This window comes from Hylobates moloch, unplaced genomic scaffold (assembly GCF_009828535.3).
Source record: "Hylobates moloch isolate HMO894 unplaced genomic scaffold, HMol_V3 SCAFFOLD_23, whole genome shotgun sequence".
Lineage (NCBI taxonomy): Eukaryota > Metazoa > Chordata > Mammalia > Primates > Hylobatidae > Hylobates > Hylobates moloch.
Window position 1 is genome coordinate 21679843 of NW_026652298.1, and position 288358 is coordinate 21968200.

Genomic DNA, 288358 nt, shown 5'->3' on the forward strand with positions numbered 1-288358 from the left:
AAATCGACAAATGGGATCTCATTAAACTAAAGAGCTTCTGCACAGCAAAAGAAACTATCATCAGAGTGAACAGGCAACCTACAGAATGGGAGAAAATTTTTGCAACCTACTCATCTGACAAAGGGCTAATATCCAGAATCTACAATGAACTCAAACAAATTTACAAGAAAAAGACAAACAACCCCATCAAAAAGTGGGCAGAGGACATGAACAGACACTTCTCAAAAGAAGACATTTATGCAGCCAAAAAACACATGAAGAAATGCTCATCATCACTGGCCATCAGAGAAATGCAAATCAAAACCACAGTGAGATACCATCTCACACCAGTTAGAATGGCCATCATTAAAAAATCAGGAAACAATAGGTGCTGGAGAGGATGTGGAGAAATAGGAACACTTTTACACTGTTGGTGGGACTGTAAACTAGTTCAACCATTGTGGAAGTCAGTGTGGCGATTCCTCAGGGATCTCGAACTAGAAATACCATTTGACCCAGCCATCCCATTACTGGGTATATACCCAAAGGACTATAAATCATGCTGCTATAAAGACGCATGCACACGTATGTTTATTGCAGCACTATTCACAATAGCAAAGAGTTGGAACCAACCCAAATGTCCAACAACGATAGACTGGATTAAGAAAATGTGGCACATATACACCATGGAATACTATGCAGCCATAAAAAATGATGAGTTCGTGTCCTTTGTAGGGACATGGATGAAACTGGAAAACATCATTCTCAGTAAACTATCGCAAGGACAAAAAACCAAACACCGCATGTTCTCACTCATAGGTGGGAATTGAACAATGAGAACTCATGGACACAGGAAGGGGAACATCACACTCCGGGGACTGTTGTGGGGTGGGGGGAGGGGGGAGGGACAGCATTAGGAGATACACCTAATGCTAAATGACGAGTTAATGGGTGCAGGAAATCAACATGGCACATGGATACATATGTAACAAACCTGCACATTGTGCACATGTACCCTAAAACCCTAAAGTATAAAAAAAAAAAAAAAAAAAGAAATAGGATCTGGCCAGGCGTGGTGGCTCATGCCTGGAATCCCAGCACTTTGGGAGGCCAAGGTGGGTGGATCACTTGAGGTCAGGAGTTTGAGACCAGGCTGGCCAACATGGGGTGAAACACTGTTTCTACTAAAAATACCAAAATTAGCCAGGCGTGGTGGCGCATGCCTGCAGTCCTGTTATTTGGGAGGCTGAGGCAGGAGAATGGCTTGAACCCGGGAGGCAGAGGTTGCAGTGAGCCGAGATGGTACCATTCATTGCACTCCAGCCTGAGCAACAGAGCGAGACTCCATCTCAAAAAGAAATAGGAACTGCTTAAAGTTTTGATCCTATTTCTTAATCACATTTAATGCCATTTACTTGAGCCAAATGGACCCTTTGGGCAGCAGCAAATGTTGTGCCAAGGAGAAAGGGAATGAACATCTTGCAGGAACAAGTGGACAGCCTGTGGGAAATGGAGTAGATGGGGAGTCTCAGCTGTAAAACTGGAATCCCAATTGCAAACAAAGATGCATTAACCATCACTGAATCAGCAAAGCTGCATATGGCTTGATTAGACACTATCTTGCAAACTCTACTTTTAAGAGGTTGAATCTGAAAAAATAAAGCTATATGGCTTTGGTTAGAAATTAAGATACCCAGTTAAAAGTTATTCCTCCTTGAGGACTGTGAAACCATAATGCCAGTGTCTCAGGGGGAATTACAGAAGCTCCTGGAACATGATGCTCCTGTTCTTTCATTAAATAATATGTCAAAGTGTGAGTGAGGTTGTGGGTGACAGACCAGATGTGGTGACACTCATACTGAAGCTGATTTTCCTGCAATAATTTATCACTCATGGTCTGCATTAGATTAAAGAGGACATGAAATTTATTTGGCCAAAGCTGAATATCTTATGACTATTTGGATGGAAAAAATGAAGGGTTGGTGAAACTGACATGTCAAAACAAGAACTATGTGAGCATGTTTTGACTTTCCCTGAGGGAAGGTGATAGGGAGATAGAGACACTCCCTATAGGTGATAGGGGACATGAGGATAGCACTGGCTGGCATCCTCCTTTCTGCTTGGAGAGTCTCAGTATTTTGAAGCTCTAGGCATGAAGCTCTGCCTCATCTACTCTTCCAGGTCTGGCTGGTAGAGAGTGGGCTTGGTGCAAGTGCCAGAGAAGATATTAAGCATAGTATCTTGCAAAGTAAGCCTCTTGGAAAAAAATTATGTTAGTCTTCTATAATTATAGAAATAATAAATGTTCACAATGGAAAAATTGGGAATTTTAGAAAGAGTAGAAAAAGAAATCCCTATAATTTCCCCACCCAAAGGCAGTTACTATTAAATTTGGGTATATTTCCTACCAGCATTTTTTCTCATGCATGCATTTCTTTTTTTACGTAGCTGTGATCATGAAAACAAGATAATTCGTGTCCTGTGTTATTCATTTGACATATTCCTTAAGCTCCATTATAGATAGTAACTTAAAATGATGTTATATGTTTGTTTTTGTTTATGTTTTAATAAAGCATGTGGATCACTTCTATAAGACGAAAGGGAAAATGTAGATCCTCTGCACAAGTATTTATTTCCCTCCAAACCCCCTTTTTATAATACATAGTGTTGATTTTATAGAGTGACTTGATCAGTACATGTAGGGGCTCAAATCACAGCTATTCTTTAATACTTTGCGTTACTTCATTGTTATTATTGCTTGTTACTAATGTGTAAGATGAGGAAAAGACAACCTTTTGGTGGGTGTTGGGACTGGGAGGGTGGGCATTGAGGACAGATGAACCAAAGCTGGATATGGAAGGAAACCCGGCTTCATGCCAAAAAAACAAAACAAAACAGAAAAAAGAAAGAAAAAAACCATTTAGAGGCCAGTTGGGAAGAGAAGGAAGCAGAAACAGACAGAAACAAACAATAGAATATGAGGTTCAGGTTTCTTTACCAAGAAGACACAGACCTTTCATGACTATAGACAAGACTGAGAGAGAAACAAAGCCTCTCCACCCCCGAAAGTCCCCCGAAAGGAAAAACATCGGGAAAAGGAAACTGGTAGGAAATGATTGGAAGAACCAAAGAAACAGTCCTTCTAAACAGAATGTTAGGTGTTATGTAATACAGGTTTTCAGGATCTCCATTTGTGGGCATATCTGGGAGAGTCCAGGCCTACATGTGCTAGGGGTGAGCTGGGGGGAGATGGTGCAGTCAATAGTGCTAGTTTGGCAAACAACCAGATAACAGAACTAACTAGGTTAGTTTCTCTTCTTATATTAACCAAAAGTTCTTATCTTAACTAAAAGTGCTGTTTATAAAATATCACTTGTAAGTCGCCTGTGGAAAATAACGTTTTGAGATGTTTTTAAAGAGGATCTTGGCTGGGTGCGGTGGCTCACACCTGTAATCCCAGCACTTTGGGAGGCCGAGGCAGGTGGATCATGAGGTTGGGAGATCGAGACCATCCTGGCTAACATGGTGAAACCCGGTCTCTACTAAAAATACAAAAAAATTAGCCGGGCATGGTGGCGGGCGCCTGTAGTCCCAGCTACTCGGGAGGCTGAGGCAAGAGAATGGCGTGAACCCGGGAGGTGGAGCTTGCAGTGAGCTGAGATCGCACCACTGCACTGCAGCCTGGGCGACAGAGCGAGACTCCATCTCAAAAAATAAAAAAAATAAAAAAATAAAAATAAATAAAGAGGATCTTAAGCATGGCATCTTAGAAGCTGTGACCCCTGTGAGTGGAAGCTGACCCTCTTGGCTGTTATTTAATAGCACATGTGTATCTAGACTGAAACCGCCAGAATGTTTCATGAAACATGGGAGGGGGGGATCTTAGCAGAACTCTTCTGAAAAATACGTTTTCAATCCTAATTTTTGGCAGATCTCTCTCTACGTCCCAGGCTGCAGAGCTTCTGTGTAGTTTTCTTTTCTCTTTTTTTGGGGGATTTGGGGGGTTATCTCTTTACCACAAACTAAAGCTTCCCAGTGAATTGTTTTGAAGTAAAGGGGCTGGAGACAGTGAAATATCCCAAGAAGACCATTGGGAAGGCAAAGTTATTTTTAAAAATTCCAACTCAAATTTTATTCTTTTTGTTCACTTCAAGGAAATTTTCTTACTGTGGTTGTTGAGGTTTCAAAACCAAGGTTGAGAATCACGGTCAGAAATCCCTGAGGGAGCTCAGCAGTGCTGAAATCACCCCTAACGTACCGGGTTTTCAGTAGTTTTGGGAATTAGAGAAATGGGGTTCTACTTTTATCTCAACTGATTACAAAAGGTATTAACGAAAGTCCATTTGTATTAGATTAGGTTCACAGATTTTCAATGATTATCACCAGTGAGATGACAGATCTGTGGGAAATGGGCAAACTTTGAGGGAAAAAAGTGTTGAAAAAATTTCCTAACCACTTCAACTTATGAGATGATTAAACCTTTAAAAGTTAATTATTTTTGAACATTAAGAAGAATCAAGTGACTGTAATTTGCTGTCACAGGGTCATTTGTTGAACTTTGAAGTATACAGAATGGGATGAATGGAGTGGGTTGATATTTACACTGATGTCTTAAGGGCATCATGAGGATGCCTGATGCTTGGCATTAGTACTAACCTACCTTTAATACATTCTAAATTACCTTTTTCTTTCATTTTACAACTTTCTGAAGTGTAATAAGGGAGGGAAAAATGGCAGTACTTTCTCTGAACTCTAAATTTTCCTTCTCCAAAATAAGATCCTTGACCCCAAATAAACCAGCGTAGTGACTAAGCAAATTTCATGTATTCCATTCCTAAAGACTCCTTTAGTTTGATATTTCAATAAAATGATTAGATTATAAACTTCAAACAAATAGAAACTCTGAAGAAAATGACAACAAATCTACAAAACATGAAACAAGTGAAAAATATGAAATATATTCTGGAAATGGTATCTATAAAGTTTGTTTTATAAAAAGTTAAAATAATACCACTAAGGGATTTCTTCCCCTTTTCTTGTGTTGAAACACTTCAGAATACCCATGTATACAGGCATTTGGAAAAAAAATTACATTTACAAAGGGATAATTGGCCAGCAAACTCGATTGCAGTGTGTGTGTGTGTGTGTGTGTGTGTGTGTGTGTGTGTGTGTGTGTGTGTGTGTGTGTGTGTGTGTGTGTGTGTGTGTGTGTGTGTGTGTGTGTTTGTAGGCTTGTTTTATACTGAGTATCCAGTGGCTAATTCCTTGGGAGGGACGTTAGGGCAATTAAGATTCTGGTTAGCTTTCATGCCAGGCAGCACAAGTTCTAACAATTTATTGGTACAATCTTTTCAGGTTATGCTCAGAAACTTCAGCATTTAAAACAAAAAGAGCTTCACCAAAGTTTCCTGTTGTTTGTTTGTTATTTTTCTTAAGATAATCATCTAGGTAGGACTTATATCTGTAGCAATATTAACCAAATGGTGGAAGCTTTGACAATATAATTCTTTTTTTTTTTTGAGACGGAGTTTCACTCTTCTTGCCCAGGCTGGAGTGCAATGGTGTGATCTCAGATCACTGCAACCTCCACCTCCCAGGTTCAAGTGATTCTCCTGCCTCAGCCTCCCTAGTAGTTGGTATTACAGGCACCTGTCACCAAGCCCAGCTAATTTTTTGTATTTTTAGTAGAGATGGGGTTTCACTGTGTTGGCTAGGCTGGTCTCAAACTCCTGACCTCAGGCAATCCACCCTCCTCAGCCTTCCAAAGTTCTGGGATTACAGGCATGAGCCACCATGCCTGGCTCAACAATATAATTCTTTAACATGTGTTGCTTCAGTCAGGAAATCTATCATTATTAATCTTTTATTAATATTTATATTTATTAATAATAGATTATAATTATTACTATTTTCCTGCCCTGAGGTGTTTTGAGTATTTTCTTGTTTTCTTATTATATGTAGACACATATCATAATATCAGTAACTTCTTCTAGCTGGGCTTCTAGGTGATATTCATTTTTTTCCTCTTAGAGAATAGGGGATGTAAAGACCATATCAGAACCTCTGCAGGTGCACATAAATTTTTTTGTTCAAATAAATAAAGATAATAATGGTAGGTAAGAAATTAAAACATTTTATTTTAAGCAAGATGGTATTATGGACAGTGGCATCATGTGATTCCAATTTTTGACAACAGTGGTTGTACCATGCTCCCGATTCATGTCTATTTTATGTGAATTCAATTTTATGGGCTCTGTAAAAAATAAAAAGTGCTGGGGGTTGGGGGAGGTAGGGAAGAAAATCATAATTCACACCTCAGGGTGGCTGTACCCATCATTTCATTTTGAGAGAATAAAGTCTGTGAGTGAGTGGGACACTGCAGATGTGAATGTGCTGTTTCTACCATGCTTCTCAGAGTGACAGCGTCTTGGCACAAGGGTAAGAGCCATGCTTGTAAAGCTCTTCATTTTCTGTACAACATAGCCTCCCTGTGAAAGCCACCCATTTCACCGGGTGCCTGGCCATAGTTAGAGCCACAGAAGGACTGTTTGTGTTGAGCTTGCTGAGAAATGACATGGTGGCTTCTAAGGGATTTTGAGGAAGGCTTTATCCATCCCTGATTTTCACCTTATGCTAGAAGTTAAGGCTGCATATGATGAAGCATATATTTAAGTTGTCACTGCACTGGCTCAACTTATCCAGGAAAGGCTTATCCTAGCCTCAGAGGCCTTGCCTCCTTTCATCTGGATATTTTATGACTTTCCAGGAACAATGTCTAGTAGTATTAAAAACTGTGGTGTCTTGGTGGCTTAACAATGGAGTAGAGAAGCAAAGCAAATCTTCCTCTTCGAGCTCCTTCCCTTCTTCTTCTTCCTTCTTCTCCTCCTCCTGCTGTTTCTGTCTTGGTATGATTTTCTTGGAACTTCCTTGCACATTGCCATGTCTCAGTTTTAAAAATCAAATGATTACTCCTCAGGGTCAAATTGAGACTATTTCAGTGGCTGGGAACCATGGCTCATGCCTGTAATCCCAGCACTTTGGCGGGCCGTGGCAGGCAGATCACTTGAGGTCATGAATTCAAGACCAGCCTGGCCATGGCGCATGTTTTGTAATCCCAGCTACTTGGGAAACTGAGGAGACAGGAGAATCACTTGAGTCTGGATGGCGGAAGTGGCAGTGAGCCAAGATCACATGACTGTACTCCAGTCTGGGTGATAGAGCAAGATTCTGTCTCAAAAAAAAAAAACCAAAACTATTTCAGTGTCTATAACATAGAAGAGTAATATACGAAAGGGAAATTTTATTTACATTCAACATTTAAAGCTTGTTGAAAATTTACTTATGTTAAGTTCTTCACTGTTACAATCTCATTGGATCCTCACAATAACCCTTTAAAGTATAGATATGATTCCATTCGCTATGAGACAACTAAGGCTCAGAAAATGTGAATGACTTGGTTAGGGCCACTAACTGACGGAGTCATTATTTGAGCCCGGATATCTGTGTCTCCCAAACCCATGATTTTTCTTTTTAGCTTGTGGTGCATTAAAAATGTAAGACACAGTTCTTGCCCACAAAGAATTTTGGGTCCCCCTGGAAGATGAGAAAACTGTACAAATACTGTAATTCAGATCAAAATGTAAATACTTCTTTGAGATTTACAAGGTTGAAAGGCAGGTTAATGTCTAAATGAAGATCAAGGAAAGTTTCCTTTCTGTGTGGGTCTTTTAGAAAGCTGAAACTTCAAGGCAGCTGCATCTTCTCTGAATAATTATAACCTCATGGAAGTTCTTTTCTAGGTGAAGAATTTTCTAATTAAAGGAGGCACATTCAGGTGAATGTATCTTCCATGAAAGTATTCATACTCTTACATGGTAATGGTTGTATGATATATGGTGAAAGGGTGGCCTGGGGGATATGTCATTGAATTCTGCTGTCTGCAATTACAATCAGCCAGTAACAGTCACCTGTTGAATATGAATGAGATGTAAATAGCATCTTGAATTAATTGAAATGCAATTATATTGATAAACTGGGGGAAAAAAACCCACCTCAATTACTATAGAAAACAAGGAGGATAAATGATCCACATTCAGAAGAAACGTGTTGGTGAGCAAGGAGGTAAGCTGGCCTAAAAATAAAAAGGGCTGTGCAAACACTATTTTTGACTTCACTTTCTAGTTGTATGTTAACTGTTCATGGCTGGTCAGTAGAAATCATTTTATTCTACTGATAAATGGTAGAGCAAATGAGGACATTGGAAAGTCTCTTCTTTTGATATCTGAGGCATTTTCACATATATCAGTTGGGTGTCTCACATATATTGGTTAGGTTGTTCAATACTATTTCAGAATAATTTTGACATCAAGAATCACTTGATATGTAACTGGTCAAAAAGGACTGCATTTGGAAGAATTAGATTAGGATGAATCTCTCTGGAATCTCAACTAATGGAAATACTTTTTATGCAGTTTTTTCATCTCTCTCTTTGTCTATATTGCCTTGAAGTTCTTCTGAGCTGTCACTGGTAGTCACAGGAGGAATAGCCTATTCCAGTAACTTGCTGATGTGGGGTTTATCTACCTCCTAGTTGAGTGACTCTAAAACTTCCATAGGCATGAGAATTGCTTGGGATAGGGGTGGTGCTTGTTGTAAATTATTGCAGATTCCTGGGCCACCCTCGGAGAGATTGATTCAACACATCTGGGATGGGAATCTCATAATCTGCATTTAAAATGAACAGTTTTCCCTCAGGCCCCTACCTCCATTCTGATGCCTCTGAGAAATTCTGCCCCTGATTCTTCTTTCTCTACATTTGTAGTCTTCTGAACACTTTGTCACATTTCTGACCAACTTAATAAAACAAGTTAGGGAGCCCCTGTAGATTGTATTACTTTTGTTCTGTTTGTAATTTAATAAGAAACATGTCTTCCTCTTTCCCGTAGCATCAGTCAACTGTAAGAAGCATAGTACTCCTATACCTTAGTTAAGGGGATAGTATAGTAGAGGTTTAGCGTGTGTAGCGAGGAGCTACAAAACCCACTCCCACCAATTCAGGATGAGGACTTTAGTATTTCTAACCGCCTTGGAAATTTTGCATTTCAAAGGATTCTTTAATGGTAGCAAGTAGAGCTGAAGAAAAATAACAATATCTCCTGATCCAACACTATTTTGGTTTGGTGATTGTCCACACTAGCGAAGGTCCCCTTTCCTTGGTCTACAGACAACTTAGAAGCAGCCAAAAGGCCATAGACCTAGGCACACTCCCATCATTGTCTGCAGCCTCAGAACGATGGATTTTCTTGACCCAGAAGTACTGTCCTTTTTACAACTGTTGTGCTAAATAAAATACAAATATATATTTTAAACACTTTATAATAGTTCTTGTAGATGTTTTTGTCAAAATATGGTTTTTAATCAGTTGTCATGTAAAGCTTCTTCATCCACAGGGTAAAGGTCATTTACATGGAAGACTGACTATTGTAAATCATTCATTCTTTCAGCAATTGCCTACAGCGTCCTAGGCACCATTCTGTGCTCTAAAATTGAGAGTGAATGTAAATGCTCTTCCACAAGTTTTGGTATATTTTCTAATTAAAGATCCATGTGGACTAAAACTCTTTTACTGGATATAAGGGCTGAAAGTTACATATCCTTATAATTATACCCAGCTAGTTGAGAATAATATGTACTTATTCATCAAATTAAAAGCCACAGGCTTGGCATGGTGGCTCACGCCTGTAATCTCAGCACTTTGGGAGGCCAAGGTGGGTGGATCACGTGAGGTCAGGAGTTCGAGACCAGCCTGGCTTACATAGCAATAACACATCTCTACTAAAAATACAAACATTAGCCAGGTGTGGTGGTGCATGCCTGTAGACGCAACTACTCAGGAGGCTGAGGCAGGAGAATTACTTGAACCCAGGAGGCAGAGGTTGCAATGAGCCGAGATCCTGCCACTGTACTCCAGTCTGGGTGACAGAGTGAGCCTGTCTCAAAAAAATAAAAAATAAAAAAAGCCACAAAATAGAAAATGTATCAATATTTCTTTCCACTTAGTTGCAATGTTTGTAACTATACTCTAGTTGTATTTTGTTTTAGTTGTATGTTTATGTGACAAACTATATAAAAACACAGCAGTAATTTAGGTAATTCTGATTTTGATTTAAATTTGAAATTAAGTGGTCTCTCCCCTTTCTCCTCTTCTCCCTGTACCCCTCACTCAACCCCTACCCAATCAGGCAGGATTAGCTTCCATGGAGCAGGCTATGCAGCTGTTTTCTTACACAGCGTGGCACAGTAGTACCGACAATTTAGGAAATAACTGAAGCAAAGAAATGAATGTTAATTAAGACATATACTGTCACCTTCTAAATCTGCAGACTTAGTGGATCCTCATATTGTTTCCAATATCCTTTAGTTTATTTGGACATCAGGTGACCTCACAAAACAAAACAAACATTTCTTGCTATTGTTTCTGCTAAAAGAAATGCTTAAAAGAGACTGTCTGATAACATTTGGGATATCCTTTTTTTCCACTGCAGATCTCGGCTGTTGTGCTTGAGCTTATTTGGGGCATGCATATCTATGTGCCTATAGGAAGCGGAGAAGTGAGCCTGAGCAGTGCCACGATTTATGGGGAGGCAGTAATGAGCTTCTCCTGAATGCTAATTACTGGAGAATTGTTCAGGGAGACTGCAAGAACTGTTGGTTTGTGGTAAATTAGTCACCAGATCTATTGAGATGGACTGAAAGTTTAGGTCAGAGCTATAAAGGTGCCAAAATCCTGATGATTGATGGTCAGACTTGGTGACAGTACCAATATGGAAATACTCCAATTGTGCTAAACAGTGGTAGATAACTTTGTATAAATCTAATGAAATGAGTACAATCTATACAAAAGTTAAAACTTCCAACCGCATTAGGATTAAAAGGGCGGTGAGACTGGATTGTTAAATGAATTATCAGAGCTGTTTTGGTTCTTAGATCTGAAAAGCTGCCCAAGCTGCCAATGATATGAAAGAATAGTCTGCTCTGGAAAGAGCTCTTCCTGGAGTCTGCTGGCCTTCATTTGCCTGGGGATCAAGCTTTCTGGCTGTCCACACACATAAACCTCAACCTTTATGTAACACGGCACCGGGTAGCTCTTCTGAGAAGCAATATTCTCATTCTGAGCAAAACAAGCCTGCATTGGGAGGCTTTTCTTGAATCACAGGCAACTCTCAATTCCCAGTTACCTTCCTCCTTCATTTCCATTTCCAGCAACCAGAAGAGGGGAGTTAATGATTCATTTGCTCCCAATGACCTTTTGAATAAGTGGACTTCAGTGTCTCAGCCACTCTTAGCTCCCCCACTTCTCCCTCCTTTACTTCCCTAGTTTGGCTTTAATATTTACAGCCTCCTTGTCGGTGTACACGCCTGAATGCCTGAAGGAAGCAAAACATTTATTGCCTTTCCCTCCCTGGTGTGCAGGAGCTATTTCATCCAGTCTTATTCCTTCCCTTTACATCACATGGGGAGGCTTGCCTCCTAGCTGGGGACGCCCCGAGTTCTTCCTGAGTCTCTACTGTTTCATCTGTTGATTTCACCAAAACAAAAAGATGGATTCTGACTCCGACTCACCTTTTAACTACTCGTGGCCTTCCTTTCCCAAAATGAAGATTCGAAGAAGGACGTCCAAACAAGGTAGATTGCAGTATCCTTTCTTTCCTTCACGGGCAAAACCAGACGTCCTATTCTTTCTTTTCCTTGTTTCTTTGCCAGACTGTTTTTCCAATGTAGCGCGTGTTTATACGTGCCTTTATAAAACTCTCACTGTACAGATACATATAGGTTTCTGAGGCAAACCTACTAATTCTTATGTTCCTTTCACTTTGAATCTACTTACCTTGGTGTTATTATGTATGTGCAATTCTCATTAAAAAAAAAAAAAAAGGGAGTTTAGTATAAGGTAAATGTTTTGGATTCACTTAATCAGAATTACCTTGGAGTTACCTTGACAATAAAGAGTCCTGTTGATTTAAACATGTTCAGTCTTTGTGGGATTTGCAGAGAATACGCATGTGTTTCATACCCAGTTTCTGCATCTTTTGTTTTAGTTTTCAAGTGTATAGTAATTTAAAAAAATTGTTGTAATTAAAATTTTTCTATTTTATACTATTTTGTTGATTTTATAGATGTTATAAGGAAAAGATTTGAAAAAAATACTTTCAACACAAAAGCCTGTATATCTTCAGATAATACAGTCACATATTAAATAATTTACTAAAAATAATTATCAAGTAAGTAAAATCCTTTACTGCTGAAGGAAGAAGAGCCATTTATCTGAGCATGATTGATAATGGAATGGGTTTACATTACTTATTCTCTCTTGCTTGCAATCCATTCTTGTTGTAGTGTGGGCCATGGAAACAAGGGGCAAGCTGGTGTTGGGGTGTAGAAGAAATGCCCTGAGAAGCTGTTGTCCCATCCTCGGCTGGGCTTAGCTGGCGGTGATTGTTGCCTTCTGAGGTTTAAAAAAATAAGATAGTGTGTAATCCTTCCCCATTCTTGTCTTGTGCAGGGACGTGTGTGGTTCTGTTTTTAATTCAAGGAGAAAAGGAACATTTTCACAAGCTTACAAGCAGAAAAGGTGTTTCTAAGCTGGTTGCCTCTGCAGCGCTGTCCTTCGGGAACATACCTGTTCTAGGGAGCAGGATGGCTTACCCTGTCACCCTGTGCTTCTTCCAGAGGAGGATGGACGCTAGCAGTTGTCAGCAAACCAGCTTAGCTTCAAGCGTCTTCTTTCTTCCTTCTGAAATACAATAGAAGTGTTTATTTGGCTTGTTTGCTCTTTAGCTTAGATCAAGGCCAACTCCGGGAATGAGATGCATTTACCATCTAGGGCTAGTAGAAAGACTCAGCCTGAACACATTTTTCATGTTGCTCAGCTGCCATCCTTCAAATTCTATCACTGAAGACTTTAATAGCTTATATTCAATATACTATTTTAAGACATTAAAATTAATGTTTTAAAAATTAATTTTATTTTTTATCTAAGAAAATTGATTTTTCTATTTTATTGATTTTATAGATGTTATAAGGAATAGACTGAAAAAAATTTCAACACGAAAGCCTGGGTGGATACAGTTGTATATTAAAAGGCCATGATATATGTAACTTACTATTAAATGATTCAGGGGGTATATATATATATATATGAGCACAAGCATGTGCTTATAAAAACAAGCTTGTACACAAATAGAAAATGGAGTAAAATGTTAACAATATGTAAGTCTGGGTAAATAGTATATATTGCTGTTTTTTTTTTGTACTGCTGTCATTCTTTCAGCTTTAAAAACAAAAGTTAGTGGATATCCTTCAGCTTTTCTGTAAGTTTGAAATTATTCCCAAATAGTAAATAAAAAACCATGTAAATTGTTTTTGAGAGAGGAGATACACAAAATCACTATTACTTTGGAGTGAATATTATTAGTTCTGGTACATTGAGAACTTCTTGAGGGTAGGTACCATTCTGTACAGTCTACCAAATCTCTGTGTCAATTCTAACCCAGTTAAATTTGGGGTGTAATGTGCTTTATTTAGTTCTGTGTTTATGTGGCCCAATGTCGTTGGGGCCTGGGCAGCCTAACGCTGGAGAGACATGGGTTTAACGATGAGGAGGCCAGTGGAGAACTTTGAGAGTCCATTGGAGTTGTAGGGAATGCATTCATCATGCTCTCCTTTTAAATCCAAAGTTGAAGCGTGGCCAGTACGAGCTGCAACAGAAAGTCATAGCATAGCTATGTATAAATTAAACATAATTCAAGTGAAAGCAGGTACCTGGGATATGGAAATGATTAACTATTTGCCACTGATAAAAGATAAGTGAAAATAAGGTTGGTAGAAGAGAGGTGGGGATTGTTAGACCATGTTCCACACTTGCGTTCTTTATTAAATCATGGTGATTTAGTTATGAAGGGTGGGTTTGGTCATGCTGTAATGCTAGCTGGACAGAGTCCCAGCACCACAGATCCTTAGAGCCTAAAGGGCCTTAGAGATGATCTGGTCCAAATCCCTCATTTGACAGATGAGGGCAACAGTGATGTGAGGGGGTGTTATCCATATGTTCAACAAACATCTGGGGTGGGGGGCGCCAGGCACTGTTCTTGAGGGTATGGTGAAGTAATGACCCTCACAGATGCTGTCTCTGCTTACAGGGATCTTAACATGGGGACCCCTCTCCCAGGACCCAGACATGCCCCCTCCATATAGTGGAAGAAATACCAAGGGACTTGGTTTATTAGCCTGATGGCCAATTTGTGAGCTGTGGTCTCTTGTCGCTTACAGGATATCATAAGTATTTTTGTCAGTCTTCAAAACTGAGGTGGCTTGAATTTCTTAATCATTCTTCCCTTCCTTCTAATCACCACCACCATCATTCTCATATGTAGGTTCAAGTCACCTGAGAAATCATGAAGGTGGCTTTGAGGGCTTGGAATTACTGGCTTGTTGGCAAACCTCTCTTGAATTTGGTCAGAAATAGTGTCTGATGTTCTCTCTTGTTCCTTCCTTGTCCTGACCTCCGTTGTCAGGACAAGGAAAGTTTAATATCTCCTTCTGTCCTAGTTTTCACTATTTTTTTTTGATAGAAACCCAGACACATATATATTACTGGCTTGTGGAGGGAGTGATGTGAAAATTTAGAGCAAGGATTTGGTAACAAGAGGAAAATAACATTAGCGGAAACTCGCTAATACCATATTTCAATTAAAAAGTATATCTAGTACTTTCTTATCCTCATGCCTTCAGAGGGAAGATAAGAGGATGTGACTTAGAAACAGTGCCTTTGGAAATGACCCATGTCCAGAGCGGAGCATGATGAAAGCGGTTAAAACCAGGCTGCCCAAAATGTACTCCTAGGGTTCGCAAAAGTTGGCATGTTCCTTTCATAGGCAGCCCCAGGACAGGCCGTACTAGCAGCCCAGCAGTTAATGATTGGAGTGGGCCAGAATCCATTACTGTTCCACTTCAAGGGCTCCAGGAATGCCTGATTTTCTGTTTTTTTGTTTTTTTTTTTTTTAATAGGAGATTCAATCAAGAAATTTATTGCCTATTAATCAAAGATTGAAAAATATAGGAATTAGGCTTTACCCAAGGTTCTCATAATTGTCATTCAATCTTTAAAATGCATACTTTAGTATAAATCATTAGGCCCCGGGAAATGTTGAAATGTTTATTCGTTTATACCTTTTATCCACTTGTGCAGCTTCCCTCATTCTCTCCTTCCCCAGCTCATATCATATGCTGCCTTTCCAATGACACATAGTGTGAACATTTTTTTCTTTTTTCTTTTTGCTGGCGCAAAACCAGGCCACAATTGCCAAAGAAGGCAATGCATACCAGAAAGCTTGACAACCTTGGAGAGCTTAGATAGCACCATATTTTCTCTGATCATAATAAAAATAACTAATATTTATATGGTACCCTATTAATCATAACTACTCTTTACTAAGCTATAGTACATGCTTTACATCTATGATATGAGTCCCAAAATAACTCTGTAATACAGATATTGTCTCTGTTTTATAGGTGAAGAAACTGAGGCTGAGTTTTACAGTTATTCCCAAAGTCATACCAGGAAACATAGGGAACAGTAACCATGGTAGAATAAAGAAGGGGAAGGAATGAAAGAATGACATATGAATAATGTGTTTTTTGCATGTGTTGTCTTGTAAAAGACCTGTATCTTAGATGTGATTGTCATCTTCATTTATTAGTTGGGGTCTCCAAGGATCAGAGAGGAGAAATGAGTTGCCACAAATTAGAGCTAATAAATGGCAGAGCCAGGCCAAGAACCAGGACACTCGAGAGGCTTTGTCCTTCCTGGTATGTTTCACCACCTCTTAGTAGCGGTAAGGGATGGTAAACTTCAATGGGTAGCTACCTTGGGTTCAAAAGGTGCCATTGTGCCTCCCCATCTTAGCTTCTCCCTCTCCTTTGTGTATCTTTACTAGGAGGAGAAGTGACGGGGAGACTCTGGAGGAGCAAGATGGTAGGGTTGTTTATGCATCCTGATACCTTCCTCCTATACACAGATCTAGTACTTAAACGCATCATTGGATTGGGATCAGGAACAGATGCACAGATGCCTGGAGCACAGGGTGGTTGGCTTAGGAGAGGAAGAGATAGGATAAATTGGGAAAAGAAGGGGCTGGGAGTGCTTTCCACTGTGGCCTGGAAAGTTTACAGGTTTGTCTCAGACTAAAAGATACAGTTAGAGACATTAGGCATGCTGCGAATGGAGACCTAAGACCCTGAGACCATTGTTTTGGCCTATTTCTTGAGCTCATTTAATGTTTAGAGGGCAGGTACCTAATCTGAAAAAATAATCCTTGACACAGTAAGTAGGCAGAGGTATGATGACATTTTAGAAATGTTAATGATTTTTAAAGGTGAGATACTTTCATCTCATGGGCTTATTTGTCTTTTTTTCTTTCCCTCCGTTTTGTCAAGTTTCATCAGATGTACACATGCATGTGGATATGCGTGTGAGTATTCAGTCTAAAAACTCCCCAAATGATAGCTGAATACCATAGGATGAGTAAGTCACTAGAGAAATCCTTATTAAGGAAGAGAAAAATTTTTCTAAAGGTGACATAACGTGCTAAGATTTCTTTGGCTCTCAATGAAGAGAGAGTGTTTAACCTCATACAGAGCAGTTTCAATTCCAGACTCTGCCTAGAGGCCTACCATTGTCAGCAGAGTAGAGGAGGCCCATTGCAAACTCTTTGCCAGACAACATAGTTGCATACCCTCAGAGCTCCCTTTAGTTAAACAAATACTTTGCCAAATTTTTGAAAGTAAATTTTTCTTTATTTTTGGCTGCTCAAATTCTTGGGCAAGGTGTCATTCTCCATTAATCTCTGCAGGTGGAAGGGAGACAGTATTATAATTTACTATATTCTTGTTCAGGGGACTCCTCTCCATCACTCTTAGTTTTAGGGAAGGACAAATGATTATTTATTCAGATACATTAATTAAGTAAGGTAGAAAGTGATTAAGTCCCATAGGAGAGATCAGGAAAAATTCCTGTCAAAGTTCGAGATGAAGAGACTAGCTCAAGTTGGGGGTATCATAAAAAGAATGTCATTTCAATAGCCTGTAAGCCTGTGGTGAGCTTGGTGGGGTTTTAATGGCAGGATGTTCCTTCTAAGCAAATGGACAGAGTCAGATATACATAGAAGGTATCAAGGTGATAGAAAATAGCCTAGTCTTGTGGCCTGTTTATTCATGGCAATACAGAAATGCAGAGAGGTGCCATATGTTGTGCTGGCCTGGATGGTTAGTTTTGCGTCCTTAGTATGTTTCTTCCCTTTGCTCTTTAGGAGGTGGTCCCTCCATTACTCTGGCCATAGGTCCAAATGATGCTGCCGACTTCTCATGTAACTTTGCCTTGCTGAGTGCAGTGGGATGGGAACGCCACCCAGACTAGGCCGATCACAGCACTCCTCCTGCCTGGGTCACAATGATTGGCCTGGGTTGGGCACATGATTTAAGCATAGCCAATCAGAATCCTTCCTTGGGATTATTCAAACTGGAGGTTGGTGGGCAATGTCTTCTTTCTTGGATGGCAGTGTCTTCTTTCTTGGGTGGCAATGCTGGATAGATTGGAGTGAAAACCGTTAGCTGGGAGAAACCAGCCTGTAGTAGGAGGAAATACTGCAAACATGTAAAGAGAAGTAGATGAGTGAGAGGGTGCTGCCTGTGTTCCGGGCCCTTGTTGCTGCCCAGGTTCCTACCTCTCAAGGCTTGGATGCTTAATTCTTTTAGTTTTGTGAGCCACCCTCACATGCCTTCCATACATCTCCCTCCCTCCCTCTTTTATTTTTGTTTTAGCAAAGTCAGGTGAATATTTCTCCCACTTGTAACTATTAATCTCCAACTTGCTGTTTAAGATGCAGCTTGAGTGTCCTTTTTACCAGGAGGCATTCTCTGAATTCCCTTGGAGTTCAGCATTGTATCTCCTGTGTCACTCTGCCTTGCGTATATTTTTAGGAAAGGCCCTCTCATTACTGTATCACAGCTGTTATTAAACCTCTATACCCTAAGACACTGAATCCCTTGAAGGCGGCCAGCCCGTTATCACATCTCCAGCACTTGGATCCCAGAAAGTAGGCAGTAAATATTGAAAGTGCCTCGTGGCATAAATTTACCCACACTACACCCAGATAGTCTTTATCTACAATTGATCTGATCATCTTCATGGGGTCCCACTCTATAGGCAGTGGGGCAGGGGAGGGGAAAGGATATATTTTAGCCTAATACAGAAAACTTGGTCTGATACAATAATGTAAATAGTCATTTTTGGTGACTGATCAGTATCTTTATGTAAAATATTAAGTGTCTCAAGTTTCTTCCCTCTCCTACTCTTCCTTGTCAATCTGCTGTTGAATGTGATTTCCTGGCGACAGTGGAGGTTAATCAGGGGTGGAGGTGGAGGGATGGAAAGTCCCAATCCGTCAATCTACACTGTACCTCCTGGGTCCTCCTGGGTTCTGCTGTGGCTTGACTGGCCTAGGCTCTTCCCTGAGGCACAAGTGCTTTATTACTGGGTGTTCTGGCAACTGTGATAAAGGTCAGCAGCTGGGATTGTGGTGCTAGTCAGGACCTGGTGATTCTCCTTCTGGCTTCACCCTGACTTGGCCCCACCCTGGCTCTTACCCTACAGAAACCCTGGACTCTCTTCCCCTGGCTGCTGACCTAGATGCTTCCCCCAGAAACATCTGCCATCTGGTCTCTTCCTTTGCACTATGGTGGGCTTCATGGCAGGCCACAGGTGCTCAATTCAGGCCACTTCCTGTTCTTCTCAGAGGGCTTCGGGATTTATGGGATCCCATTCTCACCATGTAGGCACCTGAGAGTGGCCCAGGAAAGCTGAGCCTGGCCCTGCTGCTTGACCTTGTTCTTCCTGCAAGTGTGCTTGGTAATGGTTGTCCTCATGATGGTGTGGGGTAGCCTGCAAAGTGATCTACTGCAGAGCCCCAGATGGAAGCAGGAAAAACCCACCAAACCTCAGAGTAGCCCATAGCTTATTTCACACTGTTCCGCAGAGGCAGGGAAATCACTTGTCTCGTCTACCTGGTTAGACGTGTCATCCCTGACAATCGACAGTCCTGGTTATGAATGTTGACAAATCCCACATCCAGCTCTCATTCATCCCTACCTACCCGGTGGTGTCTTAGAGTTGCTCAGGATAATGAAACAGGATTCAGGAATTAAGTAGGGCTTCTCAACCAGAAGAAACAGAACAATTTGGAGGAATGCCAGGTCGTACTTGACTTTGATCATTCATTCAGCCATTCTTCCATTTATTCATTCATTCAAAATGTTCCTGTTGAGGATACATAAAAAATAAGTGAAAAAACGTACATTTCCTTGGAGAATTCTCTATTTTGCTAGCATAGTTTTTTGTCTATAGAACTCATTACTTTTGAGGATATTTAGGGGGGCTGAAACACATATGGCTCTAGGGATAGGCACTGGAGAATAGAGCTCCTCATGAATTTGAAAGAAACAAAATCATTTTTGTGTGCCAGTGTCTTTCCATAAGATTATAAGGGTCTTGACTTATTCGTAGAGTTCTTTGTGATGATGACATATGGGGCATCTTCCTCATTAGTTTGTTTATATTTTTGGAGTCACTTGAAGTGGTCTTGTCAGAGTCCGCCACTTCATTTGAGGTCTTTTGGTTTTATCATGGTGTTTTTATATATTAGGTTCTTCCCCTCTCAGTTTGCCAATTTTTCCTTGATGTGGACTAATTTGCTTTAGGCCTTGGAGAACTGCATCAAGAAGGAAGGGGCTGGTTGATTAAATCTAATCATGCCAAAGTCCACACACCACACATGACTGAATATCTGCTTGATTGCTTGAGGGAAGCAAGGGAAGAAAAACGTTATTTATACATTCAAGAGTCCTTTTTCCAAACATAAATGTAGGGAGTCTTGAAGGCTACTTTGTGCCACTACAATGAGGAGTGAGGACTTGGAACGATTGGTTTTTGTTCTCAGAGGCCTGCATTTCCCCCCACTTCTCCTGACTTCCCCCTATGTCTCTCCCCTATTATAAGGGAAAAGGCTTGTTTTCTTCTTCAATAATTTTGATTAGTTCTTTCAAAACAGTAGAATAGGACTCTTTTTAAGGATCTGGTTTTAGAGACCCAAAGTGTACTTGTTATTTAGGAGGGGGTTTAAACTGTGCTTTTCCAGGGGGGAAGGAGGAGCTGGAGAAACAGCTCTCACTCCCAGCACCTCTGGAATCCACTGGCTTTGTCCCCAGCTGTTTCTGTGGCTAACAGGACTGCCCTGAGAGGCCCGACCTCCTTCCAGGGACCACTTTTCTTTCTAAAGGATCCCAGGAAGTTTAGGTAAGTTATGAGAGTGAATTGGGTATTTGGATTGAGACTCTAGTTTGGTGAAGAGAGGTTCCCTGGGTTCTCTCAGATACTCTTGCTACGTATTAAAATCTACAGAGTTACTTTAGCTTACATATGACCCACAGGAAATTCCTGGGCTGAGGATAATTTTGGAATTTGGATGTATCCTCTCTGTAACCTCAGGTCCAACTCAGAAGAGTACAGCCAAGACTAATATCAGGAAAAATCCTAAGAGAACCTTAGAAGAGGAATGGATGAGGAGATGAATGCTAGTTTACCTCTGGAAATGTCCTGCCCACCCCATTTTTTTAGAGACAGGGTCTCACCCAGGCTGCAGTGACAACAACATCGCTCACTGCAGCTTCCAACTCCTGGGCTCAAGTGATCCTCCCGCCTCAGCCTCCTGAGTAGCTTGCATATACAGACATGCACCACCACATCCAGCTAATTTGTTTCATTTTTTTTGAAGAAACAAGGTCTCACTGTATTGTCCAGGCTGGTCTCGAACTCCTGGGCTTCAGCATTCCTCCTACCTTGGCCTCCCAAAGTGCTGGGATTATAGGCATGAGCCACTGCACCCAGCTCAGAAATGTTCACTTTCATTGTGAGGATAGGTTTTTTTCTTTCTTCTGGGTCACACTAAGACCATTGGTGAAAAGGACTTTCTATAAACTTCAGAACTTGGTGAAGGTCCCTTTGAATGAGGAAATTTGGGAGATTGTATACTGCAGCGGCTGGGCTTTGCTCTCTGTCAGGACTGTGTTTGCGTTCTGGTTCAACCACTTAACAACCTGGGCAGGTTAATCACTTTCCCTGGGCCTTAGCTTTCTTGTCTACAAAACAAATATGATAATGACTCATGCAGTTATGGAGAGTAAGTTTGGCAGATGGTTAAAAACAATTCCGTATGCCCTTGGGTAAAACGTTTCCAGTTAATACATTTATACATATATTATCTGATATGGTCGACTTACTGATAACCTACCATTTTGCATAAAATTACACAGCTTTACTTAAGAGGCACATTTTAAAAATGTGACTTTTTCAGATTCTTATTTTAGATCTAAGGATGGTTATTCTTAAAAATCTAGAAATTACAGATAGTAAAGAGTTGAAAATAAAAACTGCTTATATTTTATCACCTAGAAATAGCAGTTGACATCTTAGTTTATCTTTTAGGTCTTTGAGTCTTGAGTATCTTGAATGTTGTTGTGCTCTTAAACAAAATGAGATAATGTATCTACTGTTCTATGAATGTTTTCTCAGCAAGACTCAGCAAACTGCCAGGGGTGAATAGGACAGGGCCAGGAAGTGGGCGAACATACCTAGGTACAAGTCACACTGTAACACATTAATGAAACTTCTTAATGGAAAAATACCAGACATTGCTCAAATACCATTTTCTTTGGTTCAAAATAGGATACTTGGTAACCCTAATTATTACATAAAGGACTTTGAACTACATAGCAGAGTGTCTGCAGAGAGCCACCATTGATTAGCTGTGTGCCCTTGGGAAGTTACTTAAATAGCACTGCAGTTTCCTCATCTGTCAAGTGGAATTGTTTTGGGGGTGAAATGTGTTAATAAATATTAATCATACAGTGCCTGGTTCAGAGTAAGCACCGCAGTTATGTTAGCTACAATAGTAGTCGTGTCTGGTATAATTACCCAGTGTGTAGCAGGTGTTCCAGAGATGCTGACTCTTATAGCAGTTCATATTTTACATCTAATTCCTCCTTTTTAATGTTTTTCTTCCTGATATCTTCTTCCCGGTACCTTTACTTTGCATATCTGCCTGATCATCCCATTATTTTGTTAGCAAAGGGGTAGCCTATCTGATATTTTAAATAAAGGGATTAAACAGTAATACTCTTGGGCTACTGCTACCAGAAGGCCTAAGAGGTGCATGATATTGTGGTGTTTTACACAATCTGTTTGTAGCTGAGACCCTAGTCGGGAAGTTACTTATCCTACCAGGAAGAGCAAAATAAAACTCTCATCACCAGAGTGTGATAGATGACATAGGACAAAATACAGAGATAATAGAAAGAGCTCAGAGAAGAAGAAAGCCTCCTGGCTGGGTCAGGGGACCTCCTGGGGAATAGACAATACTCACTGGGCTTTGAAGACTTTTTTCTTTTCTTTTTTTTTTTTTTTTTTTTGAGATGGAGTCTCAGTCTGTTGCCCAGGCTGGAGTGCAGTAGCATGATCTCCACTCACTGTAACCTCTGCCTCCCAGGTTCAAGCGATTCTCCTGCCTCAGCTGCACGAGTAGCTGGGATTACAGCATGCACCACCACGCCTGGCTAATTTTTGTATTTTTAGTAGAGACGGGGTTTTGCCGTGTCGTCCAGGGTGGTCTCCAACTCCTGACCTCAGTAATCCACCCACCTTGGCCTCCCAAAGTGCTGGGATTATAGGCGTGAGCCACTGCGCCCGGCCTGAAGATGTTTAAGAGTCGCTGATAGAGGCTGAGGGCTCCATCCTGGGCCCAGCAGGTTGCACAGTACCTGGTGATCAGTAGACACTCAGTAAGTGTTGAAAAAAAGAATGAACGAATGAGTGAATAAGTGAATGAAAGAAGACAGTGACACTCCCATCACAACGTGTAGCAAGGAGAGCCTATCACAAGAAAACCTCAGAATCTGAGAAAACATTACTAGACCTGAAGAGAATTTTCTGTTCTTGATGATAAATTATTTATCTCTTCAGTGAATATTCATCATCCATTGCCTGCCTGTATGGTTCTAGGTACTGGGGAGATGGTGAACAAAACTGTCTTTGAAGTTGCTGTTTTCATGGAGCTTATGTTTTAGTGGAAGCAAACAGATGACATACGACAAGCAAATAAATCCCTAATATGCTAGGTGATGGTAAGGGGCATGAGTGAAAATAAAGCAAGGCTTGGCGGTTGCCATTTCATATAAGATGATCAGGGAGAGCCTCTTGGTAAGATGACACTGGGGCAGAGATGAGAAGAAAGTGAGAAAGCAAGGCATCTGCATATCCAGGGAAGAGCCATGCTGGAAGGTGGAGCAGCAAGTGCAAGTGGCCTGAGGCAAAAACAGCCAGGAGGCTTGTGGGGCTGGAGTAGAGTAGTGGGCAGGGCTTCAGAGAGGCTGGGAGAGAGTGGAGGAGGGGCAGGCAACGGGAGGCACTGTAGGTCATGCAAAACTCTGGCCTTCACTCAGAATGAGATGGGAAGCCATTGGAGAATTTTGCAGAGGCATGACATGACTCGATTTCCTTTGTCTATCCTGTGGCGAAAAGGCTATGGAGGGCCAAGAGTAGGAGCAGAGAGACTACTGTTGTTTAACAGTTTAGGAAGAAGACAGTGGTGGCTTGCCTGGTGTTGCAGTGGAGGTGATGAGAAAGGTCAGATTCTGAATCCAGTTGTGAAAGAAAGAAAACAGTCAAGGGTGACTCCAAGGAAAGACAGAGTTGCCATTTTTTGGGAGGAGAAGCTGGGTGTCGGGGTGGGAATCAAGAGTTCAGCTTTGGATCTGTTGTGCTTGAAATGGCTGCTAGGACAACTGGGAGGAGATATTGAGGGGATAGTTGTGACTCAGGGGAGTGGTCTGGACATCTGGACTGGAGTTGAAAATGTGAGAGTCATCATCGTATGATGGTGTGTGATGCCATGCTGTCAGATAACCAAGGGGAGAGTGGAGAGAGTGGAGTTTGAGGACTGACCCTAAAGTAGTACAACCTGCCAACATCCAGAAGATGAGGAGGAACCTGCTATGGGGCCTGAGAAGAAAAGGCCAGCAAGGTGGGAGGAGACCCTAGAAAGCCTGGTGTCCTGGAGGATAAGGACAGGAAATGATCAACTGTATTAAATACAGCTGTAGGTCACAGAAGGTGCGACTGAGAACTGACTATAGGTTCTGTCATTCGAAGGTCTTTGGTGACCATGATGGGCACTGTTTCAGCAGAGTGTTGGAAATTGAACTCTAAAGTAAGGCTCACCCATTGTATGGTGGTTAGTTATTCTCAGTGAACGTTTCTGCTGTTCATAAAGGTCTAGAGTTAAAACAAAATACAATGAATGAATGAAACCAATCTACTCAGCCACAGTTAAGAGACCTGGACTGAGAGGCCCTCACCTGACTTTTGCACTCTGGCATCCAGAGTGGGCCAAACCAGGTCAGCACAGGTTTGCAGAAAACTGCCTTAGCTGGGTTTGTTTATGTCTGGGTGTGGGTCACTTACATAACCAGTCAAGTAGGCCACATTTTGCTTTAGCTACAAGGCTCTTAGCTTCTTAAGGGAGAGGTGGATTTTGTTGGAAATCAGTTGAAGAAGCCCTAGGCTGGGCCGTGCCATTAACTGTTTCCTGCTAGACTTGAAGTAGTTGTAAATGTCAGAAGGGAGGCATCTGCAACTGCCTCTCCCTCTCCCCCTTACTAGTTCCAATTCCCCTTCTTTCTATGGGTGGAATCTATTTACTTTCAATTGTCTCCCCTGTGTCACCTGATTAGAGCATTTAGGACAGGAAGGATGGGCTGATGAAATTTTGACCTCACGGAGCCCTTGTGGAGCCACCTAGATCACATTACAAAGCAGTGAGAATAGGAGAGCGGAGAGCTGGGGATCCCCTTGGAGTTGCTGTTTATCCTCCAGGCACTTTGCAGTGAGAAGCTGGCCCGAGTCCACTTCATCATGTTAGGACATCTTAGTTTCTGAAATCCTGCCTTTGTTCTTGAGAAATGCTGTCTCTGATTGTCTGACTTTATCCTGCAGTTATAATCCCTCCCATTTCATGAGAGCTCATCCTTCAGTCCTTGGAGGTAAATCCTATGGGCAGTTTGACGGCTTTTCTTTCTCTTCACATTTTATGTTTTTTAGTTAACCATGTCCAGGATAAATTTTTCAAAATTTCTTAACACCAGCTAAGTCTGATATAAAAGTCACAACATTTTAAATGTGCTTCGTGAAGCAAATGGAATGTTTTGTGCATGCCAGTGGCCTTGGGTTGTTTTTGAATGTGTAACATTATAGCAGAGGTTGAAATTATTTTTAAAAAGAATCAGAACTAAAATTATGCAACCTCATTTACTTTTTAAATATTTAGGAAGCATAACTAATAAAACATTTATAGGGTGCTTACTATGTCAGAGTCTGCTCTAATCACTTAAAATATTAACTCATTTAATTTTCACAATGATTCTATGAGATGGATATATTATTGCCTTATTTTACAGATCAGGAAATGGAAGCACAGAGAGCTTAAGTAACTTGCCGCAGGTCACACAGCTAATAGAGGGTGGAGTAGAGACTTGAACTCAGGCAGTCCAGGGCTCATGCTTTTAACCACTGCAACACACTAGTGTTTTTCACTAATTTAAAATCTGCAGCCATTTTTTTAAAATGGGAGTTGAGCTTTGGCTACTTTTATATTGTCTTTGAAATATATGCTTACCAAATATTAAAAATTAATGTTATCAACAAAACTATAAAGTTAATTTGTAGCTAAGAAAAACTTCCTATAAGACAGCATTAATTTAAAACAAGTAGCTGGTTCTTATTGCAAATTATTTCTATATGCTCATTGAAAAAGCAGTCCATTTTTGGGGTCAATAACTTTTTCACTTAATTTGTTACTGGAGTAGTTACATATAGAAGTGATAAAATCATATTTCTTGAAAATATTGAAAAGATACCTTTAAAAAAAAGAAACTATTTTTGGGGACTTTCTGACTTAACCCAAAAAGCCTGCTAGACAAATTTGAAAAGAGCTGTAACAGTTAAAAAAAATGAAACTATTATAGCTTTTCCTTTGAATGGGCTGAAACATGGTAGAGTAATTAGCCACTTTAATATGCGTAGCTGATGTTTACTTGAAGGTGTGCTTTAAGGCTTATTTTCCTTTCGCGATCAGTCTTCTGCTGGTTTTAAGCCCATTATTTGCAGTGGCTAGTGTTGAAGTTAATAAAGGAGTGGTGGTCCTGTTAGTCTGCATCATTTTCTGGTTTGTGAGTCTGTGTTCACTTCTAGATCTTTTGTCTTGAGGCATCCTTTGACAAGTAGAGGCTATGTATGCCTCAGAAAAATACTCAAAAGGATGTTTGTGCCAATGTTATTAATGATTGCAGCAAGTGACTAAATCTATGTGTCAGGTTCTAGGTGACAGAAGTAGAGAGGAGATTATGCTGGATTATGCTCTTGCATACCCATGTCCTTCACAAGACTTACTGTCTCAGTGGAGCCATTACCCGAGTGACAGGAAGATGACATGGGCTAAGCCACCTTTTCTTCCTTTCCTTTCCTTTTTCCTTTCTCCTTTCCTTTTTCCTTTCCCTTCTTTTTTCCTTTTTCCTTTTGTTTCTCCTTTCATTTCCTTTTTCCTATTTTGTTTCCTTTTTCTTTTCCTTTTTCGTTTTTCCTTTCCTTTCTCCTTTCCTTTCCTTTCCTTTTCCTTTCTCTCTCTCTCTTTTTCTTTCTCTCTCTTTCTTTCTCTTTCTCTTTCTCTCCTTCCTTCCTTTCCTTCCTTTCCTTTCTTCCTTCCTTTCCTTCTTTTCCTTTTTCCTTTTCCTTCTTTGAGACAGGGTCTTACTCATTCTGTCGTCCAGGCTGGAGTGTAGTGGCACTATCACAGATCACTGCAGCCTCCACCTCCCTGGCTCAAGCAATCCTCTCACTTCAGCTTCCTGAGTAGCTGGGACTACAGGTGTGTGCCACCACACCCATCTGATTTTTGTATTTTTAGTGGAGACAGGGTTTAGTCATGTTGCCCAGGCTGGTCTTGAACTCCTGGGCTCAAGTGATTCACCTGCCTCAGTCTCACAAAATGCTGGGATTACAGGTGTGTGAGCCACTGCACCTGGCATAGCCCACTTTTTGAAAGTGTATGGTGAATTCCTCTAGGAATAGTCCATCTTGGAGATGTCCACAAACACAAAGATGACATTGAATCATAGAGTCATGCAGGTATTTTCTTTTGATTGTTCTGTTGATTGAAGGAGAAAGTCTCAGTGTGGTACCCTTGCATCTTTAACATTTCTTGAATCCTTCAGAATCTCCCTTTACAACAAAGAGAGAGCAGGCCTCTCAGACTTTCAGTTTTGATAGTCATTAGTCAGAATCTAATTTCATTGTTTTGTTTGCATGATTTCAGTACATATAATTCCCTTCTTCTTCTTCTTCTTTTTTTTTTTTTTTTTGAGATGGAATCTCACTCTGTCGCCAAGGCTGGAGTGCAGTGGTGCAATCTTGGCTCACTGCAACCTCCATCTCTGGGTTCTAGCAATTCTCCTGCCTCAGCCTTCCAAGTAGCTGGGACTACAGGCGTGTGCCACCATGCCCGGCTAATTTTTTATAGTTTTTAGTAGAGACAGGGTTTCATCATGTTAGCCAGGATGGTCTCGATCTCCTGACCTTGTGATCTGCCTACCTCAGCCTCCCAAAGTGCTGGGATTACGGCGTGAGCCACTGCCCCTGGCCTTCCCTTCTACTTTTGACAGGAATAATATTGGCTTTCTATGTACAGTGGGGATAAGATTTTTCTTAATATTATAGGTATTTTTAAAATTAATTTTATTTAAAGAAAAAAGGTGAGTCCATTTAAAGATGGGTACTAAAGAATATAGGTGAATATATCCATGAAACAATATAGGTGATTTGTAAATATGGCAAAATTGTGAATTTGGTAGAAGAATGAGAAAAGCTTGGGAAGTGTTGTTCTAGTATCTAATATGGCTGATTTTGTAGAGACCCACAATCTCTTCTTTGAAATTCTTGGGACCAGATTTGTTTTGGAATTCAGAATTTTCAGATCTTTTTTGGCCTAGTGTTCATACTAATATGATATGACTCCCATAGGAGACACTGGGGCAATGCTATCATCAAGTGTTATCAATATTTCTGCAGCAAAATGTATGACATTGACACCAAGTAGAGCAAATAAAGAATATGCATGGTCCAATGTGGGCTCAGGTCAGATTGTGCCACAGAATATGTTTTTGAACCAAACTTATGGGGAAAATTCTGATTTTCAGAGCTTTCTGGATTTCAGAATTGCAGTTAAGACAATGTAGACTGGCTGGGTGTGGTGGCTCATGCCTGTAATCCCAGCACTTTGGGAGGCCGAGGCGGCTGGATCATGAGGTCAGGAGATTGAGACCACCCTGGCTAACACGGAGAAACCCCGTCTCTACTGAAAAATACAAAAAATTAACTGGTTGTGGTGGTGGGCACCTGTAGTCCTAGCAACTCAGGAGGCTGAGGCAGGAGAATGGCGTGAACCTGGGAGGTGGAGCTTGCTGTGAGCCAAGATCATGCCACTGCACTGCACTCCAGCCTGGGTGACAGAGCCAGACTCTGTCTCAAAAAAAAAAAGAAAAAAAGAAATTGCTAAAAGAATACATTGTGTATATAACAAGAAAATGTAGCCAAGCATGGTGGTTCACGCCTGTAATCCCAGCACTTTGGGAGGCTGAGGTGGGCGGATCATGAGATCAGGAGATCAAGACCATCCTGGCCAACATGGTGAAACCCCGTCTCTACTAAAAATACAAAAATTAGCTGGGTGTGGTGGCACCTACCTGTAATCCCAGCTACTCAGGAGGCTGAGGCAGGAGAATTGCTTGAACCAGGGAAGTGGAGGTTGCAGTGAGCTGAGATTGCGCCACTGCACTCCAGCCTGGTGACAGAGCGAAACTCCATCTCAAAAAAAGAAAAAAAAAAAAAAGAAAATGTTTTTCTTTAACACTGTATGTTTCCTCTAGAAGCTTAATGGATCTCACACTTCAGTGTTCTGTGTGGAGAAGAGATAGATTTAGAAGCAGAGTCTGAAGCCAGGGCCATTTGACTTGTGAGACTACAATTCATAGAACTTTGGAACTTTTATGATGTCCTCATTACTTTCCAAGAAAGAATGGATTTTTTTTTTTGCTCATGGTACATCAGCCCAACAGTTATTAATCTTTTTTAATTTCCTGATTCACTGTCATGGGCTTATCAGGTTTTATGTTATGACATAGATAAGACAGGCAGTGGGACATGTGACATTTCTAATGGAATAACAGCAGTACCATCCCTATGTACCTATTCAAGAAAACTTACTGGGATGTAAGTGAGGATGGCATTTACTATAGGTATAATGTTGACTTTGTCCTGTCAAAGTCATTTACACATACTGAAAATCTGTTATTACCATAACACACTATGGTTAGTATTAATAACCTGGCACTTCACACTGAACATGGTTAAAAATTGCTATCCATAATAATTACAAATATAGTAGTAATTCTGACAAATAATATTTATTGAGCACTTTTTACCAGGCATGTGTCAAGTCTTTACATGTCTGAACGCACTTAATCCTCATAACCACACTATGAGGAAAGCATAATAGTAATCTGCTTTTATGGATGAGGAAACTTTGTGAAGATATCTGGAGGGCTAGTAAACTAGCCAAGGTCACAAGACACAAGGCATTCTAGCTCGAATGTGTTTTATTGCCTTTGACTCTTCATTCTCTACAAACACAGTAACAGCTTAACTCTCTGGGACTCAATTTTAGGCAACCTCATCTATTTGGAACAAAGCTGAGACATGAAAGCAAGCATAAACATTTCTGTAACCAAAATAGAAGACAAATTCTCCACGTGTGAGATTCTGCATGTTAGCAAGCAGTACCGAGCCAGAACTGCTAGGCTGTGTACTCTCTTGGGTCCTTTGATAGAGGGTCATTGAATCTGAGCATGTCAGTGGAAACTGAGGATCACAGTACAGTCACTAATACTTCTAAGTTATTAATAAAGGGAAATTAAGTTTAGTTATCAATAAAGGGAAATGTATAGTTTTTGTTTGTTTGTATTGAGACAGAGTTTCACTCTTGTTGCCTAGGCTGGAGTGCAATGGCATGGTCTCGGCTCACCACAACCTCCACCTCCACCTCCCGGGTTCAAGTGCTTCTCCTGTGTCAGCCTCCTGAGTAGCTGGGATTACAGGCATGTGCCACCATGCCCAGCTAATTTTGTATTTTTAGTAGAGATGGGGTTTCTCCATGTTGGTCAGGCTGGTCTCGAACTCCTAACCTCAGGTGATCTGCCCGCCTTGGCTTCCCAAAGTGCTGGGATTACAGGCGTGAAACACCATGCCCGGCCTGAAGTTTAGTTACTAATAAAGGGAAATGAAGTTTAATTTAAAAATATAGTAGAAATCGAAAGCAAAGATATAATTGATTTTACAAAGGCCTCTAATGATAGGGAAAATAACGCTTGAAGTGGGCAAATATTTATCTATCTAGAACTTTTCATCCTACGTAAAAGTTCTAGATAGCTGAGGTTTGGATATAGATGAAAAATTACTTGCATGTAGATCTTAAAATCTAGCCAAAAGCCATCTTAAAAAATGCACTTGACTTTTTTTCTTATGGTCTAAGAAGGTAAAGCTTGACTGTAAAATAAACCCCTTCTCCTTTATTTGCCCTGTTTTCATCTTTGTACCCTAGATCGCTCCTTCGATGTCCTAAAAAAATCCAAGCCACCCTCGACATTGCTTGCTGCAGGCCGGCTTTCAGACATGCTGAATGGAGGTGATGAAGTCTATGCTAACTGTATGGTGATCGATCAGGTAAGGCCTAACTGACATTACAGGATGATTTCTATCTCTCTCCAAAACCTGGGTTTGTAAGAAACAGATTCAGCATTGTTGTGTTCCTTTGACAATTTTAGCCTAAGAGCAGCAAACAGGATGCTTTTGTGGAGTCTCATTGTATGAACATTTAAGCATTTAACTTAGGTGCTTACTTCAGAACACAAGACACCTTACTCAACCCAGAGGCACTGTCAGGGAGGGGTCTTGAGATACTGCCAAATGGGAAGAGTGTGAGAGCTCTTCTTCAGGGCCCAAGTAGGAAATGACAACTGTGCGACAAATGTCTCCTCTACAGCTTTTCAAAAAACAGTATGTATATGACCTGCTTATGCAATATTTGTATTGAAATCCAGCAAATGTAATGAGCAGGTGCTTGGTCCCAGCACCATAGGAAACTGTCACATAAATTACTTGGTTAATTGTTACAACGCATCTATTAACATGTAGTAAGATTGTAGAGCTTTCATATTAATACAGAATCGTATCATATTAATACAGAATGGTATCATATTATAAGGAAGCCGGAATCCTTTGGAACCTTCCACCCAGTCCCTGATAGAGACTTTTGAGTTAAATCTCACAGAAGCAGATGGTTTGAATGTGCTGGCTTCTTCTTGTCTTTTTTCTTCTCTCTAGCTCAGTGATCTTCAAATTTGAGTATTTGTAAAAATTATAGATCTAAAGATTTCTACACACTAATATATGGAGGATTTAAGGGATTTTCAAGGGTAGTTTTGACAACACAATGTCTGCCTTATAAACTGACTTTAAAACTTAATCCCCATATAAGATCCACCCTATCTACTCACTGAGCAGGAAGACATTTAACCCTTTTATGTTGTTAGTATGCATGTATTTTACCCTATTTATAGATATATTCTGTGATCTGAACTTTTTTTTCCCATCTAGATGTGCTACTAAATTTCAGCCCTTTAGTAGCACATCTCTGCATTTTCCTTTTGTATTACAAAGCACTGTTATATCAAATGCAGCACAGATTGGGATGGTAGTCATAATGACAGAGAAACCAATAAATCAGAATGGACTTCAGCTGTAAATAACTGGTATAGTTGTTTTGGTATAAACTAACTAAATGTCAGTCTTAGTTATAGAACTCTAGAATGGGTCATGGAGTGTAGGACACAGTGGGAGTTCTGAGGAGATGTTCAAGATACAGGGTGTGTTAGTCCCTTCCCACACTGCTATGAAGAAATACCTGAGACTGGGTAATTTATAAAGAAAAGAGGTTTAATTCACTCACACTTCTGCATGGCTGAGGAGGCCTCAGGAAACTTACAATAATGGCGGAAGGCACCTCTTCACAGGGCAGCAGGAGAGAAAATGAGTGCTGAGTGAAGAGGGAAGCCCCTTATAAAACCATCAAATCTCGTGAGAACTTACTCACTGTCGCGAGAACAGCATGGGGAAAACCACCCCCATGATTCAATTATCTCCACCTGGTCCCGCCCTTGACACGTGGGAATTATTATAATTCAAAGTGAGATTTGGATGGGAACACGGAGCCAAACCATACCACAGGGTAATTGGACTTGGTGTGTTCTAGCCATGTTCTGGTATTTATTTATTCTTTTCCAGCTTTATTAAGGTATAATGAACAAGTAGAAATTATATATATTTAAAGTATACAATGTAATGTTTTGATACATGTACATATTATGAAATAGTGACCACAATCAAGCTAATTAAGCACATATATCATCTCACATACTTATTTATTTTTGTAGTGAGAATACTTAAGATCTACAGCAAACTTCAAGTACAAAATGCATTATTAACTGTAGTCACCATGTTGTACATTAGGTCTCAAGAACTTACTCATTGTGTAACTGAATGTTTGTACCCTTTGACCAACACTTCACCATTTCCCCCACCCTCCAACCCCTAGTAACCAGCCTTCTACTCACTGTTTCTATGAGTTTGACTTTTTTACATTCCACATATAAGTCAGATCATACAGTATTTGTTTTTCTGTGTTTGGCTTTTTTTACTTAGCATAATGTCTTCCAGATTCATCCATGTTGTCATAAATGGCAGGATTTTTTTTTTCTAGGGCTGAATAATATTCCTGTGTGTGTGTGTGTGTGTGCATGTGTGTGTTTGTGTGTGCATGTATATGGAATCTGTCACATTTAGGTCAATGGTGGAGTGCATTTGCAAAGGTGATCCCATAAGATTATAATACCATATTTTTACTATACTTTTTCTATATTTAGATATACAAGTACTTGCCATTGTGTCCCAGTTGCCTACAGTATTCAGTATAGTAACATGCTGTATAGATTTGTAGCTTAGGAGAAATAGGCTATACCATATAGCCTAGGTTTGTAGAAGGCTATACTACCAGGTTTGTGTTAGTACACTCTATGATGGTTGCACAATAACAAGATAACCTGAGGATGCATTTCTCAGAACATATCTCCATACTTAAGTGAGGAATGACTGTACTTATCCTTGGAATCTCCAAAGTGATAGTCTTTTGTATGCTAATGAGATGACTGGTGGCTGGCAGCCCCTAGGTAGTTTCAGGATGTGGGCTGGTCACAGGAAAGGCCAAGGCAGGATTACAGGATTGGGATTTTCAGCTCCACCTACCAGCATCCACGGAGGGAGGAGGGCTGAAGGTTAAATTGATCACTAATGATTAATAATTTAACCAATTGTGCCTGCATAATGAAGCTTCCATAAAAACCCAAAAGGACTGGGTTCAAGAGATTCTGGATAGCTGAATACATGGGGTTCCTGGAGGGTGGTGCATTTGTGGAAGGCGTGGAAGCTCTGTGCCCCTTCCGGAGTTCCTTGCCCTAAGCATCTCTTCCATCTGGCTGTTCTCTGTATGTTTTGTAATATTCACTATAATAAATCAGGAAATGTAAGTGTTTCCCTGAGTTCTGTGAGCTGCTCTAGCAAATTGATTGAACCTGAGGAGGGGCTGTGGGAACCCCATTTTATAGCTGGTTGATAAAACAATCTGGAGCTTGTGATTGTCATTGGAAGTGGGGGGGAGTCTGGTGGGACTGAGCCCTGTGGGACCTGACTCCATCTCCAGGTTGATAGTGCCAGAATTGAATTGAACTGAATTAGAGGAAATTCACTGGTAGATTGCTTCCTTGCTGCATGTTGGGGGAAAACCCCACACATTTAGTCACAGAAGTGTTCTGTGTTGATTATTGAGTGACAGAATAGAAAAAACACGTTTTTATCCCTATATTTTCAGAAAATCACATGTGCCACATTTTCTTTATTCATCTGTTGATGGACACTTAGGTTGATTCCATCTCTTGGCTACTGTGAATAGTGCTGCAGTGAACATGGGAGTGCAGACATCTCTTTGGGATAGTGATTCTGTTTCCTTTGGATATATACCCAGAGGTGGGATTGCTGGATCATATGGTAGTTGTATTTTAATTTTTAAAGGAACTTTCATACTGTTTTCCACTGTGGCTGTGCTGATTTACATTCCCAACAGTATATAAGAATTCCCTTTATCCACATCCTTGCCAGCATTTTTTTTTTTTTGTCCTGTTGGCAATAGCCATTCTAACAAGTGTGAGGTGATATCTCATTGTAGTTTTGTTCATTTTTCTGATGATTAGTGATGTTGAGCACTTTTGCATATACCTATTGGCCATTTGTGTGTGTCATTTTTTGGGAAAATGTCTATTCAAGTACTTTATTTTTAAATCTGGTTATTTGTGGGTTTTTGTTTTGTTTTGTTTTGCTATTGAGTTGCATGAGTTCCTTACATATTTTGGGTATTAACTCCATATCAGATGCATGGTTTGTAAATATCTTCCCCAATTCCATAAGTTGCTGTTTTATTTTGCTGTTTCCTTTGCTGTGCAGAGATTTTTTGGTTTGATGTAGTCACACTTATTTATTTTGCTTTTCTTGCTTGTGCTTTTAGTGTCACATCCAAAAAATAACCGCCAAGACCAAAGTCAAGGAGTTTTTCCTCTATGCTTCCTCCTAGGAGTTTTATGGTCTCATGTTTTATGTTAAAGGCTTTATTGCATTTTGAGTTGATATTTGTATATGTTGTAATATAGGGATCCAGTTTCATTTTTTTGCATGTAGCTATCGAGTTTCCCTAGTATCATTTATTGAAGGATCTATCTTTTCTCCATTGTGTATTTTTAGCACATTTGTTGAAGATTAATTGACTGCATTTATGTGTGGGTTTATTTCTGGACTTTCTATTCTGTTCCATGTGCCCATGTGTCTGTTTTTATGTCAGTACTATAATGTTTTGATTACCATATCTTTGTAATATAATTTTAAGTTAGGCAGTGTGATGCTTCTGACTTTGTTCTTGCTAAAGATTGCTTGAGCTCTTCTGGGTCTTTTGGGATTCCATGCAAATTTCAGGATTTTTTTTCTATTTCTGTGAAAAATTGCCATTGTAATTTTGACGGAGATTACATAGAATCTGTAGTTCACTTTGGGTAGTATAGATATTTTGACAACATGAATTCTTCCAATCCATGAACATAGGATATCTTTCATATGAATTATTGTAATCTGTGGACATAGGATATCTTCCCATTTATTTGTGTTGCTTCAATTTCTTTCATTTATGTTTTATAGTTTTCAGTTATATATTTTTGTCATGTTTTGATTTTAATAGATTTATTCTGTTGCCATATTTTCTCAGCTGTTTAAATAAAATACTTGTTGAGCCCTTATTTTTTTTGTTCTGAGCCTTGGTGAATACTATATAGTATTTCCATTTACCTCAAGTAACTAAAATTGTAAATTACTCAATATTATGTGGGGAAAACTATATATATTATGCTTTTATATGTTCTCAGATAAATTAAAAATGCAAAATTTACCAAACCAATGGTTTGGTAAATAAAAGGTTAGGATATAATTTTCTTTCTTTCTTTCTTTCTTTCTTTCTTTCTTTCTTTCTTTCTTTCTTTCTTTCTTTCTTTCTTTCTTTCTTTCTTTTTCTCTCTCTCTTTCTTTCTTTTGTTTTGTTTTGTTTTTTTTGAGACAGAGTCTTGCTCTGTCATCCAGGTGGGAGTGTAGTGGTGCCATCTTGGCTCACTGCAACCTCCACCCCCCAGGCTCAAGCAATTCTTGTGCCTTAGCCTCTAGAGCAGCTGGGATTACAGGTGTGCACCATGACACCCAGCTAATTTTGGTATTTTTAAAAGAGACAGTTTCACCATGTTGGCCAGGCTGGTCTTGAAATCTTGGCCTCAAGTGATCTGCCCACCTTGGCCTCCCAAGTACTGGGCTTACAGGCATGAGCCACTACACCCAGCCAAGATATAATTTTTATTTTGGAATATTCTGGGTGAAAGAAGTATTGCTTTAATGATGTGAAGCCAAAAAGAAAAAAAAAGTGAAGCATACATTTAGAGAGAACTCAAATGAGTTAATTCAACAAACTGAAACATAGCAGACTGCCAAGTTGTGCATTGAAAACTGAGAAATAAAACTAAATCTGCAACGAAATCACAAAGTCCATTATATTAGCATAGTACTTTTTTTATTGCTCCTATATCTATTTGAATAGCAAGGACAATGTAAGGAGTTCAAATTCTGCATATTTAAAATGCTTTCTGGCAATTTCTGAAAATAATCTTATCTAATTTTCTTTATCTTCCTCAACCTGGCAAGGAAACCTAAAAACATTACTAGCTTATATTAATGTTTCCCATTAATTTTCAAGGTTATCAACCTTCCTGTTGAGAAAATTCACATGATGAAAATTACTTTGAAAATTTCTGTCATATAAACTACTTTGAAAAAAACAGTTGTTTCATAATTTCAGTACAGAGAATCACTGTATACCCTTTATTCAAATTCCTCAAATGGTAATATTTTACTACATTTTACGTTGTCATTCCCTGAGTGGGTGGTTACGTATACATGCTAATAGTTAAATTTTGTCTATAAATATTTCTTAACCATTTGAAAATAAATGAAAAATATGGTGCTCCTTTACCCCTTAATCTTTCATGGTGTATTTTCCTAAAAACATGGATAGTTTCTTACATAAGCACAGTACAGTTACCAAAATCATAAAATTATTATTGATACAATACTATTAGCTATCTCCAGACCTTATTCAATTTTAGCGAGTTGTCCCAATAATGTTCTCTGTGGCAAAAGAAAATTCCATTACATGTGTTGCTTACAGTTGTTGTGTCTCTGTAGTCTCCTTTAATCTGGGACAGTTCCTCAGTCTTTGTGTTTTCTGGTGTTGATATTTTAAAAGAATCAGACCAGTATTTTTGTTCTTGTGTTTTGCTAGAGTGTCTTTCAGTTTTGGTTTATCTGATATTTCCTTATAATTGGATTCAGGTTAGGCATGTTTGGCAGGAATACTACGGAAGTGATGATGGGTGCTTCTCAGTGCGTTGTATCAGGAGGCATAGGACATCAATTTTTCCCATAACTGGTGATTTTATTAATATCTTTCATCTGCCAAGTTCCTTTTATAGTAAAATTACTGTTTTTAAAAAAATTATTAAGTATCATGTCAGGAGATATTTTAAGCCCTTGTAAATATCCTGTTGATATTTACATTAGACTTTCACCCATTAATTAAGCATTCATTAACGGTTTTTGCTTTAATAAATTATGAGGATGCTCGATGATTTAGGATTCTAACATTTTCCCTTTTGCTTCTTTTTCCCCTTCACTGCTCTGTCTCCAAATGGTGTTATTGTCTTCCTTTTTACTGTCCTCACCCCCAGACATGATGCCTTTTGATGGCCGCCACCTCAAATCATGAGTGCTTAAAAGTATGCCTTTCTTAGAGCAGGTGCTTTGATCAGCTAGGAGTCTTTTTCATGCATGTGGGTTGGGCTTTCTCTTTCTGGGGAGGATTTTTAAGTAAGTCTTAGGCCCTCCAGAAGTTCCGTCCTTTCTCTGCCATTCAGATTTTCCCGACTCCCCTTACTCTCCGCAGAGTCTTACAGCAGGAGCACGAGGACGTACCTGCTGGATTTGCTGTTGATTTTATTATTTATAGATAATTATTATTTGAAATTTGGGCGTTTTCTTTCTTCTAATGATGCTATGTACATGCACTTTATGTAGCTTTATTTGCTCTTTTTGTTTGGTGTTGCTTTTTGTGAGACTCAGCTTTATGTGACCACTATTACCTTGGTACCCAGATTCCTATGAGCTACTTTTTGAATAAAGCTATATAGTCTTTAGTTTTTTCCTCAAGTATTTAAAACATTTCCCCCTCATTTTGAGTCAGTGGTTCATAAAATGTTAGAGGCATAATCAGCTTCTGGTTTTGTAATAAAGGAACAACTTTATAAAATACTCAGTTGGTCTTCCTTTTTGTGAATTATAGGATAGCTGCCATGTGAACAAAAACATATAAAATAATTCTCTGTTTACATAAAACAAGAGTCTCACTCTGTAACCCAGGCTAGAGTGCACTGGCACAATCTCTGCTCATTGCAACGTCTGCCTCCCATTCAGGCCATTCTCCTGCTTCAGTCTCTGAGTAGCTGGGATTACAGGCGCCCGCCACCACACCCTGGCTACTTTTTGTATTTTTAGTAGAGACGGGGTTTCACCATGTTGGCCAGGCTAGTCTCAAACTCCTGACCTCAAGTGATCTGCCAGCCTTGGCCTCCCACCACGCCTGGCCAGAAGTTTTAAATTGGGAAAATTTTATTAATTCTTAGCTAGGCCAATCTTACCTGCTTTTACTCAGGAAATGTTTTTCTTTCAACTTCCAGGTTGGTGATTTGGATATCAGCTATATTAATATAGAGGGAATCACTGCCACTACCAGCCCTGAATCCAGAGGTTGCACTCTGGGGCCTCAGAGCAGCAAACACACCCTTCCTACAGAAACCAGCCCCAGTGTGTACCCACTTAGTGAAAATGTCAAAGGGACAGCACACACTGAAGCCCAGCGGTCCTTCATGTCACCATCGAGTTCGTGTGCTTCCAACTTGAATCTTTCTTTTGGTTGGCATGGATTTGAAAAGGAACAAAGTCATCTAAAGAAAAGAAGGTAAGATTCTATATTGTAGAGGAAAACTGTAGAAAATCAAAGAACCTTATAGGTAGACTTCAAAAATTCTAGTTTTAAACTTTTTATTGTCTCTACCACTTTTATCTGCCCATCAAAATGTTGTCCCCTTTTAGGTTCCTGTATTCATTGATTTGAAAGTAAGACACTTAAGAAAACTGACTAAACTATGATAAAGGAAAACCACGATGAGATACCAGTTTATACTCACTTGACGGGCAAAAATTTAAAAATCTAGCAATCCCATGTTTTGGTGAGAATGCATAACATGGAAATTCCTGCATAAAGATGATAGGAGAGAAAATTGTGTAACTTGGGAAAATAATTTGACATTATCTTGTAAAGTCAAATATGCATTTTCCTCTTATGTACTAGGAGACCTATATGGAGTATTATAGCAGCAGGAAATAACCCAAATGTGGAATAAATAAATTATATATAGTTACACAATAGAATGCTGTACAGTAATGAAAACGAATTAGCTACAATTACATCTGCATGCATAATAACATAGACCTTAGAAGCATGAAGAAACAAAAAAAGCCCCAAAATACTTGTTAGATTTCATTTTTATAAAATGCAAATTAAACAATATATTATTATAGGGCACCTACCTGTGTGCATAAGCTATAAAGAAAAACAAGAGGCCAGGCGTGGTGGCTCACGCCTGTAATCCCAGCACTTTGGGAGGCCAAGGCAGACAGAACGCTTGAGCTCAGGAGCTCAAGTCCAGCCTGTGCAACATGGTAAAACCCCATCTCTACCAAAAATACAAAAATTAGCTGGGCGTGGTGGCACGCACATGTGGTCCTGATACTTGGCCGGTTGGGGTGGGAGGATCGCTTGAACCTGGGAGGCAGAAGTTGCAGTGAGCCAAGACGGTACCACTGAACTCCAACCTGGGTGACAGAGTGAGACCTGTTTCAAAAAGAAGAAAAAAAAAACAAAAAAAAGAGAGAAAAAGAAAAACAAAATAATGAAGGGGAAAAAATTCCTAAATTCAAAGTAGTTGTTACATCTAGGGAAGGAAATAGGGAAATGAGAATGGAATGAATCATAACAGTTTCCATGGTAGATGGCCGGTATCCAAGTTTCAAGTTGGATGGTCTCATGAATGTTTGTTTTATTTAACATACTATGTATTTTATATTTTACGTAAAATTTATCGTATATTTATTTTACTTTCAGTTACCTTATATTTTCTTGTATATATAAGAAGTCATTAAAATGATAGTTTCATTGCATCTGATATTACATATATTAGTGTGTGTGCACACATGTGTGTCCATATCTGTAAATCTGTATCTGTCTATCTGATTGTCTATTTTCTTTAGGGAACAGGCCAATTGCCACTAATTGCATTTTATCCTGTTGATCACACTTTCCTTAGGGAGTAGCTTATTTTTTCCCCATATCCTACCCATGTGATTATGTGTTCATTTTCACATATAAAATGAATCAAAGTGAACATAAAATACACACACATATGTGACTATGTATATAAATATTTCTCTATGAATGAACATGCACATAGGTGAATGAGTATTCAGCAGAGTTAATATAGAGGGGAGAGAAAGGTAGAGGAACCAGCAATCAGTAGGTGTTCATCACTGAGATACAGCATAATATGCAATTTGAGGTTGTAAAACTTTAGCACATATTGATACCAAGGGTTATGTGTGATGTGTAAATAATAAAAGACTTGCTTTAGATTTATACTTTGTGAATTATGGTTTTGTAGGTGCTGGGTAGTCACTACTATAATTTGAAGTGATAGGCTAATTTGAACTGTCCACACGTCTGCTTGGGACAAGACACTGCCAGTCCACACAAGATTCTGTACAGTTTTGCAAAAATAAATTGAGCTATGTGCGATAAATGCATTCTAGTGGATCTTTAAGATCTGTCAAGTGGTCAGGTATGGTGGCTCCCACCTGCAATCCCAGCACTTTGGGAGGCCGAGGCAGGTGGATCACCTGAGGTCAGGAGTTCGAGACCAGCCTAGGTGGCCAACATGGTGAAACTCCATCTCTACTAAAAATACAAAAATTAGCTGGGCATGGTGGCACACATCTGTAATTCCATCTACTCAGGGGAGGGGCTGAGGCAGGCTAATTGCCTGAACCCGGGAGGCAGAGATTTCAGTGAGCAGAGATGGCACTACTGCACTCCAGCCTGGGGGACGGAGCGAGACTCTGTCTTAAAAAAATAAATAAATAAAAGTCTGTCACGTGTGTAAGCTCCCAGATCTCAAGAGATAAATAAGTTCTTTAGAAGAAGTCCTGTAGGAATATAGCATGGAAAAGACACAAATGGTCTCTCTGTTTTATTGATACTTATGCAGATACTTGCAGAGTATCTAAATTATACTTTCTGATCATGGTCTTGTCTTGGAAAGTTTAAACATTTCACTGCTACAGATAGAATTTTTCCTCTGTAGAATATAATTTAGACAAAATATCTGTTCTGAGTACAGGTAATTAGAAGACTGTGAAGATGTCACTACTCGGGGGAAAGGGAGGAAGCCAGGAGAGGAAGGAGAAGCCATTCTACAGAAAAGCTTTCTGGCTGGTTCCACGAGCTGACTTCATCTCCTTTGCCCTCCCTGTCTGAAAAAATGTAGGAATGAAGGGAGAGAAGTCGCAATCCCTGGAAAGCCCTAGGGTGGCTGTGGGTCCCTTCCTTCAGTGGATGTTGTGGTAGGAAGCACAGTTGATAACAAATTCAAAGTGAAATGCACTTAATTTGTTAATAAGCAGATAATAGCCCTAGAGCCTGGAAACTTCTAATGAAGGAGAAATTTGGGGGCACACAGTAAAAACTGGAGTTAGTATAAGGACATAGCTGACTGGGACCTGAGTCCTAAGTTTTCTAGGGTTTAAAAGAATATTTTGGTGAAACTAAAATATGTATAGTATATAACCATTGTGTTACATTATTTAAATGTAATAACTGTTTTGAGAAGCCACAAAGGGAAGATAAGTAATAAAACATTAATTTAAAAATACTGTACAGCAAAAAATTAAGCAGTAGACAAGTGTTTGTTTCATTCTAAAGCTTGTATCTTTCAAACCTTTTTAAAAAACTACAGAGTAAGAAATGCATGTCACACCATCAACGTCCCCTATCTCCCATAAAATTTAAGTGAAGTCTTATAAAATGATATGTGCAACATATTCTGATATTTTCTATTCTATATTATTTTTTAAAAAACTCTAGTTACAACCTAATGAACTGATTTCTTATCCCACTACTGAGAATTAGAAAAATAATATCGTAAAACAAGAACCTAGAGGTTATCCTGAAGAATATTGCCTGTGCCACCAATATCTTAGGTTAATAGCTTAACAAATAAAAGTAGTAGCCCCATTTGAATGAATAGAAACAATGTTTTATAGTATGCAAAATAAAATACTGATACTTCTAGGATGTATTCAGAGTGATGATGAAATGCTGTCTGTAACTGGAAAGGCTTGTGTTAAAATCGGATATTATTGCGGGCTGCCAATCATTTGAAGAACTATTTTCCACTAGTACGGAGATCACAAGTTGAAAGACAAGTGCTGAGGTACAAGACATCGGCAAGCTTCAACCCTCCTTAAAGTCTCCTTCCGTCTCAGAGTGTTGTACTAGGAAACCACGTAGCAACTTGAAATACCTGTAATTATTAGATTAGTACAAAAACCACAATTACTTTTGCACCAACATAATACATTTACCGGAGCATTTAAAGCACCAGCATTTACCAGGAAGATATTCTTAACATGAAGTTTCAGTGTTTTATGAGAAATAGTCGAATAGACTCCATGATATTTGGGTGTCTAATTGAGGTAAAGAGTGAAGTCCACTTCCAATGTGTGCTCTTCTTCGCAATGCCAAGGCCTTCACCTTGGCCCTCAATGAGTTCCCAAAGGAGAAAACCCCACTTTGGAAATCCCTGGTGGTGCCAGCCAGGGCTTCTTCTCACTGCTGGGTTTTCTGGTACCCAGTAGTGCCTGTGAGAGGGTTCAGGGTTAGAAACTGCTCTGTGTTTGCATTAGAGGCATAGTAGAGTGAGACCAGGACTCATACTACGTATTCAGTTAACTTACTGTGTCCATTAAATAGCCTATGGTTTTTTTAAAAAAAATAACCTAAACAGTTTAATTCAAAGTTTCATTTTCTGGTTCTTGTATTTCAAAATCAAGACAGTTTCATTGTTTCGTTATTAAAATTATAACTCCAGAACTGTAACAACCAAAAAAAAAAAAAAAAAACCACAAAACACACATTTGAAATGCTTCGTGCATTAACATGCACCCAGGAAAGCTGTTGGCCTCCAAGTTTGAATCATTTAAAACGTAATGTTATGGAATAGACCTGGGACATAGAAGGTCAAATTCTTTCCTTTTAATTTCATGGTTTATTAAAGTTAAATGAGGAAAAAAGTTGTTGTCAAGCAGAATTACTACCTGGTTCTAAGGTAGAGTTTTCAAAGGAATCTTTTTTTTTTTTTTTTTTGAGATGGAGTCTTGCTCTGTCGCCCAGGCTGGAGTGCAGTGGCGCAATCTTGGCTCACTGCAAGATCTGCCTCCTGGGTTCACACCATTCTCCTGCCTCAGCATCCCAAGTAGCTGGGATTACAGGCGCCTGCCACAACAGCTGGCTAATTTTTTGTATTTTTAGTAGAGATGTGGTTTCACCGTGCTAGCCAAGATGGTCTCAATCTCTGACCTTGTGATCCGCCCACCTCGGCCTCCCAAAGTGTTGGGATTACAGGCGTGAGCCACCCACCGCGCCCAGCCTCGGAATCATCTTTTTTTAACCTCTAAAAATGATCATTTAGTATGACATGTTTGGGACATTGTACGACCCACTTCTGAACTGTGTCTTGACATGGCCCTGGGGTGGATGGGTGGGACCTTCACACATCTCTCCTTGGTGTGCCTCTGCCCTCCTGAGCTTCCCAGCTGAGGGACAGGGGAGAGAATGACACTTCTGCAGCTTAGTCACATGCAAGTCCCCCCGCAGAGGCTTCCCTGCAAACAGCCCAGTGGCTCTGTTTCCACCAGCATGTAAAATATCTGATGGGTTACCATTTGGGACTTGCGATATCAATAATTATATTTACAAAACAGAAGTGGTGAGGTTAGTACTAACTCAAACCAGCTTTTGTTTCTTCAGGCATTTGAAATGTCTTTTGCCCCAGTCGTGGCGGCTCACTCCAGCAATCCCAGCACTTTGGGAGACTGAGGTGGGTGGATCCATTGAGCCTAGGAGTTTGAGACCAGCCTGGGCAACATGGCAAAAAACACAAAAATCACAAAAATTAGCCGGGCATGGTGGCGCACGCCTGTAGTCCCAGCTACTCTGAAGGCTGAGGTGGGAGGATCGTTTGAGCCTGGGAGACAGAGGTTGTAGTGAACCAAGATCGTGTCACTGCACTCCAGCCTGGGCAACAAGAACAAAACTGTCAAAACTGTCTCAAAAAAAATTAAAAAATAAGAAAGAAAATGAAAAAGAAATGGCTTTTGCTAGGTAGGAATGTTCATTTGGGGTAACATAAAATTTTGTTTAAAAAGAGATTTGGAGGGAGGAGAAAAAGGCTAAGTAAATACTAGTTGGAAATTAAATGAATACCTATTGTACCGCACAACCCCGCCCCTCAGTGAAAGAACCTGAATTCAGAGAAGTAGCAACCAATGACGCTCTGTGTCCTTCCTTGCTTCTTTACTTACTTGCTGGCTTTGTGCTTTAGTTCTAGCCTTGATGCCTTGGACGCCGACAGTGAAGGGGAAGGGCATTCTGAGCCATCGCACATCTGTTACACTCCAGGGTCTCAGAGCTCCTCAAGAACTGGGATTCCTAGTGGGGATGAATTGGACTCTTTTGAGACTAACACTGAACCGGATTTTAATATCTCCAGGGCTGAATCACTTCCTCTATCAAGTAATCTACAGTCGAAGGTATTCTTATTGGTATTAATTTGGTATATTGCAAGTGTGGAGAATATGTTGTCTACGTTTACCCATCTGTATCTGAAAGACATATTTTATTCATACATATGAACTATTTTTTTGAGACCCATGTGATATATAATTGAGTCTGTCTTTTTAATCTTTCCCACTCTGTTTTAATTTTTAGAATCTTTACTCAAAATGGCTGATTTACATTTTCATTAATTCACCATAGTACATACCATCTTTCTTTCACATTCTTGGAAAATTTTATCATTTTACAATGATTTCTCCCATCATCTCTTAAGCAAAGGGAGAAAAACTGATAGTATTAAATGAGTTTAAGTGATCAAACTTGTTTTGCTCACGTAAATAATTGCGTGGCCCTGATAATGAGGTAAATGATGTTAATAAGGTAGAAGTGATATTTATTGAGCATTTCTGGCTGCTTGAACTAATCTGGAACATCACAATTTTGTCAACTTTTCCATAGTAGCCAGATTTTCTCTTGTTGGCTATTTCACATTGGAGTTTCATTTAGGTGTGCTTGTTTTTTTGTTATTTATTCACTTATTTATTTATTAAAAAACTAAATACATTCCTCTGAATGTAAGAAAGCCCTTTTGTGTTTGAACATATTTTTTTTTCCTATTTGATTTGTTATTTTCTACTTGTTTTCTTCTTCAGTTTACCTATTACTGTAAAACAATGTGTGCTATGGCAAAACTTCTCTAACATATGGTTGTTATGATAATACCTTATTTTTGTAGCATGCCCTACAATATACAAAATATGTTTTATGTATGTACAAAATATATAATTGCCTCATAACTCACCTATTACATAAGTAGTGCTTTTATTTAATTTTATTTTTTGAGTAGATGAGATTCTGGAAAGGTTAGAGTTTTGTCCAGCTTTGTATCACCCGCTTGGTGATAGACTCAGAACTCAATTCTGGGTCTTTTGAGCACAGATCCTGCATCCTCTACCCTCTGCTCTAAGACCTGTAGAGCTGCCATAATCTTTTGCATCTGAAGGTCATGTTATATTTCTGGATAATGAGAAATTTGTATGGTTGTTATGTAGATACTTCTTAGTTTTGCATGTTGAGTGGAATTGTGAAAAGTTCATCATTACTTGGATGAAAAATAATCCAGTCTTTTGAAACAGTTTCATGTTGCTCATTTTTAGGAAGAATCTGAACATAAATATATCTGCCTTGCCTCTGTAATTACCCAGTATAACTTATTGCCAAAGTTTTGGACAATTTTCAAAGTTCCATTGTCATGACAAATGGTTACCACGTATACATGACTTTGAGGAGGGCCCTTAGTGGCCAGCTCACTGTTTAGGGTTATAGGACAACTTGGGTTGGCCTTCTTGCCATCCAGGCCCAGTAGGTGCTCCCTAATAAGATAGGAGCCACAGCCCCAGGCCCTTTGAAACAAGGTCAGGCTTCTATTTTTCACCTTTCCTCCAGGCTCCTTAACCAAACTAATGAAGTTAGGGTAACCATGTGTTTTTCCTTAGAGGAAACAAAAGAGGCCAGTGCTCATGAAGGTCAGTTTCTGATGGTTTAATTTTAGTAAAGAGTTTTGCATTGTTTTCTTTTAGCCTTAACCTTAAATAATATCTTAAAAATGCATGGGCAGGATCAATCCTAAGGCCTTTAGGATAGAAGTTGGGTATTACAAATGGCTTCAATGGAGTTCTATTGCATATTCACTTAAATTTTCTGAAACATATAAGAAAACTGTGTTTTAATGATCTTTCCATCTTGCATTTTCATGTATGTTGCCGATATAATAATAGGAATAATAAGTAATTGGGACGATATGAACAAAACTGGCAGGTCATTTAAAAGTAGTAATATTAAGGATGTATAAATTAGTGATATTCAAACATCCACCCCAGAAAGTGCTAGATGGAAGGTCTATCAAAAATTGAGTACAGATTGGAAGGATTTGTATATTAACTGGATATATTTTTCCCTAAATGTTACAGCTAACATTATAAATTTAAATTACGGTTTGGAAGTCTAAAAAACTCTTATAATTGTAAGTGGCTATTCCACTATCCTCTAGTAATCCTTAAATGTAGAAATCTCAGTTAATATAGAATTCTGTTGGAGGGCTACAGTAAAATAACAAAATAACTGACACCTCAGGTAAAAATAATAAGTCAAACTCATTGTTGAATATACAAAGAAAAAGTCATTTGTCTTAAGTTTTCATTTTTAGCCAAGTTGGCTAGGATATCATAGTTGCATTCTATAGTATATACAGGAACTATTCCCCAAACTGAAGGTTGCTAAAGTATTAAAATGGCAATAACATTTTAAAAATTGTGAGAAGAAAACAGAAACACATAATGAGATCATATCAGAAATGTTCAGGTTGAATCTCTTTTCAAAGGTGCTAATTTAGTAACATTTGAGGTGGTGAACATATATTTTCAGATCTCATGTGTAAATTTTTAAAAACTTTATTATAATCTCTTTTAGGAATCATTGCTTTCTGGAGTTCGCTCACGTTCTTATTCTTGCTCATCACCCAAAATTTCTTTAGGAAAAACACGTTTAGTGCGTGAATTAACAGTGTGCAATTCAAGTGAAGGTAAGCATCATTTGACATTTGGCTTTGAAAACACTCTATTCCAGAACAGATTTTTCAGTTAGTATAAGTACATAAAATATTCAAGAACAGCAGACAAGGATTTTCAGTTCTGTTTTCATAACTGGTTTTTCTAAGCCTGACAAAATTCTTTTCTCATTGGAGAACAGCCAAATTTGATTTTGCTCAGATTTGATTTTGATGAAATTACAAATACATACACACCTCTCTGTTGCTTTATTCTTTGAATAAAATGTTTTCTTCAAGGATAATGTAAATTAGAATTGATTCTAGTTATATTATTACGAGGGCCTTATGGGATTTTGAGTAAATTATAAAAATTACTTTTGTCTCATATATACATTGCTAACATAATCCAACTCCTCAGAGCCAGAGTGTTGCAGAATGGATTTTCTTCTTTCTTTTTTTAGAAAGGGACTTTGGAGAGTTGAAATAACGTATTTGTAACATGAGTAAATATATCTCAACATTTTTTTGGTGGCAACGTAAGCAATTAGAAATATAACTTTTAGGCAATAAACTTAATTGAAATATAGGATACATACAAAAAGGAGTGCAAATCATAAACATGCATCTTGAATTTTGAAGTGAATTCAGATCTATAAATGGAAAAATTATGTACAACTTAGAGCTCCCCTTGTGTCCTCTCTAAACCACTCCTCCCATTTTCACCTGCCCCCATTTTGAAATGTAATTATTTCATACTTTCTGTAATTAATATGTAATAATTATATTAAAAAGCATATTTGAAAGTATTCATGCCAATGCATAATACATAGCATTATAATGAAATTTTTGTCAATGTCTTAGAGAATATCTTTATTGTCTATTATCCTTAAGGGACTTAAAAGATTCAGAAAGCAGGAGATGAACTTAAGTACTTAAGTACCCTTAAGTACTACTCATATATTTTCTCAAGATAAAATATTTAAAATAGGATTTATTTTATTCCCTCTCTTTTTTCTTATTCTTGCTTATTAAATTGTTATTTTGCATTTTTATACCATGCAGAACAATACTGAAAACATAATCTTGGTGCTTGAAACTGCTATCCTAGAATAATGACATATATGCTAGATGTTCAATAAATATTTGTTGAGTGAATATGAGAAAAAGATAGATAAAACACAAAAGAAATGCTACCATGATTTTTGTTTTCCTTTTTCTGGGATGTACTGTTAGAAGAGAAGAGAGCAAGACTGATAACACATGTCAGTTTTTATTTTTGGAATGGGGAGATGAAGAAAAGTTACAAGAGAAAGAAAGGATACAACTACCTTGAGAGGGCAGGATAAAGAAGATGGATTGAATTTGTTCTGGATTTTTGTTTTTTACTTCATGGGTTCTTTCTAGGTCTCCAGGTCTCCCCAGCCTTAGTTTAGGTTGGTGTATTTTTAATAGTAGCTTGACACCTTTTCACTGATAGTCCCAGCTGATGAATTAACTTCACATTGTTACTATTTGGAAAACATGTTTAAGTTTTCTGTGCTTCAAATTATGGCTTTGCCTTTAGATCTGTGGTCCTTGATCTATGAAGGCAGATATCTCTAGAGTTTGAAATTATTGACCACACAATTAAGAGTAGACTGATTGTTCACAAGGGAAAATAGCCCTAATTTACTTATTCTTTAATGATCAAGGAAGGGTGTCTTTACTTTACATGCAAGCCTGAAACCTTTGCATTTGAGTTAGAAAGAATAAAAAGCTGATATCATCAACTGCTTTGGTTTTCAGTAAATGAAACCTTATCTTTAAACGGTATATTTAAAGACAAGGCTACTTGAATGAAGTTTGATACTATCCAGAAGGTAACAGTTAGAACCAGGCAATTTAGGTTGAGGCTACTCACTAAATATATGAAAATTCCAATGGATAGACTTATATGGTTGCAAACATTTGGATTGATACCATTTAGGTCAGTCAATACCATAGGACTATGAAAAATAAATTAACTACTAATGAAGAAGGAATAATTTTATCTGTGTTTATGTAATCAAAGCACAAATGTGAAAGCTTGCCTAATGCAAAGATATATTCTAATGTTTCATTGTTTAGTCTGCTTGGATTAATCAAAAGTAGATTGACGTTTGTGTTGCCATAAATCCTTTCTTGATGAGTTTTGAATAGCCCTAAAAAATTTCAAGTCTATTTGAACAGAGTCCAAGTCTCCTTATGTCCCAGAGGGAAGCTCCCATATAAGAGCTGTAATGCAGATGTACAAACCTAGGATGCTTTCAGTCCTTTATATTATTATTTGTGATGTTCTGTCTTCCTTGTCACTTCCAAAGAGTTACTTACTGTAATTTCTCTTGTGTCTTTTTTTTTTTTTTTTTTTTTTGAGCCAAGAGTACGATGTTGGCAACTTTATTTTTGATGTTTGTATACATAAAACAAAATCTAGTTTTATAATTCCCTTTGGTCTATTGTAGATTTAGGTAGAAAGGAACATTGCCAAATTAAAATGATAACTACATTTTCACCAAGGGGGACAAAGGTGTTCTGCTTTTAAAAATTTGAGGAATGACATAAATGTACTTTTGAAAACGTTGTGAGCTGATGGATGGAATTTGATTGGACTTTGAACAGTTGGTGGCTTATTCTCTTGGTACCTCAGCCTATTTACCACAAGAATAGTGATTTCTGCCTGTGGCTTAATTTGAGGAACACTTGATAATGGCTATAAAATAAAGGCTTCAAATTCTTCAAAGTAGATTTCCTATTATATACAAGATAGTATTAGGTGCAACATTTGATATTACCCATTTCAGGGGATATGTATTTGTTTTCCTCCTTATGCATCATTTCCCTTTGCAACCTAGTTTTGCCTCTTCACTGTTCTGGATTGTGAGAGTGAAGGATTTGTCCCTGCTCTGTAGATGGTGTGCTCCACAGTGACTGCCCCCTCCTTCAGGCTCTCTCACTGTCTAAATCAGTGTCTCTACTCCACCCCTGTAGTAAGTACTTCAACTCTGGAAACAAGATGGCTCCAAGCTGCTTGCATGAACCTCCCCTTCTGCCTCCCTCCACAAGTCCAGTGAAAAAAGTGGTCCTCCCTTTGCCATGAGCCACAGAGCACATCTCTGAACTCGCCGCTGCTAGGATTTTATGAGGACATTGCAGCTGTATGAAAATTAACTCTTCTTATGCTGTCCTTCAAGACTTCATTTGAGCTTTGTTTAAAAGCAGTTATTTATTGGTTCTGTATGTTAGGGGATTAGTGTTATGAAGAATAGCGATGACTCTAGTGAAAAGTATCCAAAAAGATAGAACTAATTTTCTGCACTTCTGAAAATGTTTGCTGTCCCTTGCTGATGCTAACTTAGTTCATAAAGTCATTAAATGTTGGCATATTTTGGTCTTCTCCCAACCCTCTTTAAATTATGGAAAGTGATAAAAAAAAAATCCAGAGCAATGTCTTACTTATATAAGATTACTCATTTTCTCATTATTTTCTAGCTGGTAGCGTGTATAATGATACAGTATGGTTGAGTATGCATTTCAGACTAACATATGACTGCCAGTTTGTCTGCCTTAGTTTTCATTTTATTGTTCTGTGTCTTGTAGAGCAAAGAGCTTACAGCTTACCGGAGCCACCAAGAGAAAAAAGGTACTTTAACTATTCCACTTTTCCTGAGAAACTGCATGATCTTTCTTTGGAAATGTCCGCACATCATTTTTGCTATCTGTTCACTAGTTCATGAGAGGTTTCCATGTAACAAGCCTGCTTAAGACCCTTTGCTCCCTCTGAGATCTTTATCAGGATAGATCTGCCAGCCCTCCCCTTTCAGTCCTTGGCTGTGCAGGCCTCAGGATTCGGGACAGCATGTTCTGTTTGGGTATCTTCAAAGCCAAACACCCTCAAGGGGAGCAGTGTGAGGACCACCTGTTTTAGAAAGGCAACATGTTTTCTCCAGCTCTGTTCCACCGTGACAAGGGGACTTACTTTAGTAACAGAACCCTGGGTGGTCAATGATAGAAAGTGCCTAAACATCCCTACTGTCTCTCTATGGATGTTTGCCTAGTAGCCCTTCAGCTGGAAACAAAGAATAAACAATGCAGAAGACTTTTAAGCATGATCAGTTTCCTGGTTGAGATGCAGATTTAACCTAAGCATCTCTTTCTCCTAGAAGGTAAAACTGTTGTTGGAGTATAGCTTGGGAAACAGACCAGTGTGCAAGCATGATTATTGGTTTCTGTTGGTGTTGAATAACTAACTGCCCATGAGTCACACTGTGAAATAACCCCAGGGTTATATGCAAAACAAGTGCCAGAATGGCACACATGTTTGACTTTAAGAGACCATCTGACAAGAGTGAAATGGTTTAATTTTGTTTAAGATTAATGCTAAAACTTTGAAATGTTTTAGTATACGGATCAAGATGGGGTGTTTTGTTTTAAATCTTGGAATCAAAGTATTAATAAGAAAAAGCCTCCTTTGGATCATTTCTATTTTTTTTTTTTGAAACCAGAATAGAAACTTTCAAATGATACAAACAGAGGAAGATTAAGAATGCCCTTGAAAGATAGGATGATGATGAAGTTGACTTCGTGACAATGGCAATGAGGATGATGATAGCAAAAGCAGTAATTACTGACAATTATTTGAACATTTGTATATGCCTTGTACTGTTTTAAGCAGTTTACATTTGTTACCTTATTTAAGCAATTTACTTCCTCATTCTGGAATTTGATCTTCATCTTGATCATCATTTTGATTAACAGTCATCTTTTTAACAACTGGAGAAATAATGGATTGTTATCAAGAATTTTTTAAATTAAAAATATAAAAAATATTCATTTGTCATTAGGAGAGAGATTTAAGACCGAAGGAGCCAATGTTATACTTGGCTAAATAGTAGCCTATAAAATATTTTCACTTTGATGGCATGTGTATGAAGTTTCTTTTTATCTGGTTCTTCGTTCTCTGTCACTCTTGTTTTGGTTTTCTATTTCTTTCTATTCTTTAGTCTTTCTTGGTCCACATTCTGAAAGCATCTTACTCTCTCAGCCATATTCCTTGGTGTATCTAGTAGAGTAGATCTTTCATCTCACCCACTCTATTCCTGCTATCTTATCTTGTTGGATATGCTAATAAGATCCCAAGCCATACCTAATGCTTTGCTTTGGTCATGTTATAGGTATTTGCCTGAGATGATGCCTTCTTTGATATTCTCTTATTTGTATTAATCACTTAGTTTCTAGAAAAGGGGACATCCATGTAAAAAATGAGCTCACTCTATACCTTGCAGGCTCATTTCAGCAGACACTGTATTCTAATTTCTTAAAGATTATATGGCATGACTTGATTATTTTACTGCCACCATCTGTCTTAAATCTGTTATATGTATTTCCTCCTTCTACTCCTCTTTCTTCACATCTGAAGATCTGAGTGTTAACAGAAGTTCCACTGTGTCAATTTTCAATCTGCATAGCAGGAACTTCTTTCATCCCTTTAGGCCGGGTGCGGTGTCTCATGCCTGTAACCCCAGCATTTTGGGAGGCAGAGGTGGGCGGATCCATCTGAGGTCAGAAGTTTGAGACCAGCCTAGTCAACATGAGGAAACCCTGTCTCTACTAAAAAATACAAAAATTAGCCAGGTGTGGTGGCAGGCGCCTGCAATCCCAGCTACTCAGGAGGCTGAGGCAGGAGAATGGCTTGAACCTGGAAGGCAGAGGTTGCAATGAGCTGAGATCGTGCCACGGCACCCTAGCCTGGGCGACAGAGCCAGACTCCAACTCAAAAAAAAAAAAAAAAAACCAAAAACAACAACAACAACAAAACACTTTAGGTGCCAATTCTTTAAATAGATTAAGGGTTAAAATATTAAGAATCCATATTCTTAATATATTTTCAATGTCTATTTACCTATTGAAAAGGCAATACCATTAGAAGCTCTGAGAAGGGTTGGTAAAACTTTATTGTGAGTGATGCTATCAGTCATCAGACTAATAATAGAGATTAGACATTCTTGTTCTGGGATATTAAAAATAACTTAATCTTTCCAGATTCTTACAAATGTAAAAGCTATTTAAATTCTATTATGAAATTATTTGAGGGTTTTCTCTTCTCAGTTATTTTCTAAAGTGCCTGATTTTAATATAGGTAAATATCACATAGTTAAATTATATATGAAATGAAGCAACCAACCTTCTACATTTTCCCAGAGGTTATACAGTATTACCCATCTTCATAATCTGATAGTGGATTATGACTATGATATTCACATTTCTACCAGGTTGGGTGATGGTTTAAGTTTTCATATTTAAAGTTTCAGCCTTTTTATGTTTACACTGTTATCTCTCAGGTCTTATCAACCTCAGCTTAAAAAGTTGAAGTATTGGCTGGGTGCGGTGGCTCACATTTGTAATCCCAGCACTTTGGGAGGCTGAGGTGGGCGGATCACCCGAGGTCAGGAGTTCCAGACCAGCCTGGCCAACATGGTGAAACCCCATCTCTACTAAAAATACAAAAATCAGCCGGGCATGGTGGTAAGCACCTGTAATTCCAGCTACTCAGGAGGCTGAGGCAGGTGAATCACTTGAATCTGGGAGCCTGAGGTTGCAGTGAGCCAATATCGCACCATTGCACTCCACCCTAGGCAACGAGAGCAAAACTCTCTCTCAAAAAAAAAAAAAAAAAGTTAAAGTGTCATGTTGTAGAAGTATAAAGGATATATGGTAAATTGTGCATTTATTAGTTTTTAATCAATGTGGAAACTGTTGTTTTTGATATAGTCTTCTGTAGGAGGGGAGTTGGGAGTAGAGTTGGGTAACCAAGAATTAATTTTCTTTTATTTGCAATAGTTTAGTTGTGTTCCTGCTGGGAAGTACAAAAGGGGCTTCTTGACCTCAAAATCCACAATGACCTAACCATTGTTTAATTCTGACATTAGGTCTCCTCATCACTCTTCTCTTCTCTTAGACATTGGATAGCATTTGGTGGGGTCACAAAAGGCCTTCCAAGAGAGGAGTCTTTTCAAACTCTCAAATGTATTTTTTCCCCCAATTCTGAAAGTGAGCCTATTGAATATTATGGCACAAATTTTGCAAATTAGTATGTGTAAGACACCAGAGGTTATGGAAAATTTCGGATTCTATTAACCAATCAGTTATCCTAGGTAAAAATGACTAGAGGTAGCATGGAAGTAGAAAGGAAATTAAGAGGGTCTGAGATTCTTTCACTACTCTGTTGGCATAGGGTATATTTAATTCTATTCACTCCCTTTTTCTTCTGCCTTTTAAAATGTTTTCTCTAAGCAGCAAACCCAATTTCATTTACAGTGCAGGCTTTGAGTAACAGGACATAACCCTGTTCTGACTATACGTTTAGATCTACATGGTCAAGAGGCAGCTCTTAAGCCATGTATTATTTTTTTTCCTAAATGCATTAATAGGTTTGAGCTCTAAAACCTAATATAGAGCTTAAATAACTTAAAGTTTTATTATAATATGTACCATATTAAAGTGTGGAAGGGGTCTTGGAAATAATTTAGTCTAAGCCTGTCATTAATTAGATAAGAAAAATCAAATTCCTAGAAAGTTGTCATTGAAAGCAATATTTTCACAAAATATAGTAATATATATTTTGGTGTAAATCAGTAATTTAATTGCTTTTAAATACTTCCCAGAGATAAATGTGTTAGTTATCAGTATGGAAAGGTGAGAATTTTAGGGGGTAGGAGACACTTTAGTTAGGAAATAATCACTATGCAAATCATCTACAGAAGTGTTACCTGGTTTGACATGATATTTAGGTTGATTTTTAATTTATTCTTTCCTCAGTAATAATAGAAATATAAGATTATCAGAGGCGGCTCTAGGGGGAATTGTAACTTTCATAGTCTGGATATGTATTTTTCTAGAGAATAATTGTATTGTGGATTAGAAGAAAATAAACGGTGTTCAGGGTATTCATGGGCTGGGTACAGTTACCTCTACCTTGCTTCTTATTTTATGGAGTATCCACAGCCTCTCTCCTCCACAACCTAGAGAGTATCAGATTGTACTGAGTGGGAGAGGCTGCACTGAGTGGCAGTCAGTCTGTTTCTCAGGCCGTATCAACAAAGGAAACGTGTCTACTGAGTATTATCTCTGTGTTCCAAAAATAAATAAAATCCAGTTGCATATTGTTGGTTATTTGGCTTCTCTGTGCTCTGGGGAATTCTTACTAGCATAGTAAACAGGAAGTTGAGTGTTTTCAGGGTAAAATTATAAGTCTAAGGTTTATTTCCTCAATATTTTATTATGAAAAATTTCAAGTATACAGAAAAGTTGAGAGAATTATCTAGTGTATACCCACTTCCACCACCTATGTTCTATAATTGTTGACATTGTGAGATTGTTGCTCTAGTCACATGTCTGTTCACTTATGCTATAAGGTGTATTTTTAATGAATTTTCTTTCTCTTTAGAATAGCCACTAAAACCTGAAAAAATATATACACATACACACACGTGTACACACACACGTGTATACACACACGTGTACACACACACGTGTATACACACACACGTGTACACACACACACACACACACGTATATTCCTGTTTAAGTCCTATAGGCCATGATAACAGATTCTGTTTTTGTAGAATTCAGGAAGAAGAGTGGGATAAATACATCATACCTGCCAAATCAGAGTCTGAAAAATATAAAGTGAGTCGAACTTTCAGTTTCCTCATGAATAGGATGACTAGCCCTCGGAATAAATCAAAGGTAATTAAAGTTATTCACTTATTTTCTGTAAAATATAGATGTTTCAGTTTCTCAGCAGTTAGTATAATTTCCACTTTCCCTTTAAAATCACTTACCTTAGATTTTATTTACACATATTTCTTATGGAATATTGCTAAAGCCCAGAATATCACATTTAGGTGTTATGGTGTCCCTCTGTGTGCAGTCCTTATATTCTGATGGAAAATGTAGAGACTTTGCTCAGATGATTTCTATAAGAAGGTTGTCTCACAGCATTTTCCTTTTCTCATTTTCCCTCAATTTCCTGCTGCTGCTGCTGCTGCTGCTGCATCTGAAGACAAAAAGCAAGGATGCCAAAGATAAAGAGAAGCTGAATCGACATCAGTTTGCCCCAGGAACATTCTCTGGGGTTCTGCAGTGTTTGGTTTGTGATAAAACACTCCTGGGGAAAGAGTCACTGCAGTGTTCCAGTAAGTTCGCAGGTCTACGTGTGCTGTCTTTGCATTTCATCTCCTGACAGTAACCTTGGAAAGAGGCTCATTGCTCAATACATTTACATAAACCTTTTTAGTGCTGCACATATGACTGAACCGTTTACCAAGCAACAACTGATACTTAGAGTCAGTGTGTTTTGTCCATAACTGATAGCCTGTCTGATCCCCAAATTTGTATGCCTCACTTGATGTCTCCACCGGGATGTCTAAAGAGCGTCTCAGATGTTACAATCTCCCCCTTCTGTGCTCACCTGAAAGCTGATGCTCTCAGGTTTAATGGCAGCTTGATCATTCCAAGCAGATGTTCATGCCAAAACTTTTGGAGTACCTCTTTATACCTCCCATTTTCTCACATCCCACATCCAATCCATCAACAGTCCTCTTGGCTCTATTTTCAGAAAACATATAAAACCCAGGCACTTGTCACCCTACCACTGATATCATTCTGGTCTAAAGCCACCATTTCTACAGCATTCCATCTGGCTTCCTTGTGCTTTTACCCCTAAAGTCTGTTCTCAAAGCATTAGCCAGAGTGAGCTTGTAAAGGCATATATCACTGCTTTCAAAAAAATCTCCCAATGGCTTCCTATACCTCAAGTATAGACTGAAGTCCTTAAGTCCTTAGAATGACAGCAAGTTCCCATGTGATCTGTCCTCTCCCCCCCTCCCTCTGCTCCAGTCACACTGGCATCTTTGCTGTTTTTTGAACATGGCAGTCGTGCCCCTGCCTTAGGGCTTTCTCTGGCTTTTCCTTCTGATTGCAACACTCTTTCCTCAGATACCCACATGGATCACTCAGACAATAGCTTCTCAGGCAGCCTTTCCTGATCTCCCAGTGCCTGGCTCATCCTTGCCCTCCTCCTGGCATTTTTTCCCATTATAACATTTACCACCATCTAACTTACGATACAGTTTGCATATGGGGGCTAGATTTTTGTCTGTTGAATTTGTTCTCTGCTATGTGCAGAGTGGCTAGAACAATACCTTGTACATAGTAGGGACTTAGTAAATATTTGTTGAATGAAAGAATAATTCAGAGAAAAAGTAGTGAGGCGCAGGCAGGTGGAATAGATTTCAGGGTATTTGTTGATCGCCAGAATTGTGGGAATACTTGGGAGGTGGGATGGGAGCACAAAGGGAAGAGAGGAGCAGGGGAAGTTTACATCTGAAGCTCCTCATTAAATTCGTTGAAAATGATTGAATTAAAAAATTTAGATGTATCTACAGCTTGACATCTGATCAAAATACAATGCACATATGGCATTAGAGGCAGATTGAATTTTCTTCTCACAGTTGACACTGCCTTTAATTATGCTGACTTTATTGCATGTTTGAATTTTGCTTTCCTTGAAAACCTGATTTCTTTCTTTTCCTGGATCTGAAGTAGCATCAGGCTGCTCAGATGTGGTTTAATTTTCTACATTTTTAGAGATTTGCTCCAAGTGTCGTTTATGGGTTGTTTCTGGCCTGCCCACCCTTCAGCAGTCAGTTCATTCATGTGATGGGCATGTGTTTCCTAGGTAGTTGTTCCACCCTCGTGGGTGGACTTGTGGACTTGACCCCTTCAATGCATCCCCGGCCACACCCAAGACCTTTCCCTCCTCTGTTTTAAGACAGACTCAAGTTGAATAATCTCCACCCACTGCTTTTAAGCCTGTCTCTGCCATTTCTTCATTAACCATCCGCATTTTGACCTCTGTGCATACTGCTTAACAGAAGTTCTGCTTTCGATGGAAACTGAGAGTCACTTTCTAGTCAAGTCTGAGTCTTTCTTCATTGTTCAGACTCACTGGTCTCTTGTTTCCAGGTCGACATTTCTCCTTTCAGGGATGTTTCCTTCTTTTCCGTGGCACACTACTCTTCTGTTTTACCATCTGGGTTGTCTCCTTTTCCCTAGTACTGGGTACGTGCAGAACTTAGTTCTTGGGTACTTGTTCATTTTTCCTTGATTGTTTCTAAGTATAGTCATCCAATCTTATATTCCAAGATATCATATTTAGACCTATTACTCCTATATTAATATCTTCTTTCCTCACTTTGTATTTCCATATTCAGTTGCCCAGAGGCTGAGAAGCCATGTAATTTATGGCCACTTTGGAGAATTATGGTAAAAACTACAGGTATAAACTAAGACTGTGGCAGGCACAGGGGCTCGTAGGGAGACCATGTGTGGGAATCATCACTCAGAGATTTCATCGTCTTCGAAACCCAATGTGTCTAAAACCGACCTCAAAGTCCACGCCCAGCAGGCCATCCTTGGCCTGGCATCACAAACTTCAACGCTGGCTGCTTTAATTCCACTGCCCTCTTGTCCCTCCTGTCAATGTCACTCAGTCACTCTTTTCTTTCCCTTTTCACTGTTGCCACTCTGGAGATTCTCATCACCGCCTTCTGGAATACTGGGAGGGAATTGTGCTAGTTTCTTCCTTCCCAGGTATGTTCATCTACAATTTATGATCAGTACTTTTCCCACAGTAATCTTTGTAAAACAACACTTTCATCAGCCCACATAAACTTAAGGACCTCTCTTGTCTTTACTGGGCTAAGTCCAAGCTCTTCCCATGGGCATTTGGTTCTCTCATCTGGACCTGCTCATTAGACCCCTAGGACCCCCTTCAGCCTCAGTTTACAGTCTGAGGCCCCGCCAGTTCTGTTGCCCTTTCCTCCCACTGCGTGTGATTTCCTGCCTCTGCTATTTTGCCTGTGATCATCTCCTTCCTCTCAGTTTCACCCACTCCTCTGCATAGATCCTGGTTTTTTACCTCCTCTTTGGAGGTCTTCTCTGACCACTGTGGCCCAAACTCCTGCCTATCACTTTCATATCCATTTAAAATTGGATTATGTACAGTCTCCTTGGGTTTTAACTATTAAAAGAAACAAAGTTATTTTAGGGCCCTAATCACACGATGACTCCCGTGTAGGTCCCGAGTCACTCACAGAGCTGGCGACCAGTAAAGCCTAGGCAGCCAGGGCTCACTGAAAGGGAAACTTTTGTAGTAAAGAATATGTTGGTTCATTGAGTTGAGTGGATGTGATGGAAATTGCTGAAAATACCTAGGATACATTTAGCTTTAAAAACAGTCATTTCTTAAAAAAGGAATAGTATTTATAGAAGTTACAAGGTTTAAGTAGCAACTTTTTATAATATTACCACTTAAAGAAAAAGATTATTAATATTTTAATGGAGTTCCTTATAACCATAAAAAAAACTATGGGAGCCTCACTCTGTTGCCCAGGCTGGAGTCCAGTGGTACAATCTCAGCTTACTGCAACCACTGCCTCCCAGGCTCAAGTGATTCTCCTGCCTCAGCCTTGTGAGTAGCTGGGACTACAGGCACATGCCACAACACCTGGCTATATGTGAGCTTTTAATGCTGTTTCATTTGATGTTGACATCAAATGTATTTAACTATTTGTTTTTGAACATTTAATTTTTTCCTAATTTTTTAAACAAATAATTTGGCAATGAGCAGTCTTTTGCACATATCATTGTCCACATATTTGGTAATTGCCTAAGATTGGATTCTAGAATCAGTATGAGTAGGTCAAAGTGTATATTTGATTTCCTCTTTTACTCACAATTTTTTTTTAGAAGTAATTTCAAAATTTACAGAGTTACTTTTTGGCGGGGGGAGAGGGTGGTTTAAACTTTGCTTATTCATATTAAGGTTTTTACATTGAGCAATACAAATATGACACATAGAGTCTCTGCTGTTTTGGTTAAATAATCTTTTTCCATGGGTGCATTTTTGTTTTTAATTGTGAAGGTTAATATTCCTAATCTTAAAAACAAGATATGATATAAAACAGTACATTGTATTGTATAAGTATTCAAAATTCTTGTGTAATTTTCCTCTGTTAAAGCCTGAGTTGCTAATTTTCCACAAAATTATATTTCTATAAAATTGCCCTTGCTTATAAATAAGTTTCTTGGCTATTATTTTGATGTTACATTATCTATTACACAGAAATTTATATATCATACCTTCATTGCAGATTTAACCTTAATCAGCATAAAATTATCCTTTTAACTTCATTAGATGCCTTTTGCATTTAGTTTTACTTTGTCTAAACTTAATATTCCTCCTGCTTTCCATTTGTTTGTATTTCTCTCAACTATTTCTGTGTTTTCAATTTGAGGTGCATGTCTTTAATTTAGCTAGAGGTAATCTGTAATGTAGCTGAAGGATATTGTTTTATAACAGGGTTTTTAACATTTTACATTTAATTTTACTGCTACCAACATATCTTTTATAGGTCCTTGCTCTTTTCCTTGATGTCTAGTTTAGCTATTTAGACCATGTGTTGTTTGCTTTTGTCTTCTCCAGGGATTTGGCAAGATATGCTCTTTTAATATCAACTAATAGTAGCTTTAAGGCTGTAGAAGGCTAATAATTTAAAACTTTTTCATTTCCCTTATGTTTACTCTCCCCCAGCCCAGGCTCTGTTAATACACTGAATTATTATTCTTTTCATAAGATTATTATGTTTAATCTTTCAAGTATAATTTTCTATTTCAAAAAAAGTTGACACTTTTATTCAGCTCTATCTCTACCTACAGTTTTTTAGATGTGGTTCTTTGTTTAGCTTGTTTTGCTGCTCACTTTTGTTTCTTTAAAAAAACTACAGTGAATCCTTCTTAAATTCCTAATTTTGATTCTGTCCTCAAAAGGCTAAAATAGGAGTGATCTGTTGATCTGAAACTTCATGTACCAAGGGACATATTGTTTTTTTTTTTCACACAAGAAAAACAACTTAGTTAAATAAATTCTCGGACCAAAATATTTTCCCTTCATTGCTTTGCCAACATTGCTCCAATAGATTTGGGCATTTATTATTAAAGTGGAAAAGTCTAGGGCCAACCTGACCCTATTCCTTTGTTGATAACCCTTGTTTTCCGCCTTATGCTTGAGGAATTTTCATTTTTTAATCATATGGATATTATGAGGATATGTCTATAGAATAGGTGTCATTTAATTATTTTTCTTAGGAAACTGAGAACTTTTGATGTGTCCTTTTGGGCGCTTTTTCAGCTTTATAGAATTCTTGTCTGTGGTGGCTTTGACTGTCACTGCTTCTGATCTAATTTTTCTGATCTCTTCCTTGGGTAAGTGTGATCTCTGCTATCTATGTTCTTTGTATGACATCTATTTTATAATTATACCCTTCCTCTTCTCCACATTCTGGAGGGAGTCTTTCAAGTGTAATTTCATAGCTCGGCTTTGATGTCTGTGCCACACAGATTCTTCTCAGTTCAGTTCAGATTGTGCTCTTGTCTCTTTCCCTTCCTTGCCGTCCTTGCCCGTCTCATGAAGCTCCATTTTCCTCTCCTCCTGCAGGCCAAGTCTCACATCCTATTCTCCCTTCATGCCCTTTCATTCTATTTTACTGAGGCCCTTGTCTTCTGTCTCTTATCAAGAACAATTTTCAAGTATCTAAAGTTTCTTTCCTATTTCTGGATCTAGTATTCAGTGGTTGCTTCTTCTGGTGAGTTGTTGGTGCAACTTTGTTCTGTGGTATCTTAGGGTATCTACATTTTCCCTATTATTTGCTCACTCTGCAATGAGGAGAGGGCTGTCTGAATCTGATGCTTATCAGCCGGGCCAATGCATAGATTAGCCTTGGGCCCTGCTTGCTGGCCATTGGCGTGTTGACTGAAATGCCTCTTCAGACCTGCAGCCTGAGGACAGTTGTAGGGCTCAGCTTCCTGCTCAGTTCTTGTTGGGTCACTGGTATTTATGCAGCGTGGCTTTGATGGACCAACATGGGATCTTCCACTCCCACAGAAGGATTCCTTCTGCATACGTTTCTGATGCACCCAGGTTCTTCGGTCTGTGCTACAGTGTGTGTGGGGTGGTGATGTGCAGGTGGGAGGGGAAGGGACCCAAAGACAACAGCCTGGCAGCAACCAGTGCCCACACAGTGCAGCTTTCCATGAGGACAGCCTCAGTGTCTGTGTTCATGGGCGGAAAGGGGCAGGGAAAGTATTCCCTTACATTCTTCCAGTGAGACGACATTGTTTTATGACATGTGCCTATTGTTTATGATATAAAACAATGGGCACAGGGCTAACATTTCTCATTTAATTAGACTACCTCAAACTTCTAGGTAGTAGGAATTCTTGCCAAAACCTCACAATACTTTTTTTTCAGCATTGTTAAGAGTTTGTTTTCTTTCTTCTGGTTGTGATAGGCATTTTACCCAATGTGGGAGTGGGGAGTTACTACTAGCCAGGTGTCAGAAATCCCATGCAATGTAATGCATGTAATAGGAAGAGAATTCTCAGGGAGACACAGAAGCATTGCAGAAGTGTATATCATTCATAACTTCAGATTTAGTAATTGATAAGATCCTGTGCATAAGGGGAGAAATATCTCCAAAGAGATTAAAATAATAGCATTCTGCTTGTGCTTGAGTGTTGAGGATACATGTGATTTAAATATTTGTCTTTGCTTCTTTAGTTTTCCAGATATTTGTAATGTTTATGTGTTATTTTAATAATGACCAGTAAAAGCATGATGTAGTCTTATTAATTTCAGACTAATTAAGTAAGATGGATGCTTTTGTATCTTTTCCCTTTATTTCAGACTGTAATGCAAATGTGCACAAAGGTTGTAAAGATGCTGCGCCTGCATGCACCAAGGTAATTGCTCAGTGATCTGTGAATATATATGTAGCATGGTTGCTTCATAGTATCTATTTGGGCTTTTACTCTTTTTTATTACCATCTAGATTTATTTCTAAAGCGATCATGATAGCAATAATGTAACATATGCTCAAAGTGTCTAGTTATTTGCTTAAGTGTACACTGTTAGAAATGGAAGGAAAGCTCAAGTCCAGATACTTGTGTTATATGCTGTGGCTAGGTTAGGCTTTCTGTTTAGACCTGCTTGGTTTACCAATGCAAGCCCTGGGTACCTGCAAATGAAGATCAGAGTAGTCAGTCACAAGTGTCTGCAAGCCTCACAGTCACTGGAAGACCTGTGACCACACAGATTTCTGGGCCCCAATTCCAGAATTTCCGATTCCATAGATCTGAGGTGGGGCCTGAGAATGTGCATTTCTAACAAGTTTGCAGGTGATGATGCTGCTGCTGGTCCTGAGACCTCAGTTTGAGAACCACTGGACTAGAAGAATGTTCTCTGTAGTTGGGAATGGGCTTGAGTAGATGAAGGTGTCTGTGATTCTATTCTTTTCTTTTCCACTCAGTAGTCATGTCACAGATGCACGTGAATGAACGTGATGATCCTTCAGGGGGAAATTGCAGTTGCAAACCTCTGTGTCAATAGGAACACATATTGCATCAGATCACAGAGTTGAGGGCTGTTTTGAAGGTGGTATTTCAGTGCTCCAGGTGGTTGTCTCCTATAGTCAGGAGGGATAGCAGGAGGTAGAAAGAAACAAGGAGAAAGGCAGCATTGATAGGAACTTTCAGCCTGGGTCTGGACACATGAGCTGGAGACCTCTGGTTTCTGTTCCCCTGAGGCTTTTAATGAAGCCAGGAGTGTTCAGGAGGCGCATGTTCACGAGGCCCCTTCATTATAACTTGCACATTTTATTATCACATTTTACTCTTCATTGCATTTGATGTCTTTTGCTTTGAATTCCTCTTGGAAATAAAATAACAAAAATGATATAGATAAGAATCCTATTCTGTGTAACTATGTGGATATTCTTATAGTCCAGTAATACTTTGATCTTACTTTATGTGTTTCTAATATTCTTTACCAGAAATTCCAAGAGAAATATAACAAGAACAAACCACAGACCATCCTTGGAAGTAAGTGATGTGGAAAACGACAAGAACTTTAAAAAATTTAATACATACTACACATTTTTCCATTATAAAAAGATCTTTTGTTTTCTCATTTATCCAGTTATTTCTTCTTTCATAACATATGCTTGGCATAATTTTTAGTTCTATAAAGTGGTCAAGAAGCCTATCAACTTCTAGGCCAGCCTAAGAACTTTTGTGTTGTATGTACCATATGATCTTTTATATTAGAGAGGGCTATAAGGAAAAGGTATTACCATGCAGCTTCAATTCCAACATGCTGTCTAGTGGAATATGCTCTGCTGATATATTAATAATCCTTCGAGGAAAAGAGAAATACTACATGAAATGTACCTTACTTTGTTTTCCTAGCAGTAGCATAGTATAGTAATACTGCAGTAATATATTTGCCTATACAAATACACACCACATTCTTCTTAAGAATCGCAACATTTGGTGGAAAAAAATCTTCAAATTTGGAGTCTATAGATTCTTATCAGGTTCTGTTGTCCATTATTATAGTTACCTGGTGTTTAATTAGCTGTGCTTGAGGCTGTGATCTCATTAGCACCTCTAGAATGACCGTAAAATTTCAAGGCATACTGGAGTTTGGTTTGCATATTTTAAAATTTGGTGGCTCTGTTTTTCCTGAAGTGTATATTGCTGAAATTTAAGCAGTTTCTCTTTAAAATAATTGGTGCCCTTTGACAGTTCTTCACATTGCATACAAGAACCAATCACGCCAATGTCTCCTAAATTTGAAAATCTCTTGCTTTATTGTGAGAGATTTGGTGATGTCTTCTGCCTAAAGTTGTGTTGCTTGACATGTGGCAGGAATTTTAAGTGCATGGTAACCTTTCATTTCCATGTAACAAAATGTGACTGATATTTTAAAACCACTTTAATCATGGAACAGTTAGGCATGCAAATTTGTGGTAACATGTTATTGGGTGTAATGTTATATTAGGTTAAGTTGGTGCAGGTAGTAACAACTGTCACATCACTCTCTTGCCTTGACCCCAAAAGTCTCTTTGATGATGTCAGTTATAAGGGGCTTCTCATTTTCATAGGGTCAAATGTGAAAATAAATAGTATCTTAGAATTGATGAAATACCATATATTACTCCTCCTCACATGGGAGTCATAAGAATAAAATTAACTTATGCATGTGTAAAATGCTTTGTAGTGTCCGGGATCTATGTAAGCATTTTTTCCCCTTTTGCTTGAGAATGTATGTGCTACACAGCTATAATATGGGACCGAAATGTCTTCTGAGTCATTTATAGTACACATCGAATGTAAATGCATCTGTGCCCAGAATATTTTAGAACTGACCAGAAAAATACAGAAGCCCTATTTAGTTTTCCATGTGTGAGAGAGAATAGCCCAGCTTGGCTTGCAGGCTTTATTTGCCTGAGATCCTTATACCATGAAGAATAGGCTCTCCAGCATCATTCCATTCCATTGACGTGTTCTCTGTGTGGATGCTTGTTTATACATACAATATGCATTCAGTAACAGTACTAATAACACCTTGCAACTATTTAAAGCTGGCTCTAAGGAGTACAAGCAGTGATTTATGGGAAAGCTGGCGCAGTATTTCCCCATTCCATTGTCTTGTTTGTTTGTGCAATCCCAAACACCCACAGTCTCCAAGTGGAGATGCGGAAGCAGGCCTGCAGCATGGGTGTCAGGAGGGTGTAAAATGAAAGGGACACTAGGAGCAAGTGTCAGGATGTAGCAGGGAGACTGGTTTTAAGGCAGAGCATGCAACAGATTACAAGTAGTCATTGCAGGGTTTAGCTTTCTGGCTTTTAAGTGACTACTTTTACTTGTAATTACTGACCTGGAAACCACATGAAGCATCTGTTCTGATTTCCAGATTCTTCATTTAGAGACATCCCACAGCCTGGTCTCTCCTTGCACCCTTCTTCCTCCATGCCTGTTGGATTGCCGACTGGAAGGAGGGAGACTGTGGGACAGGTCCATCCATTGTCCAGAAGTGTTCCAGGCAGCACCTTGGAAAGGTAAGGCTGAGTGTGTTTTTACATATTAATGGCTCAGAGAGGCTGCTGGGGCTAACTTTGCTCCCCTCCCTCTCTCCTAGCTTCAGGAGGTCAGCCACATCCTTGGAGTCTGAGAGTGACAGTAACAGCTGCAGAAGCAGGTCTCATTCTGATGAGCTGCTACAGTCCATGGGCTCTTCTCCCTCTACAGAGTCTTTCATAATGGAAGGTGAGGAGAAGACACTTCCATTTATCTGTGTTTTCGTTAGCATTTGCCAAAAGGATATTGTCTGAAGGAAATAAGATTGAAGCATTTTTTTTTCTTTTTTGAAGAAGTCTGTTTCAGGGTGTCTCTTTGGTATAGGTTCTACTTTTTAAAAGAATGAAAATTTAGCCCCAGAGGAGACAACCAGATAATGACCAAGGAAATATGATGTAAATTTTAAATAGACATATTACTAAAAGAATGTCACAAGAATAAGGAAGAGAAATGAATGAAATATATTGTGTGCTTATTATTAAAAATGTTTTATAGCTATTGATGAATTAGAATAGGATCCTATATCAAAAACATACTTTAGTTAGTTAAGACTGGTCTTCTTTGGATCTCTAAGATACCTACCCCATCTGTTGCTTCCTAGGGGAATAAAAACATTTTGTTTTGAGACGGAGTCTCACTCTGTTGCCCAGGCTGGAGTGCAGTGGTATGATCTCGGCTCACTGCAACCTCGAGCTCCCAGGTTCAAGCGATTCTCCTGCCACAGCCTCCCGAGTAGCTGGGAGTACAGGTGCGCATCACCACCCCCAGCTAATTTTTGTATTGTTCATAGAGATGGGGTTTCACCACATTGGCCAGGCTGGTCTTGAACTCCTGACCTCAGGTGCTCCAACCGCCTTGGCCTCCCAAAGTGCTGGGATTACAGGCATGAGCCACTGTGCCCAGCCATTGAAGCATTTTTTAAAGCATATTTTATAGAGCAGGACTTAATCTAGGGAATTGGTTTTTGTATACAAGCTGCACCAGTAAGAAGGAAAACCAAATGGAAAGAGAGTAGTGACAAGAGAGAGGAGTGGACTCTGCCCCAGGAACCTGTTTTATTTTCATCTTAAGTCTTTAAATTCATTGTCATCTCATTTATACTGCTCTTGAGCTGGAACCTCTCTAATGAGTGCCATTTGGGTAAATAGGGTTTAGTTTTCCTGAGGAGTGTGTGTGGAGGGGGGCGGGGGGGAAGGCGTGTATGTATGTGTGGTTTGTTTGTAATTTTATCAGAAAAATCTGCACTCATTTGTGACTCAAGTACTTACATGCTGCTTTGTGTCTTAGCAAGTCAAGGGCAAATCAAATGGATGAGTACACAATTCAGATTTTAGTAAACAGTACAAAATAACCCAGGGCAGAAGAAATTGGTGTGTTCAAGATTCTGTAGACACGTTATGGATTCTGTAGGTTACCAAAAATAAAACTAAAATAGAGCAGGCCAAAACAAGCAAAAGAATCTTCAAATGTCTTTTTTCCTCCATATGAACAATCTCTCTTTTTAAATATCTGATTCTTCTTTGCTTTCATTAAAGCTGTCTTAATTTGGACCATTTCATCAGTCCAGTTTTAAGATGTTTCAGTCTGGCTGGGCACGGTGGCTCAGGCCTGTAATCCCAGCACTTTGGGAGGCTGAGGCGGGTGGATCACTTGAGGTCAGGAGTTCAAGACCAGCCTGGCCAACATGGTGAAACCCCGTCTCTACCAAAAATATAAAAACTAAGCCAGGTGCGGTGGCACATGCCTGTAATCCTTGCTACTTGGGAGGCTGAGGCAGGAGAATTGCTTGAACCCAGGAGGCGGAGGTTGCAGTGAGCCGAGATCGCATCATTGCACTCCAGCCTGGGCGACAGAGAAAGACTCTGTCTCAAAAAAAAAAAAAAGATGTTTCACTCCATGTTAAAGTGTTTTGGTTTAGTAGTTTCCATGTTCATAGCAGATTTATTTAGGGTGAGGAATCCGTGGACTTACAAAAGTATATTTGTGCTGCATTATTGTACTTCTGGCTTTTCTTTTCTAAACACACATTAGATGTTGTGGATTCTTCTCTGTGGAGTGACCTCAGCAGTGATGCCCAGGAGTTTGAAGCAGAATCTTGGAGTCTTGTGGTGGATCCCTCATTTTGTAATAGGCAGGAGAAGGATGTCATCAAAAGACAGGATGTCATTTTTGGTAAGCATTTCAAATATGCTCTTTGGGTTGAAGCAGTGTGGTACAGAGAAAAGAACATGGAATTTGCAACTGTACAGAGTTGGGTAAAATCCCAGTTCTATCATTTTCTGTTTACCTGATTGCAGACAAGTTATTTAAATCACCTAGACCTTAGTTTCTCCATCTGTAAAATGAGGATAATATTAAAAGTAATAGCAAAAAACACAATCAGTTTTGCAATAACCTAATAATACTCAGGTTTTAAATATTGTTTTGAGACTGCAATGAGGCGTAACATGTACCTGGCACAGAGCAAATGTTATTTCCCATATTCCTTTCAAGTTTACTAAGGTTTGGCCTATATTCTTACCTCTTCTATATAAGAATTGCAGTGAACCTTTACATATTTTAATGTAGGGCTATTGTATATGCCCTTCCAGTTTGGCTGCATACACCAGCCATTCACAGAGACCAGGTGCAGTGTGAGTAGCTGCATCTGGGTTAGGGCAGGGTTTGACTATGTGCTGCCATCCTGAGTACAGAATTCAGCTGTGGTGAGAATGTATTTTGTCATGCTATTTGGGATGAAGGCATTCTGGACTGGAGAAGGTTAAATTATAGACTTGGAAAAAATGAAACTTCAAAAAATTTCAACTACAAAGTAGATGCCAAAATGTGGTTCCAAGAAGATACCCTACTTTAAAGATAACACTGGGTCTTTTCACTAATCCTGTGTATGCAAACATGGGCCCCAAAGTCCATGGGCAGGGAGGATACCTTGTCACTTGCATCAGGTGGTGGTTATGGACATCAGGTGAGATGGTGTATGAGTGTGCTTAGAAATCTGTCAAAAGCTGTGTAGGTGCGAGTTACTTTGGAAAGGAAGATGCTGTCCCTTTTAGTATTTCTTAAGCAATTTATATTCTACTGTCAATTTTCTTCATTTACCTCTCAATTTCATATTATTAAAAGTAATCTAACCCATTGGGATGAATTATTCCATGGTCTTTTGTGTCAGAAAGGCTTGCATTCCAGGGCAAATTCTTTACCTTCTCTTCCTCACTGTTTCTCTTTTAAAGAGAGGGAAATCATTCCTATTTTCTGGGTCATAATGTATTAATGGGTTAAAAGATTAAATGAAATGATACAGGTAAGTGCTTAGCATAGAGTAGGCACTAAAAACATAGGAAATAATAATTCAAAGTTAGTAGATTTCCAATTAAAGAAATTTTTATTTTTGATAAAATATTAAAGCTATATTTAGACTTGCTGACTCTCCATGGCTGATATTTAAGGTTCTTTCCCAAAACTTGCAGTAAGTTGGAAATACTCATTAATATACAACTAGTACTTTTGGTGCACCTGTAAATCGTGAGTTGTTATTTTCTCTCCTGATGCGTTTTAAAAATTGAGGTATAATTCACCTGCTCAAAATTCACTCCTTTACGAGTACACAATCTAGTAGTTTTTAGTATATTCACAAAGTTGTGTAGCCATCAGGTCCTGTCTAATTTCAGAACATCTTCATCACTTCAGAAATCCTGTACATATTACCAGTCACTCCCCATTTACCCCTCCCACCAGCCTCTGGCAAACGCTAATCTACTTTCTGTCTCTACAGATTTGTCTATTCTAGACATTTTACGTGAATGGTACAATATGTGGTCTTTTGTGGCTGGCTTTTGTTACCTAGCATACTGTTTTTAAGGGTCATCCTAGTTGTAATATGTATGGGTACACCATTCTTTTTTATGGATGATGAATATTCTATTTTGTTTTCCTAATCATCAATTGATGGGCATTTTGGGTTTTTCCACTTTTGGGGTCATAGAGTAGCTTTACGTTTAATCACTTGAGAAACTGCCAGACCGTTTTCCAAAGCAGCTGTACCATTTTGCATTCCCACCAGCAACGTATGAGGGTTCCAATTTCTCCACATCCTCACCAATACTTGTTTATTGCTTTTTTATTATAATTATCCTAATGCGTGTGAAGTGATGTCTCATTCTGGTTTTGATTTGCATTTCCCCAGTAGCTAATGGTGTTGAGCATCTTTTCATGTTCTTATTGGCTGTTTGTATATCTTTTTGGAGAAACATCTGTTCACATCCTTTGACCATTTTTGAATTGGTTATTTATTTTTTAATATTGTTTAGTTATAAGATTTTTAAAAATATATATATTCTAGATACAAGTTCCTTATCAGATAGATTATTTACAAATATTTTCTCCCATTCTGTGGGTTGTCTTTCCACTTTCTTGATGATGTCCTTTGATTGATTGTGATGCATTGTTTTCCTCTGGAGAAAGTGGAATTTTGGAGACAGATTCTGCCATAGAAAGGACCTATGGTTATCTGCATTGAATAACTTTATTTAGTTCCATTCATTTCACCAAATTAATTGTGCTCCTGCTCAATGCAAAAACCAAACAAAGAAAGGAAGAAAGAAAGCCAACAAACTAAGTTGTATTTTCTAGGGCATTCAGGTTGGAATAAGACCTAGTTCCTAGCTGAAGGTATCTAAAGATGCTAGCTAGTTATATTATTGAGTTTCAGATACATTAGATTCTTGTATATTGGACTTGACATATATGTCCTCTTTAATATCTGGATAAAAGAAAATGGTTTAATATTTTAGGATGAATGAAATGTTTAATGTTGATTTTTATATTGGAATAAATATCCTTGATATTCCTAAACATTTCTTTTTTATTTGCATAACATATAGTGTTGAGTTACTAATTTAGTTTAATAGTGATACTTGCTTTTTAAAGCTTGTTTAAGGCTTATGTGTGCTCACACATTTCAGAGCTAATGCAAACAGAGATGCATCACATCCAGACCCTGTTCATCATGTCTGAGATCTTCAGGAAAGGCATGAAAGAGGAGCTGCAGCTGGACCACAGCACCGTGGATAAAATTTTCCCCTGTTTAGATGAGTTGCTTGAAATCCACAGGCATTTCTTCTACAGTATGAAGGAACGAAGGCAGGAATCCTGTGCTGGCAGTGACAGGAATTTTGTGATCGACCGAATTGGAGATATTTTGGTACAACAGGTAAGAAAAGCTTAAAGTCCTTGACCTTTATGACGTAAGTGGGATTTGAATCAAAATCTGCCCTTTCATCAACAAGAGTAAAAAAAATGATATTTTGAAACATTCATAGTGACATTCTGAGAATGTGTTTACCATTGTTAGATTGTAACTCCCAGTAAGGCAGGGATTCTTGGTTGTTTGATTACTGCTATATTTCAGCACCTGGAACAGTACATGATATTATGAATATTTATTGAATAAATGGGCCACTTAGAGAAAAAAAAATCAGGAATTCACCTGAATGTCACATTTTACAGTGGTCTGCAACACTTGGAAATGCAGGGAGCTCCATCTGCAGTTACTTTAGCATGGCTTTCCCTGGGTAGATGCTAGAATGCCATCTTCTTCAAATGTACTGTTTTTTGAAGCTGTTTCATCCTGTCATTTACAGCGATGGAGTTCAGCTGTTGGTCTGTATGCAGAAAATCGGGGAGTTATGCTGAGTAGTACTCCATGCTATTGATGTATCACTGTTTACTCATTCACTTGTTGAAGGATATCTTCCTGTTTCCAGTTTTTAGCTCTTATAAATAAAGCTGCTATAAACACTCAGGTGCAGGTTTTGGTGCAAACCTAAGCTTTCATTTTTCTGGGATAAATGCCCAGGAATGCAATTTCTGGGTTGTATGGGAGTTGTGTGTTCAGTTTTGTAAGAAACTGCTGTTTTCCAGAGTGGTTGTACCATTTTACATTCTCATCAACACTGTACGAGTAATCCAGTTTCTCTACATCCTCACCAGCATCTGATATTGACACTTTTTAATTTTGGCTATTTTAAGAGGTATAAAGTAATATCTCATTATGGTTCAAGTTGCACTTCCGTCATGGCTAATGATATTAAATATCTTTCCATGTGCTTATTTGCCATCTACATATCCCCTTCAGTGAAATTTCTGTTTATGTCTTTTGCTCATTTTCTAATTGGATTGTTTGTTTTCTTATTGATGAATATTAAGGTTTGTTTACATATTCTAGACATTAGTTCTTGTCAGATATGTGATTGACAAACTTTCTCTAAATCTGTAACTTGTCTTCTCATTTTCTAATTTTGATGGTCTAGTGTATTTTTCCTTCTAAGAATTGTGCTATTAGTTTCAAGTTTAAGGATTCTTTGTCTAGCCCTAGGTCTCAAACATTTTCTCCTATTTTTAAAAAAGGATTTACAGTTTTGGCTGGGCATGGTGGCACATGCCTGTAAGCCTGGCACTTTGGGAGGCTGAGGTGGATGGATCACTTGAGCTCAAGAGTTTGAGACCAGCCTGAGCATCATGATGAATCCCCGTCTCTACAAAAAATACAAAAATTAGCTGGGCATGGTGGTATGCACCTGTAGTCCCAGCTATCTGTGGGCTGAGGTGGGCAGATCGCTTGAGCCTGGGAGACTGAGGTTGCAGTGAGCCGAGATCCTACCACTGCACTCCAGCCTGGGCATCAGTAGTGGCACCCTGTCTCAAAAAAAAAAAAAAGTTGGACAGTTTGATGTTTTACATTTAAGCGCGTGTTGTACTTTGAGTTATTTTTTTGTGCAGGTTAAGAAACTTAGTAGGTTAAGTTGAGGGTTTTTTGTGTGTGTGTGTCTATGGATGTCCGGTTGCTCCAGGGCCATTCGTTGAAAAGGCTATTCTTCCTCTAATTGCTTTTGCACCTTTGTCGAAAATCATGTAGGCATCTGGGTTACCATTTTGTTTCACTGATCTATGGATCTGTCTTTCCATAGTCTTAGTAACTGTAGCTATATAATCTTAGAAGACTGAGTCCTTCCACTTTATTATTTTTTCCAAAATTGTTTTAGCTATTCTAGTTTCTTTGCTTTTTCATATATATTCTAGAATAGTCTTATTTATATTTTTAAAAAGCATACTGGGATTTTGTTAAGAATTGTATTAAAACTGTATATCAGTTTGAAGAAAATTGACATCTTTACTATTTTGAGTCTTCTAATCCATGAACAGCGTATAGCACTTCGTTTATTTAGATTTTTGTCATCTTTCACTGGCATTGTATAGTTTTTACTATATGAGTCATATATGTGTTTTGTTAGATTTGTACCCAAGTAATTTTTTTTTGAATGATTGTAAATGGTTTAAGAATTATCATTTGAGGTTTATTGGCCCCACACATTCACATAACCAAAGATGAAAAGACCAGAGGTTGTGATGTAAATTTTAAGCACTTTTAAGAGGGTGGATGTGTTCTGGTTTCCATTACGATGCTCTTCAATGGGACATGTGCATGTAAGGACATCACAGTCTAAAAAAATGGCATTCAAGTCATTCAACTAGTTCTCTTCACAGCACCTTATTCTAAGTTGATTCCCATGTGGATTTTCTACTGATGTTTTTCTACAGGTAAGACTTATTGAAACATCCAGCCCACATCTCTACTTCTCTTCATTAGCTAATAAACAGTCATTCTGGTTATTCACTGGTCTCTTTCGTCTTGGCTAATGATAGCCTGCCCTTGATCTACTTGTAATTGGTGAACAAAAAATCAAATTCCCTACTAAGGACTGAGTCTGTGGACATGGTCATTAGCTAATGTAAATGCCAAATGAGTGATTTTATTTTTGGGACGGGGGCAGACCTTCCTGAAGGCCCCCAAATGTAGCCATATACTTTTCTTTCAATCTATAAAAGTATTAAAACTATAAATTGAAATTATAAATTTGTATTAAAACTAAGAAGAGAATAAAATATATCAAGTGTTTTTCATTTGGCTATTTGATAATTGTATTAGTTCAATATAATATCACATTATGTTGACCCTTACCACTCAACAACTTTCTTTTATTTTAATTTAAAAAATGCTGAGGAGATAAGTGATTGTGTTCAGAAATTCCACGATATTTATTTTTTATTTGCAAATACTATTTTGAAATAGATGAAAATTGCATACTTTTTTGTGTGTTTAGAACTTACTAAATTTACAAACCATTATTGAAATGTTATTCTTTCCAGTTTTCAGAAGAAAATGCAAGTAAAATGAAGAAAATATATGGCGAATTCTGTAGCCATCATAAAGAAGCTGTTAACCTCTTTAAAGAACTCCAGCAGAATAAAAAGTTTCAGAATTTTATTAAGGCAAGTATTTTAAAACTTTATTACAAAGTGATAAATCAGCATGGAGAAATAGTTTATGCTTGTTTCTTAATGATTTAAACAAATTTCATAGCTAATGATGCTTTCCAGGGGAAGAAGAAGGGAGGTGGAAGGTTTGCGGCAAAGGTGAAAAGTCTCTTTTTCTCTGTTAGTAAAATATTGCCCCCAAATCATTTTCTTTTGTATATTCGTGAGGTCATGTCTTCCAACCTTCTGAGAATATTTGTAACATACTGGGAAGCTGTTTCATGCCAAGTTATATATCAGAAAAATCAAAGTGAAAATAAACACAGAATCTACTCCACTTCTGAATTAGCTTGAAGCAGATTCATGACATCGTATAGTTTCATTTGTAATATTTTTCTCCAGATGAAAAAGTTAAAAATTATGACATTATTATACAAATAAAGTAACAATAGTTTTTGATATCTTAAAATTTCACTGATTATCTCATAAAATTGAATTACTTAAATCAGGATCTGACCAAGGTTCACTTACTGTATGAGGTGGTTATATCTCCTAAATCTCTTTTCATTTGAATGTTATCCTACCCCGTTTTTCTTCTTCTGATTTATTTGTTGAAGAAATTTGTCTTATAAAGTTTCCTGGATTCTAAATTTTTATCTGCCATGTTAAGAATCCTACCAGATTCTCTTCCCTTTTTTCCCCACATAAATGTGCGTTGAGGACTTGAATACTATGAGGAATACTTTGATATTTTTAGAAAAAAAGTTGTCCTGATTAGAGGGAACTCTAAGGGTTATAATGAATAATAACAAATGTGGAGGAAGACCCGTTGGGAAAACAAATGGTAATCTGCAAACTGATGTTCAAAGTTAACTTTGATTTATGATTGTTTTTCAAAATTTTTTGCTATTCATAAATCAAGGCACTTAGAAGTATTGGAACTTCTTTTGGAAGTAACTACAAATACATCAGAGTAACTTGAAACTTCTTAATATCTTGGAGAGTTGGGGTACTGAAATTTATGACAAAGTATACAATTTAAATTAGTGATAATGCATCGTTTTGATTGATAACAATGAATGTGAAGTCTGCATAAAATTGTACTGTTGCAGATTCTTTGTATTGTTAAATTCACACCTGAAAAGTAAATACAGGTAGAATTTGTGTGTATAAAATGTATATATTTTTTAAGCTCCGAAATAGTAATCTTTTGGCTCGACGCCGAGGAATTCCAGAATGCATTCTGTTGGTCACTCAGCGTATTACAAAATACCCTGTCTTGGTGGAAAGGATATTGCAATACACAAAGGGTAAGTTGTGACTTCTGGGATAAACATTTGCCCCTCTTATTAGTTTTAAACATAGTCGAGGTGTTCTAAACAGCCATAAATGTTTGTGGTCTGTGATTCATAAAGAGTTTCTCGATGGAGAAACTGTTAAAGCCTTTGAATTTGGATTCATTTTTAGAAATTATCTTTTATAATGTGGCATGGATAATAGTCTGAATTTCTACGGGTAGCCCAAACCAAGCTGGCTTCTTCTTACTTTGAACCTGCCTTTCCCCTCTTTATTTTCCCCACCACTGGGCTTTCTTAATACCTCCTCTTCCTCATTTTCCTGTTACCTTCACAACAGTCTGATGAAACATGCTATTGATCCTATCACGAAATGTCAACTCTCCCAAGCAATCAGTTATTAAGTTGGGAGGGATTATAAGAAGGATCTATTTTTGACCCTGTCAATTTCATCAAGTTCCAGGGAGTAACATATGGGCATCTTTTAAGAAGCTATGAATGCACATGGCTTGTCTGTAAGCTCCTTGTGGGATCTATAAGACCTGTGTCTGTCTGGTGTACAGCTGGATCTTCGATGTCTAGTGCAATGGCTGGTACAGAATAGATGATCAATAAATAAAAACATATCAATGCAATGAATGAATAAATAAAATGATCTAATCCTCAAGCTAACATATTGATCTTGAGTAAAGATTATTATTAGGGTGGTAGTGTGTTATGTTAAAAACGGCTTGGGTTTGGAATTTTGTACACTTGCGTTGCATTGTATATACTCAGCTCTGCCACTCATTCATTGGGTAAATTATTAACTGAGCCTCAGTTATCTCCACTACAAAATGACATGAAACATTACCTTTCAGTTCCAGTTGCCTCAATAAACATCAACTAGGTGGTCTTTATCACCAAATATACTTTTATCTGGAGTTTCAGGAGGCTGCTCCAGAAACTCCTTCAGAGTATCTTCATAAGGTAATCTAGAGACAAGAGCAGGTAGCCAGTATTTTAAAGAATAACAACTGAAATCAATAATTATTTGCTCTTGGTATGAGCATGGCTGATTTGTCCGTTAGCACAGCACTTGGGTACCATGAAACTTTTTCTTCTGATGGTAAAAGAAATTAAAATATTTAATTTTTAAAGAAAATGGTTTAATTATAATAGTAATATTCATATTTATGCTAATGCAGTTATAAAATATAAATTTGAATATTAATTTTGTGGAGGAAGGGATCAAGGAATATAAATGAATCTGAGGCTCATTCACATAACCCTGTGGCTCTGTTTCCGAGAGCATTACTGGCTTTGTCCCACAGCTGGCTTACGTTTTAAGAAACTTGGCATGAAGATTATTGATTACCTATGTCTAAGAAGGTGGAAGGAAGGCCTAAGTTAGTATATAACACATTTCCTGCCCTAGGGAGAAGGTCAGACCCATCCCTAGAACTCGGACATCTTACTGTCAGCTGAAGGACTATGTGTCAGCTGAAGCACATTTAATAATGCAAACCTTTCATAATAAAATATTTTAACTTTTTTTTGGTGTGGGGGGGTAGGTACAGAGTGATATTACAGGATTTAATTTTTTTTTTTTTTTTGAGACAGAGTCTCACTCTGACTCATAGGCTGGAGTGCAGTGGTACAATCTTGGTTCCCTGCAACCTCTACCTCCCAGGCTCAAACTATCCTCCCACCTAAGCCTCTTGAGTAGCTGGGACAAAAGGCACATGCCACCATGCCCGGCTAATTTTTGTATCTTTCTTGGTAGAGACAGGATTTCGCCATGTTGCCCAGGCTAGGAATTTAAGTTTAATCCAACATTTTTCTTATGAGGTTTTTATTGTTTAGATGATATATTTAACTATATTTTAAAACTAAAGAAGAAGTTTTCTTCCTTAGTACTCTGGTTTATTGTATTGTATTTTGTTTGTTTCTTTTTCCCACGCAGAAAGAACTGAAGAACATAAAGACTTATGCAAAGCTCTTTGCTTGATTAAAGACATGATTGCAACAGTGGATTTAAAAGTCAATGAATATGAGAAAAACCAAAAATGGCTTGAGATCCTAAATAAGATTGAAAACAAAACATACACGAAGCTCAAAAATGGACATGTGTTTAGGAAGCAGGCACTGATGAGTGAAGAAAGGACTCTGTTATATGATGGCCTTGTTTACTGGAAAACTGCTACGGGTCGTTTCAAAGGTACTGTGGCTCTACCAGACCAATTTCTCCCTTCATACATGTTATTCATTTAACAAAGGACAGATTTTCAAAAGAAAAACAGTTGAGAATTGCAGGCACACATGCGCAAACCCTGGGTCAGTTGAAAGACTGATTTGTGAATTTCAATAGGCAAATTTGGCCAATGATACAAATCTTTGGTGGGAGTTTGCTGCCCAAGCTAAAACCTTTATACATATATTTTTTTTTTTTCGAGACGGAGTCTCACTCTGTCGCCCAGGCTGCAGTGCAGTGGCGCGATCTCGGCTCACTGCAAGCTCCGCCTCTGGGGTTCACGCCATTCTCCTGCCTCAGCCTCCTGAGTAGCTGGGACTACAGACGCCTGCCACCACGCCCGGCTAATTTTTTGTATTTTTAGTAGAGACGGGGTTTCACCGTGTTAGCCAGGAAGGTCGCGATCTCCTGACCTCATGATCTGCCCGCCTCGGCCTCCCAAAGTGCTGGGATTACAAGCTTGAGCCACCGCGCCCAGCCACCTTTATACATATTTTATGAATTTGCAAGTTTGTGATGTCTGAAATCAAAGGAACTGAGGGTTCTGCTAATTGTTGGCACAGAAACATTATTCTGGTAACTGTGATGTGTTGAAAGCAAGGCAATACACCTACACACCTAGGGTCTGTTGCATGTCAACACAGCCTAGGGCTGTCAGACAATGGAAGGGAGAAATAAAAAGAACTCTGAATGTCATCTTTGTTACTAATAGAATACATCCACACACCTGCTGACACTGGTTTAAGCTCTTCCTCAGTGCTACTGTTTGCTAACTGGCATGAACTTGACTCTGTTCAGGAGTCTAAAGCAGATAATTCCATTTTTTAAGGACTCATTATGTAGCGATCACACTGCCTAACCCAGGCTTTCTCACCCTGGCCATACACTAGAATCACCTCTGGAGCTGAAAAACATTACGAATGCTCATGTCTCCTCCCAGGGATTCTGATTTTATCACTGTGAGGATGAAACCAAAGCCCATGGGATGTTTAAAGGCTCCCCAGGTGAGTCTACTATGCAGCCAGGGCTAAGAACTGCTGTTTCTAACAGTTCATCTTAATAACATCCATAGGTAGGCAGTGAGAGGAAGAGGTTGTTAAATTCCAGCTACTCAAAAATTATTACCCATTGGAGGATGATCAAGTTTTGATGGAGGTTGCAACTAATATCTGAAATGGGATTTGTTGATCAACAACTAGCAATGTTGTTTTGAAAAAAATGTTAACCACAACCTGTAGATTCTATTGCTTGAAGAATATTTGCTCTTTATCCATTTAGTAGAATCAGTTTGGTAACTTTGTGTTAGACTATTCAGTGGGTGCAATGAAGATGAGTTCTTGTGAACAATTTGTAAGGGAAGTATGGAATCTTAAACCTTGCTCAGTTCTAGATGAAACAAAATAGCAGGCATATATAATTTGAGGTAGAAGCTGCCCTTTTACATTTTTAATTCAGCACTTTTCCCACCAAAGGTAAGAGTTTGCTCCATTTTATTAAAACTTTCTTTTTTAATGGGTATTTTTCTTCTGTTTTGAAAGTGACTACATTAAACTTTGCTGGAGATTTACCTATACCTACAGCTACACACAAACATGCACACTTAAAGACAGCTTTCTATTAAGTTATTAATAGCATATATCTTTGGCTATCATAATACAGGTGTTTTTATGAAACTTTCATACTTAGACCAAATCTTAGTCTTTTTATTTTCATTAAGTTTATTTGAACTGTGGTTTGCTTCATTAATACTAGTAATGTTTTTTCTTTAAAGATATCCTAGCTCTACTTCTAACTGATGTGCTGCTCTTTTTACAAGAAAAAGACCAGAAATACATCTTTGCAGCCGTTGTAAGTATATGACCGTGTGATGCATTTAAAAAATAGGTTTAACCACACATTTTCTTGAAAAATGCCTAAAATTCCTAGTGAAATATAGTAGTCACAGGAAAGTATATGCTTCTGTTATGTTTCCATTATTATTTGTGATTGCAGTGTTTAGAGACAAGCATCTCATTAGGTTAAACTAGCATGGTAAGTGTTGCTTCATCACAACCAGGGCTGGTACTCAGCTGGTTCAGCAGTGTAGCCAACTGTGAGAGTATTGCAGTCCTTCAGTAGTGGTTGGTGAACAGGCACTGCCCTAAGCCTCCCAAATGTCCCCATGCCATCTAGCTATCTTGGTCTTTCCTCCAGACTCCTCTCTTCCCTGACCCTTCGGCCCCCAAACCCCTTCCCTTAGATGCGGCAACTAAAATGTGAATGCTGGGCACAGCCCGTCTCTTCCAGCACCTGGCTTTCTCCATGCCCCTTGGCCCTGCTCTCCCACTTACTAACCCCGTGACTGCCATCGTGTGCCTTCTGCCAGACAAGGGATACCATCCTGATGCCTAATGTTTACAGAAGATTCTTTCTTATTTTTACTATAGTAGCTTCTAAAGACAAACAGTGTATGAAACTATTTTTGTAGTGTGTTAGAGTAATCTAATTGCTAGCACATAGATAATAAGAAGGCTTGAAGAAGCCTCTATGTTCCCAATCAATTTGAACTGTATTACAAATTTCATGAAAACCTATTGGTTTGTCCAGCGGCTTCTCGATGCTGTTACCTGAGATGCTCGAGATTCTCTGAAAGAACATGAGAAATAAGTGGGAAGGTGGGGACCATTTTGTTTAACCTGTGGGATGGTGAGGGCCATGTGGGAAGAGGAAACAAATTCACATCTTTATAGAAACCAATGCTTCTTTAAAACCAAAGACCTAAAAGAAAAGCAAATTCTGTTTCTTGGATGATATTACTGGACAGATGTCCTGCTGATTGATCATGAAGTAGATAACATAAAGACAACTACCTTGTCTTTTAGGACGAGGTAGCATATGGATTCAGATCCTGTAATGCTCAACTTAGAGCGTGACTTGAAATATGATTCTTTCCCTCTTGTCTCATATGACCTCCTGAGGCATTATCTGTGCTACCCATAGACCACATTTACCATTAAGTGGGGTATTAGGAATGCAGTCCACCAAATGGCAGAATGAAGACAGTTACAACCTAGCTCTTCTTGGTGGAATGTGTTTGGCTATACTGTTACTATTTCTTAAAGGTGTTAAACTGACATGTATCTGCATTCATAAATGACAGCTAAGCCCTTGGTGGTATCAGAGAGCAAAAGAGAAAGCATCATTTTATCCTTGAAGAGTCAGGTGCACCCTACTGTTCATACACTCCTGAGTTACATCTATCTGACAACAGCCCATGTGTCACAAATATTTTATGGTTAGCATTGTAGGGAATTGAAACATTTGGCTAGGGGTATACAGATATCTGGATTTCCTAGCTCCCATCCTAGAATTTTAGAAAGTTTTCCTCAAGCTAGTACAAGTGAGATTCTCCACTCCTTGTGCCCTTTAGAAAACACTTGTTCCCTAGGTGCTTGTCTTGTTGCATGTTACAGAAGACATGATGCATTTGAAAGTAGCCAGAAGATGAGCAGTTAAAGTAGTAAGAGGATGGAGTAGTGGGTCCCTACAAGAAAGTTTTGCTTTGTTTTTGTTTTCATAAAGGACTCAGCTGGAAATTGGGGCACAGCCCAAACCTACAACATGTGTTAAGAAAAAGTAGATGTGTTCACTAAGTCTTAGAATACAGGGTCTAGGAGGAATCTCTTGAACATCAAAGAAGGCAAATTCAAAAGGAGCAAACAACCAAGACAGTGAACATGTAGACCCGCAGGTTGAAGTTCCAAATGGGAAGTAGCTTTAAAATCTCTTTATCACAGTGGAATCCCTGGATAATAGAATCAGCACAAAATGGATACAGTGTTAACAATACAGCTAAGCGTAGCAGCTCCTTTCCTCTTCTCCTACATTAGAGGTCTTCATCTCCTAATGCCTGTAGGGATTGGGCAGAAATGTGATTGAGCGAATGTGACAGGGTCAGAAGCAATGAGACAATAGAAAGTTGTAGGGACTGTAGTGAAAAGTGAGTCTGTGCCCTGTCTCAAAGATGGCAGTGATTACTTGGCTATAGCCAGTGTTTTAAAATGAGAATATGGGCCCAGGATTGCTAATCTTCTGCTTTCCCCAAGAACCCAGAAATGTAAAGTTTTTAAAAAGTGAAATCCCCTGGTATTTAAATGCTGAGAACTTGTTTTTAAACTTTGTTAAATGCCGTGGCACAAATAAAACATCTCTGCAAACAGGGTTAGGCCTTTGCATTACTAGTGTTTGACATCTACCTCCAAGGCAGACATGCTACTTCCATTGCCGGAGAGTTAATTTGAATGTTTGCTCATCTCCAGTGTTTGTGCGTGGTTAGTATGAATACCGATGGACAGGTTCCCATGCCCCCTGGTCTGATGCTGATCGAATGAATGCTACTTTCCTTGCACTTACCTGTTCTTCACTTTGAAAAGATCTTACCCTGCCACCTCCCCTCCCCTGCAACACTAACCAACTGGTTCAAATGATTTCACTCTTGCTCATGTCTTAAGCAAGTAAACCTACTCTGCCTTTTTACATACAGAGGCTGTTTACCTCGTCAGCTGAGGAAGCTAAAACTGCACATTGCATCAGCGAAACAGATAAGGTCTCGGGAGTAGGTCCATAATAGAATAAGCCAGATTAACAATGCTCCAAGGATCTCCCTAATTAGAGAGGGCAGTATTCCAACAACTGCCACGGGGCTGCTTTTGCTTCCATTTTCAGAGGCTGAGCACAGGCTGTATAGACCAGTGGTCTTGTCCCATCGTATTTTTTCTCTCATGCTACTCTGAGAAGCATGGGGTGACGAGGTACTCTGGGTCACCATGGCACACAGCATCAGATATGGCCAAGCTGTATGATGCTGGGAAAGCCGACAAGCCAGCACCAAGGAGTCAGCAGTGAGGGGACAGTGGCATGTTCTGGATAAAGGCGTCGCTCAGTCCATGATGGTGAAGCAAAACCACACACTGCAACCAGCTCTGTAAACAGTGGTGGAAGCCACAGACCAAAGAAGAATTCTTCATATTATCCCCCAAACTGTTCATCCTGAAGTCATTCTTTTGGCCATTCTTTCAACTACATCTACCTACCAAGCATCATCAGTGTGCTGTTCCTCTTTGAATCCCCAGTGTTTAGAAAGGGACATTGGAGGATCACAGTAGATGTTGGTAGAAGAGGTGGTTTAATCATGGCGTACATGCCAAATTTTAGACTTTCTTCCTATTACCCTGTGGTGGACTTATGTGAAACTAGTCCTACCAACATTTATTGAGTGCCTACTCTATGCTTGGCTGTGTGCTAGGTGCATGAAGATGAATGAGACCCATTCCCACCCACCAAGGGCTCATCTGCTTGGTGAGAAGAGGCAAGAACTTGTAGACCATTTTTTTTGCTGTGACCTACATGACAGTAGCAAAAAGGATTGGTTATGCCTGGGGAATCAAAGGTCTTGCCACTTATTCGTATCTTTTATAGTCACTTTTATAGTGCATGGGCTGGGCTTCTGAGTTTCTGGGCTTCTGTTCCGTCACCTTATTGAAACAGTATTGCAAGTCGAATGGACTTTTTATGGCCTCCCTCCTTCTCGATCTCTTTGACATTTGACATAGTTTCCTATCTCATGCTCTCTTAGAAAAACTTCTCCTGCCTTGACTATGGTATTTTGATATTTTTCTTCTCTGATTGTTCTGTCTTTTAAAAAGTTCAGTTTTTAAACAACCAATTCCTTTTTTTTTTTTTTTTTTGAGACGGAGTCTTGCTCTGTTGCCCAGGCTGGAGTGCACTCACTGCAACCTCTGCCTCCCAGGTTCAAGCAATTCTCATGCCTCAGCCTCCCAAGCAGCTGAGACTATAGGCACACATCACCACACCCGGCTAATTTTTGTATTTTTAGTATAGATGGGGTTTCACCACATTGGCCAGGCTGGTCTTGAACTGCTGACCTCAAGTGATTCACCTGCCTCGGCATCCCAAAGTGCTGGGATTACAGGAGGGAGCCGTTGTGCCCGGCCTAAACCACCAGTTCTTAAGGATGAGCATGCCTATAATTCCTCTTTTTCCATCCTCTCTTTTCCATACTGTCTCCATTGGAGATTGTATCAACTTCTACAGCTCTTTTGAAAAGATTGGAAGTGGAGAAAGATTTACCTAGTACTGTTGCTTCCTTTAGCTCATGTTTTACGGAGGCTTACTTTAGCTAGGATGCTGTTTCATCTGCTCACCTTCCTATTTTATGTAGGATCAGAAGCCATCAGTTATTTCTCTTCAAAAGCTTATTGCTAGAGAAGTTGCTAATGAGGAGAGAGGAATGTTTCTGATCAGTGCTTCGTCTGCTGGTCCTGAGATGTATGAAATTCACACCAATTCCAAGGAGGAACGCAATAACTGGATGAGACTGATCCAGCAGGCTGTAGAAAGGTAACATTTCCTTCCATCCATAATCTATGGAACAGAGTTGTTCAACTGGGGAAAATATTCTAACCATGTCTTCCTGCATGAAAACTTTGCCTATGCCAGAATGGTCTGCCCCCTGCCCCCTGCACCTGCCTGCGATAGCCCCCCATCTGCAGCTTTCTCCTCCGTGCCTCCCTGCATGTAATGCCTGAACCTCCCTCTGCCTGTGTGCGCCCTGCCAGGCGTTGATGCAGCTCGGGCCTCCCCTCCTCCATGAGGACCTCTTCAGTCCTGGTGATCTCTTTCTTGCCTGAAATTCTTTAACACCTGCTCACTAAAGCATTTACTTGATGCTCCTTATATACTGCCTTGTAGCTATTATCTTTTTTATGTACATATGTGTGTGTTTATTTAATTAGATTGGAAGCTCCTCGAGGGCAGGGGTCATGTCTCATGTTTCTCTGTGTGCCTAGTGCTGAGAAATCATTCAATAAATGTTTCTGAATTGGTGGATCTAAGTATTCTAAGTCAATTTATTCCTCATTACTTGTGCAAGGACAGTTTTTATAATTGGGAGCACAAGGGTGGGGGTGATCATTCTCAACAGTAATTTGATTAGTTAGATCCTGAAGTTATATAAAATTTCTCTGCCTCCACTGCACCCCATCTGCTCTGGCACCCCACTTCTATCCTTTACAATTCTTATACTTTATTCCCATTATGGGTGTGTGTGGTGAGTGTATGTTTGTGTTCACTGGAATATTTGAGTCATCCCACACCGCTGATTTTGAGAGCCATGTAATGTTATGCAAGATTCTTTGTATTCTCAAGAAAACCAAGTCTCTGGCCAGGGGGGATGATGCATTCCCTTTATGCTGAAATTTTCTCCTTTATGAATAAATCTATTGCCAAGTTCCCATGTTTTTCTAATGAATCTACAGATACTTGCATTTGGTTTCAGTTGTGTCTCTTGACTATTGTCTTTTAAAGTTGTCCTGAAGAAAAAGGGGGAAGGACAAGTGAATCTGATGAAGACAAGAGGAAAGCTGAAGCCAGAGTGGCCAAAATTCAGCAATGTCAAGGTACAGTGCAGGCACTTCCGGCTCCCTGGTCGTGGTGTTCTCCTGGGTGTTGGGAAAGCCCGAATGTCATGAACAGGAGGTTATAACTACATGATTCATCCTGTGCACCTGAGGCCCACCTGGACCACCCTCCCAAGAAACTTACACTAGAAATGCTCAAATAAGATGACATTCTCTTCACTTCCACCTTAGTGATTAAAATGGATGTAAAAAATGCACATGACATATGTGAAACAACAGCTGTGGGCAGTGTGGTGCAGATGAATGTTGGAATTATTTGTCTCATGGTTTAATTTTAGGTCTCAGCACTGTCATGTCAATGACTTTGGACAAGGAACCAAACAGATCTGGTCCCCAGTTTCCAAGTCTGTGAAAGAAGGAGATTAGACTAGCTCTGTGATTCTCAACTCTGGTTTGACACTGGAATCAGTTGAGAGATCTTTACAAATATGGATGCCTGGGCCTCACCCTCCCCCAATTGAATCCGAATCTGTGGCAGGTGGGATGTAGACTTTGGGGTTTTCAGCTCTCCCAGGGTGACTTTGAAGCACAGAGGGGACTGAGAACTCCTGGATTCAATGCTAGTTAAGGTCCCTTTGAGCTTTAAGAATTCTGTAACATGTTGAAATCTGAGGACAATGATGCATGCAAAGATGGGCAAAGAAATTGGATGTTTAGAAACAAAAACTTAAACCAGTATGTTTGGTTTTGACCAAAACTGGCTGAAGCCTGTGCTGTTCCAGGCATTTGTATTCTTCACTCATCATGGACAGGGCCGCCTCAATTTTCATTCCCAAGCTTAATGTTTAGTCTTAATAGAAAACAGCCTGAACAAACAAAGAATAGCTTTGCAGATTTTCTGGAAGTAGGGGACTGAGAAAGGAACCTTATTTACAGAAAAGACAATGGAAGCTTAGAAAGTTGTGAAGTCACTTGCTGGAGGCCACAGTCACTAAGTGGCATGGTCAGGACTGAGACCTGCATCTGCCCCGCTCATCAACCTGGGTTTTCTCTTGGAGGTCATACTGCTTGCTAATTAGCAACATCTTTTTCGTGGACTTTCACATTAGTGGTTGTATTCATGTTAGTGATAATCTTCTATGGTAAATACTATTTCATAGAAATACTCACTAACCAAGACCAACAAATTTGTGCGTATTTGGAGGAGAAGCTGCATATCTATGCTGAACTTGGAGAACTGAGCGGATTTGAGGACGTCCATCTAGAGCCCCACCTCCTTATTAAACCTGACCCAGGCGAGCCGCCCCAGGCAGCCTCATTACTGGCAGCAGCACTGAAAGAAGGTAAACTGCTTTGAGGAGGATTTGGGTCGACACGTTCAGAAAATGTTTATTGAACACCTACTAAGTGCCATACACTGTGGTCTTGGTGCTGAGGATACAGCAGAACAAGACAAGGTCCTTACTCAGCGGGAACTTATATTTCTAGAAATAGCCAAATATAAAGAAAGAAATATGTCAGGTTGTATCAAGTGCTATGAAGAAAAATAAGCAGGATGAGGGGGAGAGAGGGTGATGGAGTTGGGATGGCTCTGTTTTAGATAGGGTGACCAGGGAAGGCCTCTTTGATATAATGATATGTAAGTGGACATGAAGGAAGAAAGCCAAGTGGTATCTTGAGGGAGAGCCTTCCAGGTGTAGGGAATGGCCGGCACAAAGTTCCTGGTGCATGGAAGTGCCAGGCTCGCCTGAGGAGCAAGCAAGGGGGACAGCACAGGTCGAGGGAACGGAGGGTGGGGTGAGCAGTGCAGGAGATGAGTCCAGGGTTCACTAGGTCTCAGGTTGCATGGCAGGAGAGAAGGACTTGGAATTTCATCCTGAGTGGGATGAGAAGCATTAGAGAATTTTGAGTGGAGGAGGGACTTGACTTGTGGTTTGAAAGGTACCTCCTGACTGCTGTGTGGAGAATAGACTTAAGAGGGCGAAGTGCAGATGTTGGTAATAACAATGGGAGATGGTGGCCGAGGTCGGGTGAAGGGCAAGGTCATTGGAGATGTGAAAGTCCAGAGGATGAGAGGGCAGGGCGGTGGAAGGACTAAGTTTATAGAATTGAAAATACTGAGAATTCTGACAGGATTAGCACTAGTGGGAGGGGGAGAACTTGTGCCCTGTACAACTCATTCAGGGAAGGCAAATGAGTGGCTGAAGGTCTCTAGAGGAAAGGCAACAAGGAGCGGTAGCGAGCGGTGTAACCTGAGGGCAGCAGCTTCAAGGCAGAAAAGAGTTGAAGGGAGAGATGGAGATAATGGTCTGAAGTGACAGTGGGACAAAGGGCTTGGGAGATAAACCAGCCACCTCCTGAGAGAGTAGCAGGAAATGCTGTTGTACAGAAGAAGGGCTGGTAAATTACGGACCACGGACTACACATGTCCCACCACCTGCTTTCCTAAGTTTAGTTTTACCGGAACTTAGCCACATCTGCTTATGTGTTGCCTCTGGCTACTTTTTCCTACAGTGGCAGAGATGAGCAGTTTTGAGAGACTGTTTAGTCCACAAAACCTAAACTATTAACTGGCGTCTTGCAGAAAATGTTTGCCAGCCTCTGGTTTAGAATCTCAGAATATTAGCTCTGGAAGAGAATTTAGAAATCTTAGAATCAGCCATCTTTATTTCCCAGTTGAGGAAACTGAGGTCTTGAGAAGGGCATAGAGGTCTGATGTAGGGTTCACTGATAGAATCCCTCATCCATCTGTTTATCAGATACCCACTGAGCATCTACCTTGTACTGTTGCTGGTGCTAGGGAGGCAGTAATGTTTCTGTAAAACTTTTAGTGAGGAAAGACAGACAATACTTACGGAAAAGGAAAAGAGAGAACTTCGGATAGTTATCTATCCCAAAGAGAATGGGATTATGATAAGGTGAAGGCTTTGCTTCAGAGAGATTAGCCTAAAGACCTCTTTTTGAGATGAGGATTGAGAAATGAGAAGCCAGCTGTCTCAAAAGCTTGGGGAGGATCCTTTTGGGCAGAGAGAAGGAAGTGCAAAGCTCCTGAGGCTGCAGTGAGCTTCACGTGTTTAAGGAAAGAAGGGAGGGCAGGGTGGCAGATGTCAGCGGGGGTCACCATTAGATGAGGTCGTGTGGGCCAGGCAGGCTGGGATCAGATCATTGTAGGCCGTGTTTAAATAATTTTAAAAGAGGATGTTATTCCAAATATGATGGAAAGCATTGGAAGCTTTTAATCATGGGTGTGGCGTGATCTTATTTATGTCTTAAAACACTGGCTGCTGAATGGACAAGAGATTAGGAGGCACATCTGCCTGGAGACCTGTTAGGAAGTAATCACAGAAGTTGAGATGAGCCTTGGTCTAGACCAGTGCCATTGACAATGGGAGCAGAGAGAAGAGGCCGAGTCAAGATATATTTTAGAAATAAATATAGAAACTTCCAAGTGGGTTGACAAGAAGCAGTGACCTCCCTCATTCATTGTCTTTGATAAAGCCTTGATGAAATAAATTGCCCACTCTCAGTATCAGCCAGTGACTTTAACTTTCTCCCCCACCAAAACTTTCACTGACGCTGGGTTGTACGCTCATCTGCTTCCATTCCTCTGGCACACTGTGACAGAGGTGCCAGGGCATCAGCGGACCCAGCTGCTTAGAACCCAGAGCAATGGAGGTGCTGCGTGAGCCGCAGTTGGATAATCCACCCTGGGTCACTGACCATCCAGCCCCATTTGCAGCTGAAAGATCGAGCAGGAGTTCTTATCAGAGTGAGGGAGTTATCTTCTGACAAAAAGCCAGTTCAGTAGTGCACCTTGAATGGTCTCCCTGGGACTTCACTCTGCTGGACAGCTTTTCCTCCTTCCTTTCTTTTCTTCTGTCTCTTCCTCTTGAAACCCATCCATCCTTCCAGGTCCTGCTCAGTTTTCACCTCCTGTAAAAATATATTCTGAATCCTACTAGCTAATAGAATGCTCTTCCTCCTCCATGCTGCAGTAGCATTTATAATGCTCTAATAATGCTGGTGGAGATGAGTGCTGATCACATGCTTCTGTGTAGTCTAGTGGGTTGTGTATGTCTCTTTCCTCCTCCAATCTGTAAGCTCCACTCTTAGTTGTCAAATGCCCAATATCCCCTAGAACAGGTGCTTGTTTAAAATACAAATCCTGTTTTCTCCTCCAGAGAATCAAATCCAGTAAGTCTAGCGCCAAAGACTGGGAATCTGTATTTATAAAGACAAGTGTAGGGAAAATACTCTTTTGAGGAATAGCTAATATTTCTGAGTAACAGGTTTTAAAATTTTAATGCCTGGTATATTCATACTAACTGAATGACAGGAAGTTTTTAGGCATACCAATTTACTGAAAGTTGCGTTTGAGGTATTTTTATATAATGGGTTTATAGTTTTTTATTGAGTTAATTCTCTGTTGTGAAATGATGCTAAAAGTATTGGTCTAGATTAAAGGTCTGCAAACTTTTCCTATAAAGGGCCAGATATTAAGTATTTTGGGTTTTGTAAATCACACAGTCTCTGGGGTCTGTGTGTGTGTGTGTGTGTGTGTGTGTGTATGCGCACACACACACGTAGGCACATGCCCATGTTTTGACGACCTTTAAAAATGTAAAAATCATTTTTAGCCCCTGGGTCATATAAAAACAGGGACAGGCCAAATGCAATTTGCCAATTCCTGGTCTAGATTAAATATATACCTATCTTTGTTTTTTAGATTTATTTTTGTTTTTCTCCATCTTAGCTGACAGCCTACAAGTTGCAGTGAAGGCCTCACAGATGGGCGCCGTGAGTCAATCATGCGAGGACAGTTGTGGAGACTCTGTCTTGGTGGACGCAGTCAGTTCTCATGATGTACTAGGATCACCGACTGCCTGTAAGTGAAAATGCAGGCCTTGGCAATGAGGCTGAGCACAGTCCCTGGAGCTTACAGTGGTCACGTAAAGTGAAGGCAATGACTGTCTCTGGTTGAAGGGGACTTGATATATTTTTTTAAATTAGAAAAAAACTGAGAATAAATATGCTAGCCTAAATGAATATCATATGCATATAATAATGACACTGGGGTTTCAAGTATGAGGATCTAAAGAGTAGTTGGTGGGTTATACTGCTCTGTTTGCTAGCCAAATATCGGACCTTCCCCAACCCCTACCTCATTTTTGATATGATTTATTCATTACAGTTTTGAAAGAACTTTTAAACTTTTCTGTTTTTTTAAAAAAAGGAGTGCCTGCGGTCGATTACAGAACAAGCCCTTAAACCTAGTCTCATGTGCATCAACTGAGAAAACAACTCAGAAAACCAGAAATATACACACGGCTCCCTCCGTCTCCCTCTTTTCTCTCTCCCTCTCTCTTTCTCTCTCTCTCACACACACAAAGTTTGGTGGTACGGTTAAAGCAGAAGTGCCAGAAGATTCTTGATCTGTGCCATCCTACACTTTAGTTCATGTCAGAATTCATTTATGAAAACATTGTTTCAATACATTTTAAATATAAAAAAATAGAATGTAGAGATTTGAGTTAGGTAATTTCCCAGAACCTAGCTATCCTGTTATATGTATAGTTTTAGGCTACTTAGTTCCATAAGGATTTCTAAGATAGGGGCATAAAGAGTATACTTTTCATCCTGTGCAGGTGGTAACAACCTTACTTCCACAAGGTCTTATGTGCGAAAGATAAAATGGATGAAATGTCTTCAGTAGTTAGAGATTGGAAGATTAAATTGAACTCAAGATTGGAAGATTAAATTGAACTCAGAACTTCTTTAACAACATCCCTTGATTAATTAAGATATATAGATGCAGTATAGCTTTTTAATTCTATACTTCTTTTTTCCTTTTTTAAACATCAGCACCACTAATTATGTTCCTCTCTCAAGTTCTGCTTTATCTAATCCTGGGTTTCTATTTTCAGAATGCGCACATATGTTTTTCATTTTGACACAGCCCAGATTCATCAGGGGAGTTGTACTGCCCTGGGTGATTTCCTTTTAAAAGAAGAACCTCATTATGCCATTGAGGAGTCTCTGTCTAAAAATACGTGCAGGGATCTGCTGCTCTCAGCCTCGCCCCAGGGACAGCTGGAGAGGCTCCCCTCCGCAGCTGCCCGAGCCCGCGGCCGTGCCTTCCCTCCCTTCAGGCCAGGCAGTGAAGGTCTCCTTGTCTGTATCCACATCTCTCATGACTGGGGAGAGTTTCAAAGGGACACCAGTGGCATTTGCCAGAACTATTGAGAGGCTCTTTAGAGGAGTCTGATATCGGGATTCAGGTAGAGGAAGTACTGAAGCCGACTGGTGGGGTCCTGTACCCCAAGGCCTCTTCAGTTCCGGGTCAGACTGGAACATGGTGCTATGAGAGTTTGATTCTCTTTATAAAGTTGTTCAAGGCACAAGGCTAGTTCTAAATGAAGGTCTACAACTGTGACTGAATGGGTCAGTTCTGCAAGTGACTTGGAGAACTGGGCTGTTCTGCATCAGGCTTATGTCAGCCTGAGGTTATAAGCCAAGCAGACCGCTCTATTTTCAGTCTTCAGTATACGTGATGAGTATCTTCTACTTCTAGGAAAGTTCTGTTCACTGGAAACCCTCTGGCCCACCCTGAAATTGGATACAGGGACAGGGACCTGATCTGTGTTTTATTCTTCTGCCTTGTCATCAGCTTCTTTCCCATTTGATTTTCTTAATATCTCTGAGGGAGTGAGAAACAGAGTGGTGAATTCTTTAGTGATGCCTTTGGCCACTCTTTAAGAGTTAGTAATAGCACCCAATAGTAGAACCATTTTTCAAATGACAGAGAAACCTATAAAATATCCCTCATTGTAAGTGAATAAGTGCTGATCAGCTTGAACAAAATGGACTTGTTTTTAGCTGATCTCATCTGAAGCCATTTCCGTTCAGACAAAAACTTCTTTGTATTAAAAGAGGCCTTTGAAATCCTAGAGGACTCTCATTTTCCAAAGACCTAAGTATTTTTATTAATTTAAAGAAAAAAAGCATTTCCTGTATTGGAAATAAAGTTTCAAGATGACACAATAAAAATTATACAAACAAACAGTGTCACAAAGTGAGTATCGATTTTGTCAGGGTCCGGATTGGACATGGTTCTAATAAAACACTGTTTGGGGCTTTGAAAATTCTAGTTTTAATCAGTGCAAGGTGGGCACAGTTTAAGTTTTAACTGAGTTCACATGGGTAAAGAAATAAATAAAATCCTGCCAACAGAGATTTAATGGATGAAGTGAAATCTGTATTTGGTACTTAAAAATATTTCTGGACTAGTTTCTATGTTTTCATAGGTTAAAGACATAGTATTTGTAAATTTAAGGCATAACAAGAAATGTGAGAAAAACAACACATTTAGAAATTGTTAAAAAAATAAGTTATTCAGAGATAGGGACAGGTTCTTGGTTTGTATGACTATGAGACCGTGAAGTATTAGCCATCTCTGCCTTCCTAGAAAGATGTCTCCCTCCTGCTTCGGACTCCTCCTTCCTCCTAAACCTTGTTTATCGTCTGCTGCTCTTGCACTGGCCACAAGAGACTTTTTACAGACTTGAGTCTGCCAAGAGACCTTGCTTTTGTTCTACAGCACCTGTTTTAAATTTCACCCTTCCCAGGAGACATTTTCCTATTAAGTGAGAGTGAGATGTAGAGTCTACCCTCTGTAACACAAACAACACACGAACACTTCAGTGCAAGAAAGAAAAGTACAAAGATGGTGATACTTTGTGCAGTTCATCAGTTGCTGTCTGTTAGCGTGTAAGCCCCATGCGGGCAGGGACCACATGCGTTGCTCTGTGCTCATCCAAGCACCTCATCTAAGAATACTCAATATGTACTATTTTGTGATGTTTCTTATTTTGAAATATGTGTTGGCCGTGTACAGAAGAACCCGGTGGGCCAGCCGATGTTTGACGCTGTCCTTTTTGTTTCTGTCTCGATGGCGTGCTTCCAGCATTAGTCACAGGAGTGAGAGAAGGAAGAGGCTGTTCAGATGTGGATCCCGGGATCCAGGGTGTGGTAACCGACTTGGCCGTCTCTGATGCAGGGGAGAAGGTATTGTGAACTGATTTGTTAGTAAACGGCAGCGGTTACTGTGTATAATAAAATAGCCTCAGGTTCTGGTCTGTCACGGCAGTGAGTGGGACAAAGGTGCTTTTCTGAATTGTTCTCGATTGACTTAAATATTCATATTTAAACTTTCTAACTTATTTCTTCTTCAAATGTGCTTGCACTTCCTGTGTCATGTAGGTGTAAACAAAGCAACGATTGAAAAGTTATTAAAAAGATTAAAAACTCTCCTGTGTATATGTGTGTCTGTGCTCTCTGACTTCTGGTCTTTCTGCCCTGCAAACCTTTGCTTCTCACCCACTATGTCTGGCAGCTCTGGCACCCGGGGGCCCTTCTGCAACCAGATGGCGCCAAAGTAATTGAAACACCTTTTACTTTGGAATATTCTTGCTTCTTTCACCTTCCTTGACCCTCCTCTCCTTGCAGAGTTGATTTCCTGTCACCACCCACATTTCACCTACTTCTTTTGTGGTCAATTTTTAATTAATCTGTCCAATTTTTGCTTGGGGCACAGCAATTCCCAAAGGGAATCTTCTTTTTTGACTTACTGATATATACATAGGTAGGTATTAACTCTCTCTTTAAGAATTAAATACATAAAACTTCCTATTAATGTCTACTGAAAGTGAGATGTCAGAAATAGGGAAGGAATAAAATATGATTCTGGGGGGTGGCTAGTTGGCCTCTTCCCGCTTGTTAGGGCTCTAGAGTTTAGCTTTATCTAAAATTGAATTAGGTACATTACTAGGTGCCAATATGTGTCAATGTGAAAAAATGGCAAATGTCAGATCTTCTCTTATATATACAACATATTTTACATATTATATACTTTTTGTGTATATTACATAGGACTGAGAAATCAAGTCAAGGACTTTTAAAATCCAGAGAAAAGACAGCTGTGACTGAGTGTTCTTTTTTAAACTTCACAGGCCAAAATGAGCATAGGAATGTAATATTTTACTCCTTCTGATTGTAAGCTTTCTAACGTATTGCTTCTTAAAATGTTCCTGCTTTTCGTCCTTTTCAGTGAAGACTTTTAAGTGTGAAGTTTGTGGTGTCCAACTATGTTAGAAAAGAGAGAGTGAATTGGTCAGTAATAGTTTAATCTTGAATGCAAAGTTGGGTGGCTCCTACCCCTAAAGTCTCCCTCTCCCACTCCAATTCAGCTACAGGTAGATAATTGAGGTTAAGTGTCCAGGTTCTTCTTTGGATTAAGCTATCTGCAGAATTTTTCACTTAATAAGGCATTTTGAAAAATTAATACATTAATAAGCCTAGGTAAAGGGCATGATCACTTGAAACCAAACTTTTAAAAGGTGTATAATGGATATTTTGTCATTAGCTTCCTCTACAAGGTAAGGTTAGAACAAATTTCTGAAAGAATTTTAAAAAATGAAATCTGACTCAAATGCAGAAATAATGGATAAATCGCCAACTGCAGTTTTAAACATTCACCACAAGGTGGCGGAACAACTCCATTAAAAACGCGAAATTTCCTGTCTTGTGTCAAACCTAGTGGCTTTTGGGCATAAGTAAACGCAGGTAGCACACAGTCCAACTCATTTCTATGGTTCTAATTTTTATAGACTATAAAAACTCTGTGCCATATGGTCTTACTACAGAAGCAGTGGAGTGTGGATGGGCCAAGACAGAGCCAGAAGAGCAGCGAGAACGCCAACCATCCCTCTAGGGTGGGGGTTCTTAGAGCCTGTTCTCTCCCATAGGGTTTGGCACAGATCTAATGTCTTTAAGCTTCATCTCCATTTTCAGCCTCTGTCTTTTCTCTATCAGAGGTGCTGCTTACGAGTGAAATCTTTAATTGGCAGTCCAGGGGAAGCAGAGGTCTGGCTAGCGCATCCTGGCATCATCAGCCTAAACTAATTGAATTTAACAAGTTCAAAATTACCTGAGGACATGACCATGGCTGGCTGCTTTTTATGGCTGAAAATTAGATGAGACAGTAGGCCCTTGAGGACAGGGCATCTGATGGTCTCCCGTAGTGTAAGGTGTGAAGTTTACAGTGGGTGATCGATATTTATTTATTGAATGGTGTGCCATCGAGTTCAACTTGGAGTCATTCACTTGTTGAGTATCCATGCTATGTCAAGCATCATTCTCATAATATGGAGCACATGGATAAAGTCTCGCTACTCACTGGTTTGCTTCCTAGGGAGAGAAGGCAGACACTAAATGAATAAGCAAGTGTTCAATTATGGAGGCTGCAAACCATCACTATCCACATGTGCCCTTAATGTGTGCTGTGGAAGAGACAAAGAACGAGGCATAGACCCGGTCCCTAAAGAACAGATGGTCTCCTGTGGCTGGTTCATGGCTTCTGCTGCTAGTACTTCTACTAAGGCAGTCACTGGTCTGGTGATCTCTGACTGTGGTGGGATCTAGAGCAGCCCAGCAAGCGCGCCCCTATGGCCGCGGTCTGAGTCTGGTTTCTTTTTGCAACTGCTGTATGTGTTGATATCGTGAATCTCAAACATTGAGAAAAGGAGTTAAGGCCAGACATGATATTCTTTCTTTAACTTCCAATCTAGCCTCTAGAATATAAGAGGTCAGCCTGACCCAAAAGACAACTTCAATCTGGGCACAGAGAACTCAATTCACATTGTGGTTTGCACAAGGTAAATGTTGTTTCTTGAGTTTTCAGGGCGTCCTTACGGTCATCCCTTGTTGTTTTAAAGGCTGATTGGGTGAAAATTGCCATCCATCTCAAACATCAACTTTGCGTGAAGGACACTCTTGTCAAGTGTTTGTTTAATTCTATAGGCTTTTATTTCTGGGAGGAAACTGAGTCAGTATAGATGAGGTAATCAAGTTTAGAGACAGCAAAGTGATTTACCCAACATCATGCATTTTGGGACACTACAGGGCAGCTTTTCAGAAGTAGAATGGTTATTCATTTTCTTGTTTTTTATGTATTTTAGGTGGAATGTAGAAATTTTCCAGGTTCTTCACAATCAGAGGTGAGCTGCACATACCTTAAATGTATCACCAGCCTTTATTTGTGGATAATGAAAGCTTTTTCAAGAATTTGACACTTACAATTTTGTTTTTCAGATTATACAAGCCATACAGAATTTAACCCGTCTCTTATATAGCCTTCAGGTAACTACCCTCCTGTAATCTTTGACCTTGTGAATGGTTCTCTTAATGCAATTCTCTTTGATGATTCCCAGACTTTAAAAATGAGAACAAGTGAGAGGTAGGGAATGATCTTAAAAGAATGGCAACCTTCTAAGTGTGATGTGTTGGACTCACATGGTTTTGTAATCAGAGGCAACACCATGACTACATTTTATACCATTCTTCTCTGAAATCATAAAACAGTTCATATCTTTAAAAAATATTGATGAATATGATCTGGCTTGACATTTACAATGAAACTCTTAGGTGAATGTAGCATGACTTCACATTTTCTGATGAAAACCTAAATTCACACCTAAACTTCTTTGACTTCTCCATGTGGCCATCAGCCTTTAGAGCAGTTAAGTAATCCATATGTTGCTTTACTCTTTTGTTTGTTCATCCACTCAACATTTATTAATTTATTAATGTTGAGGGGATGAACACACAGTGCCCGTCTCTGTGCTGACTATGCTGAGAGCTGAGCACACAAAGGCAAAGGCTTATTGCCTTTCAAGGAAGAGCAGACATAAAAAAAAAAAATCATGCTTGCATTTAGGATTAAATGGTTGGATGATCCCTTAGGCTGGGGTCCCCAATCCCAGGGTGCAGAGTGGTAGCTGTCTGGGCTGCACAGCAGGAGGTGAGCTGGGGCAAGCGAGCAGTACCACCTGAACTCCGCCTCCTGTGAGATCAGTGGTGGCATTAGATTCTCATAGGAGCGTGAACCCTATTGTGAACTGCGCATGCAATCTAGGGATCTAGGTTGCCCCCTCCTTATGAGAATCTAATGCCTGATGATCTGAGGTGGCACAGTTTCATCCTGAAACCATTCTCACCACATCCCACCCCATCCATTAAAAAAAAAAAAAAAACTGTCCTCCATAAAACAGGTCCCTGGTGCCAAAAAGGTTGGAGACCACTACTTTAGACCATGCAAAGAAAGAGGCTCAGTGTGTCCGATGGCTTAATTTACTCATTAAAATATATCTCGAAAGGATATACATGCAATGTTTGGATTGTTGAAAAATTTGTAGAAAAATTTGAGAATACAAGTAAATGAAAGAAAATGGTTTCTGATTCTACAAAGAGAATTAAAATTATCATGTTGGTGTATAAGGCTCCAGATTTTAGAATTGTTTTCTATGCACTCTTCTGTAACATGTAACTTTCTCTGTCATCAACTATTATTCTATAGCATACTTTTTAATGATTATATATTAAATTCAACTCTGTGGGGTTTATTCAATCTCTTATTGTTCACACTTTTGTATTATTAACAACACTGTAGAGGACATCCTTGTGTACTCATCTCTGTGAATACATCTGACTATTAGGATAAATGAGAAGAATTATTTTGTTTAGGTTTTCAATAGACTTTGCCAAAATAATCAAATCAACCAACATTCTCTCTTTTTCTTCTTCCATTTGAAGACGGATTAGGGTATCTGATTGTTTTATTTGTACTTCTTTGATTACTACTGAGACAAAACATTTTTCCCTCACTGGTTTATTATTCATTCGTGCTTCATATCTTGTTGAATTTAAAAGAAAATAAAATGAAGCCTAAGTTTTCAGCAGAAAATATAAAGGCATGCTGCATTCGATGTTTTGTTATTTAAACTTCGACTCCATCAAGACTTCTTTCTCTTATGACCTTTTAGTCTTGCTCTAGGACCAACATCTGAATTGTTAAAGCCTTGGATTACATTTGAATATATGACAGTGCTAATCTTATTTATTTTTCTATGCATATTTATATATTCTTCCACAAGAGCTTTTATTTTTTATTTATTTTTTTTGAGACAGGGTCTGGCTCTGTTACCTAGGCTGGAGTGCAGTGGCACGATCTCAACTCACTGCAACCTCTGTCTCCTGGGCTGAAGCCATTCTCCCACCTCAGCCTCCCAAGGAGCTGAGACTACGGGCGTGTGCCACAAGCCTGGCTAGTTTTTCTATTTCACCATGTTGCCCAGGCTGCTGTCTAATTCCTGGGCTCAAAGTGATCTACCTGCCTTGGCCTCCCAAAGTTCTGGGATTACAGGCGTGAGTCACTGCACCCAGCCCCACAAGAGCTCTTAAACAAATTTCTTATCTCTTACCAACACCATTAAGTTAAAATTTCATTATATTTTTGAATTAAGTTGGAGAGAATCAACACCTTTATCATAATCACTTACTCATCTTATATAAGAACATTGGTCAGTCATCTCTTATTCTATGATTTGCTGGAGAGCTTTGTAATTGTCTTCATATGGTGTGATATGTGTGTATATGTATTTTTTTCACTAAGTTTATTCATATGTCTCTTTGCTGCTATTGTGAATAATTTTTTTTTCATTTTGTGTCCCCAATGGTTGTTGCTAATATACATAAAGGTATTGATTTTGGGGTGCTTATATTGTAACTGGTCAACTCATTGAACTTTATTTTTCAGTTTAATAGTTTTTCCATTGATTTTTTGAAGTATTCCAGGTAGAAAATAAAAATCAGAAAATAATGATATTATGGCTATTTGTCAATAATTACATGAATTTCATTTTCTTGGCTTACTGCTTAGGCTAGGACTTTTGAAAATGTGTTAAATAATAGTGGTAATAGCAAGCTCTTTGTCTTGTTCAAGATTTAGTGAGAATGCTTTTAGTGTCTTAGGTTAGATGTGCAGTTCTGGAGTTGATGTTCTTAGAAATCAATGTATCATGTAAGACAAATAATCTTTCTTTTAAATGTCAGCTGGGAAGGGATACAGTTTGAGCACCAGCCATTAACTTGGGGGATGAAAACATGGATCATCCTGGCTAGTGTTGCCGGATGAAAACACTCACAAGGTCATGTGTCTTCTTTTCAACCCTGAATGCAGCCCTATGTAGATTCAAGGTTCAGAAAAGCTTGATCACCTGAATGACCTAATTTTTGCAACACATTAGGTTAAACCAACATGGGAAATATCAAAGTCTACAGTGAATTCTTTTAACCTAACCAAAGCTTTTGAGCTGGTCCAAGGCCATGGGCTTTGAAAGATTTCTGTTCATGGCACAGTCGTCTTTTTTGAAGCTGAATGTCTTATATGTGACTGAAGTTTTTACATAAATGATTTTGAATCAGGTGGAATGAAATTTGATCCCTATATTAGGAAAATAGAGTTAGAAATGAGGCATAGACAGGGCAAAAAGGAAAAGACACAGATATTCTAGCAAAGTAAAGTTAAGAGAGTGAATTGGGAATTTCCCTAAACTTGAAAAGCAAGTGCTGTTCTCTGTCCTAAATATAAATGTAAACTTTAAGTGTGAAGATTATTCATTTAGCTTTAAATGAATACTTAAATTTAGACAAATATCCAATCTTCAGATTCCAGCTCTATGCAAGGGAAAAGAATGGCCTTATCCCAAATGTTAGATAGACGTGAAGAGTACCTCACAGCAGCACTTAATTACTGTAACTGTAACTCTTACGTGAGAGTTATTGTCTGTGGTAGTTTTGACATATAAAGTATTGGATTTTTGTCTTACTATACTGGTCCCTAAAGATTTATTAGAATTAAGTAGTGATGTACAGTCTACAGTTTAGCCAGGTCAACAGAGTCCTGAGTGGTTTATTGTGTGCTAATTATTTCATATTTAAAGATCATAGTAATTAATACCTATTCTAGATGATAATCATTGTTTTATTTATAACAACTCCCAAAAGCCACTAAATATTCATGTGTCTGAAATTTTAAAGATTAATTCCAAATTTAAAAATATGAATTTTCTTTCAAAAGGCCCCAGTGAATACATTTTTGAGTCGTATTCCAAGACAAGTATGAATTTAAAATATACCTTAGTTCTTTAACTTTCAAAAGTGTAGGAAATTGCTGAGCTGACAAAGAACTTATGGTCAAATCCCCATCTTCCCAACATCTGTTATATGGACAGTTTAAAAAATTCTTAGGAAGGAAAAATGTGAATTTATCCCTAGGAGAGTAATGATTTCTCATATGGAGTCAAAACATACACACATACTCAGTATGTGTCCATTTTCAATCTGTCCCTTCTGTACTGCTTTGCACTCTAAATGGGAACTTTTAAAATTAAAAGCTTCCAAGGGCATTCACAGAGATCTTTTCGGTTTTGTGGAATCCTTCCAAATCTTGGTAATTATTTCCTGTGATGTTGCCAAACTTCTCATAGGCAGATACCGTAACTCAAAATGTTTTTTTAATCTGGTTGGTAATGTCCTCTGGGCTTTAGAGTATCTATTTTCCCTTAATCATTTTAGCCTCCTGTTAGCGATCTATTAAACAAATAAATTTCAGCTTAGTTTTTTTGTGCCTGACCTTCCTGCTATAATACAAAGATATAACAGTAATGAGACTAGCTTTAGCCACTTACGTATCTCCTAAAAATGGTATTAACTGCTATTCTCGGGCATTATGTTATAAAAACATTATTTACCAAAGTCTCCAAATAGTTGTTTTTTATATTTATGTCTTCATAATGCAGTATAGCTCAAGTAATTTCTGGTTTGGGACTCAAAGAAAGGATACTAGTAGGTTTATGTGGATTCTTAAGTTCCCATGAATGATTGGCTAGGGAGATCTCAGCAAGAGAGTGAGATGTAGGACAGGAATGCACAGCCTTGTGAATTTATGTGCCGAGTTTCGTATTCAGAAGACTCGCTTAACTATCACCCAACAACCAGCAGCAAACTACCTTCCCACAGGAAAGGATGATATTGCTTTTGGGCTTTGTTTCTTTTCTCTATAAATTCACAGGTCCTACCCCTAGGACAGATGTAGACAAGCCTCTCTGGAATGCCAAAAATCTTGCCTTTGGAGGTAACTTAGAAAAAGGCCAGAAATATTAATAGAAATGAATTTGGGCCTGCGTTTTGTGTTTCGAGGTAGTTCCAACCGAAAGGGTAAACAATAACCATGGAAGCTTGTGTTCAGTGATTTTTCCTCTGTCTGCTCTGACAGGCCGCCTTGACCATTCAGGACAGCCACATTGAGATCCACAGGCTGCTTCTCCAGCAGCAGGAGGGCCTGTCTTTTGGCCACTCTGTCCTCCGAGGCGGCCCCTTGCAGGACCAGAAGTCTCGCGACGCGGACAGGCAGCATGAGGAGCTGGCCAATGTGCACCAGCTCCAGCACCAGCTCCAGCAGGAGCAGCGGCGCTGGTTCCGCAGGTGTGACCAGCAGCAGCGGGCGCAGGCGGCCAGGGAGAGCTGGCTGCAGGAGCGGGAGCGGGAGTGCCAGTCGCAGGAGGAGCTGCTGCTGCGGAGCCGGGGCGAGCTGGACCTTCAGCTCCAGGAGTACCAGCACAGCCTGGAGCGGCTGAGGGAGGGCCAGCGCCTGGTGGAGAGGGAGCAGGCGAGGATGCGGGCCCAGCAGAGCCTGCTGGGCCACTGGAAGCACGGCCGGCAGAGGAGCCTGCCCGCGGTGCTCCTTCCGGGTGGCCCCGAGGTATGGACCTTCTGGGGTGCTGTGAGGCAGCCTCTCAAAGACAGGGGTGGGCCTGGGGGCTCCTAGGACACTAACCAATCATCTGTCATTTTGGTCTTTGTGTAAGACCTCATGAGGATTTTTCAATTTGTAGGTAGCCAAAGCTGGAAGCTTTCAGAGATAAGGCATATCCATTTTGACTTAAAATATGGACAGTGCGGGCCAGGTGCGGTGGCTCACGCCTGTAATCCCAAAACTTTGGGAGGCCGAGGCGGGAAGATCACCTGAGGTTGGGAGTTCGAGACCAGCCTGGCCAACATGATGAAACCCCGTGTCTACTAAAAATACAAAAATTAGCTGGGCTTGGTGGCAGGCGCCTGTAATCCCAGCTACTCAGGAGGCTGAGGCAGGAGAATCACTTGAACCCGTGAGGCGGAGGTTGCAGTGATCTGAGATCATGCCATTGCACTCCAGCCTGGGTGACAAGAGTGAAACACCATCTCAAAAAAAAAAAAAAAGGACAATGTGAGAGCCCAAGTCCTATGGGATCACTGCACTCTGCCTGAGACGCCCTTACCTAAGGAACAAACATAGAATCAAGTTGTCCTAGAAAGGCCAGGGTGGGTTTGTCCTGGAGGCACACTCAGTGAGTGTGCTCTTTTTCCAGTATTTGAAGGACTCTCTTTATATGATCTGTCTTAAGAGTTCTATGTAGATGTAGCTTTTAGAAGATCAATTAACTATTAATATATACTATAGGCACTGCATTTAGCAAGTATAATACTATTCTGTTATGCTGAGCTTCTTCTCTCTTTGTAAATTTGGTATAGTAAATTCAAAATCCATTTCACTGATAAGAGTTATTTATTTGCATGTTTTCTAACCATGCTTGACAAACCCATTGGTCCCAGGAGTTTATTTTCCTGTGTTATGTGCATGTATGTTTTTTTTATTGATAGTGCATGAAGTTGTAGAAGTGGATAAGCTTACAAGATCTCTGTTGCAATCTGTTTTTCCTTTTAAGTTGGCTAAATTATGTTTATTGCAAACTCCTCATGTATATATGGATATGTTTTCAACTTTTTTATTTAGCAAAAGTAAAAACTGCTACTTTCTCTGATTAAAATAAAGTGGAAACATTTTAATGTCATAGAACGTCACTTTTTTTGTTGTTGTTGTTAAAGATATGCCATGCATAGCAAATTGAAGTTTTTGGTACTAGCTCATTAAAAGAGAATGGGGGAGGTGAGGGAGAAAAGAAGTGGTAATCTTGACCTCACTTTTGCTGAAATCTTGATTCCTAAGCTACTCTCAGGAATAAATACTTTATGAAACTTGTATAAGTTAGAAAAGTTATTGTACTTTTCCTCTGTTTCTTTACACAGGTAATGGAACTTAATCGACCTGAGAGTTTATGTCATGAAAACTCATTCTTCATCAATGAAGCTTTAGTACAAATGTCATTTAACACTTTCAACAAACCGAATCCATCAGTTATCCATCAGGATGCCACTTACCCTACAACTCAATCTCATTCTGACTTGGTAAGGACTAGTGAACATCAAGTAGACCTCAAGATGGACCCTTCTCAGCCTTCGAATGTCAGTCACAAACTGTGGACAGCCGCTGGGTCCGGCCATCAGATACTTCCTTTCCACGAAAGCAGCAAGGATTCTTGTAAAAATGGTAATTAACACTTTAAACGTCATCTGTATAGTTTGAACAAGAAGTTGTCCCTCTGAATGGTTGGCTCTTGTGTAGAGTGAATCAAAGTCCTCCCTAGCATGGGAATAAATTGGTACTGATGAGCTGGAGTTTGCGGCATTCACTTTTCTTTGGGGAAGTCTGGGGACAGCTTTTGCTTGTAAGTTACCTAGACAAGTGAGACCATGGTCATAGGGCTTAGAGAATGCTCACAACATGTAAGAACCAGACAGGATTTTTAGATGTGTGGGTTAAAATGATAATGTCCTCTTAAAAGTGAAGCAAGTTGATATTTACTCCCCACTATTGTGGACCCCACTACATCCTGAAACACCTATGTTGACACTCAGAAATAAAAGATACCAGTAGGGTTGGTAGTGGGACTTTATCAGGGCAATTTCCTGTAACGTTAGTGAAATCTTCTGTACTGCTATTAAACACCCAAAATGAAACTGTTAACATCATTTGTCATTGTAAAAAAAAAAAAAAAAGGTGTTGTCTCTCTATAAGTACCTCATAATAACACAATTTGCTAATCCCATTAAAGCATTTGCCAAGTATAAATGAAAGGCAGCTCGTGTTACCAGCTCCACATGAATCCGAATGATTTAAATCTATGTCTATTATAAATTGTTTTCTGTGGGATATGAGGTAGGGAATGAGAAGAACTTGAAACCTCTCTACCGAAAAGCAGATGGTATGCAATAGAATAAACAAATGGCTGGCCACATGGATGTGAAATAAATCACCCACAGCAAAATGTTTCAGAAACATAAGACAAGCAGTAGTATAGAAGTCTTCAGAACTGGATACAGATTTGTTTCTATGCTTAATATATATTCTTAGTTTGTCAGTTGGAGGATAATTTTTCAGCAACAAAAAAGTTTGAAGGTATTTGGCTTCTCCCAATTCAAGAGTAATAATTCTGACACTGCTTATAAGGTGATTTATTACTGATCCAAAAGATGTTGATTCTTAATAGTGGCTAATTCTTTACATGACTTAAGTCACTATGGTAACATTCTTCTTGTCAGTGTATAGAAGAGAATGAAATAGTTTTTTAAAGTATTGTTTCAGATATTCTTTAGATAAAGAAAAAATATGATGGAATAGTTCAGGTTAAATAAAAGGTCAAGCAAAATTTAGAAAAATGTAACTTCTTTATAATCTTGCAACTTTACTACAATAGAGAGCACATTGCAGAATGCTTTTCTAAGCACATGTTGCTTTGCTGTGTTGGTTCATTAATGTGCTATGTACAGTGCTTCATGTGTTTTTGTCAGCATGGTTTTACATATTGGCTTTGGTATAATTCCGAAACTCAGTTTGAGTTAAGCCACATTCAGCTTTTGTTTAAAAGAAGCACGTCTCTTTTACTTTTTGTGTATCTCCCATCTTTTTCTATTGACTTGTGCTTCAGAGTAAAAACTTTTTAAACCATTTGGCAGCATACTTGCAGTAGATAGAAAATGTACTAAGGAAATAAACAGTGATTATATACAAAACCAGTCTATCTACATGTAAGGAACTAGAGCCAAAGGAAATGCTGAGAAATGTACTTACGCTTAAGAAATTGTATGTCCAGAATAGGCCAAGGGCGCTCAGGACATTGACAGGAGAGAGGAAGATCAACTTTGGCTTAAATCTCTCAGGAACATCCTGGTTTATATAAGTAGGGATTACATCAGAAATGCTGTGTGTACTGTTCACCACTGGAGTTTTGCAATTAGTCAAAAAACCTTATTTATGTTTGTTTATTTCATGATAAGCAATTTCTACAGGAGAGAAAAGAAAGTCAGAGAATAGGCGGTGATAAGAAAGTGGATTGAAAATAGGATATATACACTTAAAAGAGTGGTCAAGGCTAGATAAAATTATTCAAACCCTCCAGAGCTTTCCCAGCTTTCATCATTGACAGTAACACAACATCAGCCGCTGGTGATGGCCTTAGCTAGGCTCCGTGGGTGCTTGCCACACATGGTCTTGGGGGACAGTGACTGTGGGGGGCCGGACAGGAAGAAGCAGGCTCCAGAGTGTACTGGGTGGTAACAGTTGATGTGCCAGAACCAAGGACCAGGCAGTGTTCTTGTCCCCTCTTCTGTGTTTTGCTACTGAATCTGGGTGAGTGGCCATCAGTGACCACTACTGAGGATCTCCATAGTTCACCATAATCTGGCTGACATAATTTGCCTCTAATGTTGTGGGCTGGTATTTTAGCTAAATGTGCACTTAACCATAATTTCATTCAGGCTTCAGTCACTCTTTCATTGTTAGGCCATAAGGTCAACTGTTCCAGGTAACATCTTAAAGAATGGTTTGCCCTTTTGCCTAGTCTGGTACTGTGGATAGAAGATCAGCTCAGATCAATGAAAATGTGAATTTCTGGAACAGTAAGGCTGATGGGGAAAAATTGCATATAAATACAATTCTCCAATGTGTTTCGATACCACCTAGATAGGAATTTCTGTTGGTTTGTTCAGTACAGCCTCAGCAGACATTTTTGTGCTCTAATTGTGATTGGTTTCTGAATTGCTCTACCCCCACCCCTGCCACCAGTAATTATATGACACATCAAATTTCAGGCACTGTGCTAAGGTTTTACATGGAGAAACTCATTTAATACTCACAACAACCCGCTGAGATGGTTCTGTCCTTTGAGAGGGGCAGCTGGGATACAGAAAGGTCAAGTAACTTGTCCAGGTCACACAGCTAGTAAATGGCAGAGCCAGGAATTGAACCTGGGAAGATTGGCTCTAGAGCCCATGCTGTCAATCATTACACTATACATTCTTAATTGCTTTTTTTTTTTGAGAAGGAGTCTTTGTCGCCGAGGCTGGAGTGCAGTGGTAATATCTCGGCTCACTGCAACTTCCACCTCCCAAGTTCAGGTGATTCTCCTGCCTCAGCCTCCTGATTAGCTGGGGTTATGGGTGCCCACCATCACGCCTGGCTAATTTTTGTATTTTCAGTAGAGACGGAGTTTTGCCAGGTTGTCCAGGCTGGTCTCGAACTCCTGACCTCAAGTGATCCACCCGCCTTGGCCTCCCAAAGTGCTGGGATTACAGGCTTGAGCCACCACGCCCGGCCTAAATTATTAATTTCTAGAAAGCTGTTTTGAGTTGTACTTTTTTTTTTTTTTTTTTTGAGATTCAGAGTTTCACTCTGTCGCCCAGGTTGGAGTGCAGTGGCGTGATTTTGGCTCACTGCAACCTGCACCTCCTAGGCTCAAGTGGTTCCTCCCACTTCAGCCTCCTGAGTAGCTGGGACTACAGACTTGCACTATGACCAGCTAATTTTTGGCTTTTTTATAGAGACAGGGTTTCCCCATATTGCCCAGGCTGGTCTTGAACTCCTGGACTCAAGTGATTGACTGTTTCAGCCTCCCAAAGTGCTGGGATTACAGGCATGAGCCACCACACCCAGCCATGAGTTGTACTTTTTAAAGAAGTTGGTTTAGATATAGAACTAATCTAATCCTTTGGTAATGCCTAGTGGGATGTTCATGATTAAAGACCAGGTTTTTGTTTTTATTGGTTTTTTTTCTCCTCTCCTTCCCTTTTTAATAGTAACATTTGGAAAATATTTCTAAATGTTTTGGATTGCTGTGGCCAACTCTTGCATGGGGCCTGAACATTTTCAGTATCATAAATACTCTTTAGCTTTACTTTTTTCCCATAAGGGACATTTTCTTAAAAATATTGTTTCTTTAATGTTGCCTAATAATAACCCCACGTTATCTGTAAATATTTTTTAAGATAACACTTTAAAGAACTTTACTTTCCAGTTTTGGAAGTTATTTCATCAACAAAATTCTTGGATGTTCAAACATTAAATCCAAATTGGTATTTTATTTGTAGTGGAAGAGATGGTTGGTTTAAGAACTTTTTCTGTACTCCTCTGTGGGACACCAGCCAAGACTACAGAATATTTGAATTTCCTTAAACAATAGTCTCTGTGGGACAATTGCTATGTAATCGGCCCTATGAGATGCCCAACAGCATTACTCTGAAAGGCAAAAACAAAAAACCCAACATTTTATTCTTGTGACTTTTTTTCTCCTAGCTTTAACATTTTAGAACTATATATTGAATGCATCTATATGTTATTTGCTTTTTTCATTAACAGAGAAAACATTTTATGGTATAAAAATCTGAAATCCTAATCTCCCTTTTCAGTTATATTTTTCTGTATACCTCAATATTTGCAGGTTTCCCAAAAGTTCTCTTCAATTCAGTTAAAGCATTATGATTTTGTTATGCATATGATAAAATTTAAGTCAAGCCAAATTTTATGTTAATAATATAGATACTGGGAAAAAAGTAACTTTATTAAGTTTGAGTTCTCTTTCCCTTTACTACATATTAGAATTTGGTGCCAAGAAAACTATTTTCAAAATTCAAAGCATTGTACTTAGAATACCTCATCTTGATAATTTTTTTTTTAAAGACAGCTGTGTTAAACTTTCAATGACAAGTTTTTTATGTAAGGCAAGAAAATAGAAAATTTCCAAATGAAAACCTATGCCATACTTAGTATTTAAATAACAGTCTTAAGAAGTGAGAGGATAATTTCTCATGTTTTAAAATATTTCATAATTCAGAAATTGATTTACTTGTGTAATCTATGTGGAAAGAAGCTTTGCCCAAAGAACTTTAGGCAATTTTCCCGGAAATTGAAACTGGTATTAGACACCATAAACTTCTATGATGTGAGTGTATTTGAAGAGGAGGAATGTATTTGTTGACTAGGGCTGCCGTAACAAAGTACCACAGGCTAGGGGGCTTAGACAATAGAAATTTATTTCTTCAGTTCTGGAGGCTAGAAGTTAGAGATCAAGGTGTTGGCAGCATTGGTTTCTTCTGAGGCCTCTTTCCTTGGTTTGCAGATGAGATGGCCACCTTCTTCCTGCATCTTCACCTGGTCTTCCCCCTGTGCCTGTCTATGCCCTAATCTCTCTTTATAAGGATATCAGTGATATTGGATTAGGGACCATCTTAATGACCTCAATTAACTTTATTCTTTAAAGCTCTATCTCCAAATACGTTTTGAGCTACTGGGGGTTAGGACCTCAACATATGAATTTTGGGGGGACACAATTCAGCTCTTAACAGGGGACAAAATGATGATTTTTCTCCCTACCATAGTTTTAGGTGTATGAAAACCTTAATTTAATATTAAAAAGCCTTAGTTTTATATATACCAAAGTTGAACTATAACAACATTGTTAGTTTTTTGACTTGGTAAGGGAAGTGAATTGAATTTTGTAAAAAAAAAAAAAATTACATAAATAGTAAAATTGTGATGAATATTTGTATCTGTATATTGATAGATATTGATGTCTGTTATCAAGCCTAGTTCAACACATAGAAATTAAGGCAGGAATATTAAGTCCGTTTCCTACTTAATGAAACTAGAGCAGAAAATATTGAGTCTATAGGTTCATTTCCTACTTATAGTTTTATTTCCAAGCCTAGGCCTTAACTAAGGGGCTTTGGGAATTGTGAGTACTCTGATTGGGAGGGACATTACGTGCCTTTATTTGGGATTGCTTAAATGAAAACAAAGCTGAAGGGTTGAGGACATTAATTATAACATCAAATTATTATCCAGAGATACATATAGGAGTCTGAAGAAATCAAAATGAGGAAATCATTTGGCAACTCTTTTTTTCTAGAATCGTGACTATCATGTTAGGTGATGTTTTAAAGGAAACTATAATATTGCTTGCTCTTGGCAATCTGTATCATGACAAAAATATAAAGTATCGGGCTCAAGGGCTTAATTTTCATCTTTCTCATCGACAAGTGGAGATGATTGACTTTAGCCTTTTGCAGATTTTATACCAGGAAAAGGAAAGATGACATTCGCTTGTAGAGCCTGGTGAGCCAGGAGTGCTTACTGCCAACTTCCTGATTGCATATTTCTCTGGGGGCAGGGTGGCTATGTGAGCCAACTGGGCCAGGGCCATCCCGCTTCAGCACACAGAGCCTAAGACACAGCAGGAGAGCAAAACCAGCAGGTGGGTGGATTCAGAGGCAGCCAGCCAGCCATGCGGGTGTCTGTTCATCTCCACCCTGGGTTCCAGTTTAGTTTGGACAAGCTGCTGAAGTGTGGGAGTCCACATGGTATGAATGCTCCAGAGAGCATCAGAGGCTAGGCCTGGTCCTGGCCATCCTGAGCTTTAAAAATGAAAAAAATAATACATGCACACATATACACACACACGTGGTCTATGGGCTACATGTGTGACCTCTCTAGTATGATGTGGCTCTACTCTCAAAGAGACTAAGGCTTGGGTTTGGAGGGGAAATTTATATACCAAACGTAACTGAAGGATGAGGCTTGCTGCCATCCGTCATATTGACTGATGGGGTAATAATCCGACTTCAGCAAAGGAAAGGAAGCATCACTCTCTCCATGTGTTAGAATCTGGGGACTGTCTTCTCCCCTTCCAGCCATGCAGATTTTGTTTTTAAGGTTTGCTTAAAATGTGGAATGTTCGGCTGAGTACCGTTGATTCATGTTTGCCTAAGAAGAATATGACCATCTGTCTTAGGGGGCGGCACGCTTTTCCTTAAAGGGTCCTATAGTAAATATTTTAGTTTTTGCAAGCCATCGGATCTTTGTTACAAGTAGTCAACTCTGTCATTGTAGCTTGCAAAGCAGCCGTAGACAATATGTAAATAATAAGTTTAGCTGTGTTCCAGTGAACTTTCTAAAAACGGGTGGCTATAGTTTGTCTACCCCAGAGGCTGGTTTCCAAACTTTCTTTTCCTCCACTTAAGTTGAGGAGTGACAATTACACTCCTCCTTGTTTGGAATGTTCACCTTTGGGTGAATTAATAGTGCAATATTATATGGCATTTCATGCCATTCAAAAGCAGATTTGAATTCATGATCTCATTTGCTCTTTATAATGATTTTGTGAAATGATGGTTACTGTCTCTGTAAAGAGACAACTTTTCTCTTTCACTTTTTGTTCAGTCTCTGAAAACATAAATTCAGAAGGAGATAGCTGAATATACCAGACGGAGTTTAAGGCCGGAGGCTTAAAACTTGGAGAAACCCTTCTCCCCAACTCCAGCTCCCCAAATTCTGTGATGGTATTGAGGAGGGCCACCCTCTGATTGTGCAGCTAATGAGAAGTAAGATACATGGATATGAATTTGTTGCTAGAATCATGCTTCCCGTAGCTGGCTATGCATCAGAGTTTGCTATAGCGAACAAAAAAAAAAAAGAAATACAGATTCCTCTATTCAGAGATTGTGATTTGAATCAGGGCTTGGCTGGAGCCTGCAAACTTGTGTATCTAACATTCTTCTTAGTTGATTCTGAAGCAGCCAGCCTGACACGTGTCCCCGGATTGCTGGCCTGGGATACTGGACTTGATATAAGAGAACTTTGCTTCAAACCCTGGGCTCTGGCTCCTACTGCCGTGTGATCCCTAAGTCGTAGTTACCCCATCTGTACAAACGGGAAGGAAGTGTTAACGTAATTATTTAAAAAAATGCCTGGCATGTCCCGGGGATCCAGTGAGCATCAGCTTCCTTCCTACATTCTGGAAATAATGTATTCCGATTGTGATTCAGGGGTTGCCTGCCAACAAAATGAAAGTGTTTCCTAAAAGTTATTAGAAAGCCAATAGTTTAAAATATAAAATAATTAGCTGTAAATTGGGAAATTTTTTACTCAGATTGGAAATACATTAGAATAAAAAGGGTAACTATCTTTCCATATCAATCTCAGAGGAGGTGTTTGTCAGTGGATCACCAGAACAGTTTTGGGGATGAAGCTCTGATAGCACAGCATTTTGCTTCTTCCTTTTGTTCCTCTGTCTACTGGAACAAGTTATGTAAGTCAACTACATTTTTAGAACCAGATATAAACACCCAAATGTCAGATACTCTGACAACACTACTGAACATCACCTCCATTTGGGATGGAAAGCTTCCTTATCTACAGACCATCCAACACTTGTTGGTTATATTATGTAAATATACCCCCAGGAAGACTTCTAATTGTACTTTGGCTTCCGGAGTGGGCTCTCCTACTAGAAAGAAAATGTCAAAAGCAGCCTACAGGAATATTGTAGTGTAAACTATTTGTCATTTTAAGTCTAAAAATTCTGTTCTAGTTTATCACCTTAATCTCTTTTTCAGTTTGGTTATCCCGAATCAAGTCGTACTTGTTAGTTCTGGAGAAATTTATAAAAATCATGGTTCAGCATCACCAGAAAGCATCTCTTGTTAGCACTTATAATTTGAATTATGTGGGGTAATAATTTACGTAATGTCTGTCCCACTAGAGGGGAAGCTTCATGTGGGTAGAGCGTTACATATTTCTCTCTTGTTAATTGCTCTATCCCCAGCACCAAGCAGTGTTTGATATACGATGAAGATTTGATAAAAACATTTATGAAATGAATGGAGTAGTCCAGGTCCACACTCATTAACAGAAATGAAAGCAACCATGAGCTGAAGCCACACAGTTGACTGTTTTACTGAGGCATTGAAAGAAGTTGAGGTATCAGAGAAATGGGGTGTGTGATGGTGGTTAACACAGGCAGGATAGATGAGTGTCTCCATCTAGCTAACTGGCTCAAGTGTTTGTTTTAAACTTTTTGTAATATGGGTGCATGTTAGATAGCATTCTTAAAATGTTGGGGTAACTATAAGATTGTTTGCCTTTAATATCCTACTGGATTCCTAGTAGTAGACTTAAAAAATTACAAACATTTCTTCTGCCTCATTAGTATTGGAGTAAATTTATCAATGTATAGTACTATATGTATCAGTTTGGCATAGGTACTTTTTGTTCAATTCTAGAGAGCATCTTTTTTAAATTTTACTTTAAGTTCTGAGATACATATGCAGAACATGCAGGTTTGTTACGTAGGTATACATGTGCCATGGTAATTTGCTGTACCTATCAACCCATCATCTAGGTTTTAAACCCCTCATGCATTAGGTATTTGCCCTAATGGAGAGCATCTCTTTATATGAGTTATTTTTCCATTAGAACATTGTATACATATAGCCCCCATATGGCCATGCATAGGAGATGAGAACTTAAAAAGTTAAAATGTGTTTCCCATAAAATGCTTTATGGTACCCTGAGCTTTGGAAATGAATCCAGTGCTGTCATTGTAGGAAGATGACACATTTACCATTTAATTGTTATATCAATAACAATTAGTCAGCTTATCTGTTCACTGGGGTATTTCTTTTTTAACCATAAAGTAGCTTGAATACCATGACATCAAGCATGGGTGGCCAGTTCAACATCAATGAAACACTTTCTTAAACTCTTTTTTCTTCTGCTAAATCCTACTTAACAGTTCAGTGCATCTCCCCAGGCAAAAACAATTAGTATTTGTTTAGTTAAATATGCTCCTAGAATGTGAACCAATTTCCCTGGCATGGCCTTCTAATTATCAGCCTTAAAATGTTGCCTGAAACATCAAATATTTATTATAGCAAACTTAAAATGAAGTGTGGTTGAATCTTAAGAAATAGATCCCTTTGCTTTACCCCAGACTGACTGAAACGTACTTGTGTTCTTAGTGGGTCACTTTTCAGACACAGCAAAGGAGGAAGAGTTGTTCTGCTCAGACCTTTGACCAGATGATAAATAAGCCTGGGCCTTAGTTTTGATCTGTGAAGATGTGAATTTGCCACGATAAATCACTGTTGAGTTTCCTTGAATAAGGGGCCACAGTATCCATTCTCTTTCTGGATAAGATATTAATTCAGCTTAATTTGAAATGTTAATGCTTGGTTTGAAGATTTACCTAAGGAAAAATGTAGGCTTCCAAAGCGTGTAGTTATGCAGGATAGGTTTCTGAGCTTTTTGCTGAACAATTTCATAGTAAGGCTGTTCAAATTTAATTATTTTCACAGTGACTCTTTTCCATACTCTTTTTGTACAAGTTTTATTACACTACGGCTTTTTCTTTCTAAAACGTAACATGGTGAATGTTTGTATTAAATATAGAATATTTGGATCATCCACTAGAAATTCGGAAGACTCTGCTTCTCTGATGAATGGAGGCTGTTTTTAAGGAATGGTGCTGTAAGGCTTTGGAAGAACCATTTACAAGCAAAATATTGGCAGAGTTTTGATTTTATTTAATGACCTACTTCCTACCAGTGATCTTGGCACCCTGTGCAGTGATTTGCAATCAATTAATCATACAGAATGAATGTTGTAACACTACAATAAGGGCATTGCACTCTAAGAGTCTCATAAATCCACCAGAAACAAAAAACAGGAATTGCATGCTCAAAGACTTCTTCATGCAAAACCCCAGATGAAAAGGTGATTTTATGTTCTGTTTTCTAAAGTGTCCTCAGAAGCCTTAAGACTTTCTTGTGGATTCTGAGTTTTGAAGTTCCCATTTCTCAAAGACTGTTTGGCCCTTTACTGGGCTGTCAACATAGGAGTCTATAAGTTTTCGCCTCATTCAGTTTAGTCACTGATCATTTAGTTGGGGAATTCTTGATTCTGAATTACCAAGAGAAGCCCATGGCTTTGTGTTTTCCTCTGAATTTAGGGCAGTCACTTTCAACTGCAAGAGGCCGTATTTTGGGGAGCCTTTGTAGAAATGATTGAGAAAGGAGGCATGTTTCCATCCTGGGAATACACTGACATTTGCTAGAGGCAGATGGCAGAAGATAGGATAGTGCGACATCAGAAGTCAAGGAGATTTCACATACTTGGCTTTGTCAAAAGCTTCTGGAATCTGCGTGTTCAGGATCTTAAGCTTGTGTGCTTGTCATTTCAGATGTGCCCTTGCAGTTAACTGTTTAACTATGATGGATTTTTTTTTTCTAATTTTAGCATAGTAAATATAGAGCTATTAAACATTCTTAAAATTATATAAGCCTAAACCCTTAGATGTGTGTATATTGTGTTGTCTTTATTCATTTTCATATGGTTCTGTTTTTGGAATGTTCTTATAACAAGAACATGGAAGTTTAATATATATTCCATCTGACTAAAACTGAACCCTCTTTAAAGAAACTAAAGGTTTTCAAAGCTGTTTTACTTCCAATGAATAGTTTAAACTTCGAGTTCATGATGGATTTATTCCTATCAAAAAGTTGTACTATTTTTGATTACTTGTTAATGTATCCAGATTGGCATCTTAGACACAAGTAGAGCACATCCTATATTTTTAGATGCTTGATGCTTCTGTTCAGCATAAGCCCTAAAAAATACCAAGTTTTGCAAATGCAAAGTACTTTTCATTGGCATGGAAATTGGAGGGAAAAAACACAATGAATATTTTGGCCAAAATGTGATGGTCTGTTAGTCAGCATCTGGTAATGCGGCCGTATTTTGCATTCAGGCTCCAGTATGAGAAAGTGCAGTTGTACATGGACATCTCCCCCGGGTCTGTGGACTGGAACCACATCCACTTTGAAAGGTAATACTGCAAGGGGGGTGCTTAGCCTTCTTTTAGGGTACTCCACTCAACTACCTACATAATTTGGTTTTTAAAATGTTTTGGTTTATGCTAAACAAGCAGTCTGAGATAAAGCATGGTAAAAAAAAATCAAATACTAAATTTGTCTTTATGAGCTCCCTTTCTCTGATGAGCTGGCTATGAGTCTGTTACCTTCATGAATATGGAGCAAAAAGCCTAAATCTGAACTCTGTCGGCTGGAAGCAAACAAAGTACTGGGAAAAATTACATCAAAGTATGCTACTGGTAGAAGTTATCATTGGTCTTGGCAAGACTACAGAGGGTTTTTTTCAAATGCTGCTGCCAGTAAATTAAAATATTTTCTCTTTGTATTTGTCAGGTAAGAGATATAGATATATAGGTAAGATGAATATATTTGTCAGGTTCAATCTCTTGCCTACGATGATAGCCAGTCCCTTCACCCCCTCTACCATAGGATAGACACACAATTGAAATCTTCTTTGTGTAAAACAAGGTGGGCTTAAAGGTAAAACATTGATCTTCTCAAACAGACTTACAGGACTTCTGGTGGTGACTATTTTCAGTTTCTTTAGAGAGACTGTTGGCTAACTTTGAGGATGTATGGTTCAGGAAAGTTTCAGAAAATATGTTGCATGAGGGATAATTAAATGACTGAGTTAACACTAACCCAGAAAAAAAACACTAGGGTTGAAACAAACCCTAGTTTCTTCTGGTCAAAAATGATGTTGCTTAGCAATAGACTCTAAAATGCTTTATCCAATTTATTTTATTTGTTGAGACATAATTTACATAGAGTGAAATGCTTAGCAATATCATTTTTGACCAGAATGACCAAGAACTGAATCAGACCAGACATGTTCCTGTGAGGAACTGCCATTCCAAGATGAAAAAATAATGAATCCAACCCCCATTGCCTGCAGCCAAGTTTCAGTAAAAGTTGATTGAAAACACACTTTTCCAATGTAATGAGCCTTATGTACATTTATTGATACTTCACTATTAAGTGAGGGACTTGAGTGAAGAATGGATGAACACATCAAGTGTGCTTTATTTATACTGAACAATGGAGACGACAGGCTGGCATAGTGATTAAGATGGAAGGCTTGGGAATTATGCCTAGGTTCAGATTCCAGCTCAGTCATTTATTATCTGTGAAATTTTAAGCAGGTGTTTAAACTTACTTGGTGTCTCACTTTCCTCATGTCTACAGTTGGATTTCTGATAGTATCTACTTTGGAGGTGGTATGATGATTACATAAAACAATGTGTGTACAACTCTTAGACCTTTGTGAGCACTTAATAAACACTACTGTTACCACTGTTACTATTATATCTTGTGGTGAGAAAGGAGTACATGATTAGGAAGTGCATTTGGTGCATTCGAGCCACTGGGCTGCTTCTAAAGTGGTTGCTCTGGTGACCAGAGAGACTTGTTATGCCTCATTTGGGTATCACATGAATCAGCACGTGTCAAAAATTATTCCACAATTTGGATGTTAGTATTAGGTATTATATAAGAATTTCCCATAATCAAATAATATTGAGAAGTGCTGATTTTTGGGATGGCACAACTTTTCCCAAACTTCTGTTGTGCTCCTGTGCACTGTGAATCTGCAGAAGTGGCCCCTCCCAAACCCTTTTAACCACAGCATCCTCCTTTGGAGGCCAGCATCTTGCAAGACTACTTATTCCTTGAAATGCACTTTGGAAAAAACAGATGTCAGGGGATATTGAAATAAACTCACTGCATGTGGCACACCCTTCAAATACATTTTTCCTCCCTTTGGAACAGTTGAAATTCAAATGACATATCCTAGCATGATTTGCCACATGGGTTGTGTTTTGAAACCCAAATCTAACACAACAAATTTCAGATAGAGCTCTGTTTAGCCCCCAGGCCAGTTTTTGTCCCGTGGATAACGGTTGGTATCCAGACCTCTTAGAGCTTTTCTGCGTCAGCTTTCCAGGGCTTATTCAAACCCTCCATGTGCTGGAAGTCCCTCACTCTTCATGAGGCACAGGAGGCGATATGCTTGCACCTCGATCTCTCAGCCTCAGCTCATGCTATTCTCTCCTTTCTCATCCCGCGTTCCAGCCGTAGGAAGTTCTGTTCATTGTGTGGAAGGCTACTCACCCCCACATCCCCAACATTTTGTACATGTGTTTCTTCTGTCGAAAATATTCTCTCCACCACCTTTTACTCTCAACCTGATGACCCCATACTTAATCTTTCAGGACTTGGCTCCAGGGCCACGTGCTTCCACAATATTTTCTCACTTGTTTGCTTTATGCAGTTTATTTATTGAGACATAATTTACATAGGGGGAAATGCTCAGATACTGTCTACTGTCCAGTCAGTTTTGTGGGAAGAATATCAAGGCACAGAGCACTCTGACACCCTACAAAGTTCCCATATGCCCCTTTCCAGTCAACCCCTCCCCTTCAAAGCAGCGACTCCTCTGCAATCCATCACCATGGGTGAATTTCGCTGATTCTAGAATGGAATGGAATGGAACACTTTGTACCTTTTGGTGTCTAGCTTTTTTCACTCAGCATATTATTTTTGAGAGGCAACCATGTTGTTGCATGAGCCCATAGTTGGTTCCCTTGTATTATGTTTTATTGATGAATATTCCAAAGTTTACTTATCCCTTCCTTGTTGATGGACATCTGGCATATTTCTAATTTTTGGCCAGTCTGAATAAAGCTGCTATAAACATTCTTGTACAGGATTTTGTGAATTATGTTTATATTTCTCTTGGATTAATACTTAGGAGAATTGCTACTAGGATAGGTGTCTGTTTAACTTTCAAGAAACTGCAACAGCTTTATGCTGTGAAATGGTGATTGTCCTGACTACAAACCTCCATGGTGCTGAGACCAGGTTTTGTTCAACGTGATTTTCCTGGTGTCCAGCCCAGGGCAGGGCACATGCTAGACATTCAGTGTTGATTGAAGAATGAATGAATAAGAAGTTCAAATCAGTTTTCATTCTGACATCCCCACTACTAACTGACAAAAAAATGAATGCTCTGTCCATCAAGGAGATGGAAATTTTATTGGCTAAATGTGGGCTGATTACAGGCGGGCAAAAACAAGAGAGACATAGCTTCCTTCTTACTGTGCTCTTGGACTTGCCTCTCTCGTTTCAGGGTGGCAGTGTGTGCGGGTAAAATCAGGTGTGCAAGTTGACACAGGCCATAGAAGGGTCCTGATCACCAGTATAGCTGAGCTCACCTCCTGCAGTTAAATCTCCCAACACTCCCATTCAAGACCCTCCCAAACCTCCTTTTTCATCCCCCCTACCCTTTGGTTCACCTGCACAAATACATGTTTCAGCCAAACCTGACAACTCTCCCTTCTTTGTGACATCTTGCATTCCCTCCCCTTTGCAATGGCTGCAGACTCCACCCAGAAGGCCTGCCACATGCAGCCACAGCCGTCTCTTCCTGTTGACACCCTGGACAGCTTTCGAGGCTCACTTCATGTGCTTTCTCCTCTCTCAAGTGTTCCTTGGCCACCACATCTGGAAGCTTGCTCTCTGAAGAGTCTTTGAGATGGTGTCCACCTGTGGACAATGTTCATTAGCCACTTAGCAGGATATTCTGCTTTTATTCTACTTGTCTGTGTCTTTCTGCTCTGTGAGGTAATAGGCTTCTTAAGGGACACGTATGTAGTGGCTCTCAGCAGTCTGATAGGAGCTGAGGCTGCTGGCCACTAAGTAGCTGATGCTAGTCTTCATGATCCTTGCTCTTGATGGCCGATTCCATTAAAGAGGAGTTAATTACATGGTAATGCCATAGCTCCTTCTTAAGAGGAGGCTTTAGTATAAACTTGGGAATTCATGTCACCTGGTGGACAATTGAAAGGAAGCTGCTTTCTTGGCCAGGTGCAGTGGCTCATGCCTATAACCTCAACACTTTGGGAGGCTGACGTGGAAGGATTGCTTGAGCCCAGGAGTTCAAGACCAGCCTGGGCAACATAGTGAGACCCCCCCCCATCACTAAAAAAAAAAAAAAATCAAAAAATTAGCCAGGCATGGCGGAGTGTGCCTGTAGTCTTAGCTACTTGGGGGGCTGAGGCAGAAGGATCACATGAGCCTGGGAGGCTGCAGTAAGCTGTGGTTGTACCACTGCACTCCAGTTTTTGTGACAAAACAAGACTGTCTTAAAAAAAACTTTCTTTAGGATCCAGTGTTAGTCACAGGTCAGATGTTGTCAGGAAGCACAGATATCAAAAGCTAGATTATTGCTATGTATCATTTGTATGCACATAAAGTCATCTCCCATAGGGAAAGGTGGCTCCAAGGAGGAAAGGAATAGAGCAGTTTATCATGAGACTGTGTCTGAGTAGGTTGCCCAGGCTGGCCTGAGACTCCTGGGTTCAAGTGATCCCCCTGCCTCAGCCTCCTCAGTAGCTGGGACTATAGGCACGAGCCACCACACCTGGCTTTATGTTCTCTTTTGATGGCTGTTTTGGTACTTTAAGGGCCCAATTTTTCTGTTTTACAAACTGCCTAATTTTGTAATTGTATAATTCCTAAAAATGTTTAATTTCTATAAATATGGAAGAGGAAGCTTTATTCTTATAACAAACTTAAATGTAAAAAGAACACCCGAGGGTATTAATATCTGCACTAAACAAAACACAGTCTGTATGTTATGTTGTACTTTTAAGATTATAATCATTTACGAGTGACAAACGCAAGGCTGTGGCTGCGGTTCGGAAAGATGTTTCAGGGTTTGGTTTCTTAGCAAATGTCATTTCCAACAAATAAGTATTTAAAAAATAGTGTTTCTCATTTTTAAAAGGAAAAAAGTTTCATGTTGTCCTGAATACTGTGAATATCAATTTCTCAAACCAAAATAGGTCTGTAAGTTCTTTGACATCTCATAATTTTGTAGTTGATAAAGAGGAAAAAACAATCATTTGTAGACCTTAGAAGTACCCCCAGCACTTTGGCAGGACGAGGCCAGCAGATCATTTGAGGTCAGGATTTCGAGAGCCTGACCAATGTGGTGAAACCCCGTCTCTACTAAAAATACACAAATTAGCCAGGCATGGTGGCAGGTGCCTTTAATCCCAGCTACGTGGGAGGCTGAGGCAGGAGAATGGCTTAAACCCGGGAGGTGGAGGTTGCAGTGAGCTGAGATCGCGCCACTGCACTCCAGCCTGGGTGACATAGTCCTACTCTTTCTCAAAAAGCAACGACAACAAAAAAATTAAAAAGAATTGGTTGCCAATTTTTAAGAAGTCTGGTAATAACATAATTATTAAGAAGCAGGTAGAACTAATTAGCTTGGGTGTGTTAGGTTTAATTGCTTGCCTTCTTCTCTGGCTCAAAGAAAAACATTGCATCTTGTATGCTTAAGAATTTTAACAGCTGTTTTTCCCTCTACTGAACCAGTAAGTAAATGCAGCATTAAAATTCCTAGGTTGATTTCCTGCCTTATTCAGCTGGCAGAGAAATGAATTTGATTTTTCTTCTCTCAGCAAAATGAGAGGCATAACTCTTTTAGTGTGGGTAGGGTTGTGAGGCAGGCAGTTCCCCAGAAAGTTGGCTTTTTTGCCAAGGTACTCAGAAGTCCCTGGTCTCTAGAGCCTTAAGAGAAATTCAGAGTCATGAAAATACTACCCTATTCTTGAGGCTGATGACTTGTATGTCATTTATTCGGTGCACTCAGAAAAAGTTCCGACTTCTTTTTATTTATTTTTTTGAGATGGAGTCTCGCTCTGTCACCCATGCTGGAGTGCAGCGGTGTGATCTCAGCTCACTGCAAGCTCCGCCTCCCAGGTTCACGCCATTCTCCTGCCTCAGCTTCCTGAGAAAAGCTCCTACTTCTTAACAGGGACTCCAAGATTGACTATCTTAATTTGTTTTGATTATTTACAAATTGAATTTGACATATTTCTTGTCTACCTGATTGTATTATGGACAATTTTAAACATATACAAAATTAGAATATAATAGCCACTCGTGTTCTGATCACTCAACTTCAAAAAATCAGGAACTTATGCCTAATTGTGTTTCTTCTAGACTCCTACCCCCAATACACACTGTATTATTTTGAAGCGGATCTTAAACAGTATCTATAAGCATTTATTCATCCATAAGCATTTCAGTATTTGTCTCTAAAAGATAAGGCTCTCTTTTTAAAATCATTATCACACCTAAGAAAAAATTAATAATTCCATAATATCAACATATAGTCATATGTTTAGATTGCCAGTTGTTTCACAAATGTTACATGTGTGTATTTTTTTACAGTTTTTTTTTTGACTCAGGATTCAAATAAAACCACACAATTGTGTGTAGTAGTTTAATACATTTTTTAATATGAAAGTTTTAATCTTGAAAATTTCTAAAGTATAGAAAATATGTATTAGACATGCAATTAACAAGTGTTTCCATTTTGCCGTATCTATTTCAGATCTTTGCCTTTTTGCTTTTTTAAAGAAATAAAATGTTACAGATACTGCTAAAGGCCCTTACCCATATCTTTTCCTTTGTTTTTCCTACTCAGGGTTAGCAAATATCTTAAAATTGGTGGATATGATTTCTACAGTATGTATCTGTTACCGCTACATTTTTATAATGCTACATATTTATATCTAGAAACAAAATATCATAATTTTTGGTTTTTAACACTTATATAGCTATTTAAATATATATGTACTTTCTGCAACTTGGTTTTTTTCATATTCATACATGTGACACAAATTGCTCATTTTAAACTGCTATATATTATTTCACTTCAATGAAAAAATTTTAGTATATTTATTACTAAGGAGCATTTAGGGGATCTTACCAGTTTTTTTGCTATTAGGAGTGAATATCAATAAACATCTTTTTATGCGCATCTCCTTTGTCACATGAATGAGAGTTTATTTCAAGTATAACACCTAGACGTGGTAAGGATGTCTTCACTGTTGCCAGGGATGACTGATTTTGCTCCAAAGTTGTTGTACAATATAACTATCATCAGCAAGATATGAGAACTCCACTTCCTCCAGATCTTACCCAGCTCATAGCATCGTTAGGCTTCTAAAATTTGCGCATATGCTGGGCGTGAAATGGTAACTCGTTCTTTCATACTTCTCTGATTACCAATGAGATTTAATATCATTTCATTTTTATTGGATGTTTAGATTCCTCCTTCTGTGAATCTCCTGTTCATAAAAGTTTTTTATGACTCACAGCAGATTTTGGAGTTTCAAATGTGTTCACTCTTATTTATATAGACAAGTTAATTCTTTTGGAATAGCTTTAATATATTTTGTACTTTGAGTAGTTTTCAGAGAAATCATGTTTACAATGACACGTGAACACTTTAAGATTGGAAAAGGACATGCGTGAGAACTAAGCTCTTTCTAGGTGGAGAAAACTCAACTGCAAGTGTAGAAACTACTCCAAATGTGATTGACTGTGCTATTCCGTCCTACTGAGACTAACCACCTGCCTTGTTTTTTATTTGCATACCTTTTCCCTTACTCCTTGCTATGTTTTCCTCCAAAGCTCCTATGCCTCTCTCAATAACTTACCAATATTATTTTACACATACTCAATATAGTCAACATCTATCTGCTTCATTTTCTTTCCTGGAAGTTTTGCCTTTAGGGTCCTCTGTACTTCTGTTCCAATATGGACTTGTTGCTCTCCAGGCCTGCTCTGCGTGGTCACCCAGGGCCATCCCTTCTCTCTCCTGTGTTGAAACCTCTGTGCCCTCAGTCTCATGCTTCCCCTTGATAGTATTTTCCTTTATTTGGTTGGACATATCTCCAGGACCTCCCTAAGAAAAAGTCTGATAAAAGGAAATTTTTTCCAGATTAGCTGAAATGTCCTTCTCATTTTATTTTTTCTACTCTGACACTTGTTTTTAAAATAATTTGTCTGGGCTTAGAATTCTAGAATACAAAACTATTTTCCTCCAGCCTGTTGCCAAGGGTTTGATTCCACTTTCCAGGGTTGCTATTGAGAAGTCGGATGCCTTTCCGATTCCGGGTTCTTTGTTTATAACCTGTTCTTTCTGGATAATTTTAGAATTGTCTTTTTGGTCCCCTCATCTGAATTTTATCACATGCTTCAGTGAGGTCTTTTGTTAAAGTCATTTTTACTGGTTATTTATTAGGCTCTTTCACTTTAGAGATATATTTCCCTCAGTTCTGGGAGATATTCTATTTTTTTAAAAAATAATTGCTTCTCTTCAGTTTTTTCTTACTGTAACTGTTGCTGGTTGGAAATTGGACCTTTTGTATCCTCTGATTTTTCTGTTTCATTTTCCATCTATTTCCATTTCTTCGCATTTTTGTTCTATTTTCTGGGGGATTTTTTTGTTGTTCTTTAACTCCTACTATTCCATTGATTGTTTAAAAAATACGAGCTAGCATACTGAAAATTTTCAAGATATTTTTCCTGTTACAGCTGCTATTTTATGGAATCTTGTTTTGTGGCTGAAATGTCTCTTAAATAGTTCTTTGAAGATAGTAACTATGGTTTTTGGAAGTTTTCTTCAGCTTTCTGTGTTCCTGAGTTGTGGTGTTTTCTCCAAGTTAGATTTGTCTCTCTTTTAGACTCCTGCTTTCCTATTTCATAGTTTACCTACCATTTTGGATTGGTGTGGGATTGAATCAAATAAGAGATGTATACAAAATATGTAGAACAATGCCTGGCATTTAGTAAGTACTCCATACATTATGTTGTTTTTGTAATTTTAAAGGTTTTCCACAGCCTGGCTGTTTGCATTTATAGATCACCTTGAAATACCTTAAAAACAAATGCAAATGTTGAAGTTTTTGGTGTTAAAATGTAAAAGGTTAGTGTTCTAAGAAACTTGAAATATTTCAGTTCAAGCATATGTGTACCTTCATCTATTTTTATCAGTATTGAGAAGTGGCCCAAGTGTTATGTTGGAAATAATAGAGAAACTACTAAAGTTTGTAAACTACTAAAGTTTGATATGTATCATTATAAATTAGAGAAAATTCTAGTTTTCCTCATAATAACAGTTCTCTCCCTCACTTCATTCTGACATACTTTTTCATGGAGTAAAGAGCTTGAAGTTACTGTGTTAGCCTAGGAATTGCTAGTAATTTACAGCCTGTTTCATCTGTGACGCAGCCTATAATTTGGGTAAATCTATGGAAGTGAATGTCATTCTGAGTGTCATGGTGGGAAAAAGTCGAGGGCTGACTGCTATCTAGTTCAAGTGCCCAAGTTTACAAATAAGGAAATGGAAGTTCCAGGTAAAGTTATTACCCAAGGTCAAATAATGCTAGTGGCCAACCAGGAGAAGCCCTGCAATGTAATCCTATCTTGACTACATTTTCAGTTTGTTTTTGCTAAGACGACAAGGATTAGGCTAAATTAAATTTTAATATCCTTTCTAAACATAAAAATTCCAAATTAGTGATTTCTCATTACTCTAATTATATTAGAATTTTCAAATTAAGTATTCACTAATTCATTTATTCATTTGACAATATATGTTGAAACCTACTACTATTATGACCTGAAATTTACTTTGGTAGTTTTGGACTAGTTATACTACTTTTATTTCCTATTTCTTAAATATTACTTTTTAAGCTTTAAATGAACTCAAATTTAAAAGACTGGAGAGTAGAAATTCAAATTCCAAGAAAACCTTAACTCATTTCAAAGGACAGATACACGGAGGCTATAAAATGAAATATTTCCTGAATTCTGTTTTACATAGGAGATATAATTAGATTTTCTAGGCAAGAGCAAAGACCATACCTGAATCTCTCTTCTTTTTAATGGGTAGCTATAAGCTCAAATGAACCTTATCCATTTTATAGCATAGGTTCACACAATTTGTATATCTTTCTAAGTAGATATAAACCCATACATGCCCTAGCCAATGACTTGTCATACAGTTGCATTAAAATTGATCTAAACATAGTTGGCATCCAGAAGAGGCTTCTAATTTATTGCCCCAGTGTTCCATTTATATCAGATATATAGAAGCTAGACTGTTGGAATAACGGAACCCTTTATAATAATGTAGTCCGAATATATGGAAGCCTATAGACTTTTAAAATGTTATAGAACTTTTCAAACCTATTCAAAAGTAGAGAGAATTGTTTAGTGAACCCCATCTGCCCACAGCCAATCTTAATTCAGTGCTTTTTCTCTCTTCTCTTGCATTGGGCTCTCTTAAAGCAAATCCGGGACATCCTATCATTTCACCCAGAAATACTTCAATACCTTTCTCTAAAAGATAAGGACTCTTTTTTTTTTCTGTAACATAACCACAATATGATCATCACATGTAAAAAAAAATTAACAGTTGTTACTTAAAATCATGCTGTCAGTATTTGGATTTCTCTGGATTGTCTCATAAATGTTTTTTTTTTTTTTTTCCCCTCAGTTTGTTTGAATTGGAAACCAAATAATTTCATATATTGCATTTGGTTGGTATGTCTCTGAAGTCTCTTTTAATCTAAAGTTCTGTTGCCTCCTTTAAAAAATTTTACAATTGTTAAAAAGACTGGGTTGGGTTTTTTGTTTTTGTTTTTTTTTTTTAATTTTATTTTATTAAATGCCTCTTGAGTCATAAGAACTGTGTTGTTTATTTGTGGAAAAGACAGGTTCAATTTTTTTCTGACATATTCCCCACATTCTGGATTTTCCTGATTGCATTCCCATTGTGTCATTTGAAATATTCTTCTATATTTCCTGTAAATTGGTAGCTAGGAATACAAATTTGATTAGATGCAGGCTTTATTTTTTGACATGAAAACAATATACATAGATGGTGTTGTAAATTGCATCTCATCACATGGCACACAATGTCTGTTTCTCTTTTTGTGTTACTAAAATTGATCCTTGGGTTCAGATGGTGTCAGCTTGATCTGTTATAAAGTTTCACATCAGCTTTTTTCCTAATGATTTTAATAGCCATTGATAATTATTGCCTATGTGTAATATAGATGTTACATGCAGAATTTAGAAGCTTCTGAATTTGGAAAAGCTCACCTATTTCCACCTTCTCACTCCTGGTTTGTTCTGGCATCTTGACCATTTATTGTCTCTTTCTTAATCTTTAATAGACTTCTAATTCTTGAAAGCACTATTCTCCAGCTATGTTATATGGAACACAATGCTGTAGGGTACACTATGAGAAAAGGCTCCCTGAGTTTGGGGGATGCTGCATACTGGTTTTTGCTCTGAGAGATTTATAATCCACATGAGCCTATTAAAGTTCTGAGGGATCTGTTGATTAACAAACTTGATTTACCCAGAATTTCATCAGTTTATTTGACCACTGCATTCTTTTATCATCAATATCTATTGGCATCCTGTTTAGAGAAACATACTTTGAAATGCATCTCAAGGAAGAGGGAAAAGTAGAATTGTTTGCCCCATACTCCCACGGGGCTTGTGATGTGAAGGCCATGGCTCCCTCACAGTAGCCTTCTTCTTGAGAGAAGGAAGAACATGAGAGCTAATCAAAGTTCAGACAGCAGAGAGGACTGATGTACCATATCATATCTCCTGTTAATATAATCTCATCTTCATTGTATGGATTGCTTTCATTTCTGTTTCTTCTCAGCATTGCTTATATAGCCCATATTGACTATTCCAAATATGTTAAGTACTGATTAAAGTTCAACTCTCACAATCACAACTTAAAAAATTGTAACACAATTTGCTGTCTTACTTTACAAATTTATACATGTGTTATACATGCCACATACATACACAAACACACGCCCACCCCAAAGTACACTTCAGTTTTTTATTTCAGGTGCAGTATTGGTATACGAAGAATAGAAAAGGGAATTATAACACTAATTTAGAGTGTTTGCTTCAGATATAAACTCCAGGCTGGTTTTCATACGAGGGGCTCACATCCTATTTATGGCTCACTATGGAAAATTGAGTTGCGCAAAATTAGGGACACAGACCCAATGGACGGAACGCTGATTTCTCTTTACTGTTAGAAATGTCAGTATTGGGTAAACAGAGAAAAGTGTGAAAAATGATAACTGCAAGTTCCAACCAGCAGGTTGCACCTAAGGGCTAAATATTGGGAGATTTAGGAAACTTTCTCTGGATATCAGTGCTGTCTGCAGGTGTGTCTCTTGATAGTCTGAGTATTTCCTGTCCCACATACCCACAAGGAAAAGGAATGGCGCCAGCCAAAATGTGGATACCTGTAATTTTTTGAAACCATGTTAGGAGACTAACTTAGACCCCGCACGGTGGTCCTCATAATGTGAGTGTCAAAGTTTCCTGCAGAGGCTGAAATTTTAGTTTGTGAACAAAAGCTCAGTAATGTAGCAGAAAAAACTCTCAACCAAGATCCCACATTTCTGCTTGGTTTAGTCAGGCTTTGGGGCTTTTATGTGTTTTAGCTTATTTGCTCTAAAGTTTAATAATGCTCACTCTGTTTAATTTCCAGAGATAATGTTAGGGATCAAATTATTTCTTTTATGTCAAGAGGCAAAATTGTGTTGAGATACTTGGCTGAAAGGTTTTTTTGTAGTTTGAGTTTTGTTTCGTTATAATAATATTCATTTTTAGTTGACCAAATTATGATTGTATTACTATTTCCTTATTAGAAATATGTTATTACATTTTTATGTCCATCGATTTACAGGCAATTCGATCACAAATGAAATTGGATGATTACTTTTATATAGCAAGAATTCTGCTTTCTGAGTCAGTGAGGTTCAATATTAACAAATGTTTTTTCAGTTTAGGGTTCTATATGATGATCATATTCTCCAGGGTAAAAAGTGTGGGAAAAGGTGGCTGGCCTTGAGAAATACACAGTTGCTGTGCTGGTTCTTTCAGAGTTGAAATGGAGTAACAAAATCAGAAATCACCAAACGGTTTCTAATTTCAAAGACAGACTGTCTGACCTTGCCTACGTAGTTCAGGTAGAAACCAAGAAGGAACATGGAGAAGGAAATTGAGTTCCCGTCCAGGTGACATACAACCACAACCCCCTCCAGTAATACATCTGGAATTACAACATGGGCTGTTCACCTTAGGGCACAACAAGCTCTCACCTAGGAATGTGTTTCTCCTGTATTTTTATTCTTATTTGAAAAAGTTCTACACTACACCACACACACACACACAATACTCCCCATCTCCATCCCCATTCATTCTTGGTTCTCTATCTTCCTGAAGTAGAGCATACAATGTAACTTAAAAAAGAATTACTTCTGATACACATTCAATGTGGCTGTTTTGAACAAGTCTTCTCTCGAAGCCATTAAGGGGATTTTCCATGTACCTCAAAATATCACTATTTTGAATTTTTTGCTCCATGTTTCACACCCCAGATGAAGAAAACCTACATAGATTAAGGGCTTCCAGTGTGTCCGGCATTGTCAGATGTGTCAGCAATCACCTCCCAGCTGCCTCATTCACTGGATGATTTTTCATCCTCGACGTAGTAATTTTTGTGCCCTGGCTGGCCCTTCTGTTGGCAAGGAGGCAGCACTGTTGTGGCTTTGGTGACCTGTTCAGTCTGCCAGTGTCTGCTGGATGGAAATTTGGGGGCATTTTTTTGAAGTTGTATAAAATTAAACATCAGCAATTTAGCTGTGCATATTTGTATTTAGAGGTGAAATAGCTTCAGCTGATGGCTGGGAAAAGGAATTGGAAGTGTGACTGCTTGTTGTGACCACAGGCATGCTTTGTCTCCCAATGTGGTAAAATAGGATTCAGAGCATTCCAGGTTGATTTGTAATGTTGCCCTGACAAGCAAATCATTGCCTGGGAATATTTGTGTTTGCCCGATTAAGGGAGGTTCCTAGCTCTATAACAATTGCTGTGTCGGTTTTGAGAAGCTTAACATTAATATGTCTTTTTTTTTTTTTTTTTTTTGCCTTTGCTTTCTTCTTTTTTTTGGCAAGTGACTCTTCAAAATGTAGTATGTAAGGGAGGGAAAGTATTAAACATTGAGGATCTCTTAATAGAGAAAAGATGGCCAAGCCATTTTCAGCACAAAGAGAAATGAGAAGCACTAGAGTCTTGATCGTTAGGGCAAGGAGTCATCACGTGGCTGCCATCCTCTGAGTGCAGATCCAGATCACTTCCTAGCTGCACGCTGTGGGGCAGAATTTCACTAGCCTGAGCCTCGGTTTCCCAGCCTGTAAATTGTGGGTTTTAGCATTTTGAGACTTAGAGAGAGATGACGAATGTAAAAGACCTGGGACAACTCCTGTGCTCTGTAAATGGTGGCAGTTAGAGGCACCTCCTGCAGGTATGCTTTCAGTTGTTAGTGAGTTCCTGGAATTTGAGGTACAGCATTTAGAATCAGGGGAAGTAGAATCAAGCTTTGTGCCTATTGGCATCTAAAGGATCAGGGATGGGCTAAGCCTTTGAGCAGAGCTGTGGTTGCAGCCTCACCCCCATGCCTCCCTACCTCTCTTCCTCCTCTCCCCTGCCTTGAGGGTCCTCCTTTGCTTCAGAGGCACAGTCCAGCCTTGGTGCAGCTCCTCCAGGGACCTTCATCTGCTCCTGTGGCCCTAGCTGCTCCTCCTCCATTGACCCACCTCCTATTGGAAGATGGGATGAAATGGGGTGTGGCAAGGCCACCATGTCCCCAAAGATGGAGCCTTCTGGGGACAGTTTTCCTTTCATTCCTGCCAAGCCTTGCTTACTACCTTCTCTAGCAACCAAAGATCCTTGTCAGGAGGGCAAAGGCCACAAGCATTTGTGTCATTGGAATGTCTGCACGTGTGTATATCCATCTAAATAACAGAGGCTTTGAAGAAAATGTGGCGAGGGTTACAATGGACTCTTTCTTTTCTTTATGTTCTTTACATTTTTTTATTTTAATTTTTATAAGTTTGTAGTAGGTGTATGTGGCGTCTTCTTAATGACTGAAAAATAAGCTGGGCCTCAGAGCTATTTGCTCTCCTTTCCCACCTGGACTTCCATTCCTACTCAGGTTTTTGTTCTATCACAAGCTGGTTATTTGTAATTTTGCCATATGGCTGAGCCTGAGGGTGAGTGGTCAGTGGAACAAGTGCATGGAAAATGGTTTGCAGCAAGTGTCTTTCTTCAAATCAAGCCTCCCTTTTGTCTCTCCTTGAAAATATAATATTAGAGGATTTTATCAGAAAAAGGGAGAATACACAGTGTCCTGCTGTTGCTAGGTAACGAGAAAACATCAAACCCAGTCAGAGCTGAAACTGGCTTGATTTTCCCTAGGAACCTGGCTGCTCTTGCTGAGTACTTTGTGTAGTATTAACAGATTTGTTATTAACAGCATAATGGTGAGGCTGGAGGGTCTCCTTCATTCTTTCACTTTTTACCCCCACCCCTTGCCCACATCAGTAAAGTGCCAAATATGTTATTTGAGCCTTGAAGTCAATTCTTGACTTACAGATATTCTGAGGGAAGGTGCTCTGCAGATGCAAATATAGTTGATTTACACATAGCTGGAGTATATACCGTATTTCTATGACCTTCACCCATTTTAAAAAATAAATGGGCATCCCTTTTTCAGCAATAGCAGTGGTTTGATCCCATGAACAGTAACCCATATTTAGTCACAGGAGACATTTGTGCACACAATCGAACACATCTTTTTTTTTTTTTTTACTTTTATTTATTATACTTTAGGTTTTAGGGTACATGTGCACAATGTGCAGGTTTGTTACATATGTATCCATGTGCCATGTTGATTTCCTGCACCCATTAACTCGTCATTTAGCATTAGGTATATCTCCTAATGCTGTCCCTCCCCCCTCCCCCCACCCCACAACAGTCCCCAGAGTGTGATGTTCCCCTTCCTGTGTCCATGAGTTCTCATTGTTCAATTCCCACCTATGAGTGAGAACATGCGGTGTTTGGTTTTTTGTCCTTGCGATAGTTTACTGAGAATGATGTTTTCCAGTTTCATCCATGTCCCTACAAAGGACACGAACTCATCATTTTTTATGGCTGCATAGTATTCCATGGGAACACATCTTAATGATATTGATGAATGATTTTGACACCTATTATGTTCCTTTCTCATTGGGCTTGGCCGTTCTGTGGCTGACTATATGGGCACCGCATTTCCTAATCTTAGAGAGCTCTAACGCCAAGACATCTGCCTTGTACATCTCAGGTGGACTCCTGTAACCTGTGCTGTCTGTTTCTTGCAGATTTGGACACCTCCCACACTGAGTCCCCAACCCCCCATGACTCAAATTCACACCGTCCTCAACTGCAGGAGTTTATAACAGAAGCAAAGCTACATCTACCGACAAGGACAATGACCAGACAAGACGGGGAAACTGGAGATGGAGCCAAAGAAAATATTGTTTACCTCTAATTGTGTCGTCATTTTTCCAAACAAAACAAAACACTGGCACTTTTGGGAGAAACTTTTTTTTTCCATTCCTTATGTATGTGTGATTGTCTGTGTCCAAATTGCTTTAAGAATATTTAATATTTCCTGCAAGCTCATTTTTTTGGCATGAGTCTAATTAAATTATTGAAAGCAGCCCTGTTTGTATAATCTTTAACTTATCACATCTAATTTCAGATTTCTGGAGGAGAAACTAACTTGAACAAGCAGAACTATTTTAAAAGTTGTTTTGACTCTAGAGTAAAATTCCATGTCACAGTTTTTACCCAATCATCTGGATTTCGAGATTCCTTTTAAGATCTCAATGAAGCAATTTGGATTTAAAGAGTGGTATTCACAAGGGGTGAACTTTCACAGCCAGGGCAGCTGCCTCAGTGCCCACATAGGCAGAGGAGGATGTGGGAAAGGGCTTTTCTCAGCTAGTTTTTATGTGCTCATTTCTTCTGGGAGCATTAAAAGTGGTGATCTGTTACAGTCACTATTCAACTGGGCACGTGTTGTGATTGGTCAGTCACTGAGCCAGGGATACAGTCCGGACTTGCTTAGTACCTAAGCCTAATGCTGGTGGGGTTTCAAGACACAGTTCAGCATCATCTTTTAACAAGGCCCAGAGGCCCAGAGCCCCATCAAGTCATTTTGAAGTAAATAGTGAACTTTGTTAGATCCCTCACTTCTATCTGCTGTCCTGTCCCTGCCGGCACCTGAAGCACCAACTGCCACTCCCTGGAAAGAATCCTTCCCTGCAGTTTTTTAAGGACGAAACTGCCCACTCCTCATGACGTTTGTTGCCTGGATGCACTTTTCCACAAAGGAAAACTGGCATATCGTGCCTTCCGAGTAGTATGGGTCTCTGTGTGAGAAACTAGAAGATATTTTTATCTTGTTCGGAAAAACTTGTATGTATTTTGGTGTCAATAAATATCTTTTACCTCATTATTTTACTTTGTAATTTTAACATTATGTGTAGGACCATAGTAAAACATTCATTTCACACACACATATAATCTCACGTCATGAAAAGTGAAAATAAAGGAAAACTATTAGATTCATCCAAAAATGCATCACTTACTGGGAGTGAGATGTGATAGGAACAGAAAAAAAAAAATCACCCGGATCCCAATAGTTTTTTCTCCCTACTTAAAGTTGTTAAGTTGGATATCTACATTATATTTTTACTTAGGCAAGTCCAATCCTAATTTTTTAAAAAGCCCCTTTTGGGGGCAGTCTTTTTCTGACTTTTGCTGGCTATTTTTGTCACAATTACGTTAAAAAATCAGTGACTGATCTTTTCACAGAATGGATATAACTTATTAAACTTTTCTATTCAATCACTTCACCTGTAAGCTGAACTCCTCAATTACAACATGTATCTCCCATTCCTAAAGACATCTAGAAATATCTGTCTTTCCTCTTTCTTCAATAAAGTCTAGTCCAGAATCCTATATCTCTTGAATGAAAAGCATGTAGATATTTCAGTCTAAATCCTTTCTCCAATAACTATAAATATCTTTCCTTTCTTCATGAAATTATATATAGAAATAGTGAAAATATGTTAAGATGTTCAAAATCCTCATGGGGTTCTTTCTTTCTTTAAAAGTGTGTGAGCTCTGGATTTTTAAGACCTGCAAAACAGGTCTGCATGCAGTTCCTCTGGGAAAGCCAGAGCATTTTTTAAGGACCTATATTCATAGGTTCCTCTGGGCAATTCTCTTAATATGATGACTTTTCAATGGCATATAACTACATTCCAAAGCTTTCTTGATAAGTTCTTACTTTTCACCATGTCACCACTATGTAATGAGCTCAGATCCTGCTATGGTCTGAATGTCTTAATGTTTGTGTCCCCCCAGATTTATATGTTGAAAACCTGATCACCAATGCATTGATATTAGGTGGGCCTTTAGGGGGTGACTAGAGCATAGGGATGGGGCCCTCATGAATGGGATTAGTGCCCTTATAAAAGTGGCACTAGAGAGCTTTCTTGCCCCTTCACCATGTGGAGGATGCAGCAAGAGGACACCTTCTATCAACCAGAAAGTTGGCCCTCACCAGACATGGAATCTCCTGGTTCCTTGACCTTGGACTTCCCGGCCTCCAAACTGTGAGAAATAAGTTTCTGTTGTGTGTAATACACCAAGTTTATGGTCTTTTGTTATAGTAGCCCAAACAGACTAAGGTCTCAAGACAGAGTCACAGAGTGACTCTAGCACAAATTTACTAATCTTAAGAGATGACCACCCTATTTTTCAGGATCATAAATGAGTTTCCCCAAAAGGACCTATTTTCTCACCAAGTTAAGAGCTTAAAGGAAACATTCATTCCTTTAGAGATTTGTCCTAGAAAGAAAAGCAATATTTTTGCTCTGTCCCTTCCAGGCTGCATGAATTTATTCATTATTTCATTTAGAGTCCAAGCTACTCTGCATTTCATCAGGACTACATAATTCCTGGAATCGTGCAACACTTCCTAGCCCACTCACAGTTGAAGCCCTATTCATTCAGAAAAGGGTAATGGCCCTTGGCACAGAGGACTTGCTGTGTGTGTGAGTTATGTAAGGTGAAGAATGTGAGCATAATTACATCATGGGGTGACAAAGAAGTGGAGAGGAATATGTATTTCTTCCTGTGACCTAGGAATACATGAGTTACTTTCAAACAGAACAAACCTGAGATTGTTAATGTCCAACCCTCTGTATCTCTCTCATTGAGACGCAGCAGAGCATAGAAACAGAAAGTATGGATTCTGGATCCACATCTGCCACTAACTCGTTGTGTGTCCTTGACATGTTACTTCACTTCGCTCTGTTTCCATTTCCTTATTTATAAAACAGGGATGACTACCTTATGGAATCATTGCAAGAATTAAATGATTAATACATGCAATATGCTTAGAATACAGCTTGGGGTATAGTAATCACTCAATATATGCTAGCCATTATTATCATATTATTTTAAAAATCTGTTAATAATTGCTCAGCCTAGTCCCAGTCTTTAGGCAGATTGCTTCCACATAGCCAGAAAAAGTGAATAGAAAATTCAAATGTCTGGAGATTGCTAGACATAAGACTGGGGAAAATTAGGAAAGTTGAAAGTTAGCTTTCAACTTATTTGCATTTCTAAATCTCCTCTTCACTCATGTATTCAGTAAACATTTATTGACAGTCTGCTAAAGGCCAAGCAATCTGTGTGGGAGAAAATAAAGATTAATAAGCATGCAAGCTATTGGAGAAGACTAACACATGAACAGATGATCCTAAAGTTGAGAGGTGCCAATAATTATATAGAGAAGTACAAGCTGCTATAGGAGCTCATAGGAAGAGCACATTGGGGGCTAGTAATATGTGAAATGGAGGGAGTTGTTCTAAAGAAGAAGATGCTTGAGGCTGGAAGGATAGCGGGAGTAGGGAAAGACATTCTAAGCAAGGAAAATGCTATGGTTTGAATATGTCCTCAAATTTCATTTGTTGGAAACTTAATCCCAGAATTTTTATATTGATTGGAGGTGAGGTCTTTGGGCGGTAATTAGGATTAGATAAGGTCAGAGTGAGGCCCCCATGATGGGACTTGGTTACTTTCTAAGAAGAGGAAGAGAGACCTGAGCCGACATGCATGCTCTTGCCCTCTTGCCATATGATGCGTTCTGCCATGTTATGACAAAGCAAAGAAGGCCTTCACCAGATGCCAACACCATGCTCTTGGACTTCCCAGCCTCTAGAACTGTAAGATTGTAACATTTTGAAATAAATTACCCAGTCTCAGATATTCAGTTATCACAACAGAAAATGGACTAAGACAGAGGGAAACCTGAGCCAAAGTCTGGAGGTTTGAAACAAAAGACATGAGAGACACTGTGGCATATGTTTGGAGACACCCAGAATGATTTTCTCCCCTCTAAGATGTCCAGTGAGAATGTCCATCTATCTCTGCCTCTTTCAAGCACTCTATATAAGAAGTGAGGGAATGTGGAAGTCCACCCCTGCCCTTGTTGGTAACTGATCAGGTTCCAGGCTATGGAGCAATAGCGGACTCCTTCCTGGGATGCTATGTTTTTAAAGTGTAACCAAATGCCCCCTCATCCCCTCACCTTTCCGCATCCACCTCTTCCATAAAACAATGTAGGTTCTGGTCAAATGGGGGAATTTGATATCTTCCTATTTGATCCCAAGCCACAAGGAACTATGAGTAAAAAGGGTCCTGGGATCACCTGAAGATGCTTATTGGAACAGAGGGGACCAGGAGGATGCCTAAGTTTACTGCTAAGGGGCGGATTGATGACTTGTATGATAACCCACAAGGCAAGATGGTAAGTGGAGAAAAAAAAGAGACAGGCTCATGTACCTCTTCTACTTTATTTCTTACCCAACCCCGATGCTACCCGTAGCTCCCTGTTTTAATCTACCACCTAGGGCTGTGTGGAGAATGGAAAAGAAAAAAAAGGAGGGGAACACATGGAAGATTCCAGAATTATCTTGATTGACATGCAGAGTTCGCTCTTTTCTTTCCTGACTGCCCCTCATGCACAGATGTCCCTCTACCAGTGTGAGAGAGGCAGTAAAAAAAATCTGGAAAAGCCAAACAGACTTGGGCCCTACTTACTGGATCTCCCCCAGGGCCACAGGGTTGCACACCACCAGGGGACACTATTCATGCTCTGGAGCACACATGCTCGTAGATTCCAAGGTGAGTGGAACCTTATGGAGTTGTACAATCCTGCAAACTTGCTTCTGAACTAGGTTTGCTTACCTATGAAATGAGGATAAAAATAATAGCTATGTTCGGATCACCTGAAGTCAGGAGTTCGAGACCAGCCTGGCCAACATGGCGAAACCCCGTCTCTACTAAAAATATAAAAATTAGCCAGGCATGGTAGCAGGCACCTGTAATCCCAGCTACTCAGGTGGCTGAGGCAGGAGAATTGCTTGAACCTGGGAGGCGGAGGTTGCAGTGAGCCAAGATCGTGTCACTGCACTCCAGCCTGGGGGACAAGAGCGAGACTTCATCTCAAATAAATAAATAAATAAATAAATAAATAAATAAATAAAAATAATAACAATAGCCATGTATTGCAGGGCTGTTGTGAACTACTTGAAGAAGCCCAGTGCAGTAAATGGCATACAGTCAGCACTCTAAAAATGAGAGCAGTTGTTATATGCTGGGGGTAGGGGTAGAAAGAAGGCAGGCTTGGGCATGCTCAAGAATCGAAGTAGCTGGGGCATTACTACTTCAGTTTTTTCCAGCTCATTTTCCTGGGCTGAGAGATGTCGAAGATCAAAGCCTGTTAGGATGCTGGGCTCAGAGTAAGAGCTTCATGTTACTTATTGGATGAGAGGATGAACAAGAGTCTTTGGAAATCAGAGATCAAAGAGTCGACAGAACTAGAACTAGAACCCTGATCCATTACATTTCTTTGCCTCTGGCTGGTGAGTTCAAAGCAGTCAGCTCGAGTTGATGATTGAACATCGTTTTGGGTGAAGTAACAAGGGACCATGGTTCAGTGGTTCTGTAGAAGCTTCGTGTCTGAGAAACTTCAACATGCCATTAATTGAATCCTAGTTGTCTGTCTACCAATAAAACTCTTTGAAAGGCAGAAAGTCAAAGGTTTTAGATACTACCAGCAGCTATGGGTCTCATAACAATTGCCCAAGGAGAAAGAATGAACTTGGTATGAACACAGGATTATATTTTCTTTGCTAATTTCACTAGATTCTATAGTTACATTAGAGAGCTGTTCCTTATTTCTGCAAGAGCCCCAATTTCCCCCTTCCCCTTTTTTATGCATAGGTCTGGCAATAAATTTAACTTGGCTCTGTCTCCAGGCAATCCAAGGTTAAACTGTCTCCTGGGGCACAAAATTTCAGTCCCTAGGGAAAGTTTGAAAACATTCTCTTCTTGTTCAGAAGCTCAATTGACTGTCTCCATTTTGTTTCATAAATGAGATCTGATTTGTCTCCTAACGTGTATTTTTACTTATTCAAGAGTGTGTCTAAGTTCTTTTCTTTCTCTCCTGAGCCGGTTTTGGGTTGTTTGCCTATTCATAGAAGGAAACAGTGAGGGAGAAAGCAGCTAGAACTCTCATGAATGGTTTACTTCTTGTTAGCAACCCAAGTTAAACATTTAATGATGGAAGCGGGTATGGGCTGAAATGCCATTTGGGGGTAAATGCCTGGCTTCATTTTTCCATGCTCTCTTTACCACTACTCGCCCCAGCCCCTCACACCCTGTATAATGTCTGAGCAGGTTTTCTGCATAGTTGCCAGTGCTTATTTTTACAATCTCTAACATAACGGCTTCAAATACAAACACAAACATAGCCAGCATGAACGACAGCATCTGCATCGGCCATGGAGCTAAAACAGTCTCTTAGAAATGTGCTTGACATTTCCCTTGGCAGCTTCGCAGCCTCCTTGGAAAGTCTTGGTCCACCTCTCTGCTGCTGACAAGCTCTGACTTGGGTGAGATGCCGGCAGGTGCCAGCAAAGGACAATAGGCTTTTAATTAAGGTCTGTAGAGCCATAGCTCAGGAAACACCTCCTGAAGAGGTTTTTTTTTTTTTTTTTTAAAAACACTGGCGTTTCTTCTTGCTACCCTACAAACAGTAACTGTGTGCTCCATCGAGGCAACGGTGGTCATTAATCTTCTGTAGCACAGGAATTACTAGTAACATAAAGGTAGTAATGGGATTATTTTTCCTTTTCTTTTTTTTGCAATAGCTTAGAAAATTAATGTTAACTTCTGTTCCCAGTTTGGGGCATTTTTACTATGCTGAAGCTGAATGTGATCATACAACTCTATCTTTCCATGCAAACTCCCTCCGTGCAAAGTTCTCATTATATCTGACACAGAATTAATGTAAACATTTTTGTAATGGCCATATTTTGAGTCACTCACTTAGAGGAAGGTTTTCTAATGTGGAATCTGAGCCTGTTAAGCATCGTTGCTATGGAGACTATGAGAGTTGGATTAATTAAGGCTTGAACAGATGTGAAGTGTGCAGAATGCAGTATTTTCTGTTAGTAATTAAAGAGGATATGTGTGTACGTGAGAGAGAAAGAAAAATAGAGCCAATCCAAGACAAAGCAGTCAGACGTGCTTGGCACTGGACATATGACATTTTCTTCAGTAGAACCAACTGCTGATAACTCTGCTGACACTGCTCTATTTTCTCCTCCACCCATGCCAGACAGAATAATTGCTTGAAATGGCCAAGCAGTCCAACCTTTCTTTCTTTTTTGGTCTGATTTATAAGAGGCACAGGAATATACAAAAACATGTTCTTGGATCAGTGGCTTCAGACGACCCATCTGTCTGAACACTCAAAAATCAAACTGGACTGTGTAAATGGTTTTTAAGCTACCTGGCAGGAAGGCCAAGTTTGCAGACTGGAGCTCTATTAGTTGTCCAGCCCCCTGGTAGTATTGTTATCAGTGAATTGATAGCCAAGAGAGACACTGGCTGCCCAGCTGTCAAGGAGAAATTGTCATGGGAATGCCTTTGAGATTGGAAAGTGAATGAAACATCAATCTGGTTTGAGTTTAATTTGGAGAATATTTGTTTGAGTTTGAACTAAATCTTTTGCTTTTTAAAACACTGTATTTCTATTTTCTCTTAAGTAAAATATTAACATTAGGTTTAGGTCTGAATTCAGCAGATTAGGTTCCACTGGAATCCTGCTTAGTGGCCCCAGTGAGTGGTGTCCCCATATAGCCTCCTGGTTGGCAGGAAGTAGTTAATGGCTTAAAAATGTCTAAAGGCTTTTCTGCTGGGTTGGCAGCAGTTTTGCTTGAACTGGTAGCTTTTGAAGCATGATCATTTTTTGTTTGTCTCGCAGCTGTGGAGGTGGGATTGTCTGAATCCAAAAGCATCACAGAGGTACTTTGTTTCCTGGTGGACAGTGTCCTGGTGGCCCAAATTTGGCCTCTTCCCACCCACAGACCATGCAGGGTGAGTTAGAAAGTAATGATGCAATGGGGAATTGCGTGGCCTGGGAGGTCAAGTGTTTGTGTGTGTGTGTGTGTGGTGGTGTGTGCAAGAGCACACTCTCAACTAAAGCATGTGTCTCGTCAAACTCCTACACCTCTAAGGAGTCAGGCACATCCACAGACATAACTTTTTCCCAGTCTTGCCATGTCCCTACATGTCACTAATTACAGCCTGGTTGTGTGAGGGTTTCAGTCTATGAATGGGACAGTTTTTTTTTTAAAAACAAACAAACAAAAAAACTAGGTGAAGGCCGCAGGCAGCACTCTTCCATCTTAGAAATCAGACATCTTTCGGTTGTGCTATTAAGAGCCACAGAGACAGGGAAACAGGAACAAATTGGATCAATGTGAATTTATCACTATCTGGGGAGAAAACTTAAGTCTGCATCTTCATTTCCACATTGTCCTCTACAACTGTGACCTAAAGTTCACTCACCCTTAAACATGACTGTTAAATCTGTTGTATATTCCATGTTTCTTGTCACTTGAGGATTATGTCCATTTATCTTATCGGAGAAAGCATTTAGTGAGGCTACAGAAAGTAGTATTTGCCATTTGAATCAACTGTGATTTTTACATCTCTAGGTATTAATAAGAAAAGTGACTTATTAAATATAATTCTGTTTGCCTTTTCTTTCTCCCCACCACATATAAATACAGGAGAAAGTATATTCTGGGTACTTTGTGAACTGAAAAGGAAATTGGGGTGGGAGAAAAAACAACAGCAGTGGTTCAATGCCTTTGAAGGGACATCTGTTAAATGCTTTAGTAAAAGAGCAACAATGGAAAGCTTGAAACCAATAAAAATAGAGCCAGCACAGGGAGTTAATTCAAGAAGAAAATCCACTTTCTCTCTAAAGCACCAAATTTCGAGAAGTATTTTATATTTGGCAGACGTTAGTATGTATTCTCTCTGTGTGTGTGTGTGTGCCTTCATCCATACTTGTTTGTATACACACACTCTGTTTGAAGTCACTTTGGTATACTTAAACTACCGTTTTCCTTCCATTTTGTCCTTCCATATGTTAGTATGAGGCCAAAAGTACCCAATTGCCCAGTTGCTATCACACTGTAGACACGATCCACCATTCCACTATCTTAGTCTTTTGGCTGTTATAACAAAATACCATAGACTGGGTAGTTTATAGAGGACAGAATTTATTGTTCATAGTTCTGGAGGCTGAGAAGCCCAAGCTAAAGGCTCTGGCAAATTCACTGTCTGGTGAGGGCTCCTTTTCTGGTTCATAGAGGGGTCCTTCTAGCTGAGTCCTTATGTGGTGGAAGAGGCAAGGCAGCTCTCTGAGGCTTCTTTTATAAGGGCACTGATCCCAGTCCCCTCTCTGTGTAGCATTTCTTCTTCCCAGGTATGGAGCAGGACCTCTCTAGAACATGGGTCTTCAAAGGAGAAGAGAAAAGGAAGACAGTGACCTTTCTAGGTTTTATGGCTTGCTTTGGGAGAGAGGGACTCGAGTTTTTATGACTCACCTTTGGGGTAGAGGAATTTCTATGACTTGCTTGGGGAAGAAAGAGCAACAGGAGACAGGAGGGTGGGAGAAGGTCAGAAGATCTTGCTTTTGAGGCCCTTCCAGTCTCTTTCAGTTCAAAGTAGTCAACACACCAAGGTGTCATACTTTGGGGTATCATGTTCTACACTCCAAGATCACAATAACTGGGAAGAATTACTAGCATTAAGTGAACAGGAGAAGCAGGAAAGCTAAAGGTCTTGTGATGAGTTGGACAGTCCTGTCCAAGATCAGTTGCCAAACCCCAAAAGCCCACTGAAAAACACTGATCAAATTTCAGCTTTTAGAATATTTTTCACAATGTGAATTCAAAAGTGAGAAGTCATTTAGAAATCCTTATACATTCTGAAAAGTGGCTATTTGTAGATGCCAGTAATATGGAACATCCTGATTTTTAACCAGAGCAAGATTTAGAGGAAGAGTATCATTGAAATTCAAAGACGAGCCTTAGTTCAAGAATTCTTAGAAAAATAATTTCCTTAACATTGCCAACCTAATTGTGATAGACAGGACAACACAAAGCCGAAGTTAACAAGGCTCTGACATTTTTAAAGAACATATTCTAACTTTAGCTGACATTTAAATTAGAAAGCCCAGCAGTGTAGTGGGGAGCTGATTGATTTGGAAAGCAAGGATCCAAGATAATGAGGGCTTTGCCATGCTCTTCCTAGTGATGGGTAATAAATGAGCTCTTCCTGGCCAAAAGCAAAGGAGATGAGGCAGTTCCTGCATTTGAACTGCAGGCATTTGCACTGCATTGAGACGAAAAGTCATTCAGATACTGCTTTTCTTCTGCTCACTATAGCAATATTTTCATATTAGCCCTGATAATGAGCAGGGAAAAGACCTTGGTAGAAAAGACCCTGGTAGGCATTTCATGTGTCAGAAACACTAATGGTTGTTTAATTTCCCAATGTGCTTGAGACATACTAGCCTTGTAGACAGCCAACCAAAAATTGATTCTAGAAGTAGATTGGTCCTGCCTTGACCTGCCAAACGTGGGAGGTTTGGAAAACTCAGATCAGCAAGCTAAACCACCCCCTCCTTTGGAAATCGATCACCTGTTTTGGGAAGAGGCTGACTCTGCTTTGCTGTGAGGCACAATAGAGCCAGAAGGCTGTGAGTGGGAAGAAGTCATTACTGAGAGCCGGCCTCAGGCCCTTCTCAGTTGCCATAAAATCCTTGTGCTTCAGCTTTCCCCATCCATAAAATGGTCTCATCGTAAAGTTCACCCTCTCACTGAAGATTAATTAAGTGAGACTTGTAAAGGATTTTAACTCAAAGGATCAACTCCAAGTACTTTAAATTCTTTGGAATGAAATTATTCCAGGGGATATTTATCTGGAAACCAGACTGACAGGGGCCTTCTGGAAACCCAGTCAACATCAACAGGACAAAAGAACCCTTAGTTTCAGGCCTGGTGCGGTGGCTCATGCCTGTAATCCCAGCACTTTAGGAGGCCGAGGCGGGCAGATCACGAGGTCAGGAGATCAAGACCATCCTGGCTAACACGGTGAAACCTCGTCTCTACTGAAAATACAAAAAATTAGCAGGTGTGGTGGCAGACGCCTGTAGTCCCAGCTACTCGGGAGGCTGAGGCAAGAGAATGGCATGAACCCAGGAGGCAGAGCTTGCAGTGAGCAGAGATCGCGCCACTACACTCCAGCCTCGGCGACAGAGCAAGACTCCATCTCAAAAACAAACAAACAAAAACCCTTAGTTTCCTTTCGGGAAAAGTAGATGCTCATTTTATTTGTTAAAGGGAGAGAAAAGCACAAGTCTGCCCTAGAAGTCGTACCAATAGGCACAAAATTTGATCGACAATGAGGTTAGTCCTCTTAATCAGGCTCCATTCATTGGTCTAAATCCACTTCAGTTCGGACTCTTGTTAAGAAGGCATTGACTTACAAAGCCGAGGGTGCAATAAGATACTGTGCCGCCGAATTATATCCCAGTACTTCCCTTGAGAGGGTATGCTACTCTTGAACTTGTAAAAAAATCATTCCCTTAGAAACCTAAAATATCAACAATGGCAAAAAGGAGTGAAGCAAAACAGTCCCTTCGGTCCTTAAATGTGGTATATATTATCCTAAATGGACACTTTCTAAACAGATCTATGTGAAATAACTCTTAGGGTATTTATCTTAATTTGCTCCTTGGAGAAATATTTAATTATCATTTTTTAGGTACTTCTTAAGTTGGTTGCTATTAAACTGTCTGAAAATAAACTCTTTCCTTTTTGATTTTTCCTCTGGGATCCATCAGCAGATTGACTTTCAGGCAGCTTAATGAAAGACAAGGGTCCATCAGCATTGTTTAAGGAACTGTAGGAACTGTGCTAATTGCCAGAGGCTCTGAGCACTGGCTGCCAGCCTTGTGTAGCCCACTGGGCACAGCCATCCCACCCTTGGCTCCAACCCTGACTGCAAAGCAAAGAAGGGCTTTAGTGGGCTGGGTAATTCTAACAACTGCCAGTGACAAGTCTGCTGATGGACTCATCTGGGCAACATCACATTACAAATTAGCATCTAGAAATGGCTGGCATAATTCCAGTGGGCAGAGCTTCATTGCTGGCCCTGCTCATGAACAGGGTTAGGGTTTATGCTGCCAGTGTAGATATTTTGCCTCCAAAACGTTCAACAGGGTTTGTATTGAAGCTCCAAAGTACTCCTCCAGGAGGAGCAGTCTGAAGGTGTCCACTAAGCATGGGAGTGGCACAGGGAGTGCATAGGGGGCAAAAGTGATTTAAGGTTAACTCATCCAGAATTCATTAGATAGGTGTTCATCCACTGGAATCTGCCAGAGAGAATCCTAGCCTCTGAAAAAGAAACTTGTCCACATCATTTTCTCTACTTCACAGAAATAGCTTAAATAGAATGCCATAGAGCCAGGGGCCTCAACAGACCTAAAGTGAATATAGAAGGCAACATGAAGTAGTGGTTATGAGCCTAGGTTCTAGAGCCTGACTGCCTGGATTTGAGGCCCAGTGGTACTACTTACTACCTGTAAGTCCTTAAGTTGGAACCTAGCCTTTCTGTGCCTCCATTTTTCATCTGTTAGCTGGGGATAATAATATCTTCCTCAGTTATGGACTGAAGGTTTGTGCCCCCCTCGCCCACTCACATGTTGAAACCCTAACCCCCAGCCGCAGTGTGATGGTATTTGGAGGTAGGACTTTTGGGAGGAAATTAAGTTAAATAAGGTTATGAGAGTGGGGCCCTCAGGATAGGATTAATGCCCTTATAAAAAAGGAGGAGACACAGGCTCTCTCTCTGTGCTCCATACCACGTGAGGATACAAGAAGTCGGCAGTCTGCAAACAGAAAGAAAGCCCTCATCACAGCCCGACCAGCCTGGCACCCTGATCTCAGATTTCCAGCCTCCAGAACTGTGAGAAAATAAATTTCTGTTGTTTATAAGCCACACGGTCTATGGTGCTTTGTTATGGCAGCCCAGACGGACTGACACCACCTTGTAAGGCTATTTTGAGGTACATGTAAAGCTCTTGGAGAATACATAGCAAGCCCTCAGGACCCTTCCATCATTATGCCAATAGCTGTTATTTGGAGCTGACTTCCTGATACTTCATTTGAACAAAGGCATTAACCATTCCCACTACTCCCTTGATATAACTTTTATTTATAGAAGTTCTTTTATCTGAGAAATTAAAAGTAGATTTCAGACCCTTTGTTCATTCTCAAAATATCATCCAGAAGTAGATAAGAGAACACGTATAAGCCACTTTCCCACAGTAGAAAAGGAAAGAGGGTTTTTCTAATTGATCATTGTCAAAGATAGGAAAGTGATGCTGCATGTTCTTAGATCATCATTAGCTGGTTGATTCTCTGGCCTTTCACCATCTGTCTCTCTTCACCAGAGCACCATGAACTTCGTGACTTCCCCTGGGAACTGCTGATGGTGTATTTGCCACCCCTCCAGAAGGGATGGTAAAGTGAAGGAGGAATGAAAAGGTCCTCAAGTTGTCATCACTTGAGTGATGCATAAGTATAATGGTTTTTGTTTTTCTACTCAGGAACTTCTGCTACAGTCACCACAAAACCCGAAGAACAAAAACGAATGCAATTTGCTGTTGTTTTGATGAAAGCTACCTCTCAGGCAAGATGCTAATTTTAGGAGAAATGATCTGATTGTTCCAGTGTAGTACATGTAATCAGGAAGGGTGAGACACTGGCTATTAGTATAAGACACAACAAAACCAATTTGGCTTCAATCCATTTCCCTGGGCCAAGATTAATTATATTCCCTAGACTAGACTTGGAGAGAAAGGAGTCATTTCCCAGGAGTGGAGGCTTCTGGCTGTCTCTATTTGGGTATCATAGGAATTCCTATCGGTTCTGTCTTCTGACCCAGTGGATTCTCAGTTACAATTTGTTGAACCAAGTATGGTATGTTCTTGTATAAGGCAGAAAAATCCCCTGAATCTCTGCAGGTAGATTGGAGACTAACTGGGTCCAGTTCTAATTTTCTTCCCACGCTTGAACTTGTTCCCACAGATTCCACAAAGGCCACTCTGAATCCATAGATTATTTCATCTCAAAAGATAAAAGGATATCAGATTCTTGATTGACTCATTAATTGACCCCCAATACCTTTTCTTAAGCCAGTAATTCCAATAGAATGATCCCCTTATGTTATGGGGTCCAAATATCTCATTCCCTTCGCCCAAAATGCAATTGCCCTGTGGCCCTTGTTAGTTCCCTGCACTATGCCCATGTTCTGATGGTGTTTACTTAGCTACTTTTCGCAGCTTCCATGTTACCACTGTGGTTTGCTTTTGCAGTGCGGCTTACTCTACTCTAGCTGAGCTGATAAACTCTGGTGATCTCAATGCAAAGAATGAGCCACACATGGCAACTTGGGGGCCTGGAAGACACAGAGCCAGAAAGATGAAAGAGGAGTGGGCCTTTGATTTGAGCCAAAGAAAGTTGGCGTGTTAGCGTAGATTTTTCTATGACATGATATAACATGTTTCCCAGTAGCAACATGCCATCTGGCTGCAGTGCTGTTGGTATTGCTCAGCTTCCCACTGGGAAAAGCAGCAGGCAGACCAGGCTCAGCCAGACGCCTCCAGACATTTCAGCCTCAACTGCACCCAGTGTATGCCTTGCTGGCTCTTTGCACCAAGTTCTGAAAACCGTCTGCATGTAGAAGAAATGTACTCTCTCTGCTTCTGTATGATACTTCTGCTGAAGCCAATTTACATTCTCTTTCAGAAGAGCCATTTTATGTCCCAGAAACTTAATGAGTTTTTAAAAAAATTAAGAACAAGCTGTTTTATTTTAAATGAGAAAGTCCCCTTCTGCCAAGAATTCTTTATCAACCCAAAACTCAGAAACCAAAAGCAAAGTAAGAGTTGTTCCAAGACCAAGTCAAACTGCCTTCCAGATTTACCTGAAATGAAATATTTGGCCACCCAACAAAATGAGCCAATGGCAGGGTAAATCCAGGACCACCAGAATGGAGGGTAGGAGCATGTGCTTAACGTTCTCCTTCCTACATAAGGGTTGGTGTGGCTTCATACTGGAGCTGGAATTAGTGAACAGATCTAGGTTGGAATTGAGATCTGGCCAGCATGCAGGGACCACCATTCATCAGGCACTCATGATCTACCATGCACTATGCTAGCACTTCACAGGCAGTATGTCTCTGCAGGTACTATTTGTATCCTGAATTTACAGATAAGCAGGCTGAGGTTCAGAGAAGTTGAGTAATTTGCTGAAGGTCATTCAGTGGTGAAGCTAGGATTCAACCAATGACTGGTAGACTCCAAAGCCCATCTATGGTTTTAAGCATATGCTCCACTGTACTTAGAGGCAGATAAAACAACTATGATGGGCCTTGTATTACAGAATACCAAATGTGTTATGTATGTCAAAGATTACCTGCTAAGGGAGAATTCAGTGTTTTACTGTCAAATTCAATTCTAAGATGTTTATTATTCCTGCAAATCCAGGATAACAATACCTAGTATTTATTGAGCATTTACCAGGTATAAGACATTATACCAAGCACTGTAAAATACATTAATTCATCTAATCACCAATAATGGTAGGTATTCTTTTCTTTTTTTTTTTTGAGACGGAGTCTCGCTCTGTCGCCCAGGCTGGAGTGCAGTGGCGCGATCTCGGCTCACTGCAAGCTCCGCCTCCTGGGTTCACGCCATTCTCCTGCCTCAGCCTCCCAAGTAGCTGGGACTACAGGTGCCCGCCACCACACCCGGCTAATTTTTTGTATTTTTAATAGAGATGGGGTTTCATTGTGTTAGCCAGGATGGTCTCGATCTCCTGACCTCGTGATCCGCCCACCTCAGCCTCCCAAAGTGCTGGGATTACAGGCGTGAGCCACCGTACTCGGCCAATGGTGGGTATTATTTTCTTCATTTTACAGGAAAGAAAACTGAGGCTTGGAGAAGTGATGTAACCTGTCCAAGTTCAGGTAAAATTAGGTCGAACCATGTGAAATTGCCATTTTGTAGATCAAAACCAATCAAGTTAATCAATAGTACCTAGCAATATTGGAAGTTGAGTCAAGGTCTGACCCCTAACTAGCTAGGGAATAGTCTTTAGAGTGCAAAATTGGATTCAATTGTCCTTAATGTTGATTGGAAAACAATGCCCCAGATCAGAGAGGAATGACAGACTGTCAGAAGCCACTCATGGTGGCTTTACAGCATGTGGACTGTCACATGCTTCTAGAATGAGCAGACGTGGAAGATGGTGGGAATGCTGTCTCAGCAGTAGATGCTAGACTTAGCCCTTGGAGAATGCACCACACACCCCTTCTCCTGTCTTCTTGTTGCTTTGCACATGACCCCTGCTTCCCTTTAGCTCCTGTTCCCTTCAGGACTCCCTGATTCCTGCCCTTGGATTCACCTCACACTCATGCATCTTCTGTCCTGACTTGTTTGGACGGAGCTCTTCCTTTGGGTAGGCCCCCGGCCTTCTGTTGCTCTGTGTGACTCATCTCTCTTCTGGTTCCCACCTCTCACCTCACTCTGGGTCTATGTACTTTTGCTCTCGACTTAACCTTCTGGGGCTTCTGGCTCCTGCTCCCAGGCTCAGCTCTGCCTGGGCCCAGCCCTTGATGTTCCCTCAGTTCCCAGTTTTCCACACCAGCCACTCTTCTGTGCTAGGCTCCAGCTGATCTGACTTCCCTCTCTTTCCCCCAACCAACTGTGTGGGCTGGGACACAACATGCTTTGAAGGTTTTGGTGGTAAGTTTGGAGGAGGTGGGAAACTTAGCTAGTTCTGTTTGGTTCCCACAAGTAGGGAGGAGTCTTCAGAGAGTGGGCAACTCTGGCAAAGGCCATGAGAAACTGATGGCTATTTATGATTTCAGGAGAAGGATAGCTGTGATAAAAGGATCTGATAGTAAATGGGGAGGGAGGGAGAAAAAAAGCAGGGATTAAGTGTTGTTGGCTACCCAAGTATGCAAATCACCGAACAGCTTAGTTCTGTCAACCTAAATAACAGGGAGAGGCTTTCTAATAGAAAAAGATATTTATTTGGGAATAGAGCAGTTCCATGGGAATATGTATGGTACAGCAAATGATATGCATATTCAGGAAGGTAAAGGAAGACAAAAGTTTTTAAAGGAAAAAAATAAGGAGGGTTACACAATTGTTTTAAAATAATTATCTTTGGCTGCAAAGATCAATAACAAGGGTGACACCAGTCTGAGGTTGGATGGGTAGTTGATGAGCAGATATCCTTGCAGAAGTATTTGTGTGTGTGTGTGTGTGTGTGTGTGTGTAAGGTTGTGATGGCTGTTGGTCAAGGTCGTGGTTTGTGCAGTCTTTTTGTGATAATTTTTGTTATCAGGCATGAAAGCATGAGAACCCTCTTTTCATGACCTTCCCCAGCTCTATTTGTCAGTTTTTTTTTTCCTTCTCACATTAGTGACTCCATTTTGATTTTGATAACTTTCACAGTTCCCAGAGGAAACTATCAACCAGGCAAAAGAAACAAGCATGTTATGTACCTAAAGAGAGAGATGAAAGAAAGAGGAGGCTGGTTCCCACCGCTCAACTAAAAAGGAAAATGTATTAGGTCTTCCTCTTTCCCTAAGCAAAAGTGGTGACTAGGGATGGAACAGATGGGATGCAGAAAGGGAGATCAACTGTTTTGTCACGTCTTTCCTTATGGCACATTTTTCCTCCAGGCCGCCAAAGAATTTGGCTTCATCTCCATGGGCCAACTAATTAAAAAGATGGACTTTTAAAGAAGATTTGGTAATGAGGACTCAAGGGAAGGTGATGCTGAAGGATTTTAATTGCAAGAAACCAATCAACTTTATGGGAAAATAAAAATGATTATGATAGGCACATTTGAGATGATTGGCAGGTGGATAAGAAGAAACCACTAATTGGTGTTTTAACCTACTTAGGACTTATTTAAGACCTGGCAGCTCTCAGACTAGGCAGTTGATCTTATGTGTGTTTAAAGACAACTGCAATGAGGAAAGTCCTTTCCCTAGAGTTCAATCATTCTTTCCCTCTCTGAGTTATAACTACATGGATGGGTTGTGGTCACACTACTTGGGCATGGCAGTGAAAGCAGACTTAGGGTATAATGAGACACTAGACATTTTGATTGGGAGGTAGAGTGGGCCAGAGGGCAGCAAAGACAGGAATCTGAGCGTGGCCATGCAAGTCTCAGAAAGTTGGAGCCCTTTCACTCCTAAACTGAAACCTTTTTTGGACAGGGCCGCTTCCTCCAACCAGGACTTAGAGGGTTTTCTTGAGCCCAACACCATGGAAGAGGTTGTAGGGGTTACATGGCTACTTTGGTGGGTGTAAGAATGTTGATTAGTGAATGGGTTTTGGAGTCAGATGCCTGGATTCAAATCCCAATTCTACCACTTTGTACCACTTAAGCAAGTCTCTTTAGCTACTTTTTTGTTTCCTTAACAATAAAAATAGGAAGGTCACAGCTACCTCATAGGATTAGGTAAGAACATGTGTGTACGTAAAATGCTTGGCATAGGGCTTCATTTATACAAAATACTGAAAAAATAAGTGATGTAATAATGATGAAAATGATGATAATGATGCTAATTCTGAGTTTGAGAGTCAGAGTTGATAGTGAAAAAAGGTGCTTCAGTTTTCAACCTCAGAAATTGTCTTGATTTCTTTTTTTTTTTTGAGATGGAGTCTTGCTCTGTCACCCAGGCTGGAGTGCAGTGGCGCGATCTCAGCTCACTGCAACCTCTGCCTCAGCCTCCGGAGTAGCTGGGATTACAGGCGTGCACCATCACGCCCGGATAATTTTTGTATTTTTAGTAGAGACGGGGTTTCACCATCTTGGCCAGGCTGGTCTTGAACTCCTGACCTCGTGATCCACAAGCCTCAGCCTCCCAAAGTGCTGGGATTACAGGTGTGAGCCACCATGCACAGCCGATTTCTTTTTTATGTTTGACTTTGCTCTCCGGATGCTTTCCAAAAACCTTAGTTTTCCTGCAGACATTGGACCTAAGTGTGGACTCATACATGCGAACAAGATGTTCATTTCCTCTCTTTTTCACACTGCCTCCAGCCTCCAGAGAAGTGTTCTTTCCCTTGCTATCTAGCCCACTTCTGGTGCAGGTGGTCCTGCCTGACCTAACCACAAACACCTGAGAGAAGATACTTGCTAAAGGCCAAATCCTTTTTCCATTTGAGTTGGAGGAGAAAGCACCCTCTCTATCAAAGTGACATGAGAACTGACTGCAGAGTAGCTCTGTATTACTTCCGGCTGGGGTATCAAACACCACATAATGCACACCCTTACAGATGACAGGGTTATTGAACAGAAGAGTAATTTAGAAGGGCCTGATTTTGAGACTGCTACTTGATACTTCTTTAATGGAAAATAATTAGTGTCCATTTACTGGAAGTGATGTACCTCAGTACTGTGGTTCAGTTGGACCACACTGATTAAAACATGCTTGAGTGTTCCATATGCTCGTGGTTAATCAGCATTATATTTTGGTTGTTCTGTTTTCTGTCTTGTAGTGTCCAGCCTTGCCTCTGTTGCATGTGAGAGGAAGGGGGTTTGGAATGCTTTGGAGGCAATTCATTTTGAAATTAAATTGACTTACAGAGTTAGTGTGGGTCAGTAAATATCCTTGAGCATGTTTATTTCATTTTGTGTTCAAGTATGGCAATATTTACAGTTTGACTCAAATGGATTATAATTAAAAAGAATGGTTATCTCTCTGAACATTGATTGTTTCCTTATGTTTTTACAAATTGAACATATACACATAACTTTACGAGATACAATACAGTCACACCTCTCCAGCATTACTGGGGAATTAAGCCATCCATGATAAGAATATTCCAGATAACTGAAACTTATTCCCTTTGAGTAAACATGTATTGATTTTAGTCATTTAAATAAAAATCTTTTTTGAAATGTGTAACATAGTTCTCTGACGTCCTGAACAACAATTCTCAACACAAGTTAGCCTTTTTTTTGATAAGTCAGAGCGAGCGTTAAACCGTCATCATTATACTGGTCCAGGTTTGGCCAAAGTGTTACCAAGGTTCTGTCGCTAGATGGCTCTGCATAGTGAGGCCTTTGGAATTCTTGGTTCTGATTTTTAGAATATGTTTTCTGTCCTTCATTGCTGTCATTCTGTTGGTGTAACTTCTTGCTGCTATCAGTAGGCCTAATTCTACGGTTTCTCCTTAAACTAGTCATTTCTACTCAACTTTGAAGAGACCAGTACCCAATCTTAGTGGACTTTAAGTAAGGTGAGAGTAAAGAGTCTCTGAATGAGATTTTCTTAGGAATAAAATAGGCACATTTCAGTATGTGGATGTTGTGAGTCTTATTTTGAATATTGTAGTGTCCTTTTGATGTTTCCCCAAAGTTTTCTAGATAGGGAAATTTACAAGACATCTGAATTCTGGGTAATGGAGAGATGTTGCTGTGATCTTAAAAAACTAATTATCTGTTTAAATTAGTTTGCCTGTGTGTCCGTTAGCTCCAGTAGTGAATGGTGAAAGTCTTCCTAATCATTCTAACCCACATGAATCCCTTCCCTGATTCCTTAAGGTTAGCATTTTGATCTCTACCACACAGTTAGTGGCTTATTATATGCAGTAGACCCCTGAAATTCATCAGAGATACATTCTAAAGCCTTAGCAAATCTGCAAAATTGCAAAAATTATGACAACATAATAGTATCCTTCATGCAATGCAATAAAGTGTTGAAGAAAAATTTAAGTGCTCCTTCAGTCTCTTAATGACATGTATAAATATAAGATTTCAGTTACTTATAAAGCTGGTTGACTGTCTTTTTCAGGCCACTTCTTACAAAGAAATGCAATTTTATAATTTCTCCAACATTACTGCATGGAACCTGACAAAGGGAAGCAAAATCCAGTTTTGAGGTGGACGTCACAGATTGCACAAGGAATTTTTCAAGAGAACACAGAAATATGGACATTGGTGCTATGTCCTATCTTTATAAATTTATTGGCAACCAATTTTTAAATTTTTAAATACTCTGAGTTGACAATGTATAAGATAATCTATACATGTATGCCTGGACAATTTGCTGGTTGTAAGTCTATATCTTCAATCATGATTCATGAGAACTCATTCAAAGTGTGCACTGGAGAACACTAAAGATGTATCATACTAATGAATGTTATTAGTTTATCTATGAAATCTTACTTCTACAAGTCATTTGTAGGCAACATGAAAGAAAGAAACAGGCTACGTTTTTCAACTTCCTTTGAATGCCCTCTGTGTGGTTGAATACATAGCAGATTTGTCACGTCTGTTGGGTCTTTGTAGGAGATTTTCAAGGAAATATAATATCGTGGTACCCAACGCTGATACGCATTTATTACAGAGGGCATAACACCGTGAGAAACACAAAAGAGTGTAGGAGAAACAAAAAGGAATTAGAAGAAACTGCAGCAATCCCTGTAGTCTCATGGAAGGGAGCACACTCACATGACCTCGCAACCTGAGGGAAGTGGCAACCACAGCCCATAAACACGGGAAAGAGTGATGCACAAACAGCACGCTTACAACCTAGGGGAATGGGAAGATGTGTTATTACTCAGGGAAACCTTCATGCAGGGGGTGAATCTTAAACCAGGTCTTAAATGGAAGGAGGGCCCACCAAGTTAGAGGAAAACTACTACTCAGAGTCAAAATGTAGAGACTTTTGAGGACTGAGAAACCTCTCTCCGAAGAGAACCTGAAACTTGTCTGTCTTTCTTTAGACAAAGTGAAAAATCATCTCTGCGTGAATTGTTTATTTGTATACACAAAGCATGTTTCATGACAGGTTAGGTGAAAGTGGAAAATGTGAACACTGAGAATATGCCAGATATGCTTGTTAAGCATTAAAGTGATTTCTATGATAATGAATGCATGCTTACCGAGCTGTGAAAATTTCAAGTGAGATGAATTACCAAGTACCTCAGTGCATTTAACAACCCTGGGATGTTATCAGGGCTGGGAAGTTAATTTAATGCTGCACATCAAACATCCAGCCAAGCACCCAAATGTGGAACGAAAGCTAAGGGAGCCACACATCTTTAAAAAAATCCCTAAACTTGACCAACAACATGTGCTTGCTCAATTCCTCAAGTTTCAGCAGGCTGGGAGCCAAATTTTCTGAATTCATTTCATACCTGTGATAGCTTCCCAAACTAATAGTTTTTGTTTTTGTTTGGTACACAGTAGTCATGGATGATATTATGACAAGAATAAGAGGATGGGGTGAAAGCCAGAAATGGACATGGCAGCTGTTGGAAGGCAGAAGTGGAGTTCAGCCAACTTCATAGGCCTTAGCTCAGAATGACTGGCTGGTAGGAGAACAGCAAATGAGGTTCTAGGAGGTACACAGCTGTGTGCTGGGTGCTATGAAAAGGCCCAAAGAAATGCAGGTTGTCTGTGTTTGCCCCCAAGGAGCCTACAACATGGGCACTTTAAACATTAAGAGGATTAGGTAGAGAGGCAGACCCCTACTTTCATCTCCCAGTCCCATCACTGACATGTATGACATTGGGGATGGTACTTAACTTCTTTGAACTTCAGCGCCTTCATACATAGAATGGGGTTAGCACATCTTAATTGAAAGGTTCTGCAGGGCTCAATGAGATAAAGTGAGCAAAAGAGCTTAGTAGAGTTTCCTGGCACAGTACACATACGTTGTGTTGGCTCACGTCTTTGTGGCTGTGACAACTCGGCATCACACAAAAGACTGAATTAGAAATAGTTCCCACATGATGGCCTTATTGTCCAGGCAGGCAGATATAAATCACAATATCTGGCCTAAACTGTACCCTTGAATTGTATTGTGAGGGTGGTCCCGATGAAGACGCTCTGGCAGGTACAAAGTAGGGTATGGCCTCATGTGGCTTTGTGTTCTCGGAGCTTAGTGCTGTGTAAAATGCATTAACAGATGGCTTCCCTGGGAATTTAGAATAGAATTTAGTAGGAGGGACATCACCAGAGCCCCCAAATCTAAGTCCTAAAAGTTTGAAGCTGAACTTTATTATAAAAGTCATTCAGTCTAAACAGCTTATTTTATGGAAGAAGAAATCTGCTTCCCTCTATCTGTGCTACTCAGAGAAGCGACTGCTGGGAGGAATGGAACTTGGGGAGGGGTTGGCTTGTGTTGTTGCTCTTGTTCCTGCCACTGCTCAGTCAATGCAGCTCCTGTTCCCACTGAAGGCAGAGCAGAGGAATTAGTAGACAGTGTGCTTCTTGCAGGAGCTGAGCTGTTCCCCAGGGGGTAGTATGGCTGTCCCTCTAGCCTGCGATGATTTTGATATAATTCTGCCTAGAGGTGGAGGGAGGAACCAAGATGACTTTCCTAGGATGCTGCTGGTAATACTGAGGCCCAGGATTTTAAACACACACACAAACACACACACAGAGAAAGAGAGAGAGAGAGAGAGAGAGAGAGAGAGAGAGAGAGAGAGAAAACCCTCTTTAAGAGGGCTGGGGGAGAATGAGCAAGCTTGGCATTTCCCTTGGGATAGAGAAGCACATGAAATGAGTTATCTTATTTGAGTCTATGGCTCTCTAGCTACCTTGTGCTTTCTAGAAAGCAATTATGCCAGTAAATTTCATTAATTTTATGTCTTTGGGTAATTCGCTGACTGTAATTGGCTTTGAGAGTGTAGTGATTGCAGAGCCTCTGTGGGTAATATACAAATAAAAACAATGTGATGAAATGTAATTGAATGATGACTCCAATTTTTAATAACCCCCAGAACATGAGTGCTCTGGGAGTGCAGATATTGATGATAGTTACAAGATCAAATATCACCCCAAAATGAATGAAGCACCATGGTGATGACAAATGGAGGCCATCCCATTTGCCCAGAAATAACAATAAAAACAACAATAACAGAGGCTTATATCTGCCAAGAGCCAGGTACCATTCTAAAATTTTTGTGAACTAACTCATTGAATCTTCACAACCATCCTGTGAAGTAGGTGGTGTTGTAATCTCTGTTTTGTAAATTTGGAATCTAAGGCAGAGACAGATTAAGAAAAAAAAACTTATCCAAGTTCACACAGCTAGTGCACAGTGAAGCCAGCCAGAGAAGAATTCCTTCCCCCACAACTCCACGACGCTCACTCATTGGATATGTTCGCTTCCTTCTTGCTCTCTTAATCATCTGGGTTTTCATTTGGTTTTTATCATTTGGCATACACATATCATGTTATTAGGTTGAACCATATGAAATTAATGTTTTCACAGATCAAAAATCATTGACTATTAGTAGTAGTCTCATATGGTTTGACCTAATATTCCACGATTCAGGGATTATTTCTATTAATTAAGATAATCGGAATTTTATTCCCTGAACAGTCTATTGAGGAAAAATGCATGTGACCAAAGTAATCCACTCAGGATGAATCTCAGGCCTCTTGCCTGGAATGTTGGGATGGAAGTTGTTATGCAGAGACATAAGGTCCAGAACTCCTGGAGCTGCATCAATAATAGCTTAAAAATGAAACCTATCCATGAAGTTTCCATATCTACCCATAGCCTTGACAGTCACAAAATGTAGAGTCAGGACTGCGGATAAACCACACCTGGTCATTGGTCTCCCTACATTTTCACTTAGATGAGCCAATCAGTCTTCTTCATTTAAGGCCATTGAGTTGGTTTTTTTCTTATTCCCAATCACATATCAGCCATTCTTGAGTGAAGACAGACAAAAGGAGATTTTAACTTTGCAATGGACATGAATGATAGAGATGGCAGAAACATCTTGTGACATTTACATCCAGGTCCTCTGACTCTTCAGCCAACAAGCCACATAATGCTGTGACAAGGACAAGCCTGTCTTCACCACACAACCTGCTTTCCTCTTTTTCCTGCAACTCTTTCAACTTCATCTTCGCCATCTCTAAAGGAACAACTGCATGGCAAGGAAGCACAGTGAAGTGGAGTATGCCTTCTTACTGGTATCAAGTTCCTTCTCAAGTAAGAGAGAAGAGTGTAGGCAAAAAATCTGGAAGGCTGTGTAAGACAGTGAAGTTTCACCCCTGAAGAGGGCTTATCTAAGAGAAGTAGGAAGTGGGGAGTACAAGGTAGTATCCTGGTCTTTGTTATGAACTTACCTTGAAATTTATAGTAGGCCATTTCTGAGTAGTATTTTTCCATATGGAATTAGCAACCACCCACACTTTTCTCCAATAAATGGGGATGTTCTGAGGAATGAGGATAACATCAGTGCTCTATTTGCTCCATAAAAGGATAATGAGCAGGATATTGGTTGCCTACCCAATATTTATCTCATCCTTTCTATACTTTCCTAACAGAATCTTAATTTTGTACAGAAATCAATAGCAGCCATGAGTAAGAATGCTCAGAGTGTACCCTGGGTAGGGCCTTTATATGAGCTAAAGGAAACCAAAGCCAATTTCTAAGATGGAAATGATTGTCCCAATTGCCTAAGGGCATTGCTTTGGTGGTAACTCATGATTGCTCTGTCTAGGAATACAGAGATTGTGTATTTCAGTGGTAATATGAGTAATGCTCTTTGATCATAAGTGATTTAATTATAGGCTCAGGGACCTCAGAATATAAAGGAGAGCCTTTCAATGTTATTCCACTGAAAGAGTGTTAGCAACCACATGCCATTCAAAATGGGACTAGTTCCCAGAGAGATTTTATTTCTGGTCATGAGTGGGGATGGCAAATTAGGGAAAAAAATATCCTGGAATTTATTGACCTAAATTCATTTACAACCAATCAGATCCCAGAAGGCTCAGGGTTTAAGCCAAGGAACAAAGGGGCTGAGCCTCTTGAAATGCTGGTTTCCACTCTTTTTGCAACAGGACCCCCCACAGTGGCAAATACATGTTTCTTTCCTGTGAGGTAGGTAGCACCAACTTTTGACTTCAGGTTACTAAACTCACTGGCTTTCCTATCTATTCACCCTTTAGAAATCTCCCCCCAGGACTCCACAGAGGCTGAAGACATTGTCACCAGTTGTGGATCTGGGGGTGAAGGAAGTGAGATCTGAGCAGGTCAAGGATGGTCTGTGGAGCAATTGGCAAACACTGGTCATGGCTCCTGGCATTGGGGAATGCTCTAGATCCCTTGAGATGCATGCAGGGGCATGAGGCACTGGTCCTTGTGGTAAGGTGGGACAGCCTGGAGGTAAGGATGGAGGAGAGAGAGTACACGGTGTGCAGGAGTCTTCTTGGGGGATGCAGGCTGCCTCCTGCAGTACACATGGGAGTTTTTGCAGGCAGTTCATGTAGAAATGAACTTCAAGGGAAGCATTTCAAGGTAAAAAGAAATTCAGTTTGCTGTCTGATATGGTTTGGGTCTGTGTTCCTGCCCAAATCTCATGTCAAATTATAATCCCCAATATTGGAGGTGGAGCCTAGTGGGAGGTGATTGGATCATGGAGGCAGAAATCCCCTTTGGTGCTGTTCTCATGATAGTGAGTCAGTTATCATGAGATCTGATTGTTTAAAAGTATGTAGCACCTCCCCCTTCTCTCTCTTCCTCCTATTCTAGCCACGTAAGACGTGCCTGCTTCCCCTTCATCTTCCGCCATAATTGTAAGTTTCCTGAGGCCTCCCCAGCCATGCTTCCTGTAGAGCCTGTGGAACCATGAGCCAATTAAACCTCTTTTCTTTATAAGTTACCCAGTGTCAGGTATTTCTTTATAGCAGTGCAAGAACAGATGAATACACCATCTGGGAAGATAGTAATGGAGCCTGGGAAGCCTCATCCACCTGGCCTTAGAGACAGTGGGAAGTGGTTATACATCTCAGAAATTTTGAAAGCATTATCTGACTTTCATCATCTCTTGAAATTTTTTCAGAATCAGGAAAATAGTTTCCATAAACACTGATTCTATGTTCTGGAGAACTAGGAAAATGAGAAAATAAAATGAAACTTACAGTTTAATTGTGTGAAAGATCAGTTACAGTCATGTATGTGAGCTGCTCACCATTAAGGTCTCATGACAAGGATACATGAAGAGGGTCATGAATAGTACTTGATGGCATAAGACTGTGATACTTGATTCCAGCCAAAATGCTGATATTTATGTGCTCAACATGTGTTACTTATATGTCAGGGAGATTTGTCTGTAATGTAAATTATTTTTAGAGAGCATTGATGGGGAGGCTTTGGTGCCTTACATGTCAAGGTGGGCTAAATTTCCTAACAAGATATTTGGCCCATCCTTGGGTCTGGGCCAGGCACCAGAAGCAGGTCTGCAGTAAGCATGGACTCTCTCAGCCTCTGCTAGGATTGAAATCACCAAGAACCCAGGGGTGGCTGGGAAACCATCACATCACCATTCCACCAATGACAGCGACAACTAGCTTTTCCCTAGGGATTACTCTGTCCCTGATACTGTGCAAGAGATTTATGCGTGTTGTCTTATTTAGTTCTCACAATTACTATATGAAGTAAATTTCTTATTTCTATTTTACAGTTGAAGAAAAGGATGCTCAGATAGTTTAAGAAACTTAACCCTCCTCATACCATGGATAAGAGGCAGAGCCAAAAGCAAATGTAGGTCAGTGTGACCCTACACTCAAAGCCTGGGACTCACCCTGCACCAAGCTGGGTGAGAAGCCTTAGGGGCACCTGAGCTTTTGAAGCCACTCTGATGGTAAGCCTTGTCTGAATGCCACACTGGATTCTTCATGTGACATTTAGAACCCAGCTTGAATCAGATGAAAGGGAGTCTCCTAAAATTCACATACAAGACAAAGGAGGCCTTGCAGCTGAATTTCAACAAAGCCCTGGATGGGGCTGCATCCAAATGTTCTCTTCTTGCCACGTTGCGGTTTTGGAGTGGGTGGCCTCTTTTCCTGGAGGCTTGTAGGCACATCTTCCTGCAGAATGAGGTGTCACTATCTCCAAAACAGGGTGAAGCATCTTTGAGCTATCTCCAGTTTCTGTTGGGAGGCTTTGAACCTCTCTACAGGAATTGTGTTTTCCCAGCCAGCGATCAGTCACCCGGGCCCCACAAAGCAGCTCATGTAAGACTCGAGAGTTGCCAATAAGATAAGAAACTGCTATCAGATTTCACCCTTGAAAGTTCTTCCTTCCTTTTCTCACTCTAGGATTAATTCATCTTGAATTTCAAGATAGGGAAAGGTGGGGGTCTTGAAATTTATAGCGCTGCATCCCAGAGCAATTTCTAGTGTTTAGCCATAAATATTTTCAAGAGAGATAAAAGCAGTTACTCTAACACTAAACCCCCTGTACAGACTGGCCCCTGGGAGCAGAGAAGTGCAGCCAGCGAGGGCGTGTGGGAAGACTAACCCAACGGGACAGCCACTTATCTTTCCTGTTTGCCCCAGGGAGGGAGGTTGGTGGTGGGGGCTGGCTGCTGTTGGAAGCGCTGAGCATCCCCCACCCCTCCCAATTTGTATTTAATCTCCCTAGCCCTGTATGTTTTTTTCATTGCCAGACCAGGATCTATGACAACAGTTTCCATTTCTTCCCGTCTCCCAAGCAGTGAGCAACAAAGGAAAGACATTCCAAGAGCCCATGAAACGTTTTTATTGAATCCCTGTTCTCCAGAGAGAGATTGAGGAAGCGATTTAAGCAACCTTATTACAAAATAAAAATGTATCCTCCTACTCCATGACAGGAAATGTGAGAAAGAGAGACAAGCCCATAAAAAAGCACTAAAATAAATAAATAAAAAGTTTGCACAAGGACTAGAACAAAGGAGAGACGTTAAATAATTATGTGCAGAAGAAACAAAAACAGCATGAGACTCAAAAAGGATCGTTAAAAAAAAAAAACAATTTACACAATATTGCCTTAGGCAGGAACTTCTTTGGGATATTACGCATTATATTTCAAATTTTCTAATTAAAAAAATTAATCAAGCTCTGCATAATAGCTGGGATGGGAATCCCTTATCTTTAACAGTAAATGGTTTATAAGAGCATTCCCGATTTTGTACGGTTGACAGTATTATGAAGGCATTTGACAATACTATCAGAAAGATTTCAGGTGCCTCAAGTTTTGTTTGCAGCTTTATAATTTATCATTATTTAATGGCACCCAAATAAATCTGCTCATTAATGAGGCAGATTGGAAAATAGACACAATTCTGCTTGGTGGCACACACTTGTAGGCCCTGCTACTTGGGAGGCTGAGGAGAGAAGATGCCTTGAGGCCAGCCTGGTCAACACAGTGAGTCTACTATCTCTATTAAAAAAGAAAAAGAAAGAGAAAACAGACACAACATAATACGTCTACATTTCTAGAATATCTAATTCTTCTCACCCACGGCCCCAGCTGGATTAAATAGTCTGCTGAAATTAAAGTGAACAGCAAACACTGAGCTCTGTTTTAGAAAAGTTTCTTTTTTCTGTTTTGCTCAGCATTGACATTGGTCATTGATGGCTAATCTTCAATAGATCTTGTAGGCATTCTAGAACTCATGGAGTTAGTGGTTTTTCCATAGAATAACCGTCTCTGTATTTTCACATACAGATGGTTGGGGATTCCGCCCTAGAGTGGGCTAGGACAGCAGGAATTACTTGGAATATCAGGTGCAGCCACGTAAGCAGCTCATTAGAAGGGCTCATTTACTTTCCAGTAGACATTTCTCTCACTGGGCCTGGTTTCCTTCTTTGGCCCTTGGAGTACTGCCAAGTCACTTTTCCCTCCTGGGAGGAGAGAGGGTCAAGGGTGGATTGGGGAGACAGCCTCTCCTTCCTCTTGTGTGCCCACCTGCTGGAAATAGAAATTGTGTCTCCTAGTTTCAAATGGTGTTGCCCACGAGAAGCAGTTATGGGGCAGGCAGAGTACAAAGCTTCCCCCCTTGCTCTGTTGTTGGGGATTGGCAAGGAGTGGAGAGGGAGGAAGGATTAGTAGGCTGGGGTTGGGAAGGGGTAGATGTCTGAGGGTTTCCTCTGTGGAAAGAGGTGAGCAGGGTGGACCTTAGAGAAGGCGACAGGTCTCATCTACATAATGTCTTGTCTCATCTCCTCCTCATAACCTCTGCAAGGGGCAGGGGGTGGGGAGGGGGAGTCCCAGTCGAGTCCCTGCAAAATATGCCTGCAAATGAGGCAGCTGACTGGGAGCATCCATACTATTTAGATACAGAACCCACATGGCTGTGAATTCCCCAAATCTCAAGCACATTGTAGAATCGTCAAAGAATCTGAGCAACACCTGACTATCTAAATGGCCCAACTTCTCTCTTAAGCAGCTTTTAGGAGAAATAAGGTCACTAAGTGAAAAATCAAAGGTAGCAAGCAGATCCTCCAGGCATCTTTGAGTCAGAAAGAGCCTGAATTTGAAAAATAAAAACTGCTGTCTTGCTTAATATATTCTTTCTTCTAATAAGCCACCAAGCAGCCATTGTACTCTCCCAAGCCAGTGGACATATATCTTGCTAAGACACATGCATCCACAGTCAGGATATTGTCTAGGAAACCTGAGCCTGCAGCCTGCGCGGGAGCCGCCATCACTGCATAATTCCTTCCAGAAGAATAGAAACCCAGGCTTAAGGCAGCAGCACAGGGGCCCCGAAGGACACATTGCCATTTATTTTCAGTGTGATTATTTTCCATTACACACTTGCAAGGGGTGGTTTTGAATGCTATCTTACTTTCCTTTCATGTCCCTTCATTTACTGCACCCCGAGAGACAGTCAAAATCTCCAGGCCACACTCTGCAATAAAAACTCAGCAAGTTTCGAGGATACAGCATGAAGCTTCCCAGACGGCCAGGAAGTTCTGCTGATGGTACTAAAATTCAGGAGCCTCATTTAGCATCCCAGGCAGGTGTGTCCATTCAGTGGATAGGAAGCTGGAAATGTTTCCTTCGAGGATGGCTTCTCTTCTTCCTGTGAGCTAAGAGTTGGTGCGTTTTCCTTCTGGACTGCCTTGATCCCTGACTTGGCCAATTCTGAATGTCAGACCAGTTTCTGGGGGCTCTGTTTGCATTCTGGAGGTTATGGTCCTCAGGATCTTTTGGTACTATGATGGGCTGGGGATGAGTCCCTTCAGCAGGGGTGGAAGGCCCTTTGTGAACTGTGATCTATGATCAGAATCTTGTTCCACTCAGAGCTTTTCTCATCTGCCCCTGAGTGCATGATGGCAGAAAACAGTCATAATCAGTCCTTAGTCTCTAAGTGCAAGGCGCCCTCTAAATATATTCATAGCAAAACAGTATGTTTCATCACCGAAATATACTCATAGAGCTGATTTCAGATGAAGTGGCCCAGAAGTTTACTCCGTGTAGCCTCGTGTGTTGCTGAGGAGTCTCCCCTATTTCTTCAAAGTCTCGCTCTGTCACCCAGGCTGGAGTGCAATGGCAGGATCTCGGCTCACTGCAACCTCTGCCTCCCAGGTTTAAGTGATTCTCCTGCCTCAGCCTACCGAGTAGCTGGGGCTACAGATACGCATCACCACGTCCAGCTAATTTTTGTAGTTTTAGTAGAGACGGGGTTTCACCATGTTGGTCATGAGGTCAGGTCTCGAACTCCTGACCTCATGATCCGCCCACCTCAGCCTCCCAAAGTGCTGGGATTACAGGCATGAGCCACGGCACCCGGCCTCTCCCCTATTTCTATACATTTCTGAACTGTGTCAAGATCACTTTGGTGCATTTTGGGAAATGCCTCAGTTGCATCAAAATCAACTGTTCTGTTGTCACATGCCATTCTCCTCTGTGTCCCTGTCTATGGGTCTCTCCTTACTAGGATGCCAGGCAAATTGGATTAAGGGCCCACCCTATTCTAGTATCACCTCATCTTAACTAATTATATCAGCAACAATTCTATTCCCAAATAAGTTTTTATTAAGAGGTCCCAGGAAGGACATGTATTTGGGGGTTGCTATGGGTATCAGAATCACCTGGAGGGCTTGTTAAAAATGGCTCACTTGGCCCCTCCCCCAGAGCTTCTGATTAAGTAGGTCTTAGGTGGGACTCAAGAATTTGCATTTATTACTAGTTCCTGGATGTGCTGGGTCAGAGAGTGTGTCCTCCGTCTTAATTCGTTTTGGGCTGCCATTAAAAAAATACTGTAGCCTGGATAGCTTATAAACAACAGAGATTGGTTTTTTCACAGTTCTAGAGTCTGGGAAGTCTAAAATCAAGGTGCTAAAAGATTTGATGTCTGGTGAGGGCCTGCTTCCTCAAAAATTTCTGTCTTCTTATTATAACCTCACATGGCAGAAGGGGCAAGGGATCTCTCTTGGAATCTCTTTTATAAGGGCACTAATCGCATTCATGAGGGCTCCATACTCATGACCTAATCACCTCCCAAAGGCCTCACCTCCTAATACTATCACCTTGAGGGGTTAGGATTTCAACCTATAAGTTTTGGAGTGATGCAAACATTCAGCCTATAGCAACCCCCAAATTCATGTCCTTCCCGGGACCTCATAATAAAAACTTATTTGGGAATAGAATTGGTGCTGATGTAATTAGTTAAGACGAGGTCATACTAGAATAGGGTGGGCCCTTAATCTAATTTGCCTGGCATCCTACTAAGGAGAGACCCACAGACAGGGACACAGAGGAGAATGCCATGTGACAACAGAAGCAGAGAGGGGAGTGATGTGTCTACAAACCAAGTAGGGCAACGATTTCTGGCAATGGCACAAACTAAGAAGAAGGCATGGCACAGATCCTTCCTTGGTGCCTTCAGATAGAGTGTGCCCCTGCTGACACCTTGGTCTTGGACTTTTAGCCTCCAGAACTGTTAGAGAATACACCTTTGTTGTTATAAGCCACCAGCTTGTGGTAATTTGTTATGGGCAGCCCTAGGACATGAGTACAGGAGATGCTGATACTGGTGGTCCTGATAAGGCACTTTGAGAACCACTCATGGAAATTAATTAGATTATTTCCTTCTTCAACTCCTCTCTCTCCTTACAGTGTCCATGATGAATTTTCTTTCCAAAATAATTTCTACTTGCATCTGCCAGCACCTTAATTCCCTAAGAAGAATTTTCACCAGCTCCTGGTTCCTTAATACTTCCCTGATTCTTGTTCCTGATCTTTTTAACCCCATGTAATCCATGGGGGCCCTTTCCAGCTATGTTGTGGTAAAATGGGATCTCTGATTCCTCTATCCTGATAGGGAATTGTTACTTCATGTGGTTGGATTTCACACACTTTAGGAAGAGAAAGACACAGGTAGCAGGAAACTGTTGCAAGAGCCATCAGGGAACTGGAGAGACGGGGTGGGAGTGAGGGGATTTTGGCTTCAGGAAGACAAGCATTAAGAGGGATTTATCTGCCTTCAAATATATGAAGTGTTACTGTGCATAAGATGCAGACAGCCTGCTTTCCATCTCCTCTGAGAATGAGCCAAAGGCAGGCAGGCTTAGGGAGAAGAACTTAGAGTGGACAGAAAGAATTTTCTGAGGTTGAAGGTTTTAAGTCACTGGAATGTCAAGGGAGAATTTTAAGTAAGAGTAGACACCTCTTTATTAAATTTGATTTAGATGGGGCCCTTTCTGGAGCCAGGCAAATGAACAAGATAGACTTTGGAGGTGCTCTCTGCTTTCTGAGTCTGCAAACTTGCAAAAGCAGGAAAAATGTCCATTTGGGAAAAAAATTAACTCAAAGGAAAGAAACACCTCTCTGTTGATATATTTGTGATTTTAGATAGGGAATCTGCCTGCATTTTTTTCTTTTATATTTTTAATTGAATACCTATAAAGTACCCCTTTTGGGTTAAATTAAGGAGTGAGATTGGTTAGAAGCTTTGGTTTTTAATCTCTCTGGTATTATCTAGGCTTTTTATTTTTATTTTTATTTTTGAGACAGTCTTGCACCGTTGCCCAGGCTGGAGTGCAGTGGCGCAATCTTGGCTCACTGCAACCTCTGCCTCCCGGGTTCAAGTGATTCCCCTGCTTCAGCCTCCTGAGTAGCTGGGATTACAGGCACCCGCCACCATGCCCAGCTAATTTTTTGTATTTTTAATAGAGACAGGGTTTCACCATGTTGGCCAGGATGGTCTCAAACTCCTGACCTCGTGATCTGCCCACCTCAGCCTCCCAAAGTGCTGGGACTACAGGCATAAGCCACTGCACCTGGCCTTGTCTAGGCTTTTCAAATCCAATTTTTTTCACCTGCAAGATGACAAAAGTAGTACATATTTGTTTTCTATTGCAACATAACCAATCACAAACTTAGCAGCTTAAAATAGCATAGTTATTCTCTCACAGTTTGCATAGGCCAAGAGTCTAGACATGACTTCTGGATCCTGTCCTCAGGATCTCACAAGGCTGCCATCAGGGTGCCTGTGGCCTGTGTTTCTTTCTGGAGTTTGGGATCCTTTTCCAAGCTTTCATGATTGTCAGCTGACTTTGGTTCCTTTCAGCTGGAGGACTGAGGTCCCTACTCTGCTGCTGGCTGCCAGCTGGGAAATGCTCTCAGCATCTGGATTCCTTGCAATTCCTGGGCCTTCTCACAACATAGCTGCTCATTTCTTCAAGGCCAGTGGGATAATCTCTCCCTCTGTAATAACACCATGAGAGTGACATCCCACCACCTTCTTCATACTCCCTGTTGGCTAGAAGCCAGTTACAGTTTCTGCCTGCACGGAAGGGGAGGGGCTGATAGATGGCTATGACTCGCTGTGGCCATCCTAGAATGCTGCCTGCCATGGGTGGTTGGGAAGGCCGCCCAGCTGCCAGGCAAGGCTGCATCCAAAGGCTTCTACTTTATCTGGGATTCATCTGCTTAAATAAATTTAAATGCAGAAATGGAATTCCAAATGGAATACAGAAAGTGTGAATGATCCCAGCTTTACACTCTAGTTGTGCCCTAAAGCTCCATTAGGCAGTCAGTTGTTGGAAGTTAAGTTCTTTAATGAAGGACTTTCTTTTTCTAGGTAATATAGTATAGAAGGTAGACCTTAGAGCCAGACTGCCTGGGTTCAAATCCTGGCTGATACTAACTGTGCAGTTTTGGGCAAGTCATTCAGCATCTCTGTGCCGTTTTCCTCATGTATTAATATAAATGGTGTTCATAATAGCACTTACTTCATGGAGTGGTAGTGAGGATGAAATTAGTTAAAATGCGTGAAGCGCTTAGAATAATGCCTGGCTCCTCATAAACACTGTCTATGCCCTATAATCTGGGTTAGGACGGTAGGCATCACATGCCATCCATATGCACGACATTCCCATGGGCATGCTTAGGATTCTGGGCATTTCTTGGCTTGTAGCTATGGCTCTGTTCCTTTCTCTTCCACTCAGGGAAGCATTTCAGAATGCTAAAAAAGAAAGTGACATTACTCTAGGGGTAAGTCTGAACGAGGACTGATTTTTAAAAATTAAATGATCTATAAATTTCAGTTCTTATAAGTAGTAATAATGAACAGCTGAATTTGAGCATTTACTGTATGTTTTCCAACATACGTACATTCATAGACTTTCCAGTCTATGAAATGCTGTGACATGAGCATCTCATTTGGTCTTCACAACACCTCATAAGTAGGTACTATTATCCCCTTTTTATAGAGATGGAGCCTGAGGCTTATTTCCTTAACCCCAGTGGTGAAGCCTTAGATGGAAAAATGTGAAGCAGCTGTACTCTGGACTCTCTGTCTTATGAGCTATTCTGTAGCATTTTCCCATTTTACTACTGGCAACTCACCTTTCAACTCATGTGCTATAAAATTACAGTCAAGAGATGCTGATATAAATGACACAAAAGGGGAGAAAAACTGTGGGTTATTTGCTTAGTTGAGGGGGGCATTGTAATTGTAGACAGAGGGAAACAATTCAGGAGATATACATACTAGAGGAGCACCCACTAGGTTTCAGGCTCTGTGCAATGTTTCTCACTCACCATTGTCTCACTTAATCCTCAGAAATACTGTGGAAGCCTATTATTTTATTACCTTCTTTTTGCAGATGAAGACATTGATGCTCAAAAGTCACTAATGAGAAGCTGAGCCAAGAGTCAGATCCAAAGTCCTTCCAGCCCTGAAGCCTGCATTGTTTCCACTGCACGATGTTGTCTGAATGGTGAGCAGTGGAAGACAGAAGATACTAACATGGTACAAATTATCCTGAGTGGGGAGAGAGAAGGCCCTGGGGGGCTGCGAGTGTCCTGGGCAGGCAGCAGGGAGCCCCTTTAGCCCTGACTAGCTTGGTTGCATTTCTGATGGGTTTGACATCCACGGGCTCTGCTGAGTCCCAACTTGGCCAGGTACCACCACTTGTAGCACAGGCAGATCACTCCAATGCCTGCAGCATTCATTTCTCAATTTTCAAATAAAACTTGCTTTGTTTGAAGGACAAAGTGAGATAATTTTTGACAGCATTGGGTAGATGCAATAACACTTTGCACTTTTCATTTAAACAGATACTTTAAATGTGAAGGTAGAGAGGAGAGAAAAAAGATCAGATGTGGGTGGAGAGGGGGAGATGCTGTTGATGAGAAGCAAGCACTATCCATGAGATATTATTATGAGCCTTTGCAGAAGAACACAATCCAATCCTGGAGCCTTAGACGTCACTCCAGAATGCCACTGGAACATTTTCTCAGTTCACTTTTAGAACTTAGACAATAAGTGAGTAAACAGAAACCTTCCTGATAAACAGAAGTATTTTAAACACTTAATGGAGAAAAGAGCTCAGTGATTGGCAATGAGAGGGTCACACTGTTAGTTTCCAAGGGCAAAAGCTGAACAAAATGGATTAGGAATCATATGCCTGATTCGATTTCTGGCTCAACAACTTAGCTATAAAATTGGGTAGAGTCTCCTCGAGCCCCTGTTTTCTCAGTTCTAAGATGTCTCGAGATAACAACAACCTTGTAAGGTATTTGAAGTGATTAAATTAGGCAATGCTATGGTTTTGCTTTGTCCCTTCCAAAACTCATGTTGAAACTTAATCCCAATGTGGCAGTAGTGAGACGTAGGGCCTTTAGGAGGTGACTGGGCTATGAGAGCTCTGCCCTCATCCATGGATCAATCTATTCACGGGTTAATGGGTTATCATGAGAGTGGGACTTGTGGCTTTGTAAGAAGAGGAAGAGAGACCTGAGCAAAGATGCTTAGCCCCCTTGCCATGTGATGCCCTGCACCTCCTCGGGACTCTGCAGAGAGCCCCCGCCAGCAAGAAGGCTCTCACCAGATGAAGTCACTCAACCTTGAACTTCTCAACCTCCGTAACTCTAAGAAATAAATTTCTTTTTCTTTTTAAATAAATTATCCAGTTTCAAGTATTCTGTTACAAGCAACAGAAAACAGACTAAGACAGGAAGTGATTCAATTAGCACAGTGCATGGCACCTATAAAACGCTCATTGGTGATACCTGCTGCTGCTGTTTCTACTACTTCTGCTGAATTACTATTAAAATAAGAATGAAGCCCGAAACAAAAACATGGTCACTTTAGAGTAATACTATTTAGAGAAGTTTTTCTGATTTGAGTCCCATCCTTGGATTCCAACATGCAGGAGACTAAGGAGTGGTGGGACCAGGCAGAAAGAAACATGCCCCAGATGTTTTGCTCAGATATTCTGGCACTGGAAACACTGTGGTATGAAAAGATAATTTTGAGCTTCAGGAATAACTGGGTAACGACTTTAGAAGAGAATCAATGTGCCATCTCTCAGGTGCAATGGAGGTTAACAATGATGACACCAGCCGTGGAAGTGGGGTGGAGATGGAGGTGGAGGGTATCCTTTTCTCTACATATGTCAACGAGCCTGGCAAGAGGATTTGGCAGTGTGCTCAGGAGTTTAGGGCACAGATTCTGGAAGCAGGTTTGGTATATAGGGCCTTAGATAACTCATGTAGCATTTCTTTTGCCTTAACTTTCTCCTCTCTAAAATGGGGAGGAGAGGGTTGTAATACTGCTAACCACACAGATTCTGTAGTGATTCAACAAGGCAGCACACATATGAAGGCCTTAGCAATGCTAGACACACAGGAAGGCCTCAAAAATATTAACTCTTATTATAGCTAACCCTATTATTCAAAGGTAACAGATTCAGCAAAACCAAAATAGGCAATAAAAAACTAGAGGGTATTAAATCTAGGTCTAGAATTGTGATTCCACTTCTTGAGTGTCCCTGCCAACCTGTCTTTCTTGGAGCTAAGAATTCTCTTCACGTTCAGTCATGCATATCTGTTCATATTGTCACCGAAACACATATTATTGCAAAAGTATATCCAGAAAAGGTATGTTTAAGGTGCCCACATTTTCTATCTCCTGGCAGTAGAAGGACTTTGACTTTAGGGAAAATTTTAGGACACTGGGAAGGTCAATTACTCTTTTAAGACCATAATATCATTACAAAAGGGTCCCATCTGACCAACCAAGAATCAGAGTTTATGAAGCACATTCACCTAGAGCTGAAAACTATTCATTTCTGATTCTTGTAGACTCCTAAGTGTTCTAAATATGATATATAGCTGAAAACTATATATCAGCTGATTTCAGAAGAAACCATTAAGCATATCCTGAAAGAAATCAGTTGATTTCACCTATTTGGGAAAACATTTCAGCACAGAGAAGTGTAAAACAGAATGGTTGTCCTTTTGCAAAAAGCTTGTTTTGCAGGAGTCAGAAGGAGAAGCAGAAAGGCGGGTCTGCCAATGGCTTGAGATAAGTCTTTGGGAGAACTGCAGGCAGCCTGAACCTCATAAACAGCTTATCCAGAAAGAGACACAAATATGATTATCCCTGGCTTTCAAGAGAGTGCAATAAACCAAGCTGGAAGATTGGTTTCTTTCTCTTCAGGCATGAGAGTGAAGGGCATTACCCCTTCTCCATGTCTCCCTACCTTTCCACTGCCCACCCCAATTTGAGCAGGCACAAGATTGCCTATGAAAAGTGCCATCAAAGCTTCAAAGACTCACTAGAGACCACCAGTTTCTGACCTCTTGTCAAACACTCCAATGTGTGATGTGCCTGTTTCCCACGTACTATCCACATTCCCAGTTGGGTTTGTGGATAGTGGAATTGGGTTTGTCTCAACTCCACACTCGTCAGATGGTTGTCTCATAGGAAAACCCAGCCAAGGGATATATATTTTAGGAGGCTTTTCTCCCAGAGGGTTAAGGCCATACAACTAGGCTCCCAAAACAGTTCAAGAAGGAAGTCACCCTGGAGTGGTGTTGTTGGATTACTAATACATCTACTGCTGCCCAATGGCACTCTTTTTTTTTTTTTTTTTTTTTTTTTTTTTTTTTGAGATGGAGTCCTGCTCTGTCTCCCAGGCTGGAGTGCAGTGGCATGATCTCGGCTCACTGCAACATCCATTTCCCAGGTTCAAGCAATTCTCCTGCCTCAGCCTCCTGAGTAGCTAGGACTACAGACGTGTGCCACCATGCCAGGCTAATTTTTTTTTTTGTAATTTTAATAGGGATGGGGTTTCACCATGTTGGCCAAGCTGTTCTTGATCTCCTGACCTCGTGATCTGCCCGCCTTGGCCTCCCAAAGTGCTGGGATTACAGGCGTGAGCCACTGCGCCCAGCCTTTTTTTTTTTTTTTTTTTGAAATTTAAAGCCATAGTAGTCTTTAAGAAACCTCCCATTTAGAAAAAATGTTGTGTTGAAAAGGTGGAGAGGGACTAGAACACAAAGAACTCATGGAGGGACTGGGAAGGACACATCTGAAGCAGTAACTCACAGCATGAAGGTGCTGGGCCAGGTCTGGAAAAGATGCCCAGCCCAGGGTGAGAGAGCAGTGCACAGCAGGCCCCCAAACAGGTCAGCTCCAGTGGCCATGCCCTCCACCAGCAGCCAGCTCATAAGGCTTTCTCTGTCCCTTCTCTTCCTCCTTTTATCCCTGGCTCCCATCCTACCTAACCCTACTGGAAAGATGAATAAAAAAAGTTAAAAAGGAAAAAGAAAAGGTATATCAATTAGAAATGTGTTCAGCTGTGAGTAACTAAAAGACCACTTCATAGTGGCTTAAAGAGGGGTCCATTTTTCTCAAAGCATAACAAGTTTGGATAGTTCCTGACTTTTGTCAGTGGCTTGGTGCTGGCTAAGTTCTTTGTGATTCCCTTGGCTTTCCCAACATGCCTCATGGTCACAAAGTGGCTGCTGTAGTTCTAGCTATCAAGTCTGTCTTCAAGGCACAGGAAATGGGAAGGGGATAGGGAGGGACCAGTCCCTATTTGCAACATAGCAAAACTTTCCATAAGTGACCAGATTTCTGCTTATGTCACACAGTCCAGTATAAAATCCCATTACTTTCTTGGCCACCAGCGAGGCTGGGAAAATGGTGGCAAGGTAGAAGAGAATGGATATTGGATTCAATCAGTAATGTTTACCATAAGAGGCAATGCAGAATCTATTAAAAATGAGAGATCTCCCCCAAGAGACTTCTGGGCTGCACTCTGGTTGATTCTGATAATCATCCAGACTAGGGAGCCACTGGCCTATGTAGGAATTTCTGCATCCCCAACAAACTAGTTGGGGATTAATCCTGTAGACAGTGAGTACTTGATAATGAGAACATCTGACCTTCTTAATCTTTCCTGGAAGGAAGGAGACTAAAATGAAGTGAGCCAGTGGTGTGCATACACTGTTCTGCAAGGTGATAGCATCTGGGGACCAGAGAAAGAGCCATTATCCTTTTATAGGAGGCCATAAGACAATAGAAACCGACCTTGTTAACCAATAAATAGACGAGAAGTCTTGGGGCAAAGGCTTTCTATTTGGTAAAAATCAGAAGTGAGCAGGAAGAACTCACCCTGAAACTCTCAAACATGCAGAATTGGAGAGTGAGTTGTCTCAGGGTGCACATAGCTGGACAGTAGTCTCCATCTTGGGGCAGATGGTAACAGTCCTTCTCTCTTCATACGGCTCCTATATGCCAAGTGCAGGCACTTTACTTGGTTATAAGAAGCTTTAAGCTGCACCCAGATGCTTCCCCTTTCCCTTCCCTGCCTCTGGAACAGATGGAGTTAAGCTCTAGGCTGATTCCTTGCCCAGAGCACATGGTCCTCTCCTTCTTGTTTCTGCTGATGAAAGCCTAGTTACCAAAGATCTGAGCTCTAAGCCCTCCTCAAAAGCAACAGCTCAGGGAGGTGCTGACCAAAGCCTGTGGCTCAAATTTTAATACAGTGTCTTCCGGGGAGCCGGGAGGAACAATATGCAAATGAGATGAGGACTTCAGTTGCCTCTTGTTCTGGATGAAGAATTCTGTTGGCTCAGAAGGGGAGCCCCAAATTTCAAAGCCATTTTTCCCTACATATATTGATTTTTCCATAGTGTCAACTGTCATTTACCAGGTAGGTACCCACCTGCTTCATTGTCCCTTGGGTGAGTGAAGACATTACCACTTGTTAATTGCTCACCAGGCACTGGACCAAACTCGACACATTAATTTTCTTTTTTTTTTTTTTTTTGAGACGGAGTCTCGCTCTGTCGCCCAGGCTGGAGTGCAGTGGCGCAATCTTAGCTCACTGCAAGCTCCGCCTCCCAGGTTCACGGCATTCTCCTGCCTCAGCCTCTCCAAGTAGCTGGGACTACAGGCGCCCGCCACCACGCCCGGCTAATTTTTTGTATTTTTAGTAGAGATGGGGTTTCACCGTGGTCTCGATCTCCTGACCTCGTAATCCACTCGCCTCGGCCTCCCAGAGTGCTGGGATTACAAGCGTGAGCCACCGCGCCCGGCCAACACATTAATTTTCTTACTAGGCTCAGTGGTGGCTTGGCTGAAGAAGACTTCATGATCACTCCCATTTTGAAGATCAGCACATTGAGGTTCAGAGTGGTGAAATGACTTGAACTTCCTATGGAGAGTAAATGGGAAACGTCAGAGGAATGATTTGAACCCTGGTCTGTCCACCTTCAGTGCCCATACTTTGTCCTCCATGCCTTGAAGCACAAATCATGAATCAGGTGAAGAAAGATATTTTAAGAGCTATGAAGATTGCTGGTATTCTCAACAAGAGCTCTGTGGTCACATGTGAATCTAGTTTGGGTTGTTGCTGTTCAAACTTATTTGATTGTAAAACTATAGATGTCAATTATTTTGCAAAATGCCTGGTGCTGGAGATGATGAATGCCTAGACATAAGCATCTGCTGCTGGGTTTTGCTTTCAGAAGACACTGAGAGAAAAATACAAATTTATCAAACCTATCAGCCTAAGATTATTGTTATCATGAAGCATTTTTGTTTATAAAAGTATTTCCTTTAATAAGCATAGGCATTAGCAGCCCTGTTCACCAATTGTCAACTTGATGCCTACTCAGAGCAGTGCTTCTACACCCCGCCGCCTCCTGCCAGCTGCTGGGGTCCCTGCTCCCCACTCAGGAGCTTGCTGTGGAATGGATCTGAAGGTGCAGCCTGGGCATTGAGAGTTTCAAAAGCTCCCCACATGGTCCTAACAGGCAGCCAGAATTCAACTATTGATTTAGATTGGTAGGGAGAATAGGAGAGTAGGGAAGAAGAAATCCACAGTCTAAAGGGTTAAGGAAGCTCTTAGAGTGACCAACCCATTCCAGTTTACCAGGGATTGTTCTGAATTGAAAACTGAAAATCCTGTGTTTTGTGAAACCCCTCAGTTCCAGGCAAATCAGGGTGGCTGGTGACCTATGGTACATTTCTGGGTGTTAGGTAAAGACAAAGGCTCTCAAATGACAATCTTCGTCTATGGAAAATAGACAAAACCTCTCTTTACACAACACTTTAAAACCACATGGTTCTTACATGGAAATAAACAATCTCATTCCATTTGAATTCTAGCGAAACAAACGTATACCTCTGCTCTTGTGATCTGCGTTCCCTTTGCATTGCACTGTGGTGCAGGGCATAGCTAACATCCATACAGATTCTAGCACCAATCTGGATTGGTGGATTTATTACAGGGCCCTGTTATTTGAGAAAAGACTTGGCTGATAGCACTGTTGTTTTTCTTCTGTTGCCTTTTGCTAAATCCCAACACCTGAAGATTATCAGGCCTCTTTGAAGCGTCCTGTGATTCCGATTCCAATCAATTTACAAGGGATGTGAGATAAATCTGAACTTACCCAAATTAATGCGTAACTTTGAGAAGCACCCCACCCCCTTGCAAGCATCTTGACTGGATTTCATGGAATCTCATTTGATTCTGACTTCCCACGGGCTCCTGAATCCAGCCGTGGAAAGAGGGAGGCAGTCATTCCTGCTCACTGAGCATGTTTGGCAGCTTTTGTAGTAAACACCAAGGAGACTGGCCTCTGCTCTGACATGTCTCAGGTACTGAATCCATCAAACTACAGGTTTCTGGTAGGCTCTACCTGCCCAGTCTAGAGCTGGTTTTTGGAAGGCCTGGATATCGGCAAGTGACCTGCATTTACAGATCAGAATGGCTCCCCTGGACATCAACATGATGCCCTGCAAAAAATTCCATGTTTGGAAACACGTGACAGGAATTCCAGGGTGCTCCCTGGTGAGCCACCCCATGCATTGGGGGCTCCCTCTGGGCTAGCCATCATGCCAGGCCAGCACAGACATGACCGCTCTTCACCCTCACAAGAAAGGTGAGAAGTAGGTAGTACTACCCTTGGTTTCTAGGTGAGGAAGCAGGCTTGATGAGTATAAGCTGGTAAGTGACAGAGATGAGAGACGAGAGGATCCGATCTGCCTGTCACCAGGGCTACCACCATGGACCCCAAGGGCACACCCTCTGAAAGCATCAGGGAGAAAAGGCTGGAAATGCAGCACATATAACAGATAACATTGAGATAGAAAAAGAATTTTAAAACGTCAAGAGTATAGCATAACAATTAAATGCCTGAGCTTGGAAACGTCAAGAGTATAGCATAACAATTAAATGCCTGAGCTTGGAACCAAACTTCTTACATCGGACTCTTGTTTCCACTTATCTGTAAAATGGGTTCAAGTGAGTTGATATAGTTAGAAGAGTATTAATACCAGTAAGCACTTTCTGTGGTAGTTGCATTCTTCTTATTCTTATTGCCCTCGTTGTTATTATTATGATGGCTTTCTTAAGTGTCTTTGATGAGGACACATCTTGAGCTCCTTGGGCTATGATACCACCAGGATTAAGATGATCTTGGAAGAAGAAGCAGGGCACATTGTGTTTCCCATCACATCATGGCATGCTTGCTTTTTTTTTTTTTTTTTTTGAAAAAGGGAAAAAGATCCCCGAGTCCCCAGGTCCCAAACTCTGCTAATTCTCATTCAAGAAACATTGAAGACAGGGCTGTGTTCAATGCTCACAGTTGATGCTGAATAATTTGCAACTGGACAACGTTTTCCACCCCATTCTTGGGTCCAGGTTCACTTTCTATTCAGCAGAGCCATGGTGGATTATGAAGAAACACACTGATTACAGACTTAAATAGACCACCTTGAGCCATCTGGGTCTATTTTCTGTTTCAAGAGTCCCTCCACCGGAGATTCTCTACTAGCATTTGAATAACCCCAGTGCTGGGGCACCCCCATCTTGAGACAAAGTCTGTGTCACTCCCCACTAGCTCTGTTACAAATTCTTTCTCTGAGCTAATCTGAAATTTGCTTCCCTCTAACAACATCTACAAATGGATACTCATCCTGCCTTCTTGTCAACGTGGAGTACCACCCCACCCTCTCCCACAAGAGGGAGTTATCACCTAAGCACACAGTTTAGGTAGTTGGCAATTTATTCCTTTCCAAAATCTGTTTTCTGAGAGAAAATGCTCCAATCCTTGAAGACTAGTCTTATTATTATGCTGGAAACAATATACTTTCTGTGTGGTTTTTTGGACCCAAACAATCAGCATTGCTTAACAGTTTTGTGCAAACATGTTCTAGTGGGCATAAGTATGAGATTTGGTCATTTTGGCCGAAGGCCAGACTGGCCAAGTTTCAGGCTTACAATTGAATCACTAGTTCTTAATAAACTTTATCACCTGCCTTGTTTTGTTTCCTATATATGGAATATTTTATCTCTTCTGATATCAGTGGACCTGATCAGCTTTGACTATTTCTATTTTCAGGGTAGAATGTTTATTTCCAGTCCAATGCCTGTGTCTGAAACATAGAGAAGATTCTCTGTGTAGGAATCTGCAGGGCCACTGCTTTCTAGGGCTAGAATTAGTCATGAGAGGACATTTGCTATGTTTTTAAAAACGGGCTATCCCACGTTCACACTAATAACAACCTTCCACTCTAGTCAGTTCCGTTTTGGAGTTCAAAGTGCTTTATAGTCATAGCCTAATTATATCATTTTTATTATGCTAGTTAAGTATGAGTGCTGTGCTATATTATTATCTCCACTTTATGGAGAGGAAACTGCAGGGAAGCCCTCAGCATGGGAAAGAAAGAGGAGATGGAAATCTGGACCCATGCCCTTGCTCTGGCTGCTCCTCACCTTTGCCGTGTCCTCCTCCCATTCCCTACCATGTCACCCATTCTTCAAGTCCACTTCATGGGATCTGAAGAGTCACCAATCTGCCTGTCACCACGGCTACCACCATGGACCCCAAGGGCACACCCTCTGAAAGCATCAGAGAGAAAAGGCTGGAAATGCAGCACATATAACAGATAACATTGAGATAGAAAAAGAATTTTAAAATGTCAAGAGTATAATGTCAAGTCCCATGAAGTGGGACTTGAAGAATGGCTGTAGAAGAGACTATTTAGAAGAAAAGAAAAGTCACAGATCTTAAATTCCTATACATATGTACAGTTATATTTGTATATACATATTAATACACAAAAAAAGTCTGGAAGAAGACAAATCAAACATCTTCCTCAACTTTACAGAGATTTTCTCTTCCAACCACTTGTATTCCATATGACTCTAGATTCGGTTCAGGCCTTTGTTTTCTAGGTAGGTGTTTTGGGGCATTTTGATTCATCACAAAATTTATTTCAGTTGTTTATATTTTATCCCTCAAATATGGAAAAGAAGTTCCTTAAGCCAAAGGGCTATGTAATTTATTTCTTTTGTGGCCCAAATAGCTCTTGTAGTGTAGTGGGGGAGAGGGTACATAGTGTTGGTTCAACAAAATCTTAGATCTCTTCCTATGATGTAGATGACAGGATATGCCACACAGGAATGATGGATGATTCATGCCTAGAATGTGGGCCTGGAAAGAAAAAGACTCAACCATTCAACCAAATAACACAATAATTGAGTATTCACCATATGCAGGACATTGAGTTGTGATGTGAGGAGGATGCAAAGAAAGGCAAGATTCTGCCTCTGCCTTCAGGAATTTCCAGTCTCTTGTCTTAGTCTTTTTGGGCTGCTATAACAAAATATCATAAACTGGGTGGCTTGTAAACAACAGGCATTTGTTGCTTACAGTTCTAGAGGCTGGCAAGTCCAAGATCAAGGCGTCAGCAGATTGAATGTCTGGTGAGGGCCTGTTCCTATCTTCTTGCTATCTCTTCACATGGTAGAAGAGACAAACAAGCTCCCTTGAGCTCTACACAAAGGCACTAATCTCATTCATGAGGCTGCACTCTCATGACCATGTCACCTTCTAAAATCTCCACCTATTAATACGCTTAATGCTATTGCATGGGGAATTAGGTTTCAACGTATGAGGCTGAGGGGGACACAAACACTCAGACCATAGCACTCACCGAAGGGGTAAGAACCATACTGTGGAGTGATTGATAGCATAGGATTCGCAGCATGGAGATGTTGCTTTGAATTCCTGCTCTGCCACTTATATGTGGCCTTGAGCAGGTTGTCTAAACTGTTTGAGCTTGTGAATTTTCTTTTGTACATTGAGGATAATAATAATGTACGGATGACAAATGAGATGTCTACAAAAGCATTTGGCACAGTGGCTCCTACAGGGTTATGAATCAATAAATGGTAGCTATTTTAACATTATTATTAGATGGCTGGTGATTCTAGGTAAAGTAAAAAAATGGCTCAGAAAAAAGATATGTAGGAGTTCAAAAGAATGGCCAGGGAGCCACATGATGAAGGAAGAAACTCCAATTAACCTTGAAAGATAACAGTTGGGTTTTGAAAAATAGGAAGGGGAGAAGGTCTAGGGAAATGTGTGATTCAAGCTCAGGGGTGGCAAAAAGGATGGGCTTGGATGGATGAAATAGAAGGTTCTCACGGAGAAATTCTGGTAGACAATAGGAAGAAAAATGATAGCCATGCTACTGCTATGAATCATGGCAAGTTCTTTCCTTTAATAACGTGATGACATAAGAATTATCATGGCCATTTTAAAGATTAGGAAGCTGAAGTTTTGAGACAAGCTGCAAAATTAGTTGGAAACAAATACAGAGGACTTGGTTGGTGTTGGTGAGGATGGGTCCTCTCATACGTTGTTGGTAGAGGATAAATTGGACACAAGCTTTTGAGAGTGTTTAGACAGCATTTAGTAAAACTGTTAATTTTACATCAAAGTATTGATCCTGGAGAAATATTTGCATATGTAATCAAAAAGGCATGAAGAAAGATGTTCACTGAACACTCCAAAAACTTGGATATGACTCATATGTCTACAAATGATAGAGTACTTAAGTACTAAGTACTGGCATGTCCATATTGTGGTAGATTACTTAATACTTTAGTGTAACATGACTGACATGGAACAAGCCATATACATATACACACACACACACTTTTTTTTTTTTTTTATAGACAGAGTTTCGCTCTTTCACCCAGGCTGGAGTGAAGTGGTGCAATCTCGGCTCACTGCAACCTCTGCCCCCTGGGTTCAAGCGATCCTCTGGCCTCAGCTTCCCAAGTAGCTGTGATTATATGCGCCCACCACCGTGCCTAGCTAATGTTTGTATTTTTAGTAGAGACAGGGGTTTCACCATGTTGGTCAGGCTGGTCATGAACTCCTGACCTCAGTTGACCTGTATATACATATTAATACACAAAAAAAGTCTGGAACAAGACAAATCAAACATTTAACAGTTATTATCTTTGAGGAGGGAGGCATATATTAGGGAGATCATATATTAAGGAGGATTTGAATTTTAGTCTACATACTTTTGTATTGTTTACAAAGAAAATACATTCAGCTACTACTCAAATTCACCAACTAAGATTAAAAAATATATGCTACATCAGTACTGTAAAACACTATGTGGTCATTAATATGTTAAGATATGTTGTAAGATACACTTTTTGATTTGGAAATTTTCCCATTAAGTAGAAAAAAACCCCACCAAATTTCAGAGAAATATGAACAGTATGTATATTGCTTTATAAAAGTTATCACATGTATAGCACACACATACAGATGTTAGGGAAAAACACACTAAATAGTATTTTTGAATGGCCAGATGATAGTGTCTTTTCTTTTCCTCTTTATACTTGTAACAGTTAACTTTTTCCACAGTAATGATGTGTAACCAACCACTCCAAAACTCAGTGCCTTAAAACAACGGTCATTTTTTTTCTCATTCACGACCATATGTCTATGGGGTCAGCTGTTTTAAGTTGAGCTCAGCTCAGCTAAGATTGGCTTCCAACTGTAGTTTGGGTCCAGGTCTGCTCTCTGTATCCCATCTTCCTTGGACCAGCGGGCTAAGCAGGGTGTGTTCTTTTGGCAATAACAGAAGTGCAAAGGGACAAGTGGGAACCTGTGCTATCTCTTAAGGTTTGATTAGAGGTTATTACACTGCCCTTTCTGCTCCCATGTCTTAAATCAGTGGGGGAGAAAAATAGACTTTATTTCTAGTGGAAGGGTCTACAAAGCCACATGGCAAAGGGCATGGATATAGGAAGTGGTGAAATTTGGAAACTGTCATGTAATCTACCACAACTTAAATGTGTTTTCTAATTTACCCCACGGTGCATGTATGCTACTCGTGGAATAATAATCTTATTATTTAATGTGTGGTTCCTCATGTTACCAAAAAGCGGTCCTGATCCAGACCCCCAGAGTGTTCTTGGATCTTGTATAAGAAAGAATTCAGGTCAAGTCCATAGAATAAAGTGAAAGCAAGTTTATTAGAAAAGTAAAAGAATACAAAAATGGCTACTCCATAGACAGAGCAGCCCAGAGGGCTGCTGGTTGCCCATATTTTCGGTTATTTCTTGATAATATGCTAAACAAGGAGTGGATTATTTATGCCTCCCCTTTTTAGACCATATAGGGTAACTTCCTGACTTTGCCATGGCATTTGTAAACTGTCATGGTGCTGGTAGGAGTGTAGCAGTGAGGGTCACCCATCTTGGTTTTGGTGGGTTTTGGCCAGCTTCTTTACTGCGAGCTGTTTTATCAGCAAGGTTTTTATGACCTACATTTTGTGCTGACCTCCTATTTCATCCTGTGACTTAGAATGCCTAACTGTCTGTGAATGTAGCCCAGTAGGTCTCAGCCTTATTTTACCCAGCCCCTACTCAAGATGGAGTTGCTCTGGTTCAAATGCCTCTGACTCTTAGAAAGATGAGTAGTAAAATAAAGAGTCGGGAGCAGTGGTGCTTTGCTTAGTCCTTCCCTGGCTTAGATCTACAGGATATTTACTGGCTATGTGGATTATCTCTAATCTCATCCTGCCAGTTTCTACCAGTATCCTCAGGACACTCCCAGGAAGAACTTGCCTTCTGATTTGAGCAATCTTGCAGGCCTTATCTTTCTTATCAAATTTCCTGAGTAAGAGGAGTTCCTGTACCTTGAGAGAATGACATGGAATGCTGCACGATTTTACAAGGAATATAAAACTAAGAGCAAGAGTAGCTGCCAGTCACTGTATTCTAAGATGTGCAGACACCAAGTCACCAGAAGCCCTTTTGTACTGTTCTACGAATCTCAAATGGGGCAATGAAGCGTACATCCAACTGGGCTAGCAATGGTAAGCAAGCAGGGCAGCCAATATGTCCTTATCTCAAGGAACCCAGCAGTGGCAATAATTCATTACCTTAGGACCTTTGTTCTGACTTTTCCCAACCAAAGTCTTATCACAACCAAAGCACCAAATCACAGTCATGAGAGATTATTTCAATGCTGCCCACCTTGCATGACTGTGTACCCTGACAAGAAAAGACAATGATACTTCTGGAGAATGTGCTTGGGACAGAAATCACTCCCTTCTCCCTGCTGACTCCCCTCTGTCTTCCCCAAGCTTAACTTCTGGTTTCAATACTGTGGTTCAGTTCTCCTGAGAAAAGCCAATAGACCTTTTCAGGTATGCAGTAAATCTTCCAACAGTGTATTTTAAAGCCCTTAAAGGAAAGACATTTAACCCTCTCTCTGGGCTGCTGGAGTGTGTGTGTGTGTGTGTGTGTGTGTGAAAATTGTTCCTGATGCAAATATTTATGGACATTTTAACCTTCATTCTAATCTTAGCTATGCCTTGCCCAAGCTCTTTTAACTGCTTTAATCTTTCTCATAAATCACACTATGCCTCTTCCTTTTTCACTCTATCAACCTCCTTCTTGTTTCTCAGGTGCCCAGAGTGGAAGTCACAATTGTCCAGATCTGCCCCCAGATTCTGTCTGGGTCTCACATAGTTTAGTCTGAATTAGATATAAATTTGAAAGCTTAAGGAACACAGGATTTTTTTTGCTACTACTTTAAACACATTCAAGTGCCCACTTAACCCAAAATGGACAACATTTCCATTGGAGGGATCAAGCAGCAAAGAAAACACCCCACAGGCCTTTCCAAACTGAAGCTTTGCTAGGTTTTAACACCTGGGGAACTTGACTGCAGTGGGCTGGAGTATGAGGGGATTTGTCCCTGTGGTGAGTGGGGGTGAGAACAGGTGACGAACGCACCACATTTTTCGGTTTGTCCCGTGAGCTGCCCATTGGTGATTTAATCACACATTTCATGCAAGTTCACATCTCATTAACTGCATGTCAATAGCTTAAAATCTTTATCAGAGGGTACCATTTACCCCTTCCCTTTACCCCACATCCTTTCTGCCTCCCATAACTAAGCTTCTGGTTCAGTTCCCCTGAGAGGAGTTCCTAGGTCCTTTCGGAGTGCAAGCCATGCCTGTCCTAACTACCCATCGTCCCTTTACAGGTGGTATAAGCCATGACCTGGGTGTGTTTTTCTAAGCTGGGGAAGAGGTCCTCAGACTCCGTCTGCGGCCCTGCTCGGTTCTGAGTAATACCTTTCAGAGCAGTTCAAGATGGCGGAAGAGAGTGAGAGGCAGCGATGGGCTATCGCAGCCTTACTGCTGGCCTGACAAGGAGCCATTAGGGGACCTTCCAAAGTGGGAAGTGATTCTGCTGACAAGAATGAATGAGCCACACCTGAGCCAATGTTTCTTAACAAAACACAGAGAGCTAAAATGATGTCTGGAATCTGAAAAAAGAATTGAGATATAATATCTAGGAGAGGCCAATATTTTAGCGAGGACATTCTGAACTCTGAAATGGGTCACCTAGAGAAACTTCTTTGATTCTCTGATATTGGAAGACAACATTTTGGGGGGGGTTTCAACTTCTTATGATAGATCATGTCAATGAAGTGACCTTGGAAAGCTATTTAATTATTTATATTTTAGTTAAAGCTAAGGCAAAGTTCTATAATGAGAAAAATGCAAATATTTGTTATTATTTGAAGAGGAAACTTTTTTTTTTTTTTTTAAACAACCAAGTGGTAATTTTACTAAGAAGGGCCATCTTTCTGGGCAGAGATTATGGAAGTAGACATACCACGCAGGCTGGGGAGTGGAACACATCAGGTATTATTGAAATGGGAGAGCTCCCTGACCCCCTCGCAAGACGTGAGACAGGGATGTGGCTCGTTTATTTGGGCTGCGCTCAAACCCCTTATGGGAGGGGGAGCACACAGATGGGCAGGTGCAGGAGCTGGGGTGAGCGTTTTTGGGCTCCAGCCCTACGGTAGTGTCTAGGGATGTGTTACAATTAATACTCTTTTAGCAGTTGTTGTCCACAGATGGCTAAGTGTTAAACCAGCTCAGTGGAGAGTCAGGGTGACAGCTATTTACACCCTGCTGTCTTGGTACCCGGGTCCTTGTCTGGCGTCCAGGAAGTATCAGGTCACTCTAAGGATGGTGAATGCAGGGATTTTATTGAGTGATGGAGGTAGCTCTCAGCAGGATGGATAAGGAGCTGGAAAGAGGATGGAGTGGGAAGATGATCTTTCCCTGGAGTTTGGCCATCCCACAGCCGAACTCCTCTCAACGTTCAGATGCTCTTTCTCTTCGTTTTCTCTGCCATGCCGCTCTGTGGCTCTTCTGATCTTCTGTTTGTGGAGCCTGGGGTTTGGGGTTTATATGGGTACAGGATAGGGAGCATGAAAACAGGAATGCGTGTTCCCATTGAGGGCCAAGGGTTTCCAGGCTTGAGGGTGGGGGGCCTTTGCTGGGGAACCGCCCTCTTCTACCCAGTATTGCCCTGCCTCCTGTCTATATCATTATTGGAGATGGCATAACTAAAATGTTGGCAAAATTGAGATTTCAGAGGGACAAGAAATAGACAGGGTTTACGATATCGTTGAAGGATTGAGGTCTTATGGATAAATAGAGGGGAAAGTCTGTTGATTCCTTCCAATGTTCCATACCCGATTTCCTGGAGGAGCAATATATATTTATTTCTGAGTCCCATCTTTAGTCCTGCAATAATTTTTAGCATTTGTGTGAGGTTGATTTCAGGCAAGGGAAGCCTTGGGCAAGTTATAGTGCAGCATCTCTGAAAGTGTGTTTTGAGGAATGCAAATACTGTAGAATATCATTAAATATAATGGATTCTGTGGTCAAATGAACTTCAAAACATTGATTTAAACTGTTAAAAAGCTTTCCTTGCTGCATGTCTTCTCAGAGTCTTTGAAATGCTGAGGTTCATTGTAAATCTCCAGGTAGAAGTGGAACTGGGAGGAGGAGCTTGGGTGAATAGAGTATAGTGCATGTATGATTCCGACATTTCTCTTACCTTAAAACCTCCTTCTGCTCTCCTTCCCTGGAAAATCTTTTAGAAGTTGTGTTTCATGAAATATTCTGGGGTCTACATGGTCAAAGTGGAAAAAGCCAATGACTGGGTATTAGATTTTCAGGGCTCCAGTTCTGGTTGTTTAACTTTGGGCATTTATTTAACCTCTCTGGGCCTTGGGTTTCTCATCTGCAATATGTGAAAGTTAGTCCTAATAGTTCCAGAATCCTGTGCTTCCTGTGTAAGTGCTTCACCACTTTCTGCCCCAAAATGTGTCCTGAGGACTCTTTTTTGAGTGTCAACCCACCACTAGTGCAGGACCTGCCCAAGATGAACAAATGATACCTCACTCTCATTTCTATGGCTCACCTATGTATTGATAGAAAGAACCAAGTGCTTTTGTATATAACCATCACACCACTAGCCAAACCTTACTAGAAGGGAAATTTCTACTGTTGAATGTTCTCTGCATAGATTACTGTCAGAGAACGTGAATCACACCTTGAACTTCAAGTCCATGGCAAAATTCATTATATTTTCCACCAGGGGCAAGGAGAATTTTATGTGGATGAAGACACGGTCATTTGCCCTGGAGTCATTTGTTGGAATGATAAAGAAACTCTTCCAGAGCAGACAGAGCCTCATACAAAACTCTCCTGTAGGAGGCTTTGCAGTATCCTTGCTGTCCTGCAGGGAAAAGCCATAACCAGCATGAGTGAGCCAGGCTAAGTCCAAGGTGAACTGAAAGACAAAATTTCTCGAACTTCTTATTCATTCACTCAACTCTTTATTAAGCACTGAATGGGTTCCAGGTCTCTAACAGACACTATCCTCCTCCTCCTCTTCATCATGATGAAAGGGCTCCTTTAATACATTCTTACCAGAAACAGGTATCACATTGTAAAACTCTTTGCTAATTTTGGAAGTGAAAAATGCTAGTTAACTGTGGTTTTAATTTGAATTTCTGATACTTGACATTTTATAATTTTAAACTTATTATATTTTCTATGATTTTTCCACTTATATGTTAGGATCTTAGAATGTTTTGAATAAGCAAATGCCAGGAAAATAATAATCCATGAGTATGCAGCATAGAAAATATCTAATAATGCATGAGTAATGTAAAAACTGATGCAGATAAGGCATGCAGTGTATGTAAGCAACGCTAAGTGCCCTACGATGCCAGGCTCAGCCCCTGGTCTTCTCTCTGCCTGGCCATTGTTCTGGCTGTAACATCTTTACCTCGTGCCAGCTGCCCTTCCACTTCTATGAGCCCTCATGACTTCTCAGAGTGGTTGGTCTTCTGCTGGGGTACAAGACTCATTTTTTTTTTAATTTATAAATTTTTATAGAGATGGGGTCTCCCTATGTTGCACAGGCTGGTCTCGAACTCCTGGGCTCAAGCAATATTCCTGCCTCACCCTCCCAAAGTGCTGGGATTTCAGGTGTGAGGCACTGTGCCTGGCCCAAGACTCCTGTTGAACAAAGTATTTTGTTTCTGTAAAGGTGAGAGACACCTATTACCCAACACCTTTATTTAGGTATTAAGGATTTTTTTTTTTTTTTAACTTGTTTGTCTTCTTTTCCTCTTGTCTTCACAAGAATTTGGAATCCTCATGGGAGAGGCGCAACATAAACAGCCCATCTGTTGGGCAGAGCAGGAGCTCATGCTTGAATGACTGCTTCCCAAAGAAACCAAAATCCTCAGCAAACTTTGAAGCCAACCTCTTGGCATCAGTTTATTTTTTCCACATCCTTTATGTCCCATGCGGCCTACACTCCAGGGAGGTGGCACAAGGCTTACAAAGCAGCAGGCAATGTGGAGAATCTCTGTGGTTCTGTGGCTCAGGGGATCTGGGTGGATGGCTACTTTCATAATAGTGATATTCTCACCTGCTTCAGCCTTCTCGCATCAGCCTAGTTTTTTCTCCTGCTTGAAAATGATTTGGGGTTTTAATGAGACCCCAGTTGGCCTAAAGGCAAACAGGCCTCCCAGTTTCTTTTCTCTCCCTGCTCTCAGCATTAACCAGTTAAGCATTAGGCAGGGACCTTTTTCAAGGCAAGTCTTTTACTTAGAGGTTTGATTTTTCCAAGTAAGAACATGATGTTTTTCTGTCTCAGGAGGCTTAAGAAGCTCTTCTCAGAGTAGCCTTATTTCACAAATGTATGTCAGGTTTTAGGGTTTGGTAATGACTCTAGATTTTAATCAGCTTTCAACCTGTGACTATCAATGAACTAGAGCCATTCTCCTTTGCCTCTCTCATCTTAGCATGAATTTATTGAATGCTTGACTGCCCCTAATGATGGAACAGCAATGCTTATGATGATTTCTGTGCAACTCTATGATAGCTGACACATCCATTTGATAATAGAGACAGAAAATTCTAGTATTAAATGTGTGATGAAAGTCTGGTTTGTTAGAGATGCAACATGCAGTCTGCATTAGATTGAACAGCTGGTTTCCAAGTTGTTGTCCTTTTATTGTTCAAGTTGACCCAGCTTTGTTTATTCTCCTTCATCTTTCTTCTAATCACTCATGACTACGGATAAGAAATGGCAGAAGTTTGATAAAAGAAGTTGAGGTTTGGGCCAATGGCCCATACTTTTTTTTCCTTTAAAATTTATTTCATTTAAAGCTGTGTTAGTCAACTCATGGACCCAGTAGTTGCCTTTGGAACACGGTTATGCTCTTAGTTCACAGTGGCAGGGGGCCGTGGATGAAAAGTTGGATGAATGGAAAGAGGCAGAGGGTCCAGAGAGCCGCTCATCAGGGTCATCTTTGCCAGTCCCATGCCCTTGGCTGCCACGCTATACACCAGTTACGTGTCCCCTAACAAGTACAGCAAGTCCCCCCCTGTCTTCGATAGGTTCTTGGAAGCTGTGATGTTAAGCAAAATGACAGATAAGGAAACCAGTTTTACCATAGATGAACTGATATAAATAAGAGTTAAGTCACTGCAGCCTATTTATGTTCACAAAAACCACCAAATTTCAAAATGAAAACCAAACACTTCTAATGCTAAACATTGAAATAAATGTGAGCCATACATACATTTAAGGAAGATGAATACAAACAGGTAAGATCATTATTTACTCGATTTTTCCAGTTCAGAGTCACGGGTGGCTCTGAGCTTATCCCAGCAGCTTAGAGCACAGGGCAGGAACCAGCCCTCCCTCCCCTCAACATAAGCACACACGCAGACTCAGACTGGGACCCATAGACACGCCAACAGCTTTAGGATGTGGGAGGAAACTGGAGTACCTGGAGAAAACCCACACAGACAGTGGCCCCAGCTGGGAAGCATTGTTTGTTTCCTCTTTTTTATTTTCTCCTCAAGGTTATAATAAAATGACATTTGAGGATCTGCTGTACCACATTTTCCTCTTCATTATAATGGAAATAATAATTATAGCTACCTCATACGGTTGTGGAAGGATTCAGTGAGTGAAATGACTGAATACCTGTGAAAAACTCAGAACATCTGGTATATAGAGATTCAGTGATGTTAGTCATTGTTATTATGGCTGCTGCTCTTACAACGATGATGATGATCAGAAGCAGCTCCAGTAAACTGCGAATGGAAGCCTCTGGTTGCCCCAAAGGAATGGAGAAGATTAAATGAAATGGTGATTCATGGTGCCATGAACTACTGGTTTCTGAATAGCTGACCAGCTGCAAAAGAAAACATATTGCTTATCCTCCTTTTGGCCTTCATCTCCTAGCTGATAAAATACATTTTAAAGTATGTGTACCTCTGCTCCTCTCCCTGGCTTTCTATAAAAACAAAATAAAATACTTTTTGAGAAGCACTCTGGAAAGGGAAATGCAAGGTATTATTATTGTGGTTTTCTTTTCAGCCATGAGGATGCTTAGACTTTTATTCCCTACCACTAACACAGGTGAAATAGTCTCTTTTCTTTCTCTTACTGTGATTTTACAAAAAAGTGGCTTTAAAATGTTTGGAAGTGAAAGAACTGCTGTTAGAGCTAATTGTGTTAAGCTAGAACATTCAGCCATTAACTCATCAACACAATTTGTGTCCAGAGATGTGTCAACATAGGGGAACACTAAGCAGCAGTGAGAACACAGTACAAAGGAACGTATGAGATCTTTGTCCAAACAATAGCAGAAAACACAGTGAGCAACGAAAATGACCTGCCTAGAAAAAAAGTAACCCATGGACACAAAATATTGCAATAGCTGCCTGGGGAAGTCAGATAACCTCTCTGGAATAGGTAAAAGAAAATTGCAATTCACTGTGAACCTATGCAGCAGCCATGTTTTTTATCTCCTTAATCACACTTGTGAAAATTTGTTGGATGTTATCTACGCTCTAAGCACTCTCATAAGGGGTCTACAATAATATCTTACGTCTTTTAATCCTGATTAAAAACCCAAGGGATAGCTATCATTATTATTTTCATTTTACAGTTGAGCAAAGAGAAGCCCCGAAAGGCTAAGTAACTTTCTGAAGATGATAGCCAGTAAGTGGCAGAGCCAGAATTTAATCGTGCTCACATTTGTAACCATGATACCGTAATACCTCCCACATTAATGTGTGGTGAGTCCCATTGTCCTCTAGGATACCTGCCTGGGGAAGATAATAAAAAATGTGATTCTCCAAAAAGAGGTCATCGACCATAAGAGATAGGGAAATATCACATCTTATCCTACATTTGTTCCACATTTGTTTGGTTTTGAGTTTGTGAATTGATGCCTTTAAGGAATAAATATTTATAAAGGAAAAATATACCCTGGGTTGAGTATTGCCATGGTAAGCGAGCTAAGACATGAGTCTGCAAAGAGCTCTGCATCAGTGCTCCTCAGCAAACCATAAATAATAATGGCAACTAATAAAATCTAATTCATGTGCACCAATGTGATTACTTGAGCGTTAGCCTTTCCAGGGAGAGTCCAGCACATCTGTTGCTGTAACTCAAAAGAAATTGGACTCCTGGTATTTCTGGTGAGCAGTTCTGGATGGCTACTTTTTTAAGAAGTCTGGACTAATCTTACATATTTTGGTGAATATGCAATTGACAGATAATTTACTTCCCATTCATCAATACCCTCAATGAAGGAAAATGTTGGAGTGATTAATATAATGACTTAATGGGGGAGAGGAGAATAAAAGTCAATCTGGAAACTTGGTGTTTGGATGATTTATGGGCAGTATGGCATGAAAAAGCCTGCATCAGTGTGAGCAAGAGCAAGTTATGTGCTTCAATAAGGAACTTATAAATAAACATGAAGGCCTAGCAATCTTGAACTTCAGAATTAATCTCATCTGAACCAATAAGGGACTCAGTTTGAAAGAAGAAAATCTAGGGCAGAATGCCTAGCTCAGTAGACAGTATGAGGAGGGAAGAGCTTTTGGAGAAATTAAAAACCTCTCCTAGTATCATTTTTATTTTTAAGCTTAAACATAAGAGAACCAGAGTTTTTCACATGTAATCCCTGAAAATTTTAAGTGAGAGTAAATTTTTTAGTAAAAAGGGCTTTAAAATGTATCTAGTTCAACCTTCCCATTCAGCAAGTAGAAGAAGTAAGATCACAGAGAGTCAGATAGACTTGTATATAGTTACATATCCAGCCAGCCTTCACCTCTCTTTACAAGATTTAAAAAACATTTGTTATAACTTTATAATCTTTCTGACTATAAAAGTGACAAATGTTTACTGGAGCAAAATGAGGAAAATAGAACCCAAAACAGCAAAATCGAAAAAAAAAGTACTCATAATTCTACCATTCAAATCCTCATTCCATTAATATTTTGGTATATTTCCTCTCATGCTTCTTTCCTATACATTTATGATGAATTTGTATTTCACAATAGTGGGGCCATATGCTATAAAACTTTTAAAATCTGATTTTGCTGCAGAGATTTTTAATAAATTAAAAATGGCTGTATTGCTTTTTATGACTATCAAGGTAATTACATATTTAGTGTAAAACATCCACATAATACGGAAATTATAAAGAAAATGAAAATGACCTGGAACTCCACCATCCAAAGATAGCAACTGAAAATGATTTATTTTCTTCCAGAGTTTTTTCTATGGTGCACTTGTAACCCAAAGTCCCTCTGCCTAATCCGTTTGTAGGATCACATGAGGTCTCTTAAAAATTAGTGTCTTTGCTCACACTACCCTGCTAGTTGAAGACTGTGGGATGGATCTCCAGTGCTGCCTCAACTTCTCCAGCAGTCATCTGGGAGAATCTGAGGTAGCCCAGGATCCCACATACTCACCCTCTCCTGTTCTGCACTGTGGATGTGCCCTGGCCACAGATACTTGAGAGAGTCGTGTGGTCATCCCTCCAGGGAGCAGGAGTGCTCTGTGAGAGGAGCCCTGCTTCCCTGCACAGTAGGCTGTCTCCTGGGATCTTGAGTCTGCAAAATATTCTTGGTATCAAGAGACACTAGATCCTCCTTAGCCCTCCATATAGCCTGCTCAGAAGGGAGTGTGATGCCTCCAGTTCTGCCCCATGCCTCTGTAGGTTGTGCCTTCCCATCTTTTTGTGGGGTCAGGTGCTTAAGAACAGCTTCTCCTATCCCAAAGCAAATAACCTCAGACAAAGTAATAACTGAGAATGTACCTGCCTTAATTTAGCTTTGGCTGTGATCCATCTTGAATTTTTAGATATTTTGGGTAAATTTTTGGATGTGCCTGGGTTTCAAGTTTTTGCATATATATGTCCAATTATTTCAGCATATTTGTTGAAAATACAATTCTTTCTTCACTGAATTCCCTTTGCACCTTTGTCAGAAATCATTGCCTGTTTTGTGGGTGTCTATTTCTGAGCTCTGTGTCTACCGCCTTGATAGTTTATCTATCTGGACCCCAATCCCACATTGCCATGATTGGTGTAACTTTATAATAAAGCCTTGAAATCAGGTAGTGTTTGTTCTCCAACTTCATTCTTTCTCAAAGTTGTTTAAGTTATTTTAAGTCCTTTGTATTTCTATGCAAATGTGAGAGTCAGTTTGTTAATTTTTATTAAAAATAGTACTGGGATTTTGATTTGGATTATGTTGAATCTATAGACCAATTTGGGGAGCACTGATATGCTAATATTAGGCTGGTGGAAAAGCAACTGCGCCCTTTGCTATTACTTTTAATGATGTATCTTTTCATTTATTTAGATCCTTTAAAATTTACTTTAGCAATATTTTGTAGTTTTTTGTGTTTAGGTTATTCACATCTTTTGTTGGATTTATTTCCAAGTATTTAATATTTTTGATGCTATCTTAAGTAGTAAAGTTTTTAAATTTTGATGTCTGATTTTTCATTTTTAATATAAAGAAATACAATTGTTTTTTGTATGTTGCTGTTATCTCTAACCTTGCTAAATGCACTTGTTAGTTCGAGTACGTCTTGCGCAGATACACTGGATATTCTATGCAGACAATTATTTCATTCATGCATAAAGCCAGCATTGCTTCCTTCTTAATACATGTCTTTTTTTTTTTTTTTTTACTTGACTTACTGCACTGGCTCAGGTCTCCAGTACAATGTCTACCTGAAGTGATGAGGGCAAAACCACTGTCTTATTTCTGATCTTAGGGGGATCTTCTTTCACTATTAAATATGATGTTAGTTGTAGGGTTTCTGTAGATGTCCCTTATCAGGTCGAGGAAATTTCCTTCGATTCCTACTTTGCTAAGAGGGTTTTTTTTTTTTTTTTTTTTTTTTTTTTCAGGAATGGATGTTGGATTTTGTCAAATGCTTTTCATTTCTTTATTAAGATGATCAAATTTATTCTTATTTTTTAGTTTGTTAATATGATGAATTAGTCAGGGTTCTCCAGAGAAATAGAATGAACCAGATATATATGTATAGATTAATGTGAGGGGATTCGGTATGGGAACTGGCTTATGCAATTATGGAGGCTGAGAAGTCCCTCAACTGGCCATCTGCAAGGTGGAGAACCATGGAAGTCAGTGGTGTAGCTCAGTCCAAGCCCATGCTATAACTCTCAGAATGAGGCCAAATGCCTGAGAAACGGAGGGTTCCAAATACTGGAGTCTAAGGCTGGAGTACCTGGAGTTCTGATGTCCAAGGAAGAAGAAACTCCAGAAGAATGAATTTGCTTTTCCTCTGCCTTTTTGTCCTATCTGGGCCCTCAACTTACTGAATGGTGCCTGCTCACAACGCGTGAGGGTGGATTTTCCTCACTCAGTCCACTGATTCTAATGTCGGTCTCTTCTGGAAACACCCTCTCAGACACACCCAGCTATAATGCTTTACCAGCTATCTGAGTGTGAGTATCCCTTAACACAATCAAGTTGATACCTTATATTTTTAAGATTATCATTCAATTCAAAATAATTTCTAATTTCTTTAAAATTGTATTATGTAAAACATACAACTTACTTGTACATCTGTTATGAACCTCAACTTCATATTTAAAATACGTTACTTACTTTCTAAATATTTGAGAATTTTTCAGAGCTGTTTCTGTGATTGATATCCAACTTAATTCCGTTGTAGTCAGAGTACATATTTTGTATAACTTAAGTCATTTTAAATTTATTGAGGCTTATTTTATGACTTAGAATATCTTGTCTATCTTGATAAATGTTCTGTGTATCAATAACTAGGCAAAGCGTAAGTCAAAGTGTTCTATAAATGTCAATAAGTTGTTTAATATTGTTAAAATATTCTGTATTTTTACTGAATTTTTAATGCACTTGTCCCATCAATTATTAAGAGGATGTTAAAACCTCTGACTATAATTGTGGACTTGTTTAATTCTCCTTGTAGTTCTATCAGTTTTTTTCTTCATGTAGTTTAAAGCTCTGTTATTAGGTACATAAACTTTTGGGATTATTTCTTTTCATGAAATGATCTCTTTATAATTATACAATGACTTTCTTGATCCTTGGTAATATTCTTTGCTCTGAAATCTACTTCATAAATATAATACAGCCCACTCCAGCTTTCTTTTCATTGGTGTTATGACATGTCTTTTTTTTTTTTTTTTCATATTTTTACTCTTAACCTCTTTGTGCTTTCATATTTGAAGTGTGTTTCCTATAGGCAGTGCAGAGTTGGATCTTGCTCTTTTATTCTAATCTCACACTCTGCCTTTTAATTGGAATATTCAGACCACTTACATTTAAAATGATTACTTATATTTTTGTTTAAATTTATTATCATGCTATTGCTTTTCATTTCTTCAGTCTGTTCTTCCTTCCCCTTTTCCTCATTGTTATATCTTATTTTATATTATTTATTTTGTGTTAAATATCATAAATGATTCGATTTTGTATCCTCTGTTGACTTAGTAGTTATACTTTTTTTTTAAATTTAAGTGGTTACTTTAGGGTGTATAGCATACATCTTTAATTTATCACACTCTACTTTCAAATGATATCGTATGACTTCACATACAGTATGAGAATCTAACAATGGCATACTTCCATTTCTTCACTCTCAACTACTGTGGTATTATTGTCATACCATGTACTTGTACGTACATTATAAACACCACACTTGTTACTTTTAAGCAATGAGTTATCAAAGACGCTTAATTCATAATAAAAGTTTATATATTTACCCAAGTAGTTTTGGTTCTCCTATTTTGTTTGTGGGATATCTGATATAATTTTTCTTCTACCTGATTGACACCCTTTAATATTTCTCTCAGTTGGGGTTTGATGGTGATGAATTATTTTGGCTTTTGTATGTCTAAAAAAGTATTTTACCTCAGCAATTAAAAAATTTTTTTTCTGGGTATAGAATTCATGTTGACAACTTTTTTTTCTTTTAGCACTTAAAGACATTGCTCCACTGTTCTGTTTTCCTATAAGAAATCTGATGTCATCCTTACTTTTGTTGCTCTGTACATAATGTGTCCTTTTTCTCTGGCTGATGAAGTTTTTTTTTTCAAGATTTTCATTATTTGTGCTTGATTCTTGTGCTTGGTGTTTGTTGGGCTTCTTGAAGTTTGGGGGTTATAATATTCATTAGATTCGGTAAAAGTTTGGCCATTATTTCTATAAACATTTTTTGTCACTTCCCTCCCTCCTGATTCCTACTCTGGGCACTCTGATTATACATATATTAGGTTACCTGAAGTTGTCACACAGCTTTCTGATGCTTTAATTTTTTAAAAAACCATTTTATCTTACTATCTTGCTATATCTTCAAATTCACTAATTTTTTCTTCTGCAGTATCAAATCTGTCACAATACCATCTGCTGTATTTTTTTATATCAGATATTATAAATTTTATCTTTAGAAGTATGATTTGGATCTTTAAAAAATCTTCTATGTCCCTACTTGAATATATGGAATACAGTTATAAATGCTTGCATGTCCTTGTCTGATAATTCTAACATGTGTGTCTGTTCTGGGTCAGTTTTGATTGATCATTCTCATTATGGATCACATTTTCTTGCTTTGCATGACTTTTTTATGATATTCTGGACATTTTAAGTTTTGTCTTGCTGGATACTATATATTTTTGTATTCCTATCAATATTCATAGACTTTGTTCTGTGATGCAGTTAACTTAGTAGGAAACAATTGAATCCTTTTTAGTCTTAAGATTTGTTATGCAAGACGTGAGTAGTGCTTAGTCTAGGGCTTATTATTTTCCATTGCTGAGGCAAGGTCCTTCTGCATATCTATTTAATCAATTGAGAAGTTTTAAAAATCTGTCTGTGGGAACATGCTCTATATCCAGCCCTGTGTAGCATTTGGTTTTTTAAAAAAATTGTCAACATTTATTTTAGGTTCAGGGGGTACATGTGCAGCTCTGTTACATGGGTATATTGTGTGATGCTGAGGTTTGGGGTATAAATGATCCCATCACCTAGGTAATGAGCACGGTACACAGCAGGCAGTTTTTCAGCCCTTGCCCCACTTCCTCCCTCCTCCCTCTAGTAGGCCTCAGTGTCTATTGTTCCCATCTTTATGTCCATGCATACCCAATGTTTAGCTCCCACGTATAAGTGAGAACCTGTGGTGTTTGGGTTTCTGTTCCTGCATTTCTGTTCACTTAGGATAATGGCTTTCAGCTGCATCTGTGTTGCTGTAAAGGACATAAATTTTTTATGGCTGTGTAGTATTCCATGGTGTATATGTACCACATCTTCTTTATCCAAATCACCATTGATAAACATTAGGTTGGCTCCATGTCTTTGTTATCATGAATAGTGTGAGGCAGGAATTCTAACCTCTAATCCTATTAGGTGGTTCTTTCTCCAGCCTTTAGTGGTTTCCTTACATGTATTTTCTGATCAATACTCAGCTGAATACTCAAGGAAGACTTTCTGCAGATCTCTCTGTGAAGCTCTTACCTTTCCAGTACTTTGTTCAGAGAACTCTAGTTTAATTTGAATTTCTGACACTCTCAGCTCCACATCCTAAACTCTAGGAAGGCTCTGGACTCCACTTTAGTTTCCCCTCCCTGTATTGTGGTCTGGGAACTCTCAAGGCAGTAAGCTAAGCAACTGTAGGGTTCACCTCACTTGTTTCCTGTCTTTTAGTGGTAATTATCTTTCATTCCTTGCAGTCTAGTGTCTTGAAAATCATTATTTAACATATTTTTTATTTTTCTTTTTTGTAATTTCAGGCAGGCAGGAGAATAAATCTAGCACATTTTACTTCATCTTGGCTGGAAAGCAGAAGGCACATGAAAACACTTTAAAGGTTTTTAATACATAGAGCAAAACTGATGCTCAGTAACATCAGATAATAAATGACAGATGTTGAACCCAAGGTTATTTATCTTAATGGCTATCATTTTATTAAATCTGTGTCAATTTGATAAGTAGCAAATATTATTTTTTAATATGCCATTCTTTTAATGACCAGTGAAACAAAATGTACTTTCACCTCTTTATCTGCCATTTCTATTTCCTCTTTGGTGGTATTGACTGTTCATCATCTTCGTCATATTTTCATTAAGTTTCAAGGAGTAGCATCAGAGTCAGCACCAAGGGCAGAGAGGCCAGTCCAATCCTTCAGATTCCTGTTCCTGCTCTGTGTGCAGAGAGGCTGTGGAACAGGAGGGATGAAGTAGGATGGAGAAGATAATCTAAGGTGCTCTGAAAGCCAGAGAGAGCCTATTACCTAACCCAGGACATCAACTAACTAGTTCTTTGTTAGCAGCAAAGGGAGATGTAAAGTCTAAGGACCAAACTCTTTACAGTTTCTTCCAACAATGCGCTGCCTGTGTGTGTTTTCAGGTGGTACCAGTGATCTGATTTACTGGCAACCTTGTAGAAGTGACTGGGGGGTTTTGGCAAATAGAACTGTGTTGGTGTGCTTGGGCCAAATAAAACTATTTTAAATAAAGTTATGTTCATTCTTTGGCTCATTTCATTTGGAAAAAACGGCAATTTAGTAAATTGCCCTCATCATCCTGCTTGAGAAACATACAGATAAAGGTAAGTAGAGACAGGGTTATCTGAAATTCCAGGTTCACTTCAGCAAACTGAAAGGTTGTTTGTTTTTTAAATGGACTACATATCTTTGATTATATGACTCTAATATAGTATGTGCAAGAATATTCTATATTATGTCAATTCCAAAAATGAATATTTTAAAATGAAACTGACAGTTTAACTTGGCAGACCAAGTTATAATAATTTTCAGACTGTCCAATGTCAATCTTCTCAACAATCTTTAAATAAGAAACCTATATACCAAATTACAGGCTTGGAATAATACAAAATATATGTATGTAAGCATATTCACACATATACCAGGGCCATTTTTAGTTTGTGCATTTACTGTAAAGAATTAGGAGCCGGTCAATGTTATTCTAGTGATTCATTCGTATATTAGTCTGCTCAGGCTGCCGTAGCAAAATACCACAGATAGGGTGGCTTAAACAACAGAAATTGATTTTCTCACATTTCTGCATCCTAGAAATCCAAGATCAAGGTGCCATCAGGGTTGATTCTCCAAAGGCCTCTCTCCCTGGCTGGTAGATGGCTGCCTTCTTGATGCACATGGCCTTTTCTCTGTGTGCACCCCTGTTGGGTGTCTCTTCCTCTTCTAAGGACACTAGTCCTGTTGGATTGGTGCCCCATCCATATGACCTTACTGAACCTTAATTGTCTCTTACAAGGCCCTATCTCAAATACAGTCACGTTGGGGGTTAGAGCTTCAACATATAAATTTTGGGAGGAAACAATGTGATCCATAACAATTTGCAGGGGAGTTCCTGTGCTTCAAGGGGAGGAAGGGAAATATAGAATTTAGGCTTAGTTTCAGTTTCCTGATGGTTTTAGGAAGAACATTGTTAAGAAGGTATGAACGTTTTGCTATTATAGACCCTGAATATAGGAGTGGTGGTCAGTCTGGGAAGAGTATCATGTTTGGGAACAAGATAATTCACCAAGGCACAGGAAACGTTTCATCAGTGAACCAGGGTCTACCTCTAGAGATACTACAGAATATTACCAAGGTTTTATTTCCTTTTTAAAGACAAATAGGAAGCTTTAAATGATGTACACGGGTTTCCTAATTTTTGAATCCTTTTGGTTTGAAGGCTTACTTGAAAAACAAAAGTCAAGCCAGGCACAGAGGTTCACACCTGTAAGCCTAGCATTTGGGAGGCCAAAGTCAGCAGATTGCTTGAGCTCAGGAGTTCAAGACCAGGAGTTTTGCAGAGATGGTGAAACCCCATCTCTATATTAAAAAAAATACAAAAGTTAGGCAGGTGTGGTAGTGTGTGCCTGTAGTCCCAGCTACTCGGGAGCCTGAGGTGGGAGGATCACTTTAGCTCAGGAGACAGAGGTTGCAGTGAGCCGAGATTGTGCCACTGCACTCCAGCCTGGGCAAGAGCCAGACCCTGTCTCAAAAAAAAAAAAAAAAAAAGACAAAAGTCATCATAGCATAGACATATCCATCAGAAAATGAACAACTTAAGAATTAGTGACCACTCAAACATCACTTCCTGCTGAACACTAGTACCTAGCCAATGGTGTGCTCAAGCTGGCTCAGAGGGATTTTCAGAGTCAACATACAGATCTTTTCCCAACTCCCAATTCAGTGACATCACACTGGAAGCTTGACATTGGCCATAGTGGAGTATTTACACTATGGCAGTTGGCCAATAGTAAAAGTCAGAGCTTTTGACTTTCTGATAATTTTTTTTTTAATTACCAGAAAATCACTGGATTTCTTCATGCCCATTGGGTCATTATTATTGCTGGACCACTTACTACTGATTGTTGAAAACACCTAAAATAAAATAAAAATTCAGTGTAGAAAAGGCAAAGTGAAACTATATACTCTATAAAATTTTGTAAAAGATTGAAAATTGTAAGACATTGATGAAAGTGATATTGAGCTGCTGTTCAAAACACACATAGCCATTGACAAAGATATCAGAGAATTTTGTAAGTTACCAACTAAAGAAGGAAAATTGGCCAAATACACACTTAAATGTATTACATATAAAAATATGAAGAGGCCCTACTGAAAAGTTGTGAAACTATCAATATTTTTTCAAAAGTATTCCTTTTACTTATAGCACAATAATCCAACCTGAAATTACAATGTCCTCATTGATGCTATTAGAGATTTTTTTGAAAAATTTTCACCCCCAATTTCTAAAAATAGTACCTAATTATATATATTATCTAAATTTTTATTATAAAAGAACTTTAATAATTTTAATTTCCTTTTAACATAAAATTTAGGTTAATTTTTTCTTTGTCATGTAGATTTTAAGTGATTTAAAGGGTTCTTTCCAAGTTTCAATTTTGCTCAGATAACGAAACACGGGAAATGTTTATTAAGCATCCATCCATCCAAAGGCAGAGTGTAACTATCCATTTATTCATCAAACATTAACCCAGTATCTGCTACATTTTAGATACTGTAACAGTGTTTGGGAATACTGAAATGAATAAGATAGTGTTCTTGCCGTTAAAATTTCATTCTAGTAGGAAGACATATGTATAATTAAATTACAGTACAACTAGAGAGGAGGTGACAGTAAGAGCACATACACAGAGAAGTTTGATAGTGAGGAGAGTGATGAACTTTATGTGATTGGGCTAGGAAGGACCTGAGATAACGGAAGGCTGAATTCCAGCACCACCCCCGTGGAAAGCCCTTCTTCAATCCTTAGTCTGGTTTAGCGGTCCTTCATCTATGCTGTGATGGCAACCTATTGCAATTGTAGCCTTATGTATCTGTCTCTCTATCTTAACTAAGTACATCTTGAGGGAAGAGATAGTTTTTATATCCCTAGAATGTAGCAAAACTCTGCTATATGCTTGGTGCTCAGTTAAGATATAAAAAAATGAATGAATAAATGAAGGAAGAAGGGCATTGGAGACAATGTTACTTAGGAAGAGTGTCTTAGTCTTGGCTGCTATAACAAAATACCATAGACTGGATGGCTTCAACAACAAATATTTATTTCTCACAATTCTGGAGGCTGGGGAGTCTAAAACCAAGGTGCTGGCAGATTTGATATCTGGTAAAGGCCTTATTCCTGGGTTGCAGATGGCTACCTTCTTGTTTCCTCACATGGCAGAGAGAGAGAGAGAGAGAGATCTTGGCTCTTCCTGTAAGGGCACTAGTCCCTCATAACTGTATCTAAACCTAATTACCTTCCAAAGGCCCTATCTCCAAATACCATCACTTTAGAGATAAGGCCTTCAACGTATGAATTTGGGGAGGACACACATATTCAGTCCATAGCAAGGAGTTTGAAGAATAAATCGAATTTACCCAGAAGGTCTCGGAATTCAGGGTGGAGAATGAAGGCAGAGAGATTAGCATTCAAATATAAGGCACCATAAAACCAGCATACAGCGTGTCAAGTTTAGGAAACTAAGTTGTTTTTGTTATTTTTGAAGTTTGGGGCAACAGACAGGGAGAGGCAGGGTCCATGTTCCTTAGCTTTCATGTTTTACGTAATTTTTTTCTTTGCAGGGAATGAAAGTTATTCAAGGCTTTCAAGCACAGACCATATCTATATTTTGGAAACATCATTCCCTGGGCAAAGCAGAGAATGGTTTGGAAATAGAGAATCTAGTCCAAGAGGCAGGAACACCGCTTTGGAAGCTATTACAATAGTCCACGGGAAGGATAATGAAAATTTGAACGAAGGGATTTTTTTGGTGGGGGTAGGGGGAGTTGAATTATTTCTTGTAGATCAGCAGAGAGTGGAAAAGGGGAAGCTGGGGGTAAACATTGCCCCCCTGTGAGAGAGAGGAATCATTTCTTAATGCACATTTGGCCTGGATTCAAATCTTTGAAACAATAGCAACAACAGTGGCTGCCACTTATTGAAGACTTACTAAGGGCCAGGCACTGTCGAAGATCTTTATACACATTAGCACATTTGATACTCATAAGTAAGGACAGGGCTGCGATTTCAAGCATCCTCCTTTTCTCTGAACTCACCCGTATTGTGAAGGTTTGTCCAATACGTGCAGCTTGTGGAGCTCTCTGGTTGTTTCCCATGAGTTTCTTTTTCTCCCCTGTCTAGACTGATGTTTCTTAAGAACAGGAGCCATATCTTAATCTTCTTATGATAGCTCCTCAACTGAAGTAGATACTTGTATTTTGTCAGTTAGGATGTAACAATGCAAACATGTAATTTAGATGCCCCTGAGACGGATTTACTCCCACAGCAAGGAAGCAAGGATGACCATAAATTTTCTGAAGCTAGGGCACTCCAGATTTCTCCTCAAATCCATCCTGTTTGGATTCCAACATTTGGCTCCATCATTCTATCAATACTTATTAAATCAGGGATCTGTGACAGGAGGCCAGATAACACCTGATGGCTGAGATCCTCTCTTTCAAATTTTCATGCTTTATTGAATAGAAGATCCTATAAACTGTCTCTCGAGGGAAGCACTTTCTCATCCGTACACAAGCAATAATCTGTCCTCCTGAACACGAGTCTAACATTATGGGAGCTGAGAGATCCAGGGCTGGATCCACAACAGGCCGACCACGCCTGGCCCCCAGCAACATGACACCGCCCAAATCACCTACATGCCTGTCAGGAGCAGTCAGGGGTGCATGGCTGTGGTGAGTAGGAAGAAGCAGAAGTTCCAGGTATGTAAAAGCATAACGAGTAATATCCATGTCTCATCAACATTGTAGTAATAATACCAATTTTATCTTTTAAAGAGTAAATTAGTATCCAAGAGACATTGCCCCACATCCCGCCATCATTATGATGGAGGATGGTAAGAGATGCTTTTCATCACGTGTCTTGGTGTGGGCATTCCTGCCCCTCACTCCTCTTTTATAGTAACTCAAACATTTTTGCACCTCCTATAGGCTTTTAAACACAACCTCCTTCCAAGGGTGAAAGCCCCAGTTGCCCCCTCCTCCACACACAGACCTGGAGACCTGGAGTTTCCATCCCTCCTGTTGTCCCCTCTGCCCCCAACTGGCCTGTCTGAAAATGCCCAGGGACTACTTTAGTTCCCAGGCAAGATGGGGCTATTCTAGTTTCCCTAAATCATTTTGTGATTTCTGTTTTCCCTAGTGATTTTTTATACAGGAGTACTTCTTTAAAAGGCATTTTGAAGTCTTTAAAGACTAATTACGAGTGCATTGGGAAGTGCACTGTGATGAAATGAATAGTCTTACAGGCCGAGGGTAAAACGTTTTGCATGACTCAGTGGGGCCCTTGGGCATATTTCAGTGGGTTTCATGGGCTTCTCACAATACAGGGTTGTCTGAAAAGGGGAGGCTCTGCCCAGGTGATAATTACATAGACGGCAAATGTGGTAAAAACCAGCTCTGGAAAAGCCTCTCATGGGAGATTCTGGCTAGGACAGCTATAATTTTGTGCCTATTCTCTCTGACCCTGGGGACTTTCAACTGGATTAGCCAAAGGCATTCCCTGTTGATTCCAGCCTTTGAGGGCCCTCATCACACACCTCCACTCCCCTGCCCTCTCTACCCCCGCTGCAGTCCTGTCTTGGCCTCCTTGATTCAGCAAGCCCCACAAATTGCTAATGCGATCAGGGCTGGAAGACCCAGATTTTGAACAAAGCTAGGTCAAGCCCTGGCATATGTGTTTTGGTATATGGCATTTGCTCCTGAAATGGCCAGCTATCTAAGCAGGAGAGGCATAGATCTGGAGCTGGGGAAACTTGGTCCTGGGTCTTCGATCATGACCTATGGGACCTTCAGCCCATCACTTCTCCTCCCTGGGTTATGGTTTCTTCAGCTTTAAAGTGAGAGAATTTTACCAGGACTCTGCGATCTCTTCCAGCTTTTAAAATGTGTAATGTTTTCAACTCTGGGCATACATTAAATTCAAACCCAGGCAGCTTTCCAAACATGCCGAGGGCCGGGCCACATCTCCAGAGACTCTGAATTGGGCTGGTGTAGTACCTAGGTCCAGGGACAGATCCAGTTCCACGGGGCCTGAGGAGCATACAGTTTGAGGGCCTGGTTAAGTAGAACAAAATAATATCTTACTTTTACAACTTTTACAAAAGTGTGACTTTGTGAACACATCACTGCGGTCCCTTCTATCCTGGAGCCTTGGGAATAGTTTGTGCAAATGAGTGACCCTGAAGGATAACTTTATTGTTTGAGAGTAAGTCTAGGGATGCCCAGGCATCAGTATGTTGTAAACGTTCCCAAACGTGATTTCACCATGCACAGTTGCCGTGTGAGAACCACCGGGGTAGATAGGTTTTCAATCCAAAGCTTGGTACTCCACAGTATGAAAGTACGTGGTAACTTGTGCATCTCTGCCTAGAATGTCTTTGTTTGAAAATTTCCCTTCCAGGCATCCCTCTCCTAACTGATTCCCACTCACCACTAAGGCTCACATTGGAGATCACCTCCTCTGGGCAGCCTTTCCTAATTCTCTAGTTAGCTACTCCTTTGTGTTTGTCTCAGATTCATGCATATCTCTGACCTAGCTCTTCCTATGCTCTAATTATTTCTTTGCACTTCTTCTTCCCCCACTAACCTGTAAGCTCCTTAGGCATCTTGGCATCCCCAGGACCTAGCACAGTAACCAGCACATGAGACCTTCATGAAAAATATGAAAAAAATTGGAAAGTATTCTTATTTTTACATAGAAGACCTTCTTCATCCCCCACTCCACCTACATATTTTCCAGCCTCTTCTTTTAATAACAAATAAAGATGCCACCCTTAACATCCATTCAGATTCTCCTTGTTTACAAAGGTAAGCTCTCAAACTCCCTACCAATGCCATCCACCAGTTTATTGGGCACAACTAGATGAATTGTTGGATGACTTTGTTGCTGGGCGGGAGGACATCGGCACAGAATGTGGTGTGTCACACAGGGTCCTGGCAAGAACCAGGGGGACCAGGAGGCACATTCAGCTGAGTTTTTTTTTTTTTTTTTTTTGAGAAAGAATGTCGCTCTGTCATCCAGGCTGGAGTGCAGTGGCGTGATCTTGGCTCACTATAACCTCTGCCTCCCAGGTTCAAGTGATTCTCCTGCCTCAGCTTCCTGAGTAGCTGGGACTATGGGCGCATGCCACCATACCTGGATAACTTTTGTATTTTTAGTAGAGATGGGGTTTCACCATGTTGGCCAGGTTGGTCTTGAACTCCTGACCCCAGGTAATCCACCTGTTTTTCCCTCCTAAAATGCTGGGATTACAGGGGTCAGCCACTGTGCCTGGCCTCAGCTGATATTTTTAAGACAACTTAAGGTAAGAACCATTTTCCCTCCACTTTCATGCTGGTGCCTCCCTTTGACCAAAGCCAACTGGAAGCCAGAGGAATGGGGCCCAAGCACAAACATAAGGATCAGATACCCTGACCCCAGCTCAGAGTTGGGTGGATATAGGTGGATAATGAATCTGGGGAGGGAAGATTAGACAGAAAAACCGGCACGAAATGGATGATGTTATATTGTCAGAAGCAGGGGAAGTAATTGGATGTTGTCTATATCTGCAATTAGTAGATGTCATTTAAAGTGGCTCTGCTGTACTTTTTACTTGAAGTGAAAAACTTACCAAACCTTAGGTGGAAAACTTACCAAACTAGCTTAAAAGTAAGGATAGATAGCAAAAGTATTTCTATGTAATCAGCTGCTATGTTCTAGAAAAGAACCAGCTTGTAGGAGTTTTGACTGCCACCTTCCTATTCCTGCCCCTCATTTTTGAGAGGCAATTATTCTTGTTTCTACTGCAATCTGATTTTCTCCCCAGGCCCCACAGCTGTTGGCACTGACTTCTTTCCCTACCACCTCCCATGTCATATCAGATATGTCTAAGGGATTCTCCTTCCCAAAGTAAAAGGCAGAGCTTGCTTATCCGGACATAACTTATATCTTAGCTCTCTGGTCTTGTGCATGGCTATTTAGCCCCACGGACCATAAAATTAGGATCCATTGGTCCCCTCCTCAGTCTGAAACTCTACTTTTTATTTATTTATTTATTTATTTTGAGATGGAGTCTCACTCTGTTGCCCAGGCTGGAGTGCAATGGCGTGATCTCAGCTCACTGCAACCTCTGCCTTCCAGGTTCAAGCAATTCTCCTGCCTCAGCCTCCAGAGTAGCTGGGAGTAGACACCTGCCACCATGTCCACCTAATTTTTGTATTTTAGTAGATATAGGGTTTCCCCATATTGGCCAGCCTGGTCTTGAACTCCTGACCTCAAATGATCCTCCCGTCTCGGCCTCCCAATCTTTGTTGGGATTACAGGCATGAGCCACCATACCTGGCCCCCATTGCCCATCTTGAAGAAAAAGAGGAACAGCACCTGCCGGTGTTGTGCACCCCAGAGAGGTGGGGCTAAAGGATGACTCACTCTTGGCCCCTGGTACTGAGGACTGCAGGTGTCTGCAATACTGGAGGAGGCCAGTAGGGGCGTCCAACCTCACACTCCCCTTTTATCCTCATTTGCTCCTACTTAACAGGTGCTCTGCCTGCTCCTGCTCACCCCTACTGACCTGTCTCCCTCACACAGGGAGTCCCCAGAAGCAGAGAGAGGAGCGTCCTCTCAGAGGACTTGCCAGGAAGCTTTCTTCTGCCTGGAGTCCACCGTTTTCCTTCAATCTGGCTGCCCACCACCTTTCTTTCTCTGCTTCTCTCACTGTCATATTCCCACAGATGGGAGATGACAGCGTAAGGGGGAGGTGAATGGGATTCTTTTGTTTCTCTGGTCCTTAAAGTCTACAGGGGAGAGTTTCAGAATAAGAATGTGACTGATCCTAATCACTTTTGAATTTTCTAGTCTCTTAGGCTTGTGGTTAAGACTGGGATCTGGGATGGGGAACCACATTTGTCAAGGAGGTAATATTTTTCTCCTCAGCTTTCTAGAAAGAATGAGGGATTTTATCAGAGCTAGAGCAAGAGCTCAGCAGAGCTAGGGAGAAATAAAGAATTATCTTGGCTAAGACTGAGGGTAGCTTCAGGAAGGGCTGAGGTACCTGGGCATGTAGGGCTGTGTCTGCCTGGAGAGGACATCAGAGGGGCTCCTGTGGGAGGGGTCAGAGGGGGCCAGGTGTTGTTCTGTGCCTGAGCCTGCAGGTGTGGGAGTGGAGCCAGGAGCCTTTGGGCCTGAGGCTGCAAAGACGTTTCCTTCCTACTTCTTCTGGGGATTATGAGTCACTGAGTTGCAGATAGGGGATGACTCCAAAGGACTAGGGAGTCACTAATACAGGTGTCCTGTTAGATTGGGATTTCCTTGAGGGCAGGGTTCATGGTGTCTTCCTTATAACTTAGCCCCCAGAACAACACCTGATACTCAGTAGGTGCTGAAAGATGGTTGCTGAGTGAATGAATGAAGAATGAAGGACAGTTGATATTTGTTAACTTTCTCTTTAAGCATGGTGGTAAAAGCACTCACCAGCTGGAGTTTTTCTTTCTAGATTATGAGTGGGAGTAACCGCCAAGTAGAGTAATCCCCTTGTCCCCTCCTCATCTTCAGTGCCTTCTCCTCTTCCCCCAGACAATAGAAAGGTAACTTGGGGCTAGGTTTGGGGCCCAAGCCAGCTTCCTGAGTTCCCAGTTCCAAACACATGTCTATTCCCTGGTGCCCTGGAAAACCTGTGCCTGAGAAAAGCCCATGGGAGAACCGTGAGTCTGACTTTTCTTTTTATTCAGCTCTCAAGTCCGAGGCTGTAAAACCTGGGCCAGAACTCTAGACAGGGGTGTGCCCTTGGTGCTTTGGGATCCAGCAAGAAGAGCCTTCCAGACCACAGGCTTTGTCCAAAATCAATCACTCTTTATCTGGGGGACAATTGTGAATAGCCATCCCCATGCCAAAACTAGAGATTGCCAGGGCTTAAAAGGCCAATTAACATAACCCCAGGAGTTTTGAGTACATTGCCATAAAAACCAATGGCCCTGCTGCCTACTCCAATTCAGAGGGATCTTGACTCACAGGACGCATGACTCAGACTGCTCCAGGCAGATTTTAATATGTTCCAGGAACATCTCCTCTCAGTACTGTCTGAGGACAGGAGGCTCTGCTCAGGTGATAATTGCCTTGAACTTGAGTCTACTGAAAACTGGCAAGAAAATGCTATTGTAGCCAGGGAGTTTTTAGTGCTTGAGAAGGCCAAAAGCAAAGCCAGGGATCATAGAGACACAGTAAAACCTGTTTTAACCACTGGGCTGGGAAATTGCATGGTCTCAGGAGACCCACAGAGACTCCTCAGTCTTCCAAGAAAAGTCCAGATGTACTTAGTAGGCAGGAAACCATAGATGGGATTTAGTGTGATGGTTCCAAGTGGGACCTATAGTCTCAGACTTCTGGCTGCACGATCATAGGGAAGCTCCTAGCTTCTATGAGCCTCAGTTTACTCATCTTTAAAATGGAAGTAATCATAGGTTGTTGGGAGGGTTAAACAAAAACAGCATAGTGTCTGGTAGGCAATAAATGTCTGATACATTCACTTTCTTCCTCTGCACTCAGTAGGGAGCCAAGATGAAGTCAAAGGTTGGTCAGGAAACTCTTCCTGGACATTTATATTAGATAAAATATTTTCCTCTCTTCCCACCACTGACATCGAATCTAACAAAGAAAGACAAAATATATAAACTGCAACTGGAGGGTTGATTCTTTTATTGATGAGTAGCAAATTCTCTGCAGAACGCATAGTACTTAAGCAGTACTCCAGGGCCACATGAAGATACTATTGGTGACTACTCAACAAGCTTGCATCAAGCACCTATAAAAAACAACAATATGGCTAAGACCTGCCCTCAGGAAGTTCACAGTCTAGGTGGGAAAACACGTTCAAACACATAATGTGGCTCTAGGACAAAGGCTTGAATGCAGTCGTGGTTAAACAAGCCTGTCTCAGAATCACCTGGCAAACTTGTTAAAACACAAGTCCTAGACTCCACCCCCATTGATATTGGGTCAGGGATCATGCCCATGATCTTACATTTCTAGCAAACTCCAGTGATGCTGTTCTGCTATTTTATGGCTGTTTGAGTAGCATTGTTATATTAGAAGTCAAAGTAATGGGATTATTTACAGAGGAGGGAGAGTCATTTCTTGTAGTAGGGAGGATGTTATCTGGAGTGACTTTATGGAGGAAGCACTGTAGTTTTTAATCAAAGCCTAGAAGTCTGGGTAGGATTTCAGCAGGCAGCAACTATAAGTGTCTTCACATAAATAAAATACTAACAAGTCAGGAAACAATGCAGAAATGCAGAATATATTCAGCAAGCAGAATAGCAGGGTGCATAAGCTGTAGAAGGGAGAGTGACGGGAAGCAATACTGGGCACTGGTTTCTAGAAGACGACCTTGAGTCTACTGACTGGGTGCTGAGGCAGAGGAGGTCAAGCTTATTTTGTAACTGACAGGGATCATGAAATATTTTTGAATATGGGAAGAATGTCATCAGTTCAATGACCTAATGCTTCATGTCTGAGTGCGAGATGGATCGGAGGAAGTGATGAGGAACGGGAAGATGAGTTGGTCCAGACTAATTAAAGTCTTTAAGTGATAAGGAGGTCATCTGGAAGCCTAACCTAGGCCAGTGGGAGTAGTAAGAAGGCATCAGACAGGAAGAGAAAGTGGAAGACGTATCATCAGAATTTTAAAATTAAATTACACATGGTAGATGAGAGAGAGGAACAAGTCAAAGACGACCCTAAGGAGCAGAGACTGAGTACTGATGCCAGCAGAAGAGAAAGGAATTTTAGGGAAAGAAAGGATTCAACAAGGAAGATAGTGAGCTTGGTTTTGTACCTGTTGAATTTGAGGTGCCTACAAGTTATCTAGTAGCTTGCATTGCAAGCCGAGGTTCAGTAGAGAGGCTGAGGCTGTGCAGACATTAAATATTTTTCATTATCTGAGTGTGTCACGCGGAAGTGATTATGGAACCCAGGAGAGTAGATGACTTCATCAGGGAGTACACACAGAGTGAGGAGAAGATGAAGGCAACTGAACCTTAGGGAGTGTCTACATGTAAGTGGTTGGTGGAAGAGCCTGCAGAGAAGACTCAGCAAGAATGGTCTGGGAGGCCCTGGGGAGGCAGCTGAACGCTGTGTTCAGAACAACACAGGAGAAGACTTTGGCAGGGAGTGATTCACAGAGTTAACCGCGACAGAAGCTGAGGAGGAGGAAAGAGAAGCCATTGGATGTGCGGCTCAGGACGTTCAGGGGTGCACTTTCCATGGCGGGGCAGGATCCCGGCTTCAGGGAGTCAAGTAAGTAAACCGGGGTGAGGAAGTAGAGGAAGCGAGTGGTGAGTGGTGACAGAAAGAAAATGGGACGGTAACTCGAGAGGAAGACAAAATCATGGGAGGATTTGGTTGTTTTTTTCAGGGTCTGGAGATGTGCATGTGTGTAGGCCAAGGGGAAGGAGCCAGTGGGAAGGGAAGGATTAAAGAGGTAGTAAGAAAGAGAGGAAGGGAGTGAGCTGCGGGTCTGGGAAGGGCGGAGAGGCTGGGACGGAAGGCTCTGGGGCTGAAGGGCCACTGCAGTATGAGGTCCTCTGGGTGTTCTGGCAATGAAACTGACTTGGACAAGGTCCAATCAAGATTCTCCTTTCACTAAAGCAAACAGCATGGTGGCACTAACACTTCTCTGAGAAGCTCAGATACAGAGATGTCTCTTTTTCCCCCAAGACCAGTCTTTCCACTTTCAAGCATTCAAAAAGGTCCAAAAGTTAGAGTTTCAATATTCTAATTTTCCAACAAATTTATTTCCTTCCTGGGTTAGTCAAATCAAGGAGTCTTTTCCCTCACCCGGGTCCCCAAATTTAATTAGCCAACTTCCTCCTTCCCTTCTGAGAGTCAGAAAATAGACTTTTCTCTCCTTCCCCTCCTGGCTTTTGCTTATCTAAGCTAAGGTCCCCATGACAGCTTTCAGCTGCTTTATTTCAGCTGGTCCCTCATAGCCACACTAACTCTGGTTAACCTTCTCCAGCTCCTCTGGGACTACTTTTAGGAAAGTTTGCTAGGTATTCTGACCTACTAATAGGTCCCTTAAGGGGAAGTCCACACCATCACAGTAGATCTTACTACCTAACACCTAGTGAAATCCTAGGCTTTGCTGAGCTCAGCCAAGACACCACAGGAAACACATGGTCTGGGGTTCCCAGAGAGATCGTCTATATCTCAAAGAATAGTGCTAAACAGACAGAATACAAAACTGTCTGGAATAGAAGGCTTTGGGGTTTTAAAGAGCCCACTTTTTGTTTTTTCTAAAAATTTGTTTGGGAGGGATTAGCTTTGTGACTAAGCATAGGAAATAGATGAAATGTGTTTCCTAGATTTCATCTTTTTAGGTAGTATTATGGCAGTATTAATCTCACCTTGGCATCGTTCCACATGCTAATACTTTTTAAAAAGCATGTCATTAGTTTGAGTGACGGAAACATGTTCTGCATCCTTCATAGATATTCAGTATCTCTGTTCTTAAAACATTTTCTTAAACATCAAGGTCTGTTCCATAACATTTACACAAACACACAGCACTGAAAATTGTAACTGTCTCATCTTTCATGTTAAATTGAAGAGGTCAGGAGAAAGAAAACGACCAAACATGATTATAAAGATGGCAAGTGGGACATAAACTTCTGCTCTAAGGCACAGTTTCAAAACTTTTATTATACTTTAAGTTCTGGGATACATGTGCAGAACGTGTAGGTTTGTTACGTGGGTATACACATGCCATGGTGGTTTGCTGCACCCATCACCCTGTCATCTACATTAGGTATTTCTCCTAATGTTGTCCCTCCCCTAGCCCCCGACCCTCCTGACAGGCACTTGTGTGTGATGTTCCCCTCCCCATGTCCATGTGTTCTCATTGTTCAACTCTCACCTATGAGTGAGAACATGCGGTGTTTGGTTTTCTGTTCTTGTGTTAGTTTGCTGAGAATGATGGTTTCCAGCTTTACCCATGTCCCTGCAAAGGACATGAACTCATCCTTTTAATGGCTGCATAGTATTCCATGGTGTATATGTGCCACATTTTCTTTATCCAGGCTATCACTGATAGGCAGTTGGGCTGGTTCCAAGTCTATGCTATTGTGAAGAGTGCCGCAATACACGTACATGTGCATGTATCTTTATAGAGTGATTTATAATCCTTTGGGTATATAGCCAGTAATGGGATTGCTGGGTCAAAATGGTATTTCTGGTTCTAGATCTTGAGGAATCACCACACTGTCTTCCACAATGGTTGAACTAATTTACACTCCCACCAACAGTGTAAAAGTGTTCCTATTTCTCTACATCTTCTCTAGCATCTGTTGTTTCCTGACTTTTTGATGATGGGCATTCTAACTGGCATGAGATGGTATCTCATTGTGGTTTTGATTTGCATTTCTCTAATGACCAGCGATTATGAGGTTTTTTTTCATGTGTTTGTTGGCCACATAAATGTCTTCTTCTGAGAAGTGTCTATTCATATTTTTCACCTACTTTTTGATGGAGTTTTTTTCTTGTAAATTTGTGTAAGTTCTTTGTAGATTCTGGATATTAGCCCTTTGTCAGATGGATAGATTGCAAAAATTTTCTCCCATTCTGTAGGTTGCCTGTTCACTCTGATGATAGTTTCTTTTGCTGTGCAGAAGCTCTTTAATTAGATCCCATTTTTCAAGTTTGGCTTTTGTTGCCATTGCTTTTTCAGTTTTAGTCATGAAGTCTTTGCTCATGCCTATGTCCTGAATGGTATTGCCTAGGTTTTCTTCTAGGATTTTTATGGTTTTATGTTTTATGTTTAAGTCTTTAATCCGTCTTAATTTCCGTATAAGGTGTAAGAAAGGGGTCCAGTTTCAGTTTTCTGCATATGGCTAGCCAGTTTTCCCAACACCACTTATTAAATAGGGAATCCATTCCCCATTGCTTGTTTTTGTCAGGTTTGTCAAAGATCAGAGGGTTGTAGATGTGTAGTGTTATTTTTGAGGCTTCTGTTCTGTTCCATTGGTCTATGTATCTGTTTTGGTACCAGTACCATGCTGTTTTGGTTACTGTAGCCTTGTAGTATAGTTTGAAGTCAGGTAGTGTGATGCCTCCAGCTTTGTTCCTTTTGCTTAGGATTGCTTTGGCTATACGGGCTCTTTTTTGGTTCCATATGAATGTTGAAGTAGTTTTTTCTAATTCTGTGAAGAAAGTCAATGGTAGCTTGTTGGGGATAGCATTGAATCTATAAATTACTTTGGGCAGCATGGCCATTTTCATGATATTGATTCTTCCTATCCGTGAGCATGGAATGTTTTTCCATTTGTTTGTGTCCTCTCTTATTTCCTTGAGCAGTGGTTTGTAGGTCTCCTTGAAGAGGTTCTTCGCATCCCTTGTAATTTGTATTCCTAGGTATTTTATTCTCTTAGCAATTGTGAATGGGAGTTCACTCATGATTTGGCTGTTTGTCTATTATTGGTGTATAGGAATGCTTGTGATTTTTGCACATTGATTTTGTATCCTGACTTTGCTGAAGTTGCTTATCAGCTTAAGGGGTTTTTGGGCTGAGACGATGAGGTTTTCTAAATATACAATCATATCGTCTGCAAACAGGGAGAATTTGACTTCCCGTCTTCCTATTTGAATATGCTTTATTTCCTCCTCTTGCCTGATTGCCCTCGCCAGAACTTCCAATACTATGTTGAATGGAGTGGTGAGAGAGGGCATCCTTGTCTTGTGCTGGTCTTCAAAGGGAATGCTTCCAGCTTTTGCCCATTCAGTGTGATATTGGCTGTGGGTTTGTCATAAGTAGCTCTTATCATTTTGAGATACGTTCCATCAATACCTAGTTTGAGGGTTTTTAACATGAAGGGGTGTTGAATTTCATCAAAGGCCTTTTCTGCATCTATTGAGATAATCATGTGATTTTTGTCCGTGGTTCTGTTTATGTGATGGATTACATTTATTGATTTGTGTCTGTTAAACCAGGCTTGCATCCCAGGGATGAAGCCAATTTGATAGTAGTGGATAAGCTTTTTGATGTGCTGCTGGATTCAAACCGAAGCCGGCAAACTGAATCAAAACGTTTTTATAATACGAATATGAAGAGTTTATTTCCTACTGTCTTTTTGTTTCAGCCTTTAAAATAATATTCATGGAAATTTATGAGAAATATAGATTTAATAAAATAGAGAATAAACTGTGCTTTAAAATTAGAAATGGAGTAATATATATTATTGCATGTTTTTTGGCATAATAGTGTTGCTATCAAGTCTTTATTCTATTTTCAAAAGTATTCGTCTGTCAATCTTTATGTTGTAGTAATAAAAGAAATTTAATATCTGCTCGTGAAATATAATAATCATTTCGCCTGAGCGGATGTGACCACTAACCAAAGTGACCCGGTGAGTATGTAAGGAAAACAGTTTGCCCGTTTATGCTGCTTCACATCTTCCAGTGTGAAGAGCAGGTTCATATGGAGGCTACACACAGATGCTAGAGTCAGACTGGTTTAAATCACAGCTCTGCGTGAACTTCATCAATATACTTGCTAACCCGCTGTCTCGGATTCCTCTTCTGTAACATGGGGATTATAAAATAGTAATCTACCTGAAACGGTGTAGTGACTAAATAATTTAATGTAGGCAGAGTGCTGCAACAGACGCTGTGGCTACTCCATGAAAATACCCATCCGTACCTGCTGAGGGTTTGGGCAACTAAAGACTCAGACCTGACCAGGCATGGTGGCTCACACTGGCAATCCCAGCACTTTGGGAGGCTAAAGTGGGCAGATCACTTGAGGTCAGGAGTTTGAGACTAGCCTGGGCAACATGGAGAAGCCCCATCTCTCCTAAAAATATAAAAATTAGCCAGTTGTGGTGGCACGTGCCTGTAGTCCCAGCTACTCAGGAGGCTGAGGCAGGAGAATCACTTGAACCCAGGAGGTGGAGGTTGCAGTGAGCCAAGATTGCGCCACTGCACGCCAGCCTGGGCAACAGAGCAAGACTTCATGTCAAAAAAAAAAAAAAGGAAAGAAATACTCACACCTGCACCCTTCTCAAGAGGCTTGCCCCTGGCTGACAGGTGCTGTCTTGAGAGGGTGCTTGTTATACACTCTCCCAGCACCCACTACTGCAAGTGGACCATAGCTAATGACCTACTGGTTCAGGGTTATAAGAGCCAGCACCGCTGCTTCTGGAGGACTAAACGCTGTGGTACAATCCACTGATCAGAACTCCCATAGGATTAGGCTGGGGCTAGACTTCTAAAGCCACACTTCATTTATCTTCTTTCCCTGCCCTGCTTCTCTCATGCCTTTCCTGGTTTCCCCTCCATAAAATTATTCCTTCCTTTGCACAGAATCCCTGGCTCAGGCTCTGCTGTTGAACTGGACCTGAGACCAGTACTTCAAATAGTGCTTGGCACTATGTTAGGAATTATTAAGGATTAAAACAATCAAATTATTTGGTCTAAGTCAGATGTATAAATTGGAGACTTTATTGTTTAGAATGGAGTGAGTGACTTGCACATTAGTCATCAGAGCTGATAAATAGCTGCTTCCACATCAGCTTGTCTGTATAATTATTTTTTCTTTCAATGGGAATGCTTAAAGAAAGCCCATTTCAGAGTTGTCAGGGAGCAGTTTGAACAAGGACAGAGGGTGTCCAGCAAACTGGGGAATGCGAAGCCTGACTCCATAGCTGATGAGCAGGCAGGGTTACAGGTGTCCTAGGTTTCAGAGTCTGTGGAACAGAGCAGGAGAAGGGGCAAAGCAGCAGGTACTGGGAGGAGCTATGGTTCAGCTCACCCTCATTTCTTGAGAGACAGGAAGAGGTTTGTACCCTGGGGTACTTTAGCTGCTTGAAGTAACCAGGTCTTAGGCATTGTTTTGTTCAAATCAGGATAGAGGAAACTTCTCTCAATATTGAAAAAACAGAGAAAAGGCAACGGGGAAAAAAAAGGAGGGAAAGCATGGGAGCTTGAGCTATCAGAAAGAGAAGACTCTTCCTGTGTAGCAGGGGAGGGAAGGGAATTATCTAGATTTAGGAGAGTGGACAGAGGGAGAACTCAGACAAATTTAACTGCTAAAATACTCATCTTTGCTACAAGGGCAGGAAGTATCCCCCTGGGAATGTGTTACTCTTGAGGAGAAAGGCCATCAGCAAACCTAAGGGGGCCACGTTGCAGGAGCAAAGCCCCCACAAAGAAGCTAAGCTGCAAGCCCTTAGGTGGCAGTATATGCCAGAAGGGACAGCCAAAACAGGCAGCTGGGCCTAGGAATTTTATCTGCAAAAATCCAAATGCAGTCTTGAAGTTATCTTCCATTTCCTATCTCATGATGGAAAATCAAAGCCACCATGCATCAGTTTGCAGTTGTGTAACATCCATTTGGTCAATAGCCACCTCTGGCTTTGTTTCCTGGCAGCTGTGCAATCACCACCGCTATCGTTTAGGGCTGATAATTTTGAGACACCCGTGTCCAGATAAAAACCTGGTCTCCTGGGATTTAGAATCAGACCTTGATTTTCTTTACTACCAGGATCACTCACAGGATAAAGTAAGACAATGGCCAGGAGGGAAGATGGGTTCATCTGGATATTAGGCACTAAGGTTGGCTGCATCACTGCGATGGAAGATACAGGAGAAGCACTTCTAAGGGCCTCAAGCCCATTCTGACAAGCCTTCTTAGTAAAATTCAAGTCCAAAAGAGGAGGAAGGAGGGTTCTCTGGCGCTCTGGCTAGTATTTAGCAAGGCCCATCTTCCTAGGCCTTGAGTTCACTGCCTTGGAGTGACACAACCATGTTTTGGAAGAGGTTTTAAGGTTAACCGTGCACTTTTTCACATTATTTTGGTCAGCCCTCAAAACAGTGACGTTATTTCTTCTTTTTTATTTAAAACGAGAAAACTGAGACTCAGAAAATTTAACACCGTTAGGAAGTGGCAAAGTAAGCATTTCGACCCTGGCCATCGGCTTAAGAGTCTGGTGTTCTTCATCAGAGAAAAAAGCACAGCCCCGCTGTGAATATGTTCTCAGAGAATGTATCTTTTAGCAAAGGACTTGTCATTTTCATCTTTTGATTTATTCCTTGAATACTATTTGCATGTTTGAAAATCCAAAAAGGGTAAAACACTCCATATCATCCTTGTCCCTCATCTGCCATGCTCTTCCTTTCCAGCGCCATGGTAACCGCTATTCTTAGTTTCTTCCATAGTCTCTATGTTCCATCAGGAAGCATGAGCTTCTTATTTCTTTTACACAAAAGTTACCATGTTATAAACAACGTTTAATACCTTCCTTTTTTCAATTAACTATATATCCTAGAGCTCTTTCTGTATCATTTTATAGGAAGCTTTCTCATTCTTCTTTATAGTATTCTCTTGTATGGATGTTCTATAATTTATTGAATCAGTTCTCTATTGATAAAAACTTGGGTTGTTTCCTATTTTTTACTACAAAACACTCCAAGGAACAACCTTGTACATTCATCCTTTAGTATATATACAAGTATATCTATAGGTTACTTTTCTGAAAGAATTGCTGTAGAAAAATGTTTATGTATTTGTAATTTTTGTGGATAGTCATCAGAAATTGATAAAGCCAAAAACTAGACACAAAGCCATTTCATCCCTCATACTAGGGTTTAATAATTGGTTTACCAAGGACACACCCAACTAATGAGGACTCCAGCTCAGTTCCTTTATGAATTAATACTGAGTTGGCCCCAAGGCCATTCTTCATAGCAGATTCTTCCAGGACTCTTATCTTTGACTTTTGGTTCTCTCTCTTTTTTCTTTCTTTTGGTAGAGGCTCTAAGGCAAGAAAATTGGAGACGTTTTTGAAATTCTTCCTCTTGTCCTTCAGATACATCACACTGGAAGACAGCTGAGACAAGCGTATCTCTGCAACTGGACTTAGTGAAACAGAAAAATCACAGGCTCTGGGGTCAGAAAGACCTACATTTGAATATTGGTTTTCTCACTTTTTAAATGCATGATCTTGGGTGGGAATTTTAACCTCTCTGAGTCTTGGTTCTTTCATCTGGGGAAGAGAAAAAAAAAATACTTGAACCTATCAAAAATGGTGTGGTGAGGTTAAAGATAATGTGTGTAAAACACACCAAGGACTCAATGAATAATTTCTGTTATTTTGTAAAATTGTCCTAAAATACATGCTTATAAACACTTTTATATCAGCGTTGCTGGCGGCCTAGGACCAGCCTCTACCTGTATCTACATGAATGACTCATAACCTCAGCTTCCAAACCATCTCATTATTGATGGTTTGCCTCTTGGTAAGCAGTTGAGGAGTGGTTTTCCACATCCCGCCGATGACACAGTGTTCCTCATGATATGGCTGCATTAAGCTCCAACCACACTTGTAACATCAAAGCACCCTGGCTCATCAATTAGTCAGGAAGCAATTTTTCACCATTTGGTCCAGCACCTAAGCTGGCTCTTAAAAAGCACCAAGGTTTATCTAGGGTCAGATGGCTTAGAAATCCTACAAATAGGGCCACCCACAGCCACATAGTTTTGTGACAGGTGTCTGGACTCACAAGAAACAAAGACCCGCAGAACACAGAGCAGACATTTTCAGCTCTGATCTGAGAGCTGCTGTTTCCAAGTCTGTAGTTTTACCATTTTTGCATTTCTTGACACCCAAATGAGCACACAAAGGTCTGTGTCCTCCTGGTGAAGGAAATAGAGGCTGTTTGAAACAGACAACTCTGGTGATGGCAGTAATGCGGTGATGGATTATCTTTATGTTTCCTCATTCCCCGAGTCCATTAAAAGAAGGGAATTGAATTCTATCTTATCAGGATCCTCTTTCCTTTCCTTAATTACTTTTTAAATGACTGAAATGAAAATTTGCAAATAAGGCACACGTTAGGTATTCCTCTCATCTTCAGCCTATCCCTGCCACTGTCCCAACTTCTGTCTTTCAAAGTAATCCAGCAGCAAAGATGTTCTAAAGCGTGAGTCACTCACAGATCGTTCGGGGGCTGAAGGAAAACCTGCTAATGGGATTTGCAGTTCTACACCAGAAAAGAATGAGATAGGAAATGGGCAATGTGTACATGATTCTTCCATGTCATTCAGAATAATGAGATCTTGGAGCAGCTTCTTCCTTAATTGAAATCATTGACAATGTATTTGCATATTCATTTTTGGCTACTTTGATCTAAAAGTCAGTTATGGAAGAAGTCAGTCTAACATCTGAGAATTGTAGGTACTTGAAAAGAAAAAAATTCTATCCTATGCTTATCTGTTTCCTCAATGTTTCTTAGGACCTTGAAGAAGAGGTGGAGGGAACACAAACATATTTGGGTTGTATTTTTAAAACTTAAAAATAAAGATTTGTGGAGAGAATATTGACCTATAACATTTGCAGCTTTTGTCTTTTATTATCAAGGGTTTGTTAAAGCCCATTGTATCATCATGAAGATTTGAGTGGAAATGTTCTAATGCCTATAATATGCAATACGGTAGCCACTAGCCACATGTGCTACTTGAATTTAAACCAATTAAAATTAAACCAGAGTAAAGCATCAGGTCCTTGGTAGCACTAACCGCATTTCTAGTGTGCCTGGTGGATGATACAACTCCTGGGTGTAGAAAGTGGCAGGTGTTTGTGTGAATGAATGAAATCTCCCAGGCTGAATGTGATGGAGACTTCTACAATGATTAATCAACTAAGCAGCCTCTTTTTCCTCCTTAATAGCTTGGAGTTTTACTCGTCCTTCCTCCATAGCATCTCTAACCATGGCTAGCTGCGGAGAAAGAGGCTTGCAAATTAAAGTTCATGCATTCAAGGTTCAAGACCTAGTTAAGCGTAAGTGGGTTATCTGTAGTAATCAATCCTTCTGAATCACCAAGTTTATCCACATTTCTTGATTAAGAAAAAAATCAAGTCACATCACCAATGGAGTTGCTTTGGGAGATTATATTCTCCCTAAAAAGAAAAATGTGTCAGTTTTGCATATTGATATTATTCAATTTACAAGCATAGACAAATATAGCACCATTTGAAATAACACAAGATTTGGATCAGATATATGCAAAAACAAGCAAGCAAACAAAACTTAATAGTCTGCGTTTTCTGATTATGAGTTCATTCTCAAGTCTTGATGATTTAAGTCAACCTCACCCTTGACGCAAGGCAATAATTATGGGTTTTGTTGGTAAAACCAAGTCATCATTCAATATTCATATGTTCTTTCAGAGAAATCTCTTAGGCAGTTAATGTTATTTCTCCCTCCCTATCCTTCTTCCCAACCCCACCAACCATCAGCATTGTTATTCCAGCAGATACAATCAAAATGTACACCACCAAAGGAAGTCTTGGAAGAACAAAAAAGGCTTAAGGCTTAAACATGAATATCAATGTGAATCATTCTATGAGCTTCATCTGGGGGGACAAAGGAGGTAGAACGGTCTTATTTGATGTATATAAAATGATTAACTTTTACGGGACTTATTCCCTACCAGGCACTGTTCCATATACTCCGTATGTAGCAACTATCACAGCAGCCCCCTTTCTCTGATGAAGAAACTGAGGTAGGGAGAGGTTAAACAATTTCACTCAAGTTACCATAAGCAGGCTACAAAAAAGGCAGTTTAGGACCACTGCCTGCACTCTTAACCCTGAGGCCAAATGCTGTGTCTACTTAAGTACCTGGGCTGGGCTGCCTCCTTTGTCCCGAGTACAGCCCGGTAGAATGGGCTGGCTTCTGGAGCTTGGGAGGGCCTCAAAATACAGTCAGCCCTGTGGCGTGTATCACTGACTTATCTGGAAGGTGTAAGGTGAGCTGAGGAACCACTGCCATACTCACTTCCAGTCTTCCCCCACTGGGGCTGCTTTTGTTGGTCAGATGTGGAAGGGAAAGCTGCCTTCTCTGTCACCTTTGATCAGACCTAGGCCACAGTGTGAAGAGGAGAGCGTGCCTGCTTCTTAGAGAAAGCTAGGAGACGAATTTTCCCAGTCCTGCTAGCACACTCTTTGCAGGCTCTTTGGTGGGCTTGGGATAACCCAGCATTCCTGAAGGCTACAGGGTATGCTTTGTCTCCTAGATACAGAAAACTCTTTGGCAGGGTCTAGCCTGGGTCCACAGTACCACTTGGGTAAGGTGAGGGTACACAGGCTCCAAGGTCCAAAACATGTCTGCTATTAACCCCCATATTAATTTAATTAATTAAAACCTAAGATACAGTTGAGAAAGAAAAGCAAAAGACTTTCCTTTGTAGGAGCACCAAATTAACCTATTGCTAGTAGCCTCTTGGGCACACAAATGAAAGCACATATGCCATAAACAGCAGTCCAGTCAGGATGCTTGTTCAGCTCATCATCCAGCTTCTCTGTGGTGGGGAGCTGCTATGAATGGCAGAGCAGCCCTGGGGTGGTATGTGGCTGGGAATTGACTCCCCTACCCTTTATCTGCAGCAGAGTAACTGACAGAAGGTAGGGTTACGGGGCCAGATAGAAGGGAAGATTCCTTTCCCTGTGCTGCCTGGGTGGTCCTTTTGTCCCTATCTTCCTGGAAAAGATGATTAGATACAGTTCTGGGGTGGGAAGGAACCCACCCGCATTGTTGCTTTGCAGATAAGAAAACTGAAACTTGAAGTGGTAAAATGACATGCCCAAGGTCAGTTAAATGTCAGAGATTATGATCATTGATGTCATCCAAAGAAAACTCCAATTTTGTTCCAAGCTATGAAGTGGAAACAATTTGTAATACAGCTTTCTCAAAGGGCTGAAATCCTATTTCTTAAAGCCTCAGTTTATGTCGTTCATGCATTGAGTACTTGGGACAGAGGGAATTGAGGCAGAGGAAATTTTTTTTATTATTATTTATAATAGAAACTCCACTGTCTAAAGGGATTTGAGGTGGCTTGTAATGAAAGGCAGGCGTATCATAAAGCTGTAAAAATATTTTAAAAGGAGAAAAAAAGTTGAAGTTATGAAAAAAAACTGTATCAAACCCCTAAGTTAAAGGCAGCCAAGGGGAACAGTATGAGTAACTCAATTCTCACTGCCTGTTGAAAGGAAGCATAGTAATGCTTAGCTACAACATTCTTGGAGAAAAGTTAGCTTACTATTATTCTCTACTAATTCTGGAGGGTCTTTTTAAAAATTTTAATTTACTCAGGGATAGGGCTCTGGGCCAGATTGATGCTCTGATTCTCAATGACATAATGGATAGCCCCAGAAGCAGGTGCCAGAAGGCATTACTATCATGGCTTCACTATTACTCTGAGACACTATTTTTATTATGTACTATTTTAACCCCATATTAATGACTGTAGATTTTACCTGGGCACATGTATTGTCACCTAATTATTGTCTTTTTACAGACTGTCAAGGTCTTTAATTCTTAACACAAGGATATGCCAAGGCAGGACTGCAAGCCAGGGAGACCTCGTCAGAATTCATTCATCTGAGTTCAACAGCATGTATTGAGTACCCACTGCATGTCCCAACCTTGCTAAAGAGCAAGGGATAAAAATGTGAGTTGAGCCTGATTGATAGGCAAAGATTCAATGATTTATAATACAATATAATGGCATCATATGATAACAGTGATCACAATGATGTGTTTTAGGAATGCAATAGAAAAAGGGCAGATTCTGCCCAGAGACATTGGAGGTAGGTTCCCAGGAGAGGTAATGTTTTATTCATTCTTTTAACAAATATTGAGTGTATATTTTCTTCCAGATACTATGTTGGGTGCTGAGATTATCAAAGCAGTCATGTTCTCTATTTTCATGGAACTTGAAGTAATAGCCTATTTATAGATGGAGAAAAAGACTCAGTGTATTGCAGAGATAAAAAGAGCTCTATGAGCAAAGATGAGAGGGACATGCAAGCTAAAGGGTGACCAGATAATGTGTGGGGCATGAGGACACTTCAACTGTATCACATACGCAATGGGGAGACAGCGGAGGGCTTGGGGAGTGGCATGATCATATTTGTACTTTAAGAGTTAGCCATAAAGATTTAATTACATAAAAAATAAAACCATAAAAGTACTAGAAAAAATCATAGGTAAGTATATACTTTTAACTTGGGGAAAAGCTTTCTACGTATGGCATCGAAAAGTTAAAACCACATAGAAAAGAGGGATAGATTTGAATATATAAAGATTTAAAAGTAAACCACAAAACCACTAAAGTTAAAAGGATAAAAGTTTTAAAAAAAGTAAAAAGGATAAATTGGGGGATATTCAATAGCCTTGATCTACAAATGACTCATACATACAAATAAGAAAAAGAAAATGCCTTATAGAACACAAAGAAAACATTTGCAAAAGGAGATATTCGAAAGTTTCCCCCAAAAAACAACAGATGAAAAATTTTCAAACTCACTAGTAATCTAAATGAATTAAAATAGGTAGCTATCATTCTTTACTTACCAGATTAAACAAAGATTTAAAAAAAAATACAATGCCAGCGTTAGTGAAGGACTAGAAGAACAGACTCTTAAGTACTACCTGTATATGAGTGGTTTAGAAGACCAATTTGTAACAGATGTCAGAATTCTTAAAAATGAATAGATACACTGATTTAACAAATTTACTTTTAGGAATATATCCTAAGGAAGTTGGCCAACTCCCAAAAATTTTTTTTTTCCAAATGGCTCATTTCAATGTTTTTTGTAATAGCTAAACAAAATACAAACAACAACAACAACAACAAAACCAACCCAAACAACAACAAAACCCCACAAAACAATGTAAATGCCTAACCCTGAAACAAAGGATTGGTTAAAAAACACAAAGGCGCTGCCACCCACTCAGATGCTATGTAGCCACTGAAAATAATATGAATCTATACTTACTGACATGGAAATTTACCCATAACATATTGTTAACAAAGAATAGAAGGTTACAGAGAATTATAGCTGGATATCATTTTTGAAAATAGTTATTTTATGTACATAAAAAATCCAGTAGGAAAGACAAAATATTGTATCATTTTTCTGATTATAGTGTGTAGTTTTTTTCATTCTGCTCATTTTTATTTTCTCATTGTTCTATATCGAACATGGATTAATATAAAAATAATTCAATCATTATAACACTTTACAGGTGATTAGCCTCAGGCACAAAAGATGAAGGGCATTCTGGAGGCATTTGCCATAAACCAGGTAAGAAATGAGAAAGGCTTGTGCTGGACTCCAGTGGTTTCCAGTCCTAGCTGTACTTTAGAAATACCTAGAGAGGTATTAAAAAGTACTCATTTCAGGCACAACACAGACTAATTAATTTAGAGTCTCTGGGATGGGACCTTGACACTGGTATGTTTTAACGTCTGCCACCCTGCCTTGCTCCAGGTGACTCTAAAATGTGCAGGTGGAGATAAGTCCACTACTCTAAGGCAGTGGCAGTTGGAAAGGAGAAGAAGAGGATTTGGACCTGAATTATGTTCCAGGGGTGGGATCTCTAAAAAGGATATAAATCTTAGGACATGAATTTGGCTTTAGTGGGTTTCCTTTCATTCTATATAGCTCTCAAGGTCAAGTGCATTACTGAGGAATGGACAATAGCCTCTGCTGATCCCTCTGATCTAAGCTGCAGCTGGCATGGCAGCATTGGAGGCTACATCCATTCTCAGCACATTTGGAGTGCAATGATGCTGCAGGAACAAATCGCCCACCTTCCAAATGCCCTGTGAGTGAGTCAGTGCTCAGCAGCTTTGGCAAGGCAGAGCGCTGTAACTGTAAAGAAAGGATGACATCTCATATACATGTGTGAACAGGACTGTTTACTCATAAGATGATTTTTTTAAAAGAGAGGTTTGGTTTTTTAAGGTCCGTAGAAGTTTGTTTCATCACTAATCGCAGCGGGTGTAGGTGTTAGCTGACATACTGGTAACTGAATGTTCTTAGCAATATTGCAGTAGCTTCCCTTAAGGTTTAAAAATTACAATTTGATTTTAATTGCTACCTCTCTTAATAGGTGTTACTCAAACAGGAAGGAAAATGCCACATACTCTTACCAGTTCTTGATGCCAGAGATTACTAAAGCAATTTGGAGAGATATCGAAAAGGTGTCGAGAAAATACAGGTGAATTTTAATACGTGATATGTATTGACATTTTTACTCTAGGTAGCAACAGAGAGACTTCTGTATTGCTGGGGAGGAATTATATGAGATTTTGGCTACAGAGACAGGATTTCTCACTTATTGGCTGAAAAAAAAAATAAATGAAGCCATTATAAGCAGTATTGAAATATTAATCATACCTTCCAAAATTAAACACCCTTTTAAAAATAAAAGTTACACAATCTGTCTTTCACTTCATCTTTGACTTTCATCCCAACACTGGTGGGAGGAAATAAGCTCTGGTTAAAATCAAGACTGAAAGTGACTGACTTTGCAGAGAACAGTGTCAAGGCGAAGAACTTGACTGTATCTTCTCTCCCACTTGGGGTCAGTGTTTAGGCACATGAGAGAAGATGAGGAACCAGGACAGGAAATGGCAGCGTTTCCACCAAAGGTCAAGGGGAACATTAAGATAATGGGCTACATTCCAGATCCAAGGCTGACGATCCTCTTCAAAGGAGTCAGTGGTGGAAACACAGACTCAGAGCCACTCCCAAAAGTATGATGAGGTCAGGAGCATTGAAGAGAGGCAGTGCACAGGGGGAGGTTGGGTGAGCATCTCTAAAGTTACTTTTCCGGTTGGTCTTTGACATCAAAGTGCACATGTCTGCCTTTCATGGGCAGGTAGAAATGCTGTGCAGGTGACAACAGGCCTCTGGCAAGATAAGAACAGAAATCTTTGAGTTTCAAATTATGTTTCACTGAAGCTGGTCTTTACAGGAGTGTCAGTCCCCACTGTGACTGACCACAAAACCCTTTAGGAAAGAGGCTGTGGGATTTCCTGTGTGGTCCCCAGACGCTAATAGGCATCCACAGGGGCATAATACACATCTCTATTTAAGATGTTCAGAATCTGTGTACTTGGTAAGTAAATTTCAAACAATACCCTTCCTCTCTTCTGCTCCTTGTCTCCAGACCCCCATTTTCCCTCCCTGAAGATAACCACGCTAGTGCATTTTTAGACTTCGTAACGGAGATAGATATTCTTCTTGCACCGTTTCTCTCTCTCTCTCTCCACACACACGCATAAATACATATACACACATAAACATATACATATTTTCACAGAATTTCACACATTGCTCTGTACCTTGTCGTGTTCCCATACATTCACTTATCAATAAATTCTGGAGATCATTCCACACCATTCCATACAGGACTGATTCAATCTGTGCATGAATGCATAGCACTCCACTGCAGAGGTGAACCACAGTCTGTTCAACCAGGCCTAACTAATGGAATTTACAGTTTTTCCAATCTTTGTCAATGCTGCAATAAATGTCTTTGTATAACTATTTTTATGTCCGTGGAAGTATTTATGAAAGATTAATTCCTGGATATAAAATTTCTGAGTATATGCACTTTAAGTTCTGATTGATATTGACACATTTGCCTTCAAATATCAAGCCAATTTATACTCTACCAAGAATATATGAGGCCTTGAGAATATTAAGTGAAAGAAGGCCACAAAAGACCACAGAATATATGATTCCTATATAATGAAATATCTAGCATAGGCAAATCCGTACAGAAATAGATTAATGGTCACCAGGGGTTGGGGGAAGGAAGGAGCTAAAGAGTAACTGGTATTAGGTGCAGGATTTCATTTTGGTGTGATGAAAATGTTCTGAATTCAGATAGTGGTGATGCTCCTACAACTATAAATATGCTAAACCCCACTGAATTTTATACTTTAAAAGGATGAATTTATGATATGTGAATTCTATCTCAATAAAGCTCTTATTTTAAAAAAGGCATGAGAGTACCTGTGCCTTCCACACCCCTATTGACAGTGTATGTTCACTTTTTCATCACCATTCTAATTACAACATCTTGCTTCATTCCTTCTAAAGGAGGACTAAGCAGGAAAGAAAGAGATTGAATGGGCCAACCAGGGATTTTAGGATTTGGGCTGTCAACTTTATAGTCTAACAACCATGGAAATGTCTAAGATGGAATCAAAACAGTCAAGTTGTCAACAATTGCCAATTAATTCAGCAGCATAAACGAAACAAGCAAGGAATGAGACGTAAGAATTTAAAAAAGGGATGAAGGACCCAGTTCTTCCAGCCTAAAGGATTTTGAAATCTCCGTTTGCTTAACCAAGGACATTAATACCACATCTCCTGAATGCAGAACTTAATCCAGCAGCCTGCCTCCAGTAGAAAATAAGCTGAAGCTCAATGTATTCTCTGTGAAGAAGGTATGGGAGCTAAGTAAAACATTATTTTTGGACACCATTCTAGAGCCACTGATAGGCTGAAGAACTTAACCATTCATTGCTTGCCCCTCTTAAAACTCATATTTTCATTGAGATGGGTTTCCTTTGGATTCCATTTCACCCCTTTTCACCTCTCACCTCTAGATTAACCCTGCTAAATACTTCTTTTTCTATGATGTCTTATATTTCAAACTGCTTGTGCCTTTGTGGGATTAAAAGCTAAATACTCTTTAACAAGAGTAATCCCCTAAGTGGACATGTTTCTGAGATTGTTAGGCATTTGATCACAAGTGAAAGATGAGAATGCAGAAGAAAGGTATGAAAGTGCGGAGAGTAGAGAGGTTCAGGATTTTCACCTTAGTAATAATTGATTGCAAACGGGCTCTCCAAGCCAATATTTACATGAAAATAGGCTGATTCTTAATTCTCAAGAATAAGCTCATTTTTCTCCCTCCCATTGAGAAGCAATATGATCCCAAGGAACTACACCCCAGCAAGTGAGGCCTTGACACACTTGATCTTTCCCGGTTTTTGACTCAGCTTATGTGGCTTTAATAATAACAGCTAATGCTTACAAATAGTGCATTTAATATGTGGCAGCCACTGTTCTAGGCACTCTATATATACTGGCTCATTTAAGACTCAACAATCTTATGAGGAAAACACTATTTGTCCTGCTGCTATGGACTGAATTGTGCCTCCCCACTCCTGCAGAAATCATATGTTGAGGCCTTAACCCCCAATGTAGTGGTATTTGTGGATGGGCCTTTGAGGAGGCAATTAGGTTTAGATAAAGCCATGAGGGTGGGGTCCTTATAATGGGATTAGGGCCCCTGTAAGAAGAGGCTCCAGACAACTTGCTTCCCTCTCCTGTCTCTGCCATGTGAAGACACAGGGAAAAAGCAGCCATCTGAAAGTCAGAAGAATTTCTCACTGGGGAACCAAGTTGGCTATCACCTTGATTTTGGACTTTCCAGTCTCCAGAACAGTGCGATATAATTATTCACTGTTTAAGGCACTCAGTCTATGGTGTATTGTTGTGGTAGCCCAAGCTGATTAATGTAAACCAAAATTAAAATTCTAAGGCCCCCCAACCATCTGAATGAACCCTTCCTCTTGGCCAAGGGCATTCCAAAGTTAACCTGAAAAACAAGTTCAGGCTATGATGGGAAGGGGGAGTTGGACATGCCTCATTATACCCTCCTTCCTTTTGGAATTACTGGTAGAATGGACTTTTTAAGTTTGATAAGAAACATTTACAATTTATTCTCTCTGAAGCCTGCTACTTGGAGGCTTCATCTGTATGACAAAACCTTGGTCTCCATGACCTCTTATTGTACCCAGACATTCCTTTCTATTGATAATAACTCTTTCAACCAATTGCCAATTAGAAACTCTAATCTACCTATGACCTGGAAGCTCCCACTTCAAGTCGTGCTGCCTTTCTGGACTGAACCAATGTACATCTTACATGTATGGAGTGATGTCTCATATCTCCTTAAAATGTATAAAGCCAAGTTGTACCCCACCACTTTGGGCACATGTCAGGATCTCCTGAGGATGTGTCATGAGTGTGTCCTTAACCTTGGCAAAAATTAACTTTCTAAACTGATTCAGACCTGTCTCAGGTACTTTTGGTTTGCATTAATATAACTGCTACCTTATAGAGGAGCAAATTGAGACCCAGGGAGGCTATGTCATAGTTTACCTAGGGAGAACTAGAAGATGATGAAGGCAGGATTCAAACTCACATAGTCTCACTCCAGGGTCTGTATTGCTCATTACTATGGTCAAATGCCTGCAGTGAAGGCAATAGCTTGTGTATTCTGGCCTCCTCTTCTGCCATCTTGAAACTCCAAATTATGCCATCATGTGGACTCACAAAAAATTGTGTTCAGGCTTCCACTGTATGTCTCATGTGTTTTGGAGTTTGTGCCCTCTGCTCATCTGGGAGCCTGGTAATGCCTGGGACTTTTTGTCATTTCCACTCCCTCAGTTCTTAGTGCAGTGCCTGGGTAGGTGTTTACTAAATCTTGTTAAGTGAATATGTGTAAAGACGAAACAGCCTAATCTCACAAAGTTCTACAAATAAGAATAAATCATGTGAGTTCTTTGCAAATAAGAATATTGCAGTATGAGAGGCTGATTTGGTAATAACTCAGCTAACAGAGACCTGCTTAAACAGTTACCCAAGCCGGAGAAGGAGCAATTTCGTGCTGTCTTATAATAGTCTGAATGGACTTAGGGGGACACCAGTTTTCTATTTTGCTCTTGGCCCCTTGCTCATAAAAAGTACTACTGCAGGTTGGGCTGCCGCAGAAGCAGGCTCTGAGATAGAATCTAGTGTGCGGGATCTTTATAAGGAGGGTCCTTGGGATCTATGCCTGCCACAGGAAGAGACTAAGGCAGAACTGGGTAGAGGAAGAAGTTGAAATGGGGTGGAGGTCCAGTGACGACCTGGCTGGGCTCATGAGAGCTCTTGAGCTAGAATGGTCTTGCCAGAGTTGAGCCAGATGGCAAGGTCTTCTTACTCCAAAGCTACTTAGTCACTAGATATGGGCTGCCCAAGAGGGGCTTGATCGTGAGCAAGGCAGCTTGCCTGAAGGGGTGGCAGCTGAAGGCTGTCCGTTGACAGACTTCCAGCAGCTGGGACAACAAGCTCTTATTTCAGGGAGGTCTGGGTGGTGTATCTCAGTGTCCCACACATGAACATTACTTTGGAATGAGTGTTTCCACAGCACAGGAGCCCAGCATGGTGAGTATTCTCATTATTACAGAATATTACTTTCATCTCTTGAGCCAGATTTTCTTTTATGACTCTTGGCAGATGCCCAAAGATCCTATGTCTATGTAGTGTCTTTTTGAAAGGTTTTTTCGTACATAATATCTCTTGTATGAGATTCCTTTCTAAGAACACTCTACCTCCCAAAGTCTGGCTTTAAATTTGTTTTCTCATCTTTCCTTCATATCTCAGAAGAAAAAGTTCCCTTCCCCTTTCTCAGGTTAATTTTTCTTCTATAACTTTGACTTGACCCTTCTTGACCTCCTACAAAACCTAGTTCTTTCAGTGAGTCTCAAGTCCCCTCAATGTCTTTCCTCTCCTACACAGGCTAAGGCCCTAGAATATTATTGTATGGGAAATTGAGTCTTAGTAAGAGAGTCACAATGATGTCTGGGAGTAGAAGCAGGGAGGCCAGGAATGAGATGCAGCTCTGCTAATGAAATACAATTTAACACACTATAAGCAGAGATTCTTCTAGGAAGTTTTGATGAATAATTCTTAGTTGCTTATTCCTCTGACGAGCCCCTGAGGGTTGTATCAGTGGAAGGTCTCATGGTGAAGTAGGAGGAATGTGGTTTTTGGCATTTTTCAGGACTGATTTTGACTTATAGCCAAGCCACTTGCTAGCTGTGTAACCCCCTCAGTTTATTTACCTTCTGTTAGCTTTAGTTTCCTCATCTGGAACACATGGCTTATGAAGTCCTCCCTCAAAGGGTTGCTGTGAAGGGGACACTCAATGAGATGACACGGGTGAAGACTTGCATAGCATCTGGTACATGGTATACTCTGTCACGCACACGCTGCTTCCCCACTGAGGCAGTTGCACTGGGAGTCCAGCTGGCCAGGTGCCACCTCTCCTCTGGGTCGTTCACACATGTGGGCCCCACTACTTTTTGATTTTACATTTAAACCCCGTGCTCCAAATTCCTGTCTTGCCTTTATTGGTGAGACATCTCCATCTCAATTACAGCTGAGCAGGTGTATTATGAGCTGAGTGAATGCAAGATTGAACAAATAAAAAATACAACATGTAAGTAAACTCAAAAAATGGTTTTGGAGTACCCCGAGTTCAAATGGTTTGTGCTTATTCCATTCACAGATGGCACATTCTATCTGCGATGACTACCAAGCTAAGTATGGCAAGATGGTTTCTTAGAATGATAAGAGACTAGCAGGATCCTAATTCTCATTTGTTAACCCCTCACAGTGTACCAATATTAAACAAGGTATTTTAAAAAGATCTGTTCCTGTCTTTGTGGTTAATTTTTAAGAGTTAAAATTCTTCTTTTTCTGTGAGCCCCTGAAAATTCATTTTAAATCAACAGGTAAAGAGCCAGCTACAAGGAAGGGCAGAGCAAAAATAAGCTTTATCCTGCAGTCATGTCTTAGGGAAAGAATTGAACAAATCTCTTCCTTGTTTCAGTAGAAACTTCAATACATACAACAGAATTAAGGAACAGCTAGATTGATGCTTGTAGAGGCAAAAAGATATGGAGAGTAAATATATTTAATGAGACTAATCAAGCACACATCTGTAAGTGAATTTAAAAATGACTTTGCTTTGAGGAAGTTGACTGTCATTTTGGTTTGTTTCATGATTGACTGAATTATTCTCCGTCTTGCACGTCACCTTATTTGACTTGACACTAATCTGACAGAGGGATGTAGAGGAAAATCCACAGGCCTGGGTGTCAGCCCTGAGTCAGGACTCTGACTCTGTTGCTTCTTAGCTGTGGGACCATGAGTAAGTTACTCAATCCTCTGAACTTCAGCTCCTTCAATAGTAAAATGAGGTTTTAATACTTACTTCTTTTCTACTATGGTGTGTATAAAATATAATATATACAAAGTGCAAGGAGTAAAGTAGGTATTAAAAATGCTATAGTTCCTCTCTCCTTGCTTCCTAATTTCCAAAGGCTTTTAGTCACATGATAAATTTTGGTTGCTACCATTTTTCCCTATTAGACACTATTTACTGATACAGAATATTCTATACTTAGTGCTGTTGTCATAAGCAAGTCTCTAGACAAAGAGATGAAATTGCTGAGGCAGTTTAGCTTGATGGGTTTGAAGCCAGGCTCTGACACTTATCAAATCTTTGACCTTGGGTAATTAGTTAAACATTCTGTGCCTCAGTTTCCTCCTCTGTAATATGTGGATATTAAACCTCATTCCTAGGGTTGTGTTGTGTTGAGGATTAAACGAGTTAATCTATTTGAAGCCATTAGCATGGTGCCTAGCAATTGTAGGAACATGTTGATGTCAGCTATTGAAACTGCTGCCCCTCGTTGCTATGTTTGTGGCTGCCTTCCTACTCACAGCTCTCATCTTCAGGAACTGCTTCCACCCACTAATCGCCTCCCCCAGCGATGTTTGCGTTACATAAATGGTGTATCCATCCAAGCCCCAACTGTTTAGATCAGGAGTGGACATCTCATCTGAGCTGAAAAAATCAGAACCCTCTCTTTGGTTTGGGAACAGCAAGTACTTGAGAACAGCCAGCTGTGGGCTGTGGAGCTGGAAGGTTGTATAGACTCAGGTCTGAGGCTATTATTTGGGCCTTGATGGGTGAATGGAGAAAGCTTTCTGCTAAGAGAATCAGGAAAGTGGGGACAGATATAAGAGAAAACCAGAGAGGAGAAAGTTTATGGCCCATAAGAAATGATGAGAGGCCTGGGAAGATGAATTTTTCAGTTCCTGAGACCAGGCTGTGCTGAGCACTCTGAACTTACACTCTTGAGATGCCCACATTCTTACATGATCACGCTCCAATTCCCAACCCTTTCCCGACCAGCTTAGGCAACTCTTTCTTCTGCGCAGGCAAAGAAGCTGTGATGAAAACACTGAACTTCAGCAGGAAGTGATCTACATCCTTGGTCTACAAATGTTTTTGCTCACATAGTTGCAGAATTTTTAGGAACTATGTAACCCTACACATTTTCAAGTTGATATCTAAAATTTTTATCTTAAGTTTAAATGTCATCGCCCATAGAAACTAATAGTCCATTGATTGCAAGATGCTATATTTCTTTCACAGTATTATGAACAGCTAAGAAAAAATAAATGCTTACCATTTTTGTAAGATACACCCCAATTTAACAGCAGTTAAAATGAAAAATATTATGTCCCTTAGAATCACTGAAATGTGAACATTAAGGATATAATCCTTATACATTATAAATATTGACATTAAAAAAAGCCTGCTACATTATTCTTTTAACTGTGTCCAAAGAATCTAAATACTATAAAGATTTAATATTTGCATGATCCAGTTAGAAAATATACTAGATGAGCATGATGCACTCTGACATTTGGAAAATTTAAATCTTTTTCCCCCTTGAATCTAGATTTTCATCCTATTACCCATACAAGATTTAATCTAAATGTATATAATGTATTTATGTAAAAATATAGTAGTCTTTAAACGCTTTAACTTACTCCCCTATCATACATTTTTTGTATACATTCAAGAAAAATATGCATAAGAACTGGAAATTTGCTTTATTCTCTGTATTCATAAGGCTGTAAATCTGCACTATCCCAATATGGTAGCCACTAGCACCTGTTGCTATCTAAATCTAAATGAACTAAAATGAAAAAGTTAAAAATTTAGTTTCTGCATATTAGTCCCAAGTGCCCGATAGCCACAGTGGCTAGTCAGTAGTTGATGTGTGGATACAGATAGAAAACGTTAGTATTGATGCAAGACATTCTATTGAACAGAGCTACTCTAAAGGTTAAAAATTTCTTTCAGATTCACTTATTATACTTCTTACTAGCATTCAATTGATCAAAACAACCTAAACATATAACAGTTTTATAAATAATTTAATTGACACAAAGAGAAAACATTTTAAGGATTTGTGGCTTCTAATCAAATAAATGGAGCAGAATTTTTGTTTTGTTTTTTAAGTAGTTTCATGTGTTCTGTGACTTATTTCTTGAATAAGATAGAGGTCAATATCAGTTTTATTTCTATTTTTTAGTTTTATAAATGGAAACATTGAGAAATTTTTCTTTTTTTTTTTTTTTTTTTTTTTGGAGATAGAGTCTTGCTCTGTCACCCAGGCTGGAGTGCAATGGCACCATCTTGGCTCACTGCAACCTCTATCTCCTAGGTTCAAGCGATTCTCCTGCCTCAGCCTCCCAAGTAGCTGGCATTACAGGCCTGCACCATCACGCCCGGCTAATTTTTGTATTTTCAGTAGAGACGAGGTTTCACCATGTTGGCCAGGATGGTCTTGAACTCCTTACCTCAGGTGATCTGTCTGCCTCAGCCTCCCAAAGTACTGGGATTACAGGCATGAGCCACTGCACCTGAGAAGTTTTCTTCATACAAATAAGGAGATAACTAAGAACTTTATCACATTTCACTTCTTTGAACTTTTCCTGAGCCAAAAAAAAAAAAAAATCACATAATGATCTATCAACAAAATTTATATTTCAGGATAATTTAGCTGACAACTTTATTAGGTACTTCAATTCTGTTCAAATCAAGGATTGGAAACCACTTTGCTTGCAAAATAATTTGGCATTATAGCCATCGCTGTCTCAATTTCTGCTAAGTCCTGTGTATCAAAAACATACCAAGATTTATTAAATGATCATCAGTTGAACTTTTTGAGACAAGTCCTCCCTTTGTTGCCTAGGCTGAAGTGCAGTAGCGTAGTTATAATTCATTGCAGCCTTGAACTCCTGGGGTCAAGTGATCATTTCTCCTCAGCCTTCCAAGTAGCTAGGGCTACAGGCGCATGCCACCACACCCAGCTCATTTTGTTTTAAAATATATTTTTAGTATAGATGAGGTCTCACTATGTTGCCCGGCTGGTCTCTTGAACTCCTGGGCTCAAGCTATCCTTTTCTTGGCCTCCCAAAGTGCTGGGATTACAGGTGTGAGCCATTGAGCCATCATACCTGGCCTAAACTTTTATTCTTTCACTTAGAGGCACTCAAAATATATATATGTATATTTAAATAAAGTTAGGAATATATTACCGGTTTTATTTTATTTTTGCCAATACTATATTTTTCTGCTAAATGTTCTTTTCTTATGCTTTAAATATGGATTTTTTTTTTTCCAGAAGCTAAAGATACAACTCAGTTAATTATGGGAAATGTTGGTCATGAACTCTAAATGGCAAAGTCCAAATTAACATTCAAACAAATTAGCCAAATTAGATTTACTTCCTGTCAAAAAAAAACTATGACTTCAATTTTCAATAAACATGTTAATATGTTTTATCAAATATTATAAGATCTAAAGAGAAATAAATTATGAAATGCATCTTGTAAGACAAGTCAGGTCAAGATTAAAATGACAACAAATATAATTAGCTCATTTTTATAATATAAATACAGTATTATAAATATGTCTTTTTTTTTTTTTTTTTTTTTTTTTTTTTTTTCAAAAGACAGAATCTTGCTTTGTTGCTCAGGCTGGAGTGCAGTGGCACGATCTCGGCTCACTGCAACCTCCACCTGCCAGGTTCAAGTGATTCTTTTGCCTCAGCTTCCTGAGTAGCTGGGATTACAGGGGCCTGCCACCACACACAGCTAATTTCTGTATTTTTAGTAGAGACGGGGTTTTACCATATTGGCAAGGCTGGTCTTGAACTCCTGACCTCATGATCCACCCACCTCGGCCTCCCAAAGTGCTGGGATTACAGGCATGAGCCACTGTGCCCAGCATTATGCTGTTCTAATTGACAATAATGCAAGGTAATCTGTAGGTAAGATAATAAGTTATATATGGCACAAGGAGTTCCAAAACTTTATTGGTAATTGTCATAATTTTTGGTAAACTTATGTACATGTGTGTCTCAAACTGATTTTTAGTTTTAGGAGAAAAGGCAGAATCATGTATCAAAAAATAGCTATATTAATTTCATTAGACATTCACGCTTATATTTAATTAAACAGAAAAGTATATACCAATAAAAGCTAATTATTTGGCAGCTAGCATATAATTAATTTTTTGGAAATATGAGATAGAAAATATTTAACGTTAGATGAAATAAGACAAAAATTGACCAAAGTTGGGATATATTAGCTCATACTATAATTTGATAAAATATATTTTAGATATCTTATTAAGCATATACATCCAGTGTGAAAAAATTAAAATTATCCAAGAGTTTTCTAGTATATTTTGAAAATCATAGTAATGCAGAAAATACTCCATTTACATTTGAAAGAATAAACACAGAAGCCTATACTATTTTGACTATTTATGTTTTTCTTTCTAGGGTCGTGACATTCCAGGGAAGACTGAGAATAGCTGAACATTATGACTTTTATTTAAATATGGGATGGGGGAAAAGCTGTTTCTGGAGTTCAGTATTTTTCTGTGCTCTTTGGTTTGGGGCCCTGGGACTCTTCCTTGGAAATGAGGCATTCTGACCATAGCTGGGGGACAGAAGAAGAAAAATAATAAGAACAGTCATTATTCTATCAAACTGTTCCACCATAGATCTGAGTTTAGAACATCCAGGTGTGGGCCAAAATGCCCCTACAGCTGGGGAAGACTGGAGTCCTAGGGGTTTCTGGGGCCCAAAGAATGTATCCCCTTTGTTTGGTGCTCTGGGAAAGCCTTACCACTGCTACTAGGATCCAGAGTAAGATTCGAGATGTGTGAGCAGTTGACCTTTCTTTTATACAGACCAGAGAAGGGCTTTGGGAGATACAGGCATGTTCTCATTCTTGGAGCAAGTTAAATTTTAGGAAAAAGTACAGACAGAAGTTGAAGATCTGGAAAAAAAATATTCTCTAAGAACTACATGTGATCACGTAGCTTTTGGGAAGTGTGTCTGAAAATACTAGTCCACATGCACATTTCTAAAAAAAATGAGATTTTTCTTTTTTACAAACTATATGGTTAAAACTGTTAGCACAGCATTAAAGGGACTTTCAAAAAAGGAAAAAATTACAACTTCACAGGCCTTAAACAACTATCCACATTGTCTCCTGGGCTTCCATCATTCATGCGCACACTTCTGAATAACGATGGCCTTAGAAATCTGAGATTTTGTATTCTGATTATTTTCCTGTTGTCTTTTTGACATAATGCTGAGAAATATTCCAAGTTGTATTCAGAGCACATAAACCACTATCAGTGATAGTCCATGTATCTATGCTAATAAGACCTTGTATTTGTTTTGTATCAAACCTGTAACAAATTATCACAAAATGAGTGGTTTAAAACACCACACATTTTTTATCTTATAGTTCTGAGGATCCAAAGTCCTAAAATCAAGGTGTCAGCAGGACTGTGTTCCTTCTGGAGGCTCTAGGGGAGAATCGTTTTTCAGCTTCTAGAAGCCACTTGCATTCCTTAGCTCATGGCACCTCCTTTCATTGTCAAAGCCAGTAGGACACCATTTTCAAATCTCTCTTGGATCCATCTGATTCTTCCGTCTGCCTCTTTTTTATTCATAAGAACCCTTGTGACTGGATTGATTTCACCTGGATAGTCCAGGCTCCTCTCCCCATCTCAAAGCCAGCTAATTAGATGGAATTAAGGTTGCTACAGTCCTGTAGCCTAACGTACTGAAAGGTTCCAAGGATTGGAATACAGACATCTTTGGGAAGCCATTATCTACCTCCTAAAACCCTAAAATCAGCTTAAGTGTCACTAAATTCCCCTTTTATTTCTGGGAAAATAAAAGGACCATTTGGTGTTATCATTCCATGTTGTTTGCCTGCCAACAACGCACTGAGCTGTCCACAGAAAGATAATTTAGGAGCAGTCTCTGCTCAATGTGCTCAAAAAATATGATTATTGTTAATATTTTCATTATTTAACATTTATTGAGCACCAACCATGCACTAAGTACTCTTCAAAACATACAATTAGTCATGGTTGATGCCCAAAGGGCTTACTATTTCACATTAGAAAGACATCTAAAATCAGATGCTAACATTTACAAATGGCAATGCTTTGTGAAAGAACTGAATATCCCAGACAATTCAAATGTAGTGCTTCATATTATGTGTTCTCCAAACTCATCTGTATTCCCATGAGACCTAGAAATGTACACTCACCAGAAACTTTATGTAGACAGGAAAGAAATTATTGTGTACATGCTACTTACAAGCAATGTTTTAAAAGTTTGGGACAGCTGCTTTGTGCTCTTATTTCAGATCTTGTGAGGGATAGTCTTTTTGTGTTCTATGGTTAATAGGATTCAGCTACAAGCAGAAAATATCTCAAATGATGCACAGTATAAAATTTAATTGCTACTGGAGAAAGAAATTTTCAAAAGCTGCTGTTATGAACGACAAGCCAAGCTCCTACAGACCCACGATCATTTGGGAGACTGTTTCATACTGTACCTCAAGAGCCAGGAAGCCGTTTCTACAGTTTAGAAAATTGACCCAACCTTCATGTTAATGCCTTCTGTTGGCTGGTTGAAGTATAAACATGTATGTACTACTTGCTCTGAGTTTATACTGCTTCTAATGAGTTTCTCTGGCAGTAACACGTTCCATGTACTATTTACAGGAAAGATTATTGGTGGGGAGAATTCAGTTTATGCACTTGCCCTTTTTTTAGAAAATGGAAATATGTTTACAATAGCATTTAATATGCTGTTGTAGTTTCTTGAATTCCAGGGACAAAATCACCTCATTAATTTAATGATGAACAACTGAGACTCTGGCAAGGTGAATTAAGGTCCTAAAACTAATTGACATCAGAGCCAGAACTAGAATCACATCACCTGTGACCCTCCGTGGACGTTTTACCATTTCACCTGATGCTCGCTGTCTGCCTCTTACCCTGACCCTCTCTAGGTCTCCTCCTCCCTCCACCACTATATACCCTTTGCCTATAACTCTTTAGGAGAAGAGAGTTTCAGTAATGCCATGTGTCTGTTATCATTGGTTTTTTCCCAGATGTCCTGTTCTAAGTTGTCAAGTAGACTGTGGAAACATCAACCCACAGCTGCAAGAAATAACCCAAGTCATAATGTTCCCCAAGAACAATGAATGACACGACGCTCCCCAATCACAATGATTGATGAAGATTTGAGCTTGCCCAGATGAACCGGCCAGTTAGCACTCTGGGCACAGGCATGGGTGGAGGCCTCAGCCTGTTCTCACTCCAGAGAATGGGGCTGCCATGCTAAGCAGCTCCACCAGAACAGGCCATCAACGTGTGTTTTTGGTGTGTGGATGTGTGGGACAGATTGTTATCTAAATTAAATAACTTAGTGTTCATCCAACCATCTTTCCAGAATGAGAGTAGCAGATGGAAAGGCTGGAATGTGGCTCTTTTGTTTCTAGGGACCAGTGCTCTTGTTGAAAGGACTCTCCAGAACCAGTTTCAATCTTTCTATGCTTTCACCACAGGCTGAGCATGAACTCTACCTTATCAAGTCAACCTTTAAACTGCTTAATGCCACCTCCCTCTGCCCACCCCCACACCATGCTGCTTATATAAGGAGAATTGCCTGGATTTTAATCCAGCTGTATTACTTGCTGCCTGTGTGAGAACTGGTAAGTTTTGTTGTCTATCTATGCCTATTTCCTCAAATGTAAAATATAGGTGATTTTGTATCTACCTAATAGTTCCATGAGAGAATACAGGAAAAGCATCTATAAAAAAGATCAGACATATATTAGTGTTCAATAAATGATCCTATTATTATTCCTTTGATACATATCAAATAGAGCAACTCATTAAGTGCCTGGTCCTTAGAGGGAGCAATACAGGGCAATGACTAAGATATAGGCTTTGTCTTCAAGACGCTCTCGGTCAAGCTGCAGAGGCTCTATTACAAAAGATAAAGATAATTTGGAAACACATTAGAAGAAGCTGTCAAAGTAGGTGGTAAATATCTGGGGAGGTAGGAGGAAAGAAAGGATCAAGCAAGGAAAAGAACCAATGGCCTACAGAGAGATGGTATCTCGTATGCATCTCCAATGCCTAAAACATCTCATGATCCTCTAAGAGTTTAGTGGCATGTAGATTCCCAATTGCATAATTTTTTTTTTTTTTTTTTTTTTACTGTGAGCCAAGTGGAACAACTAGGTCTAGTTTTATTAACTTGCTATGTCTTGGAGAATGAAGGAAAATCACTTTGTACCATGTCCCCACTGCCTGTAAGTCAGGTCTAAAATAGGTTTTTGAAGAAGGTAGGTAGTTCCGGGCAATCACTAAACATATTTTGCTGGATCCTCCAAGGAAATTTTGTTAACTGACAAAAATATAATTTGGGTCACATAGGCAATTCCAAGTTTTCTACTAGCCACATCAAAAAAAGGAAAAAGCAGGTGAAATAAAATCTAATAATACATTTTATTTAACTCAATACATTAAGAATATTATAATTTTAACACGTAATCAAGACAAAAACTATCAATGAGATTTTGGTTTTTTTGTACTAAGTCTTTGAAATCCAGTGAGCAGACTACACTTACAGCATCTGTCAATTTATACTAGCCACATTTTAAGTGTTCAATAACCGTATGTAACCAGCGGCTACCATATTGGACAGTGCAAATCTAAAAGTCTTAGTGAAATTAGAGATGAAAAGAAAAACATACTTGAAAATATTTCAGAAAATAAATTCAAATACATGTGTTGGAGGATGCTGGACAGCACACAGTTTTCTGATGGCAGAGTGCACTGAGTTTGTTTCAGTAACCGCTGCTCCAACAACTTTAAAGAATAAGGGCAAACACAAATCCAGTCTGATGACTTGCTTGACATCGTGATTAATTAAGACATATGAGTGAGCATAAAGCAAGATTTCCTCCTACAATCCGTCTTCTACTGACCTTCATTAAGGACAAAGAACATTTTAATGGATGAAGCCTTCACCTTTAATAAGCCTTTACTCTGTTATTTCCTATGGAACCATGCATTAGATTAACAAAACAATGGTAGCTGGCTAATGACAGAGCTGTGGTCAGGACCCCAGGGATAGCCTATATGTCACTATTAGCGCCTCAAGGCAAAATGTCACTTGGGCCACCTCTTCCAATCCAATCAAGAAGACTTTGACCTATAATTGCATTCAGAGAGAGTTCAAGAGCTCAAGAGGTTACAGATGGGGTGAGCGGGCCCATGCTTTGCATTCATCAGATCAGCTTGAGGAAAGAATGTATGAGAGCATAAATGGGGACTGATATGGGCAAGGGGGAGGCATATTTGTTTCCTGTTTCCAAATGATATTTGGAAACAAAACAAATATTCCTGTTTATCACTGACTACTTAGGAGAGGTATATTTGTTTATTGTTTATATACATTTTTAGTTTGGAATAATTTTAGATTTACAAAAAAGTTCCAAAGATAATGCAGAGAAACACTGTACCTTTCATCCAATTTCCCTTTACATAGGAAGTGTGGTACATATGTCAAAACCAAGAAATCAACATTGGTAACATTACTACTAACTAAATTCCAGCTTTTATATTGCATTTGTTTTTTTCTATCTGCAGCTTTAAATTTCAGTAGGAAGAATTGTATAAAACAGTAAGATATCAAAGCAATTTTAAAAAACAGATAACCTCTATCTTGTAGAGAGTAGAGATAGAGATGAAAGATAGCATAAGGCAAAGTGGTGATATTAATCCAGCAACTTACTTTTCCTACCATGGATATTTAGATGAACTTTGATCATTCTGATGCAGATTAAAGGGTACCTCCTCTGCGAAGCTTTCCCTGGTCTGACACCAAAAATGCTGATATTGGAGTTGCCAGCCGAAAGAAAGGGACCAGAATATTCTCAAGGAGCAATTTTTAAAGCTTCCCCTCCCCTACTCCTTGCTACCTTCCAACTCATGTTACCGAACGTGCTTCCAGAAAGCATCTCTGAAGGTTTTATGCATGAAGAGTTTATGCTGGGTCTTTTGCCTTTTGAATGATAGGAATTGCTGAAGCTATATATCCCTGAAAATGTCCAGTTTAGGAATCATCATGGATAACACATCTTAGCACATTTAGGTAAAGCTATTCATATTAAAAAATGAGTTTGGGGGGAATTGGGCTTACTCAGTTTGCCTCTGACCAAATTTAACAAATAGGAGGAGCTGCCACGAATATGGCACTGAGCTAGCTATGGCTTCACTGAGGATCACTCCTTTCTGAACACTGACACTCTAAATGATACTGTAGATGTTTCTCTCTACTAAACTCTAAGTTCCTGATGATAGGGACTGTGAGAAATGTGTCCTAGTCTTTCTTAACCTTGGATCCTCATTGCCTGAAACAATCCCTAGAATTTAACAGATGCTCAATAAATGTTCTTGGGCCAAAAATGGACAAATAACTATTGCATGGATAGATGGTTGAATGAATGCATAACTGATGAGTAATTCCTCATCTCTGCCTTTAGGAGCTTACTCTGGAAAGAGATATGAGAAACACCCAGGTGATTATAATGCATGGTGGGATGAGGTAGTAAGTGCTGAGAGACGTGAACATGCTAAAGAAAATGCTGTTTAGGTTCCGAGAAGGTGAGAACTACAGCCGCTTGGAAAATAAGCAGAGGTAAGCTGTACTTGAGATTGTCCAGGAAGGATGCATAGGATGTTGTAATCAGGGGTGGGATGGGAAATAAATAAGAACATTCCTGTGTGAGGGAACAGAGCACACTAACCCAGCAAGGTGGGAAATAAGGCACGCTTAGCATTTAGTTTAGAAAGCTTATGTGGCATGTGGAAGTAAGGGAAAATAAATGAAATTCATACACTGAATTTCCACATTATGCATGTCCTTGAATGCCTCCGTTTGCCAATTTGGAAGCGACGACAGACACAGATAAATCATGAAGAGAAGCTCGCTTGGGACGGAGGTAAGTGTGTTCAAGTACATCTTCCAAGAACGTATTAGGTCTGAGAAAAATATTAGAACTGCAGGAAAGAAAAAAGCATTGTGACAATATGATGATACCATTTAGTCATTAAGTTCTGTGGTGACAAACCAGAACTTTCCTATGTTTGTCATGTAGGAGGCTATGCTGTGATTAAATCATTATCTGTCCAGCCAATAAAATACAAAGAAAACCAGTAAAGCAATTTTGTAAAGCAGCAATTGAAGGGCTGGGCACGGTGGCTCATGCCTGTAATCCCAGCATTTTGGGAAGCGGAGGTGGGCGGACTGCCTGAGCTCAGGAGTTCAAGACCAGCCTGGACAACAAGTTGAAACCCTGTCTCTACTAAAATACAAAAAAAAAATTGCCAGGCTTGACGGCATGCACCTGCAATCCTAGCTACTCGAAGGCCGAGGCAGGAGAATCATTTAACCCTGGGAAGTGGAGGTTGCAGTGAGCCAGAATCTCCCCACTGCACTTCAGACTGGGCGACAGAGCAAGACTCGATCTCTAAAACCAACAAACAACAACAACAACAAAAAGCAATTGAAATAGCAGTTTTTGAACGTAATACTTTTTCTCTCCATGTTCCATTAACAGTTGCATGATCAAGCTGACTTGAGGGTTCTGAACAGAAGCTGACCAGTCTACTGCACATTGTAAAGAAGTTAAAAACCTGGATTGAATTGCAAAATGTACTACTCAAGGAGTCCAAAGAATAAAATATGAGCAGCTTGTGGAGGTAAAGCATTCATAGGTATAGTATAGAAAAGGTCCATGAGCATCATGTCAGAGTCTTAACTTTCCATTGCAGTGGAATAATCCTTTATGCATTTATGAAAAACTTTGGAAAAGAAGCCACGTCACTGGGTGGTTCCTATTTATCTTCCTCTCCAGGGGCCTTTGCTGCTCTTGCTGGGTGCCTCAGTTGCTAGCTTTGTGAGCAGTAACGCCCCACTCTTTCCAGCTCCTTGCTTGCTGGGTGTGAGGACAGAGGCTATCATAGCAATAATTGCTGGATGTGCTGTGTTTGCACATCTGTGGTGGCCTTCTGAATTGAGTTTCATGCCAGAGGCAGGCAGCGCCCCCTACCCCACCCTCCCACTGCCCCTTTATTTTCTGTGTCACACCATTAAAGGAAATGAGATTATGGCACAAATCATCATTCACGTGACTCTAGCATAGAAGGTTAGCGAGATATTGCAGAGATAATTCCATAGCCACCATGGCCCCTGACAATAATTACAATGTGGCCACAGGGGATCACCTTCTAATAGGCTTTTGTTCACTCAGTTCAGAGTCTGCTGTGTGCTAGAGTTTGGATAATTAAAGTTGTGTCTCAGAAGCCACATGTGGTAGCTCATAATTATGTAGTCGAGTCTAACAGAAAACTGAGGTGACTGACACCCGGCCGGAGTGAAGAACAGGGGTCCTGGTGACAAGGAAGAAAGAAACCAGTCCCCTCATTTGGGGACAGGGGATTGGTGTTCACTCTATAGCATCAACTGCTTTATTTATTTTAAACAAAAATGACTAATTATAGCCCTTTCTTGTCCAATCTCTCACTCCCCACAGGGACTTTTCCTAACCCTTTCCTGTTGCTCCAACAAAAGAATGGTAGCTGGTCTAAGCAATGAAGAAAATATACATGGCTTATTTAAACAGCATAATGGTTTAATTATTTAATCATTTGCATGTTGAGTGATTTGCATAAAAACAGGAAAAGGCCTATGTTGGAATTTGGCCTGTATCTCCCCCTGTTCCTCACTGGAGAAAAGATTCTGAAACTTGGCCTCGTCGAAGCCCTTGAATTTTAGAAAAAAAAATGTGAACTTTGAGAAACTTAGATTTGTTATTTCAAGGATGCAATATTTGAAAAGAAAACAAATCCAAAGACTACATCCCATTGGGCCATATTTCTCAAGTCAGTCTATGGCTGTCAAAGAAGCAAAGTAGTTGTTTTTCCCTGTAAAGTATGCCCTTGAAAAGCCATTCTCCTAAGTATAGGCAGAATGCTTTGCTAAGTGGGTGCCTTTTCAGCATTCTAAGACTGGGTCCCACATTTTCTAACGATGCATTGTCAAAGAGATGGCTATTTTACCATTCTGCTTAAAATCTGAAACTTTAGTCCAGCACATCTCTTATCTTAAATCCTTGGAATGTTTAGAAGATTCTTGCAATGCACTTCCAAAAGGCTCTGGATTTCTGAGCCTTAAAAGTAAAATTCTGCTTTGTTCCAACATGAGACATCTTTTCCTCCAAGTTTTGCAGGTAGAGAACAAACCCCTTCATTTTTGTCAACACCGCGGTCTCTTTTGAAGCACAGCGAATTTATTCTTCACCCAATGTGGAAACAATTGATATTCAAAACGCTACTCTTTCCTAAGGCTTTGCCTTCATGAAAATGAAACATATTTCGTACTGAGCACCATATGGTGTTTGTGAAGGGTGGACACGCAGATGCCTCCTAATTAAAGCATTAAAGTTTGTCATGAGAAATGGCAGCACAGATGATTTTGGCTGGGTGTGTGTGTGGGAGGGGGTAGGCAGCAGGAAGGGGTCCCAGAGAGTAGATGAAGTGGTAGGCTGACTCCCAGTTTTTTCAAACACACACTCTCATTGGTCCTCAGGGAGCAGATAATGGCAAGAGGCAGTTAATTTGAAGATAATTGAGAGATCTCTTTCCTGTCTTCACACAATAAAAAAAAAAAAGGTGTCGGGCCTCAGCTGGCACTTGCACTCTGGCAGGAAGAAAAGGGCTCGAATTGGTCTGCAAAAGCTGCCACCTCCTTTTCACTTCGCATACAAAGCTGGGAAACCCCTTTCCTATCTTGCACCCCTCCTTCCCCCACGCTCCCAGCCGTGCACCCATGTTTATTGTTTTAACACATCAGACCATAAATAAGAGTTTCCAGAGGGAAAGAATATTGGAGGACAAAGGAAGATCTATTTTTCTGGAAAACATGAGCTGTGCCTCTGAAAACACTACCTCCAAGCTGTGCCTCTAAAAACACTACCTCCCAGACAGGCTGAAGGGAAGCATCCCCTCAGATGGGGGTTTACTGTGAGATGGTGAACTGGTTCTTTGAGCCATTTTTTCCCCATTCTCAGCATCTCTGGTACTATATGCCAAGCTGTTCTCAAGCCCTTGCAGTCTAGAAACCCGGAGGCACTTTCTCAGGTTAAGGGGAACACTCATCTGCCCACCTCTGTGTAGATGGCAGAAGCTCTCGAGGTGTCATGTGGTAGGAACGGTCTTAAGCTGGGTTCACACTTGCCTCAGCAAGTCACACTGCAAAAGGGAAGAGGTAATCACATGTGAGGGGCTTTTTGTTTGTTTTTTAAGGAAACTCTCCCTCTGGCCTGCCAAACTTCCCAGCTCCTTTTTTATATTATGGCGCAGCTTGCTTATAAATTCTAGGAAAATCTTAAGTCGGCACTTAAAATAATCTTTTTTAAAAAACACACCCACGTGAAGAATTACTGGAAATTAGGATTACGTAAGTGTGAAGAAGAATGTTGCTTTTTCCCTGAGAACTGGGAAACTTAATGTTGACAGGCTTATGGGTATGACAATGCTAAGGGAAACTTTAAAAAGTGAAAAGAGCTACAGTCAGTTTATCCCTTGTCAGTAAAGCCCCAAGAAAATGGATTTGTTGGAGTGGGCAGAAAGGCAACAACAAGAGTGGCAGGGGCAATGCTGAATGAGAAAGCCGTTCCAGGAAGCTAAATCAGCTGATGAACAGGATGGTTTGGGGATCATTAAAGGTAGCTACACAACTGGGATTGCTAATCTGATTGAAAAAATTTTTCTGAAGTATATTTTTCGGTCATTCTGAGAAGTTAGGTCAAGTAAGTTTTTCTTCTCTCTGAGCAGTAGAGACTGTGATGGCCTCTCCACCAGAGGGCTGCCTTCCAGTAAGTTCCTGGGGAGTACCTTGGAGGTATGAGTCTTGGTCTGTGTTGGCATTTCCGTGTTGTAATTACACAGAATGGGCAGAATGGGAAACCTAATAAAGTGCTGGGACCATTCAAATAAAGAATAAGACTAAAGTTAGAAACTTCTGTTTATCTAATGATATCATAAAGAAAGCAGAGAGATACACTCCAAACTTGGAAAAGAGATTTCCAATACATAAACCAACAAGAGTTTAGTATTGAGAATAAAGGATAAAGGTAGGAAATCAATGAGAGAAAAATAACCCAGGAAAAAATTTGGGTAAATGACAGAAATAGATATCTTAGGGTAAAAGAAATGCAAGTGATTAATATATACTTGAAAAATGTATATATAACTGATTAGTAGGCAGGAAATGCAAATTAAAACCCAAATGAGATCCTATTTTGCATCTAAGAGATTGGGAAGCAATTGGGAAGTTTGATAATATCTAGTGCTGATGAGGATACAGACAAAGGAATTTCTTCTATGCTCTGGAGCATGTGTATGCATTGGTTCGACAACACCGGGAAGTGATTTGGTATTATTAACTAACCCATAACTCTATTGCCGGACATATCCCCTAGGTAACTGCTGGCACATCTACAAGAATGGTCATTTAACACACTGTGAGACCAAAAATACTATCTGAACAGTTCAAAGGCCATTAATAAGCAAGTCTGCAAATACACTGTGACACTGGAGTACTATACAGCAGGAAAAATGAATGAGTTAGGACTATGCACATTATGTAGAATCTCACAAATACTGTGGGGAAAAAATGTTTACAAGATTTCATACAGTATGATGCCATTTTTCTAAAGCCTAAACCAAATAACTTAAATAATATCTTACTTAGAGATACCGTAGATTCTCATTATTTGCAGTGGTTATGTTCTGTGAAGTTGCTGCAAACACTGAATTAGCAAATACTGAGCCATTGCTCTTAGGGGAAATCTACAACTATACCTCTGTCTATATTTATAAACACACACATATAGAGTTGGCCCTCTGTATCCATGAGCTCCATATCCCCAGGTTGTACATCTACAGATTCAACCAACTGAGGATTGAAAATATTTTTTTAAAAGTAAAAAATACAACATAAAAGTACATATTTTAAAATACAACTATTTACATAGCACTTACGTTGTATTAGGTATCATAAATAACCTAGAGATGATTTAAAGTATATAAAAGCACATGCATAGGTTATATGTAACCACACCATTTTTATACCAGGGACTTAGTCACCTGTGGGGAAGCCCTGGAAGCAATCCTCCATGGATATGGGGAACAAGGGATGACTATACGTGTTCGCATATATCTCACATAGATTATAATCTTAAATCTTAAAAACAGCTCTTCCTGGTAGGTTCTATTTTCCTTATTTTACAAAAAAGAAGATGAGGTTCAGAAGTGAATGAGTTATCTGAGGCCCCCACTAACAGGTGCGCACCATGCATCTGCCCCAGAATTGAAGCCCTCTTACATGGCACTGCACTGCTCCCGATCTCTATCCTCATCCACTCTTCATAGGAGCTGAAACAAGAAGCCAGAGCATCCCCTTTTTTGAACCCAGCTGGGAATGGGAGCCTCAGTGGAAACCAGTGAGTGACTCAAATTTTTCATCACTCTGTGCATGTCTGCAAATGACCGCAAATGTGCTGTATTGATTTAGGGGTTACAAATATATTTTAGCTAGTAGGTGAATTTGCAAATACAGAATCTGAGTAATGAGGATCAACTGTACACAAATACGGGCTAAAACAAAGGTCTGGCTTGGAGGTTAGATGGTGGATCAGAGTCTTACTCCTGTTTCACAATCCCCATTCTCTATCCCTCTCTCTATATAACGTATTCACATATATTTGTGTAAGTATATTATCTATAATTGTATATAGATTGTGTATATTATACATACTTGTATTTGTGTGAGTGTGTATGGAGAGAAGCGACTCTTTGAAGTCCAGTCACAGTATGTATATTTTACCATTTTAAAACCGAAGTGGCTGTCAGCCTGCCAGGGCTGAGGAATGTAAAGGCGGTGTAAAATGAGCCCCCCTCAGATTCAAGAATCCTCCTTTCTGGTAAGATAACAAATATTGGGATTATGCCCATTTAAAAATAATTTTAAAAATTCACAGGCTGTCCAGAAGTTGAAGAACCTTGCCTTGCAAATTTCACTTTTAAGAGCCTGATATGTTAGAATTTTATCAATAATATTCTGGAGTACGTTTCATTATCTATTGAGGTAACTTTAAAAATTGGACAACCAATAAAGTGGTTCTAAGTATTTTGAAATAAAGTGTTCCTTCAGTATTTTTATTTTTTTGAGATGGAGTCTTGCTCTGTTGCCCAGGCTGGAGTGCAGTGGCATGATCTTGGCTCACTGCAACCTCCATCTCCTGGGTTCAAGCAATTCTCCTGCCTTAGCCTCCTGAGTAGCTGGGACTACAGGCGTGCACCACCACACCCAGCTATTGTTTGTATTTTTAGTACAGACAGTTTCACCATGTTGGCCAGGCTGGTCTCGAATTCCTGACCCCAGGCAATCCACCCACCTTGGCCTCCGAAAGTGCTGGGATTATAGGCATGAGCCACTGCGCCAGGTCTCCTTCAATCTTTTTTATGTATTTGTGGAGTATTTTTTAAAATGAGTTAATGCATCAAAATGTAAAATATGATCCAAATTCCAGGATCATACACACGCACACGTTATCTAAGGCTTCTCAGGCCTCAAACGTTAAAAACTCAGATTGCACTGGCTCTTTTCCCTACTAATCACCTAGGATACCCAGGTTTCCCCAATATTGCCTAAATGCCACTTGGAATCCCCAAGGCGTGTCCAACGTGTGCTCACACTCTTGGAGGAGGCTGATGGTCTGCAGGCATCACTGTAGCTCAGGGAGCCCCCCCCTTGGAGTCCTGTGTGGTCATAGGTGGCAGGGAGGGAGAACACTGCACTTCTCTGGGATTGTTCCCTGCTAGAGCCTCTGAGTCATGTTTCTGGTGCCCACATCCTACAGAGTTGTTGGAAATATGTAGCTTTTTCTCTTCATAGGACCTAAAGGTACACCCAGGGGCTTGAGCTGGGGACAGATTTGGGTGACTGACATGATTCTGGACTCAGGATCACCCAGGTCCCATTAAGGTTTTGTTACCAGATGAGTTAATCACATCTGGTTCCTTTGTCCCTAAGGGATCTCCCTTATGATCCAAGAAAACTCTTCAAGACTGGTGCTTCAAACTATCTCAGTAAACAAACACAATATTACATATTTTGACTGTCTACCAGACTGCTGGACATGTTTAGTTATGTCTGAAACTTAGTTGGGAGAACTTTCCAGACATAAGCCATCTCCTAATGTAGAGGTGTGTGTATGTGTGTGTGTGTTCACACGAAAATACAGGGGATATCACTTAGTACTATGACATCGCTGTCTCAACCTTTTAAATTTTCCTCTAGTTTCCACCATGTATTACATTTATGAGAAAAATATAATGACCACATACTCCGCAAGAAAATTACAAAGCCCCAAATACAAATAGTTTTCCCTCTCATTACTGTGAAAATAAATTAAAATTTTCACTTGTTTTTGAGAGGATATTTTAAAACCCATTTCCCATTATCATTAGAATTTGTAGATGTGGAGCCACCAAATAGTCAATGTGCCTGCGAATGTCAATAGATCACCAATTATTAGTTACAAAATAAAACGGAAGTGTATCCCACACTCAATAGCAGTAAAAGACACAAGAAGAACTAGAAACCCTCAACAAGAAATGTGTGAAACCTAAATGAAATAATACTTTGTTGAGAGAGAAAATAATTGAATATCCCAGATACTTGATGGCTGAATGGCAATAATGCCTGTCAAAATTATGTCAGTTATTCATAAGTTAACGTGTAGTCATAAGACAAGTATGACTAACACCCTAGTGAGGATTTTTGGAAGAAACTGAAAGTTATTTTAAACTGATCTGCAGGTATAAAGAGTAAAAATAGCTAAAAAATGTGGAAAATGAGGACCATTTCTGGCTCCTGTTAAGATGGTGGATTCTCATGGCCTCCTGCCACCCTGCCCAGTAGCAACCCTAGAGAAAGTATTGGAAGTAAGAAGAAAGCATGGAACTAAATGAAAGCAAGACCCCTGTCGGGAGTGAAACCTGTGTATGTGTGTGTGTGTTTGTATGTGTGTCTGTGTCTCTGCGTGTGTCTCTGAATGTGTGTCCTTGTGTGTCTTTGTCTCTATATTTGTGTGTTTCTGTATGTGTCTGTGTGTCTGCGTATCTCTGTATGTGTGTGGCTGTGTGTCTGTATGTGTGTCTCTTTCTATGTGCTTCTTTGTATCTCTGTCTGTGTGCTTCTTTGTATCTCTGTGTCTATGTGCTTCTTTGTGTCTCTTAATGTGTCTTTGTGTGTCTGTCTGTGTGACTGTGTCATACAATGTGTCTGAATGTCTGAATGTGTGTGTCTTTGGTGAGTGTATGTGTCTGTGTGCGTGTGCCTCTGTGTATGTGTGTGCTTGTGTATGTGTGTGCGTGTGTGAGTGTAGGTCTGGGGTAGGTGAAATGGTTGCAGGCTGGACACAGAGCAACTACTGGCAATTGATAGAGGACAGGTTGGAGAAACAAAATTCTGCTTTCCCATATGGCCTCTGTATAAACCTTCCCTACCCTAATGCCCTAGAAACAACCTCCACAGCTCAGGGCACTGATGTCCTGCTTATATCAGGGCAGCCACAACCCTGCTGGGAGAACAGTTGATGAAGGACATTCATGCTTTTCTTTTTCCATATCTCAAAATTTGGTGAATTTCTATATTAAAAAATTTGCCTTCTAACAATGTTACTTCTTTCCAAGAGTTTAAAGGAAGACAGATAAAGCAGGTCATTGTATACACAGCTTAAAATACATTTATTGGAAAGTAAAAATAGTTAAAAACAGCTAGCTAAGGATTTGACTCACAAGGTACAGAAAAAGTAATAGAACATTCAAAACAAACAAACAAACAAACATATATAATGTGTAAAATAGTGCATGTATCTCTACCCACACCTGCAAATGACACAGAGGTTAACTAAGTCCAAAGTTGTGTCTTTAAAAATATTCACAATATAGATAGGTTTCTAGAATGAATAAGTCAAGAAAAAATATGCAAGTAAACCAAGTATGGAATGAAAAGGGAGAAATTTCTACAGAAAACACAAGTTTTTTAAAAAAAGCAAAATGGCTACATTTGACCTTAATGAAATGCATAAATTTTTGAAAATATAATATGCCCAAATCAGTGTAACGGAAAACTTGCATGAACCAGTAAGTATGAAAGAATGAAATATTAAAGTATTAAGAAATGACAGTAAAGCACTTTTCTTTCAGAATCCCCAGTCCAGAGAGCTATACAGTTGATTGCTATTGTATTTTCTAAAACTCAGTTAATTGATGACTTACATAAGTTGTTCCAGAACGTATTTGCAAAGTACAAAAAGAAGAAAAGTTTTCTGATCTGAACAAAGGTATATATTAATCATAAATTTTTTATTCTGCAATCTTTAATTGATTTTTATATTGAAATAATTTTAGACACAAAGTTTACAAAAACAACGGCTTATACTCTTTAGCTAGCTTTCTTAAATGTTAAAAATCTTGCATAATCGTAGTACAATTGTAAAAACTAAAACATCCATACAATGCTACTAACTAACCTACAGATTAAGGGGGACATTACTTTTATATGTCTTGTTACTGATGTTAACCTTAATTTTTTGGCGATGTCTACCAGGTGTCTCCACTGTAAAGTTGCTATCTTTCCCTTTGTAATTAGTAAAGTATTGGGGGAAAATACTTTGAGGTTATGCAAATACTGTTTCTCCTTAAAGTTTTGCCCACTAGTTTTAGCATTCATTGGTTGATCTTGCCTGCAGTAATGATTACTGTGGTATTCTAATGGTGATATTCTATTTCCCTCATTTCTTCTAATATTTATTAGAATTCTATTTTTTAAAAAAGCCATCTTTTTTCTTCCATGAATTAATTACTTAATATCAGCATGGCCTCATGTACATTTATTTTATTCTATGGGTTATAATCCAATACTGCTGTTAAATATTTTGTCGCTCAAGTTGTTTCAGTTTTGGCCACTGGGGTCTCTTTCAATTTGCCTCCTGTGCCCTTTGCAACAATGCCCCTATCTTTTCTCAAGAACTTTTATTTTCTGGCATTACAAGATGCTAAAGGCTTTTCTTACATTTTCCCTACTCCAGCTTGTTTTATAAGCCTAATATAATCTTGGTTCTAACAGCAGATAAGAACAACATGGAAAAAGAAACATAGGTCTATTTAACTTGTGAATATAGATACAAAAAAATTCCAAATAAGATAGAAATCCAGCCATGCATAAAAAGTAACATTGTAATCAAGTGTTGTTAATACAAGGAATGCAAGCATGCTTGGCATGAAAAACTCAAATAGTGGTAACACTTAATCCAGCAATCCTACTTCTGGGTATGTATCCAAAAGAAGTGAAATCAGGATCTCAATCTGTTTTCCCATGGTCATGGTGGCACTATTCACAATAGCCAAGATACAGAAACAACCCTAGTGTCCACAGACAGACGAATGGATAAAGAAAACATGGTGTATACATATAAGGGGAATATTATTCAGTCTTAAAAAAGAAAGTAATCCTGAATTTGTGATGACATGAATGAATCTGGGGGACATTATGCTAAGTGAAATGAAACAGTCACAGAAGGAAAAATGCTGCCTGGTTCCACTCACATGAGTTATCTAAGATAGGCACACTCATAGATGCAAAGAATACAATATGTATGACCAGGAAGTACATAGGAAAGTGTTTAATGTCCTTAATCATAGGGAAGTGCAAGTTAAAACCACAATGACATACCATACACCCGCTAGAATGTCTACAATTTTAAAAGACTGACAATGCCAAATGTCAACAAGGCTGTGGAATGCCCCACACTTTTATACAACACTGGTGGCAGTGATGAATCAAGGGTGAGGGGGAGGAAGTGGTCATCCAGAGCAAAGGTTGTTAGGAGGTGGGCGCGTTGCCTTCAGAGAATTTAAAAACAATAAACCTGATTATAAGTCATTCTGCTTTTTATTATCAACATATGCTGGCAATTCTAAACAACATTAGTGATAAAATACTTCTCCCTGAAAAATATCTTTTTGTTGGTCTAAGAGCTAAACAATTGTTGAGGTTACTCTTGAATTTTAATAATGTATATGTAAGCATCAGATTAGCCATTTTATTATCTGTCCTTTGATAACCACTGCATATTGCACAGAAGTCCGGTTACTCCCAGTTATACAGCCAGTCCCTACACATTCAGATTCAGCTACATGTGTTTAGAGCATGAGCCTCTTATGGTTTGGAATCTTTTCAGCTGCCTTCAGAGCACAATTTTAGTCTGCAGCCCATGACATATGCCTGCATTTAAACAGTAGATTGAAATAAACAATGAAAGCACTGTGAGTGTAAAGTCAAAATAACAGAACTTTAGTTACTTTAATTCTGTCATTCTATGTGACCACTTGGAATTTTCATTTGCTTAAAATTTAAAACAGAAGTAGAGTGCAAACTGCAAGGTGTTATGTTTCTGTTTAGATATGTAAAAAATTTAATTCTTGCGTGCATATATTTGAGTGACATTTTAAAAATTGAACTTTGTTTTCTTTTTTAATGAACTGATCATTTAAACTTAAGAATGAATCAATAAAATAATGGTCATCACTGATTACTACATGAATGCTACTGAAAATAATTTTGTTATATAGAAGAAAAGAATGCTAAAAATTATCTACTTCAGGTGTCAAATACTCTAGATACACCACTATCCAGTGGGTGTATAAAATGATATGATCACTTTTAAAAAGGTTTGAAGATTTCTTTAAACATACATCTACCTACCCTTGGCCCAGTAATTCTATTCCTAGGTTTTTATCCAAGAGAAATGAAAACAGGTCTACAAAAGTTTGTGCAAGAATGAACATAGCAGCTTTACTCACAATAGCAAAAAACTAGAAGCAACCCAAATGTTCAATAACTGGAGAATGGCTAAACAAATTGTAGTAGCCGTAAATGAAATGCTTTTCATCAATAAAAGAATAAACCACTGAAATATGCAATGTGGCTAAATCTCAGACATTGTTAGGCTGAGTGAAAGAATACCGAAAAAAGAGATAAGTACAGGGGCATTCATTATTCATTAAGCTATTCTGTTTTCTTTGTATATTTAAAAAAATTCCCATATTGAAAAGTAAAACATGTATATAAAACAACAGTGCATGAATGTGTGTTTTACAAGAGCACATATAAAGTATAGACATCAACGACGTTAAAATTGTTGCTTATGGGGGAAGTAGGAGATTCAGGTGTGGGAATATGGAAGTACTACAAAGTAGTAAAATGAGATTCTCCTCAAACAAAACAATAGTGTGTTGTGAACTGTGGAGGAAGATGATCCCAGTCCTCTCAACCCAATGTCTCTCCTCCTGCAACCCCCCCAAATATAGTGGGGTATTTATCTTAAAATAGGTTAAATATATATCAGAGCTATAACTGTTAAAGCAGTATGGCATTGATTCAAAATTAGTGCTATAGATCAATGACTGACAAGAGATAGTTCAAAAACAGGCCCCAGGATACTCCAGAATTTAATATTTGACAAAGGTGCCATCTTCCATCAATTGGGGAGGAAGTGGTCCTGGAATAACTGAATGGCTATTGTGGGGAGGGTGGCCAAATTCAGAGACTCAGCTCATATCAAATACAAAGAAATATATTACACTTTTCAAACATCTGGATTGCCACATTTAAAAGTGATAGAAAAATAAGAAATATTACAGATTTTCTTGAAAAAAGATTAAAATATCTTCATGTCAAAAATAGCATAAAGAAAACCAATATGAATACAATAAACAAATATTTGGAGCTTTAAACAAATTTTAGAGGGGTCACACAATTTGATAGTCAAAACACCAACATTCCAAAAACCAATAGGTAAAGGAAATGAACAGAAAACTCACAAAGGAGGAAAAACGATTGGCAAGCTCAGTAGTAATAAAATAAATGGAACTTAAAACAAGTTTATCATTTTGTAATTTATTAAATTCACTTTTATAAATAAGAATATTAAAAGAGCACATAAGGTGGGCATTTCCCTGCCCCACTCTAAGTGAAGATTAGCAGCCCAATTTTGTAAAATAATTTTACGTATAAGTAAGAAGAAATAAAAAGAAATACATAAATAAAACATCTTACCATGCTCTCCTTTTTCTCATTATTCAACTTGTAGCAACTCTAAGGAAATAACCCAAACTGTAGTAAAATTTCTATGTGTAACAAGTACATTGTAGTTACAACCTAAATATCTGTCAATAAAGTATGGATATAAATTAGTTCACCCTATGATATTATGTAGCTGTTAAACTTCACGAATACTTTAAGATTTGATAAATACGCATATTTTAAAAATTCAATTGTATTCAAAGTCTCATAGCAAACCCCAGCAGCCTCATGCTCCATCCTTCCTCCCTCCCAGTTTATCCCACCCCAGAGGCAGACATTTACAACTCTCCTGAGTCTCTACTATCAGAAACATTCATATTTCTAAACCAAGAGTGCCTTCTCTTGGTTTGTTAATCTGAGGCTTAATTCTTGTCTTCCTATTATGCTAAACAAAGATTTAGCTCTCTTTAATCTTTTTTTCCCATGACATCCCCTTAATTCTCTGAATAATTATGTCACAATTATTCATTTAAGATAATGTTTACATTATTACTATGTAAATATTGTTTGTTAATAAACCAAATAAGCAATGTTTACATTTCCTTATTTGTGGAACATTTGTTTTTCTAATTATTGCATTGACATTATTTTGCTAAATTTTCTATGTGCCTGTTGATATACTTAAAAATGAAATTCTAGGCCGAGCCTGGTAGCTCATGCCTGTAATGCCAGCATTTTGGGAGGCCCAGGTGGGAGGATCCCTTAAGGTCAGGAGTTGGAGACTAGCCTGGGCAACATAGTGAGACCACATCTTTACATAAAATTGTTAAAAATTAGCCAGGCATGGTGGTGTGTGCCTGTAGTCTTAGCTGCTTGGAGCATTGGGGCTAGAGGAGCGCTGGAGCCCGGGAGTTCAAGGCTGCAGTGTGTCATGATTGTGCCACTGCACTTCACCTTGGGTGACAGAGCAAGACCTCATCTCTTAAACAACAACAACAAAAAACAGATCTTATTTTCCAAACAGCCCGAATATTAGATACCAGTTCATTTTTCCCTGGGAGACCCCTTCCCTGTCTCCCTGTCCTTTACCCGCCTGCTCTGTGCCCAGGGCCCTCTCAGCCTGAGGGGCAGCTGTCCACCTAGCACTTCCATTTGCCAGGGCCTCGTGTTGGGTCCCCTAGATCCCATTTTCTTTTTTCTCGATTAGTCCTTCACGTTGGTAAAGAACAACCTCTAGCAGTTCCTAAGAAAGGGTGCATGGAAGGTAACTATTTGGAAGCAATGCGTGCCTAAAAATGTTTATTCCATTCTCATGGTTATAGAATATGTAGAAAATAATTTCCTCCCAGAATTTTGAAATCCTTCCTCAATATAGTCTACCTCCAGATATTGATGTTGTGAAGTCTGATGTAAATATTCCTGATCTGTCCTGATCTGTTCCCCTTCTCCGTGGGTGACTTTTTCTTTTCGTTCCCAGTGTTCTCAAGTTTCATAACAATGTTTTTGGCCTGGGTGTGTTTGCCTTCATTGCGCTGGAAATTTTATGATCCTCTTAAATCTGGTGACTCATTTTTTTCATTATTTCTTTAAAAATTTTCTCCTGTTTTCCCGTTTTTCCTGGAAGTGTGCTTAATTAAGCATTGGACTTATTTGATGCTCTTTCTTGTCTTTTCTCTGTCCTCTACTTATTTGCCTTTTAATTCTACTTTCTGGTAGCATCTCCTGACTTTGTGGTAGAATGCTTCTGTTGAATTTCACATTCAGCCCTCATATTTCTGATTTCCAAGACTTTCTGTTCTTGATTGTTCTTATCCCTTGCTTCCTTATACCTTACTTCCTATTTGTGTTTGCAGATGCCATATCTTCTCCAAGTGAAAAAAGTACATTTGCATTTAAACTGCTAGGCCTGGAAGTGACACCTATCACTCTGCTCACATTCCAGTGGGAAGAACCAGTCATTACGGCCTCATCTAGATGTAGGAGGTTGGACAATGTACTCTAGTGGAATGTCCAGGAAGAGGGAACATTAGCAGCGTCTTCCGCAGAGGATTTCCCTGGTTAGATTATCTTTGGTTTTCTGTTCATTTTTAAGAGCTAACTACTACCCTTGTTGGAAGCCCCATGTGTATATGCTGGACAGGTCATTCCTTAACTGGAGATGATGTGTTAACAAGATGGCTTTTTTTTGTTGTTGGGGGACCCTCAAATATCAGTATCTGAAGTTTTTTTTCTCCAGGGACATTTTTTATTTGTTTTTGCAGGGGGCTGGGGAGCATATATTTAGTTGTTAGCGTTCTGAAGCAGAAGGAACAGAGCTAGGGAGGGTTCTTCTAATTCATACCTAGAATTTCACTTAATTCTTCTGAATTTATGTCCAGGTTTCTTTCTCCTCCCCTTCTGTGTTTGGTTTCTCTGAGTCCAGATTTTCTCTGGTTCAATTTATTTACAGACTAAACTTCAGGTTTTCTGCGGGAGAGGAGGGGGCTGAGAATCCAAGTAGTTCCACGTTAAGACATGAACCAATCCTCCTGCATTTGGTTCTGCATCTCATTCCACCCCTCAGTAATACCTGCTGCCACCAAGTCCTGGGCCTTCCTGAGTTCTGTAGGGTGAAATAGTCATTCTTGGGCTATCACTGCAGACCTTGGGGTTGTAGCCTCTGCTCTGAAAAATCATAACATTGCTTCTCCATGAGCTCCTAAAAAATTATTGCAGAGTCTTACTTGCTCTTGTCCTTCTCTCATTCTTTGTCCCAGTAATTGTATTTGTTTTAAACTCCTTTACTCTCATTTTAAGTGGGTTTTAGAAAGAAGATATGAACAAATGTGGTCAATATGTCATATCCAGTGAGAAGCTTATAATTTCATAATCCTCAGTATAAAAAAGATATACAAACTGTATAAATAGTGCGATCCCAAGCAGGTTAAAATGTATAGAAAAAATATAGGAAGGAATACATAAAATGTGAATTTTTTATTACTTATGTCTGACTGATGGAATAATAGTAATTTTTAGTTTTCCTTAAGTCTTTATTTGTTGATTTATTTTATTGATTTTTTCTTCTTTTTTTGAGGTGGAGTCTCACTCTGTTGCCCAGGCTGGAGTGCAGTGGCACAATCTCGGCTCGCTGTAACCTCCGCCTCCTGGGTTCAAGCGATTCTCCTGCCTCAGCCTCCTGTGTAGCTGGGACTACAGGCATGTGCCACCACGCTCAGATAATTTTTTGTACTTTTAGTAGAGACGGGGTTTCAACCGTGTTAGCCAGGATGGTCTCAATCTCCTGACCTCGTGATCTGCCCGGCTTGGCCTCCCAAAGTGCTGGGATTACAAGTGTGAGCCACTGCGCACAGCCACCTCAACTCTTTTATTTCCAAGTATTCTCGTTGAGCATGATTGACTTTACTATTATTTTTGAGACAGAGTCTGGTTCTGTCACCCAGGCTGGAGTATAGTGGTGCAATCTTAGCTTACTGCAGCCTCAAACTCCTGGGCTCAAGTGATCCTCAGTTAAGCCTCCTGAGTAACTGGGACAACAAGCACACACTCATGCTGGCTAACTTAAAAATTTTACAGAGACAAGGTCTCGCTGTGTTGCCCAAGCTGGTCTCAAACTCCTGGCCTCAAGGGATGCTCCTGCCTCCGCCTCCCAAGTCACTGGGATTAGAGACGTAAGCCACCATGTCCAGCTTGAATATGACTTACTTTTGTAATCAGAATAAAGTAAATATTTTTTTAAAATACTCTTTAAAGTAGTGAAACTATTAAGAAGCAATTAAGAGATTATCTCAGTTGGAAGTGTTTTTCTCTAGGCATAGCATGTACAATTGAAATTGATCTTGTGAATTCTGTCACCAATGAATAAGTAGACACACATAATGCTAACATTGTATGTTGTTTGCTGTATGTCAAACATTTTACTCACTATTTCATTTAATGGTTATAATGATTCCAGAGGTAGGCATTATTTTCTTCCCCATTTCTAGATGAGGAAACTAAGGCACAGATGTAGGAAGTACATGATCCCATGCTGGTATATGAAGAGCCAGGTTTTGGACCTACTAAGTTTAATTCTAAGGAGACACACTTAATCATTATATTACAGTCTCTTACCACATTTGTATGTGTTTGCATATGTTCTTAGCTAATTCTTTAAACATAATTGTGTTTATATCTATACATATATTTGTTTAGTGAAGAATATGCATAGGCTCTTGAACAAGTTATAAAGTGAGGACAAGAATCACTTGGTCACCAGGTCAGTAGGGCATCTCTCTGAGAACTGTGATAATATACACCAGAGGTGGCTACACAACTACCCGATTCAGAATCCTCATCTCTTTTTCTTTCCTTCACACTTTTCCATACCAGTAAATAGTCTCCCCCACCCTTGGCACAGGGGAGCATTGGGCTTCTGAATGCATTCAGAAAACAAGCTACACTTACACCTGTTTAGCCTCATGTTTTCTAACAGCTTTAGAAGTACAATATGGCCCTAGGTCTTTGTTTCAGTCCAGTAGGTGGAAGGGGCTTCTTGCCAGCCAGAAAGCATTAAAAGTTCATGGCAGCTGCCTAGAAACCACTGCAATGTTTCCCATAAAAGATGAATAAGCTGGTTTAGACTCCCAAGTATTTCCAGGAATGTAGGAGTGTTTGATTTCTACTGTTCTTTCCATTCTATTGTTTCAGAGCTCTAATTAAATAATGCCACATATAAGATTCCCCAACGCCCTAAGAAAATATATAATTTGAATTATTTGGGATGGCCTAATTGTTTTTTTCTTCCCCCCTGCCCCCTCAAGACAGGGTCTTGCTTTGTCACTCAGGCTGGAGTGCCATGACATGATCATAGCTCACGGCAGCCTCTGACTCCTGGGCTCAAGCAATCCTCTCACCTCAGCCTCTTGAGTAGCTGGGACCACAGGCATGTGACACCATGCCTGGCTTATATTAACTTTTTGTAGAGATGGGGATCTCATTATGTTTGCCCAGGCTGGTCTTGAATTCCCGGCCTCGAGTGATCCCCGTGCCTTGGCCTCCCAAAGCACTGGGATTACAGGTGCGAGATACCACATCCTGCCCTCACTTTCTCTAAAAAGTTTTTAAGACTTCCTTATTTGTAGGCAGTAATTCCTGGTATATAGATGATATTCCAAATATGAATGTATTCCTGATGGTCACCTTGGGGCCACATGCTTGGTTCTAACTGGCAAAGATTTATCATTATGTACAGTTTTTGTCTATATATTTTTCCTTTGCTTTGTGAAATAGGGTACGCTCTCAGACTAATTTTCTTTCTTCCCTTTATGTAAGAACATTGTTGAGATTCACATGCCATGCAATTTTCCCACTTAAAGTGTACAATTCAGTGCTTTTTAGCATATTCAGAGTTGTGTGATCATCCCCACAATCAATTTTAGAACATTTTCATTAAAAAGAAATGCCAGAGCAAAGCAAGTGCTGTGATCATAGTTTCTAAGAACATTCTCCAATCAAAAGATCCAGGGGTCCTTAGAAAAATGGGTGATTTTAGGACTGGGGCAGGAAATATACGAGATGAGCCTGGGGCATCTTGTAGTGCCAGAAAGAACAGAAGTGCTTAATAAAACAAACAAACAACAACAACAACAGGTGTAAAACTTACCAAATCCTACATTCACAGGGGAATATCAAAGGGATTCCAGGAGCCAACTGAAACAGCTCCCAAAGGCCAAAGGTGGAAAAATTAGAGCAATAAAATACAGCAGTGTTGGATCATAATACAAAGTATTAAATATCCATGAGTCCATACTGATATAAATGACTGAGTAAGTGGGGCAGAAAAGACAAATTACCCTTACGAAAGAATTTTCCATAATTTATACTTTTAACATTATCTCTTTATTAATATTCTCTATTTGATGAGACATTGTCATACCTATATTTACTTTTAAAAACATGGTTTCCTGTAGTGTATTGAAGCCTTTCTTCTGTTAAATTCAACATCTCCCTCTCACAGGCAGTTTCTGTTGCTTGCTTTGCTCCCTGTGTATGGGTCATACTTTTTTTTTTTTCCCCATGTCTCATACATTTTTGATGAAAATTGGACATTTTAGGTAATATACTGTAGCAACTTTGGATACTAATCTCCTTCCCTTCTTTGGGGCTTGTTTTTGATGTTGTCTGCTTATTTCTTTGGCTGGTCCATTTTAGTGAAATCTATTTCCCGCTAAATGTGAAGCTTATGTTATTTCTTAGAGGGTGGAGACTTGGTCACACATAGGGTAAGCCTAGGATGACAGTAGGTTAAGCAGGGCTCTGTCTTTTTTCCTGATCTGTGAAAATATGTTTTATTTGGTATCCCACTCAGCTGACAGTTTCTTCTAATTGCTGGCCAACTGCACTACTGTTTTTGAGCATGCCTGGGACATAGATTGCCCCACAGTCTGATCCTATTTGTTAGTATATCTAGTCCCCTTGGGGCAGTTTTAAGGTTTGTCCTAACCCTAGGAGGGCTTTGCTTAACTGCCTCTTTCTCTTCTTCTCTCTGGTAAACTTAGGCCTCCAGTTTAGTTGGCTGCACTCATAGAACTACCAACTGGTTTTTAATTGCTTGCCACCAAAATATCCATTGTTTTCCCAAGTTCAATCCTTAGGCTTGAACTTCTCACTCTGCTTCACAGAAAGTCAGTTTCTTTGGGGAGAACTTCAGAGGTATCTGTTTTTGTGGTCTCCCTTTTCTCTTGGGTAAAATCTCTGAGCTCTCTGAGCTACTGCTCCAGAAATTGGATGAGGGTGATACCCCCTGCCTTATAAGCCGAGTGTGGGGCAGGGGCAGTGGCCTCTAGTCTTCTTAGCTTGCCCTTCCCAGCATGGAATCTCCATCCTATGAGCAAGCTGAAGCCAGAGAAATTAGGGCTCCAGTATCCTTGGATTGCCATGCCTGAAGCAGAACCTCTGCCTTATGAGTGGGGGTTGTGGGAAGGAAGAGAGCAAACTCTTGGCTGCATTTACCAGAAGTTTAGTCTCTGTAACTTGGAGCTAAGAGAGGTAAGAAATGCTGGTGGCTACTGCCTCTTAGTGAAATACTGTATCCCTTGAGTTGGAGCTGAGGGAAGAGGGAGCTGTTTCTTCTTGGCAACACCCACCCAGAGTGGAGCTTGGAGAGTGGACTTGTGGCTCAAGTGCTGCAGACTTGCTTAATGTTTAATTTGCTGTGTGACCCCGACGACAATTTCCAGAGACTTTGAATGGTTGCTTTAAAAATAGTTTTCACTAGTTCAGGTTGTTTTGCTAGGGTATGGTTCCACGGAGCTTCTCACTCCACCATCCTCAAAGTGGAACTCATTTTATTTTCTTGCCCTGAGTCTAAAGCATAGCTTATTTTCATGAACTCTGTTATTTGTCTACCTGATATGAATCTAGATTTTCTAGAGATCAGTCTCTCAGGAGAGTGAAATGCAGCAAACTTCCCAACAGAGAGAAATGGAAGGAAATGTGAGTTTTGGCTGGGCCGTGTCTACCCAGGTTGTTCCGATTTATCTGCACAACATCCCCAGTGTGCCATGATCAATGATTCTGATACAGACAGGAGGCAGGGAAATACCTGGGTAGAAGAGGGCAGTTCCCCGGCAAAGACCCACCCTCAAGCCTGGAAACTGTGGCACTAAATTAGAACAGTTATCCCCGTTTTCCCACCCAAAAGTTGCCTTTTTCAAAACCACCCTAGCCTGCCATACCCCGATCCTGTACCCCTAAAAACTCCAAACTCCACTGGCAAAGGAGCATAGTGTGGCAGAGAAGGAGAGAAGACATGTCTGAATGTCAAGAGGAATTCGGCTGGGGACGGCTGAACTCTAGGGGAAGATTATCTTTCCACTCCATCTTCTTTCCAAATCCCTATCCTGCTGAGAGCCACACCTCCATCACTCAAAATCTTCATATCCTTCAAGTCCATGTGACCTGATTCTTCCTGAATGCTGGACAAGAACCTGGGTACCAAGAGGGCAGGGTATAAAAGGCTGTCACCCTGACTCTTCATTGAGCTGGTTAACGCTTAGCTCTCTGTGGACAGCAGCTGCTAAAGGAACATTAATTGTAACATACCCTCAGATGCTGCCATGGGGCCGGAGCCTAAAAGCACTTGCCCCAGCTCCTGCACCCACTCACTTGCATCCTCCCCCTGCCACAAGGGGTTTGAGAGAAGGGTGGCTAGGTAAATGAGCCACACCCCTGCTGCAAGTCCCGTGAGGGGTTCAAGGGAACTCTCCTGTCTCGATTGGATCTCCAAGGAATGAGGAGTAGTAAGGCAGGGAATTCAGTGATATAAACCCATTGGCCTGAGGCCACACATCAAAGAGCTCTCCTCTCTTCCCTCCAAATTAGCCAAACAAAAAATCCATTTGAACCCTCTGTGGCAAACTGTAGAACATGGGATGATTTTATGTAGTACAGGACTTTTTTTAATTGGTTATTTATAGGTTGACTAGAAGAATAGAATTTATATAAAAAGATAAATATATATAGATTTATATAGAGTGCTTCTTAGCATATAGAAATATTAAAAATTCATGACAGGTGGAAATTATTGCATGGTTTCCCTTTTAAAAACAAACCAACCAACCGGTTTAGAGTCCTGTATATGTGTAGAAGTGTGCAATGTGATACTGTGGGTTCCATTTTATTGTTTCAGTGCTCTAATTGAAAAGTGTCACATCCATACTTTATTATTCTCCAAACATCTAAAAGATATGAGATTGTAAATTTTAAAGATGACATGCACAAACTCATACACACACACAAAGCCCATTAAAATTGTAATTCCACAGTATTGTTGCTTCAACAAGGCTAAAGTAGCTATTTTCTTTCTTCAAAGTAAGCCCATTTAAAAGTGATCCAGAGACATATCAAGAAGTGTAAACGTGGTATGAAAATGATTGGATTTTGAAAAAAGGTATAAATATCAAGTAAGAATTTTCATACCAAATCTGTTTAGATAAAAAAATTAATCAAATTGGTTGTTTGACTACAAGCGTTTAAGAGGGAGCATTCAGAATTCTTTCTCCTAATTAGTTACACTGGACAGCTTAAAAAATAGGGGCCTCAAAGAGACAAAAGGGGAAAATAATGGTTCCTCTTCTTCCACCCACACAGCTTTCTCATTTGTAGCTTCAGGTACATCTAATCTTTTCCTTTTCTTTCTTGTTAAGGCACTATCAGGATTAGCTTGAATGAGCAGACGGTCTCAGTTAACTTAAAAGCTGAGCATCTGCAGGCCCCTGCTGAATTATACGGTCAGCAGGACAGAGGTTAATTAGGAGCCGACCAGCAGAGTCACAGTTCAGATGGACCTGAAGCTTCCAGTCAATTGGTGATAATAGCATAATTTCCAAGTTTAAGAGCAATCTTCCAGGGAAGGCTTGTGATCGCTTTTTTGGGCCAGTTATTACCTAGACCATTTATGTATATAAATTCAAAGCATTGGTTTGTTTTGTTTTCATCTCTTTTGTTTCAAAGTGTTGCTCCTAAAGTTCTTTTAAGATTTATAAATTTGTCAGATCAGGCTGTGATAGAAATAGTTATTTCAGCCCTAGACATCTTAGGGCTGCCTCGTGCACGATTTCCCCATGACATAGATTTAACATTTGTATTTCACACTGCTGATGTGTTTGTCAATCTTGCCCCCTCTTCCTGCCCTTCTTCTGAGAGAGGATCAAGTTTCAGGGAAATGGACACACTCAGCACAATCCCCTCACCTCCTGTATTAAAAGAAAAAAATATTTTTCTGAAAACCAAGCTTAAGCAAACATCGGGAACTTGCTTCTCCCCCCTCCTTCCATTTAATGCCAACTGTCTTTATTCACTTTTATCTTGCTTAACCAGTTTTGCCAGTGAACTTCTAAGTGACAGCATTCACCAACATGAGTTTTCTCTTTCTTGCCTCTTGTTGCCTTTGTTAGAACAGCTTAAGAATTAGGCACAATAAGGATATAGAATGGAGAAATCAAAGAAACAATGGGTCTGGAAATTTCTTGAGAAGAAAGGATTGACCACAATTATTATGAGATATACTTGTAGACATAATACATCACATGTAGGATGCATCCTATGGGCTTCCTCAGATTCTCCTGGCCTCACCTGTCCCCTGGGCCAGCAGCTGAGAGGAAGGATTCTATGCAGAACCTCATGGTTCCCCCTGTGTTGTCTTCAGCTCTTCCCTCACTTCTGATCTCATAAAAGGCCACTCCTTATGGTACAGGGTCTGCTTCCCCCAGAGGTCTGCTGCCAAAAGGGGCCAGGTGACCAACCCAGAACTACAAGAGGATTAACTTCCATGGGGTTCATTTTGGTAAATGGGAATGAGGAGACGGGAGGGAATCAGCAGGCTTTTTCTCCATTTATCCCTCTGATGCATTGTTCTGAGGTACGGTTTTCCATACAAGCTTGTCCAGAGACATCCTGCACCTATCAAAGCAAGTGGCTTTGTCACTTTGTAACTTATTGTGACTCAGTGGCCAAAGCCATCACTCACATCCTTGCATTGGCTTCCTGTTTCCATTCTTTACTTCCCTTCCTCTGTGATATGGTCACACTTTGTGTCCCCACCCAAATCTTTTCTTGAATTGTAATCCCCAGGTATTGAGGGAGGGACCTGGTGGGGGAGGTGATTGGATCATAGGGGCAGTTTCCCCCATGCTGTTCTTGTGATAGGGAGTGAGTTCTCATGAGAGCTGATGGTTTCATAAGGGGCTCTTCTCCCTTTGCTCACTCTCTCCCCCTGTTGCCATGTAAGACAGCCCTGCTTCCTCTTCCTGAGGCCTCCCCAGCCATGCTGAACTGTGAGTCAATTAAACCTATTATCAATTACCCAGTCTCAGGCAGTTCTTTATAGCAGTATGAAAACAGACTAATACACTCTTACTCTTGCTTCCCTGTGATTATACTTCCTACAAAGCACTCAACTTTGCCTAGGCTTGTCCCTCTCCTTCCCCAGGGAATCCCTGTTAAAATATACCTTAAAATTTCCTAGACAATTCCAAGTCATATTTCTTTTTATCTCTACAGATTTTTATTTGCTGAAGTATGTAATACAAGCTTGTCCAACACATGGCCCATGGCCCAGGACAGCTTTGAATGTGGCCCAACAAATTCATAAACTTTCTTAAAACATTAGGAGTTTTTTTGTTTGCTTTTGTTTTTTAGCTCATTAGCTGTTATTAGTGTACTTTATGTGTGGCCCAAGATAATTCTTCTTTCAATATGGCTCAGGAAAGGCAAGAGATTGGATACCCCCGATGTAATCCCTTCTCCTCCCCACTTCCTTTAGAAAATCCCAGAAATGGGATGTAGAAGACAGTAGTGGTCCTTTAATTCAAATCTTAAATTTCTGTCTTTACTTTGCTGCCTTGAGTTTAATTTCCATCCCCTGCCTTTTGTGTTTTCTTTCTTCTCTGTCTGGCAAAATTAGACTCATCCTTCAAAGCCCAGCTAAATGTAATCTACTGAGTGAAGGCTTGCTTACCACATCTGCCCATGCCTCCCATGGGAGTCTGTGCCATCTCAAGCCCGGCATCACAGAGCCTACATCTGTGCTTCCTAGAGTCCTGCCATTGTGTTTTTGTTGGAGCCAACCTGACCATGAGTTGCCGCTTCCTCATCGAGTCATTCTCATTATGTTTTTCTTAGATCTCCAGGACTAGCCCATAGAAGATTTTAGTACTGTTTGCTGAATGAAGGTGATCTGGGTTCTCCTTTTTCCATCCCTCATTGTTGCATCTATCACAGTCCAAATAGGCCTTCTCAACCCTGGCCAGGACAGTGACCATGGCCATGGCCTCACTGCTGTCAGTCTCCTTCAGACAATGCAACCTGCATAAAACCACCAGGCTGCTCTCTTTAAAAATTGCACTCTCTCACCACTAGACCCCAAGGGCCTATAGGAAAGAGGCAGTACAGCAGAGAAAGAATGTAAATGCACGGAGCATAGACAGCAACAACACTTACATATTAAGTACATCATATCTGACATCAGTGCCTCTGTCTGGTGCACAAGGTCCTGTTCAGCCTAACCGCTGTGCTCTGCTAACCCATACAAACTCTCCATTTTGGTCAAGCTTGGCTCCTCATCCCCTGCCTAAGCCTGCCCAACTGTCCCCTCCGTTGGAACAACTCTTACCTCCTCTATCCAAATCCTGTCCATCTCTCAATCTCTCATCCTCATAGATGCTTGAGGAGTTGATGTAACCAGAGAGATGCTCCCCTATCTCAACTTTTATGGCAAGGATGTACCACCCAGTTTCTCTGCCTTGAGATCTGACTGCCTTAGCCTTTTCCCATTTTTTTCCTCAATAAGACTAAGCTGTCCAAGAGCAGGACTATGTTTGATACTTCAGTAATCCTCCTAGTGCCCAGGCAAGTAAAGGTTCAACAAATATTAGTTGACTGATTCATAGCAATAGAAAGTAGCCTAACCAAACCTGGCAGAAGACGTTAATGACAAACTCCAGCCTATAATTATAGGTTATTGTTAGATTTTAAATTTTTGAAAAGGCATTTTCTGTTATTTTCACTTATGGCAGCATCTAAGGAGAAAAATAAGACAATTTTCTTTATGTCTAGGAAGAGAAATACTACTATATTTTATACTAGTTCATTAAAGCATTCTTCCACTCTTTCATAACATATGCTATGAATCTTCACAGCAGTCAGGGTACATTTTTTTTTCCAATTAATTTTTCTTTTTTTACTTTACTGGCAGTCAGTTCTACTAATAGTCATTTTTCTAAGTCAAACACTTTAATTAAAGTTGGAATGAAAAATCTGATTAAAATCTAAATTGGCTCAAGGAGCTGTGATCTTTTGGTCTGCTCTTTGCTGTTATATAATTTATGCCCCAAATTGTTACATTAGGACTTTCAGTACATTGTCCTTACCTAAGGCATTTAGAAAGGTCTGGAGCTTTGAACCAAATCATCCTAATTTAGAAGTTATTGCATATACAATGTCAAGAATTTCAAGACTAACGATAGGTTAAAGGAGTGAATTTCTAGAATGATTTCATTTTTCAGCAATTCCGAAAGACAGGCACAGGATTTATTTTCTGTTGGTTGCCTTTCCCATTCTAACCTGTTATTTAAATAAATTCAATACTCAGCCTAAAATTCATTCTTGGTGATAGATGCTCTGCCGCACTCCAGAAGAAACCAATTAATTTTGAATATATAAATGAGTAGTCAGTACGGAGAAAACAAAACAAAACGAAACAAAACTGATGTGGCTTATTTGGGCTTTTTCTATTTTCCAAGTTATTCTGATGATAACATGTTTAAAAGGTAGGATCTGAAAACCCAGCAAAAGCAATGTTGTGTGTCTAAAAACAAAAAACCCAAACCCTGAACTACAGAGTAAGTTGATAAATCTGATTCCCACTTCGTGTCTCAGGTGGATAAATTAATAATTTCATAAAAAATGTATGAGACCATCAGGGACATTTGTTACAACAAAGCTAAGGAAAATGGGAAGCATTTATGAGAAGACATCGAAGTTACTCGAGCGTGTTGTTTTTCGGGCTCAGCTTGTAGGGGTCACTGGGGGTAGTGGGTCCTATTGCTGTTCTCTACAGATTGAAATTGCCTGCCGTGGGCAAAGGTCATCCCACGGTATCAATTACTTGCTGCTACCTGGAAATTTTAATTTCATGCCCTGCAGTAGATCTGCTTTCTTCTCTAGTATGAATGGCAACTGTCTGATTGGTAACAAGAATAACTCATTTCCTCAGGGTCATTACACTCTAGAAACTTCTCCATTCAGAAAGTCGATTGCAGACTCCTGGCACAACCAGATCTGCTGCACAAATATGCTGAGTGAATAGAGTAGAAACTGCTTGCTCTCTTAACCTTTTTTAAGACATGGTTTTGGTTTCTGCTTTGTAGCGGGGTCAGTCTAAACTCTGAAGAACTGATATTTAGGTCAACATAGACTTTCTCTGTGGAATTCCTCAAAGAAAAAGATGACTAGAGATGTTAGCAAACATAAAAAGTCAGTATTTTTAAACAGTAGGGAATCTGGTTGAAGGAAAATTTGTAGTGGGCTTATTTTTGCCTGGAAATACTGTTAAGGGTCTATATTAATAATCTCCTCCTTGCCCAAATTGTAGCCTTTGGAAAGAGGTGAAACCTATTTTGACAATGATATTAATATTGCACTAGGAAGCTGATGGAAACATTTAGAACAAAAAGAACAAACTCTTTCCATTTGGTCTGCTCCATTATTGACCTGGCTTTGAGTTAGAATAATGAGAATGCAAAACTGCCAGAAATACATGAAAGTAAGTGACCAAAGGAAACACTTTTAAAACACATCGTGTAAATGCTCCTCATTTTTGTTACTTTTGTTCCCTTGGCCTTGGTTCTAATTTCAAAAATGTTCCTAATAGTTTCATCAGCATTGCAAAAGAAAGAATAAACTTACAGCTCAATTAAATAGCAATGGACATTCCAGAGTATCTAAAATTTTTAAATAAGCAGAAATGAAAAATTTGAGTTATTAAATGTTTCTTCCAGAACCTGTGTTTGAGGATGTTTGCACATACACACAACATACATAACACCCTAACTATGCAGTTGTGCTTGCCTGTAATAGTAAGTGGGAAACACAAAATAGAACTCACATGCAATTTCTTCCTCTCCAAATTACCAGTCACCCTGCCCATTCTCATGAATACAATCAAATCTGTCCAGGCCATAAAGGCACGTAAGGGAAAGAGAATCTCTGCATTTTAGGTGTTGGGCATCTCAGTAGGTAAGGAAATAAATGATGGGGGAAGTGAAGGAAGATTATGAGGTGGGTGAGAATTGCTTCCTCTCTGGCCATTAGTTTTCAGAACAATGGCCCAACTGAGAAGGGCTGTTGTCAGAGGAAGCAGCAAATATTACCTGCTGAGGGTCAGGGGTCAAGTTATTCCATCCTTTTTGATACAAAAGGCCATGCTCTATGCCTCCTTCTCCCCATGTTAGGAAATAAATGAACTAATTACATGTTGCTTTAGACTAATTAACCACTATTATGGCCTATTTAAATGATTTTTTAAATGCAAGTAAAAAAAACACTCACAAAACAAAACCAAGAAGTTTTAAAAGGCCTTCAAGAAAAGGAAGAGGTAAAATGATGAATCTTGGTTCTTTAGACCTACACAGAAAAAGTAAAGGTTTTCTAATGCAGCTCTCTCATTATGCAAAATGAGAAAATGGGATTCAAAAAGCAACATGACCTGCTCCAGGTCACACAGCTTCTTAGAGCCAGACATTTTATGAAAAATCTTTGTTTCTTAAATCTGAGGCAATTTGAGCTCAAAATAAGTGATGATAGTGTACTCTAACCAAGTGAATAAAACTCTCGATTCCATACCATACTGATATAAGCAGATAAATTGGTAAGAAGGAAAAGCCCTTCTTTAACTTGAATGCCAATTAATAGAGAAAAATGATAGATTTATAAAACTATCAGTGGATACTAAAACTAGATAATTAATGTTTTAATGAGAAATAGGATATCTCCATAGTCTAAAAGGTGGCAAGGGTAGCAGCAAGTTTCCTGCTGGCATCCCAGACAGTCATCCCACTGTACCACAGGCTCTGTGCCACACGTCAGGGAGTCCTCTAGGCATGGTTACTCCTGTTTCTATAGAGCCTGCAGGGCCTTTGATCCATGATGCTAAGGGACCTTTCCAATTAATATCCTCTAGAGTCGGAAAGATGTGTTGACTGCATGCCCTCCCTGACGGGTCTTAATTCCTGCCAGATAAATGGACATACTTTGTTTGAATAGACCAGTATTCTTGCTTCCCAGGGCCCTTTACTCAACTTCGCTACTGCTGGAGGCATGTGGAAGGCAAGAGTACAGCCTATATAGAAATGTCATATGGTCTAAAGAGTTTAAGAAAAGCTATTCTTGGGAGATGTGCTGTTCTATAGTCATGCTACAAAATTCCAAATGGCAAAATTAACATGACCAGAAAATGAACTGTCGTTCACATTTTTCTGCATACTCTGGGTAAGACTCGCATTTGTGATCATTAATGACGCCGAGTAATAACATTTGAGAGTGTTACCAAAAGCCAGTATTTACAAACTGCTTGATGAATGATGCAGTGTCATGGAGAAAAGAGGTAACCGATATTAAATCAACACCTCTAGGGAACTGCAGAGGCAAGCAGATCTATATTGTTTCAATACAAACAGGTTCCAAAGTCACAGCACTGTCAGTAATAATGGCAGTGCTACCTCTTTCTTATGGTGGCAGACATGAAATTAGCCAGAAAGAGTGCATTTGACAATAAAGAACATGAAAAGATAGTTTAGTTCCTGGACTTGAGCAGGATGAGGTGGTGTCTGGATACTATCAAGAATCTTCACCTGCACTTATTGAATGATAAGCAAATGCATAAGGGCCTTTTTTCTACTTTTTTCCAAATCTCTGTCAATAAATCACAGTATATCACATGAGCCTATGAATGTTTAAAAAATTTGTTAAAATCAAATTGTTTATATAGATAGGGCTCTGTGCAATCTAGTGGAGGGGTGGAATGGGAGAGCTAGCTGTGGTGATATCTTACTTTGATAATGATAGCTTAAGAAGCGTTACAAAATGAGTTCTTGAGAATTTGTAGTACCTCTCTCTGAGCCTCGGGTTTCTCACATAGCTGATGTATATAGCTAGAAGGCTAATTTATTAATTTACACTTATAAATATAATTGTCAAGCCCAAGCCTGCATACAGATTGGCTGGCCAAAGCACTCTTTCCTTATAGACAAGGGCCAGGGAAGCAAAGTTATGGGATCAGAAATAGGGGAGTTTATTCTACAAGGGGAATGTTTAATGTCATCCTCAGGAATTAGCAGCCAGATGTGTGTAAACACATTGGGATTCTAGCTTTGCCTTCAAAGGGCATCTTCTCTCCCAAGCAGTGCTAAATGGGGCAGCACTAGCCTTCAGTCTGAGATCATCAAGCATGGTGGACAGCTGTCCTTCTCCTGGCCTGAGTGTCCCCTGTGTGTCTACATTAACATTTTCAGATTGACTGCCTTGCAGGGCAAGATCTGAGTCATGTGAACATTGTGTATTTCCATTTGAACTCTTATATCTGATCCTTTCTCTCACCAGGGGCAAGATCTCACAAATTCTTCATTTCCAGGTTCTTAGGAGTGGCTCATGGCTGTCTTGCCAGTGAGAGTTCACTTGTGCTACGAAGGATGTGAGTCTGTTAAAGCCTAAGTTATTGTCTGTTACGTCTCTATTAGAGAAAGTATGAGAGGAACTGAAGCTTGTGTCTCAGCTTGGAAAGTCAGTTTTCTCTGATCACCAATCATCTCCCCGATTTTCATCCCTCCCAGCCAGGTAGGCAGATCCTGCCTCCCATGCTGTGTTAAGGGCACATTCCTTTAGGATAACATTTATATTTCATTATGCTTATTTTACAATTCTGCCTCCTCTAAATCATGAGTCCATGAGGGTATGGACCATGTTTTACTCCCCTTGGATTTCCCACAGCCCATGTAGTGTTGCAGCCAAAGCTCTTGATCTCTGGAGTCAGACTGTCTAATGTGGGATCCCTGCTCCTATGTTTCTTCCAACTTCCCTCAGCCTGTTTTCTCGCCTATAAAATGGGGGATATTAATAGTAACTGCCTTGTAGGTTGTTGGGAAGAGTTGGAGATGCCATATGTAAAATGTTTAGCACAGTAGCTGCCATTTGACACACATTAATTATTAGTATTTAGTTAGTAGTAGTTGGTGCATGGGACACAGTTACTCAAAGAAATGGGTACTGAGGCCGGGCGTTCATGCCTGTAATCCCAGCACTTTGGGAGGCCAAGGTGGGTGGATCACCTGAGATCAGGAGTTCGAGACCAGCCTGACCAAGATGGCAAAACCCCGTCTTTACTAAAAACACAAAAAATTAGCTGGGCATGGTGGCAGGCACCTCTAATCCCAGATACTCAGGAGGCTGAGGCAGGAGAATTGCTTGAACCCGGGAGGTGGAGGTTGCAGTGAGCCGAGATCACGCCTTTGCACTCCAGCCTGGGTGACAAAGTAAGAGTCTGTCTCAAAAAAAAAAAAAAAAAAAAAAAAGAAATGGGTAACTGAGTGAATGGATGAGAGATGCAGCCAAGCCTGTGAATGAAAGTCACAACCAGAGCTCCAAAACCACAAAATGGGTCCCTATCATTGCCCATTGACACTGAAAGGCATTTAATAAATGTGGTCACAGTAGGAGGAGAAATTCTGGTGACTATAACAGATAGTTAAGTCAGTCTCCGGGCTTCCTGAGGTTTTCAGCATCTCAATTTTTGCCCAAAGGGACCTTTCCTGGGAAGTCTCATGGAGAAGACCCAACTCCATTGCATTGCAGAATTAATGTGTGAGGAAGGGATATTAGAGATTGTGGAATTTGACCCATCTCACTTCAGGAAAGATTTAGGTGGAGAGGGCTAAGGATAATATTCTTCTGAGGCTTGCCTGCCATCCCTATGAAAAAGTCAGGCGACAGTTGTAGGAGGCAGGACTAGAGGCATACAGTAAGGTGCGTCTTCAATGTAAGGCCAAAGGCTAGCTGCCACATTTTAAGGCCCTTTTCAGGGGGAAGGTTCTTAAAATGGCTGCCTCAGCACAGATGCACTGGCATATGTCACTGTGGCAGGTAGACACATCTTAAAACAAACCTCACAAACACAATTCAAAACACACCGAGTCTGTAAGGACTGGTTCCTTACATTAGCTCCTGAGTTCATCCCCTTGTCAAGAAGAATCGACTCTCTAGGTAGAAGGCAACACACTTGATCCTCTCCAGAAGGCCACGAGAATTTAACTTCTTTCCCTTTCAGAACTGATAAGATCTCACATCACCACGTCAGTCTGGCTCACAGGAGGAGTGAGACCTGGCTCTGCTAAGAAGCTGGTAGTTGTTAGTGGGAGCTTGAGACCCACAAACAAAGGGATTTTCAACTACCCGGCTGTACTTAATTTGGTTTTACTTCAGGCTTTCACACTCCATGCTTACCTCACTGGCTTGTTATGTAGACCAAATGAGATGTGTATAACAGTGGGTTTAAACACAACATCTCTACACAGATATGATCTTTCCCTGTTAAGGGCACTGGTAATACAATGCCCTCAAAGAGCTTTTGGTTTGAATCAATTTATAATCTGTATATTCATAAGCTTTGAGTGTGTGTGTGATTCTGATAAATAAAGTCGGCTTGGGCGAGAGCTCTTTCCCATGGGAGAGCGCAGAATGGAATAGGGCATCAGAGACAGGAGCTTGGAGCTACCTGTGTAACTCAGATCTCCCCAGGCCTCCCAAGCCTAAGAGTACATAAACAGTAGTTACTCCAATTCCACCACTTCTTGCTCCCACTTGTCCAGGAAGGGCTCTGTTAAGTGCTCCTTCAATATTTTGGTCTGTGTCAATGGGTATTACCACTCTGCCACCTCCTACTGGGCACCTTCATTTTCCCCTGCCAGGTCACGCCCCCCACCTCACAAGCACACTTAGTGGCACCGTGTGTTGTCTTATGCTTCATTCCGTGTTGCACTCGGTTGGAGTGCTCTCACGGCAGGATTGCGAGTCCCTTTATTTTCCAGAGTAGAGGAGGAAAACCTCTTCATTTTTATTTCCTGGTCACATTGTTCCCCCACACTGAGTCCAGTAGGGCTCCACTAGGAGCAATGCTCAGGGCTGTGCCTAGAATTGCCCTTCCTTCTTCACGGCTAGGACTTTGCTTCAGCTCCCATGGGCTGTACCTGGCTTCTTTTCTCAGAAGGCTTCTCTCAGGCAACTCCTACCTCTCAAGGGCTGTGCTACCCTGTCCCACTCATTTTTTTCAGATATCCCAGAGGCATCTGTGGAGACTTTACTTCCTTCTTCCCTTGCCCCACCACCCCAGCCTTTCCTAACATTCATTCATTCATTCATTGCACAGACTTCTTTGAAGAATATTTGAACTATATGAAATGCTTTTCAAGCTGTCAAATAAAGTTGTGTTTTAACTCCAAGCAGTGCTGAAAACATCCCGTAACTTAAAACCCTATAACCCTAGAAGAAATTGCATTATGGAAAACGGAGGGACATGGTTCAGTGATAATTTTATCACCTAAATTTCAGTTTTAAGAGATTTAAACCTGAACACAGACATATTTAAAGAGTTTTATTAAAAATATTTACTTAAAAATTATACCTTAGTGGAACTTTTCGTCACCTCTCTTCCTCTTCCCTTCCTAGTTCTCTGGAGGTAAGTTCTGGGTGGAACTGGAGGTCTACAGATGCTGGACTGGAGCGTGGTTCTGGTGTTTGCTCGGGGTAGTTGGGTGGGATGGGGAAGGAGATGAGCCCTCTATGCCTCTCTCTAACTTCCTCTATTCTCCAGCCCTTTAGCCTCTCTAGCTCTGTCGTATAACCCTAACCTATTCTGTCTGCAACATAGCTTCACTCAGTGTATAGTGAATGGAAAGATCCAGAAAGGGGAGAAAGAGGGCACCCAAGACAAATTTCCTTTATTAAAGTTTTTCCACATTTTCTCCTCCAATCAGAGAGCAGACTACAAGTTGACCCCATAGCCCCTTGTGCTGCTTGAAGAGTCTGACCTGAGAATGAGAAGGAAGGGTGGGCAAAGTCGTGCCTCCCTGTCACAGTCAATCCTTTCTTTCGCGATTCTCTCCTCCCCTCCCCTCTCGTCATCCCTCCATTTCAACATTTGTAGGTCCCTGCACCTACTTATAGCAGTGCGAATCAACACCTTTCAGGAGAGTCCTTGGTCTTTGTGGCTTACTGAAGTCAGAACACCAGAATTCCTGTGCCTGGATTAAGATAAGTGGAGATGGAAATTATTGGGGGAATGAAGAGGTCATTTTTGGCCTGGGGTGCTTTCAGAGAGAGGTCTGGAGGAGCTGCTGTAGGTTACATTGGAAGAGGATGGCGTGAGGGATCTGGGTCTTGAGAAGTCTTTTATGAGCCTCCCAATTCTGGGTTAGGTGTCTCTGCTTAAGCTCACGAGCTTAAGACCAGCCTTAATTTTTTTTTTTTTTTTTCTGAGACAGAGTCTCGCTCTGTCGCCCAGGCTGGAGTGCAGTGGCATGATCTCGGCTCACTGCAAGCTCTGCCTCCTGGTTTCATGCTATTCTTCTGCCTCATCCTCCTGAGTAGCCGGGATTAGAGGTACCCACCACCTCGCCCGGCTGATTTTTTGTATTTTTAGTAGAGATGGGGTTTCACCGTGTTAGCTAGGATGGTCTCGATCTCCTGACCTCGTGATCCGCCCGCCTTGGCCTCCCAAAAGTGCTGGGATTACAGGCATGAGCCACCGTGCATGGCCAAAAATTTTTTTTAAACTAGCAGGGTGTGGTGGCACATGCCTGTAGTCCCAGCTACCTGGAAGGCTGAGGTATGAGGATCCCTGGAGCCCAGAAGGCAGAGGCTGTAGTGAGCCCAGATCATGCCACTGCACTCCAGCCTGGGCAACAGAACGAGAACTAGTCTCTAAAAATGTTGCTTGTCTATGAATGAAGTGGGCTGCCAGATTGGAAAGGTCACAGGACTCAGACTTAAAGACCTACAGATTTTTTGCTCTACCGTTTACTAACAGGGCTGAGCACTTACCCTCTCTAACCCTCAGTTTTTTTCAGTAGCAGAATGGGTTCAATTTATCTAATTCTACTAATAGGATCATGGAGAATGAGATTAACATATGTAAAAGGGCTTTATAGACTGTATGTCGCTAGTCACATATAAGATTATCCAGATAAAGCTTGAGAAAAGAAAGTATGATAGTGGCCATTTTATATAAAGCAAGTGTCTTAGTCTGTTATAACAAAATGCCACAGACCGTATGGCTTACAAACAACAAATATTTATTGCTTACAGTTCTTGAGTGGGGTGGCTCACAGGGCAGCCTAAATAACAATCTGTGTTTCTTGCTTTCACTAACACTAGTTCTGTTTTTTGTCTGATTTTTTTTTTTTTTTTTTTTTTTTTTTTAATGAAACTCTAAGGCTTAGAGGTGATTCCATTCTTCACAGAATTTGCACTGGTTCCAGCCAAATGTCCCGGAGCCCTTCTCTACTTGGGGCATTTTCAATCATGCAGATGGTGTAAAATCAAACCTCAAAACCAAAGAATGAGAAGCACAAGGATGCGCATTTTCCAGAAAGTCCTTTTTTCACCACTCAAAATTCATATAGAGTCATTCATGTTTTCCTGTCATCTCCCTTTTTCAATACGCCATTTTCCCCTTTAATCTGTGCTTTGACTTCAAAAGTCCCAGGTTTTGACAGATCTCAGTTTCACCTCCCCACCTGGCACAGACCCTGTCTCCTGCATAGTTGTTAAAACCCAAGGGCACCCAAATCGTACAACACCCTCAGGACAGACTGGCCTCAACACCTGCTTCCCACTCAGGTTTCTATTTCCCTCTCCATCTTCGGTGCCTTGGGATTTCCCCAACTTTCTTGTTTGTTTCATTTTCCGTGGCATTTCCAAGTATTTTTTAGTAGGAATGTTTTTCAGAATAGGTAGTGTGCCGTATCAGTAGAAACTGAAGCCCCCCCCCCCACTGATATTTTTACACAAGTAATGTCTAATAACAATTAACATGAGAAGGGGAAAAGAAAAAAAGAGTCTGCCACCAGAACAAGTAGTAGCCCTGCTCTTCAAACCAAAAGTAAGTTACACGTAACTACAAGTTTTTTTTTTTTATGAGTTCAAGGGATGGAGCATCTAAAATAAGAACTGGTCCAAGAGATCTATGGATATAGGGATGATAGCGTCACTGCCAGGGTTGGCTCATCGTGACCCCTGGCCAATGAGAAGGTGTCTCCAGAGGCCAGCGGGAGAGTCTGCTTCTGCCTGCTCCCAGCCCTGCCTCCCTGACCTGCTCCCTGTCATCCAGTTTCTGAAGAGGAGAATCCTGAATTCCTTGCCCTGGGGAAGAGCTCTGCCATAGCTTTGAGTGACTCAAAGGACAGGCTCTGCAAAACACAAGTATAGGTTGAAATGCTAAGTTTTTCTGCCATGGTTTTCTTAGAACAGTTCAAGAAAGGACTCAGACATTGGCTCTTGCTACAGGACACACAAATTGAATACTTGAGTCAATCATCCAGTGATTTGTCACAATGCTGAACACACACCAGAGCCTTTGCTAAACATAAGGAAACAATGTTCTTGATAGAATCACAGCCATTTGTCGATCCCAACTACATTCCTCAACAAGATGGTCTAACTCTGGGGGGCTTGGTGGCAACGTGGAGGTGCAGATGGTGAGGAAAGGGAGCGACTCTTGCTTATGGTCCTCCCTGATCTTCAGGCCAATGACTGAGCTGTGCCTACCCTCCCTTCATCCTGCACTTAGACACACATGAAGCTTGCTTGTCTCAGTAGATCCCACTGGATTTTCATCTTTGTTATTAAATCAGGGCCACATTTGGCATGCTTATTTTATAACGACCATCTTATGACATGTAGGTCCTTTGGCTGAGGGAGAAGAAATGCCTCCACAAATTTAATTACCCTCAGGTGAACAGCACTGGGTGCTTGTCACATCAGAACACCCCAACAATTGGGAACAAATCTGTATTTATACTAGAGACGAGACACTTTGAGCCTCAAAGGATAATACTCTCGCGGTTTACTTTCCCTCCTTTTTCCCTTTCGGGCTACCAAGGTTTTTTAGCCACTGCTGAAGCTACTTTGTATTTTAAATCCACAGTCCTTTCATTTTAAAACTGCAAGGTTTTTTATTTTGTGTCACCCCTAAATTCAAGGCCCAGAAAGGCCTGGTGCTATACCCAGAATCACATGGCTCACCTGGGGCAGACTATCCAATTCCTAGAGCAGTTTCAGTCCCCCATACCCTCAGCGCTTCCCAGAAGATAGTAATGGATGACATGAACCTGGCAAACAGCTGGGAATTACTGCCCTCCAAAGTGGTAGAAGGAGTGGGCTCTGAGGGCCTGTCTTGGCCGACGTAGATTTGGTATCAATACCTGCTGAGTACAGAGGCCAAACAGACCGCACCTGGGTTCTGCCTGTAACTCTCCAACCTAACTCATGCCACGCCTGGTGAGGAGTTAAACAAATCCTTGTTTTTTATTTTCTTCATAGGATCAAATTACTCAGGGTACTTGTAAGGAGTGGAGCATTATTTTACAGGTGTGTAATGCTTTCACCTCTTGCATCCTTCCCTCTTCCAAAGGCTGTCATAGCAACAAGGCCCATCTCTGCAGGTGTCAGGAGACCTTCACATTAACTTTCCTTGGACAAGTAACATCAGAACAAATTCTCCTTTGAACTTAGGTCAGAGAAATCTAAACCTCATGGAAAGTATGAAATGCAAAACATCTGTATGAATTAGTCCTTGAGCCCATTATGATATTGGGAACTTATTTTAAAAATTTTAAATTATTTCACTTTTTTTAAATTTTGTTTTTTAGATAGGGTCTATGTTGCTCAGACTGACCTGGAACTCCTGGGCTCAAGCAATCCTTCCACCTCAGCCTCTTGGGTAGCTGGGATTACAGGTGTATGCCACTATACCCAGCTAAAATTATTTTGTTTCTAATTGACACATAATAATTCTAACTATTTATGGGATACAGTGTGATGCTTCAATACATACATACATTGTGTAATGATCATAGTATTTAGCATATCCATCACCTCATTTATCAATTCTTTGTGCTGAGAACATTTGGAATCCTCTCTTCTAGCTATTTTAAAATATACAATATACTATTGTTACTACAGTCACCCATCTGTGCTACAGAACACCAGAATTTCTCCTATCTAACCATAATTTTGTACTTGATCCATCTCTTCCCATCGTCCCCTCCCTACTACCCTCCCAAGCTTTGGTAACCACTAGTCTAGTCTGTATTTTTTTTTTTTTTGAGACAGAGTCTCGCTCTGTCGCCCAGGCTGGAGTGCAGTGGCGCAATCTCGGCTCACTGCAAGCTCCGCCTCCCGGGTTCACGCCATTCTCCTGCCTCAGCCTCTCCGAGTAGCTGGGACTACAGGCACCCGCCACCACGCCCGGCTAATTTTTTTGTATTTTTAGTAGAGACGGGGTTTCACCGTGGTCTCGAGCTCCTGACCTCGTGATCCACCCGCCTCGGCCTCCCAGAGTGCTGGGATTACAAGCGTGAGCCACCGCGCCCGGCGTCTAGTCTGTATTTCTATGAGATCAAATTTTTAAGATTCCATGAGTGACATTTTATGGTATTTGTCTTTCTGTGCCTGTGCCTGATTTCTTTCATTTAGCATAATGAGGTTCATCCATGTTGCTGCAAAAGACAGGATTTCATTATTTTTATGGCTAAATAGTATTCCATACTACAGATACACCACATATTTTTATCCATCCATCTGTTGACGGATGCTGAGGTTGATTCCATATCTTGGCTATTGTAAATAGTGCTGCAATAAACTTGGGAGTGCAGATGTCTCTTTGACATGTTGATTTCCTTTCCTTTGGATAAATATCCAATAGTAGGATCACTGGATTATATGGTAGCTATATTTTAATTTTTTTTAGGAACCTCCATAGTTTTCCATAATGACTATACTAATTTACATTGCCGTCAACAGTGTATTAAGAGGAACTCCTCTTTGAGATGAAGTCTTGTTCTGCCGCTCAGGCTGGAGTGCGGTGGCTTGATCTCAGCTCACTGCAACCTCCAACTCCCAGGTTCAAGCAATTCCTGTGCCTCAGCCTCCTGAGCAGCTGGGATTACAAGCAAGTGCCACCACACCTGGCTAACTTTTGTATTTTTAGTAGAGACAGGGTTTCACCATGTTAGCCAGGCTGGTCTCAAACTCCTGGCCTCAAGTGATCTGCCTACCTCGGCCTCCCAAAGTGCTGGAATTATAGGCATGAAACACTATGTCCGGCCATCTTTCTTTATCTTTCTCTGGAAAGAGGAAATTCTCAATTTTAGAGAAAGCTCTGTTGTGAATATTTGGCAGTTTTGCCTTTCCAGCAACTGAACTACACCTCCAGGCCACCCCAAGGTATGTTGAAGGTAAGGCTTGCCTCAGATGGTTCCTCTGTTACTAACCTGGCTCCTGGCAAGTGAGGTTGGATGCCACTGCCCTGGATTTTAAATCTGAAGCAGGTGATACGGGAAATATGGGATACTTAAAGGTGAATTCTGGCAGTACCAGCAACATCAATATTGCCTACTGGTGGGGATTTCAGGGGCAGCTGCAATGCCATCCAGACCCTTCTGTGGCATGACCTTGGCTGTGTTTCCAGCACCTGGACTCCGTTGGCACCTGGACTATTGCCCAGACTTGGTTCTCCATGCACATTCTCGGTTTTGCAAGTTATTCCATCTCCTTCCAATAACTTCCTTTTCTGCTTAAATTAACTAGAAATAGTTTGTTTGCAACCATGGATCCTGACTAGCCCTGCCTCCTTAAAGTTGTTTCAATGGATGAGTGACTAACGAGTGAGCTATGCTCATGGCATCTTATTAAAAGGGACTGAAAGTAGGAGAGCTTCATGATTGAAACTTGAAGGACTTTTACTTCTCCAGCTGCTGGCAGTGGGGAACAGGAAAGGAGGTCATTGAAAGCCAGCAGGAGGTGGTGGTCTATGTTAAATCACCCATGTGACTTTGCTACAGCTCTTACACCCCCAACTTAAAACCAGGTACTGACAGGCATCCTGTGGATTTTTCCAGCTCTGCCCTACCTCTTTTTCTGGCTCTCCTTTCCAGCCCAAAGTCAGGCCCCACAGCTGGATGAAATAAAATGGTTATATTGGGAGGCCTTAAAATTAGCATGGTTCAATATGTCTTAAAGTTGGGGCCATTCCTTGGGTAAAGAATGGAGGTTTTCTCACTTTCTCTGCTGCAGCTGCTGGGGATAAAGTCAGGAGCTGTCTGCTCCAAGGGCTCCCCCAACCAGGTCCGACTCTCTCCCCACTACTTTCCAAATTCATTCGCTGTTACATTCACCATGTACCACAGTGAAAGACAACCCCACTCCATCAGTGACACATTATCATGTGGCTTTCCATTTTTCTTAATCACCTTATTCCTTTGCTCTTCCAAAGTTGAGGATAAATTATTTAACAAGTCTCTAGGGTTGACTTTATGAGAACTTAAAGCCAGTGCCCATCTGCTATAGGTTAGGGTGAGCCAAACGCTGAAAGTTAATCCTTCTTGTTCCACTCTGGGAAAACACCCAGCCATACACACATACACGTGTGCACACGTGAGCAGTCACAGACCCCCACACCCTACAACAGCACCTCCTGAACCACATGGCCCAAGTAGTAAAACATCAAGGCTTGAATCACCATACTCAGGCCAATAAAAACTTAACTTTGCACTCTCATATAGTTGAGCTTGTGCTTGCAAAATTCCCTGCATGCGCCTGGCTCTGTGATTCAAACACTGTCATGCCTTTCAGACAAGGGAATAGGTAATATTTAAACATTAATATACACCTATACCTTTCTGACACATGCATTTTGAATGTGTAGAGTATCAGAGATGAAAAGTATACAATATGCACACACATATTGTATGATTGTGTAATTTCATCACATTTAGTTTAAGAGGCAGAGATCAGCTAATGCAATAGTTTTCAATCTTTTTCAATAGAAGTGGGTTTGAAACTTGGTCCAGCCACATTCTTACTGGATGGCCTTTCTAAGCCAAAGTTCAGTTTTCTTAAATCTGTTAAAACAGGGATTAAAAATAGTATGTACCTTACAGTATTACTGTGAAAACTAAATGAAATCTTAGCACAAAGGCTGGCAGACAGCCAGTGCTATTACTGGCTAAGAACATGGTAGCTATTGTTATTATTATTCACCCCTGAATGGATTCTATTTTGCAGGAGTTTGTCCACAAAACTGCATTAACGACTTAGTCATGAATTTACTCTCGCTGACTTTTAGTATTCAGAAACATTAATATCACCCCATCAGAACTTCTCACCTGAAACATCAGTTGTTATAACTTCAATAAGAGATAAAGACCATTTCTAATTAAGTTTAACCTGAGTAGTCTTATTGTCAATGAGTTATAAACATTAGGATTTTAATAAGATTTTTGATATATTTATGTAGAACTGGCTTAAAGCAATTTCATGTTTCAGAAGAGGAAACAGATGTCCAGAGAGGGGACTGTGCCTCTGGCCACAAAGCAGCAACACAAACCCATGTCTCAAACCATGAGACCCCCTTCAGTCTACTTTGGCTTGTATTTATATCCAACTAAGGGCCTACAGAAGATCTGGTATATTTTACGGGCCATGTCCTTAATCAGGAACCATGCTGAAAACCTATTGGATTATGCGTCCAGCAAACTTACCTCATCCTAACCCTAGCCTTTTTTTGGTAACTGCTCTCCCCATCCCCCACCATGGCTCCTGGTGGCCATGTTTGTAAGATATGAATCAACCCCAGCCACAGTCACTGGGCCAGGTTGGGCCAATAGGAATATTTCTTAGGAAGAAGGAATGAAGTGGAGAGAGATCTAGTCTTCTCCAGGTGGATAGACATCACTATTGGTTATATTTTTAAAGGTGTGTCCAGGGAAGCAGAGGAAGCCAAGGTGTAAAAAGAGAAGAAACAAGACCCATTATGATGCGAGATAGAGTCAGATTCCTTAAGGCTGTCTCTCTCAGATTCTGGTTTATTTTGAGATCCATTGCATGCTTGCCCTTGGGTTTTTGGAAGCATTGTTGAGTAAATTATTTCCTAGCTTAAGCTAACATGAGTCTTTTCTCAACTAAGGATTTGAGAAATGGGGTTGTATTCCAGAATGCTGGAGCAGTAAGCAATCCACACTATATTGCCCACTAGAACATCATACCTATGGCGAGAGATTTTTCTCGTCCATCTGTAATGATCCTCTTATTGCTTCGAATCTCTTGAAGGTGTGGCATGCCTCTGGCCATGGTCTCTGAAGACCAGGTCTACAGTTGTTCAGACCCCCAACTGCTGTGATATTTTGCTTGTAAAATATCTAATGATTCTTACCAGACTGTTCTGTTCTTTCCACTTCTACCACCCATTGCCTTGAAGGCAACTTGGGCTTCCACAAAACTTGCATTTCACCATCTAGTAGAATACTCTTTGCTTCAATGTGGCAGTTATGGCTCCAGAATTCGTGCCTCTTTTGTCACCCATGTGGGAATCAGAACTCTTCCCCCAGAACACAAAATAAAGGACTAGAGAGAGGTCACAGTGGAGTGAACCACACACATTACAGAACACTCCCAACTCTGGAGCTCATGTGGAGGGCACACTCACTGTGAGAGCACATCTAAGTTTGAGCTGGGGATTCTGGCTAGTTGTAGAGCTTACTCAGAGCTCAGGGAAAATATAGCTCATCAATTGCTGAACCAGGTAGTTAAGTATAAATATGTACATAGGTGTATGTGTGTATAAATGTCTTAAGGAGAATATTTCAGAGGCAAATATTTTAACAAATCAGCCGTCTGCAACACATCAGGAACGTATGCATTTGCAATCTAAAACACGTTTACTTACGCAGGAACTAAGCTTGTGAAAAACTATGAGAAACATTTGGACCCATCCATTCAGCAAATATTTTGTGATTACCTACTATGTGCTATTTAGCTACGTACAAAATGAATAAAGTTCCTTGCCATTGTGAAAATTCTATCTCCTAGGCATGAAAGCTCAAATGGAAATATTAACAATGGCAAATAGTAATGAAAGTGCTGTCTATTCAGCACCCTTCATTTCAAAGTATTGTGCTAATACAGTTTTTATGTTATTTCGTATGTTCTACCAGAAGATACACTTCATAAGTGAAGGAACGGTCTTTGTATTCATCATTCTGTGTCCAATGCCTCACCTATATTTGGTCTCAGTAAATATTTATTAAATGATCCCCCCATAAACTGAGTTTAGTGTTATTATGCCCATTTAACAGGTGGTAAATTGAGGATCAGAGAGGTTAATAATTTGGCCCAAACCACACAGCAAAAAGAGCCAGGATTTAAACCTAGAGTGTTTCCCAATACACCAACATATTACTTTTGCATATATTCACTGGACTAAAGTGTTTTGGAGCTCATGTCACTCTTTACAATAAGTTGGGTCTGTAGGGATGAATTATAGCACTTGCAGTCCCTGGAATACTATTCTGTGCCAACAAGAAAATGCAATCTCTGATCAAAGTGTTAACTTTATATTACTTACATATCCCAGGCTTCACCAGCCCAGCTAGCAACTAACAATGAGCTATGGTTAACATTAATAACCCAAAGCCCCTGTTTTTGCTCATCTGTAGGCTCTTTAGCATATCTTTCCTTAAATAAAGCCAACCACCCACTCCTCTTACCCCATCTCCACCGTGCACACAAATACTTCTTGGAGTTGAAGATCAGCATACATCGATCTCAAGCCCACTTGTGAGTTAGTCAACAGCCACCATGAGATATCCCCAGCTTTTATCTTCTGCTGCAGCTTTGTCAACCTCTACTGTGAAAGAAGCTGTTGAGGGTAACTAACACTGTTGCTGCTGTTAATAGTGCCTTTTGGAAAAATAAGGATGACGCCTCTCAGCTCTCCCAAAGTTTCCATCCCTGAGAATGCCAGATGGAGCTGGATTCTGGGAAGAGCCCAGGAGAATGGCCCAATAACCCATGTGTAACCTGTTCCTGAAGCAACACTCATGCATCCTGAGTCTCACAGTGTCTCCTTCATGCCAAGCCAAAATGCTCTCTATATGCCCAAATCCAGGGAGAGGAAGCCTGGAGGAGTGCAGAGATTCTCAAATATGTTCAGGTAGCAGAGGACCAGGAAGCATGGCCTCCCATGAGCTCTGGAAAGCTGTGACTCATTGATGTTTTAAACTAAAAATAACTAAGTACTAGGGTTTTGCTAAATGATTATCCTGACCAATATTAACAGAAAACAGAGTTTAAGCACATGCCCACAAATACACAAACTCCTTACTGAGGAAATTCAACTCATTAACTCATTAACACTGTATATATGTAAGAGAGGGAGACTGAGATTGGGAAAATGTCCATGTTATTGTACTTCAACTGCATGGCAAGCACAGGCCATGAGGCACCACTGTTCTGAAAAACACTCGAAAAGGGCTGAGCCCAAGAGTTATTCAGGTGACTTGGGGAATGTTATTTGCATCTCAGTGTATACTATGCCATTCCTCTGAACCTCACATCTTACTCTAAGATAACGTGGTTACACTTGATGTTCTATTGGTCTTCATCCTGCTTTAAGCTGTCTGAGATTCCCATTGAAATTAGTAGGCCAGGGCATAGAAAGTTTTGGGGTAAAAAAAACATGCTTCAAGGAGAAAAAGCCAAGAGAGGAGGTTTATTGGGTGGTAAGAAGTTTATGATACAGCTCAGAACCTCACTGTGGTCTAATATCTACAAGGGTGGCACTGTAATTATAAGGAATTTTACAGGGAACATTCCCAGCCAGGAATAATATAATTTTAGTCTTTTACCCATACTTCTCAGTGCCTATGCACATGAACTTATTGAGCCCTGTAGACTCCCAGAATGGGTTATAAGTATCATTGTGTCTTTCAGGCAATAAAAGGAGTGTTACCCTCTGGGCTCCCAGAGTTACCCAAACTCAGTGGTCCCTCCAGGGGTGGTCTTGGCTCCCCCGGTGGTCTTCAATTGATTTCCAGGGGCCTCTGAGTTACCCTCCTGAAGCAGTCATGCTTGTCAATAGCGTTGTCTCTGCTTATCCTCCAGGAGGGATTTAGAACTCACTTATGCTGTGCCTTCTGAGAGTTTGCCAGATTTTAACACCATTCTTTGTTTCCCCTAGGACATCATCCATGCCCACCCTGTCCTTCATTTTTACAATGTTAAATCATTGAAGGTGTTAGATGGCCTGAGTGTTCTCTGGTTCTGGCAAGGTAGCTGTTTCCTCCAAAGTGTTAGATTCTCTGCTTCATCCTGGCTTTTGGCTAACATAAATACCCTGTAATGCTGAATTTCGTACCTTCAAGTGGGCATGGCATTGGTCAGAAGTGTTAGCACAGAAGTCATCTCCTGTTAGAATAACAGCTGTTTTTCTCATCCAAAGGGAAATGTTGGTTGTCAAGATATCATCCAGACCGTGCTACTTTCCTGCCTCCTAAAAGGCCAAGAAAGGAAACCATGAGAAAATAGAGAAATTATTTGTAGGTCAGGGTTTGTTATTCAACATTAAGGTTTCAGTTTAGTGGAGAGACAGGAAGGAAAAGAACATACACAGGCCCACCCAAACAGTTTATTAATGTCCACATTTTTTTCTTGTTATTGGCTGTTATTTCAAAGGCTCTTGAGTGGATACAGAGTCGTATATTTTCCTAAAGTAGTAACTGTTTGCAAAATTTTATGTTTTATATTGAAGCTCCTATCTATTGGCTCAATTTTTCAATAAAAGAAACTTTAAACCACAACAACCTGAGATCCCTGGAACATTTTAAAACATTGTTTGACAATAAAATTTCACATCTGGGCTGACAAGCCTGGTGCCAAGTTTCAACCTATGCAATGTCAAATGGATGAGCTATTACATTCAAGCAAGCAAGAAAACTCAGGCTTCTGATGGTTTCTTGATAGCCCTTTGCCCACAACCTGCTGCTATAATGACAGTGTAGCTCTGCTGAGTGACCAATGGACTCAAATTCCTGCTAGAGACCACCTTTCTTGGAAAGAAACATTGCATTTGAAATTTACTCTTAAGAGGTTATTAGGCAGAGCCCAAGTATCTGGCCTTTTCCATTTATATCATCTGTGCCAATAAATGCTCTCATAAGCCTAGTTGTAAGACTCTAGTTAAACGTGATTTGGCTTATTCAAACTAGTCCTCCTTCAGAGGCTACTGCTTCTTTACTAATTACTTCCTGTTCTTTCCTCTGTACAGCAACAGTACTTCATTCAAAACCAAATGTAAGTGGCCTGTAACAAACAAACCCCCCAAATGTGTATGGGCTCATATGTGATGAAGGTTTAGTATTTCTTGCTTATATGAAGTTCAAAATATGCTCTCCCCATCAGCAGCCTGCTCTGCATCAGCATGTGAGGCAGGGGCCCAGGGTCCTTCCCCTGTGACTCTGCCATCTATCTCACATGAACTTTCTGTATCCACCCAGCATAGGGGAAACAGCACAGCAAATCACATCCA

The 288358-nt window shown here is 40.0% G+C and overlaps 1 protein-coding gene, 1 long non-coding RNA gene and 1 other non-coding gene across 3 annotated transcripts; 1 reads left to right on the forward strand and 2 right to left on the reverse strand.

Annotated features, from left to right (window-relative positions):
* Nucleotides 1-11539: 11539 nt before the first annotated feature.
* Nucleotides 11540-132779, forward strand: ARHGEF28 (Rho guanine nucleotide exchange factor 28). Its single transcript, XM_032144997.2, has 28 exons — nt 11540-11664; nt 30852-30973; nt 38734-39014; nt 44770-44977; nt 47472-47583; nt 51166-51208; nt 56190-56313; nt 56630-56762; nt 63374-63429; nt 64518-64566; nt 66443-66587; nt 66668-66795; nt 68638-68778; nt 71568-71815; nt 74812-74934; nt 76112-76229; nt 78160-78414; nt 80219-80295; nt 84668-84846; nt 85813-85904; nt 87026-87208; nt 90619-90750; nt 93829-93929; nt 96881-96919; nt 97014-97061; nt 102037-102522; nt 103887-104187; nt 131792-132779. The coding sequence occupies exons 1-28, from the start codon at nt 11580-11582 to the stop codon at nt 131959-131961; spliced, it is 4179 nt and encodes a 1392-aa protein (XP_032000888.1). The 5' UTR covers nt 11540-11579; the 3' UTR covers nt 131962-132779.
* Nucleotides 26082-26144, reverse strand: LOC116462814 (U7 small nuclear RNA). The gene has a single exon (XR_004246469.1). It is a non-coding gene; the product is annotated as a U7 small nuclear RNA (small nuclear RNA).
* Nucleotides 132780-275775: 142996 nt separating the features above from the next.
* LOC131382394 (uncharacterized) lies at nt 275776-287526 on the reverse strand. The gene is made up of 3 exons (XR_009211836.1): nt 287189-287526; nt 275935-276017; nt 275776-275804 (listed from the first exon to the last, which is right to left on the reverse strand). It is a non-coding gene; the product is annotated as an uncharacterized LOC131382394 (long non-coding RNA).
* Nucleotides 287527-288358: the final 832 nt, after the last annotated feature.

Bases quoted from the DNA above. Each gene is read 5' to 3' on its own strand.
- ARHGEF28 (XM_032144997.2), top strand. From the start codon at position 11,580: ATGGATTCTGACTCCGACTCACCTTTTAACTACTCGTGGCCTTCCTTT. The intron at 11,665-30,851 runs GTAGATTGCAGT...TTTGTACCCTAG, and splicing joins AAGAAGGACGTCCAAACAAG to ATCGCTCCTTCGATGTCCTA. The intron at 66,588-66,667 runs GTAAGGCTGAGT...CCTCTCTCCTAG, and splicing joins CCAGGCAGCACCTTGGAAAG to CTTCAGGAGGTCAGCCACAT.